This window comes from Halichoerus grypus, chromosome 13 (assembly GCF_964656455.1).
Source record: "Halichoerus grypus chromosome 13, mHalGry1.hap1.1, whole genome shotgun sequence".
Taxonomy (NCBI): domain Eukaryota; kingdom Metazoa; phylum Chordata; class Mammalia; order Carnivora; family Phocidae; genus Halichoerus; species Halichoerus grypus.
In genome coordinates, this window is record NC_135724.1 from 2468622 (window position 1) to 2756979 (window position 288358).

The following is a 288358-nucleotide window of genomic DNA, read 5'->3' on the forward strand; positions in this document are numbered from 1 at the left end:
ATCTTCTGCCCATTTTCTAATTAGAGTATTTGTTTTGTTTTGTTTTTATGTTAAGTTGTATCAGTTCTTTATATATTTTGGATACTGACCCTTTATTGGGTATGTCATTTGCAAATATCTCCACCCATTCCATAGATTGCCTTTTAGTTTTTTTGATTGTTTCCTTTGCTGTGCAGAAGCTTTTTATTTTGATGTAGTTCTAATAGTTTATTTTTGCTTTTATTTCCCTTCCCTCAGGAGACATATCTAGAAAAATGTTGCTGCACCTGCATCCTAGTCAATGATCGTACGTCACTCTTCACCTTGTATTTCTTGTCTTTCTGTGCTCTCTTGCCTGTGCTCTCTTCCAGGATTTTTATGGTTCTGCCTGTGCTCTCTTCCAGGATTTTTATGGTTCGGGTCTCAGATTTAGGTCTTTAATCCATTTCATTTTTGTATATGGTGTAAGAAAGTTCATTCTTTTGCCTGGAGCTGTCCAGTGTTCCCAAAGCCATTTATTGAAGAGACTGTCTTTTTCCCATTACATATTCTTGCTTCCATTGTCAAAATTAATTGATCATATAATCATGGTTTTATTTCTGGGTTTTCTGTTCCATTCCATTGATCTATGTGTCTGTTTTTGTGCCAGTAACATACTGTTTTGATTACTGCAGATACTACTCTACTCTACAGTGGTGTATCTCAAAATCTGGGACTCTGATGCCTCCAGTTTTGTTTTTCTAAGATGGCTTTGGCTATTCAGAGTCTTTCGTGGTTCCACACAAATTTTCAGATTGTTTGTTCTAGTTCTGTGAAAAAGGTTGTTGATATTTTGATAAGGATTGCATTAAATCTGTAGATTGCTCTGGGTAGTATAGATATTTAACAATACTTGTTATTGCATGCATTTAGTTTTGTATAACCAATGCTTATTTCTAAGATGGGGGGGGAGATCCACAGATGTTTAGTGCATTGTTATTCTGTGTATTCTATACATCTTGCAAGTTCCCAATATTTAGTTAAAACCCTACAAGGAATCAAAGAGAGGCCAGACTTGAGCAGAACAGCTGCTACCTGCATTCAGACCCATGTCTCCTGGGGAGAACACCCACTCACATCCTGTGACTACTGTGTAGACCCCAAGAGGACAAAAACAAGTTCTCTCTTTCCCTTTTTGTGCCCATCAAGTAAAGTACCATGTGTGTCCAAACCTCCCATTTTTCCTTTGAGGGTTTTTGTGATGGTCCAATTTAAATAATTTCATAGATAGATGATAGAATCACACTGGAGGCTGAAATTATCTGCAAAGGTAGATTTGCATCTTTAAAAGCATACATTTTTAAACACTGGGTTTTTTTTCACTCTCGTGCATGAAACATGCGGAATTCACCTGATTGTTCTAAGTTAGTGATGTTATATTGCTGCTAGAGCTATGTCTTTGATTTACTGGAACTCATTATTGCCACTTCACTAAATCTTTCTCTTCCCAGGCTCTCACTGGACATACGATCGCCCGGCCCAATTTCCATTTACAACGTACGAGGTGGGAAGGGTGTTCTCTCCACAGGTGGTTGGCTGTTGGTGGTGTCCACCCAATAACTGCTCACGTGCTCACACACAGCCTGGGAGCGACACTCAAAAACGTCATCGCTCCCTTTCTCGCCCATCCCGCCGACGGCCGGGGTCCTCATGGAGAGGGGCAAAGGCACCCGTCATGGTCACTCAGAGGCACCCAGGACTAGGAGAGACTTTGGAAAAATTCAGATCTTAAGCAGTTTCCCTTTCCCCTCTTGGGGAGCCAGACTTGACTTTTATGCAGGCATATGTAATGTTTTAGAAATTCTTCCCTTTTTTACCCTTCAAGAAAAACTGTTTCACGTTTAGCAGGGAGTTGGTTTTCACGTGTTCTTTAAAAAGAATTCCGCGTGGACAATGACACTTTACAACCGTCCCTAAAGACCAGCACGTGCGCCAGGCACAGGTGACCGAGCGAATGGTCCCGGTGGTCAGCACAGGTCCAAGGATGAGGGTGGATAAGCGAATGGTATAGAATGAGTTTGGCTAAACTCTCCAGTTTTGTGCCTTTTGAGAAGACACAAAACTGCTAAAGTTTGTTAGAAAAACCAGATGAGGAACAGATGCTTTTTGAATCCAACTTTATCTTCCTTGCAAATTCTGCAGATTCTTGGGATACTTACTGTCTGATAAGCAGACCTCAGTCTGACCTTGCAGTTTCTGTTGCCCCGTGATTCCCTAAACAGGGAGCCTGAACGGTCGTTCGTTTTCAGGAGTGTCGCCCTGTCTGCCTCTCAGCGCGGCTCACCACACCTGGGGAGGAGGTGGGACCCCCCGTGTGTGTATGCCGCGGAGTGGACACCGTGCACGAGAGGTCTGGACTGGGGTTCCTTGTCTAGGATGAGGAAACACGCTGAGGGGTCTTTGTTACTGAACAGAGCGTGGGGATCAGCAGGGGTCCCGCGTGCAAACGTTCTGATTCTGATCAGAAACCAACAAAGGCACGTGCTAGTAAGGCTTCTGGTGTGTCTCAAGTCTGGGGGTTTTAGTTTTCTCGTCTCAGAAACAGGCAAGGGGTGCCTCAGGGGACTGTTGCTCTGACTGAAAACAAGGGAGAACACTCTGAGAGGACCAGCTTTAAGGCCAATGCCTTCTGTTTGTCTTGTAGCTTCTGACGAGCTCATCGGTTCAGGATGGGAAACCACGCGGGAAAGCGGGAGTCAAGCGCGGAGAAGGGCAACAAGGTAAGAAGTGAGCCGGTTTTGTCATTGAAATAATCCTCCCGATACGGACTGTGGCTGCAGGGTTTCCCGCTAAAACTGTTGGGGTGTTATCCCCCTGCCTTAGAAACGTCTGTGTGGTCCTTAGCACACAGACCAAGACCCGCACGCCTCAGCCTAGACCCCAGCCCACGACAGTCTTACTGGGCTGGTCTTTCGGGTGGCACCTGCCCCCCATCCCTGTCCACTCCGTCACTGTACCGCACTTGGAAGGTACACATAAGCAAAAGGGGAAAATGCACGTAAAAATGGTCCGAATCCTTCCAGGTCATCAGAAGTAATCTTCTTTGTGTTTCCCGCACGGTGTCCACCTCATTTTACAGGCATCGAGTGTCATTTCAGAGGATGAGAAAACATGGCTGACCTTGTGTTCGGGACATTGAATCCGCCCTGATTGTGGGGACAGGGGAGGGAAATTGCGCCGTGTCTTTGGTACTTCATGTCGACGTAACCTTATGCGTGTTACAGTCAAGACACATGGCGGCTCATGGACCGTCCTGGCGCCACTTGCCAAGGGACGGGATTGGGCGGCAGCCCCAACACCCTCTCAAGAGTTCTGTAGTGGGGTTTGTGATGAATAACAGTGACCTGAGCAGCAGGGGGTCCTTCTCTGCTCTTGCCTGGACTCCTTTCCTCTATCAGCCAGGGGGGGTCATTGTCCATAATTTGCTTTGAGTCCTCCCTGTAAAGTAAAGGAGTGAGTACACTCTGTTCTCGCTCCTGTGTTACCTTCATTAGTTAAGAGCAGTGTTATCTAGCATCTTGACTAATCATTTCAGGCCCAAGATGAACCGGAAGGGACTTACCTGTGTATAATGTCATTATTGGTTTGGAATCCTCCGTTTGCTGCTGAAAGGGGGACTGATTTTATAAATACATACATGATTCTAGTCAATATTGAATGGGGGTTGACTTGTTCATTTCTAAACCCCAAACCGTGCGACTGATCACCTCGCCGTTCTAACGGGCAGCAGTGTTGATCTGTGTGTCCAGTCGGGCGGGGTCTGCACCTGGAGCAGAGTCTCCGGAGGTGAGAGTGGAGAGCAGCTGCCGCGGGACCGGCCACCTCTTAGCCCCGAGGGAGCACAGTCTCGTGGTGACGGATTTGGGGCCCCAGTTCTAAAATCCGCTTTGTGGCTCGAGGTTCTTTCCTGTCGTTTGACGTTGTGAGTCACTGAAACATCCTCTTAATTTGTTTAATTCTACCAAAATAAGATTGTTGAGCAGAAGGAAGGCCTGTCCTTGCACTCTTGTTTTCTGAAAGCTAATGTTTAACATTTGGATGATTTAAAAAATTGGGAATTTAAGAACACTGGTTCCTGTGGGTGATTGTGACATGTTAAAGCTCTTTAAAAAAAAAATTTGTAAGTGGAGAGCAAGCCTTTGACAGCTTTCAGAGTGAGCGTCTGAGATGCTACACGGCGTTCAGATTTGCACCAGAATAGAGTAAGATGACGTGAGCCCCCGCCCTACCGTGGACCATTCTGTATGCTTCTGCAGGTGATTCCGTGAGGCCTGTTTGACCTGGGGGAGAGTCGGAGCTGTGTCTGTGTCGGGGGCCGATTGACCTGTTAATCGGAGGGTCTGTGCAGGGCAGCGTCACCTCCATCCCTCGCCACCCGGCCTCTTGCGGGAGCTGCTCTCCCCGCCCACCCTCACTCCCGCATCCTGCCGAGGACCTGCTGCGCGATGGGCTTAGGGCGACTTCCTGCTCCGGCCCAGCCCTCTGTCCAGTGCCGGGGAAGGAGACCCTTCCCAGCAGGACCCTACAGCGTCAGGTGTCTCCCCGTGACTCAGCACCTCACAGTCTCCTGTTTCTCCCTCCCCATGAAGAAGACACGTCAGGTGCAGGAGAAGTGGTGTTCGAGAAGGGGTAGAGAGAAGGCGCCCATGCCAGCCTTGCATGTTAGTAACAGGTGGATCCGGACGCAGGGCCAGGTGGCAAGGCGGCTGAGAGCCCTGTTCCTGTGGCCCCAGCACAGAGCAGAATATCCGGTGGTGAGCATTAGGGAGAAAGACCCCAGCCACGGGAGGAGCCACGGGGACGTTTCCGTGGATCATTCCCAGTCTTCAGAAATGAAGAAAGCCCTATGTTGCCTTTGGTTCCCTGTGTTTTTAAGAGTCCAGATAGTGCTGGCTCACTCGTTTATCAGCTCGTTATCACTCGGTCCGTGTTTACGATGGTGATTTGGCAGAACCAGGAAGGATGCGCCCCCCTGCCCTGGCGGCTCCAGAGGACACCCACGCTTGCTGCCTGAGCCCCTGGGTCTGGGCCGAGACTCACAGCCTTCTCAGCAGACTCCACCCACAGAGGCTCCAGGAAGAAAACTGGTTCCACAGGCTAAAAATAGACTCCCTGCCTTTGGGGAGGCTGTGTGGCGGATGGCCCTTGGGAGCCAGGTAAGGCAATGGGAGAGAAGACATTTGGCTCACCTGGCTACTGCGGAGACTCATTACCTTTTGTCAGCTTGAATAAAAGGAGTTCGACCAACTGTCCCTTTGGAGAAACTGTCCATTTGCAACAGGCCCTCAGTGTATGGTCCACCCGTGATGGGCCCTCAGCATAGGGTCCCTAAGCAACAGGTACTCAGGACAGAGACCATATGTGTTACTTAGGCTGCCCTGGGTTCTGATTTTATTCAGTGTGGGACTCTGCATTTCCCTGCCCCCCAGTTTCCTACCTCACTGAAGGAAGTAGGATTTCCAGTGCCCTGAACTATCTCTTAACATCTGAATTCTCAGCTTTGTTTGTTTTTTTTGTTTAAACACTGACATCAGTTCACTTTGGATGAACTTAAAATCTCATGATTTTTTTTTCTCCTCTGAAAGTAGAGGGTGTCTCTGGTTAGAATCATTCCTGCCAGAAAGGGGAAAATAAAGACCACCAGTGGTTTGTCTCGACATACTTGCACATTTTCCAAAATGAGTGATGTCAAGCGATGATGCCCTTAAAATGTTTAAAACCTAGCAAACTGCAATAATCTTGAAAACCTGCTTTTCATCTGTAGGTGGCCTGGGAAAAGCTCCTCTCTGGACTTCTCCTGGTACTCGTATCTGGCTCATAAAGTCCCCACAGGTGCCAGCCATGGTTCTGGATGTTGCTATTTAATCAGCTTAAGGAAAAATATACCACAGTGAAAAACAAAATCTGAGAGCTTGCAAAATGTAGGTTCACGTCTAAATTTTACAGTGGGGAGTAACTTACTAGTCTGGTATTTCAGATTACACTGGTAAGTTATTTAGGCTGTTTTTCGGAGCCAGACGTGAACAATACCCACCAGCACGTTGCCTCTCCAGGGGTGACCACATCCCCGAAAAAGTCATCCGCGTCTTTAGTCGTTATTAAAACCCACTTGCTTGATGAGACCCTCCAGACAATATCCGAAAGACATTCTGAGAAACGAGACGAACAGACACAAAGGCCCTGACTCGGCTCTTCTCGTCACCATGTAGACCGTCTTTCACTTTGATGGGAGCATCGTTTCCTTTGAAAGTCCTGACACCCCAGCTGTGACGGGGGCTGCCCTTGTCCACCCACGGGGTAATTCCTCAAGGCCAGTCCTCTACGGAGTGCTTCGTCCTACAACTTCTCATCCCAGCCATGGGATGCTGCCGGGTCCTCTTGCCCATTTAGAAAGCTCTGTTCTGGACGTAGCAGCCTCAAGAACGGGAACTAATCCTGTTTGAAACCATCAGCTGACACGGCTCCTTACAGTCATCTCTCCTCCCCACACGGAAATTAGGTCCACTGAGGGCCCGACCTGTGCGAGTTCTCCTTGGGGACGTGTCCTCAGTGTCCCCTCCCCACGTATCTGTGGGGGAGTGTGCCCAGGGCACCCCTCCCACCACCAGCCCCAGGCCGGGTGACGGCTGGTGAGCTCTCCAGGGAACTCCAGCACATGAGCCCGGGGCAGGGGGCTGTCCGTGCGTCGAGCCCGGGGCAGGGGGCTGACCGTGCGTCGAGCCTGGGGTGGGGGGCTGTCCATGCCTCTGGGAGAAGGGCACGGTGGGACTGAGACCGGGCCCTTCAGATCTCCAGACCCAGAGGCGCCGTTTCCTCCCGAAGCCACACGTCCTCCCACACTTCCTTGTGCAAAGTGACGCTGTCACCGTGGCTGTTTCACAGAATGCGAAGTGAACTTACTCAGAAAGCCACTTCGTGCAGTCACCCCGACCCCAGCCTGCATGCGATGGCAACGGGGCTGTGGGGTCGCTGGGCGCTGAAGAGTCACCCAGAAGTAGTTACCTTCCTGATGGGCTGGTGGCGCCTCGGCAGTTGTCAGACCCAATGGGTGTAAGATCTGTTTTCTTGGGCAAGTCGCATAAGAAGCCTTATTGAGAACTCCAGTCATTCTTAAGTGAATCATACACGTTTAAAAGCTCAGGGATCTGAAGAGTGGAAGGTGCTTCCTCGCAGGCGTGCACCAAGTCGCCTGGTAGCTGGAAACCCCTCGACAGTGTGTAGTAAATCCTTAGACGGCGAGAAACAGGCCGACGCCCGTCGTAGCTTGTCTCCTGCCGTGTTGCAGAGCTCGTTCTTCTCTGTACGTCTAGCTCACACACACCGCCGTGTGGAAGTCCCACCGACCTCGACTGGGGAGCGCGGAACTACTTCCAGACACACACGGCTGGGAAGCACGCGATACGTGGCTAGCGCCACTGCAGAACCAAGTTTTAAATGTTATTTAATTTTAAATACTTTAGACGCCAACGGCCACGTGTGTGGGGGGGCAGCGTGGCCTCCTGGGTCCTCCGTCCATGTCACCTTGGTTCTCAGAGCACCTAAAACCCTGCCGAGCAAGTGTCAGCACGGTTTTGTCAGTGAAAAGAATTCTGGTCTCTCTCAGAGTCATGGAGTTTCGTGCAAAAGCTAATACTGGACGTGGAAGGTAAGATCCTCTGAGAAGCACAAACACATGTACGAATACCAGAAACTGCAAAGGGGGGCGCGGCCGTGCTGTGGGCCCCCTCCGCTCAGCACGCGGCTCCGTGTCCACCGCGCCCCGCCCGGGACGACATCAGACAGCTGCACTTACGCCAGCGTGCATTCACACGGATGCTTCGGGCTCTGATGCACACGGGAGTCCACCGTCCTGACTTGCTTCCGAAAGAACTTCAGCGAGCTCCTAAAAAAGAGAAATAAAATAATGTGGAAGACATGCCTTCCAAAATCTGTGAATAGTCAATCACCTTCTTATTACACTTCTGGAAAACTCTGAGCGGGTCTGTATCTGACTTGAGAACGAGCCACAGAAGGTACTTGAAGTGTCTTCTTGCAGTTGGGCTGTCGAGTCGTGTTTGCCTTGAGACCCAGAGCCGCCCCTGAAGGGGGAGCAGGCTTCCAACCCGCCGGGCGGGCTCGTGCCCCTCGTGGGAAGGTGCCGCTGCAGGTGCTGCTGACCATTGGGCTCGAGGTGCAGAATTTTTTTTTGAAGATTTTATTTATTTATTTTTCAGAGAGAGAGCGCTTAAGCAGGGGAGAGGCAGAGGGAGAGGGAGAAGCAGGCTTCCCGCCGAGCAGGGAGCCCGATGCGGGGCTGGATCCCAGGACCCCGGGATCATGACCTGAGCCGAAGGCAGACGCTCAGTGACTGAGCCCCCCAGGCGCCCCGAGATGCAGAGTGTTTTACTGAGGTCAGAGAGCAGTCTTACTACCTTATAGCCGACTCTAGAACGTGCTGAGTCAGCAGCACTGCTGCTCTCTGGACCCAGAGGAAGTCCCTCATTGCGACCCTAAGGTGGGCTCTGATGCTTAAGGAATAGAAGTGGGTATTTTGTTTCATCTGATACACAGAGAACGCGCACACCTTTGTCAGTCGGGGCGGCAGCAAGTCTACAAACACACATGTAATTATTAAATACATAAGTGTAATTAGTAACAAAGCCACCCCTCAACAACCCTTAATAAAAATAACGTCAGGCTGATTATGAAGCGGTGCCCCAGGCCCCATAAACCTGTGTGCAGTCAGCCGGCCGGGCTGGGGCTTGTGCCCTCGGCCTGGCGGCCCCCACCCTGCCCCGCCCGGCTCCCCCCTCGGCCCCCACCCTGCCCCCACCCGGCTTCCCCCTCAGCCACCACCCTGCCCCCGCCCGGCTCCCCCCTCGGCCCCCACCCTGCCCCCACCCGGCTTCCCCCTCGGCCACTACCCTGCCCCCGCCCGGCTCCCCCCTCGGCCCCCACCCTGCCCCCGCTCGGCTCCCCCCTCGGCCCCCACCCTGCCCCCTGCCCAGCTCCCCCTTAGCTGGAACATGGCCACGCACCACGCTGTGGGGGACCCCTTCCCTTGGCCAAGTTGGGGCCTCGGGATCCGGCCTCAGGACCCCGAGGGCTCCAACTTCTGGTTCTGGGCTTGAACGCCCAGCAGCTCTGACTCCCGCGAGATGCTCATGTTCTGTGTTCTTTCAGGCTACCATAGGCTTGTTTGCAAAGTTCGTTTTTATCAGAAACTGTGACCCAGTTTGCAAGCCGCTAACTTTGGATCATAGCAGTTGTTAGATATGTGATAGACTAACACAGGTTATTAAATAGAAATGATGTGACAATAAAATGATTCTTTGTGTAAAACTATGGGAAGAGCAGAACATGCACCAGATGCCACCCGGCCCACCCACCTGCCTTCTCTCTGTCGTCACGGGTCACGTTCTTGGGCCTCGAGGCGGCTGATGGCAGGAGCCCGGTGCTCCCGTGAGACAGGCCTGTGGATCAGCTTGTTGTTAGCTGGACGCACAGAGCTTTCTCTGCCCGTTTCTTACTTCAGTGTGTGATGTTCCCTAATTACTCCGTCCCTGTGTGTGTGATGCTCAGTTCTTGTGAGAGAGCCGAGGGGCCGGCAGGGGAGTCCGAGATCTTGCCCTCGTATCCAAATGCAGCACCGAGGGCGCAGAAGAGGGGGCTCGTTTCATTCAGTGGGTTTTTAAGTTGAGAAGGCATCTGAGCTTGTGACGGTTGTGCTTTATGTGAAATGGTTTTCAAGTTCAATTTTGGATTTACGTCTGGCTGAGAACGTGATCTCGGGTATGGCCGAGCAGAGGGTCGTTCACGCACCGTCAGCGACGTCGGTGGGTGTTAGACGGGGCGGCCCCTCTGGGAGGGGCGCTGGGCCCAGTCTGCGGGAGTGGAGGCTGGAGAGGCCCTCCCGTAGCCAGCCCCCATCGCCGGCACCGACCCAGCTGCTTGCTGATGTGGTGGCTTGCGCCAGGCTGGTTGAACTCCGTTTGTCAGCCCACGCCGGGGCTCCAAAACACCACCGCGCCACGTCATCCTTCGGAGACAGGTTCGTTTCAGATGCTGTCAGCCAAGAGCATGTCCTTTCATAGGAAAACTCTGCACCTGCTTATTAATAAGGAAGAACTTCTTGATATTTAATACAATCCTCTTACAGTATTTTTAATGACATGAGACCTAAAACTCCGATTTTCAAAATGTTATTTCCTGTCTTTTGTCACTTGTTACTTGGGCAGTGTGGTTTTCAAAGTTTAAATTTGGAAGCAAGAGATTCTATACGCTGGAATATGTTTGTGCAAAATTACCTTTCCGAGTGCGCGTGTGTGCTGTTTCGAGCCCGCCAGCCCGAAGCACCGTAGGATGCGGATCGGCAGCTGCCGCACAGCTTCTCCCGCTCTGCCGCGGGTGACTGTAACGTGTCGTTCTCCTAGTGGGCAGCTTGCTGCCTGCATTAACTTAATTATCATATCTTTAAACAAAAGCCTAGATAAGATTCATTTTCATGTTTCTGCGGCTTTTGGTGCTTGCAAAACAGACTCTTAGTTAATGCATCCTTAATTACACTTTAGCACAAGGTCTGTGTAACCAAACTCAAGTTGTAAGTAGATCAGTAGGGCGAGCTGGTAATGGCATTAATTGCACGAGGCCCTGTAGGATTACGGCGACGCAGACTGTTCATAGAGGTGTGTGCTCTCTCGTTACTGCATGAAGACACTTCAGAAAGTGCCAGCGTCTACAAGTTTAGAAGCAAAGCTACCTCCGGTGTTGTTTTCGGGTGTGTTCGAGCGAAGGTCCTGCTAGCACGGCGCGCACGCTCTCTCCCTGCAGCCAGGCTGTCCTCTCCTGCCCCCTGGCCCGGCGGGGCCACCTTGCACCTGCTGCCCTTGCCCGGCAGGCAGCTCCCGCTCCCCTCTGCCCTCGCTGGCCCCGGCCTTCTCCCAGACGCCCTCTTGCAGCTACTGTGTCTCAATGCCCTTGTGCAGCTCCCCACCCCCAAGGCGGGTTCCTTTTGTTTCTCTCTGGGGTTTTGCCTGAGCCCCCAGCGTCCGCTCTGAGCCGGTTTCCTCGCCCATGAGGGGTGCTGTGGGCGAACAGTTGGCCCTGAGCACTGAGCGACCGTGCGAATCTGGGCTTCTTCGTCTGCTCTCTGTGTGCTTGTTGGGCCCTGCTGTCCCCCAGTCTCTGGGCTAGGATTTAGGGAAGCCATTTTGTACTCAGAACATGCAATTTAAAGAGGGCACTCTGAATCCCTGAACCCTGCATGCGCGTGGCCCCAGGGGAGGGCTCGGAGCCCCTGCTGGCGTGTGGGTGGCTCGGCTGGGCCTTATTCCACAGCAGCCCCTCTGGGGAGCCCAGTGCTGCCGGCCGGAGGGACCGCAGGCAGAGGTTGGCGGGTCCCCTCCTCTGCCTCCGCACCCCTGCTCCCTTTCTTGTGCGGGGGCCCCAGCTGGCTCTGCAGCCTCACCCAGACCTCCCCCTCCGGGTGCTTGAGGAGCATGGAAAGAGGCTAGACTGGAGGCGGACACGGTGAGGGAGGGGTGCAGCTGGCCGCCCTGCTCAGGGCCTTCCCAAAGAGAGCGGTGGAACCCCCAACCAGGGGCGCCCTCGAATGCCGCCAGCTCTTGGGAGCCCTTGGCCTGAGGGGGTGCAGTGGCCCAGCCCAGGCTCATCTCAGCGAAGAAGCAGTGGAAGGAAATGGCAGGAGCAAATACACATGTCCTTGTCTTTGCAAAGCAAGGCCGCCATGAACGCGCATCTAAGGCACGCCCCGTGAATGCTGGGGTCCCCGAGTGTGTTGTCCTGGCTCACTGTTCCCAGGACTCGGAGAGTGCTGGGGTTTGTGTAGCTGTTTTAGTCTGGTTTTCATGGGCAACAGCTGTGGTTCTGGGTGCGCTTTGCCTCCAGAATCATGGGTCTTAGGGGGTTGTTTTTGTATTGAATTAATAAAAGGGCTACAGTGACAGCCACTCACCCACCAAATAAAATAAATTGAACGCAAAATCTTTTTCCGCCCTTCTATTCTACTTTGTGACCATTTTAGTTTTTTTAAAAAGTAGTTTATTGCAACACATTTCAAAGTGGAATGTGGCAAGAGATTTGTACAATATTCCAAGAGCATGTAATACTTCCTTCTGATGAGTCATTTTTAATACACAGACTCTTCTCATTTCATTGTTGGAATACAGAATATTTAGTTACTCTGTTTAGGAACATTATATTTCATGCCTTTCTTGTCAACTCTTCAGTGTTTAAAAGAAAACCAATCTTTGATTTTATGTTTTTGTTCCTGAGCATATAACCGTGCTCTAAACACAGGGAGACAGAGTATGATTTTTTAAGGCACAATTCCTGCAGTGCTCAGAACCAAAGTATTGCTTCATGCACAACACGGAGAAACCCATCTGATCTGCGTCTGTCCTGGGCCACTCGGCCACCACGTGACCTGTTAGGATGAGTTGCACGCTCCATGAAGAGGTTTTTCAGAATATTTTTGTAACTCATATCTTCATCTAACTACACTCTGACTTAATTTTATCTTCAATTATGAAAAAAGAGAAGGTCTGTGGCCTGAAAAACAAAATTTCTCCTGAATGTGTCTTTGCCGAGGACTCTTGATGAAATGAAGAAACAGTCCTTTTGCTCCTGGTGACTGAACCTATCTCCACTTGTATGTATGAAATTTTCGAAATGTGTTTAATCGCATGATGGAGTCCAGGTGACTCATTTTGGTGCTGGATGGGGAGAAACAGGAGGTAGCCTGCTTTGTTTCTCCAGCTCTGAGAGCACGTTGGGGCAGGTTTGCGGCTCTGATCCCAGGGGCAGCAGAATCCGGCTTTGAAGAAGAGCGTCTGCAGAGACAAGTGATAATTCCATTTGCAGTACCAGTTGGTTCCCTTAGAGCAAGGGCGCCAAAATGCGGGGTACAGATCCAGTTCTGGGGAAAATGCCTCTCCTTTTTTCCCGCATTAACGTGCTCATTCAAACCTGCTTTTTACTTAGAATAATTTTATTCCACCTTTTCTAAAGTATGGAAAACAGGAAATAAAGATTTGTAAAATAAATAATGATGGACTCTGCCAGCCGAGGGCCAGACCCGGGGGCAGGCTTCGCAGGCGGGGCTGTGGATGCCCACGGCAGCCCTGTGAGGTGGACAGTACCTCACTGCCCTTCTGCCCTATCTGCATTATAGCAAGCACTTACAGAAACACGTGCAGGCTATATAGGGTCCTACGTTTAGGGGAATTCTAGAGGACCCTTAGGTTTTTATGACATAACACTAAAGGAAATGTATTCGGCTTCAAATTAAGAAGACCTGAGTTTTCCATCACCTTATTCTCTTTTCAGGAATGTAGATTATCCTTTTGAACTGAATGAATGTCCTTACCTGACCTCTAAGTGCATTTTAATTGAACTTGCAATTCACTACCAAACTCTAAGAGCTACAGTGAACAGCCAGTCTCTCTCCCTGTCCCCGTCTGTCCCTCCCCCTCACACCCTTCCTTCTGTGACCATCCTTCCTATTTAAGACTGGACCAGCTGATAGAGCAGTAGCTTCCAGAAATAAATGGCAAGATATTTGTGTTCCTAAAATAGAAGTTAGTATGTCCGGTTACGCAACGGGCCTCGATAAACACTTTTACCGTGACGCGAGTTAATACTTGTTTTGCTGTGACTTCTAAAAGTCAACGCTTAAATAAAACTCTGAGCTCATTTCTTTGCCTTCATTATTTGAAGAACACCAATTCTAATTACACTACAGAATGGTCTTGGCAGAGACGGTGGTGTTAACACGGAGTCGTTAACAGAGCCACTTCCGAAGCTAACAGCTCCATAATCTACCTCAAATTCGGAGTCCAGACTCCCTTGCCGTGATGCTGGGACCTTTCACTGGGAACCACCTGCACGCTGAGCTCTGGGCACTTCTCAAACACACCTTTCTGGAGATGTAACTCACATGCCATACAATTCACCCATTTAAAGGTTCGGGTCAGTGGTTTTTAGTAGATTCGCAGACCCGCAGGACAATCAGAACAATTTTAGAATGTTGACCTCACCCCAGAAGGAGCGTGTGCGTTTCCACGCCTCAGCCTCCATGCCCCGGCCCTCGGCCACCACGAATCTCTTCCTGTCCCTGGGTTTCCCTGTTTTGGACCTTTCACGTGAATGGAATCATATGATGTGTGGTCTTTCTATCTGGCTGCCTCCGTGGAGCTGATGGTGTCCTGTGTCCATCCGTGTCCTTCCGTCTTATGGCTGAATGATAGTCCCTCCGTGCATGGACCGCATTCATCCACTGAGGGGGGCGGGGTTGCTGCCACATTTTGGCGCTTAGAAATACCCCTGCTGTGAGCAAGTTTTTGTGTGGACATAGGTTTTCATGTCTCTTTACATAGATTCTCGATTTAAAAACAAAACCTGGATTTTCATATACTCTTGTCATCAGAAAGGCTTGCTGTGTTTCCTTGGATGCCATTCCAGCAGACAGGTCTAGGAGAGGGGCCCTGGCTTTGACATCTCACCTCATGGAGGTCTGTGACATCATTGTTCTGTTCTTCCGGGGTCCGCAGGATTGAACCGGAAGGCTTTTCTGTTTCTTTATTCATAAATTCATCCAAGTTAGTCACCGTCACCAGATGGAGAATTAACCAGCCTAGGAATTAGAGAGAAAAAAGTCTTCTAAAATTTTAATTCCCTGCATTTCAAAAAACCAGTCTGGGATCTTGGTGCTGAATCCCATGCGGTCCCCACAGAGGATGAGCCAGCTACTGTGAGGAAGGGTTCCTCACCCTTAATGTCACAGCCCGGCTACACAGGGTCTTGGCTATTGAGGGCGTGGTGTTCTCCTTTTAATAAATAGCTTTATTGAGATAAATTCACATACCATAAAATTCATTCATCTAAAATGCACAATTCAGTACTTTCTAGTTTATTCACGGGACTGTGTAGCCTGCACCGCAGTCTGCTTTTATAACCTATCTGTCGCCTCCAAAAGGGATCTGGCCCCACTAGCAGTCCCTGCCCGTCCCCTCCACCCTACCCCCCAGCCCCCGGCGCCCACTAGCGTCCTTCCAGTCCCTCTAGAGTTGGCTGCTCTGAACATTTCATGTATGTGTGTGTGTCATCATGCAGTGTGGTGTTTGGCCACCAGCTTCTTTCATAAGACAGTGTTCCAAGGTTCATCCCTGTGGCAGGTGTCCATTATTAACAAATACTATTCCACTGCAGGAAGATGCTGCATTCTCTTTACCCGTTCATTTGCTGGGGGACATTTGGGTTGTTTCCACCGTGTGGTGTTACGGACATGCTGCTGTGAACACTCTTAGGCAAGTTTCGTGTGGACGTACGTTTTCATTTGTCGTGGGCATATACCCAGGAGTGGATTTGACAAATCGTACGGTAACTCTATGGTTAACTGTTTGGGGACCCATCAAACTGTCTTGCACAGCGACTGCACCATTTTACGAGCCATGTCTGGGGGTTTCAACTTCTGCATACCCTGATCAGCAATGACTGTTGTCCATCTTTTTGGTTGTATCCATCCTAGTGGATAATGTGTTGTGTCTTTTTATGTGTTTTTGGCCGTTTGTTGTCTTTGGAGAAGTTACTCAAATTCTTTGCCCATTTTTTTTTAAATTTGGGTGTTTTGTCTTTTTGTTGTTGAATTGTAGGAGCTCTTTACATATTCTGGACACTAGTTCCTTATCAGATAGATGATTTGAAAGTATTTTGTCTCCTCTAGGTTGTTGTTTTACTTTCTTGATGGCATCAGTTGCAGCACAGTTTTAAATTTTGATGAAGTCTACTTTGTTACGTCTTTTGGGGCTGTGCTCTGGTCTCCTGTCTAAGAGCCGTTGACAGTGGGGCACTTGTTCTAAATTAAATCTGATTCTCACCTTCTATCTCTAATCTGGTCATGTTGTCCCAAAAAAGAGTTTTGATGACTTAAAATGTATTTTTATGAAGAACTGACTGCCAGCAAACACACTAGTGAATGGATTTATAGTTATTTCTCCCTCTCAAATACTTTTCTTTGTCTAGACCAGTATCTCTCAACTAGCAGTGACTTCCCTCTCCCACCCTCAGGGGCATTTGCCAATGTCTGGGGACATTCCTTATTGTCACAGCAGCAGGGTACCATGAGCATCTCGTGGGTAGAGACCAGAGATGTTGCGAAGCGTCCCACGGTGCCCAGGAAAGCCTACACCCCACAACACTTACCCAGCCCATAGCGTCAGGAATGCCACATCGAGGAACCCTTGTTAGACTGTCGCAGGCCTGCCCTTTTGCATTAATATCCCCATTCTCTTCTGCTTCTGCATAAGAAGGGACATGCCTTTGAGATGAACCGTGATTCTGGTTTTCATTTTTCTTCATGTTCTTTACTTGGATCCTAAAAGCTTGCAATGGTTTGCTAGTGTCTTTTGTTACTTATCCAAACCCAGCCTAGAGCAGGAGTGAGGACGATCCTTTTATTTTTAAGAAACAACCCAAAAATGCTAAGTAATTACTGCAAGGTTTATAAGAACTATTTATATCCCCCCATACACACACAGGCATGCATACACACACATACACACACGCTCACACTCAGGAATTTTTTCCTGTGCTGATACTTTAGTACTTTGGTGCTTTCAAACACAGTTTATGACCACCTCTGAATAACAAGAACCAGGGGGATTTCTGCACCCACATCAGACAGCAGTGATCTGGTCCTCACGCCGTGCGCACCGGTCCTGACGAGCTGCTCACCCCCGGACTGCGTGGCCGGGCAGGACCTCTTCAGTTGCTTCTCGTGCCCTATGTTGTGGCGGTTGCATCTTTGAGATGTACTTGAAGGGCTGGAACCGAACGTGTACGCCGCCGGCCACACAGGGCTTGGGTTGGTACTGAGCACCGGAACAACGTTTTGCCTCTTAAAGAAAATGAAGGAGAGCGAGGGAGCGAGTTCCCCTGAGAGGGAGCCCACCCTTCTCCCTGCAGACACGCTGTGTCGCCCACAGCCTGGAGCTGGCCTGCTCGCCGCCTGGTCTCCGCATCCAGGGCTCGCGCGCTAAGCCACGGACCAGGAATTGTCACGCTCCCCGCACCCGCCCAGGCCCTGTGCGCGGCGGCCCTCCCTTCCTGGAGGCTCGGTCACCCGCCCAGCAGCAGCACGAGTCCCGTGGGGCAGGGGCAGGGGTGGCTACTGTCCCCGGTTGCTCCTCTCACCTGCTTGTCCTACACCCTGGGACCTTCGTCCATGGATCCTTTTCACCGACTCTGAGCGCGTGGGAACTGTGTGACATCTTTCTGCCGACTCGGAAGCCCGGAGCGGGCAAGCACGGGGGTCCTACGCTGAGGCTCACCCAGGCAGAGACGCCGGCCACCGCTCTGCGACACTCCGCTCCTCGCATCTCTAGCTCTGGCAGGCTTGGTCCACGGGGCCGACTCCTCTCCCAGCTCACAGAGCCGCCTTCCCGGCAAGGTGCTGAGCCAGGCGGGTCCTGGGCAGGACCCAGGAAGCCCCAGGCGGGGCCGGGAGCAGAGGGGCTACTGCCTTCCCCACATCGGGGTGCACAGGGTCTGGGCATTCTGGGTGGCAGAGCCATCCCCACCCCAGGTGTGGTCCCCGGCCCTGGGAGGCTCTCTGGGCCGATGGAGGGGAACCGCATCGGCCGAAGGGGCTGCGTTCCAGCTCCGTGAACTCGAGCTGTAACCCACGCATCGGGAATGCTCTGCCGCCCCCGATGCCTTCCCTGCGCCCTGTCCAGACCAGAACCCCTTTTCTGCACATCCGCCTCGAGGCTTCCGTCTGGGCTCTAAGGAGCGTGGTTAGTGGGCACAGGACCCACACTGGCCCCCAAAGAACACTTTGCCGCTTAAAGTTTAGAAGTCAAGGCCAGGTGAAGTCATTTCCTTTTTTTTTTTTTTTTTTTTTTCATGTTTTATCCACAGAATAAATGAGAGTGTTCACTGGTTTGTTGTAGGTTAGGGGACTAGAAATTCCTTAATACCAAAAAATGCATTTTTTCCCTCCTCTCTCTTTCACTGTTCAAGTTAACATCCAGAGCTATTTGTGCTACATCTGGGGGGACATGTGTTCGTTTCCTGTGGCTTCTGCAGTAAAGTTCCACAAACTGGTGCTAAAAACATCAAGAATTTGTTCTCTCTCACTCCTGCCATGAAACCAGAAGGTTTCATTTTGCTCAATTAAAAGAACATTGCAGAGCAAAGTATTTGTCACGTATTTTAAGAATGGATGGTGCCCAATGACGGTCAAAAACCACCCCCGACACACTCATGCGTCAGTTTGAAGGTCAGCATTGCTTTTCCTCAACTTGTCAATGCAAGATAGTCAGGGAACCTCAAATCCACAACAGCGAGAATTTCAAGTGATACACAGGAATTTACAGCAATTTTGCTTTGTTTTTATTGATGCTTTCCAACTACTGCAGTTTTCGGAGTATTTATAATAAGCCAAACTCTCCCCACTGTGGCAAGAAGATGACCAAGATCCTCCGACCCCACCCCACCACTTGTTTGGGGCAGACTTTTCATGTCTTTCGGTCATGAACTACCTCGTGCATCAGCAGTGGGAGAACCACAGGGCTGGCCTCTCAGCCACCTGCTGCGCCTTTGACCCCTCTCTGGCCTTGCTGCCTTTTGGCCAGTTGCTTCTGGAATGCTAAGGGAAAAGGGAGTGAACAAAATGTGCCAAGGGCCTGGTGTGGACCAGGCGCGGTGCTCAGCCCCGATGATCAAAGACCAGCTAGCTGCAGGGAAGGGCTCAGAGTGGACACGGGCACGCGGACCCTATGACAGGCCACGCCAAAGGAGGTGACCTGACCTTCTGTCTCCCGGGTGGGGGGCCCTGGACTCCCCGGACCTTCTTAGTGACACCTCGTGGCCCACAGACAGTGGGAAACAGTTGAACTCCACTCTCTCTGAGGCTGGTTCAGGTCCAGTTTGGGAGTCTTTGGTTTGACCTAATTAGATTTCTCTTGAGTCTTGTGAAGCCAGCTCCTCGTGGAGAGCAGATGCGTCGCCTGACTTGGATGGGCTTCCCCCTCAGCAGTGACTGGACACGCTGCGCCCTGTTCGAGGGGCTCCGGGAACCTCTTTGCCCTGCAGGGAACATATGTGACACCTGATCTCCCTCATTTGAAAGTCAGTGTTTCTTTAGGAAATGCAGTATCCATACTTATAGTTATTTATTTTTGAAGATTTAATTATTTGAGAGAGAGAGGGAGAGAAAGAGGGAACACACATGCACAAGCAGGGGGTGAAGGCAGAGGGAGAAGGAGAGAGGATCCCAAGCAGACTCCCCGCTGAGCACAGAGAACGATGCGGGGCTTGATCTTATGACCCTGAGCTCATGACCTGAGCCAAAATTAAGAGTTGGACAGCTAACCGACTGAGCCACCCAGGTGCCCCCACACTTATATTTAAAGAGAAATTAAAAACACTTCCAACACTAAAGTCCGTTCCATCCCAGGGTTTCCTGTTCAGGACGGCAGCCCAGAACCTGAAAAGACAAGCAAATGCTGTCTGCTCAGCTTGCCCCTGAGAGCAGTACGGACGAGAGACCAAGGCCCCCGAGGAGAAGGGTGGATCGAGCGGAACAGGGCCCTCTTCATTCTGCAGGAGGACAGGAGGGACCAGACGCTTGGGGGGCATCCCCCAGGGAGCAGAGGACCTGTTGGCTAAAAGGAAGGTTTTAATCACACAGGAATGAAGCCTGTTGAGTGACAAGATTAAGCACTTAATCTAAGGATGCAGCAAATTGCTTTATTTATAATGAGTATTGTATTGATGTTGTTGAATAATAAATCTCACCTGTATTTAGAAGTATTTTTAAATCGACATTTTTAAGAGTTTTGTTGTGTTTTCCCTGAAATTAATAGGGAAAAGTAAGTGGATTCTTACATAGGCCGGCTCTCGCATATTTAGGCTGATGGAAATGAACATTGGCACAAATATTATGAAGAAAACAAAATTGCTTGAAACACGTTTAGACACCGGGAGTCACAGACATGATTTCAGAATCAGGACACATTGGGGCAATGACACTCTGGGTCCCAGGTCACGGGGACGGACCCTCTTTGCATATCTGAGTGTTCTGTGTTTTGTCATTTACAGGAAGCTCTTATTTCTTTACCATGCAAATTCCATTACGTTTGACACACATCATCTTGATTGTGTTTGTTTTGCTTGTGGACATTTTGCTCATTGAAAATGTGTTATTCATAAGGATATATTTTATATTCGTGGAAGAGCAACTGCATCGGGTCTTAGAAAAATCTTTTTATTTGGACAGAAATTAGTGGATTTCCCAGGGCGACGTGTACTTTCTGCACGCTCGTGGGCTCGTTACTCAGGAGAGGGGAGCAGGTGGGGTGAGGCTGGAGGTCCTGTCTTCATGCCTCCCCCCGGCCCCCGGGGCCCCTTCAAGGAGTAGACAGTGGACGCACCGGGCGCGGGCCGAGGGTGCCGACCGTCGCGTCGCCACGATGCGTCGCCAACCCGTCATCGACCTCCAGTCACTGAGGACAGAGGGATTCGCTTTAAATATCAAGCTTTCGCTCTCATCTCTGAGCCTCGGCGGGATTTTACACCAGGAAGGATTTACACTGGCGGGAAGGTGTCGCCAGTTCTTCCTGGAAGACACGGGAGCCGTACGGGGCATCCTGATTTTAAATGTTGACGCATGAAAAAACGCACCCGCGATGAATAAAAATGGCAGCTAAATTGTATTAATTCCTTCTCCAGTAATCCTTATTTTGTACTAAGTGAAGGATACGACATTGAGGTCAGGCTCAAAACGAGGTGTGAAACCGGGACACGTGACACGAATCTCCAGCTGACGGAACAATCTATCCAGAAGTGTTCTCTGTCCCAGGTTTTACTCTCCTCCAGAATTAAATAAGGAGATACAGAAAAACGCATTGTAAGCCAACTTTGGCTTCCTCCGTTGAAACAGAAGTTACCCATTTTAAACATAACAATGGAACGGTTTTCTCTCCAGCACCTGCTGGGCGCCAGGCCCTGGGAGGCCTGGGGACAGAAAGGGTTATAAGGCAAGGTCCCTGTCCTCAGGCACTTTGCAGTGCGGTGGGGAGAGAGGAGTGAGTCCGTGGGGAGTCTGCACTGGGGAGGAGCTCAGGCCCGCCCTGGGGAGGAGGAGGACCAGGGCCGGGAAGCCTCTCTGCCGTGGGGAGGAGCTCAGACCCTCCTGGACCGCGAGGGCAGGAGGCTGGAAGGGGTGTTCCAGGCACAGGGAGAGCTTGGTTTCGGTTGTCGTCTGTCCCACAGAGGAAGCTGTGAATGTTTACTCCAGTTCCTGGAGACTTCCTGTTTTGCTGACTCCCCAACAACCCCGGAGATTGTTTTATCCTCCATGTTGTCAACATGCTAGAAAACAGCATCTTTGCCCTGTTTTGCTGTGTAGCTCTTCGATCACTGGTGACTGGAGCGAACACACTCTTCACTGTCGACAGGTACTTGATGAGCCTGTCGGATCTCAGTGCGGAAACACCAGGTCAGTTCATTGACCCGCTGGTGACAGTAGCTTCCACTGGCAAAGGTGGAGACAAACCTCTCCCCTCCTCCATGTTACGGGTGTTAATTTTATCAACGCCTCTTATATGTATAACGTTGGCTCTCAGGTACTTGAGGAACAAGACTACAAGTGTTGCTTAGGGGGATCGCACCCATTCCCCTGCTCCTGCCTGCCCAGTGGTGGACTGGAGACCCACACTTGTTTGGGGTAGAGGCTTCCGGAGGGGCCTGGGGGATGGGGATGGGGAGCAGGGCACCTGCTGCTGTGGGTCTGGAGGGCCGGCCTCTGCCTCCCCAAGGCCACCGAGGGCCCCGCCGCCTGGGCCTCGCCTTCTCTCCCACCTGCAGGCTGCCTGCACGTGCTTGTCCCTACCTGGGAACCCGTCTCGGTCTGAGTCAGACCTTCCATTGATGGGATAATACTTTATGGCTTCCTCGCGAGAAGACTCCTATTAGTCAAGATGGTTTTTGTTGCAAGTGGCAAACCCCACCCAAAGCCCCAAGACCTGGCAGGAAGGGGGCGAGTACAGAGACCGGACGTCCTGGCTCAGGGGGATGCCCACTGGTTTCACAAAGGGCCTCTCTCTCCCTGCACCCCCGCCCTGCAGGCGTGCTGGCCCCCCTGGCCCAGGGGGAGCATAGTGCTGGTCCCCAAGAGCTTCTGCACAGATGGTACTGGACCTTGGGGCCATGTGCCCACTCTCGAGCCTCCCAGAGACCTCCCAGAGCAAGGGAGGGGAGTCCCTCGAGGAGGGGAGCAGGGAAGCGGGGCAGGTCGAACACGCCCGCTGTAAGACAAGGCTCAGGGACAAAGCCGGGGGAGAATCTCGGCAGCTGGGTGCCAACGCCAAGGCAGCAGAAGGGAGGATGGTCACCTTTGTTCCCAGAGTTTCCATTTTCATTTAACAGACACTCCTAGAACAGTTCCTATGTGCCAAGTATGTTCAGAGCACTTATAGATACTAACTTTCTTAACCCTTGTTACAACCACAACATGCAACCATGCGGTATCAGTATTTCCTCTCTTTTATAGAAAAAGAAACTGAAGCACAGCGAGGTTAAGTGACTTGACCTTAACCAAGGTCACACAGCTAATAAATAAGAGCCAAGCCAGAGCATACTCCCAACCGGTCTGCCCCAGAACGCACAGCTTTAGCAACGGCCTGCCCTGCTCTTCAGAAGAAGAGTGCGCGGCGGGAAGAATACCTACCGCTTGGTCCTAGCTGGAGACTCAGGGGACGAGGGAGGCCTGGAAGAAGTGCTGCAGAGAAGGATGCAGGCCAGAGAGAGGCTGCGGGGAGCGGCAGGCCTCCCGGGGCAGCGTCTGGGAATGTCCCCTTGTGCGTGTGGCCCGGGAGCTCTCACGGTGCTGGTCATAATGGAGGAAAACACAAACCAGGTCGATGGTCAGGGACAGGAGCCTGGTGGCGCTCGTGGGAGTAACTGAGGTGCGGGGCGCGCGCTCTGGCCGTGACGGCACGTCGGATGGCGCTGTGTGGGCCGCGTGAAGCCACCGCCAGGGCTCCTGGTTACCAGACCAAAGCAAGACGCAGCGCAGTGTGCGGAGCGAGGCCTCACGGGGGTGCTGGGCCGGTGCGGACACGCTGAGGGGCGCGGGGATGCCGAGGGAGGGCTGCAGGCAGGCCTTTACGCTTTCGGGTGGGCCTTTTGCAGTTGCATTCCCCGTCACGCTAATGAGATAAAATTGATTAAACAAATAGGAAGAAACTAAACCATATCTACTCTATGCCCTTAAAATTTAAACTTAAAAGGAATGTGCACCCTGGTGCCGCTGGTAGGGCTCCATCAGAGAGCAGGGGGAGGCCAGGGGGCAGCCCAGCCCAGCACATGGCACCCAACCCCTCCTCTGTGGAGTTGGGGCACCGCGTGGACATCGGCATCGATTTCTGCCCCCGAAAGGGCCCGTTCTCGTACCAGGGCTGCCCTGCCTGGCTTCCAGGCGGCCAAGGTTGGAATTCAAGGAGGGCAGGTTCGGTGTCAGCTCCTTCCCGTGCATCCATCCACCTGCAGCCCAAACAGGGACAGGGCGGGCGGGCATGCTCCCGGAACACATGCATGATGATTAGCTGACGTGTTTTATCCCAGGTGCTACTCAGTTTCTTTTGAATGAAAATATATCCACTGGCACAAGAGAATGCTTTCGAGCCCAGGCAGAAAAAAGAGGCGGGAATTCAAAATCCTCTGCAGAAAACCCACCCTGAACCCAGAGACTCTCACAGCTGGACGATGAGCAGGGGAATGTGATTATTTGCTGCAAAATTTATAAGAAGAAAAACGTATTACAACCATCTCGTTGATAAAGCAAGCACTGCATGTTAAGAGGGGGTCTTGTTCTGTTTTGTTTCCAGGACGGAGAAGCCAGCGCGGGAGAGCCTGACAAGAAGAGGGACGTCCGCCGGCTCTCCCGGGAGGCCTCGGAGGACAGCGAGGTGTTCGGTATGTGACCGGGAAACTAGAGGACGGGGCCCCACGTGCGCAGATACACGCATTTGGGGAAGGTTTTAAGTTTTTAATCACATGAGTAATCTATGAATCTGTTCTCAGTACTGAAAATGCAGAGGCGGTAGGAATGTGGGCTGAGTCCCCTTGGTCAGCCTCCCGCCGTCCGTCCTCCCCGACATGACCACACAGGTGGCCGGCGGCAGCTGCCCCGTCTCGTTCTTGTTCTTGTGCTCTGTGCCGTCCTGCGTGCGGGCTCCAGAGACTTGCCAGGCGCAGCCCTGCCGTGCGACAGTTCTCTGCTTACGTATTTGACCATTGTGGGGGGAAAACCTAATGACGCCTCTGAAACAGAACTAACAGGGAAGTGGGACTGTCCCAAAGCCCAGATATTTCAACCACAAAGAATGACTCAGGAGGTGTTCAAAAATAACCGTTTTCTATAAAAGTTTACTTTTTTGTGGAGCCCGCTGACATACACGACTTCCCTGCGTTTCTGCGCCCCCCCCAAGAGAATGAATGAACGAGTTCTCATTTGATTTTAACATTAAAAAGATCACCTTTCCCATGTGACCCGATGCTCTGTGACTTGCCCACGATGACTTGCCATCACGATGTGATGTGACTTGCCCACGATGACTTGCCATCACGCGGCTGAGCAAGACGCGACGAAGATCTGTCCGCGTGCCCTGCTCTGTTCTCTCCTCCAAGAATTCCCAGAGACGCGGGAACGATGGGGTAGCATGAAGCGTGCCCAGACCCTGAGGGCTCACTGGCATGTCAGAGGGAAAGGGAGCAGTTTTCTGGCTACTGAAGTGACTGTCCCTTGGACGGTGTCGTGTGCCTGCAGGTTATGATGCTCACGGCAGACAGGCCTCCTCACCGCGCTCCCGGGCCCGGCCGCGGCTTACTTACAGAACGGGTTTCTTAGTACTTTCGCTTCTCCGGCAGGAAAAGCCACCCCAATGTCTTGTTCCTGATTTGCTTGCTCTTTTTCAAAACTCCCTTCTGTTTCTGTGATTCCGTCCTGAGTAAACACCCGTAATGACAGAAGTACTGCTGCCCACTGTCTCAGTATCTTAAACTGTCATGAAAATCAGCATAACCCAGAGGTGCAGAGACTGAAAACAATGCAGATCAGTTTAATGGAAACCAGTGGGGTCAGTGCGAGTAGGAATCGGCACTCGCCGGGTTACACCTGCTGCAGGCTGATTTTCCTGGGAACTGGGTGGGGAGGGGTTTGCCGGAGCATCGTCTGCTGCCTCCCCGTAGCGGGGCCCCCATTCCTCAGGGGCAGAGGTACCAGAGGGGAGAAGAGACCAGCACCGAGGGTAGGCGCTGCCGCAGGCGTTCTGAATGCAGAGGGAAGGCACTCTGCAGATTTGAATTGAGCGACGCATCTGAGCGTCGATGATTTCGAGAATAAATCCGTCTGCGAACCTCTAAAATAAAGGTTTCTCTGGACTACCTCTCTGCTCCCATATTCCAACTCCATATGTATATTAAACACATAAAAGAAAACGACAGAATAAAAATGTCCGATTTTCGGTTTCCTATATGACAAGAGTACCTTTTAGAAGGATTTTGGCTAAGCTTACTTATTTTTTAAAGCAAATATCATCTTTCTCATTATTCCCCTGGTTACGTGCTTTCAGGATAGTTCACAACAGTATCCGTCATCCTGTTCCTTTTGGACGCGCACACATCACACGTGTGCATACGCACTTGTGACGTAGATACGTGTAACTCGGGAGAAGTCTACGACCCGTGTTTCCTTCAGTCGGCAGAAGCGTGGTGTGGCTTCTGAAGCTCTTTCGAAGGCAGCCTCGCCAGCTCTCGCTCGTAGATGCTCAGCCTGGATGGAGACTGAGCTTGTACAGTTGGCATGCACCAAATCCATCCTGGCACAAACTTAGATTTGTCTTCTGGTGGGAAGAATAGTGGCGCAGCAGGTGCTGCCTGGGTAGTTTACCGCGACTTCCCCGGGCTGGAGCACTGGGCACGCTCACACGGTGCTGGGGCGCACAGCCCTCACGTGGTCGGGAAACAAGCCCTAATCATCGCCTTCACGACACGGGCAGCTGGCCCCGGGTCCAGGCTGAGTCACAGCAGAGGGGAGGTGTGAGGAGCATGCCATCTGACGGCATCTGACCTTGAGTGAGGGCGGCCCGGGGGGCCTCACAGCTCCCGTGGTTCTGGCCTCAGCAGGCCTGACTAATACAGACCGGGAGTTCCTGCAGAGCTGCCGCGCATCTGCTTTTGAATTTACGATAATCTCCCACCCCTGATGCTTTCCTGGAATCCAGAGAAACCCCGGTCTAAAGGGGCAGAGTGACGAGGGAAAAAGAAGCTAAGCAGATCTTGGCTGTCAATCTTGACTGCATAATCTTGGAAAGTATATCTGAGCATTCTTTTTAAATTATGGAATGTTGTACAAATGTCACTCCAAATGAAATCAGCAGCTGCCTCCCACTTTTCCTGACTAGACAGAAGTTCCCTGAGTACCATAAAAAAACCCCATGCTTTCTTGATGTTCTATGAACCCTGAGTCATCGGCACCCATGTAGCGATAATCTTCAAGCTCCTGGTAATCATGTTGTCCGCGTGTCAGACGAATGGCCCTTGTCCTCTACCTGACACATTTCTGCAGGATCTAGTCCTCAAGGTCTCTGTGAATGTCAGGAAAGACCGTTGTCCTTCAGCTGGTTGGAGTCCTGGCTTAGGGACAGAATTAGAGGGGCTCAGAGAGGTCACAGCCAGGGGCAGACTATGGCAGGTGCCCCGAGCTGCTGGCTCACACGCTTCTTGCTCAGAATCACAGAGCGCACAGCTACCACCAACCAGGGTCCCCCATACCTCCGTGAAGGCTGGAACCGATCATGTACTTAGCAGCGCACTGAGGACTTGTATTTACTTTTTCATTTCATGGGAAAATCCCAGTGAAGGATTGTTCTTGATCTAAGCGAATCACTCATTAGAAATGCACAGTTCTAAATCTCTTCCTGTCATGCTTTTTCTGACAGTGTGTGGTTGTACTTAGGACTGTTTGCCTGGTTACCCAAAGAGGAAGAAAACACGGTAGCCTAGAGAACCACATGTTGTCTGAGCTTTGGGGAACCAGGTTATTTTGTGGTCGGCTAGTTATTGAGCTTTTTTTTTTTTTTTTTGCACCGTGCATCCACACATATGTTGTACACGATCTTCGTCATTTGAAAAGCAGTCAGCAAGGAATGCAGAACAGTCATCCCCACCCCTCCCTCCAGAGTCCACTAGCCATAAAACCAGGGCAGGTGAGGCAGCCGAGGTGAGCAGAAGCCTGGGGTCTGCCTAAATTATAGTGACAAAGCAGTGAAATCCCCCAAAAGAGGGCACCCCTGCTCTTTCCAGACAAGTGTGGCTCCTTCCAGACCAGACCCACATCTCCAAAGTCAGAGCAAAAGGGATGAGTACCCAGCACATCAGGTGAGCTCGAGCACAGCTTTGCAGGATCCCAGGGTCGTGAGAACATTGTCTCCCTGCCTCGGTGCGTAACGGCGCCCATGGCTAAGCGAGGGACGCACTGCACGTAGGGACAGACTCCTATGGAGCATCACGGGGAAAACCTTCACCAGCTCAGTGCTCAAATAATGGAGATAGAATTATCTATGTTTAGTGTTCAGCAAGAAAATACTCATATTGGAAACACTGAAGTTTATACAAGGATGATCTATTAAGTATAAATACGTGTGTATATGTGTGTCTTTATTTCACAAAGTTTGAGTTAGCTCACAGTAAGAAAACACACAAACAATAAAATATAGAAAACATAAAGTCAAGGTCGAGTCAAGTAAGAGCACGCATGTGAACCATATGGCACCTGCTAGTAGTTGAACACCGCATTGAACCTGCCGCAGGAAGACGAGACCCAGTCCATTTATTTCTCATTTTACGTGGGAGGTAATGCAGCCGCACCACGTTAGCTGTCATTTCTGCCCGTGCACGCATCTTCTTGTGTCTTGGTTCCCTCCCAGGTAAGCAGGGGAGATAAGAGAACCCCCAGAGTGAACGAGCAAGCTCACAAACGTGCACCTGTAGGGCGCCCCTGTCCCCCACGGGGACCGACAGAAGGGGGCCTGCGTGCGTTCCTCAAAGGAAGCCCAGCTGTGTTTAGCCAGTTGTGAGAACTTTTCTCCTGTTTCAGTTTGTATCACAGATGATCGCGTGGTAGTCAACAACTACAGGGTACTTTCGTGGTAGCTGTGCTGATGAGTTTCATAGGCGAAGTGTAATAACTGGATAATGAGTTTCCTCACACCTCGGCGCTCTGTTTGAGGCACGTGTCCCGCTTTTGGCCTCGCCTTGGCGGTGTCCTGCGTGGCTCGTGCACTCCCCTCCTCCAGGGACTATGGGGGACGCCCCTCTGGATGGGGAGGACCTATCAGAACGTGTGCAGCTGGGGGTCATGCTCTACCACATCTGGAAAATACTCTCTCCCACAGACAGATATATCCCCTGAGAAGTTTCACACAGCATTGAAAAAAAATCATTCCTTTTTTTGTTTCCAAGACCCTTCCATGAGAAGATCTTTTTAGTAATATTTGTATTTGATCAACCCTGATTACTGGACTAAGCTACAAAACTAGTAAGAAACCGTCATGATGATACAAAATTCTATCTCAACTCAGTAATAACTGAAGGCCAGGAATCCACCCTGTGCTTTCCTGTGGACCCCTCGTTAACTGTCCCTCCAAGCGCCCTCCAAGAATGGTTATCGGCAGCCTGTGTTGAGAATCGTGGAGGCTGGCTTTAATTTATTGCTAATGATGGTTGATTGCTGCCTGAGCCTGTTACCCGTATCTAGGCGAGCGACAGAACCAATCTTGAGCGTGTCTTTGGGGCAGATACAAATCATAGAGTCACAGCCACCCGCTGAGAACTTGAAGGAACGCTCGACGTCATCTGGTCTGACTCCCATCGTAGAGATGAGCGTCTGCAGGCCAGGAGAGGCCCACAGGCCACAGGGACAAGCTCCTGCTCTTGGCCCTGCCCTGAGCGCCCCAGGACACATCCGCTTATCCCCGGGGGCCCTTGGAGAACAGAAGCAGCTTTCGTTTCTGTGGTTGACAGATGTTAAAACAGCGACACAACAGGAGACATGTTATTCCGTGCATTTGCCGGACTATGAATGGTACTTTGTATCTTTCAAACCCACACACACCTGCGAGGGTTTGCGTGGCCTCGTTGTAGTTCCCAGGCAGCCCCTGGGGGGCGCCCCTCTCCGCATTCTGGGAGCTTGCTTATGTCTAGCCGACAGCTGCTCCCGGTGGGTGGGGGCCCGTGCCTGAGGGCCCCTGCGGTGAGCGTGGCTGCCCGGGGCCGTGGGACGTCTGGTTCTGTGTGACTGTGTGGCAGCCTCCGCTACGAGCTGCTGGACGAACGTCCCGGCCTCTAGTTACAGCGAGTAACTCGGCGTATGGACTCCAGACCTCTGGCAAGACATGCAGCCTCCGGTGTCCCGTGCCCGTGGGGTCCTAACAGCTGACCTCGGCCGTTGTGAGGAATGCACGGCTTCAGGAGAAGTTGCCCCGGGCGGAGCTTATCAGGGAGGCGGCAGGGGCCGCGTGCACGGCCACCCACGGTCTGCACCGGGGGGCGCCTGTCCCCGAATGTCTGGCCTCCCCAGCGACACCCATCCCGCCTCGAATAGTCTGCACACGTACATGATATTTAATTGTATGTGTAGTATTTGAATGTTAGACGTGCGGATGTCACGTGCTGTTTTCCCCGAATCTTCGGCTCTGAGGCCCGTTTTGCAGACACACCATCTGAGGAGGGTAATGGGAGAGACGATAATGGCTGGTGCCCAGGGACAACTGACACGTTCGGCAGGACCCGGAGCCTCTGTCCTCTGCCGCGTGGGCAGCAGGGAGGGGTGTTGGTGCTCCTCTGCGAGCAGCGCTGGTCTCTAACGTCGCGGGACCCTCGCAAGCTTGTCTAGCTCCTGGAATAGGCACTCACCCACCGACCTACGGCCACCGTGGTCCACCATCGGCACTCACCTGGATGATTCCAGGAGCCCCACCTGGCCCCTGCTTCCGTCCGGACCCCCGCCCTCACGCCTGCCTCCTCGAAGAGCACGCACCCCTCCCTGCCCAGAGCCCCGCCGCCCTTGCCACAGTCTGTGGGCCCCTGGGGGCTCCGGGGGCCTCCGACTGCACCTCCTACACTCCCCTTCCTCCCTCACCCACCCCTGGACCACGGGGCCTTTGCACGGGCTGTGCCCTCCCTCTGGAACACTCTTCCCCAGACATCTGGGCGGCAAGCCCCCACCCCTTCCCATCTGGGCCCAAATGTCTCCTTCTCAGGGATGTCTCCTCTGACCGGCTACTTAGCAGAGAGCTGCATTAGGACGGGTGGGCTTGCCAGCCTACCAAACAAACACCAGAATCTCAGAGCTCGATGTGGGGCTCTACCCATGTCAGAGCCCAGCAGGGTCGGGCAGCTGAGCCCCAGCAGTGACCCGGAGACCCAGGCCGCTGCCGCTGGGGTGGCAGGGGGCAGCCAGAGGGGGCATATCTTGCAGGGAGACAGCGTCCATCACTAACACTTAGGCTCCCTAGGCCAGAAGTGGTCCCGCGACCCCAGCACACAGGCCTATCTCACGGCCCTGTCTGGCCAAGAGGAGGGGAGCCAGGATGGGGAGACGCTGCCTCCCGCGGCCAGGGGTTTGGCTCACCGCACACTGCGTGTTGTCTGTCTCCCTGGCGCCCGTGGAAGGGGAGCTCCACGTGGCCGACTGTCTCCTTGTGGAGCATTTGGTGACAATGCAGTGATCCGAGGGACCCACTCACCCTGCTGCCCTGCCCGCTCCTCTCTCTAAGGCAGACTTGCAAACCGCTGTATTCTGAGAACAGTGCCACCCAGACTACTCGTCCTAAACCTGAGCTGTTTACTGCTGAGGAGCTCAGCCTCGGGGCCGCTGCCGAGCGAGGGATGTGCATGAGCATCGTGCATCAGAACCTGTGTGTGCGTGTGCTCACGCGTGCCCATGGGTGCGTGTGCATGTGTGTACACAGGCCCGTGTGGGTAAGTGTTCTTCCCACCGGCAAAATATCTCTGAAACTGCAGGTTGCTTTTGTTCTTTGAAATTAGGAATTGCTAAGACTACCTTCATTCCAGCGTTTTCATAAAAACGGTCTGTCCGTAGATAGGGTTTGTAGTTTTTCCATATAAATTCCCCATAACGGGGAAACCCTGGGCCACGCAACCCCGGTGGGGAGTGGCGGCTCCGGGAGAAGGAGCTCGGTCCCCCCTCTGGTGCGTCGTGCGGAGACGGGCGCCCCCACTGACTGCGAGGAGGGCGGGGCCGCAGCGACAGGGGTGCGGGGCGCCGCGCTGGGCACGTCCTTGCCCTCACGGCAGGCCCTGCCGGCCTCTCCGCTCCCCGAGGCCTCGCCGGCCCGTCACCGCAGGGCCAGTTGGCGGCTTCTTAACAGCCTTCTACCTTCAGGAGCGGAGGGTGCCGTCGTGCACATCCTAGAGCTGAGGGAGGCGCACACCGTTCCCAGCACCTCCCCGCGCGGTCTGCAGGGGAGGTCAGGTGGGGGCACGTGCTGCGCCGGGAGGGGGGCCGGGGGCCGGGGGGCGCAGGCACGTGCGGTGGCTGAGCGTGTGCCGGAAGGCGGCTCCGGGTCCGGCGGAGGCTCGCCCCCCGAGGGAACTCGCTGGGCGTCCGGAGGCTCAGAGGCCAGACGGTGGGCCCCCGGCGCTCTTAGCCCACTGGGCCTGGCCTGCACCATAAAATGGGCGGCTAGGAGTCACTTGAGGCCATCCAGGCCACAATAGGACAACTGATGGACTTCCAGAACAAAGGGGGAACACAGACCTTACAAATAGCAGCTGTGATGGGTTTCGGCCAGTGGCCGGCAATGGGCCCCAGCTTGAGGCCCGGGGACGCATGACCCTCCCGGCCCCTCTCCGCGGACCGCTTCCTCTGACCTGCGGCTGTGCGCCTGATGAACGAGCATGCTTGGCTCCCGTCAGTAAAAGTTACCGTTTCCCACTAGGCCTCACCCGCAGCCTGAACTTGCAGAGTGAACCCCGGAGCTGCAGGGCGGCGGTGGACCGTCCCCTCCCGAAGCCTCCACCCCTGCAAACACGTCCAGGGGCCTGGGGCCCGAGGACGGGACCCGCCGGCGGGCAGAGCGGCGCGCATGCACACCTCTCCATCACCCTCTCGTCCGCCTCTCCCGCTGAGGGAAGGGCTGCGTGTCTCTGCCATGAGTCCGTATGGGGTGAGCCTCCCCACTTCCTCACCTCCACCAAGGGCGTTACTGTCCATATTTTTTAAACTGAAGAAATGACGTGTTTAGAAAGGAAAATAAAACAGCACACTATGCTCTGGGTTTAGCAGCGCTGCCGGCCAAATCCTGCCAGACCCACAGCTGTCCCTACCCGTCACGCCGACCGACCCTGCTCCTGTCCACACCACGGCCGTGACTGAGTCCCACTTTGCAGTTGCGTTCTGCCCGGTTTTCTCCTTGGAGCTGCGATGTGTGATGTGCCAGGAGGGCTGTTAGTGGTCCTCAGTCCTCGCTGCCCGTCCCGCAGCTCCCTGGCTCGCAGCCACTAAAGGGTCACGTGAAAGGAGGTCCTTGTTCAGCCCAGGCTTCCTGCTCCGAGTGGAGTGTCACTGCTGGGCCCCCCAAGCCTCCTGGACACTCCCAGATCCAGAGAAGCCGTCCTCCGTCTGTCTGGCAGGTGACCTCCTGTACCAGTGATGCTGGTGGCAGGCGGGCCGCTCCTCGAGGTGATGAACGCGGCGGGGTGCCGGGAGGTCGGAGGCCGTTAGAGTGGGCGTGTTCTTCGCCAGCAAGTGAAGTCCAGGTAATTTAGGCACATCCTGACTGGAAGGTATTGTTAGACGGACCTGGTGCATTCAGACCATCTCATTTCAGGACTTTCCGAAGTATATAAAGTGTACATAGGAAGACGCTCCGCCTTTCTCCCTGTCTCTCCAACACCAAGGGGTCTTACCCATGCCTCTAGCTGAAAGTTTTTTTAACTTAAATTACTTCAAAAAATCACATCTTAATGTTCAATTTCTTTTTCCCGGGAGCTGTGAGAGCCGAAGACGTGAGCAGGTGTTACACCGCTGTGTCAGAGCACGGCCGCCGCAGGTGGAGAGGCGGCTACGGGACGCCGGCGTGAGCTGAACGCAGCAGGGATCCCCGAATGCTGTGTGACCTCGGGGGGATCTCAGGACAAGCTTTGTCCTTCTTTCTGGAAGCGGATGCAGCCCCAACCACAGTGGCGTGGAATTTGATGCGCACCCTCCTTCCCACGTGCACGACACACTCACACGTGCCCACACTCACGCACGGAGGGAGGGGGGCAGGGCTGCCCCGAGCCACCCCCAGCTGGTTCAGAGGCCGTGGGCGGAGGTCGGTCGGTCTGTGTGCGGGCACGGCGGGCAGGCCGGGGGACCTGGCGGCTCCGTACGCGAAGAGCGAGCCCCGCTCGGCCGCGTGCTGGAGCGTGTGGGTGGAGGTCTTCTGAGCTTTGCTGCCGGCCCCCGTGGGCCCGGACGGAAGACTGAAGCGCTTCCGTATTTCAGTGCGATCCGGATGCCGGGGCCCTGAGGGCCTGCGGAGCGGAGCGCGGTATTATTGTCCTGGCACCGCGGGCTGGGAAAGGAGAGCAGGACGTTCACCCCGCAGGACGTGGGCGCCCCCGCCCCCCCGCCCCGCGTTTCTCTCCTGCACGGCAGGTTCTGGTCTCAGCTTCTCCCCTACGTAGGAATGTGCTTCATTGTGCAGGGGTGCTGCTCGGTCCCCCAAGTCATTCTTCCTCATTTTCATCAAAATTGAACGAAAGAAATGAATATCTGTGATCATGTGGGGGTGAGGAGCCGGCCGGGGTGATGGGGGGAAGCGTGAGAACAAAGAGAAAATCGGGGAACCATAGACTGCCCTGTAGGTCGGGGGGCAGATGCCAAGGGCTCAGACGTTAGGAACACAGTCATGTCTTATGCACACGCTCCTTGGCTTCCAGTAAATGGTCCTTAAAGTTTAGATGCCTGGGACGATCAGCGGCACTTCGACTCACTCAAGGAGCTATCTCTCTGAAATACTGTACAAACGCGGCATAAGTTCTTCAAAGGTGGGAATTTCTAAGCCACCCACACAGACCCTTCACTGAGCAGTGGGTTCAGCTGGGGTCCAGTCATGGAGTGTGCGGGGAAGGGCCCAGTAGCTGGCTGTCGGCTCCGGCAAAGCTTATAAAGGGGAAAGTACGTACGTTGACATTCAAAATATAAGTAGAATGCTATTTTTGTGCTTCAGAACCCTAGTTTATTTTCAAAAATGTGAGTTTTCGAGTCTTTATTTTTGCCACTGCTTCTCTCTTCAGCAAGGTTCTCGAGCCAGGAGAGAAGTGTTCTTTGCCAGCTGTCCCCCGATGAAGCAGCCGTTCACAAGCCTGGAAACGCTGCTTCCGTGGGGCAGTAGGGCTCTGGGAGATGTAGCTTCTCCAAGGCAAGAGAGGACAAGAATGTGGGTAGAATTGCTCAATGAGAACACGTGGGTTTTGTCGTTGCTGCAGTTACCCTGTTTAGGACATCAGCAGTGACAACATCCACACTCAGCAAAACCCAAAACAGTACTTGTTTCTGTGGCTACGGGAGTGGGCATCCCCCGGGGAGGCGAAGGTGGTCGGGCATTCCGCAGTGACATCTGCATGGGACCAGAAGTAACGGGGTGCAGAGGCGGGACTGGACAACAGCAGTGATCGTTTCCTGAAGGCGAACAAATCTGAGCTCCGACATCCTCAAACGGGCAAAATACTCCTTCCAAACCATCTGGCATAATTTCCAGGCCCCACTGGAGCTACCTCCCATACTCGGAGCCTGCACTTGCAGGAACTTCAAAGACAGAAAATAGACCAGTGTTTTCTTCCTTCGGGTTTGAACGGGGACCAGACTAGGACGCTCTCCATTCTGCATCTTGTGTGAGTGCAGGGGGACAGCCGTGGACCAAACAGTGGACACTCCTGGACATTGCTTTTCAACCAGCTTCAAATCCTTAATAAGGATAACACCCGCTTAATAAGTGGGTGTTTTCCGCCTTGACCTCCTTGGGCCTCACTACGGGCACCTGTAAGATGCAGACTGTCATACCTGCGGGGCAGCGATTTGGGGGGAAGGAAGTCAGTAACACGGTGGTCTCGGCATGAGGACACTGGCTTGTCCTGCCTCCCCGCCTCCTCCGGTCATCGGGCCCCTTTTTGTTCCACTGCAGCCCCCTCAGCTGGAGGTCATAAACACGTTCGCTGCAACATGCTGCTGCCTTTTCCCCACCAGCAGGTCATCCCCGGAATGCTCCGGAGGCAGGAGCACACAGCACTCTAACAGCTGGAAGACCAACCCCACCTAACGGGGGAGCCTAGAGGGCCACTTCTCACCCGCTGCTTGTTGAGTGCGCCAGTCCCTGCAAAGGGGATTTTCAGTGGAAGGAGCGTGTTTCCAAGTGGAGACAGAGGAGTTCAAAGCAGAGAAGCCAGAAGAGACGCCTGCTACACTTAGATCTTTAATTCTCAAACCGACAGCATCCTTCTTGCCGGCACTGTTTGGTGGTCGCATTTTAGAAAATTAATTATTAGAGTTCTAGCTTTTTAGTTGTTTTCAGTAGTCCTGTGATTATAATTTTTGCACAGAATCTTCTGACAAATAATAGATCTAATTATTTCATTGCATGACACCCGAGATGTTCTGGTAGATACGTAATCACCAGCTAATTTGCTGGCATTCGGAATTAAATACTCAACATGTTTTAACTTCTTTCAATTGCCTCGAAAATCTGAGCATATGCCCTTTTGTCTTCTGATTTCTTTGCTGTTTGTTGAAAAGTTATATTGAAGCGATACCACCGTAAAATGGAGACCTCCTTAATTGCTTTCATTTTCAGCAGATTTATGGAGATATAATTTATATACCGTAAAGTTCACCGGCTTTAATCGGGCAAATTAATGCTTTTAGTATATTCATGGAGTTGTGCCAGGTCCACTCTAATCTAATTTAGAACCTTGTTGTCACCCCAGGGAAAGCAACTGCCGCGGGCAGCTCCCCGTCCTCCCTGCCGCGTCCAGCCCCCGAAACCACAAATCCTCTGTCTGTGGCTTTGCTGACGTGATACTTGTGGCCTTTGTCACCGGTTCCTCTCACTTAGCACGGTGCCTTTAAGGTCTGTCCAAGTGGGGGCGAGGGGCCGCGCTCCGCGCCTTCTTGTGGACGGCCCCTGGTGTGTTGGTCCGCTCCCGGCTGGTGCGGGTGTGGGCCGCCCGCTCGCCCAGCTGCCGTGAACCCTGCTGAGGCGGCTCCACTCTGCACGGTCTCCGCGGGTGCAGGTGCCCTGCTCTTCGGGCGGACGCCCACCGGCCGCGGCTTTATTTTGTTCGTATGTTGAGCTCCAGGGGGCAGGGCTGTCTGTGTACACAATCATTTTTATTCTACCATTTGCGTGTGGGTGTTTATCAAACCCCATTCCACCACCCAGGGGAAAAGTGCATTTAGTGTCTGATTCCCTTAATCGCTGGAGATGTCAGGCTCACAGGCAGCTGAGGAATGGAGGGACCTCCGATATTTTGTGGCATCAGAGATTTCTTCTCCCACCTCCAGGAATTGTGGTCATCATTGGATGATTACCTTCAAGTTCAGCTTCTCTAAGCCGATGCTTACCGACGCTGAAAACCTCTCCCCACATCCTCCAGAGCCGCCCCTCTCTGCACCCAAGGAACAAGACGGTCATTCAAAATCTCTGGGGACCGTGATCTGTCGCATGCCCCCGGGCACCCCCCCCGGCACGTCGAGAGGGGCTGCCCACCCCAGACTCTCGGTTCAGCGGGGACGGCTGGTGTTGGGAGAGCTCAGAGGCAGTGGATTGCCACGGGATCCTCACAGGCTCTGAACTCTGCGCCTCTGGGCCCGTTCTGAGTCTTGCCCTCACCTCGAGTAAACTGTCCTGCTCTGTTTCGTGGGGGAGAGTGGGCCAGGGGTCTGAGGCACTCCGGCGAAATTGGGTATTTTGCTCCTACAGCAGTAAGTTCCCATGTCTGTGAATGTCCCAAAATAGGATGACAGCCTTGGCAGGAAACACCTCCGACGCTCCTGGGATGGAAGTGGCTACAGGTCTTCACGTCGCCACTAGGAACGTGGTGAAATATTTAACAGATCAACACAGACAAAAATGAGTATCCATAGCTAACTTGCAGTTTGGCCCAGCCATTTGAATGTGTGGATTATTTAGTATTTTGTACTGTAGCTAATAGTTTGCATTAACGAAATGCTCCCCTCCGGGTGTTTTCACAACACACACGTCCAGTCCGCTCACAGGCTTGCCCCCGAGCTGTGCTTCCGCTGTCGGCTGAATTTTCAAGCAGCACTTTAACCCTGGCGTGCTGTTAGCACCCGTCCTGAGACACGGGCCTGCTTCTGGCCTGTTAGAGCCCGGCGACGGCTTCCTTCTCCTTCGTCCTGTGTGTGGCCGTCTCGCTGACCAGTTAAGCAATTTCACTATCAATTGGTGCTTTTTCTAATAGAAAAAAAAAGAGATGAAATGAATTCATGATAGTAATTTCAACTCTGAAAATGCCTTGGCTACAGAAGGTAGAAATACTGAGCACTGCAGGACTCTGTCATTGTCCACGTACGTTGGTGACCCCAGCCCTCCTGACTCCCACGAGAACTCAGGTGCTTTTCAGAACGTACGTCCCAGGCCAGTGGAGCTGCAGGTGTTTCTGTGAGGTCATTGGCCACACACACGTCTCTGCTGGGGGCTGCCTCACGCATCGATGACACGCTCAGTCCAGCACTGACCAGGTCAGCAATCGGTTGTCTCATCGGTAGGCTGTCACGTTTTCACGGAGGCTGGGCCGTGGCCTGTCCGTTTGCTGTGCTCAGGCCGCTTTGGGTCCCCTTGTCATCAGTGTTCCCCAGGATGTAATGTTCCTTTTCCAATGGGAAAGAAGAAGCGGATTGACTCTGGGCATGTGAGCTGATTACTTAGAAGAGAAAGCCTCAATCACGATACGTATGAAGATCAGAGACACCCATTTATCAATGTGTCTGGATGTATCTCGTATGAAGGGCAGTCTTCCATCACACACACACCGTACACACTCGTGTGCACACAATACAACAACACAGAAATCTACCACCATCCTAAGAACTGTCGTTAGGGAGACAGACATGTCCATTTCCTAGAAGTAAATTTATTTGAACAGAAAAAACATATAGCTGTTGTTTAACAAATGCCTTTTTCCCGTTATGAGTTGAATTTAATTTGATTTCCAACCTGTCAGATGTGATTTTGTCTGTTCCCAGAGCAGATAATTTCTAGGTGCCTTAGAGGTAATGTGGAGCTCCTCCACTGGGAGGCGAGTGCAGGGGGCGGGCACCAGTGTGGCGAGGCGCTCTCCGGGACGGTTCGAGCCCCAGGGCCAGCCTCCGAGAGAAGGATCCGTAAGGCCGGGGGCAGGGGTGGCTTCTGAACTGAGCTTGCGGGCCTCAGCAGGGAGCGGGGAGACGAGGGCAGAGTTGGGCAAGACAGGGTCGCTCTGCCCCTTGCAGAACCATCGCAAGAGGATTTTGCAGGCCGAGCTAGGAGTGCGGTCTTGGCATGTTGGTGGGTGAGCGCCGAGGGTCCCGAGCACGGCGGGGACTGAGAGATCATGCCATGGGGGAATGGGTATGGTGGTGGCACATCCGGGCTGAGGCTGCAGGGGTGCTGCTGAAGTGGGGGCTGCAGGCCTGCAGAGGGGAGGCGGGAGGGCTGTGACGGCAGGATCGGTTCTCAGCTCTGCAGATTTGCCTTTCCAAACATCTCCCTGCGTTGTCCTCAGGCCACACGTTGTCAGCCTGGCGGCCTTCCCTGTCCTCTGTGCTGCATTCACCAGGCGCCCCGGTCAGTCTGCGTGGCCCTGGGTCCTGCGGCAGAACAGGCTTCCTGCCCTGAGCATCGAGAGCAGGTAATCAGGGTAGCACACTGAACCCTCTGTCGCTTGGACATGACCCCAGTGGCATACCAAGCCCAGCCGCCGCGGGCAGATCAGCCCAGGCCACCAGCATCCAGAGCGGGGATGCACGTCCTGGTGAGGGTGGTTTGCACAGCCAAGAGGGAGAGCGGAGGGGACCAGAGACAGAGGCTGAGGCCAGGGCCGCACGTGACGCAGCTGGGGCAGAGCCTGTGGTGGGAGTCCGGGTCAGCAAAGGTCAAGCGGAGTGGCTGAGGCGACAGGGAGGCCTTGAGAGCTGAGCAGGGCGCTGTGGTGTGAACGCCTGGGGGTATGAGTGGCATCCGCTAAGACGGCGCTTGAGGCAGGTGTGAAGAGAGCGGCTTCGATGCGTTTCACATCCATCCTCCCTCGGCGCTGGGCCCACGTGGCACGCAGAGGGGAAGGTAACATGCTCCCATCACGACACTGTGAAATCGTCGGTCCATGACAAGGCACCGAGTATTCGGGGAGATTAAAAGCTTTGTCTCCGATAAACCACTTTCTAAGGACGACGCCGAATGTGCCATGTTTGGGCTTGCGGGGACGTAGAGACAGAGGGGACTTCACAGCCCACCCCCGACCTCCTGTGAGTGACGCCGGCCTTGGGTGGTCAGCACCTGGCGGTGACAGCGCCTGGCAGATTGCATCTCACAACCGGGGACCAGTTAGATGCTCTTAGATGCTCAGGGACCAGTAACCGGGACCCCTGAGATTACCCAGGACTGGTGGGAAATGTCACCACGTTGGCTCTGTGATGAAGATTTAAAACGTTATGTTAGATTCAAAGGGACTGATTTCCCTTGGAGAACTTTGTAAAACACATCCACATATGAATATAGACGTGAGCTTATTTCCTTGATGTGGAAATGCTGACTTCCTACTTACGATAATTTCCTTATGAAATTATCAATTTGTTCAAGGTTCATGTAACAAAACAGAAAAATAGATGATCACAAGTACCCATTGTGGTTGATTTAAAATTTTCATAAATCAATCTTTAAAAGTATCTACTTCCACTGGATGAGTAGACAGGATATTTTCGGTTTCTTCGGTTGGATACCCTATGAAATTAAATGGTTATCTGACTATAGGATCGTGATAAATGGTCTTGAAATGATTTTCAAAAAAGAAAATAACCCCCCCAAAACTATATTAGTATGCACTTTACTCAAATAGCACGTATCTAAGAACAGTTAAAGCAGCAGGTGAGTTGACGAGAGTTCACCTGAGGCTGTTTTTATAAATCTCTTAGAATGTCTTTTTTCTCCCTATTTATCTAGTGTCACATCACCTTTTCTTGCTCTGAATAATCATGTTTTATTGCCTGAGTTTTTTAGAGCATTTCACTGCATATTTCTTAACCTGGAGAGTTTTCAAGTTCTTTTTATCCCGAAAGCCGAGCAGCAGGTGGCACGCGCTGGTACGAGGTCGGCACGGTGTAAGCACTCTGTGGCCGCCGGGGGCCGGCGGTGAAAAGCACACATTGTGCGCAGAGCCCCCATCTCTGCCGCGCCAGACATTTGACACCATTGTTCCTTGGCTTCCAGGGACAGAAAGTGCTGCAGAACAGATCTGCAACTGTCCCCAAGAAAAGACCTAAAAATAACTCTCTCATTCACCAAACTATAAATGTATCGATTATTCGTTACACCGTAAACCAGGGATTATGCCTGTCCTGCAAAACAGAGTAAATATTAAAAGGTAAGGAATGATACAAGTATTCTCTGAATACTTACAAAATAGCATTACTGTTTCTGGGGGGGGGGGAGTTAAACTGGAAATAATGTTTCAGCTAAGAGAAGGGATGCCAATCGAAGCAGTTAAATCCTGGACTCTTGCTTCCTCTTCATCTGATCACAGCAAACCCCACAACAAGGCGGTCTGATGCCAAGTGTCTGATCTTTTCAGAAGACCAAGGACATGCGTTCTGGAACGTGTCTTTGGCTGAAAGGACGAGAAAGCAGGCCACATTCTGTGCATCTACTCCCTCCTTCCTTTAATTTGGAATAGCCGCGGGTAAAATGTTAGATATTTATGCATTCAACAAGCAAAGTTTCCAATAAGATCACGGAAACTGATAGTTATTTCCATTTTATTGCAAATGGGTGTTTCTTCATCTACACATCAGATGACTCCAGTTTTGACCTTTTTTTAAATAGTGCTGTGATTAGTAGAAACTTCACATCTTTATACTGGTTTCACATAGAGAATGTAAGTTCTGCTGTTTACTCTCTGGCTTTCTGCAGGCCTTTTGTCGGTAATGCTTCCAAAACAAGCAATCTCGTATCAGCTGACAGTTAACAAACAACTTTCAGAATTGAAAGGGAAGAAAAAAAGGAGGATAAGAAAATTATAACATTAAGTTCTTTAAAAAAAAAAGATTTTATTTATTTATTTAGAGAGTGCATGAGCCCAAGGGGGGTCAAAGGGAGAGAGAAGTCAAAGCAGACTCCGTACTGAGCACAGAGCCCAATGTGGGGCTCGATCTCATGACCCTGAGATCAGGACCTGAGCCGAAAGCACGAGTGGGACGCTCCACCACTGCACCACCCAGGCGCCCCTGACATTCGGTTCTTAAAGATGAACAGCACGCACGTGAACGGCGTGCTAGATGCACACTCACACGTCGCTAGAATTTTATCATTTATATGTGATTTTGTACAGAAAGCTCCTCAGTGACCAGAGAAGATTCGCGGTGCTGAGAACGGGGCAGGGATGTGCAGGCGCAGATAACGTGAGGCGCAGATGCCACGAGCGTCCCCCTAACTCCGAAGTTCTGCTTGGGAACGTGTCACACGCGAGACTTTGATTCCTCGGCAGAAGTGCTGAGACTCAGCCGCGTGTCCCCTTCCCCTCCTCTGCTCCTTTGCCCTCAGGTGATACGCCATCACCACCCTTTTCCTCTCGCCCACTGTTGGCCCACAGCTCCTACCTGATGGGCCGTTTCTTGGTCTAAGAATCAGCTTTTGTCTGACACCCAGGCCAGTCAGGTCAGGTCTTGCTTTCTTTACCTTCCGCTTCTGAGTTTGGGTTACTGGTCTCTGTCCCTGGGGTCCCTGCGGACGTTCCCGAGTGGCCCTGGGGTACGAATTAAAAACAGATGATTCCAGAGAGCTGACGTCCTTTTGGCAAGCATACCCATTCATCTTCTTGTTTGAAGATAACTGTCATTAATTTCATTCATTAAAACCAACTACATTTTTAAAACTGCCTTATATGTCAAAAGCCACAAAAGCTTCAAGCTCAAAGCAAACGATACCTTGCCGTACCTTCTTACCTCTGGGGGCACAGGAAGAGTTAAGTAAACTCTTACGCTCTGGGCTCACAGCACACTGACCTCTCCTAAAGTTATGTGATGTTCAGCCATCAGTTTTGTATCCTCTGAAGGCCCCACAACTCATTGTGCCTGTTTTTAGAGCTGAAAATTAGATGAGAGCTCACAGAGGTCAACAGACCCTCTGCAAAGGGGGCCGGTAGTAAATATTTCAGGCTCTGAGGGCCGTATGGTCTCTTTGGTGCTTACTCAACTCTATCTTTGGAGCCTGGAAGCAGCCACAGATGATTTTGTGAGTAAATGAGCATGGCTGTGTTCCGTTAAAGCTTTATTTATGGACACCGAAATTTGAATTTTGTATCCTTTCCATGTGTCATGAAATGCTATTTTTTTCTTTTCAAACTATTTAAGAACATCACAAACATTCTTAGCTTGCAGGCTGTACAAAAACAGGCGATGGGCGAGCTTGGGTCGTGGGCAAAGTTTGCCAACACCTTTTGCATCACTGATGATGTGAATGCTTTGCTAACTCAGTGAAGCCATGTTGATTTCTGCTCGGTACAGAATAGAAGCGAAAAATTCTGCCTATGAGCCAGTCATAAGATTTCTTGTACCTTAAAAATATTACGTGAAAAGCTAGCAGCAGCACCCATGCCGTGAATTAACTGGTGAATAATTCCTCCATGAAGCGAGTAGCATACATACACGTGCTTGTGTGCCCGCGTGTCCGTGCCTTCATTAGCGTGGATGCCCGCCTGCACGCGTGCGTCCTTACCTAGCAGCTGCCCCCTTCCACGCCCTGGGGAAGCGAGACGATAAGGCAGAGTGGAACCGACACAGTCACAGATCTGGGACCTTGCGTTTGCCTAATTCCCAGGCCTAGTTATGAAGTGGTAGGAAAAAAATACACATATGGTATCAGGCCCCTGGTGTTGGCGTTTCTACTCGCCGCGTGCTGTGGCGTAAGCCTGTCCGGGCCTGACTGCCTCACCTGTCCGATTGGGGTAGAGATGCGCGCTCCTTTGATCCCGGCACCTCAGCGTGGCATTAACTTTCCAACCGGGCAGAAGTCCTTTAGTACTAAGCGTGGAAGCATAAACAGGACGTGGAACATCCACTCTTCCCTCCTGCCCTGTCGCCCAGCACCCACGTGCCTGCAAACGCACACATGGACACACTTACACGTGCACACGTGTGCATGCACACACACACACACACACAGGAGGACCAGAGAGAGTCCAGGAGTCAGGAGCAGCAGAAAGGCGCCATCACCAAACTGCACCCAGTGCCCACATTGCCCCAGGAGTCCCTTGTCCCTCCGCACCCAGGTCTCCCGGCAGGTGACTGTCTTTCCCACAATCCCACAGCGAGGCAGTCGAGGTGGCGCGTGATGGTACCGTGCTCCGAAGGCTCCTCACGGTGGGACGCCACCTTCCCGCCCCCCTCCCGTGACGGCTGCCCGCAGCCCTGGGGGCCTCCACCAGCAGACGGCCACCTCGGCTGCAGGGCCCCCCGCTGCCCGTCCGCAGCCGTCCTGCGGCATCGCCTCCGAGGAAGGACATCTCCTTTGCTTCCGCCCTATATTCGTCCCTTCTTAACTTACGGTGGCTGGGGCCCCGCGCAGGCTCGGCCTTGCTCCCGGTGCTCGTTTGCGAACGGCTCAGCGAAGGCTGTGGCGGGGCTTTGCGGCTCCGGCCTGATGCGCGCCCACTCGCCCCTACCTCTGTCCCCGCAGGTGCCCCTCGGACACGTTTGCTCGAATGAGCGAGTGTGCATCCCGCGCGGGGTGAAGTTGTCGGGGGCGTGTGTTCGAGCTTTCCTCCGTGGCACTTCTTCTACCCACAGAGGAAGCCAGAGGCTGTGGGTTTCTCCTGGGTCCCCAGGGAGGACGGGGAGCAGGGTGCCCGGGGTGGGGTTCTGAGACCGCCCGGAGCCAGGGCAGGGGCTCCTCACCCCGGGAGACCCTGAGCGGCGCCTGGAACGCAGCCTGTGCCGGGCTGCCCGCTGCGAGCGCGTGCGGGGGGCTGGCGGGCAAGGGGGCAGCCTGAGCCCGCGGCCCCGGACCCTCCCCACACCGTCTGCAGCGCGGCCGTCTGTGAAGTCTCGGTGTGAAAACACACGTCGGATGAGCTTGTGATTTTCACACAAGTCAGAAATGAGGTCACAGCTGCTTCGTCTCATATAGTAAAAACTGCTGCAGGTCACAGCTCACGGCTGGAGGGTCTCAGACCGGGTCAGAGTCGCAGCAGGGACAAAGGGCTGAAATGAGTCAAAGCGAAGGGAGTGACCGGGACACGGGGTTGGCGCCAGTGGGTGGGCTCGGGAGGTGGGCTGCTTCTCTGTGGCTGCGGACACTCAGGATCCAGGAGCCAGACAGCGTCTCTCGGGAAAAGGTTATCATCCCTCCGACGGGGGCCGCACAGAGCTTGAAGCTCTGGAAAGCTGGTGTCCACGTTGTGGTTTGGGTTAAGATAAACCAAGACAGGCTTAAAGGGGACACTCAAGGTGCATTGCACTGCTTTTGTATTCTGAGGCACTTTCCACTTTTCTTTAATTTTTGCTAGAGTGATTGTAGCTCTCAATACCTTGCACCTTCTTACCTTCCTGTTTATTTTGGGTGTCAAACTCTGGGGGAGAAGGGGACCTACAGAAAGCTTGAAGGGATTGGCCCAGCACTTCCTCCCGCGGTTCCTGTTGATGTATTATAGACGTGACACATGAAAATCACTGCAGGAATCTGAGCGTGATGCCCGGGCCCCACTTCAGCGTCAGCCCGGCTGGAGTCTGGGCTTCAGCACAGGCTGGTTCTGATGTTCCCTGGGGTAGAGGACAGCCCAGGCGTTCCTTCAGTGAGACCCATCTCCTCCCTGAAGGCAGTGGATCAGGAATGACACAGAGATCCTGAGCCTGTCAGGGAAACCGTGGGGAACGTGACCCCTTGGTGGCCCTGGAGACCAGTGGGATACCTCTCAAGGCACCCTCACCCCGCCCTGAGATTTGTGTGGACTCGGTCTGCGGGGCAGGGCACCCAGAGGCTGGAAAGTGCCCTGATTATCATGGGGTACAGCTTGGACCGAGAGCCCCTGTTCCAGCCTCGGAAGGGCTTTTTTTATTTGGCAGACATTTGTCCGCATGCTAGAGCGGTGCTTCCCTGGGCTTGTTAACACAGAGGCGGCTGGGCCCACCCCAGTTTCTAGTCAGCAGGTCCATCACAGGGCCGGAGAATTTGCACTTCTGGCAAGTTCCCAGGTAATGCTGATGCTGTGGAAGCTGGTCATGACCCCTCTCTCCTCCTCCATCCCCAGAGCTTTGCCAAAACCAGTCCGGATTTGTATCCCCTAAACCTCCGGATCTGCACTTTGCTCCAGCTCCAAAACCCTGACCCCTGCCCGGGCCACCATCGTCCCTTGCTCGGTGGGCCCCCCACCTCTCTGTTGGTCCCTGGCCCTGGCTTCTTTCCTCAGTGGAACCAGGGAGACTTTCTGAGAACATACATTTGATTATGTTGCTTCCTGGTTTAAAAAGCCTTCCTGGGGCTTCTCATGCATTTAGAATAAAGAACAAAGCACAGATTGCATGATTTTCAACACCCAGCATGCTCACGTTCTGCCTGCTGGGACCACGTTCCCCTCCGTGTCCAGGCCCCCTCCCACCTCCAGCTTTGGTGGCTCCTGTCTTCTGTGCCCAGGACCCCAGCCCCCTGGCATCTGGCAAACCCTTGCTCACCCACAGCCACAGGGAAGCTTCTCTGACCCCGAGGCCCTCCCACTAACGAGATTCTTTCCTTCCTGTAAAGTGTGTAGTTATCTGTGAGACTGATTAATTCCTGTCTCCTAACTCGAAAGCCCAAGAGGGCAGGAACTCTGTTTTGTTCACCTCCAACTGCTTCCCTGGACCCACAGTAGCCATGTCTCCATTTTCTGTTGCTGCGTCCCCAGTTACCACACACTTAGCAGCTGAAAACCACCCCTTGGAGCTCCTGGCTCTGTGGCGAGAAGTCCAGGCTGGCTGTAGCGCGTCCTGTGCTCAGCGTCACACAAGGCTGACGTCAAGGTGACTGCCAGGTCGGGCGCTTCTCTGGAGGCTAAGGGGGCCATCTACTTCCTGGCTCATGCAGGTTGTTGGTGGAGTTCAATTCCGTGTAGTTGTTGGGATCAGGTCCCCATTTCTTTGCTGGCTGTCATCCAGGATCACCCTTAGCAACTAGAGCCCCATCTCTGGACTCTGCACATAGACCCTCCATCTCTGAAGCCTGCAGTGGGGCTTCCCATCTTTTAATGCTTGCATGAGTGTCTCTCTGACCTCTGCTTCTGGTACCCACTAGAGAAACTCTCTGCCTTCAAAAGGCTACTGTGGTTGGACTGAACAGTCCCAGATAATCTTCTGTTTTCTATGTGATATAACATAATCACAAGGGATACCTTATCACTTTTACAGTTTTTTTAGGATTATGCAAGGGTGAGAATTATTGGGGGCCATTCTTAAGATTCTGCCTAACATAAGAATGAAATGAGTATTGGGTGGGTAGGTGGATGCATGGGTGGATGGGTGGGTGGGTGGATGGGTGGATGGATGAGTGGATAGGTGAGTGGGTAGATAGATGGGTGGATGGGGGGATGCATGGGTGAGTGGGTAGGTGGATGGATGGATGGATGAATGGATGGGTAGGTGAATGGGTGGATGCATGGATGGGTAAATGGGTGGTTGGGTAGGTGGTTGGATGCATGGATGGGTGAGTGGATGGGTAGGTGGATGGGTGAATGGATGGGTGGATGAGTAGATAGATGGGTGGATGGATGGGTGGATGGACTGGGTAGATGGGTGAATGGGTGGATGGGTGAATGCGTGGGTGGGTGGATGCATGGGTGGGTGGATGTGTGAGTGGATGGGTAGATGGATGGGTGGGTGGGTGGAAACTGTATAGAATCTTACTCTGTGCACAAGGTATTCCCAGAGTCATTTTTTTAAAATACTATAACAGCTAGAGTAACAAAAGCCCTAACTGATGGCTGGTCACCATGCACCAGTGCTAAGATACTTTATTACGTGCACCTCAAGGACTTGTCAGAGCAATACTGTGAGTGAGCTCCAATAATTCACCCCATTCTGCAGCTGAGGCACTCAGGACTTGAAGAGATGAACTCACGTGCTCAAGGCCACAGAGTAGGTGGTAGGACCAAGAACCAAAGTCAGCTGGATTTGACTTCAGCCAACCTTTGGTCTCACAGTCCAAATTCAGTTTAATTCTACCAGCGTTTACTGAGCCCCACTGGATAAAATGGACATAGAGGCAGGAATACTTTTGTTTTAGCTTATTTACTCCCCACGGAAAAGCAACTCAGTGTCCCTGTGAGGTCACTTCCTTGGGGGAAATCTCGTAGCCTCTCTGGGCCTGTTCATGGCAGGTGCAGAGTTACGGTGAGAACTGACAGAGGCTGCTCATGGCACAGAACCTATGTGTATATTGGGCTTTTTTTCTTAATCTCACATCTTGACACCAGCTGTGTTTGGGAAGCTAGCACCCACATTGTCAGATGAAGAAACTCAGGCCCTACAAGGCACGGACTCAGAGTGGAGCCCGGCCCGGCCCTCATGGGCTGCCTCCCCCGTGACCCCATTCCTGCCGTGGGAGGGCTCGAGGGCTGAGCTATTTAGAGCAAATAAAAACTATATGTTCTGGGTACACAAAGGAGGCATTCGTGTTGAGATGGGTGGGTTGATAAGATTCATTTGTGGAAAAGTTTTAAAGAAATCTCTGCGGGTAGCCTGGAGGGCGGCTGCATGCCTCTCATAGATGCAGAATTTCTGCCATAGCAGATCCACGGGCCACAACCATGGGCCTTTTTGTTTCCTTCCCCCTCCCTGGTGACCCCAAGCACAGCGAGCCAGGGACAGAAGTATTCCACAAACAAGGAGGGTCCTCTTCAGCTCTGGCCTACACTCGAAAATGCCATGGCTCCGCCCGCCCCGGCCCCCCCTCCCCCCGGCTCCTCTGCAGAGAGGGGCCCGGCTGGCCAGGTCAGGGGCACACAGGTACTCCCAGTGCCCCTTCTCCTTAAACCGATGGTCCGCCAAAGCATGGTCATGCGCACTTAGCATGGGCTCCAGGCTTGCCCTTTACTCCACTGGACAGCATGCTTGTCTCTGTCTCTTTATTTTTTTTTAAGATTTTATGTATTTATTCTAGAATAAATGAGCATGAGCATGAGCAGGGGGGAGGGGCAGAGGGAGAAGCAGGCTCTCCACTGAGCAGGGAGCCCGACACGGGACTCGATCCCAGGACCCCGGGATCATGACCTGAGCCGAAGGCAGATGCTTCACCGACTGAGCCACCCAGGAGCCCCAAGTCACTGTCTTTTTAGAGTGAGGTTCGGTCCAAGCCTGGCGTGTGGCAGGTCGATAGAAGGCAGCCCCTCACAGGAAAGGGCCCCCCGCCGTCTCCATCTCCCGGACAGGAGCTGGGCCTTGGGCAGAGACGCTGGTTCCCAGGTGGCTTTCCCTACTACAGAGCCCACAGGCCGCTTCCTGCTGCTGGCCCCTGGCTTTTCCATGGGGGCGCTCGACTCGAGTTGAATCGGAGCCCGCGGAACCACACGTTTGGTGTCCAGCACGGCGCCTCCAGCCCCCTCCATGGTGGGCAGTGGCTGATGGTCCACACACAGACCTGGCAAGATGCTTCTTCTGGGGCTTATCATACCAGTGGGATATGTCAGAGAACCCGTCTGCATGGCCAGTGTTAAAAACCTCACTTAGAAAGAGGGGTACTTCTGCCCAGAGATGGAGGCCGGGTCTTTGCCTCCACCTCAGAGTCCCCCCCAACACCCACATCTCATGGTTTCAGGCCTTCGGTGAGGAAGCTGGGGCCCCCCAGTGGCAATGTTCCCAGGAAGGCCACGTGGTCCTGCTTGGAGGTGGTCAGGGCGAGGCGGGGTGGGCCAGGTCCGCAGCTGTTATTCCCAGTGTCGGCTGTGAAGCACACCCCACCATGAAGAATCGCACTCCCTTTGCACACTGGCTGGTTTTTATTTTTGCACTTGGTTATAGCAGGTTTGAGGAACTTTAATTATGCTTCTCCTCTGTCAGGATGCTTTTATCTTAATCAATCCTCATGAAGACTCCAAGGAGAGTCTGTAATCTAGACTCTGGTGGTGGGACCCTCTGGGGTCCCGGCCCCCACCGCGGAGATCCCGCACCTTCAGGCCCAGAGTGACAAGGCAAAAAAGTTAAAAACAAGCAACAACAGAAAACACCTCCTTTACGGAAAAGCAAGCTGGAAATTTTGTTCCGATAGTAGATGACTAATTTCATACTTTCAGTGAAAATGAGAATCTGGCCCAGCCTCAGGTCTAAACAAAGGTAACAATCTCTGCCTCCCGTTTCTTCAGCTCTCCTGGAATCTCTGCTTGGGGGGATTGGAGCATGTTTGTGCCGAAGGAGCTGGTGTTCTGAGCGGCGATTGATGGGCAGGCTCGGGGAGGACCGGCTCCCCAGGCTGGAGGTGCCGGAAGGCGGGCAGGCGTGCTCTGGGAGGGTTATGTGCTCACCTGCAAAGCTGCCTTCCATAAAAATCCTGAAACAGTAGATCCACACCATCTGCCCGCCGACAGAAATGAACAGAATTTAGAAAGACCTCTGGAGGAGAGTTAATGTTGTCTTATTTCAGTGTAGAATCCTGGGCTTCTAGGTGGTTCTCCCTGGGCTGCAAGAGGCAGTACCCCTTCTGTCGGTTATTTGGAAGTGGGAGCTCTTCTGCAAAGGTCTGAAGTATTAGGTAACTTTTCTTTAGCTCTGTGCAGCCATCTCTATCTCAAGATCTTCTTGACTATAAAGAATGGCATGTGACTTCAGCTCGCCCACTCTGAAGGACGTGAACTTGGGTGTGCACGCCCTTGCTTGGCCCTGTCAACTTGTCCCCGTAACAGAGACCTGAATTAAGGTCAGTTGTGGTATTCCAGATTATACAATGGCTTCAGTCGTCTCAGTAATCTTTAAGATACCACGAGATGAAAAAATATGGGGAAAAAAAGTAAAAGTTAAAGCGTGAGTTTAAAAACAACAAATCAAAGACCAGATAATTGAAGATTTCCACCATTTTGTGGATTCGTTCCATAATGATAGTCCCTTTACTCTATGCCATGGTGCTGCTTTGAGTTAGAAACTAAGGATTAATCTGAGCAGTTATGAAAAATAAGACATGCTGGTGCATTTGGATCTATGGACGTATTTTTGGATAATGCTTCCTGAAAGGACTGGCAGCTAGGAATACAGACTGCAGATCACTCAGGAGAAAACTGTTGAGTGTAGCAGGACAACAGCTCATGCAGTTCCTCTGAGTTCTGCCATTGTGTATTTAGATGAAAGTCACCGAGTGTCCCAGCACCAGCGTCCCCGTCACTGAGTGAATGCCCTCTCCAGCCCAGGAGGGGGCCTGGCAGCCCCATTTAGAACTTTCTCCATGCAGGCTCCCCGCGATCTCGGGGTCCCTTCTCCAGGGGTACCACAGGACATCGCGAGCAGGGCGAGGTGCACGATCCGGGGAGGAGACAAGAAGGTGCCACGAGCCGGTCATGAGCCTGGGCATCTAGGAACGCTTGTTTCTAGCTGCTCGTTTTAGCTTTAGGAGTCCTACCGTTTCCTTAGGCAGTCGTCTGTCCTGTGAGCCCTAGACGAGATCCAGAAGCAGTGATTCTGGGCAGGCTCCTGTGGGGCCTCGGAGGCCGTGGTCCACCATATCTGAGGCCCGCCACAGGGAGGTGGCTTGGACAGTAATAAGCTGGGGACCCGTGTTTTTGAACCAGGAAGAATCCTAGCTCCTTGGGTGAAAAATCTCCAGAGTGGTGATACCGGATTCCTGAACTCAGCTTGTTTGGGTGTTGAACACTCATGAACATATTCTGGCAATGAGAGCCCACGGCTGGTGCGGGTGAGCAGGGGCGTGTGCAGGGAGACAGCCCCTCCCGCGCCTGCAAAGCCCGCTGGGAGCATCTGGGCCTCCTGTTCGCAGGTGGGGGCCCTGGCTGAGCTCTGCGCTCAGGGCAGGTGGCTTTCCGCAAAGGCCCTCCGCCTCTCCTCGTCAGTCCCTCTCTGTGAAGCGGCTGTGACCCACACATGGCGTAGCCGCCAATTATCTGCAGTGACATTTTCCCGTTTGGGGCAAACACCTCGTTGCAGGTAAAGCCACTCAGGGCAGGAGAAGCGCGGGTGCGAGGCCCCCAGAGCTGCAGCGTGCCGATCGCAGACCTGGGTTAACATCACCTCCCCCATCGGTTCCTATTTTCACTTTCCTGTGTTCTCAGTTTCCTCATAGGAAGGAAACTACCTGCTTCTAGGGCTGTCGACAATGCATCTGGAACGCCGTGCACAGGTGGCCAAGGCCTCCTTTCCCGGGGCTCTCGGTGGCCAACTGCGTGTGTGGGAGCTGGGGCTCTGGGCGGAAGCTGGGCACGTGCTGCTGACACGGGCCTTCAGGTATTTAGGCAAGAACGGCGCTGGGTCTCCCCATTCCGTAAGCACACACTCTGTTCAGTGACCTGCCCGAGGCCGTCAGCTAGTTAGAGGGGCTGAAGCTAGTCTCCCGGGCCCTTCTCTGCTGCCCTGCAGACCTCTGCCCTCCTTGGCCCTGACTCTGGACACTGCTGTCCACGGCTTTGCAGTGTTGGGCGTTTCTCCACCCCCCACGCGGTCAGGTGCTGCCCGCGGTCGGGCGCCCCCCACGCGGTCAGGTGCTCTCCAGCGGACTGCAGAGCAAAGTGGACGAAATGGCTTGTCAGGTCAGTCCCCCTCAACGTGTCATGGTCATTACGGGCACCCAGGCCTAACTGCAGGAACTCGGATTTGGAGTTTATGAGAGAATAGAGCAGGGGGACTAAATTCTTTATTCTGCTACCTCAGAGCCAAGCCGACTGATTAAATTTAGAATATTACAAAACCTCTGCATGGCCAGAAAGAATTAGATTATACAACTGAAATTCATTTCTAAGCCAGAGCTCCTTAGACTGGTGTAGAACCCTTTCAGGACCGAAGGGAAATCTTCACTTAAAAATAAGAATACAGAAAGCAATTTAACAGCTGCAGGGGCAACAGCTAAGTCTTCTAGCAAAGAAGGGGGTGGTATTTGGCTTCTGTTCTGTCCTTTTGGAGGAATGGCCCCGCACACATCAGCGTGTCTGATCGGACAGTCTTGCTGGGCACCTGGTGCGAACGTAGCTCCCCGCGGGATGAGATGGAGGCCGAACTCGGCAGGGCCCCTGGGACACGCCGCCGGCTGGAGGGGAGCTGGCAAACCCACACGCTTCTCAGGATCGGGGGGCGGCCGCCCTCAGCTGCTGTGCGGCCCTGACCAGTGCAGCTGCTTTCCCGGCCAGGTGCCCAGCGCAGGCCTCCGGGCGCTCAGGACGTGGCGCAGGGAGGCAGGAGAGCAGAGGCCTGAGCGCATGAGTCGGGCACCCGTGCGGGGACATGTTGGGGCGCGAGCGGAAGAACAGGCGGGCGAGCCTGTCCTTGGTGCCGGTGGCGCTGGGGAGGCCCTGGGGGCTGCACGAGGACCGTGGCCTGTGAGGCCCTGGGCAGGTGCTTCCAGCCGCTGGGGGTGGATGGAATCCCAGGGGAGGCTGAAGCCTGCGGACCAGTGATGACGATGTAGCGAAACCCCTGCATAACGTGGCAGAAAAGAAAAGAAAAGAACAGAACAAGAAAGCAGGTGGTTGTAGTCAGTCAAGTAAGAAATAATCCGGGGGGGAAGCCGCAGGATTTGGGACAGCTGCCTGCCGGGGCTCCATGGGCAGAAGGAGCCAGACTCACAGGCAGCGGTAGGACCACGGTGACCTGCGGCGGGAGCCTCGCTCGGGTTCCGGCCTCTGCGAGTCTCTAGCCGTGCGCACGCTGCCCCAGTGTCAGCCGCCCGCGGGGTGGGTGTCCCTGCTGCAGAAGCCCCTCTCGAGTGAGTGACGGCTCTGTTCCTCAGGGGTGTTCTGGGAAGCCCTCCTGGGACTTTAACAGCATTACTTGCAGAAGTCCAGTGCATTTCCCACCAAAGTTCTGGAGGTCATTCTAGCGATTGGATTGAGGTGGGCTTTTTTTTTTTTTTTTAATTGCAAATTCCTGTAGAATTTGAACAACACTAGAGCATTCTAAGTGTGTCTTCTGGCAGAATCCGACCCATGCCTCACAAATCGTGCACTAAACGCTATGCTCCATAGTTACCGTCTAAATAAAAACTCTGCATCGGGCTTTAATTTGATGAAAGCTGATATTATTTGACAAATTAAAACTGCACTCGTCCCGACCAAAAATGCTGCCCATCCACAGATTTCGGCCGCTGCCCATGCCCTTGTGCTCAGAGAAGCTACATTCAGGACACGATGCCCTTCTCTGTGCCTCACAAACAGCCCTATTCAGGGACACAAAGCCTAACTGTTGTACAAATACTAGTATTCAGATGCGTTTGTGTTTTGTTAATGCGTTTAATCACGTACAATATAGCTTTTGTTTCTCTTCCACATTTGCATTAATTTATATCAGCCACAGAATATAAAGCACAGCTAGAAATTCAGACCCCATTTCTGTGGCAACCAATAAATTATCTGTGCGTCCCTGCAAAAACCTACAGCTTGATGCCAGCCGCGGTGTTTTCCTGTCACTACAGGGCAGGGAGGCCTTACGTGGATGCATCATAATAATTGTGTTCTTATGGATTTGAATTTCATCAGTGGTCGGAGAAGATGGGCCATGCTCTAAGTGACGTATCTCTAAGGCACCTCACAACTGCGTGCTGTCTCGTAGGGGCTGGAATGAGGTCACGGTGATCCCGGGTACCAGGTGTCCGCCTTGAACTTTGTCCCTGGCAAACACTGAGGACATATGTTGGGGGGACGTACTCTTCTTTGGAGATACAGGTGAAGACAGTGTCTGCCTGTCATAGTGTCATTCATGGGACCATCTGACCAATGTGATTTTGTTGAAAGGGCGTGGAATCATCTGCCTTTTCTGACTGATGTGTTAGTGAAAGTGTGTGTTGTAGATGCACACACTTCTGAGAAGACGTGTAACGGAAGGAAGAGGCGCTGCCTCCACTGGGTCCCTCCCGGTCCCCGCAGGGGCCCTCCGTGGCCTCCCCTTCGTCTCTCCCGTGGCCAGCAGTCCCACCCACTTGTGCCCACCTGCAGGCCCAGCCACCTTCTGCCTGGAAGTCTGGTCCCGTCCACATCCCACAGCGGTCTCTGGTCCCTCTTGGGAGCCTTTCCTGGCCCCTGAGGCCTGTGCAGTCTTGACCAGGCACCTGGGCCTCCCACCCAGCTGCTCCTCTCACCAGTCCCTCCGGCTCCAGGCCTTTCTGCTGGGCGTCCGGCCCCTGCAGAGGCACCCCCACTCCGCCCCAGTGCGCCCCTGGACCACTCCCTCCATCCCTCAAGGGGCCTCCCTGAAGCCCCGTACCCTGCCCTGCTCTGCTGTCTTAACTAGCATAGGCTGGTAGGAAACTACACATGGTGTTTGTGTCCTGTGGCTGCAGCAACAAATAACCACAAACCGGGTGATTTACGACGACCAGAAGTTCCTCTCTCACATTCTGGAGGCCGGGAAGCTGGAACCAGGGTGTCAGCCGGCTCTCAGGGACGATCCATGTCTCTTACCTTCTGGTGTCCCCGCATCTCTCCAGTCCCTGCTGCCATCACGCGGCCTCTGCCCTGTGTGTCTCTGTCTCTGTCCAAAGCCCCCTCTTTTTATAAGGACACCAGTCACTTGGTTAGGCCCACCCTCTTCCAGTACAACCTCATCTTACCTTGCTTATTTTTTTTTATTATTATGTTATGTTAATCACCATACATTACATCATTAGTTTTTGATGTAGTGTGCCATGATTCATTGTTTGCGTGTAACACCCAGTGCTCCATGCAGTATGTGCCCTCTCTAATACCCATCACCAGGCTAACCCATCCCCCCACCCCCCTCCCCTCTAGAACCCTCAGTTCATTTCTCAGAGTATCTACAAAACACCCTATTTCCAAATAAGTTCACATTCACAGGGACTGGGGTTTAGGATGGGGACCTGCCACTTTGGGGGACACTTCATTTCAGAACATTCATTTCAATCAATGTTCATGAGACAAGGACCACATCTTGTTCATTACTGCAGCACAAACATCTAGCTCAGTACATTACACTTATTAGGTGCTCAGTCAGTAATGGATGAGTGGCTGGGTGGGTGGATGGATGGTTGGGTGGGTGGATGTTTGGGTGGGTGGCTGGGTGGTTGGGTGGCTGGGTGGTTGGGTGGCTGGCTGGGTGGGTAGCTGGCTGGGTGGGTGGATGGATGGTTGGGTGGATGGAATTTTGGGGGTGTGGCTGGGTGGTTGGGTGGCTGAGTGGCTGGGTGTTTGGGTGGTTGGGTGGGTGGGTGGGTGGAGGAATGCATGGGTGACTGGGTGGAGGGATAGCTGGGTAGACAGATCTGTGGGTGGTTAGGTAGGTAGGTGGCTAAGCAGATTAATGGATAGGTGGGTGCTGCTGTTGGGTAAATGTCAGTGAACAGATTGTGGGTAGTTGGGTGGATAAATGGATGGATGGATGGTGTTACAGGTAAGTGTGAGTAAATCCACATTTTCTCTAAATAAGTAACTAAGGGTGAAGTGAGTGGACATGCACTTAAACCTAACTTGCAACTTGAGAGCAAAATGGGTGTATTGCCGTTCTGGAAGGAAATGCTTTATTTTTGTATGTATGTAAGAGGTATAGGATGGTGCTAGAGCACATAGAACATTCCCACTTCAAACTTTATCACTGTGGCTGCTTACAGAAGAAGAGCCACATGAAAATGTCCTGAATAAGCAGTTCTCTAGTGCAAGAGCCTCTTGTGGATTCTGGAAACTAAAGAATTCTAAATGTCCTGTTTCTTTAGGGCATATATTACAAAAAGACGTGGGAAGTTCCACTTTCATCAAGAACACTAAAAATACCTTTGGTCAAATCAGTGCTCCCAGCACGTTTAGCTTATGCACCAGTGAAGTTTTAGAGATTGAATGTCCCGCAGTCCTGGCCTGTCCACGCACAACCATGGCAGCACCCAGGGGTGACTGCCGCGTCCGTGCCGGCCGCTTCAGCGGGAAGCCGGGGTGCGCTTGGCCTAGGGGGCCAGACCTCGAGTAGGGGCCCTGAGACAAGACCTGCAAGTAGGACACTCAGGGCAGATCGGGTCCTGCCAGAAGCCGTCTGGGGCTGCCACGTAGCTTGCCGGCCCCGCGCACATTCTGTGGCTTTGGTAGGAGACAAGCAGGTCCCTCGCCCTGGAAGAAAGCGGCATTGTCCCTCGCTCTGCTTTGCACGGCCCGTGTTCATGTCTCACTGTTGTTTGCAGGGGAGGCAGATGTGGAGCAGAACAATGGGACCCCCTCTCAGGACACAGCGGTGACAGACTCCAAGCGCACAGCGGACCCAAAGAATGCCTGGCAGGACGCCAACCCAGCTGACCCCGGGGGCCGCCCCCACTTGATCCGCCTCTTTTCCCGAGATGCCCCGGGGAGAGAGGACAACACCTTCAAAGACAGGCCCTCGGAGTCAGACGAGCTCCAGACCATCCAAGAGGACAGTGCAGTCAGTCCTGAGGGCCTGGATGTGATGGCGTCACAGAAAAGACCCTCCCAGAGGCACGGATCCAAGTACCTGGCCTCAGCAAGCGCCATGGATCACGCCAGGCATGGCTTCCTCCCGAGGCACAGAGACACGGGCATCCTTGACTCCCTCGGGCGCTTCTTTGGCGGTGACAGGGGTGTGCCCAAGCGGGGCTCAGGCAAGGTGAGCTCTGAGGAGTAACTAGGGGCACACGGAACGTGTGTCCACTTTAGTTGACAAGGAAAAGGAAGGAAAGTCAGCAGGTGAGCTAAGCCCTGGCAGAGATCCTGGCGCAGCCCCTCCGCCGTCTAGCTGCTGTCCTTGCTGGCCATGCTCGCGGCCGCGGGCAGGGGGCGGCAGGGGGGCTGGGTTGCTGCTTTTGCTGCATTTCCACACAACTCAGCCTCCTTCCCCTCCTCGCAGGGGATGCAGTGGGGATGTGGCTCAGGAATGCAAGAACATTCTGAATTCTGCATCCCTGGGGGGCATGGCGTGGGCGTCGTGGGCACTGTCCGGGGTCTCACGCTCGGGGTTTTGTGGCTGATTCCGCTTCTGTGCCCACGCTTTTGGGGTCGACACTGGGTTGTGCTCATTTTCCTTGGCATCCGTGCTGCTAGCTTCGCGTGGTCTTGCAACAATCGTGCGATTGAGGACTTTTGAACAAACTCGAAATTTAAATTCGCCTTGAGCAAATTGTGTCTTTTATCTGAGTTATTTAGGGGAAAGGGGTGGAGGGATCCTTGCGTGTGCCTATGAATCAGAACTGTATTATTTTGTTATTCCATTAATTCGAATAGAGAATCTGTGAGGTTTCACTATGTAAGTGTTCTGTAGATACAAATTGTACCAGGAGGGAAAAAGCTCCCATCGTGTCCGTTCCCAGCCTCGGCTCCTGGAGTGGATGGTGGCTGGGTCATCTATGGTGGTGGTCCATCAGAGAGCTGAGTCCCAAGTGGCTTTGCTATAGCAAACACATAGCATGTCCTGTGCCTCTTTCGGGTGCTGTCTTAGCTGGGTCCTTTGGGAAGGAGAGGGTCTTCTCAAGAAAGCCCGGGTTTATTGCTGTGCTCACAAAACACACACGATGTAGCTTTTCCCCTGGCCGTGCGTCCTGCTGATCCTGAAAGTCCTGGGAATGTAAAGATTCTTTTGAGTGAAGTGTGGAGCAGGGGCCCTGACTTGCAATTTTAAAGGAGTTTCTAAAATTTACTTTAGTGTCTGGCTACAATTTTTTAAATTCCTGAGGATTGTGAAATCGTTGAACGGTGAACGGGAAGGCAGTTTGGCCGCGCGGGAATTAGGGCGCCGGCAGGCTCAGTGCGGCTAATGTGTCTCTCGCATCTGCCCCCGGGTGCCGACATCTCCCACGTGACACTTGTCGTGACTTGTGGTGACTAACACTTGCCATGTCTTCAGTGCTAACAGGGTCCACCTTCTGCTTGCTTCTTTTAGTGTCCGTCTTTGCAGACGGTTGCTTTAACTTTGGGGCAGTCTTGCGTCACCCTAAAACGGTGGTCGTCTGACTTATTTCCAATGCTGATTTCAGTCTGAGGTGCTTTTGGAGCACAGCTATGAAACCACGCCAGACTGGCTGCCGAGTTGAGTCTTGCGGTTATTCTCAGCCCCCAGTAGGCATGCAGCATCGCCAGTTTGAAAGCTTAAGCTATTCTGCTTCACTCAAGGTACAGGAAAAAATATATTTACACTGTGCAGAAAAGATTAAATCGCTGTATAGCATATATTATAAAACAAGCTTCATTTCAGTGGTAATGGTCTAAATTAAAATTGTGAATGCATTGATATCAATCATTGTGACTTTATTTCAGAATGGATATATACATATGTGTGTACGTGCATCCGTGTTTGTTCTCCTCTATGTAGAAGTACAACCGTTGTTGCTTTAATACTTTCAAAGAAAAGATTCATCTCAGAAGTAGGCATCAACTTTGCAAAATAGTGTTGCCCGATTATCAAGGATCCAGAGAAATCAGAATATTTTCACAGGATTTTTAAAAATGAAAATCATGTTTAAACAATTGTTTCAGAATTTTTGAAGTATCAATTCTGTTCACTACTGAATGTTGAATAAAGAGGATTTAAAAATGAACAGCCTTGCCTTTTGCTGCCAGAGAAGTCCGTTAGAGTTTGCACGCGTCGTCGCATAGCGGCTTCCCACGGACGCAGGCCCGGGATGCCTTCCCGTGTAGCGTCTGCTGAAACCAGTATCTGTTCGGCACCCCTGTTTTACTGTGGACTCTTTGTTTGCTCTTAAACACTGGAGATGTGAGCTTAAGACCTCTCCGCCCAGGCACACGCCCACGAGGGCCTTAGGATTCTGGGGCATTTACCGGTGCGGACCGCGAGGGGTGATTCTGTGGCTTTGTTTCTGTTCTTGCTTTGCTCTGTGCGTTGTAAATCAGCAGAGCCCTCATCTTATAGAAAGGTCTTTGGATTGAGGCTTGAGAGAAGAGAAGCAAAAGGCCTGATTATTGTCCCTAAAAGCCCATTTCATGTTTCCACCATTTGTCATTCCCGAGACAGTTGTCTCAGGTACATGGGATCCTAAAGAGCACCCCCAGGCCTGAGAGTCGGCTTCCCCACCTGGGGTGTAAAGTTGGGGGGAAGCAATTATTCTGCTTGTCTGTCTGCAGTGGTTTTTCCTGGTAGAATCGTGCAAGGCTGAAGGCAAGGCCCCTGGGAAGGAGGGTGTTGGTCCGGGGACCCCTCCGCGGCCCCCCACTCCCCCGAGGCCACGTGGCGCTTCCAGCCCTGGGTTGGTGCTGCCCCCCCATCCTCAGAATGCATTGACAACACCCACCCTTGTGTGGCCTGGCCTTGACATTCAAGGAAAGTGCATTATAAATTCCTGGAGGAGGCATATTCTTTTGCGAGCCCTAAAGGAAGAGCATATTTATGGAGAACGTGCTCTTTTGTTGCAGGAGGAAAGAAGGGTTGTGTTGTTGCCACCCAAAGAACAGCTCTCCCAGCTCCCTGGAGTGTGGGGCCTCAGGCAATGGGCAGGCCTTTAGGAAAACAAAGGAGAAAATGCATGGGGTCTTTGTGGAAGGTGCCCTCCAGAGCGGCCACCCCCCACTTGCTGCTCCCCTTGTCAGACCTCACCCCCTCCACGGGGTACAGTGGCCAAAGCCTTGAGCCAAGGAATCGCTTTGGAAACTGCCTTTGTTCCTTTTTATCTGCAAGGGGGGAGGTTTTAGGAAGTAACTAAGCTGGACACAGTGATATGCCCCCTGGGCCTTCCCCAAGTAAGAACATGCCCCTCTCAGATTTCTCCAGACCAGGGTATTTTAAAGAGTTTTTTAAAGTTAGTCCCACACTGATGATTGTACCTTTCTGTCCTGAGTAACCTGCTCTGCTCAGCATCCTGTCATTCAGCACTGTTATTTCCGTGCCTCTAATTTTGATTGTATGGGATGAAAATCATTTGTCGTTTACCGCTATGGGGTATGATCAATCTTGTAAATCAATCACCATGTTCTGTTTCCCGTTTTTTTTCCCCACTTCAACTTCGTTTAACATTTAGTTCTACCATCACTTAATGCTTCATCGTTAACATAATATCCCAATTTTGTAGCTATATTCTGTAATCCTGTGGGGAGTGTAGTGTGCAGAGGCTGAGGAGGGACATGGTAGGAAGCGTGTGGAGGGCCCCCCCTGCCATGTGGCACCTGACCCCCGAGTCCAGGGCCTGGGGACCTGCATGCTCCCTCTCAGCAGAGAGTTTCTGCTCCCAGGAGTGCAGCCCCGCACACGAAACCAAGTTGAATGTCTGTGCGAGGCTGTGTGTCCGTGATCTGGCCGTCAGTCCGGTGCTTCAGTTTGCCCGGAGATTTGGCCACAGCTCTTCCTAGAGAACAGACAATGTGGCAGGTGTATTTCAAACAAAGACTTTCTGAGATGTCCCCCAGGAATATCTTTATGAAGTGTTACTACTCTGATCAATTCTGGATCAGCGGCTTCCCCAGCTCGGCTGCGGGCAGTTTACTGTGGACCCCGTTGTCCATGGACCCTCAGTGTCCAGTGTCCCGTGGCTTCAGTGGGCGAGATCTGCATTCGGGCGGGTGGCCCCACTCCGGGGGGGTCCTGCCACGTCTTCCGTGTGAGCCACGCGTCTGCGTGTCATGTTGATGTGTCTAATGGTGATCGCCTTCTGGTGAGTGTTATGTATGCCTGTTTGATTTTGTGATGAACTTTTGCTTCATATATATTTCTTCTTTTTTATGCACTCATTAAACTTTGTAACAGACCAAGGGTGTTGTGCTAACTGCACGTGAATTTTTCACGTTGTCTTCTTTGGGGTCCCCCCCACGAAGTGCATTTAACACAGGTATTCTCGCGGGCTCCTGACAGGACAGCCAGCAGGTGAGGGTGAGGGCCCAGCGCCCGCCCCCTCGGCACGCGGAGGTCGGTTTCTCACTCTGTGCTTTTGCACAAAGACTTTATTCTCTTCTCTCCGTGGACGGCTCCGTGTCCTGGTCTGTCATGGCTGTTCTCGTTCCCCTGGATGTGTCCATGTCTGTGTGCGAGCGCCGTCCCTGCTGAGGGGAAAGTGTGGGCACGGGGTAGACTCTGCCCTCCCTCTGTGTGTGTGGGGGGGACACAGCCCACTCAGCGGCGTTTCCCGAGCCACTGGGCACATGGGAGACCCATCCCGCCTGTGCGTCCAAGATGTCCCGGAAACCCCGGGGAGTCTGGACGTGGCAGTGCGCCGGCTCCTCCCAAGGATGCCAGTGAGCCTGGAGGTCATGGATAAGGTTGGGTCTTGGATGAACTAGAAATAAAAGCAACACACGATTCATTTGGATGCGTTCACCTGCGCAGCTTGCCCTCACTCCCCTCCCGCTACGTGCATTCACAGCAAGTACAGGGACAAATGTCACTGGTTTTCCTTTTGGTTGAAGGGTTAGATGTTTGGTGACAGGCTTGGCTGACTGGCTGATGGAGAGCTGGGCCTGACCTCGGAGGGAACGTATCCCAAGAGGGAAGAGCCCCTCCCCAGAGCTCCCGTAGCTGTAGGAAATGCAGAACCCGTAGAAATGGTAAGAGTCTCTCTGCAGGTCTCTCCCACCCCACTCTTAACTGCCCCGAAGCTGTCCTGCTTCAGAGGAAATAGTATAAAGTGGGGAGAGTTCCAGAAACAGGAATTGTTCCGAGGAAGCCCCTCGAACGAGGGCTCCTCTGAGGGGCACTTCCCGCCAGCCCCGTGGGGCGCACCCAGTGATGCACCAGCCCCTCCCGCACCTGTATGGGAGGTCAGGTGAGCTCGGCCACTGGGGTACCTCGTCCCCCTGCCGTCGCCCGTGAAGAGGATGCCCGTCTTCCCCCTCCTGCCCGTGCTGGGGGGGCTGCGTTCTCAGCCGCCCAGCCGCCTCGCCCCGAGCTGCGTGGCCAGCAGCCCACGGAGCCCTGCGTGCCTGGGGGGGGGGGGGTAGCTTGACACGGGTCCCCGGCGCGACCTGGAAACAGCTCAAGGAGCTGGTCTCCCTCGTTAACAAGGGGCATTGCTCTCAACGGGGAAACAAACTAGAAAATTCTTCTTTGCCTTTTGGCCAAGGGTGTCCGTGCCCGTCTGCCACCTGTCTGCCACCCTGGGGGGGGGCCTCACATCTTGTGGGGACGACCAGGCCCGATCGAGGCAGAAGCCGCGGCAGGCTCATCCACCGAGGCATTAACATAAACAATTGCCTCACTCTGGTAGGACTCCGTGCCTGGATTAAGGTCACCAGGGCTTCTCGCTCGAGTAGAAATCACCGCTCTCGCGTGGGGAGAATCAAGGGTGGGATGTACAGCTAAGCAGACTCACCCTAGATCTGCCTCGGGAAGCCCTGTGTGTTCACTTTGCAATAATATTTCTAGAACACACTAACATTCTCCTGTGTCATAACCACAGCTCATTCCTCACGTAACCCACCAGTGACCTGTTATTTTAAAAATCCATGTAATCTACAGCCAACTTGAGACATCTCTTAAAATCATTTACATCGATTTTATCTTTTGACCAATGTAAGGTACCTTCTCTCCCCGCCCATGAGCCCACCATTCTGCCGCATACAGTCAAACAAGGGGAACTCTCTGCAGGCCATTTACCTGGGCCCCACAGTCATGCTCTCTCAGCCACACCACTCAAAACTGGGTGATAATGCAGGTGCTCTCCTACAGCGAATAGAATCGGGGAGACACACAGGAGGAACAGACACTACTTAGGAAGATTTATCGCAACCGAGCTTAGAGTTAGGGTTAATGCACAGCTCACGTCCAGGCATGCTAAGTTAATATTACGGCTTCTAAATCTCACCAAGAGCAAGGAAGAATGTGAGACCGTGTAACCCCGAGTGGCCGCCTGGCATGACTTTGGCCACTCTGTTGCTCATAGAACTAATTCGTGGCGCTCTGTAGGAAGCGGGGAGGGCCGGCAGAGAGGGCACAGTGACCCCCGCAGAACGGATGTGGTTTCTCCTGTGAATCCCATGCCGAAGCTGTCACTCCTGTTGCAAAAGAAACAAACCTGTACAGTAAAGCTGCGAACCTTCTCTATCCCAGTGTAGACTTGAAAAGCCCTCTAGACGTCGCATCGGGCTGGAAGGCGCTTCCTCCCCTTCCTCGGTCCAAAATCTTACGGGCTGGTGCCCGCTACAATGTTAAGAAAATGTGGTCACATAATTGGGCTCAGGGCTCCAGAACTTTCCCCTAAATCTTTCTTCTTGTTCCTTTTTCTGACATCCTTCCCCCGGAGTGCTGGGGGCTCCCACTGCCGTCTCTGCCTTCCTCTGTCCCCTCGGTGGTCGCCATCCATCCTCCGCACGCCCTCACCCTCGGACCTCCGTCCCCCACTTACCCTCCTCCAAGCCCAGTCAGGAGGGGACGCTTGCTGGAGGACTTGGGGGCTCCGCCGGTGGTACCACATGGACTCAACCGCCACTCTGTGTCCCCTGGCAGGTGCCCTGGCTCAAGCAGAGACGGAGCCCTGTGCCCTCTCATGCCCACAGCCAGCCCGGGCTGTGCACCATGTACCAGGTAAGACGTGTGCTGACCCCCCAGGCCCCTCCTGTCCTCCTCGGTCAGCGGGGGCCGCATCCGGGCACGCTCCAGCCCGTGGGCTGCAGCAGGTGCAGCAGGTCTGGAGTGCCTGGGGGAGTCACGTTTGCAAAGCGAGGGGGCCAGGTCCTCAGGGGAAGCAAGCAAGGGTCAAGGTGAGAAGACCAAAAACTCTTGTTCAAGAGGCCTTTGAATTCCCAGGCGGGATCCTGCACAGATGACCCGCAAAGGGCCAGCTGTGGGGTCAGGGCAGTGGACGGGCCCCTGGGACCAGCGGGGCCTCAGCGGTTCCGCGGGCACCAGGGCACGGGGAGTCGGCTGCCACCGTGACATTGACCTGCCCTTGAAAACCAGGGCCTGATGTACACTGAGCGATTGCTAGTTGAATTGTCACATGACGTGTGTCCTTGGGAAGGTCGAAGGCGGGTGCTGTCCCCACATGGGCTCGGCGGGGCCTGCGCTGGGATGGAGGACGAGCCGTCACCTGTCCTCATCTGCTGCTCAGAGCACGGAGGGCCCACAGGTGAGTCCGGACGGCAGGGGGCATCAGGGAAGGCAGCATCACCCCAGAGGAGGTCCTGAGTCCACCAGGAGTCACCCTCCTACTTACGCACGGTGGCGGCCACCACACGGGTTTGCAGCCACGGGCCTACGCTTTCAGGTGACAGTGGGCGCCCGAGCCAGACACCTGAGTGTGTCACCTGGGGAGATGCAGAAGGTTGGGATCCCGTGCCTGAAGAGGATGGACGGCGTGGTGAGCGTACTGTCCCGACACGCTTGTGGACCATCCCCTCCCAGGAGCATCAGCGGGACAGCCTGTTGTCCAGCCCCTGTGGCCACTCGCTCCGTAAACGCCTCTCTCCGCAGCTCGTCGGTCAAAGCAACGCCCTCCCCGGGAGGCCAGTGCCCCCGGATGCTCCCTGAAGCCACCAGAGCGCGAAAGCCCCTGCCACAGCGGCCCCTGGTGCGCGTGACTGGGTAACAGTGGGCCCCACACCTGGGTGTGAAGCCCCCACATAGGGCCAGCTTGCCCCTTTCCCCCAAAACCGCTCCACGCCTCCCTGCCCCAGGCTCTCCTCCGCCGACCGAGACCGCTTCTGTCAGAAGCCGAGCTCTCCACGGACGGAGACGGGCTGTGCTCTTCGGGTGACACCAAGAATGTTGATTGTTCTCTTTTAAAAAACTACTTGGCAGAGAAAAAGCAACACCCCTCTCCTCCGCCTCTTCACCCCAGACCAGCTTCTGTGCGTGCATTAAAACAACCAGGCCTGAAAGAAAGAGTCTGCGCGACCCCATCTCTGGCCACCAGTGGGCACACTAAGGTTCAGAGGACACACTGCGGGGTTCCGGTCCTGGGTTCTTTGTATTTATTATTTGTTCATTTATGGATTCCCCCTAAATACTGGGCACCCCAAATGCGATTTGGATTGGCTTGCAAGAACACACGCGAGAATACTGAAACACGCACAGCACTGGCTAGCGGCGTGTATGTGTGCATGGTGCTCGCCTGTCTGCTGAGTGACCCGAAGTCGAAGACGGACCCCGAGTGGAAACCAAGGGCGAAGCTGCCACACGGACCAAGCCAGTGGGCTCCCCAAAGTCGTTACTGACAGTGCAGACCCTCCGAGGGCCTCGTCCACCCCCAGGGCCTCAGTGATCCCCGTGGCAGGTCCCCACCATGCGAAATGCTTTCCAGGAGGCGCCCGTGTGTCGGGTACACAGAGGACAGGCGGGCCGGGTCTGGGAGCCCCGGAACCTCCCTTCCGCAGGGAGAGACACTGCCATGCTGTTCTCACACTGAGGAGAGCAGTGCACCCGGGTCTTCTCTCCTCTCTGAGCAAGAGCTTCTGATGATTGGAAATGTCTCCCTCCAGCAATTTGGGATCCATTATTGTTTCAAGAAGATGGTCGTGTGTACCAGAGGGTAGATCTAATGGCACCTGACACAGGCCGGCTGCGGTAAATGGCTTCAGAATGCACCTGTCTGAGATTCTGTGGCAGAGGGCACTAGACACAGGCTTGCAGAGGGAATAAAGGCCGCTGGATAGAGCCGGGAGCTGAAGCTCGGACTCTCAGCACTTAGCCGAAACCGTCTTCCCTCCCCTGTGGCTCGGAAACTCCAAAGCTACCAATAAGCAATGCCCAGCAGACATTCTGTACCCTGACCTTCCAGAACACTCCTCCTTCTCCCTGTGTCCTCGTGAGTCTCTCTGCAAATCCACCAGGAAGGCTAGGAAAGAGCCAGCCACCATGACATCAGGGTGACCAGCAAAGGACACATGGGTTCCACGAGCCAACCCCCACCAGGAATTCTTTGATTCCAGGGGATCCAACACATGTCCTAGAACTACCGGAGCTCAACCTGCAGGGATGGAACGTGACCACCGCATGTGGGGAGAGAGTAGCCCACGCAGACGGGTGGCATCCTATTCGGGAACCCAGACGCAAGTTGGAGAGGCCGGAATTGCAAGGGAGAGACGGGGAGCAGCTTGGTGGAGGGCAGTCCCCTAGGGAAATATCAAACCCTTTTTCCTTGTATGTCCTGCTCTGCCCAGCCGGCCACCTCTCCCTGCATGGGGCCCCCATCTCGGGGGGATGCGTGAAGCACGGGCACTGTGGGTGTGCCAAGCCTCATGCAGGACCCCTGGTGCCACAGCCACCCCCCCTGGGGGCGAGCGAGGACCAGCAACGGGACGGCGTCCACCCTTGATTCCCCCCAGCTCCGAGTCCCTTGGAGGCCGCAGGCCACTTCACGGGCCTCCCTGGCTGGAGAAGGCCCAGGCAGCTACCACGCACCCCAGAGTTCAAGGAGCCAGTGACACTCGTGCTGCAGACAAGTGCCGAGTAAGACTCAGAAACGCGGGCTGTGGCCCTCTCTTCGCCTGAAAAGCACCAACAGCAGCGGAAGTAGCCATCAGTGCTGCCCACTCCGTGGGGGTCCCGTGCCACTGGAGAGAAATACGAGAGGCGCACGTGCTGCCCCAGCCCTGGGCACCCCTAGGTCTGTCACGCCTGCCTCTCGGCCACGCGACGCCTGAGCCACGCTGGAAGGACACCCAGGGGCCCCGGGAGCCACGGGCTCCCCTCCGCCTCTCACCGGCTCTGGCCTTGGGGCCCCTGCGTTTCTGCTCAGACCTCAGCTTCTCGACCATAAAGTAAGTGTCAGATGAAGGACTGGGAGTATTTCTCTGAAGACTGGGGTGCAGCGTGTCCCCAGGACATCCCCGCAAGTGCTCGCGGTGACCCAGGTCTCGCCAGCCCCGCAGCAATCGGGATGCCGTCCTGTGCACTCGGCCTGTGAGGGCTCAGTCTGCGCAGGAGACAGGAATCCCCGTCTCCCGGCCTCCGACACTCCCCGCACGCTCCCAGGGCCCAGCTTTTCCCCGGGGGGGCGGGGGTCTGCTTCCCACCACAGCTGAACTGGGGGCCCACGACCCTCACTTGCTGGAAAACCTGCTGCAACTTGTCTTTTCCTTCCAAAGAGAATGTTCCAGACCCCACGCCCCTGAACCTGCTTGCTCATGGTCTGCGCAGAGACCATTGGATCCCAAGAAGGGACAGCGGGGCTCATCGTTTGGGTTTATAGCTCGGTTGTGACGTCCGCTTGACGTTTATGCTAAAAGAGCTTCTGTGCACGTCGGACTCATCGAGGTCTTTGTACACTGAGCGCCTGGAAGTAGGGAGACAGACCGGAGCGGGGCGCGCCGACATCCCGTCCTGCTTCTCGCCGTTCTGGGGACAGCGGGGAAGCCACAGGAAGGCCGCACTCCAGAACAGCCGGCGCCAGACGCCCTGACTCCGGGGAGCAGACCTGCCCTGCGGGGCAGACCTTGCCTCTGCCGGGAGCTCTGCGGCATCCCCGGGGCGAGGGGCCGAGACACTGCCGTTTCTGCCGAGCACGGGGCACGCTGGTGGCCCTCCCGTCACCACGGGGACGCCTCGGGCGCGCTGGTGGCCCTCCCATCACCGGGGGGATGCCTCGGCAGAAGGGCCCCTTAGAGCTGGTGCGCACCAGGTGGCCAGTGCAAGACCGAGAGAGGGGGGGCCCGGCGCCGGAAACCCACCACCATCTTACGGCTTGCGCAGCATCTGAGAGCTGCTTCCAGCCCGACAGGTGCCCCCGACCCCTCCGGCCCCCTCCGTTGTCCTCCCCTCCACGCGCCCACCTCCCGGGATGACAGAGCCTGACCGCGGGCATCAGGCGGGGACACGGGGCTTGCTGTGTCTTTCTGTGCCCAGGGGCACAGCCTCTTGTCATTCCGACCCCTGCACGCCCACCGAGGTCCAGCCGTCCCTGCAGGGAGGGGGTGGTTCGTCTCCCGATTTCCCAGGAGAAGTCAGAGCCGCACTTCCCCCACCCCGCCTGCCGCCCCCCGACAGCAGCCTGCAGCCCCGCCCTCACCGTCCGCTAACCGCAAAGCCCTGCACCCTGGTCACGGGGCAAAGCGCCGGTCCCTCCCGAGCCGACCGCCGGGAACAACAGCAGGCCCACGAGGCCGAGCCCGCGGACCGCACAGCCCACCCACGGGCTCCCTTCCCGGGGTCTGAGAAGCAATCTACGTCAGGACAGGCGCCACGCAACCTAAAACCGCCCTCTAAATCAAAGGTGTGCCTGAAAACTGCGCCAGAAATAAAGACCACTGTTGACCCCGCACAGCTTTCCCTGAAGAAAGAAGCTCGGCTTTAATTAAACTCGCTCGAGTCAACAATTCAGGAACAAACATATTCTTAAGCTTGCAAAGGACAAAAGCACAGGGCACACTGCACGTATCGTTCAGACTGAGAAGAATTCTCCCTGTATACGAAATCTAGGATGTCTTGACTTTACTCCAAAACGACACTAACGCTGTCCCCTGAGGCACATTAGAAGTCTGAACAAAACCGGCGTCACGGCTTCCCCTGAGGAACAGGCATGAACGAAAGGAGGAGCGGGGCCCAAGGCCACGGGAGAGCCTCGTCTGGCCCACCTGTGGTTTCTGGGGACGTGGGAGTCACAGGGTCTGGGGCTGCGGATGGGAGCACCCCCCCCCCCGGGCTCTCTCCCCGACACACCTGGACCTACTCCGAAAGGGACTAAGGTCACAGGTCAAACACCTCACAGTCAGACCCGTCCTTTTATCCCCAAACTTGGGACCCTTGGTGCACTTGCTGGATTTGGTAATACTTACTCGGGGGGCCCCTCGTTCAGCACCTGGAGCAGACGGGGCGGTTCTATGGTGGAAACCAGGTATGGCCGGCAAGGGGTAAGGAGGAGTCTTGGATGGAGAGAAGGAAGCTGTTCCTGCCACGGACTCTTCAGGAAGTCCTCAAGGAGGATAAGCCACTGAAACAAGATTGCTCGCGGCCGTGAAGGGTCCTTACCAGCCGTGGAAGGAGCGTGAAGCCGGAGAGAGGGGGCAGGAAAGGTATCTGGGTTTCATAGTGAACTGTGTTCGTGGTTTGTAAACATAGAGAACATCACATCACACACATGAGCATATTGGGGCTTGTTACCACTTTCAGGACAAAAACATTTTAGGGATCCCAAGTCTTGCTCAGGCGCTCTGCCTTGTGGTCCATGGCTCCAAACAGGTTACGTAGATTAACTGTGTGGCTCCCTGGATCGGAGTCTCTCCAGAATGCCCCCAAATCAAAGATTTCTCTGGGACAAAAAAGCAAAATGCAAATTCCCTTACTCAGTCGTTCTCAAGACCCCTGGTGAAACCCTCTGCGTGAACGGCGAGGGTCCCGATTGTAATGTGCAGTCTTCTGGGGCGTCAGCCTGTCCCTTACAGGAGTGAGCACCCAGCATGTGTCTGTGCGGTGCGTGGCTGGGGGGTAGGCCGGTTTCAGGCCCCTGGACAGAACGGGTGGTGCAGCCCTTACGGTGGTCTGCTTGTGTGGGGCTGGGGCTTCTCTGCGCAGCGGGGGCTGGCTGGCCCCCAGCTTTAGTTACACAGAACTGAGTCCTTCAAAATGATAACCAAACCGGAAAATCTCTCCTCACTAACTGCTCTTGCATTCGCTGCACCTAATTATCAGTGTTTACCAACGTGAGTAGGAACTAATTTTCTAGGGAAGAGCGGCACCCACAAGTCCCCAGCCCTCCGGACATTAACAGACACCTCTAACTGACTCCATCAACAGACGCTGATTTTTCCTTATATGCAGGAACATTTTTATTTCTAGCTCATCATGCCTTCACAAGGTAACGTAAGGTAAGTCGACAAATTTTTTAAAAATAAAATAAACCTACACTGTTTAAAAAATCCATTCTTCCTTCTTACCTTTTCCTTCTGTCGTATGGCTAGCCCGTGATTTATCCATTTGGCACCAAGTGTTAGGTTTGGAACACCAGCCTGTGTCCCACGTGGAACCCACAAGAATCTGGCTTGGGGTGGTGGCCCTCAGCACCGGGTCCTGGACAGGAAGTCAGGAGACCGGCGAGCACACCCCCATCCCCCTCGAGTACCGGTTGTTGCACCTGTTAAATGAAGCCGTTGATTCCGAGCGTGCTGAGCAACATTTCTTGCTCTACAAACGGTGAGGGTGAGCATGAGAATCATACACCCCGTATTTTAAAAGCGAGTAGAATCACTTTATTCCCTTTTTAGATGGAATCCTTTGGGGACACAGGGAGGAATTCCTAGAACTCGGGTGGCTTAGCCACGTAGGACAGGGTCAGTAGGAAAACCGTCAGTGTGCCCAGCACTGGACGCGCGTGTGCGGACCCACCTGACTCAGGGCGACAGGCGAGCCCTGGGCGTGTTGGGGCCGCGGCACGGACTGGGTCCGAAAGGTGCCCGCGTGTGGCCGCCAGCGGGCTCAGAGTTCTCTCACGGGATCGGATGCTTGCTGAGAACCAGTGCCCGGGCTGAGGGTCGGCGGGAGCGCAGCCTGGCGTGAGGAGCACCTGCCTTGGTGAGCCTCGATTTCGAGCATAAGAAAGGGCGGGGCTTCTCACACAGCAGCTGCACCCCGAGCTCCCTTCTTTCTCCATCACGTAGAAAAGATGGGGCAGGCATCAACACACACATTGGATTGGGAGGACCAATGTCCCCCGAACTAGCGCCCCGTACAGGAAAGGTGGAGGGACAGACGTACTTGTGGTTCCTACGTGTGATCTGAAGGAAGCCGGGGCGTACTTCATGATATTTAAAGGACGTTCTAATATTGTAACATACCCCAAGTCATCACACCATTGTGAGGACTCTTAGCCATTAGGGACAGGGGTCTGGATGCACACGATTTTGAAGTTTGGGTTGGTCCTAACACAGCCTCTAGTCTATTATGTCACCTCTCTCAGCTCTTGGTCTGCGCTTGGCCACTCTTCTAGCTGCCTTCCTTTGAGCTGTGTGTGTAGTGATCTCTTACTACTCTCTCCACTCCTCGTCTGCACTCATGCCACACCATCCATCCAGAAGAGAAAAGCAAGCAAACTGGGGCCTGGGCCGGGGGAGGGGAGGGACCCCGAGTCTCGCTGGGTTGTGCCTCGTGCAACGGGGAGCACACAGGTGCATCTCGGGGCTCAGCCCCTGGAGTGGGAGCACACAGAGGCAGGGGGACACATCCAAGAGCCAGGGATTCACTAAGATTTCATCCACTGACATTGTGGTGGTTGATTCTGGAAAGATAAGAAATAAAGTAGGCGCTCGAACTTTTTTTTCCCGTAACCACAAAACCCCAGGCACAGTGAATATTAATTTTTTCAAGATACAGCATTTTTTTCTGAGAGGGAATGAGTCCATCAATTTGTCTCTAATCAAATCCAGATGCAAATGTGTTGCAGAGTTCTCCCTATTTTCATAAAACAGCCACTGTATTCAAGGGAGCGAATCTTTACCCGATCTGATGACCATTGATCTTCACATGTGTCAGGTGAAAACTAACCTCCTGTTATTACTTGCAAGTTTAAGAACTCCCAGCTCTCTGGCAAATTGGAAAAGTGTTAAAACCCCTTCCTGAGGTCTGGATGGGGAGCGCGGCCCTGGCCTGGAAGCCGGTGCACGGGCGCCCCCTGATGGTGGCGGGCATTATCGCAAGAGGAGGGAAAAGAACCAGCATTTTTCAAAAGTATTACAATGACACAGGTTAATGGAAAAAGCAATTTCCCCTAAAAACTAATGGAAAGGTTGCCCTTTGTGCTATGGTTTCTCTCCCATGGTGGTTAGGACTTCTCAGCATAATGTTATTTGCCATCAGGAGTTGTTGTCTGATTCATCATGATGCCAAAGAGGACCAGGTGGTGCCGCACGAGGTCGTGCAAACTGAGGTCACGTTTCAAGGCGCCGGCCCACTTCTCCGTTTGTGCAAGCACAGAGCCAGGTCTGAACAGCGTCTCACCAAACTGAGACGCGAGAGCCATCCTTCAGTGGTAGAACTTCTTCGGCAACCTTTCAAATTTTGACTTCTTTATATAATGAGTTTGTGTTGTTTTTCTCATCAGTCCGAAATAAGTATTCATTAAGAAATAAGTATTTTTTTCAAATCTCACTTGTGCAAGATGTTCAGCTGCACGTATTTTGGAGACGCTGTGTTGAGACGGCCTAGCCTCGGGTGTAGACCGGGGGTCATGGGCGGGGGCGGGGAGTCCAGCATCCCCGCCTCCCCAGCTCTGAGTGCTCTCGGCCCCACGGGAAGCTGCTGCCCTGCCCCCTTGTCCCAGTTCATCCCAGATGACCTGACAACTCCCCCTTACCTCTTAACCTCCTGCGGAAGAAATGAGCTGCCAGGAATGGGGCAGGACTCACCAATTTGACAAATAATGGTAAAATGTTAACCATTTTGCCTCTTTTTCAACCTTAATGAACACAAAAGTGCTTCATCAGAGAATTACTAACTGTGTGTCTTAAAAACTAACTAAGCCTTGGGGTGCCTGGGTGGCTCAGGCAGGTAAGCATCTGACTCTCGACCTCAGCTCAGGCCTTGATCTCAGGGTCATGGGATCGAGCCCTGTGTTGGGCTCTGCGCTGGGTGTGGAGCCTAAAAATACAAAAACAAAAAACTAACGAAGTGAGAAAAATCCTTCCTCTGTTGGGGAGCCCCAGCTCAGTGGGCTCCATAGCAGGGGACTCCATCCATCACAAGTACTTGCGGGGCAGAGGCTGAGGACCAAGTAGGGACTGACAGAGGAAACCCCACAAGTGACTGGCCTGTGCCCCTCGCACCCCTGCGCCTGGCCTGGCCCCAGCTGGTCTGCAGAGCGGACAGGTCCCCCTCGTGCCCCGCGATCTGCCCCTCGTTCCTCCTGCCAACGCTTCCTCCAGACGCAGCGTTCTCCCCGTCTCTCCTATGCTAAGTACCCACATCCCATAAACTGTAAAATATAACGAATAACCAAAACCCCAGTATTTTTAAAGAGCCTCCCCAGGCCTGCCAGGGGCTCCCCAGCCCTGCTCTGACCTGACCCAGCTGTCAGCCCCCAAGACTTCCCTAGAGGAGGGCCCAGCTGCCCCTCCAGCCCCCCTTCCAGTGGCCGCCCCTTCCAGCAGAGCAGACTGGCCTTCATGGGGCGCCAGCATCGTGTTGTGCACCGTATTCGTTCTCACTGCCCTACAACTTCCCTTCGAGCTGCTGAGGGAGGGCAAGTGGGGGTCCGGGCATCCCTTCTGCCAGTTTAACAGATCGGGGCAGACCAGGGGCTCAGCACAGAAGCCAAAAGGTGGGAGCACCCAGGTGTCCCTCGACAGTGAACAGATAAACAGAAGGGGTGTGTCCATGCAACAGAATGTTTCCAGCCTGAAAAATTTAGGAAGGAAATTCTGGCATCTGCTACCACATGGATGACCCTCGAGGGCCTGATGCTGGTTGCAAGGGGCCAGACATAGCAGGACCAATCCTGTATCACTCCGCTCCTGCCAGGTGCCCAGAGCAGTCACATCCGTGGAGACAGAAAGTCGATGGTGGGCGCCGAGGGGCTGGGGAGAGGGAACGAGGGCTTGGGGTTTAGCGAGTGCAGATCTCAGTTTGGGCAGTCCGATGCCACATGAGGTGTTACAGCCTAAAGGGGCCACATTGTTCAGAAAGCGGACACATTAGGAAGGTGAAGACGTTCCAAGCAAGGGTGCCCACGCGAGCAAGAGCTCAGACGGAGACGAGATGCTGCATCTGGAGGGACGGCCGGACTCATGGACACAGGTGTCCCACTAGACAGCGTCCTCATCAACAGTCGGCTTCGTAAAGACAGACCCTGCTAACGGCCGTGCTCTAGTTTAGATATTAACCTACAGAGACACGGACTCAGTTTCCGTGCATGGTTCTGTGAAGCCTAAGGCATGTGGCCTTCTGCGTAGCCACCCCCACAGTGAGGACCCTTCACCCCAGAGCCGTCCCCCTGCTTTCCCATCGTGCCCACACCACAGCCTCCCCTCGCCCATCCCTGTGCCCTGGCGACTGATGCCCTGCTCGCCCTCACTGCAGTTTAATCATTAGAAGAACATCACATAAATGAGTCCACACGGCAGGAACTCTCCTGGGAGTGGTTGCTTCTGCTCAGCCTGACACCTTGGAGAGGCCTTGAGTTCCCGGGGGTATCAAACGTCCGTCCGGTCTTGCTGCTGCGTGGTCCTCCCCTGTGCGGACATGCCACTTCGTCTACCTTTCCTCTCACTGATGAGCATTTGGGTTGTTTGCCGATTTCGTGATCAGGAATTGAGCTGCTAATAAACATTCATGGACAGGTTTTTTTAATGAACATAAGTTTTCATTTAAGATTGAAATTACTTTTTCCCTCAAAAAATTGGTGACCAATATATTCATTACAAACAAAAAAAATCACTTCCAGAAATATTTTTTTCCTTTTACCATTCAAAGCAGGAAGCAGGATTGCTGGGTCCTACGGGAAGTAGATGGTTAACTTTATAAGAAGCTGCCAAATTGTTTGACAGAGGGACTGTGCCATTTTGCATTCTTACCAGCAATGCAAGAGAGCTCCCGGTGCCCCACATCCTCGCCAACACTTAGTATTGTCGGTACTTTTAATTTTGTCCACCGTGATGCATGTGTCTCCCCGGGGCTTTGAGGTTCATTTTCCTAGTGGCTGGGACAATGTCGAGCAGCTTTTCACATGCCCGTCCTGTCTCGTGCCGCATTGATTCCGTGTTTGGTCCATCATTTTAAACTGGGTTGTTTTTTTAACCATTGAGTTTTGAGAGCTCTTTACAATTCTGGTTTCAAGTGTTTTGTCAGTTGTGTGTTTTGCACATATTTTCTCTAGTCTGTAGTTTGACTTTTCATTCTTTTAACAGTGTCTTTTGCAAAACCAAAGTTTTAAATTTTATGGGCCATTCCTTGGGTGTCATGTCTCAGGAATATGCTTTCTTCTAAAATCGTATAGTTTTACGTTGTACATAAAGATCTATAGTCCATTTTGAGTTCATTTTTGGATAAAGTGCGACACTGGGTTGAGGCCCATTTTTTTGGATATTCAGACGCAGTTGTTCCAATACCATTTGTTGAAAATATTATTGAATGGTCTTCGCACCTTTCTCAAGAATCAGCAGGTCACATTTGGGTGGGCCTATTTCTGGACATGATGGTGTCTGCCCATCTATGTGTCTGTCTCCCCTCCAACACCACACTCCCTTGGTTACTTTCACTCTATAGAAATCTGAAATTCAAAGATATGCTACCTCGAGCTTTATTCTTCTTTTCCACCATTGCTGGGCTATTTCAGTCCCTTTGCATTTCCGGATAGTCTTAGAAACAGCTTGTCTGCATCTGAACAAAACCCTGTTGGGACTTTGATAGGATGTGCATTAAATCTGTAGAGCTATTTGGGGAGAGTCGACACCTTTACCACGCTGAGCCATCCCATCCATGAACACAGAACGCCTCTCCGCTCGCTCTTTGCTTTCTTCCCTCAGCATTTCCTGGGGTTTAGCATAGAAATCCTATACATATTTTCCTAGATTTATGCCTGGTGCTCTTATACATGGTAGTGTTTTCAAATTTTGCTTTTTCTAACTGTTCATTGCTTAGTGTATAGAAATGTGATTGGCTACATGTCATTTTACTACCAGGCCATTCCCAATATAACAATACAGTTGTAACCAGGTGACTACCTCAGATCACCTGTGCAGTGGACAATTTACAACCAAGAGTCCAGGTCAAGTCCATACTCAGCGGGCTTCGCTGCACATGTAACAAAGGAAGTGTGTGGCTCCACCAAGGGCCTTCTGTCTACTTAAGGTCAACGCTGCGTGTGAGGCTCTCTATTCAAAATGATCCGCACAGTCTGCATGTTAACCCAACACACAGTGAATGCATATTGTTTGCTAAGTTCTGTGCTGAGGGCTATAAATACACCAACCACCTTCTCCATGAATGGCTCTGACCCCTGATGTTGTAGCTCCCAGAGCCAAAATGCAATTTACCAACTTCATGTGCTCCTTTAAATCACTTTTCCCTCAAAAGATTGGTGACCGATATATTTATTATAAAAATCACAAAATACATAATTTGTCTTATAGCATTCAAAGCAGGTGTGCATAATTCACATGAGAAACATTACTACCTATGTAAACCTCATTATCTATCTCACAACATAAATAAGTTTTAATAATGTGAGATCTGCATAATATTACCTAACACTCACTTCTGTAAAAACCTCTTGTGTAGTTTAAGATATTTTTCTAGTTTAATCACAGGCTGTATGAGTTACAGGTGCCCGATGCCTCTATGACTCAATATCCAATACAGAGCATGCAGAAAAACGGTGTATGAACACCAAGAGGAGAGCAAGGTGGACTGGATTTCGAGCTGATTTCATTATTTCAGACCATTTGGATGGTGTCTCATAAATAACCACCTGCAGGACATATCAGACACTTAAAAGATACTTGTCTTAAAGTAAGTAATTTAAATCATTTCCTGGCTCATCCGTTTTGCTTTTTAATTCTTAATTTTGCGCTCACTCTTTCATTGGAGAAGAATATGCAGCGTCAGCGTGCTGATGGAGTGTGATCGGCCAGGGAAGTGAGGCAGCTGGAAATCAGGTGGAAGACAAGGATGCGGGGAGGGGAAGTAGATCATTCGGGTCCCAGCAGCATCAGCAGAGCGTGAGTTAGAATAAGCAGGCTCAGGGGTTTTGGCGGGAACAGAACCCCTCTGGCTCTGTCCCTGCTATGCCCACATCTCCAGGCTCAGTGCCCATGGCCACCCGGCTCCCTGTGCCCTCCTGCAGGCGTGTGCGGGGAGTCCTGAGCGGCGGGGCTCCCAGCCGGCCGCTGGGGCCGCACACTCGGGGTGCTCATGGATGAGCAGCGCGGGAGGCCGATGACCCACCGGGTCTGTGGGGTGAGCTGGAGCCGGCTCCCCGCAGGAGACCCCTGCAGAGCGGCCAGGGCGCGGGCGGAGGAAGGGCATTGCGGGGAGCTAGGAGCCTCTCCGGAGGCAGGGCCTGGGCGCAGGGAGGGTGCCTGCTGGACCCAGGTGAGGGAGGGCAGAGGCCCGGCCAACAGGCCGGCGGGTGCTGGGGTCTAAAGGACCGGGGCCTGCCGGGGCTGGGGCGGCACGGGGGGCAGAGAAGTCCGTCAGGGGCGCCTGAGCTTAGCACCGGGAGTGGGCAGGTCGTGGCGCTTGAAGGGTGAGCCGGGCACGGAACGTCCCAGGGAACTGGCGGCGCACGGGTGACTTGTCCACAGCCCAGTGAGGTGGTGGGCCATCAGAGCAAAGAGCAGCGCTCAGGAGGTAGCCCACACCCGCACGCCGAGGGGAGTGGGTTCGCAGCGGCCCTCCAGCCAGAGAGAAGGTGCTCTGTTTGGTGGAGCCGAAGCGGGGGGTGGTCGGGAGGGAAGGGGGGAGAGGACCGGCGGGTTTGCCGATGTGTCTGGGCTGGCAAGGGAAGGATCAGAGGAGCTCCGCCAGCTTTTGTTTTATCGTCCGTCAGTAGTGGGGAGGGGAACGGATGCCAGGATGCGTTCGAGAAAGACCAGATGCGCTCCTGGAGGCCAGGGTGACCGCTGGGTTTCAGACCCCGGGGTTCTGAGGCAGGAACGCGGGCATCTGGGACAGCCCGACATGTCCCCAGCCGGTGGGTGCCGGACGCAGTGCACCTGTCACTGCAACCAAGCCCCGTCGGGGTACTGCGGCCACCGGTTAGATGAGGCCCACCAAAGGCCTTAAATTCTGGAGACGCACGCTTTGGACTCCGTGGAGGCCAAGTGTCTCCTGAAGAAGGGCTTCATCTCACACAGCAAGCACAAAGCTGATGAGGGAAGGGAGCGCCTCCAGGGACCTCAGCGCGTGTAACGGAAATGCCCCTGGGAACGCCCCCCTCATGTTCTTCCCCGTGCATGTCACTGGGTGAGCAGGAGAGCCCCGGGGTCAGCTCTGCAGGCTCGCCTCCCCGAGCGCTGTGCGCAGGCAGCACTCAGCCCATGGTGGAGGGGTGCGTGGGGGCTGCTGAGCTGTGGACGTCGCTCCCCCCGCACTTTCCCTGTCCTCTCTGAAGCACTTCCTGAGCTGGGAAGAGCTGGCCACTGTTCCCCACAGCCTTCCCGCTGCTCAAGATCTGGAAGAGGTCTTCCCAAACTGGGCCCGTGCCTGTGCTGTGACCTGGGATGCTGATTTTAAGAAATGGAGCTTCGTTCACGTGATGCAACCCCTTCAAAGCTCATGGTGGGGTTTTTTTGCCGTTAATTCCCGAGTATTCTCCTTTATCCACAGCAGAAGCTCAGGGAAGTGGTAGCTTTCTCGTACAGCTTACTTACCCTGCGCCCGTCTCCGGCAGACTCCCCCTTACATTCCCCTCCCTTGCCCTGTGCTGTGACTTTGGGGGCCCCAACGTTGGGTCCATGGTGGAGATGCTTCGGGCACATCCAGACATGCTGCCTGAGGTCCCCTGCCAGCCCCAGGAGTGTCCTGGGTCATGGCAGCTGCGCCGCAGTATAAGGTCCTGATCCCAGAGATGCATCCCCAGGAGAGAAGAGAGGCAGCTCTTCCAGGGGGGCAGAGCAGAGGGTGGGACCCAACCTGAGCTCAGCGCGCCCTCTCTTTCAGGATGGACATCACGCAGCGAGAACTACCCACTACGGCTCCCTGCCCCAGAAGTCGCAGCACGGCCGGACCCAAGATGAAAACCCTGTAGTGCACTTCTTCAAGAACATTGTAAGTGTTCCCATCCCACTGTGAGCGGCAGGCTGCCGGGAGAATCGAGATTGCAGGGGGCAGCAGGTGCCTGGCCATGGCCTCATCCACAGGGGACCTGAGTCTGCCCCAGATGACCCTGAGCTCTAATCATGAGGGGTTTGAGTATATTCCCAGATGACACTGATTCTAATCATGAGGGGACCTGGGTCTATCCCCAGATGACCCTGACTCTAATCCACAGAGGACCTGAGTCTATCCCCAGATGATCCTGAGCTCTAATCATGAGAGGTTTGAGTATATCCCCAGATGACCCTGAACTCTAATCCATGGGGCGCCTAAGTATATCCCCAGATGATCCTGAGCTCTAATCATGAGGGGTTTGTGTATATCCCCAAATGATCCTGAGCTCTAATCGTGAGAGGTTGAGATATCCCCAGATGACCCTGAGCTCTAATCCATGGGGCACCTAAGTATATCCCCAGATAATCCTGAGCTCTAATCATGAGGGGTTTGTGTATATCTCCAGATGACCCTGAGCTCTAATCCACAGGGGACCTGAGTCTATCCCCAGATGACCCTGAGCTCTAATCCATGGGGATCTCAGTACATCCCTAGATGACCCTGAACTTTAATCCATGGGGGGCTTGAGTCTATCTCTAGATGACCCTGAACTCTAATCCATGGGGGGCCTGAGTATACGCCCAGATGACCCTGAGCTCTAATCCAAAGCATCCTGAGTCTATCCCTAGATGACCCTGAGCTCTAATCCATGAGGGGCCTGACTCTATCCCCAGGTGACCCTGAGCTCTAATCCATGGGGGGCCTGAGTCTATCCCCAGATGACCCTGAGCTCTAATCCGTGGGGTGCCTGAGTCTATCCCCAGATGACCCTGAACTCTAATCCATGGGGGGTCTGAGTCTATCCCTAGATGACCCTGAGCTCTAATCCATGGGGGGTCTGAGTCTATCCCTAGATGATCCTGAGCTCTAATCCATGAGGGGCCTGAGTCTATCCCCACGTGACCCTGAGCTCTAATCCATGGGGGATCTGAGTCTATCCCTAGATGACCCTGAGCTCTAATCCATGAGGGGCCTGACTCTATCCCCAGGTGACCCTGAGCTCTAATCCATGGGGGGCCTGAGTCTATCCCTAGATGATCCTGAGCTCTAATCCATGAGGGGCCTGACTCTATCCCCAGGTGACCCTGAGCTCTAATCCATGAGGGGCCTGAGTCTATCCCCAGGCGACCCTGAGCTCTAATCCATGAGGGGCCTGAGTCTATCCCCAGGCGACCCTGAGCTCTAATCCATGAGGGGCCTGACTCTATCCCCAGGCGACCCTGAGCTCTAATCCATGGGGGGGTCTGAGTCTATCCCCAGATGACCCTGAGCTCTAATCCATGGGGGGCCTGAGTCTATCCCCACGTGACCCTGAGCTCTAATCCATGGGGGGCCTGAGTCTATCTCCAGGTGACCCTGAGCTCTAATCCATGAGGGGTCTGAGTCTATCCCCAGGTGACCCTGAGCTCTAATCCATGAGGGGCCTGACTCTATCCCCAGGTGACCCTGAGCTCTAATCCATGGGGGGGGTCTGAGTCTATCCCCAGGTGACCCTGAGCTCTAATCCATGGGGTGCCTGAGTCTATCCCCAGGTGACCCTGAGCTCTAATCCATGAGGGGTCTGAGTCTATCCCCAGGTGACCCTGAGCTCTAATCCATGAGGGGCCTGACTCTATCCCCAGGTGACCCTGAGCTCTAATCCATGGGGGGGCCTGAGTCTATCCCCAGGTGACCCTGAGCTCTAATCCATGGGGGGGTCTGAGTCTATCCCCAGATGACCCTGAGCTCTAATCCATGGGGGGCCTGAGTCTATCCCCAGATGACCCTGAGCTCTAATCCATGGGGGGCCTGAGTCTATCCCCAGGTGACCCTGAGCTCTAATCCATGAGGGGTCTGAGTCTATCCCCAGATGACCCTGAGCTCTAATCCATGAGGGGCCTGACTCTATCCCCAGGTGACCCTGAGCTCTAATCCATGAGGGGCCTGACTCTATCCCCAGGTGACCCTGAGCTCTAATCCATGAGGGGCCTGACTCTATCCCCAGGTGACCCTGAGCTCTAATCCACAAGGGACGTGAGTCTATCCCCGATGATGCCTCCCTCCTCCTCAGGGTGAGTTTGGCCATGGGAGCTCAGCCCTAGAACCTGGTCACAAGGTCCAAACTGCATCTGCCACTTACTGAATCTTACGTTCTAACAAAGAACTCACTCCTTTTGAGACTAAAGGACTATGAGACTCTTAGTTTAAAAACACAGGCTTTGCAAAACTATGGAGACAAAAAGATTAAAGAGATGCCAAGAGGAGTGGTTATCAGAGTTTGTGGGCAGGGAGGGGAACGGGGGAGCACAGAGGGCTTGGGGGCCGTGGGCCTACTGTGTGATACGGAGCTGGTGGACGCCTGACATCGCACATTTGTGCAAACCCACAGAACGTACACCATGAGCGTGACCTTACCATGTGCTACGATTCCCTGAAGAGAAGTGCGTCGGCCTTGGTTCCCGGCTCATAACACACGAGCCACGTGCATGCGAGGCCGTAATAAATGGGGAAACAGTGAGCAGGACAAGAGGGCGGACGTGGCAACTCTCTAATTTCTATGCATTCTTTCTAGAAACTTAAGACTGCTCTCAAAAATAAAGATTGAAAAACAAAAGCAAAGCCACAAGCTTCTAATCCTAAACTTTCTGTGTAGCGGGCGTTTTAAGAGGGTCTTCTGCATGTTGACAAGTGAGTGTTGGGAGCCCCAGGCCCAAGAACACTCCTCTCGAAGCTCTGAGTACAGGGGACGCTTCACCTCCACCCCGAGAAGCAAGGCCCTTAGCAAAGCGAGCTTCGCCCTCACAGCCCGTGCACCCAGGAACCACAGCGGGACGAATCGTTCTGCTTGTGGGGCCTGCGGGTGCCCCCCTTCCCTGAGGGCTCTCTGAGTGTTCTGGAAACTCTGCCTGGCCTTGGCGTCTCAGGCCCCGTAGTCTCTGAGAACCAGGACAGGAACCGGGAGGCAGAGAGGGGTGACTTCGGAGGCGCCGGGCTGCCCGCCCAACGGAGGCTGGTCAGGAGCAGGAAGGTGAGGGCAGGAGGCTCCCCGGGGAGAGAGGCGCCCGCCCCCGCTCACAGGCCTCTGCGTGTCTTTGCAGGTGACACCACGCACACCTCCTCCGTCGCAAGGAAAGGTAAGACCTCTGAACGTTGTCCTTAGTTCTCACGCCGTCTGTAGACCTTCCCTGAAATCCCCAAATGGACCAAAGAGAGGGCGGGCCTCACAGCTACCTGACGTCACCCCAAATGTGTGCCCCGTGGCTCCCAAGCAGCACAGGCTGAGGAAGGAACACGCCCAGCAGAGACTGCTGCCGGCTCCCAGCTCGCTCCCCCCAACCCTGTCCCAAATCCTTCCCAAATCCACCCTGAGCCGCCCCTGGGATCCCGCAGGGGTCAACACCACTCACCAGCTCAGCACGGCCCTGATTTGTGTTTCTTGTTTATTAAAAGACTTTTCATTCCTGCCTGGATCACAATGTCATTGTTTCTCTCTCTCCCACACAGGGGCGAGGACTGTCCCTCAGCAGATTTAGCTGGGTAGGTGACACCCGCGTGTCCCCGCACCTCCCTCTCCCTTCTGCTCCTCACAGCTGCCCACGCCTGCACTCTGCTCCGCGAAGCTGCCTCACGGGCCCCCTTCTTCCCTGGCAGGCCCGTTGCCCACGCCGTCGGGGGGCCGCCTTCTCCCCTGGGGGGAACCCAGGGCCCCCACCGCCGACCCCGGGGGGCCCTGCTTCCTCGCCCGACCGGGCGCCTCCCGGGAAGGAGCAGCTCCGCGCCTGAGAAAGTTCCTGACTTCCTTCCAGCCCGAGGGGTGGGACACCAGTCCCCTCGGGGCAGGCCCAGGGAGGCCGGGGCCGGCGGGCCATCCAGATAGCCAGCCCTGCCGCCCGACTGACAGGAGGCTGAGGAAACGCGATGCCGCCTCCGGCCACGCGGTCCAATGAAGCCACCAGACCTGGGGTCTGATCGCAGCGTAGCTTAGCCGTCAGCCATCCAGGGACGTCCTCTGAGGAAGGCCGAGAACAAGGTGCCCATCCCGATTGTAAATGGCCAACTTGCTCACTTTCTAGACACTGGTGAAATGTGGTGTCTGAGCCAGCCTAAAATGCCTATCAGTGTTTTCTAACCAAACCTATAGACTTCGGTTAGTAGTAAAGGCCAGAGTTCTTACTTTACCAAAGCTGCCATCTGCAGAATAAACGGAAGAGTAACCACTCACCTATAGGCCAGGGATCCCGTCTGGCCTGGAAACACGGCCCGAGGCCCTAGTGCAGAGCGTGCATATATTTGGTGCTCAGTTAATAAGCATCACACACGTGGACGACTAGAGTTTACAAAAAAGACAGAGAAGGAAGGAGGGAAGCGAGAACAGTGAGGGGGAGAGGCGCGAGGAGGGGAGGCCCATGGAGAAGCTAGAGGGTTCCATAAGGTTCCTGGATTGCCCCAGCACGTTCTTACATGGAATTTGCTGGAACACTTTATACAAATATATCTGAGCCTTTTCCAAAGCTGATGACTTTGCATAAAGGGGCCAAGAGGGTAGGAAACACGGGGGCTGGGCCTCGCAGCCAGTTAATTTCTGACTTTCTGTGCCAGCAGGAGACCCAGATGACACTGCAGAAGGAACTCTTGTTTTGGTAACCCCTTGGTCTGCCTCCTGACTTTCTAGGCATGGACTCTCGGGCACGATGCGGAGTCACCGGGGGACGTGCGGGGCGGGGGAGGAGGCCCTTCCTCCCTCCGGGCATTTAGAGCCCGCTTCACCCAGCAGCTAACCAGAAAGACCTTGCCTTCCCTCCGCGCCTCCATTTTGGGGCTACTAATCTTTACTCAGTTTCTCTTTCTTTTCCAAAGCAAAATCCCCCTCCGTATTTCATTTGCTTGTGTGTCCATTTCCTCGAGCTACAGGACTGCCTTCCTGCTTGGAGTTTATGAAAGTCGCCCATTCTTCTTCTAAACTCTGTTGAACACTTCTTGGTAAATTCCAGGTTGTCCAAAGATAGAAGTGACCAAGGAAAAGTCAAGCAGATTATTTAATCTGAAAACCTACCCTTGAGTTTTGTTCTCAGAAGCTCCTAGTTCTGGAGAAAAGCAAGAGACAGGAGGGTTTAGCACTGGTCTGTGAGGCTCCGTGGGGCACCTGCGCGCTGAGCCGTGACCTGTCCCTCCGTGGGATGTCCCGGAGCGAGCGCAGCCATGGAGACCTCTGGACCCCAGGGCTGCCCACCCTCTACCTGCTGCACCTGCCCCCCAGCCCCTCCCTGACACCGCTAGGATGGGGGATTCCCTGCATGGGTTCCGCGCCCTCCAGCCCATGCGTGTGCACACTGCGAGGCCTGTGGGCGGAGGCAGAGGGACCTGGGGCTCCACCAGAGGGCAGGTCATTTCCTTGACTAGATTGTTAGGAGCAGACCATAGAGAGTCTCCCCGTCCTGCTGGCAGAATCTGAAAGCTCAGACCCTGTCCGCTGAAGACAGACCCGCAGGCCAGACAGCGACCTTACCTGAGTCCCCCCGGCCTGCTTGGCGCCCGCGTGACGTGGTGCCCGAGGCTGGAGGGCCCCGTACCGCAAACGCTAACCTCCCTGTGTCTGCCCGAGCCCCCCGACTCCTTCCTCGTGTCCATGGGGGATGTTGCCATTTGAAAGTAAAGCATCTTCAAAAACAGACTAGTCCTAGGACGCGGATGTCCTCACCCGTCAGCAGTCAGCCGCCATTGCTCTGTGCCTCGCAGGGAAGGTCCTCCCTCCAGCGCGAGGGGGGCCCTGGCGCCGGGAGCCGGGCTTGGCCTCTCCTGGGACGACCGCGAGCACGTGCCAGGAGCCCACAGGCTCTGTTCACAGAGCAGCGCATCCGTGAACTCCCAGAAGGAGGGGCCGCTTTATCTGCGTTTTATAGAAGAGGAAACTGAGGGTCCAAGTGGCCCTGACGCTTGCCCGAGGTCACACAGCTAGGGAGTGGAGAGCTAGGGCTCCGTGCAGGCCGCTGGGTGCCCGGGGCTGTGCCCTGGTGCGCGGCGGCAGGGACACGGCTTGCTGGCCGGACCTGCCCCCTCCCTCCTTCATGACCAGCCGAGATCCCGGGACCCCCAGCAGGGGCCACACACCCGTTGTCAGGGCACCCAAGCCGTGGCCAGGGGAGCTGGTTTCTGGTCATCCTGGCGAGAGCCTCATCCAGGCCAGAGAATTTGAAGCTTGTCTTTCTGCTTTAGAAAAGTATGGGCCTCAAAATTTTGCTAAGTGCCAAGCTCCATATCCTCCAGACATCCAGCAGAAGGGGGCAGATGTGAGGAGTCTGCACAGAGAAGCAGACAGGGACCCCCCAGCCCAGGAGGGGAGTGCCTCCTGGGGCTAAGAGCGGCCCCTGTGCTCCCTTCCTGCACACAGGTGGGCAAAGGCGGGTCACCTGGTTTTGCTGGACCTTGCCACTCTTGTCTTGAAAGCCACACGGTGGAGTGGGTCAGGAGTCTGATCTTTCCGTGAGAGCATTTGGGTGCACGTCTGCCCACGCATGGCAGCCTGGGCTGGGCCCCCACTGCGGCGTGGAGCACGGCCCTGGCTCCGCTGGCGGCCCCCCCCCCAGGGCCCCTCCCTGCCCCGCGGGCCCCCTGAGAGCTGTCTGGTCTCTTGCAGGGAGCCGAGGGGCAGAAGCCGGGACTTGGCTACGGAGGCAGAGCTCCAGCTCACAAGGGACTCAAGGGGGCCCATGACGCCCAGGGCACGCTTTCCAAAATCTTCAAACTGGTAAGGTGACCCTTCTCAATGCCAGGGATGCGCTGGGGGGTGTGGCAGGGGTGTTCCAGGCTTTCCACACTGTCCCTCTGGGGTTCACCTGCCAGGCTGGCTGGCTCAGGGGCCAGGACGTATCTGCAGGGGCCAGTCCAGGCTCCCTCGGGGACCTCGAGGACATGTGAGGGGTCCCACACGAGGCTCCCCCATGCTCTGGGGAGGCTGGGGTGGCGTGGGCGCCGACCTCATCTGGAAGCTCCCAGTGCCGAGGCCGCAGACTCCTGAGAAAAGGAACAGGAGCTGAGTGACCAAAAGGGGGAGATCGCTGGTCAGGCAGGCAGAGATCCCAGGGACCACACGGGGGTTGCCTGATACGCACACTGGAGTCACTGGTCCTGGGGCCTCTGTTAGGGCAGCTGGAAGGGGCGTGAGAAGATGCCGAGGGGCCTGGATGCTGCCCAGTCTCAGAGAGCCCCACCGCGGCCCATTCTTGGCTCTGATCAATCCCAAGCTCAGTTTCCCAGCATGGGGAGGGGCCTGTTTGGCCTCCGTTCATTCCCGGACCCTCTCGTGGGCCCCGGAGCTCACAGTAATTCCAGGGCTCACCCACAGCTCGGGGTAGGTGCCGTCCGCAGCCTGTAACTGCCTGGACGCAGGACGCCCGAGAGCCTCGGGCACAGGGCCGACCCATAAGCAGCTGCTGTCCCCGTGGGCAGAGGTCTCCAAAGAACACAGTGACAGGTCCGCTCCCCCGCGGCTGTGAGCCAGGCTGGCCGTGCCCACGGCCAGGGGCCAGAGGCTTCCCAGGAGCCCTGTCCATCTGCCATCATACTCGTTACCCTGGCAGGTGCTTGCTGAGCATCAGTGCATGCTCTTCGGGGAGGGGAGCGTGTCAAGAGCATGTTCTCGCGGTGGGGGACAGACATGGTTGAAATGAGTGCCACCAGCAAGAGAGGCTCCCCACACAGAGGGCCCCTGTGACCCTCCTGAGGGCTTTGTCACCCAGGTCCCATGACACCCAACAACTTAGGTGTTCACGCTGAAAGGCCAGCCGTGCGTCAAAATGGGGCTGGGCTTTCTCAGCCCCCCATCCAGGGCTTGGCGGCAGAGCCGAGGTCCCAGCAACAGCCCGCACTTGAGGGCTCACGGCCGGAAGGGGATCAGGGACAGGGATGCGCCCACCCCAGCGGGGCACGTGGCACCTCTGCGCAGCCCAGGACAGTCCCCAGGCTGACTTACAGCTCGAGGGATCACAGTTCATCGCTGCACAGGTGCTCGCACAGGCACACGGCCAGGGAGCACCATTGTCTGGGTCCACGTTCCCATGGACTTTCTCGTTAGAGTAACAGCCGAGCGAGCAGCTGTTCTTGTGACTCTGAATCCGCCCGAGGCCATCCGCTTCTTGGCTTCTTGGTGTGAGAGCCGATTCTAAGCCAGAGCCACGATGATTTGCAAGGTGCGCCAGTCAGCTCCCGTTCCAACCTAACGAACCATAATCGGGAAGACGGATGCCAGCCTGTAAAAGGCAGGGTTTGTGGGTTACGGCAGGAAAGGCATCAGAAAAGGCAAAAAGCCCCAGGATGCTCGCAGCACCCTGTCGAGAGAAAAATAACTCCTGAAGGATTTCATGTTTATCCTTCTTGGGTGAGGGATTGGCATCGCCATAGACAAAGGAAGATGAGGTGCCCAAGTAAGAGGGGACGTTAGTCTGGGCTTAGTTCCCAGATGGCACGCCGTGCACCCTGCCCCGCCGTGTCCATCGGCAGGTGTCCGGGCGCCACAGACAAACACATCGTGGATTCTTACTCCACGCGAAAGCTTCGTCATCTTGTGTCTTCAGGCCGGCGGGCACATTTTGGGGGAGGCATGCATTTCCATGGAAACTGAATGTTCTAGGGGTTTCTGGTCATGGATGAGAACAGGAGTGTCCGCTTCGCTCCACCTGCCCTCAGACCACCGGTTGGGGTCACAGTAGGCAACTTGATTTAACACTAAAAGGCTCTGCTGTGCGTGGCTTGGTGGTATCGCCCCAGAGATCGGGCAGCTGAAAGGCAGGACCCGGGCCTCCGGCGGGCTCCAGGTCACCCGGGCTCGGGCTCAGCCTTGGCCAGCCCTGCACGAGGCTCCACCCCAATCACCTTGATAGGAGGTCTTTAACCTGGGTGAGTGTGCTTTCTAACTGGCTTACTAACACATCAAGGTTTCACAGTTTATGGTGGAATAATTTGGTCTGTAACCCAAATAGTCATCATGGGGTCGTGTGTGTGGTGTGTCCCATGGTCGGGTTACTGGCAGGGTCGGCTCAGTGAGCACATGTGTGTGGAGGCCCCTGCCACGAGCCCAGATTCAGTGGTTGCTGGGCCCACATAGAGGTGAGGGGAGGCAGGACTGTGCTTTTGAGGAAGGTCAGTCCTATCCAGGAAAGGGCTTAAATCTGTGAAGTGAATGGTAATCAACAGGCGTGCTGACTCGTTTCATGTCTGGTCAAAAGCAGGCGTGATCCTCTCCTCAGTGGAAATTCTAAAGCAAATCTGAGTAAGGGGTATCAAATTCTACCCGCACATTCAAGTAACCGAGGTCATCATGATGTGTCTGCCCGATTCTGCACCGTGGCAATGAGACGGTGAGGATGAGGAACCTGTAGGAGCTCTGGGTCCAAACCCAGCAGTGCATTCAGAATAGTGATGTTTCCACGAGTGGCCCAGAACCTGGCCAGGCGGGCACCCGCATCTGACCCACCTGCGATGTCCCAGACCGTTTCTGGGCTCCCCCCGAGTCTTCATGCCCCCGAGCGTCCCAGGTGGGAACCCAGAGGTGTGCGGTGGTAAGGATTTCCTGCTGACGGGGTGACTCTGGGGACCGTGTCTCTGTGCCTGGGTCGCACATGCAAGCCTGGCCCCAGCCAGGGTGAGATGCTTGCAGGTCGGGCTGGCCAGCCCCGTCCCTGTGCAGCACGTTCATCGTGTGGGACGAACACAAGTGTGTGAGCACCATTTGTTTGTAATGGGTTCAATGTTTTCCTGCATTTCTGTTTGTACAAAGTGGTTTAGAAATTTTAAAGCTTCTATAGAGTTCAAGGGAAGCTCCGATTTATCAAATTTCAATTAATATGGCTTTCATTAGATTTTACTACATGAAATGTTCACGAACTGGCCGACCACGGGCATAGGGCTGAATGAGTCCGCAGGTGTGGTTACCATCATTGGAGAACAATCCCTGCAGAGGCGAGAAGGGTTCCAAGGAGGTGGGTGGGGACGGTGGGTCTCCCGGGATTTAAGGGGGCGCCATTACCCCGGACTGTCCGTCCCTGTGGGCTGGAAACTGGGTGAAGAGCCCTGCATTTCTCCCAGTCATTAGGGAACTGCATCGAGCTATTATCAGAGTTTCTCATTTCCAGATGCACAGCTGAGACAGTTTCCCAGCCGGGTGCGGAACTGGGGACGGAATGCAGGACTTCCCCGCAGGTCCCATTCCTCCCCTCCCCCAGACACGGCTTCAGGCCGACCTACTCCTAGTGAGGCCAGCTCGTCCGCGCGGCCAGAGAGGACTGTCCCCAGGGACAGCGTTGTGCAGCTCGGCTCTTGCCCGGGGGACATGGCGGCGGCCGTGCTCCCCCGCACCACCATCTCCCCAAAGATGAAGCTGTCCCTGTCGTCGTGTGTAGACGGTTTCCCTCTGTGACCCTGGAATCTCTAGAAACAAAGTACCCATTCACAGCAGCTGGGCGTTCCGCCCCCAGAAGGGCAGCGCGAGACGTGGGTCCTGGGAATGAGGGTCCGCGAGCCTCCCCGAGGGTCCCTGAAAACTGGATCAGCACTTGCTCGTGTTGTGAGAAATGGAATCAGAGCCTCAGCAGACCCAGATGAGGGGGTTCGCACCAGCAGCCCCACAGGCGGGACCCTGGCGCGAGGTCGGATGCCGCGGATGCCAAGGCTGCCCGTGCACGTCGCCTAACTCTGTGTTTCCTTTCCTCAGGGAGGAAGAGATAGTCGTTCTGGATCACCCATGGCGAGACGCTGAAGCCCTACCTTGTGGTCCCAGAAACCTGTCCTCAGCTTCTTAATATAACTGCCTTAAGATTTTAATACCGTCCACATCCACTCCCTACTTGTAGCAAACACCCTCCCGCCTAATGCCCATTGAGTTGTGCACATGGTGGGGTCAGGCCCACCGCACCTGCTGCAGCTTCTGGCCATCAGCTAAATGGAGGGAACACAGACAAAATATTAAGCAGTTACTTGGTGTCTGAAGCGAGTGCGTCCTCGGAGCTCCCTCCACCGCGGCGCGGCCCCAGGCTCGGGGCGCCGGTGCGCGGACACACCTCCGAGTTCACCCTCCTCCCTCCTTGGACTTGCTTTGCTGACCCGGCATCCCTCGGCTTCGTGGCGCTGCCGTGGACGCTGCCGTGGACACAGGGACATGTGCAGGGCGGTGAGGACTGTTGATCCGAGCTTCCTTTGGTTGCTTTCCCCGCCCCTTGCTCACCTCCTAACACACACTTACTCTCCCTCCAGGATGAGGCAGTCGGGAGCGGCGCGGGGGGCTTTCGGTACGTGAAGTGCGGGCGGGCAGCGGTGAAGAGTCCCGTGGGGTGGGCGCGGAGGGGGCGCCTGCCCTCTGCAGGCGGCGGCCCACCCCACGCGGTTAGCGGAATTCGGGCGCGGCAGAGAGGGGACCGGGAGGCAAGGCTGGGCTGGGCCACGGCCCCAACAGGAAACAGGATCTTCTTGGAAATGAGGTGAGGTACGCGGGAGCCAGAGCGGCTTCTGCCAACAGCCTGTTCCCCCAGAGCCCAGCAGAGGTCCGGGGAGACGCTCGTCTCAGAGCGGGACTGGAGGAGTGTTCTGGGTGGCCTCACGGCGTCACCCTGGTCGCTGCGGGAGGTGACCAGCGGTGCGCTTCCCACGGCAGTGCACACTGCAATACTAACCCTCGGTGGACAGATAACCTTCCGTCCGCTTGCATCCTAGACGCGGACGCGCATAGCGAATAGGCTTCGGAGGGCCCGCTTCCCGAATCACTGAGCTGGACGTCGTGGGGGCCGGGCCTGGCCGGCCCTGGGAGCAGAGACGGGCTCCTCTGAATCATGTCTTTTCTAATGAGCTGACCTTTCCTGTGCCCCCCTTGTAACATACTGATCCTGCCTTTTGGTTTTAGCGTATGTCTTAGAGGCCCTCCAAGGAGCCCCCACCAGCATCGTCCTCCCTTAGAAGGCACACAGGAATAGTCAACGTGTCAACATAATCCCGTCCTAATTCCGATGTCCGGTGGGGGTTTAATATAATGTCTATTAATCTATAGCCTCAAGGATGAGAGGGTTACAGGGGAACAAGGAACAAAATTTCAGAAACAAAACCTCCAAACTGCGTGACACACACACACACTCTACATCTCTGAGCCGACCGCTGGCCGAGTGATCTCCACGCGGGGCTACGCCCAGACAGCATGCGCTGAGATGGGCGCTCGTGGGAAGTACACACTGTCCTTGAATATTGAAATAAAATAATAAACTTTTAATGATACTTGCATGGTGTCTTCTTTTATCTTTGCTCTGGGCTGCAGAATGTGAGCCCCAGCAGAGCGAAGGTGAAAGGCCATGTCTTGGGGGTGACGCGGTGTGGGCTGTGCTGCGCGGCCTGGGCCGCCAGCACGTGCCGGCTGAGCAGGTGCATTACCCCCGGGGGCCTCCGCATTAGTAAGAGAGGATGGAACACAGGTCACGGCTAGGGCACGGATTCGCTAACTCACAGGAGAATTTTCAACTTATCTTTCAACAATCTATTACCTTAACCAAACACCTGTTAACGTGAGCTGAAGAAACTCTGGGAAACTACCTTTTGCCACACTAAGGCATCGACAATAATGGGGGATTTGGGAAATTCTGTGTGTGTCGTTGTTCGCGGTTACAAGAATTCTGTTTCAAAAAGATAAGCCGAAATCTTTGTTTTGTCTTGCTTTTAACTAAAGTCCTGGTTCCCTTCCGTCTCGGCAGCAGCCGTGAGAGACTGTCTGCCCTTGTGAGCGTAAGGAGGGCAGCCCCCGTGCTGGGACGGTCCTGGGATGACACGAGCCTATTGTCTGGGGCCCCCAGACCTGTGTTGTGTGCATCCACCCCAATGCCAACGCCAGGGGAGCCTGCCCTGCTCGCCGGGCACCAGCCCCTCCCCTGCTCTTTGCCCCCCAAACCCTTCAACCAATGAATCTGGAAAATCATGCACAGAGAGTCACATTTTTTTTTAAAGATTTTCTTTCTTCTTTTTCTTTTCTTTTCTTCCTTTCTTTCTTTCTTTCTTTCTTTCTTTTTCTTTCTTTCTTCCTTCCTTCCTTTCCTTTCTTTTTCTCTTTCTTTCTTCCTTCCTTCCTTTCCTTTCTTTCTTTCTTTTTCTCTTTCTTTCTTTCTGTCCTTTCTTCTTGTCAGAGGGAGAGCGAGCACAAGCAGGGGGAGAGGCAGAGGGAGAAGCAGGCTCCCCGCTGAGCAGAGAGCCCAATGTGGGGCTCGATCCCGGGACCCTGAGATCACCACCTGAGCCGAAGGCAGACACTTCACTGACTGAGCCACCCAGGGGCCCCGAGAGTCACATTTTTAAAATAGTCTTTTAGTTGGCAGGTCTCTTTTAATGTTACGTGTACAGGACGCACATGAAACGGTAAACCAAGGGTAAACCTAGAGTAACACAGCAACTCTCATGGTAACTCAACACTCGGATACATATTTCAAAGTAAAACAAGACAGAACAGGAGCTGAACCTCGGAACGCGCGTTCTCGCCGAACACACACCTAGGAGGTCGGGCACCACGCTCGAGAAGGGGCTTCGGGAACCCCAGCCCCAAGCAGAGCCGAGATGTCACGAGGGGCAAGGGAGGCACAGCAGGGACTCCCCATCACAGCAGAGAGCCACGCGGCCACAGTCTCCGGCCCCCACGCCATTCAGTGTAGACGGGGACCCGGGGATCGTGGGTCACCGCCGTCGGGGCTCTAGGCCCATGTGGCTGGTGGCGGAGCGTGAGCCCCCAGATGGGTGGACGCCGCGGGCAGAGCAGACAGGTTGGAGGACAGAGGCTCTATTGGAGGGCGCAGACCCGGGGCCGGGTTAGCGGGGCGTGGAGAGGACACGGCGTCGGGAGACGAGGTGCCACAGGGCACGCCAGCTCTGTAAGTTGGGGTGGGGCTCCCCCTGGACTGGGTTTGTGGAAAGAGAGCACGGGGACCATGGGGACAGTTCTCGGGTGGAATGAAGGACAGGAGCTCAGCTGCCGACTCATGGTGAGGTGGTGCTGTTGGGGGGCCCGGAAGGCCGTGCCGGGGGCGAGGAGCTCCGATTCCGGGCACGCAGCCCCCTGCCGGGCCGCCAGGTCCGAGGCCGGGGCGCAGCTCCTCGGCTCGTCGCGTGCCCTCATGCACCCTTCCCTCCGTGTGCCACATGCCTGTCACCTCCTCTCCTGAGGACCTCACCCCGCAGCCTCGTGTGCGGCGGGATTGCTCCCCAGTGTCCTGCCTCCAGATACAGCCCGGTGGGGAGTGAGGGCCTGGGCGCGGGGCCATGCAGGGCGGGCGCGCCTCCCAGGACAGAGCTGTGTATCCTTCTCACGCGGGAACGCTACGTCCTGCGCCCCCGTCTGGCCCGATGCTGGACCTAAGCCCAGGCCTGCGCAGGAAGCCACTCTTCTCCCCTTTCCCAGAGCGCTGATAGCCCATTTCCTCTCGTCATTTCTCTGCTGTAAGTAGTCACCGCGGTCCGCAGCAAGGGGACACGGAGGCAGTTGGCCACGCGCAGTCCGTGAAGTCCGTGTCGCAGGTGAGCCATCGGGCGCCAGCGTAAGCCACGGAACAGCCATCCTTGAAGTGGGAGTGGAACCACGGGAGGTCGTCCATGGCCTACTCTCCGAGAAACATGTGGGTTCCATGAGCAGGCTCTGAGGCCACTCGTATGTTGGTGGCAGAGTGAGGGCTTCTCACCTCCGCTTCCCACCCTGTGGGACGACGTGAGGTTAGCACCCGATTCCCATGGCACCTGGAATGCATTAATGGGCAAGACCCAAGCGTGCCAGTAAGATGGCGGACCACGTCCAGTGCTGGCCAGGGGGCTCCCAGCCCAGTCCAGTGCCAGCCTCTGACTTAAGTCAATGAGGGCAGATCCAGACCCAAGTGTAGACACAGGGACAGGCCACGGGCTCCCGTGGCTGCCGAGGGCAGACAGACACCAGGGGTCTGGTGGGACAGGGATGCCTCTTCCCACGCCAGCCGGGCCTGGGTCTGTGCACCCCTGGGAATGGTTAGCCAGCCGTCCTGGGCCCCCGCCCACACCTCCTGGATCAGAATCTGCTTTCTGAAAAGGCACCCGGGGGTGTTTGCCCCTTGAGGACGCGCCCCAGCCTCCAGCGGCGAGCCACCTGCCTGCCTGCCTGACCACGAACGCGGCAGAAGCAACTCAGATAATGAAAGCCACGGCCACAGAGTTGGGCCCGGAGCATCCTCATCTCCTCGGGGACATAACTTGGCAAGCAGACGGCAGAGAGAGGAGCAAGTCCAGGCTATGGCGAGGGCAGCGGACGAAGCAGGGGCCCCGCGATGCTCCGTGGTGACCGTGGCTATTCTAACAGGCAGCTCTGTCCTTTCCTGCGCCGGGAGGGCAGGTGCGGCCGGGGCCGGTCTTCGACGAGGGCAGACCCCGGCTGGGGCCGGAGCAGCGGGGACGCGGGAGGGCCGGAGCGTGGGTGAGGGGCCCCGGCCAGCAGGCGTGAGCGCGCCCTCCCCCCGCACGTCCCCGCTCTGACTCCCGCGTGGGTCTTGGCTTCTGGGCGCTGCTCTCCACGAAGGGGAACCAGGTCCTTGGGAAAACGGCTGGCTCCGGGGCGGAGACACAGAAAGAGCGCGATCTGCCGCACCAGCAGCGAGAACGGGCTCCAAGAACAACGTGGCCGCACCACAAGGGCTCGCAGCTGCCTCAAGGGGCCTGTACTGGTCAGATCTGGGGGTATCTGGGCATCAGGGTGGAGCCCAACAGACTGCAGCCCGTGCAACAGGACAGGAACCCACAAGTCCGCACCAACACGAACACAGGGATGAGCCAAGGAGGGAGTTCCTCACAGAGGAAGGCCGGCAGTAAATGTGGAAGAAACAGCGACCAGAAACCCGGGGCCAGGCCGGGGCTGCACGTGGCCGGACCCCATGGCCGCACGCTTCCTGGTCCCGCACAAACGCCCACTGCCTCGAGGAGAAGTGACTACACTGAGGAAAGCCCGCATCGGCGCCGCCGACAACGGGACAATCGCACACGACGCGTCCCCTTGCTTGAGACGCACCCGGAACATAGCGTCACGTCTGCGAGATGCTGACCGAAGACGCATCACGAAGAAACCCTGGAGGAAAAACTGCGGGACTTTCTGCTGCACGACTGGCCCGTGGTTTTCCGGAACGTCCCAGGAACGGGGCCACGGGCCACGAGGGCGTCCGTTAGAGCGGAGCGGGGACTGTGCCCGCCCCGGGCAGTGCCTGAACGGGGTCCGGTGGAGCGTACACAAAGCCTTCTGCGCCCTCTGCCTGCACTTGATGTGAACCTGAAGCTGCCTCAGAAACACAGGGTTACACGGAAAGGAGAAGGACGCTGGGTTGTTGAACTCGAGGAGGACAATTCAGAGAGCATCAGGAATGTTCCGAGCAGAGGGTCTTGGTGCAGACGGCCAGCTGCCGTCCCTCTTCATCCGCAACGATGACGAAGTTGGCTGACGTCAATCAAGATGAGCTGCGTCGCGCTAATTGTCGGCATCCCTTCCCACACAGCTTGGTTCCCAGGGTAACCGAGGATCACTTTGCTCTGATAGCGAAGGGCTGTGGGACCACCTCCCCCGACTGATCCAGAATCGTGGGATCGGGGAGACACATTTTTCATTTTTCACTGTTTCCTTAGGGACTGGAAAGCTTTGAGGCTTTATAACAAGAGCTCCCCTGCGATGGGAACAGCAGTGCGGAGGGTGTGGAGGAAATCAGCCCCTGACATCCGTGACCAAGTTCCCACCCGCAGAGTAAGCTGAGCCGGGGCATTTCGAGGCCTCAAAGGGAACTGACCGCGGATTGCCGGCAGCCCGAGGCCGCTGAGCTTCTCGCCGACCCGCCGGCTCCCAAGAAGCCCGTTTCCTGGGCCCTGGCAGAGGGTCCTGACAAAGGGGATTATTAGTCACCGCACTGGGATATTCCCAATCCTGAGTCCCACAGGGCGAGCCAGAGCGGGCCAGGCGATGCCCACGGCACAGGGTCGGGTTGCAGGAGACGAACCAGAGCTTAGGGACGCCTGCGGCTTTTATAAAAGGCAGCAAGCTGAGCTGGCCTCAGAGGGAGACGCACTGTGATTATGCTGGTCAGTGAACAAGCCTCGCTTTGCTCTGGAGGAAGATGCTGTCTCCCGAGGCCGGGTCCTGTACACACAGCCTTGAAGAGACCCCGGATCAAAGGCAGACAGCGCTCTGCTCGCAAGCCATGCAGACGCGAGACACGGATGGAGGGCCGCGTCCCAGCATCCCAGCTCAGTGGCTGAGAATACGAGCGGAAGGGAGGGATTTAATCGACTCATTTCATAGACAAGGGGACAGGCCCAGAGAAGTTAACTGAGTGGCCCACCGACAGCCAGCCCGCGGCGCCAGGGCTGGCCTGTCCTGAGGTCCCAAGTCACCCCACCCCTCGGCTTTGCTGGTGCACAGGATGCTTTGCAAACTCATGCCTTTGCGTTTATATATGAATACTCTTCCATCATCAGAGAGCCAAGCAGGCCAGAAAAGCCCATCTGGAGAAGCACTGTAAATAGTTGAGGCAATCCTCTGTAAAGAAAGTGTTTCCATAATCTGATCATTGTGTTTGAAAACCCACCCACCATATTTTAAAAGTTATTAGAGCAATGTTCCTCCTACAAACAAGCAACAGACATAGTGAAACAATTTCTTACCATTCCCTCCGAGCAAAGTGCAGGAAAAAAAAAAAAAAAAAATCATTTGAACTAGTTCAGTCCAAAATTGTATGGCGTCCCTTCTTCTGTGCTAGGAATAAGGTGGACAAAGGACAAAAGATACCCTTCACTTGTTATTTCAACAGGATAACATTCCATATATTTTGAACTTCTGAAAGTTTGGAAATATGTCTCTAAAGAGGATTAGATGCTATAATATAAACGAACTCCAATGGTATTTCTGGGGAAGTCCAATGTCCCACATGTCTCATGAACAGACACACTGATACTGGGATCGATTTTCATTTCATTGCAAGTCATTCTCAAATAACTTATAAGTAAGAGGAAATGGACAATTATCCCCAAGAATAGAAAATAAGACATTCTCACACTCTTCAAACCCAACGGATCTCAATTTATTGCAAATTCAGCATCGTTGCTTTGGGTTAAGCTTTGCTGAAAATATTACCTACAGAAAACATCCATCTTTAAACAGTTATAACTCACCCCAAGCCCAAATAAGTAAATATACAGGACTTTTAAAATAATACAAGAACTATTTTTATTATTCTTAAAGCCAGCTCGGTGGCTTTTGGCATAACTATCCATTTCTAATACAAAATTGGATTAAAGAAATATCATCCAATGTATAAATAGACCATGAAACGATTTTGAAGATAAAAAAAGAATTCTTTTGTAAATTAAAAAAAATGATTTTAAAAGTTCTCTTTAGTGGTGAATCGAGAATGAATCACTATGTCACTGTAGAATCTGTCAAATAGATTAGAAATCTTGATTTAATGCAAAAGTCTTCATGCCGTAAAGCATTACGCATAAAAAAGATTAAATAGCAAAATCATTTATGATTATTGCCTATTGCTCCTGCCACTTAATCTTTATTTTCAGTACTTTAAATACTTTACTCACCATCTGTATGAGAAACTACCATGGCGCAGGTCTGTGAAGGGCGGGCGCCTGAGACCGCGAGCCCGCGCTCATCTGTGGGTGTGCGTGCCCGAGGGAGGAGGCCGGTTCACCCCGGGTCAACGCTGACAAGGAGGACAGTTGGCTTACAAACCTTATCCAGGCAAAGAGAACATCTTAACTGGAGATACGCAGGGCTTCTAACCTTACAAAAGTGCTGCCTGCCCCCACTTTTTAATCAGTAAAGATGCAACTAGGTTTTAAAAATGCTAATTTTGGAGGCACCTGGGTGGCTCAGTCGTTAGGCGTCTGCCTTCGGCTCAGGTCATGGTCCCAGGGTCCTGGGATAGAGCCCCGCATCGGGCTCCCTGCTCCGCGGGAAGCCTGCTTCTCCCTCTCCCACTCCCCCTGCTTGTGTTCCCTCTCTCGCTGTGTCTCTGTCAAATAAATAAATAGAATCTTTTTTAAAAAATGCTAATTTTTATCAGAATAAGGTAAAGATACAGAGGCCCCAAATGTGAATGTAAGCACTTTTGAAATTCTATTCTAAAAAACCAAAACACCGATGTTGCGTGAATAGAGATTAAGTGGCAAAAAGAGAAGAAATCTAGACGACTACAAAGTGCCAATTATATACTTTCATCTCTGCCTCACTTTATATGATAGATTTGAGAAAAAGAATAGATTAGCAATGATCGACCCTTAGATTAATTTTGTTGGTGGGGAGGGCACAATATTGACTTTGAAATAAACTTCTGGGAAAAAAAAACAGGCAAAAAGCAGGCAGCAGAGGTCTCTAAAAATAATATCCAGAAAGTAGTCCTATATACCTTACATATTGTCCTAAAAAGATGTTACTTACATAGATCTGAGTGATCACTTAATGTTAAAAATGTGTATCTTCACGAGTTACACATATTTCTCGGCAGAGAGGAAGCTCCGTGGGAAGAGCAGAGATCTACTTACACTTAGAAAAAATCCGGTACCTGTACTGACGAACGCATTTCTCGCACGTAAATGTGACCGGAGCGTTCAGAAGAGACCAGAGAAGCCCGGGTGTGCTCGTGAGGCTCGGACTCACACTCCCTCCCGAGCAGCAGCGCGCAGCGGAGCGCGGCACACGGAGCTACGGACACGCCGCCGCGCTGCACTTGGACGAAGGAGACAGCCGACAGAACAGCAGGACTCACTCACGGGGACTGAGCCTCCCGGCCGCCGGCACCACCTCGTCAGAGGCTAACGAGCAGCCCGACGGGCCTCGCGCCTCTGCTCCTCGAGGGGTCTCCCGCGTCCACCCCTGTCCATGCGCCAAAGGATCAGTGGGGGCACCGGGGAGCTCAGGGTGGGGGCGTCTGCCGTTACATCTCTGAAGAACGTTTTTATGGTCATCGATCGCCGTTCTGGGGAAACAGGACGGCTCGTGCGTTCTCCAGTGGCCCAGACCCCCGCTACCTCAGCATCACGAGAACTCTACCCGGGTTTTAGGTTGGGTGTGTGTGCAAAGGCAGCTCATCCCCTCAGCTCCCGGGAATGCTTCCCGGGCAGCTCACCACCAAAGTGGGTTAAAGACAGTCGGGAACGTTCGAGGGGCATCGCTCACGAGGGCCAATCACGCAGGCGACTGAGAACAGGAATGAGGCTTGTAGCTCATAGGGACGGCGTGCCTGTCGGTGACCCGTATCCTGACTTTTTAAGTTCGAAGCTCTTCAGATAGACCTTGCAAGGGCTAGTTTTCATTGTCTGGACTTCACGGAGGCAAAGGAAAATACCATTAAAGTTCTGCTCTGTTAAAAAATTCTATGAACTTGAAATTAATTCATATGCCAAACTATTATAAATATTTTAAAAGAAAAAATTAATCACACTTCCTAACTTCATTTTTTATTTATTGTTATTCCAAAGCAGATATGCTAAGATGAGATATTTCTAAAAATACAGTTATCTGTTCTCAAAACCCTGGTTATGCAGGAGGCTCGAAATCCCGTCAGAAGACATTTATCACCAGTAAAATATAAAGATCAACCTGTACTCCACCAAAGGTTCAAGTGAAATTATGTCTTTACAAAACCTTGTATCTTCAAGGAATGTTTTGCAAAGAAGCAGCTCTTATAATTAGGAAGTAAATAAAAATAATATATTAATGTCTTGTGTTTGCCTGCTAATAGTTAATAAATTGAGAAAACTCAAAAAATGAATCACTGATAGATCTTTTTTTCTTTTTCTTTGACGAAAATAAAAGTAGGCTTTAGAGTCACCTGGTAAACCCTTACATAAACAGGCGGTTCACCAACAGTTCGCTGAACTATGCTTTCTGTACAATTAGGAATTAAATAAACCCCTTTTAGAGACTTGTCCTGAGAGATGACATTTAATGCTACAACCAAAATAAATAACCTAGCAAGAACAAATTTTTTTAAATTCCAATAATTTCAACTTTGGAGATATCTGTTCACCAAAATTAATCAACATTTCTAAAATATTTTAATACAAAATTATAAAAGAAAAGTGCATTAAAAGCAGAATCTTTAAAACTCTGGCACAATTACAATTATTCGGAATATATGGACTACAGCCACACACTGACATTCAGGGAAAACCTCAGAATATGTAATAGGTCCAGTATCACAAGAGTAAGTCAAATAAGGCTTTTTTTTTTCCTTAAAAAAATATACAATACACAAAGCAGTTTGAAAAAAAAAGTAATATTATTTAACAGTTTTCTGACTTAAATATTTTCACATAACAAAAGTTTTTATATCATCAATATTACTTATGTACATATGCCAAAGAGTGAACAACAACAAAAATCAAAAGATGCCCTTTGAAAAAATAACAGTGAAAATGTCTCTTTCTTCACGAATCTGAAATGAGCTCCTCTCTTAATATACAAAGTCCATACAATATTTATAATAAAGCTGCTCTCTTCTGAAACCAGGGAGGCCATGAGACAAAATAAAGGCAATTATTTTTCAGGAAAAAAACAAAAGCAAAACAACCCCACCTTTATGTTACAATGAAAAAGATACCCATTTATTCCTATAATGAATACAATACTGATCTGAAGTGCTCGTGGGGAGGTCAGAACTCTGATGCGCTCTCTCTGTAATCGGGACGAGTGCTTCTATTTACAAAATATACTGTTCAGCCACACAGAGGCCCATATATCTGTCTATGTACATACGTATTTATATATAGAACATATAAATAATTCTGAAGGAGAAACTCACATGAAGTAAAGAACTTTCCGTCTTTGGAATGCTGTAGGAGCAACGCACACTCTGCCCCGGCTCGGGGTGGGATTTGGTTTGGGACGTGTTCAATGTGGCACCATTGATGATAGTAAAGAGTTCCCTGAAATAAACAACACACCTGCCTATGCATGAAGAGAGGAACACGGGGCTTGTTCGGGGTGTTACCTCTAACCTACGAACACGCCGCTTCGTGGCTGGGGTGGGACGGGGCCACGGTTCCTTTACTCCGAGGACACAGTTCTGCTCTCACCTGCTTGCGACGTATGGCTTGTGCTTTCTGCAATCATCTAACCCACGGACCTGAAGGTGGACTTAGGAAGCAAGTGCGGCCCCGCGCCCCATCCTGTGAGGACGCCTTCATCCTCATTTGTGCCCCCCTCCCCCATTTATGCCCCGACGCTGCAGTCTTGTAGCTAATGGTTCGAGAATCGTAATGCAGAGAGAATGGTCCAGCCACCTCTCCAGGTATTCTAGTAACTTATGGTAGACTAAAAAGAGTCAATTTCTAATTTTAAAATGCACAGAGAAAGAAAATGGAAAACACTTCCCTGTGTGTTCTAACATTTTTCTGAACTTCATGCACCGATTTTATGTTTGTTTTATGAGCTATGCTTCTTACAACAGAAAGCATGAAGGAAAATCTTACTTTCTCCACGTTACCTTCTGTCTTTGCTAATACAAAGAGGTCACACTACAATGACAGTAAGATCCAGTTAACGTCTTTGTAACTAGATGCACTGGCCGCCGAGGGGAAGGTAGAACTGCCCTAGTGTAGTACCTGAGTTCAGTGATTTGTAGACAAATGACAACGACGCGTTCACACTGCTCCTGGTTGTTTCCTATCAGTCTCTGAAGACAATGATTCTTGAGATAATTTTATAGCTAAAAAACTAGCGTGGTAACATTTTTAACACCTGAAGCCTCAAAACAGAAATTCCAAGTGCTCCGTTCTTCGCAACATTTAACTTCGGAAACGGCCTCCGAGGAGGGGACAGGCCGCGTCAGAACACATTGGCCAAGGCCTGCCACTCGCTCGCGGACTCCTGCACCACCTCCTCCAGGTGGAGGGTCCGGCTCAGCTCCTCGGCGCCGTGCTCCTGCTGGACCACGGGCTCCGGCAGACTTCCTGCGGACGGACGGACAAAGAGCAGGCAGAGTCTCAGACACTCAGCGGCACACAGGGATTCACGGGGAGATAAAGACAATTTACATCGAGACAAGAAACTGCTAAATTGATTTGCTTTCCACCCCAAAGGAAAAAGACTAACTTGAGGGACAGGTTAACTACGTCGTGGCAATTGCTGTTTTTGAACGTGAATAAACACAGCCCTTGTTTCGGATGCTCACGGCCTAACGGTTATGTCAACAAGAGGTCAGCGATAAGCGATCAATCATGAACAAGAGCAACACGACACGCATGAATTCCTAACAGAAAGAAAAGCAAGAAGCACTAGAAGGGAGATGTGAGGGCCAAGGGCCGCGGGGTACGCAGCGCCCCGGTCCGTCCCCAGCCGCTCGGCCGCGGCCTGTGAAGGCCCGTCTCCCTCGCACACCACACTGCCCCGAACAACTCACGGCTCCAGACCCCGGCACCGCACGGGCCCCGCGCACCACAGGGCCGGCGCCCCCCGCGCCCCCACCAGCCCTTCCTCGTGAAGACCGCGCGGCCCCAGGGGACGGAAGGGAGACGCGCCATGGCCAGCCGCCTGCTCGCCCCTCGGCCGGCAGCCGCGTTAGAGTCCGCACGGAGCGGACACGCTCGCCCCGCACCCGCCCGCGCCGGGGGGTCCGGGTGCACCGGGATCCGGCTGGGACCCCGGCGAGGGGCCGCCGTCTTACCCGTGTAGCTGTGCGCCCGCTTCATGTGGAGCTTCATGTTGCTCTTCTGGGTGAAGCCCATGATGCAGTAGTCACACTTGTAGGGCCTCTCGCCCGTGTGCTTCTTCATGTGCACCTGCAGGGCGCTCTTCTGGTTGAAGGCTTTCTCACACAGAGTGCAGCGGAACGGCCGCTCTCCTGAGGGGAGACAGCGTCGTGTCAGCGTCCCATCAGCGTCTCTCGCGGGCCCGCACTTGACCAAGCGCTCGGAAGAACGTACCCGAGTTTCCCGGCCCTCCCACCCCTCAGACTGCTAACTCACAGCTGTCTAGCAACTCTGCCCCATGGTGAGGCACGGAACAAAACTTTAATCAAAAGCTACTCAAACTCCTAGAAGCATCCAGAAATAGAAGCAGAGCACATATGGTTTAAACAAAGTGTTCCGAATACATTTGGGGCAGTAAAGCAAAATGACACTAAGTACATGAGAATGTCAAATCCACTTAATTAAAAGTATAATTTACCCAATATTTTTTTAAATGTCATTTTAATTGCTTTGACGTTAATACAGAAACTGCAAGATGGGAGGGAAGTTGGCACGTTGACTCCTGCTGGAAGCCTGGCTCGGCCTGAGCCCACAGTCCTGCCTCCTCACTGTCCCTGACTCTGCCCCACACACTCGTCCGCTGCCAGGCCCCCAGGGGCACAAGCCCTTCCCCTGGGCCTAGAAGGTTCTTTCCCATCGGCACGGCTGCCTCGTCAGGCGTCCGCCCCCTTTCCCTGCGTGGCCTCCCTAGACCACGTGTCGGCATGAAGCCCCACGTGCTTCCCCCAGTAGCACCTGCTCGGCATCCTCCCCAGGTGTCACCCTCCATCACTCCAAGTCTGTCCCTCCCACCCAGTGGCCAAGACACAGGAGGGCTTACCACCGCTCCCCATGCCGGCCCGAAGCTTTCCGGCTCTAATCCCCGGGACTGGCAATGGGAGGACGTCACACACCCGAAGGACAAGGATGTCGCAGAGGTGGTTCCGACGCGAGTCAGGCGACTCGGGCTGAGTCACAAGGATATTACCCTGGCGGGCCACACACACCCTTCAAAGCAGAGGCAGAAGGGGCGCTGCAGGGACCAGAGGCTGCACAGGGGCCGCGGCTGGTCTGAAGGCGCCGTGCACACTGCGGGGGGAGCACCCAGCCAGCAGAAGCAGGGCCCACAGCAATATGCCCTCAGCGGGTTTCTCCAAACCTTCGGAAGCACCTAGCTCGTGCTAACAGGCAAACGGTAGTCTCTATCCCTTAAAACCATGGTTTTGAGTAAATATGTTATAAGTACAGCATCGTCGTCTGTCTTTCCCTCAAAAGCTGTTTGCTGAACACCTGCTCGGAGCCAGGTCTGTGTCGACAAGCAGGGATGTCACTGAGAACACCGAGCCCGAGGGCCAGGATGGACGCTGATGGGGAGCACCTGCTGATAATACAAGGAGGTCCGCGGGCCAGCCAGGGGCACTGGGGGGCATAGAGGCCTCCTGGGGAGGGGTGTCCAAGCTGACACCTGCAGGCAAATCAGAGACGGCCAGGCAAAGGATGACGGGCTGGGCAGAGGGGACCAGCAGAGAGGACGCTCAGGGAGCAGAGTCGGGACTCCAGGTGGCGAGGTGTGTGGGTCCCCGAGGCCTCCCACGGCCGGGTGCCGCAGGACGAGGCTGTGCAGCAGCGGGTGAGATGGCTTACAGGACACCAGGGTCCCACCTGCAGCTGCTCAGAGGGGAACGAGAGGGTCCCGTCTGCCACACTCCCAGGGCTTCCGTCAGGCTCTGTGCGAACACGGGGCTGCCCGCCAGAGCGGGAGGCAGGTCCCGCAGTCGGTCCTGAAAGGACAGGCCTCAGCAGACAGGGCCCTGGGGCGGTGGTGTTTCCGCGTGAGCCACAGCGGGGTGGCAGGGGCGGAGGGTGCAAGTGAGTTGTCAGGGAGATGGGCCAAGAGGCAGGGAGATGGGGGTTTGTCTCGGTGTTGTTGGTTTTTCCTGAGACATCAGGCCTGAGCAGGTTTAGGAGGTGACAGGAAGTCAGCAAAGAGCAGTCTGAAGACATAAGAGGAGGAGAGAGAATGGCATCCCCCGCAGTAGGAGCAGAGGGAGCCCGGAGGTGGGGGCGGGGCGACCCCGATGCAGGCAAGGTCCCCGGAGGCCACGGCAGCCCTTAACAGTTCTACATCCCACGGTCGCCAAGGAAACCGCAAAATCTCTTACTTGAAAAGTTAGCATGATAAACTGATGAAAAATGAAGGAAAGAACAGAATATGCGGCCCTGGCTTTATAAATAACGGCTTACGTTGTAAATGAGTATTTACACGTTGAGTCTCACTTTCTCGCTGGCCTCCAGAACCCGCCCTGGAAGCGCGCGGCTCGCGGTTACCTGTGTGGATGCGGCTGTGCCGCTCCAGCTGGCTGGGCTTGGCGAACGCCTTCTCACAGGTGTCACATTTAAACACTCTGGGCTTCTGGGAGCTTAGCGAAGGGCCAGCCTGGTGAGTCTGCATGTGCTCCTGTTACAGACCACACACAGAGAGGAAGACACACTTAAGATCGCGGGGGGGCTCTCCAGACCTGCAACACGACCGCGGGGGCCCATGTGAGCAGCAAGGACAAGCGGAGGCCAATCTGGGACGAGCGCCCCCGGGGACTCAGTGGGGGTGGGGGGTGGCCCCCCGGACACCCGCAGGTACCAGCTGTGTGGCCTCTGCCCTCCCTCTGCCGATGACCTGGACGGTTTTTAGGAACCCTGGTCACTATTTGGTAGGCTGTTCCTCGACTGAGAACTGTCTGAAGCGTTTCTCATGACAGACTGGGGCTGCGGGATGGGCGAAGGAGGTCACGTGCAGCTGCCAGAGAACACGGCAGAGGAAGAGCCGAGGCACACAAACGAGCTGTGGGTCTGAAGGGCAGACATCCGGGCTCCCCGTGCGGCAGAAGGCTGGATCCACGGCGGGCTAACTAGTGGTCAGATGAGGCTGCGTCTGCTAACGAGGAGCGCTGGCCGGCAGTCGCGGGGCCAGGCCCATGCTCCCCACTGTGGCATGTCACCTGACCGCGGCCCTGGAAATCACTTCCCAGAGCCCTTCCTCCTCCTATCCCCTACTGTGTGCATGTCCCAGCGTTTACCCAGCCCCTCTCCCGGCATGCGAACCCCATTCTCAAAGTGGGTGCAGAGCCGGGTGCCGAGGAGCCCCTGTTCCCCTGCAGAAAGCCGTGCCAAGTGCGGGCCCCCAGGCAGAGGGGCGCCCCTGCTTCCCCACGGCCCGGCCACTAGGTGCTGGCACATTTTTTACTATTTGCTGCCCTGCTCGGTGGGAAATGGTATCTCATTGTCATTTGAAGTCCCACTAGACATGGATTCGGAACTGCACTCGGACATATAACCCAGCGAATCTGATAAAACTAAAATCCCACTGACCTTCACTCCAGAAAATGAGAAAATTTGTTACTCTTTCTGTGAGCGAGATTCATGGCTGCTACTGAATCACAGACTCCACCGAGCGTCTCTCACCCCCGGGCACTGGCGGCCAGAGCACGACGGAGCGTACCTTAAGGTGCGTGGCGCGCTTGAAGGCCTTCCTGCACACGGGACACACGTGGATGCGCTCCCGGCCGTGCACCTCCTTGCTGTGGTGAAGCAGCATGGCGGCCGACGCGAAGGTGCGGCCACACTCCGAGCACTGGTGCACCCGGCCCTCCTTCTCGGGCGGCCCGCCCTGGGACAGGCTGGCCGACACGTCAGCTACCTGCAGTGGGTCGCAAATCCCGGACTTTACTCAGTGGCTGCAGTTTGTAAACGGACAGACAGACAAGATGACAGACACACACTGACGCAGGTAAGGCGGCCCCCAGCGCGGCGCCTGTCGTCCCAGGAACGGCCTCGGATCAGACCAGCCCGCGCTTGCACTCCGAGCAGAGCTCAGCGAACAGAACGCTGTTCCGTGCACGCAACCGTCCCGGGGCAAACTGTCCTGGCCGCTCCCTCCCTGTGACTCATCTGGTGACATCGGGGTCCGGTACCCAGGGTGCTGAACGAAGCCCAGCACACAGCACGCACTCGGTATGTGCTGTTGGTGGTAGTTTTAGCGCAGACGAGTGTAAAGGATACTGCACCCAAAATGCTACTGCTGTGGCTGAAGAGCTCCCTCAGCAAACTGCAGGACAAATAACACTTCGCAGAAGGTGTGTTAGCTCTTGAGCGGATTAAAGCATTTCCCGAAACTCTGAATCACAACCAATGAGGTTTTCAAATCATTTTAATGGGATGCCATTAACACCCCGAAAACAAATAAAGCAGGAGTTTATTACTCAGCTTTTATAAATAAGAGTTTAGTTTTACAGATAAAAACTTGTATATGACAACTTAGTGAAAGAAAATTTTAAGTAATTATAATGAAAATTGATGGGATTTGTCAACATTTTTATTCTAGTTTATCAAGTACTTTTTCATAATTTTCTAATATATAGAAATGGATAAAATTTAAAGAAAAAGACTTGACAACAAAAGGTTTCTATAAGGTGCTCTCAGATCACTCATCTGTGCTGTAATAAAAAAAGAGCGGAATGGAAAAAGGATAAAACAAGCGATCAGAAGCGCCCAGAGGGTGCAGTCCTGTCTCCCTGTGACACTTCTGTGAGGGGTCTGTGCGTGTGAAGCAAAGAAACAATGGAAAGACCCTACGTGCTCGGGTCAGTGCATAAACCTGTTTCCTGGGAGTCAAAGGAAGCCTGGAAGCCCCTGGAATCGGGGAGACCCGGGCCGCACTGCACCTGCAGCCACGTTTTGAGGAAGCACAGGATGAGAGCCGGCCACGCACAGCCGCGCGCACTGACTCGAGAGGAGCCGCAGGTTTTCCGTGGGCGCACGTGGGCCTCCCCGGCAGCCACGCTATCGCGGGCCGTGAGTGCTGCGCCCACGCGTCCGCCGCGCTCCGAGTCCTGCGGGCCCTCCCAGTGCGTCACTGAGCTGCCGCGGGCCGCGGCCCCGAGACACAAACTCACCTCCAGCTGGATGAGCTCCGGCTGGGAAACTCCCCGTGCTGACCATGTCTAATTTCTTTATAAAAAAGGAGTCTTGTCCCACTGAAAGACCAGTAAGTAATTGTCCTGAAACTCATTTGCTCAAACTGCTTAAAATGTAATGCTGCTCAGAGCCAGTGGTTATTTATTGTCTGTACTTTACCTCTAACTCTGAAAAGTTTTAAGGAAAGAGATTTTATTAGAGTCTTCTATATTTAGAACTATCACTTACTAAATGTCTTAGACCCTCAAAACATACGTTTTAAGGAAAAAACTACCAAATGACAAATAGTCCACGCGCACACACATATGTGTGTATACGAAAAAAGTACAACCAGACCTAAAAGAATCGGCAAAGGTATTACAAGAAAACCCTTGAAAAGAACTAAGTGTCCATGTGAAATCTGATCAGTAGGCAAACAGGAGATTCAATAAATTTAAAACTAGCCTCACACGTGACTAGTTTCTACATCTTATTTTGTGGCACAAAAACCTGGCCCCAGCAAACCACAAATCACGCAGTGAGGGAGTCCGTACCCACTGCTCAACCCAGGCTGCCCCCCAGGCCCTGCACAGCTCAGCCCAGGCTCTTCACTCCCATTCGGCTAGAGACGGCCCCCAGGAGCGGCCCCCCAGCCCCCCCCAAGCCCTCTGGGACCAGCCCCTCTCAATCCACATTCCTTACAACCCGCGACCGAGCGTGAAGGCAGGCGCGCGGCGTACCTGGTAGGCGATTTCCTCACACGCAGCGGCGGAGGGCTGTGGGGTGTGGCTCACTAGGATGACCTGCGGCGAACCTGCTCCCCCTTGGCCCGACAGCGAGGGGTCCGTGAGTAAGGCTGGGAACTGCTGACCCTAGTAAGGACGGACTAGTTTAGAAGCTGTGACGATATCAAATCCAGCAGTAACGTACAAGGTCTCCTACGGTGCAGCTCCTGGGGACCACACGTGGGCAGGTCCTCAGAAAAGTCCACCACAGAAGCAGCACGTGACCCAGAGCTCCACTCCCACACGTGTGCTCGAGAGAAATGAAACCCTCACCCCCTCGAGCGCTCACGCACAAATGTTCACAGCAGCCAAAAAGGCAGAAAACAACCCCAATATCAGGTAGCCGGTGAGTGGATGCGCAAAATGAGGTGTATCTGAGGAGCGGAATATGATTCAGCCAAAAGAAGGACTGGAGTGCGTGGCACGGGCCAGGCCACGGATGAGCCTCGAACGCAGGATGCTGGGTGAGGGAGGCCAGCCACACAGGACCACGTGTTGTGGGATTCCACTGATGTGAAATGCTCAGAACAGGTGCGTCTACAGAGACAGACAGTAGACTGGTGGTTGTCGGGGGCCTGGGGCTCGGAGGGGGCACGGGGAGTGACTGCTGACCGCTAATGGTGCCACATTTCTTTCTGGGGTGAGGACACGTTCCCAAAGTACATGTGGTCACGGGTGCTCAACTCTGTAGATACACTAAAGACCATTAAATTCTACTTCAAATAAATGGGCGAGCACTACAGTCTCTATGGTGTATCTCAACAACGCTCTAAGTATAAAGAATGCTTGTGTGTTTACAAACGCACACAAACCGCTCTGAGTCCCACCACCACTCCAGCACCGCTCATACGACCGTGGATCTGGGACGGGCGCGCAGCGGGGCGTCTGGCTGGGCTGGCCCGACCACAGGCTCCAAATGGGAAGCCACACAAACTTGCACACCTGCCAAATCAACGCTGATTCTCACACACGTTATGTGTGATCAGAACACACAAGGATTTGAAGAGCCGCTATCAACGGAGGGGCACGGAGTCACAGGGCACTTTGGTCACGGCGCCCCCGGCCGAAGATGAGGGGTGATCTCTGGGGCAAGCCCAGCTCCCACGGGGCAGATAAAGACTGCAGCAGGCACAGGACGGTAAGAAATGGACTGAGAAGGCACTGAAAGAATTTCAGGTCCACTTCTCCTGGGAAAGACACTTCCTCAGGCAGACAGGGACACAGAGAAAATGGGGTAGAACATGGGGCAGAATGTAAATTTACAGGGAGAGCATCATGGATTCTAGAGAAAAGGAGCTTCTTAAATTGATTTGGATTCTCTGCTTTTCATACGCACCTTTAAGAAAAGTGAAATGATATTTTAGGTGTCTCCATTTATCAAAGTGTTTTACACGAATGTGGCATATTTTGGCAAGGTCCTATGCGTACCAATAAAGCTTCATGTTTGCTACCCCACTTACGCCAGAACTTAGTTGAGTATCGCTGCTTTCAAGTACCAGTCACTTCTGACTCCTGTCACTCGTCCACCGCCGGCTCTGCCACCCCTCTTACCCGACCACCCAATTTGGGAAAATGGTGTCAGTCAAAATTAATAAATTCACATTTCCTAATTTTACGAATCAAAGACAAATACCACTGCTAGTCAGAAATTCCAATATATGTAAGAACCAGTGTTGGCTCAATAAACTCATATATTCTCAAAGGAAAGCTAAGGCCTTTGAGATTCTGCACTGATGCAGGTTTATCAAGGGGAAATAACAAAATTATAGACCTGAGGACTAGATTAGCAACCGCCAGGGGGAAGGGGGCAGTGGGTGGCAACATGAGGGACACTTGTGGGATGGAAGGTTCTGGGTCTTGACTATGACAACCACCATACCTGGCCGTGATAGCGTACCTAGAGTTTTGCATGACGCTACCACGTGCGGAAGCTGGCGAAACAGTACATGAGGTCTGTCTGTATCATTTCTTAAAATGGACTATGAATCAACAATTAACTCAAAATAAAAAGTTTTAATTTTAAAAAACTCCCAATACAATGTAATTTAGTAGCTTATTAGTGTTTCAGTTGCTAATATTAAGTATTCTTAATGCATACACCTGTTTTAAAAATCAAGTGTCTAGTAAAATAAATGCTCAGCAATGAGCCACACCCAAGGAAGTGGTGACCTGAATCTGCTAAGATGGTACCATCTGAAAGTCCTTTATCTTCGGTTCGATGATTACTTGCAGTGTATTTATTTCTTGGCTATGTCTCGGTTTACACCAAGGTGGAAGTTATAGGAATTCTCACTCCCAAGTGCACATGGGGGGGGAGCCGGGCCCCGGGCGCTCACTAGCAGAGTCCAGCCCCACCCACACCTGCTGACTCAACCTTGCAAGGAGCCTGGAGATTCTGATGTGCAGCCAAGTTTGGGAAATGCTGCTCAATCACCACTAAGGCTTGCCACCCTGACGGACGAGACTCGGTGTGACAGCCGACCTAACTCCCTACCACGCCCCTGAAAGTCAGCCTCATCCAGTGTTTCCCTGTTCAGTCATCTCGCCAGGGATCTGCTCTCAGCAGTCATCATTGCCATGCCCTACACAGCTCAACATGCCCGCCTGAACATCATACACACCGTGCCACAGCGAGAACATCCAGGCACACCCACGGCACCCCCAGGGAGGAAGCAGGGAGGCTTGGGCAGCCCGGGCCCAGGCTAGGACACATCCAGGCACTACAGCGCACGGCTGTTAGAGCAGAACCCGGCTCCATCGCACCCGCCACTTCCAGTGAAGCCCCCAGTCACACTCTGACTTCTCATCAAGACCCAAAACCACACTTCCACATCTAACGACCGAGGTTTGAGTGTTTTGTACCGGGTCAATTATCTGTATTCTCATAAAGTAAAAAACAAACAAAAAACCCACCAAACCGGGAATGCAAGCTGGTGCTACCACTCTGGAAAACAGTATGGAGATTCCTCAAAAAGTTGAAAATAGACTAGCTACCATACGATTCAGCAATTGCACTACTGGGTATTTACCCCAAAGATACAAATATAGGGATCCGAAGGGGTACGTGCACCCCAATGTTTATAGCAGCAATGTCCACAATAGCCAAACTGTGGAAAGAGCCAAGATGTCCATCGACAGATGAATGGATAAAGAAGATGTGGTATATATATAGAATGGAATATTATGCAGCCATCAAAAGGAATGAGATCTTGCCATTTGCAACGACATGGATGGAACTGGAGGGTGTTATGCTGAGCGAAATAAGTCAATCAGGGAAAGACATGTATCATATGACCTCACTGATATGAGGAATTCTTAATCTCAGGAAACAAACTGAGGGTTGCTGGAGTGGGGGGTGGGGGGGGAGGGATGGGGTGGCTGGGTGATAAACATTGCGGAGGGTATGTGCTATGGTGAGCACTGTGAATTGTGCAAGACTGTTGAATCACAGATCTGTACCTCTGAAACAAATAATACATTATATGTTAAAAAAAAAAGAAGAAGAAGATAGCAGGAGGGGAAGAATGAAGGGGGGGAAATCGGAGGGGAAGACGAACCATGAGAGACAATGGACTCTGAGAAACAAACTGAGGGTTCTAGAGGGGAGGAGGGTGGGAGGATGGGTTAGCCTGGTGATGGGTATTAAAGAGGGCACATACTGCATGGAGCACTGGGTGTTATACGCAAACAATGAATCATGGAACACTACACCAAAAACTAATGATGTAATGTATGGTGATTAACATAACAATAAAAATTAAAAAATAAAAAACCACCAAACCTACAAGAATTCATATAAAATAGAATTCATTTCAGGAACGAATCAGTTACTTATTTGTGTTTTCAGAACAAGAACTGAAAAATCACTTTGCTTTCTTGAATATCTTTTTTCAGATTTTATTTATTTGACAGAGAGAGCACACACACACATACAAGCAGAGGGAGCGGCAGAAGGAGGGGGAGAAGCAGACTCCTCACTAAGCTGGGGGAGCCTGATGCGGGACTCGATCCCAGGACCCCGAGATCATGACCTGAGCCGAAGGCAGACGCTTAACTGACTGAGCCTCCAGGTGCCCCCTTGAATAGATTTTTAAGTGAATGCTTGCATTTCCTTACAAAATTGTCAGATTTAGTGGCCTGATCCCCACCTCTGCCACCAATAGTCCAAAATTTGGAAAGAAAAACTCATCTCAAGTTTGTAGTTGAAGAAGAAATCTTTATGACCCGCCAATTTTTCTTTCAATAATTTCCCTAGTAAAGAAACTACAGGGCGCCTGGGTGGCTCAGTTGGTTAAGCGACTGCCTTCGGCTCAGGTCATGATCCTGGAGTCCCTGGATCGAGTCCCGCATCGGGCTCCCTGTTCGGCAGGGAGTCTGCTTCTCCCTCTGACCCTCCCCTCTCATGTGCTTTCTCTCTCTCATTCTCTCTCTCTCAAATAAATAAATAAAATCTTTAAAAAAAAAAAAAAAAGAAACTATAAAGTTACTTTTTAATGCAGGTACATCACTGTAATTTAACTTTTACTTCAACAGGTTGTAATTTTAAATAAACGAATTTTTCTGTGGTGCATCAAAATGATCATTTACCCCACATAATATTCTTCTCTAGTTGGGCTATTTGCAAGTTTAAAGTTACGATGACTTGTGGACATACATAAATGTCTTCTTTCCAAACATTCTGCTGTTACAGACTCAATTGTGACCCTTGGGTTCAAGCCACCTAACACCACTATGGGAGTAAACTACCGAAGACCACACCCCTTTGTGCTTTTACCACCATTTTCTCTTGTGGAATTTATAAAGAAAGAAAAACACAGAAAAATGGTACACAATGTATACTATTTTCATGTCTTTTTAACACTTAAAATTCATGGGTTCGCACTCTTGGGCTCCTTCAGTGACTCTCGGGAGGTCCCGGTTTTCCACGTGCGGAGTGAGTTTCAGAGCAGACACGTGGGATCAGCTGCCGCCTTTGCCCGTGGCCCCCTCTCATTGCTCTCACTTCACTTCCTCACTGAATTCAAGGAGCACAGGTTGTGAACTGTGTTAAGGGATTAATTATTAAACCCTTCGGTATTTGTGCCTCTTAGTGATTAACTCTCATCTGTATTGAACAATTATTTCTAGAATGTTTAATTTCTCACAAGCATCTTTGATTTCTAGCTCAAATTTTTATGGTCATAAACAATCCTAATAATTTACATATTTATAAGCATTCCCACATATGTTCATTAACCTTTTGACAATAGAATGAGGGTTTTATTTTTGCAATAATTCATTATATTTAGAAAAATATCACTCATAAAGCTAAGACAGGTTTGATCTGGTTTTTTCAAATTTTCAGAGTATTAGATCATTGTGAGCCTAATTAAAGTCTGGCAGCTAACAGAAAAGATTCCAATAAAACTACAGAATTTCTAATGGAGATTTTTAATACCACTGTTTTATACAATGTATGCTAATTAATCAATTTGGCATTAAATTTTTGATTGGGTAATTTTGGGAAAGTAAGCCAGAGAGTATAGATAAGCAAGGTAACCCACAGACATGCAAGAGGGAGCTGCCATCTATCCGGACCAACTTTAGTGCCACCCCCCCCGGGGCCCCCCCGCTGCTCTCAAACCCGGCCAGCCTGGACATCAGCGCTGGGGCAGGAGAGAGAGAGGGCGGCTGATGAGAACTCCCTGCTGTGGCCTGCCGTGGACTGCCGTGGCCCTGGGACACAGAGCCAGGGCGGGGGGGCAGAGGGATCGGCAATCTGTGCTGGGTGTGACCCAGGAGGAAGGGACGGGGGCCAGTGAGCAGACAGCAGAGACTCCTCCAGGCCCCGTCTGTAAAGAAACGTGGCCTTGGTGCTGCAAGCACAGGGACCACGAAAGGGTTTTAGCCACAGGAGCAGCGCATACGTGTGCATACGTGTGCCAAGCAGTATCACCGGGGGGGGGGGCCTGCTGATGGAGCCACGGTGGGGCCAGAGCCCATGCCCGCCACTGCACTCACCCTGCACGTGGACCTTACGTCATCACGGCGCTGCCACCGTCACGATCAACCCTTCACTCCCACGCCCTCTGAGATCCTTCTCGGGCAGAACGCCCTCCTCGGCCCCGACCCCCGCGCCCTGCCCAGGGGCACGTCGGGGGCCCAGCAACCACCCGGTGCACCGAGGAAACACATCCCCAGCAAATATTTACAGACTTTAAAAATGAGAACTCTTCGTTGAACTTTCATTGCAATTATAATGATCATTAATTCTCAAAGTGACAGAATTTAACAAACAGAAAACAAACCCATAATCATAGAAATAAATGCCTTTGGCTCTTTCTGATCAAACCTCACCCCACCCTGCAAGGCATTAAATTTCATTAAAATTTGTATCTTAAAGAATTCTTACGTCATGACTACTTCTTTACTAGAGTTACAAGTCCACAGGGAGGAGCCACCCCCGACCCTGAGTGTGGACGATCTATGCCACGCGACAGGGGCCACGTCCCGCACGCGACCGCACCCCGCCAGCGCCCGTCAGCGGCGAGCTCGCGCCAGGGCCGCAGCACAAGGCTTACGGTCGTCACCACCAGGTCCCGGCTGGGAAATAAGGACACAACAACCCACCAAACACCAACCAGCTCCGTGCATCCTGCGTCTAGAAAGAAAACACACCGCTGACCTCTTGGATGGCCCCTCCTGCTCCAACTATAATTTTAAAATGTAATACTAATTTTCAATATCTAGAAGGTGATAATGTCCTGACAAACAGGTGATGAGTAACACAGGAGAAGTAAACGTGACAGTGTGTGAAGAACTCAGTAAGATACTTCTTCCTTCGTGGCGGGAGGACGCAGGGGAGGACGGCACAGCGGGCCCTGGCCTCCGGCACCGACGCAGCCCCCACGGGCTGTTCGGCAGAGCGCTACTTGGCGCAGACACTGGTCGGCCTACCAGAAGCCAGCCCTCGCCCCCGCTCCCCTGCAGCGGGCCGTGTGTTCCCGTGGGAGCCGACTCCTGCCAGGGGCCCTGGGAGGGCTTCTGCCAACAGCGCGGGAGCGGTTCAGAAGCACAACGACCTGCAGGTACAAACGGCCCGAGACTGGCTCCGCACTGGCCAGGCTGGGCGGACAAATGTCCCTCTCTTACAAACGGCAAGGACTAGAATCCAGGGTCCAAACAGCCGCCCTGTGGCTGGCTGTGATGGGGCCAGACCACTCCTGCCCTGGAGGCCACAATCTTAACTCCTCGTCCTGTGCGGCGAGCCTGAGTGCAGACGAACGAGCCTCAAGAACGTATCCTGCTTCTGATCCCTCGGCACATCCTACCGTGCTTACGGCAGGGACAGGGATATAGAAAGGGGAACAACCAGATAGGGTTAGTACAGTAACTCTCCATTATAATTTATCATGGTTTTTCTAATTAAACTCTGAAAGGTGTTCCGGTGTCTCAGCTCAATGCATTATTCAAAATGCACACCCTTCAATCCGGCGCACTGCAGCCATTCACCTAAGACCGTAAGTCACTGAGAGCGTGAGAATTCCTACACTACTTACTGAAACCCTGAATGCTCATGATGCCCCTCAACAGACTCATAAAACTGAATGCTGCATAGCCATTAAAAAACCTTTGCATTCCTAAAATCACTGATGGGGGAGCACCTGGGTGGCTCAGTTAGCGAAGCATCCAGCTCCTGATTTCGGCTCAGGTCATGATCTCGGGGTCATGGGGTCAGGCCCCACGTGTCCCTCTCCCTCTGCTCCTCCCCCCACCCCATTCATGTGTTTGCTCTCTCTCTAAAAAAATTAATAAATACAAATCTTAAAAAATAAAAAAAATTAAAATCACTGATGGGGAAGGTATTCATGGTGTAGTAAGAGGGAAGTTCACACTACATGACGTATATACGAGCTCACTTCTGTGGGAATGTTAACACATGTGTCTATACATCTGCATATAAAGCTTTGGAAGGATCGATACACTACAAGGTCAATCACAGTTTCGTCTGGCCAGTGGATTTTTAAAAACAGTCTTCTGTTTTATCTGAATTTCCCTGTCTCCTTATTGCATCTAACACATTACTTGTATTTTAATCAGAAAAAAACCACTTCAGTTTTGAAAACGATGCCCAGCATATGCGCTTAGGAAAAAAGAAACTGAAGGGTGCCACGACCCCCTCCGAAGGGCGGGCGGCGCCCTACCTGAGAAGCAATGTTGAGCGTGACCGTGTCCAGTCCTCCGGAGAGCAGGCCCTGAGTATCGGCCAGAGTGAGCGTGACGCTGGCATCTCCTCCCACTGCTGATGACGACATGACCAGGTTCTGAGCAGACATGGCCGATGGAGACATGGGTGTCGTCGAAGGGAGGCTTCCAGGGGTAGCATTCAGCTCTACGAAAAAGGAAGACGCACTTCAGCGGCAAAGCTGGGCAAGTCCAGTCATAACGGGACGGGAGGGTGGTTTTAGGAAGGAACTAATCTGTCAGAATCGGCGTTTACATTACCTAAGCTTCTGAAATTACACCGAGATAATCATAGAATCTCTCATTCCAATTTTAAGGCCAGGCTTCTACAGTTTCTGAATCTCTTTATGCATAAATACACTTTGCTTAAGTATAATATCAAGAAAAACACAGTAAAAGAGTAAAAATGTGACGCTACAGTCCTAGTCACTACTGCTAAGGCAGAAGGGACTGCCAAGAACCTCCAGGACGCTGTCCCCGTCCAGGACCAGAAAGGAGCCTGCAGAGAGGAACCAAACGGGACCCGCCGGGCATCGATCGGCAACACGGCTTACAGTGTGACCACACCTGCTTAGCCCCCCCACCCTCCTCTATGTCTGCTAAGGCGGAAATAAACCTCATGCAACCCTTTAAACATTAATTTATCCTGCATGGCATCTTACTTTTCTTTGGAAAAGACAACAAGACTTTTTAATATTTTCCCTTTGTAGCCAATGATAAGAGAAAGGAAGATATCTGGGACAGAATCAGGCAAAGAAAGGCCTTTTCTTTTACAAAACAGAAACTCGGCTGGCAAATGAGATGGGCTGAGCACGGGATTATCAAAGTCCTGTGGTGGACACCAACAGAAAACAATTTTTTGAGTTTTACTTGTAAGCATAACACACACGCACATGCGTGCACGCGCACACACACACACACACACACAATGCTCACCATCTATCCTTCCATTCACCTGACGAACGTGACTTATCATCCCCTGTCTCAGCCACTGGGCTAGGTGCTACAGATACCAAGATGGTAACTAAAGCAAAAGGTGAAATGCTATTTCCTAATTAGGTTTAAAAACAAAAAGAGACTCCTGTGGATACTTTGCTGTGACTGGGGTCCCATTAGTCCAGAGCCTCTGCTCTGCGTCAGGGGCCAACAGGGAAACTAGGTTACTTACTTGTAACTGGAGTCCTCCAAATACAATGCCTCCATAGATCCACACTCTTGGAGTCCCACACTGTGTTGCACAGACCTGGAACCTTCAAAAGCAGTATAACCATTAGGAGGCTAGGAGTCTCTGCTCTGCAGCAGCCCCCGGGGCTCCAAAGACAACCTCGTCCGACCCCTCCCACCTTGCTGAGCATCTGCGCAGAGTGGACTGCTAGGACACGCTGGGACCGGAGGAGTGTGGATTTGTGGAGGGTGTATGTTCTAAGCACTCCAGTTACCAGTACCTGGGTCAGCCTCGTGTTCTCACGTCACCTCCACGCACCCTTCCTCTTGCAGACTAGCATGCACGTATGATTTTAACATGAGTAGACGAAGACTAAAAAGAAGAATCCTGAGAACATGGCAACGACCAGCTACGTGCACTGATGTTCAATCAAAATCACTAGGGTGAAGACTGGGGTTGGGCCGTCAAAGCGCCCGGTCAAGAGAAGCACGTGGTGAAAGGCTCACCGGAATTATATCTACAAAGAGCGAAACCAGATGCTAACGGGGTTCACTGCGACTCACAAGGCCAAGACATCAAGCCTCACCCGAACTCCTGAAACAAAGGAATGTCTCTTCTCTGCTCCCCACCAGCAGAATCGGACTCCCTGATGATCATTAATGCAGTGAGGGGGTCCAGGACTGTCAGGCACAGGAAATCCAAAGAGAAAACAGAAGCCTGTCACTGAGCTGAAGTGAATCCCGACACAGAGGTCAGTGGGGACACTAACCTCAGCCAGTGCTAGGGTTCACATCTCTACGCCAACAGTGTGTGAATGGATGTTCAGCTATGTTCCACATTCAAGACATTTTCCACCAAGAGGATGGTATCAGTTCAAGTAGAACTTCTATCCTCAAAATGGTCCAAAAACAGGTAATGTGAGTAGGAAAAAATGAAGTTTTCTTAAACACGCAATAGCATAACTAATTAAATGCTATAATTACATTTGTTCAATATATAGTTCTTAATGATATAGAAAAAGTTTTATTTAAAGCTCTAGAAACCACAGTTTCATTCAAGCTAAATACTCTCAACCTGGAAATTCAGGTTGAATACCTGAGCACAGACTGCAGACTCTCACCTCCAGTCCTCACTTACCGGCTCTGAAGCCACAAGTCCTCCAGGCCACATCACAGAAATCTAAGTCTTCCTGTTTACAGTTCTAACTCAAAAAAAGTCATCTCTAAAGGATGAGTAAATCCCTTATGGTCATCAAACCCATCACTGTCTTAAATCCTTGCTGGGATAATTTTTATAGCTTCTGAGAAAACTTAATGATAATTTTGGAAAGTTTCATAAGCAGTTTAAAGGATGTGAGATAAAAACGTGGCAAGAAAGGTGTGTGTGTGCTGGGGGGGACTGCGGGAACAGGGAGACACATCGTCTGGCCATTCATCCCCAAGGAGAAAGTGGGGAGAACGTCCTCCGTAATTATAAAATGTACCCACAAATGGGAAATGTTAAGACTTCTGAGCTGCTGGGAAGGAAGTAATTGATCATACTTAAATCTAGAAGAAACAAAATAACCTTACAAAGGAAGGAAAAACAGAATTGTGGCTTTTTTTTCCCACTGAAAACATGACTCAATTTATTAATCAAAATTATGTTAATAGTGGACAAAGGTAAGAACCAAAAGATGACAGCCATTTGAGATAAATTCCTTAAAAAGCTGTGCTAAACTTCCAGCCCATTAGTAACACCTTCTGCCTCTGCGAGGGCGCTCACAACACGTGTGACCACGTCCTGAGAAAACCACGTGTGTCCGATGTCGTGGATGCGTCAGGGTCAGACCGTGAAGCGGCCTCCGACCCCACGTCAGGTATCTGAACAGAAGCTCGTGCTGTTGTCTTGCACATGGAACTCTGCGGTACTTGTTTATTTGCACGCCCCTAAAAGGGAACGCCCTTGTTCTTTTCAGTGCTGCAGTTAAGAGCAAAGGGCCAGATGTGTCCCAGAGGCTGAAAGCCTCAAGGGCATCTCGTGCCCAGCGGGAACTCCAGAGGACGACAGCCACGGGCAGCTGCGCTGTGCTCTGATCTAAAGGGCCACATAAAGTGGCACTTCCAGACACTGAGAGTTTTCGTTTTACTGTTTTTCTTAGAAGAGGCATGTCTAATCACAAAGTCATTTTAGTTTCAATTCCTGGTGTGGCTTGAAGCTGGGCCTGGGAGTGACTCTGACCCTCAGGAAAATGTTGCCCTTTCAAGACGCAATCTCTTAACCAATGTTATACCCACGGGGTCAGTTCCACTATTATAACTCGTACCAGTGGAACATGCAAACCTCCAAAAATACCTGCCTACCATCAAGGATTGAGTAGTTCAACGCAGGAAGAATCTCTTCCCATATCCAGGTTTATTCAAAGATGCCAAAGGTACCTGAGGACATAATACAAGTGCTCATATAAAACTAACCCTCTATGTATAATAGCTGATATTACATCATTAAACATTCTAAATTAGGAGCTCAACTTTTATTTCACTAAATTCCTTGGAAAAAAATTTTAAATAAGGCACCAAATTACGCTAAAGGAAAGAAATGTTCTCAGCTGGCTCTAAGACAGTAAAGTGTAAAGAAGAGACAAAGATTAAGTCAGGAAAAGGGGAATGTTTGTGGTTTTTAAAGGACCACGAGTGCATGATTCACAGTGGCCTTATGCACAACAGCTGTTCCAAACACCCCCCACGCCCCCGCTGCACGGAGAGACCGCTCCCCGGCAACATGACATCTGTCACTAAGTGCGCAGGCGACGCAGGAGGTAAGAGACCCCACGTCTAACCAACCAGGCGCCGGCAGAGCCCCCGCAGCGCATGTGTTCTCCACCCTGAGCAGAACACGTCCCACTTTCAACGAGGTCGTCCGCTGTACCAGCAAACATCCAGGATCACCAAAGTAGCATAAAAAACCACTCCATTTAAATTAAAACACCGAGAACTCTCCTGGTCTTTCCATCCACTTGCCAAGGGCTCATTAAAGAGGTCAAGCAGAGCTTCCAGAGAGACGCACGATCCCACCCGTGCCAGCCAGTATGCGCCCCAGGGAAGCGGGCCGGGGAGAGCTGGGACTGCTAACATTCCAGAACGGAGCCCACGAAACACAGAGAGCACAGATGCAATGGAAACATCACGGGCCAGAAATGCAGCTGGGATTCTGACAAAGTCCTTAACCACGCAGGTGCCCGCGCACACGTTAGCAGACGAGAGGGGTGGACAGAAAGTTCCTCCACTGTGCCGAGTGGCCCATGCCCCGCTTGGACGTGCCAGCCCGCCTCAGCTCACGGGCCTCCGTTCAGCACCGCGCCGCCACTCAGGATAGACGCCCCGCTCTCACAGAAGCCGACCCCACCAGGTCAATGCCCTGTGACCTCGGACCTGCTCTCCTCTATCTGTCGTTACCGCCACAATTTTACAATGCTTTACAGATTCTTCAATGAAGTCTGTGCTCCGTCAGTTTCTAGGGTCCAAAATGCAAAGGGGCTACGTCTGTCCTGCTCAGTGTCACGTTCCCAGATTCACTACAATTCTTACCACACGATACACTTACAGTCTTTTGTTGAAGAAATGAATTACTGCGTAAGAAAGCATTTCAAATAAGCATGAAAAAAAAAGCCTTCCTGTAGCTACTAATATATCTAAAAATTAAATTTTTTCTCAAAAAATGATAAAGTTGGAAAATTAGAAGGCTAAGAAATGAAATAAAATCTCTACAAGATAAAAAAAAGGAGACAGGCATGTCATCGTAATGTGATGACGAGTCCTTGTGAATCTGAAACTTATTTTACTGGAGCTCATTTGCTTTTATTTGTCAAAGTCCACACTTCAAAACCTTAGAAAGATGCCTTTTTAAAACCGTGTTCTTGTTGTGTGGGCTGGCGCCGGGAGAGTCTGGCTGCGGGGCACAAGGCCATGAGCTAGGCAGGTCCCCGCACAAGTGGCGGGGGGCAGCTTCGGGACGGAGTCCTGAAAATGCCCACGCGCATCAACACACGGCACCCTATCTGAATGAGACGATTCACGTTTACTCCTCAGTCAGCAGAACGACTAACTGGTGGGTAACTCTAGAGCGGATCTGTATCCTGGACGGAGAGACGAGCACGCATCCCGGGTGGCAGAACACGCCGCTGACACACCAGTCAGGAAAGAAGACGGGCGCCTTCTCTCCTGCGACCGGGACACAGCCCTGCGACTGGCTCCCGGATCACGTCCCCGGTGCTGACGCGTGGGCTGCGTACCTGAGGAGTTCAGGGTCGCGCTCTGGGCGAGCAGCTGGTCACTGCTTATGGTTAGGGTGGCGCCGGCGGACTGACCACTGGCAGCAGGAGCTGATAGCCTTATGCTTCCGTTCACTTCACTACTTCCGTTAGCATTGTGCTGAATAAGATCTTGACCTAAATGGAAATTAATATTGTGATATCTGAAAGTAACACGTTAAGTCACATCCTGGCAAGCGGGTTAAACATAAAATAACATGCTATTAAAATGAAAGCTGTTTCATTTATAATAATATTTACAGAAAAGAATGAAAAGACCATGAAATACACTTCCCCTAAATGCCACTATTTGTTCACACTCTCCAAGCTGTAAAGCATTTTGAAGTACTTCTCAAGAGTTCTACTTTGACTCAGTATTTAGGCACTTAAAATTACAAACTTTGTTGAATAGAACTTACGGCAAACGTGTGTTTAAGTGGATCGCAGGGACACGATAAAATGACGCTTGACCCTCCCCTGACCTCCCACCGCCGGCGCAAGAGGAAGCAGCGACGCTGCGGCTCCTGGCTGAGGCTCCCCGCACCACGGCACTCGGGGCTCACACGTGCTTGGGGTGCACGCCCACTGGGGGGCACTGGCCTTCGGTTCTAAACCTGCACACGCCAGCTTCGGTAGCTACGGCGATCACATGCTGTGACCACACTGTAGGGAAACACGCACGGGAGAACTGGACAGTCTGCGACATGTCCACGAAACCCACACTGAATGCTTCAGGAAGACTGGACACAAACAAGTTACCTTAAAAAAAACATCTACTGTCAAGTTAGGCTTAAGCAAGACAACTCTGCAAACTGGAGGGAAAAGCATCAAAAGACAGAAGGACGCTGCCCTCGGCTATTTCATCAGCGGCATCCTCACACCGCTCTACAGAAACAGAAAGGGGAAAGCAGCTGTGCGTGCCGGGCACGGGCAAAATGGAAAAGGCAGAACTCTGATCAGCACAGCAGACCCGTCTTCAAAAGGCCTGTGGATGAAGGGTCAGAGTACGTGGGGGACCACTTTTTTGATTCTCTGCTGAAAACTGCCTGAGACATCAGATTAAGAGGGCTTTGGTAGAGAGGAACTAGATCATTTGGGAGCCTGAGCACTATTTTTGCCTTTTACCCAATGTTCAGTTTCTTTCTCAAATGACCTCTGAACTGCTAAAAGTCCACAAAACTTCACTGACGTAGTAATTGCTTCCTAACATGGACAAGCGTGTATAATTATACACACTAATGGAAAAAAGAACTTCCTACAAAATAACTGAAAATCCTACCTAGACGCTTTCAACAAGTGACCATAAATAGGAAGTTTTCCTACAGCCTTTTCAGCACAGAGTAAGGAAACGCTGCCGTGTGAGTTGCCAATTCCCATGAGCACAATAATGACGACTGAGAACAAGAAGTCTCAAGCCCAAGGTTTGGACAAACCCCGTGTCATCAACTGGTTTAAAGATTTCTCCCCGGATAAACCTTTATAGCTAATTTTTTTTAAAAAATTGGTTAAATTCGTCTCCTTACTGTTTTGAAAATACTGATAAGTAATAAAATAACTTCATGATCAAGAACAGGGAAACACGGAAGAAAGAGTAGCACGATCCACACGCTAAGTAACACACGGCCTGAGCCGTCCGCAGGGCCCCTGCAGGCCGGGCCTGTTGTGCAGGACCAGCTCAGCGCCTCACATACCGAGGGCACGCGGGAGAAGTGAACTCGCTCAACAAGCAACTTCCTTAAAGTAAAAAAAGTATTAAAATTCAGATATATACAAAGAAACCAGGAAGGTAATTGGATTATGTAAAATTGAAAGTTAATGTTTGCTGCCTAATAGCATCTAAAATCACTCCATGTCACTCAAAACCAAAACTCCATCCAAGAACAGGTTCAAGTTTGTCACATACAGTAAAAGAAATAAAGACACTCCCTAAAAGAGAAAGCTTTTCGTTTCCTTCTGAATAACTTTTCTACTGCACTCACATATTTTGCAGAAATCTCCTGGAAACGCAAGTCTATTCGCCTGGCCTGCTCCCCTGGCCAGGTCGGTCCAGGAGTCTGCCCACCACTACTCCCTGTGTTTTAAGGGAAAATGCTCCCACGTCCACCATGAAGCTCCCTCTTCCCCAGCGACAGTGTCCTGCCTCCTAGCAAAATATTTTGCCTGTCTTTAACAACCACCTCATAAGGTTGCTGTGAGGCCTAAATAAATTAGTATTAAATGCGTTAATATTTGTAAAAATACTAGAATAGTGCCTGGCACATAAGGGCCACAAAAATTATTGCTACATTTACCGAACAGCTAGGAGTCACGTGGGCAAAGCACACCGATAAAATATGCTGCAGGCTGAGGTAGAGGAGAACGTGCTGGGAGCATTAATGACACCGGAGGACAATCTGACCGCGAGCGCAGCCGTCCCGACACGTAGGACTGGTTTGCCGAGTTCCAGGCACCTGCACACCCAGAGGGTACTTTCTACCTGTTCACAGACTGCCCGGTGCCTTAGAGCACAGCTTGTGCAGGACCCCGGGGAGGAGCGGAGGCATCTAGAATGTGCCCGCGCACACGCCATCCCAGCCACACGCCTCCAGTTTAGCGGAGCAGGAACACAGACGAAGAAGCTCTGTAGCCCGCTGTCCGTGGACCAGATCAGTGTGTCAGGACAGCAGACTCAAGCCGGAGGACAGGAGTAACTCTCCCTGTTAATTTCTGGTATTTGAACTGTGACACTCTCTCACTAAACCTGAATTTCCCACATTTATTACAAATGCATATTGAGCACTGGGTGTATGCAAAACTCTGTTTTGCAAAAAAAAACCCAAACAAACATACATACACATACGAATAAGATACACTCAAATCGCAGGGAAAAGCAGGTTTAAAATGTGAAGTGACTAACCAGAGATGGTCAGGGTGATTTCCTGGGGAGACCCTGAGGACGACGCAGCGGTGGGCCCGGCAGCCTGCGCCAGGACCTGGCTCAGACTCGAGTTGTTGATGGTCAGGGTGATCTCGTGGGGGCCACTGGAGGTGGACACCAGGCCTTGTGATGTCATCACCTGAGAGAGGTCTTGAGTCCCTGGTCATCATTACAAAACAAAATAAAGATGGGCTTAAAAAAATAGTAATTTTCTCCTTTTTTATATTAAAAATGTTTAGTGAGACAGTTATTTCAAAAGAAGATTCAAAAGGGCGCCTGGGTGGCTCAGTTGGTTAAGCGACTGCCTTCGGCTCAGGTCATGATCCTGGAGTCCCGGGATCGAGTCCCGCATCGGGCTCCCTGCTCTGCGGGGAGTCTGCTCCTCCCTCTGACCCTCCCCCCTCTCATGTGCTCTCTCTCTCATTCGCTCTCTCTCAAATAAATAAATAAAATCTTTAAAAAAAAAAAAAAGAAGATTCAAAAGAAGACATCAGTCATCTCTGATTCCCTCCTGCAGAGATAAGAGAGGCTTACGCTGAAACCGGAAGCCAACGGGACCACGGGAGCAGGTGCGGGTAGCGATCTATGAGCGTACGGTGACTACACATCACTTGTCGCCGGGGAAGCTTGGGTACGCTTGGGACATTTGATGTGTTTGCTGAGCTTCCCAAAGACAGAAGGGGCCGCCCAGTGTCCTCAGTGCACATGGCGCCCACTTACCACTGCTGCTGGTGGTCATCACAGGGTCCTGCTCAGACAGCGGGCCGATGGTCAGGCTGGCGGACGTCACGGTGGGCTGCAGGGACAGGCCAGGGATGGGCTGGATGACGACACTGGCTGGGCCCGTGCTGTCCTGGGTCTGAAGAGAGCTGCTCTGCGAGGCCAGGCCGGGCTCCCCCGGCAGCTGCTGAGTAAGCAAGTTGCCCTGCTGCAGCGTTTGCTGCAGAATACTCGGGTCGATCTGCAAAGCAACAGAGATACTCGTCGTGGGACGTCCGTGCTTACGTGCGGTTCTGACCACACCGAAGCCCAGGATGCCACGGCCCGCGTCGTACCTGCAGCGTGATGTTATTAATGCTGGAGGCATCGATTCCAGAGATCTGAACGTTGGGGCCGACCAGGTTGGCGGCCAACTGTAATTGTATGCCCTCCAGGGTGGTCAGGCTCCCGTCCGTCAGGGACACTGTCCAGTCGCCGCCGGCTGCAGGCAGAGACAATGCAGATGCTGCCTTCGGAAAAGCTCCTTCGACAGGAAAGAAGCTCCTTCTCACGTAGGGCTTTTTATATACCCCAGTCCTACACCTCGCCAACATGACCTAGTCACCGGTACTAATAATTACTCCACGCCATACACGCACCTTAGCTGATGCAATGCAAAACAAATCCTCTGAAATAGATATTATCCATCTTAAACACACCCGGAAACTGGGCTCAAAGAGATTACATTGATTAGCCCAAGATTTAAAACAGCAATGAATAATCGTGTTTTTTCAGGCTTTAATCACTCCACGGGTCACATACACAGAAAGAAAGCCACAGGACATGTCTGATAGCTAGAATGAGTCACTCTGTCAATCCACGAAACACATAAATGGGCAAAATGTATACTTTTCAAGTACTAGGTGACCCAAGAGCAGTTAGCGAACTCTCCCATGTTATCCACACTGTTCATGAGGAGTCATCAAACACATCTCACTGTGAAGTCCGTGAGGATGCTGAGAAAAACACACATTTAAACTCAGTAAGAAAAAGCAGATGTCGTGAAAGGAGAAGGGATGAAGGGGAACTCATGTGCACAGGGAGATCTTAGTCTTCCCAGCTGCCCTCCATGGGGAGCTTCCAAGGAAGACACAAGTCGCCCAGCTCCCAGCAGCGCCCCCAGCACACAGGCAGGCAGTGTCCGCGCCCTCAGGGACCCTCCCCAGTGCCCCGGGCTCACCGGACACGGAGGCAGGAAGAATAGCCTGGCCCACCAGGCCTTGCTGAAGCACGTTTTGATCGAACTGTCCCGTGAGAACAGAGTTGTTCATGATGAACACGTTGGGGTCGGTGGACGTCGGACTGAGCAGGTTCATGGGCTGCAGTCCCTCCGAGGCGCTTCGAGTCACTGGCTTCCGCGCCTTCTTCGGGTCGGGCTTATAGTGGAACTGCATGTGAGTCTTCCTCCGGCCCGACGTGCGGAAGCGCAGCTCGCAGTGGGGACACTTGAAAGGCTTCGCTCCCGTGTGCAGACGCATGTGCACCTTCAGGCTGCCCTTCGTCGAGAAGGCATTGCTGCACACGTGACAGCTGAAGAGCTTCTGGCCTGTGGGGAGTCCAGCCACGGGTCAGCGGGGGCCGGCGGGGTGCTGACCCCGGGGCCCGAGTGCTTACGGGAGCCCCGGTCTCCCACAGGACGCCCCGCCAGGGACAGAGTGCTGCTTCACAGACTCGAAGTGAGCAGGCGGTTACAGTGAGCCCGGCGCTGTCCCCGTGCTCAGATTCTGCAGCGCGTGCGCACTGCTGCCCACCCTGAACCTCGGCGGGAGCGGAGGCCAGCGTCCCCGTGCCTCGGTGCACAAAGGGCACGTGCCTGTCTCGGCAGCTGTCTCTCACACCCGCACAGGGGACAGCGCCCTGGGGCCACAGGCGTGCATCACACGTTCAGCCCCTGGGACTCTGTGCTTTTCCTGTGTCCAGGGCATGATGAGGGCCGTGCAGCTGGACCTGAGTGCCCTGTCACCCACCTACTCTGCCCCGGAGAGGCTCTGGGAGGACAAAAGCATCCTGGTTTTCTGTTTCCCTCTACTGCTCCCAGAAAGCAATACTGACTCTTATTTACCAGGGTGGGCACACGGGGACTCACCCCAGGCGAGGGAGGCCTGCTGTCCCAACCCTGCTCGGGGGCCTCAAAGGTCACCCGAGGAGCCCAGCATGGAGGAGGAGGCCTGAAAGGTATTCCTCACAGAGACTCTTCCTTCTGTTCCTTATGCGTGGGAGCCAGCCCTGAATCCCGCGTGTGCGAGCCGTCCTGAACACCACCAGCACCGGCCGTGCGAGCGACCACCCCCCACCGGACCTGGGATGCCGAGCGGACCCCTCCTGGTCCTCGGCAGCTCACAACGTCACACAAGAGAGACAGACACGTGGCACCTAACAAAGTGACAGAAACACTTCCCACAGAAGAGACACACTACATTTACGTATCTGTTTAATTCCAAATACTGACCTATCAGAAAAGAATCATACGGCTTTACATAAATGTGTAAAATTTCTTTTGTATATTTTTGGTCAATTCTGCCGGTAACCAAAAATTAAGAATAGAAATTAGTTTGATAACCATAATCCTCTACCATTTCCTAAGAGTTCACCACGTGCCGCTTTCTAAGCAGTAACTGGAGGCTCAGAGAAGTGGCTCGGAAGTGGACGCAGACCTCCAACCTGGCAGAGGTGTGAAGCCTGCCCCCTAACCACTGGGATGCCCTGTGCACATCAAGGAGCAAAGCCTCAATATATTTTCCTTAGGACAGCTCACCTTCAGTTCCCTCAAATGAGATGAAAGGGAAAAAATGGCCATTGAAAACTGGACATTAATATTTTTCCTTTATAACATTTCCCCCCCACATAAAAAGAATTATTACCTGTGAACTGTAATAAGATTTGCTAAATCCCCAGATCTTGTAAAATCTCAACAAGCCAAATCTCTTTGGCCTAAATGAGACTAAGGAGTAATTTTCTTAACAAAGGTGTTCAAATCTGAATAAAAATACAAGACAACCTACAGCCTGGCATTTGAGATCAAGCTCATTCTCCTCAGTGTTATCTGGGTCATATTCCCCAAGTCAGGAATCAAAAATCCTTATATACCCATTTCTCCATGGCTCAGGATTTTTAAGCTTTCTATGATTTTGAAAGTATTTCTGTGGGCAAGATACACAGGAACAAATCTCAAACGCCATTGTAAGGCCCCTACGTATGACACAGGCACTGTCCTTACCTGTGTGGGTCTTCACGTGGCAGTCCAGAGTCGACTTAACGGTAAAGCTCTTCCCGCATTCGTCACATTTGTATGGCTTTTCTCCAGTGTGGATCCGAACATGCCTAGCCAGAAAGCATTTGCAATTAGAAAGCATTTGCAATGAAGTGATTTTCAGTTTAATTTTACATACATTTACAAACAACCTCATATCCATATAAATGAAAATTATGTGTTAGTACAGGCTGAATACATTTGGCCAAATAAAACCTTTAATCTTCGCTCTACACAAAACACCACAAACAAATCCAGAAGAAAACAAACAAACAAAAAAGTCTGCAAGACCAGTGAAAACGGGGGCTTTCTTTAAAACCAAAGAGTGCTGGGGCGCCTGGGTGGCTCAGTTGGTTAAGCGACTGCCTTCGGCTCAGGTCATGATCCTGGAGTCCCTGGATCGAGTCCCACATCGGGCTCCCTGCTCGGCGGGGAGTCTGCTTCTCCCTCTGACCCTCCCCTCTCTCATGTGCTCTCTCTCATTCTCTCTCTCTCAAATAAATAAATAAAATCTTTAAAAAAAAAAAAAAAAAACAAAGAGTGCTTATGAATTGGTAAGAAGATGAGAAATATCACAGTGGAAGAACGGGCAATGCACAGCTTAGAGAAGAAACACACACGGCCAAAGCCCTGTGAAAGGGTCCAGCCCATATTCAGCACTTAAAAGAGCAAATTAAAAGGATAAGATAGCATTTCCCTCATCCGTGTGCTGAGGGCACGGTCGGGGTGGTTGGGGAACATTCAGAGACCAGCGGGCATAAGTGGTACAGCCCGTCGGGAGGCCAGCAAGCGGCATCTGCCAACACTGGCCCCACACTCCCACGGGTGCACGCAGAAGCACACAGCGCGGTGCCCACGCGGTGCTCATGCGGGACTTGTGCAGGACTCGTGTAGTACTCTGCGGCAGTCGGGCGGTGCTCGTATAGTACCCTGCAGCGCTCATGCGGTGCTCATGCAGTACTCCTATAGTACACTGCAGTACCCGTGTGGTGCTCGTAAGTACTCTGCAGTGCTCATGCAGTACTCGTATGATACTCTGCAGTGCTCATGCAGTGTTCATGCAGTGCTCGTATAGTACACTGCAGTACTTGTGCGGTGCTCGTATAGTACTCTGCAGTGCTCATGCAGTACTCGTATAATACTCTGCAGTGCTCATGCAGTGCTCATGCAGTACTCATATAGTACGCTGCAGTACTCGTGCGGTGCTCGTATAGTACTCTGTGGTGCTCATGCAGTACTCGTATAATACTCTGCAGTGCTCATGCAGTACTCATATAGTACACTGCAGTACTCGTGCGGTGCTCGTACAGTACTCTGCAGTGCTCATGCAGTGTTCATGCAGTACTCGTATAATACTCTGCAGTGCTCATGCAGTACTCATGTAATACACTGCAGTACTCGCGTGGTACTCGTATAGGACCCTGCAGTGCTCATGCAGTACTTGTATAGTATGCAGCAACGCTCATGTGGTGCTCATGCAGTATTCATATAGTATGCTGCAGTACTTGTGAGGTGCTTGTATAGTACTCTGTGGCGTTCATGCAGTACTGGCATTACTCGTATAGTATGCTGCAGTACTCGTGCGGTGCTCATATAGTACTCTGCGGTGCTCAGGCGGTATTCATATAGCACCCTGCAGCACTCATGGGGTGCTCATGTAGTACTCGTATAGTACACTGCAGTACTCATGCAGTGCTTGTATAGTACCCTGCAGCGCTCATGGGGTGCTCATGTAGTACTCGTATAGTACACTGCAGTACTCATGCAGTGCTCGTATAGTACCCTGCAGCACTCATGGGGTGCTCATGTAGTACTCGTATAGTACACTGCAGTACTCATGCAGTGCTCGTATAGTACCCTGCAGCGCTCATGGGGTGCTCATGCAGTGCTCGTGTGGTGCTCGTATAGTCCTCTGAAGTGCTCATGTGGTGCTCATGCAGTACTCATATAGTATGCTGCAGTACTCGTGCGGTGCTCATATAGTACTCTGCGGCGCTCAGGCGGTGCTCGTATAGTACCCTGAAGTGCTCATGCGGTGCTCATGCAGTACTTGTATAGTACTCTGCAGTACTCGTGTGATGCTTGTATAGTACTCTGTAGTGCTCGTGCAGTGCTCATGCAGTACTCGTACAGTATGCTGCAGTACTCGTCGGTGCTCATATAGTACTCTGCGGTGCTCGCATAGTACCCTGCAGCACTCATGCGGTGCTCATGCAGTGCTCGTATAGTACTCTTTAGTCCCCGTGTGGTGCTCGTATAGTACTCTGCTGTGCTCACGTGCTGCTCATATAATACTCTGCAGTACTCATGCGGTACTTGTAGAGTGCTCGTGCAGTGCTCATGCGTTGCTCATGCAGTACTCATACAGTACTCATGTGGTGCTCATGTAGTACTTGTGTTGTGTTCATGTGTTACTTGTCCGGTGCTCTTGTAGTACTTGTGCAGTACTCGTGCATTACTTGTATAGTGATCGTGCAGTGCTCGCACAGTACTCGCATGGTACTTGTATTGTGCTTGCACAGCGCTTGTGCAGTACTCACGCGTTGCTCATGTAGTACTTGTGTAGTGCTCATGTGGTACTCATCCGGTGCAAGTGCAGTGCTCGTGCAGTACTCATGTAACGCTCATGCAGTACTCGTGCAGTACTCACGCGCTGCTCGTGTAGTACTTGTGTAGTGCTCATGCGGTACTCATCCGGTGCAAGTGCAGTGCTCACACAGTACTCATGCAGAGCTCACGCATTACTAGTGCAGTGCTTACACAGTACTCGTGCAGTACTCGCGAATACTCGTGTAGTGATTGAACACAGAAAGCTAAGTGCTCATACCGGGGTGTTATGGGATAAATTTTAGTACCCCGACAACAGAACACTCTGTCACCATTAACAGGAAAGTCATGGGTGTGTGGGTACCGACAAAGATGTCTAAGACCCAATGATGTGTAAAAATTATGCAACACATAAAATTACAGAACTTAACGTGGACATGTGTGTGGACATTTCTCGAAACCGTACCTAAGACACTGCTGACTGGCTGTCTGTGGGGAGCAGGAAGGACTATTTTTCACCTGACGGCCTCCCGTGCTATGCTTCTGTTTTGTTTGGCTTCCCTATGATCTCTGCCCAGTATCAGCAGGACAGGATGAGCTGCCCACGACTTTTCAATGCAGGACGAACAAGAGGATCGATCAGCTGTGAGGCCGCCCAGCGCTCCTTGCCGTTAGGCATCACTCTCCGTGTCGTGATGCAGAGGCGTTCATACGTGCCGACGACCAAGCGGCTTCTCGCCTCTGCCCTGTGTCCTGGCGGGCTACCCCTCGGCACTGTCCATAGGCCCAGAGCCTCGCCGGGGTCCGACGTGGTGTGTGGATCCCCGCAGCGCTGCCTCCATCGCCTCCAACTGGCAGCCCTGGCCCTCAGGGCATTCTCGTCGGGGATTCCCACCAGCCCCTCACGCTGACCTGGCTCTCCCCACCAGCTGCCCTGCGCGCTCCCCTCCTGGCGCCCCTCCTGCCAGGTTGCACTCCTACCTACAAAGCTCCCCAATTCCTTCATCAAAGCGCCTAGCGCTCTCCTTGCCATATGCTTTGCTGTCTTACTCCCCGGCCTCGACTGCACCCCTCACCTCAGGGGGTGCCCGGGAGGGACACTGCCGGCTCCCTGTGGACTCTAATCCCCGCTCACCCACTTCAGCATCACCCTCATACTTCCCTTCCCATGTGGGAAGAAGAGTACAGGCTGGCTGTCACCTACAGACTCGCTGGACACACACTTCCAACCCGGGAGCCACTCTGCCACCAGCCTCAGTCCCACCCACGTGGAGGGTCCTGAGAGCAGCCTGCTCCATCACCCACCACGAAATCCCAACTGCTCTCCCCTGCGCTACGCTGCCCTACACCTTCACCCATCAGCTCCCTCCTGGAGCAAACCCTAAGTACCCTGTTTTGTACCACAGGACAACGCTTCACCTCCCACTTCTTTCTCCCAGGCTCAGCCTCAGGGTCCGGGGTTCTAGTTCTTCACCATCCTGCTGGGACTTGACCTCACGCCAGTCACTGCTGTCAGGCGGACTGGCCTTAATCACAGGCTGCCTCATGACACCGTCACCATCCACCCTGGCGTGTGCTTGTGCCCTCGCTCCCTACACAGACCAGCCCCCCTGGGGGTAGCAGGACCCTGATGCGGTCCGCAAACCTACACAGCTTAGCACCATGTCGTCCTCAATAAATAATTCATTTTCTTTCTTTTTTCTTTTTTAACCTGCAGTAGTCCCCCTTATCCACAGGAGTATGTTCCGAGACCCCCAGGGGGTGCCTGGAAGCGTGGATGTACCCAACCCCACGTACACTGTTTCTCCTGTACACACACGATAGTTCTCATGAGGCTGAATGTCTAAGTTAGGCCCAGGTAAGAGACTAACTACAATGACTGATGATTAGGTAGAACGACCATACACCACACTGTGACACACGTCAGGTGAATGCGCTCTCTCCGTCACAGCACCGCACCGGACTCCCCCCCGCCGTCTTCCGGGGGGAAGCGATGACGAAACACCCGCGTGAGGCAGAGGTAGGCCACCACGACCTTGTCACAAAGGTCAGGAGGAGGACAGCCCACTCAGGGGACGGACAGACACCGCGGATAAAGGGGCCTGTTCCCAGCACAGCCGTTCAGACTTGCGCACAACCCATCTACGGAGCGCACTGCTTTCTCATCAACATTCCGGATGAGCCTGAATGGAAGCCCCAGAATCTACACCGGCTTAAAACTGCTACTGCAGAAACTGGCCAGCCTCTCGGGAGGCACCCTCCAACGCGGGCCTCCCTAGCCACGGCAAAATGGTCGAGGTGCACACAGACCTCCCGCAAACGCCGAGAAAGGCGCCGGCGGCCTCACCTCACCAGGTCGCTGGGCTTCTTGAAGCTCTTGGGGCAGTACGAGCAGCAGTTGGCGTACTTGGGCTCGGCCTCGAGCTCCGCCTGCCTGTCCTTCATCTCGCTGATGCGGTCCTTCTCGGCCGCCGACTGCACCAGCACCTGCTCGGAGATGGTCGCACTCTCCTGCGGCCGAATCTTCGCTAACTGCGCCGTCTCCTCCTCCGTGAAAGTGATGACCTCGGGACGAGCCTTTCGAGACGCACTTCTTTCAGAATTCTCTTCCTCTTCCTCCATACACACATCTAAATAAAATACAAGAAATGGATCCAATCCTCATAAAAAATTAAGTTTTCACGAAACAAGTAAAATGAATCCAAACAAGTCTGTAGGGTTTGAAGTGAGTTACTCGGTGAAGCTCTCTTTGGGACAAAGGAGTTTCCTTTGCACTGCTAGTCCATGGGGAAACCGAGATGGGTCCCCAGCAGGGAGAGGCACCGTGGTCACCTCATCTCAACAGCGCCTCCCTGAGGCTCCCTGACCAGCCTGGCAGAGAGCTCCGAAATCACCAGCATCCACACACGACACCAGCATTCATAAACACAGACACTCGCTGACTAATACGGGCAAAAATGGAATTATCATCACATAAAGAAAATCAACAGCCCAAGACAGAAGACCAAGGTGATAAATTTGCAAAAAGGCCCTAATTAGTTACCAAAAAAACCCTTAAAATATATACATTTAAGTGTTCTCTCAGACGTAAGAATATATTTACACTGATTGAAAACAAGAATAAGGTGCGATTAAAATCTAACAGAAGGAAAAAAAGTTGGCTGGGAGTGGGAGGTCAGAATGGCATAGATGAGTAAAAACTGAAAGAATAAAACCTCGACAGAAACACCACCCAGCCACATGGACAGGGGCTAGCACCACTTTAGTGACAAGAGCTACGGGGTGTTCCTGTTAGGATAAAGGGAGGACGATGGGAGAGAGGGAAAGAAGGAGAGAAGAAAAGAGAGGGGCCGAGGAGGGGAGAGGGCAGGTGGGCTGTGGAGGAGAGAATAACACCTGAGAAGATGTGGGGCCGTGGGGTACAGAGAGTGGCCCCAGCAGCACGGACAGTGAAGGTGGAGAGAAAGTTCCAAGAACCCCATCGATACGGCGAAGCCCCGGGAGGGCAAAGGGCAGTGAAACGGAGCACAACAGACAGAAGACACAGAACCGGACGGGGTCGGGCCAGACGCACTGTCCCAACACACGTGACTGAGGCAAACCCTAGGATGGGAAGCCAGCGCAGCAGCTGCTCTTCCTCAGGGACCCCAGAGAGGAAAACCTCACGACAGACTGCGGGGAGCTAACACACAGGTAGCAGAGGGGCCAGGCCGCCACAGGAGCCCCCCGGCCGACGGGAAGGAACAGGGGCTCAGGCCCGGAGGCCGCTGCATCAGCTCCACACCACGGGTTCCAGAAACAGTACGTGGTGCCTTACATTCTGTAACTCACTGCAAGGAGAAGAGTTCTTATTCTCTCCTGTCCTTCACTCGTCACATGACTGAAGTGGAACGATGAGACTGAAAAGCTGGCACCACGTCATGACAGAGTCCGAGAGGTCGGAAACATCGACGTTCAGAATGACCCACTGAGCAGCCCAGAGCAGCATCTGCTCTGCTGTGGAGACGTCAGTTCTTACATCTGAGGTTAGGCACATTTTAAAGACGTTTTCCCCAAATACAAGAACAAGCTACAGGGCCGTCCCGTCAGCCGAGCGCAGCGGAGACAGCCGTGACCTTGAGGCCAGGTGAGCACAGAGCACACAGGGGTGAGCAACCGGGGACAGAAGCCAACGAGCCACCAGCCTTCCGATGGCTGCGAGCACGCCAACCGACACTCACACCCCAGCTGCGTCACACTCACTCCACGAACGTCCCGCACCCACCGCGTGCACACGGGCCTCACACTGTGGATGGACCACCTTCGGGCGACGGGGCTCAAATGCTGTGTGGTCCAAACAGACAGCAGCACCTTCCTACTCCCGGCATTGCACCCGTGGGATGTGCTGAAGAGAGGTCCCCTCCGACACACACAGTGCTCTCCCAGGAGGACGGCCCCAACTGGGAGCAAGGGGCGCTCATCGGCGCATCTGACCCCGAGCTAGCCACACGGTGCTTCGTGTCGACGAGCTGAGGTACCGCCGTGCACCCACGGGCCAGTGGAGGGGTGCAGCCCTCCCTAACTGCTGGCTCCTGCTGGCTCAGGGAGAGACCCGGGCGGGAGGCACACGTCCATCCAGAGGGAATTATGGAACAGAATACGACGGGCTTCCACGGAGCCCCTGGAGCTGACGTCCGCGACAGACCCCAGCAGAGGGAAAACTGAGGGGATCGCAGCCACCACGTACAGCCCGAATCCCTGCTTGTCAAGAAATTAATGTCTCGACCACCACACGCATGTGCACGGCTACGGCGCACGTTCTGGGGTGCGGTGACTGGTGAGATGGTTTCCTTCTCTGCCCTCTCTGAATCCTTTCCCAGAGAGCACACACTGCTGTCATAATCAGAAAATAAGCTAGTTTTAATGATGACGTGTGCACTAATCCATCCCTACACGAGCACCTGGTTACTGAGCCTCGAATCAACACGGGGCAGTACCTCCTCCTTCCGCGTCCCCCGCGGCGGACACAGCAGAGGGGACGGCCTGGTGCCTCTTCATGTGCTTCTTACAGTGCACTGTGGTCCGGAAGCCCTGCTCACAGAACGGGCACTTGTAGGGCTTCATGCTCATGTGCGTGGCCATGTGCCGCGTGAGGCTGCCGTTGGTCGTGAACGAGGCGTTGCAGACACTGCAGCTGAACGCCTTGACCCCTGTGGCAACGGAAACAAGAGCAAAAGCCGCATTTCATCACCTTAAAGTCATCGGCAGTCGAAAGCAAACAAAGATTTGTTCGAGAAGCCACAAAACTGAAGACCGTTTATTTGCCCTGGTCTTATTTTAGGAAATGGACGCAGCGTGTCTTACGACTAATTCCCTACTGGAATTAAAGGCACAAGAACATTGCTCTAAACAAATGCCAAGCTCTCTCTCTGAGAGCTCCCTCCTCCGTCTTTGACATTCCAGCTGGCAACATGCGGTGGATTCTGCCCTAGAAAGGTTTTCTCAGATCCATCTTCTTTCACCATTCCACAGCCAGTGATGCGGGAACTGCCCACAACACCTGAGGACAGCTTCACTTCCAAATCAGGCCCGCCAGGAAGGCCCTGTCCGCTCTGGACTGAAGACACAGAGGCACCTGACTGTCTAAGCACCTCGCTGACCAGCCACGGCTCCTTGTCCAAGTCGCACGGGCTCCTCTCTGCTACGGGGAGTGCTGACTCCTTAGCAGGGCCTTCCAACCAGCCTTCGCGGGACCTGCCCTCCACCTGTCTTCCCAGGGCCTGTGACCACCAACTGTGACTAATCCTACAAAGCCTATCCTTGTTCTGTCAGTATGTTTTTATGTTCAAATAAAGCCTTATACAGAAAACACTGATATTATGGGGCGCCTTGGTGGCTCATTCGTTAAGTGTCTGCCTTTAGCTCAGGTCATGGTCCCAGGGTCCTGGGATTGAGCCCCACATCAGGCTCCCTGCTCCGCGGGAAGCCTGCTTCTCCCTCTCCCACTCCCCCTGCTTGTGTTCCTGCTCTCGCTATCTCTCTCTCTGTCAAATAAATAAATAAAATCTTTAAAAAAAAAAGAAAACACTGATATTAAACAGATACATTAATATATGAAATAAACATACTGAATTTATTAAACAGACAAAAGTAACATATGTAAAATATATTTAACTGCAAATCATATATCTGATAAAGAATATATTAAAAACTCTTTAAAAAACTCAACAATAAGATTGCAAATAATCTAATTCAAAAATGACATAGGATTAGAAGAGCTGCTTCTCAACACGCACATGAAAAGGAGCTCCGCATCCTTAGCCACTAGAGAAACGCAAATGAAGCCCAGGAATGGATACCATGGCACACTCCTAGGGATGGTCATGGTACAAGGGACAAACAACACCAAGTGCTGACCAGAGTGTGAAAGGGGCACCCTAGCTCATCGCTGGTGGACAAGTGAAACAGTGCAGCCACTTGGGAAAACAGTCTGATCAACTCAAAGGCTTAAACAGAGTTACCCCATGACCAAGTCATTCCAGTCTTAAATGGAGAAATGGAAACACGTCCATGTAAGCTGCACATACATGTTCATAGCAGGATGATTCCCATGAGCCTAAAGATGGGAATTACTCCCACGTCCAACAGCAGATGATGGAGGAAGGAAAGGGGGTCCACCTCTACCGTGGAATACTATTCCGCTCCACAAGGGAGTGACGTGCTGCCTACATCTGGAAGAACCCCGGACACATGCCCAGTAAAGGAAGCTGGAGCTGCGTGTTTGCATGTAGATGGAATGTACGGAACGGGCCGATCCAGAGATGGCAGCAGACCCCTGGCTGCCTAGGGCGGGGGCCAGGAGCGAAAACGGGGAGTGAGCACTCACAGATACAGAGCTGCTTCTGGCTATGATGAAAATGGTCTAGAAGGGGGTGGTGCTGATGGCCGCAGCCCGTCATCAACACCCTGGGTCCCACAAACTCCCCAGAGCGAGGCAGACAGTGACCTGTGTGTGTCTTCTCGTGCGACTTGAGGACCCCGGAAGAGACAAAGCCGCGTCCACAGAGCTTGCACTTGTAGGGCTTCTCCCCGGTGTGGGACCTCACGTGCTGCTTCAGGTGGCTGGACTTCTTAAAGCCTTTGTTGCAGTACTCACACCTACAAACACAGCGCGGAGAGCAAACGCCCCGTCAGTTCACAGCACGAGCACGAGCGTGACCTCTGAGGCCGGAGGAGGAACAGTCTCCCCCATGATCACTGAACAATCAGGCATGACTGTTACACACACAGGCGTGTGCTCCAACGTTGAAGAGATGACGAAATAGCAGCAATAATAATTTGTCAGATCAAATTCTGCTCAGAGTGTCTGTAGGCTCAAACATATTTTATTATTTCATTATCAGTAAATCCTACAGCAATCCCCCAGGAGGCATACTGCCTGATTAATCAGAAACTTTACTACAGACTGTTTTCTTTACCAAGTCGTACAAGACACTGTGAAACCGTCCACTGCCTCAGGGTCAGAATCGCTCCTGAGTCCAGACACTTGGCAATGCCAATTCATATACTCTTGAGGTTTATAAAATACGTGACAAAGCAGATTTTCCTAGAGCTTTTTTGAATAATGTGTAAATGTACAGTATCATTTTCCCCTAAGTTATAGAATATATTAAAATCACTTCAAGGATGAAATAATTATGAAATATTTCAAAATTCTTATTCACATATTATTAAAAACTAAAAAAAGGATTTGGAACCCTTTTCCATGTCCCTGTCTGAAGCTGCAGCAGGACGTTAGTCACATCCCAAACCACCGTCTCTGGGACCAGTATCCGCACAGAGCAGCCAACAGTCCGCTAACGGCCATGCCGAACTGAAGACCGACAAACTGGAAACACATTTCGAAATCTCACTCCACGATACAAGCTGGGTTCGGTGAGGGTACCCATTAAAAAGAGAAAAGCAAGCCGACGGCACTCATCGACTGATCTGAGAAAGATAATGCTGCAAACGAAGCTGGGATTGGTTCTGGTCTACACAGCAGCAGGAGAAAATCATCTATTTGCAGAACGGAGTGCATCAAACTGAACCGTTTGAGGTTTGCTGGGAAAGGTCCTCTCGGGTCACATCTATGAACTGAAAGCAACCAGCACGGCCAGGACGACACCACCAGTGCTGTGGAGAGACAGGCACCCTCGGAGGACAGTCTGAAGCAAGACTGTCCCCACCTGGCCCCGGCCGGGCTCCCACCCAGGACCAGCGTCCACGGAGACGGGGCCCTTCTCTGCCTCCAAAACGCTGCTTCCTTTCTCTCATGGGTGACCCCTGCCCGCTCTGCCGACCACGCAGCTGTTCTCCCAAAGTGTCCAAGGACAACCTGGATGGCAGAAGCCAACCGTGAGGACGCGCTCGCCCTGGGAGAGCCGCCTCGCCGGGAGTGCGCACGGCCTGCGGGTGCCCCGTCGCAGTGCAGGGGCCACGCAAGGCGGCGAGGGGACAGCCCAGCTGCCAGGGGCAGGGTCCACAGAAAGAGCTCCTCTGGAGCCGTGTGCCCAGGAAGCACATCTCAGGGAGCTTTGCTATTCTCTGCTTTTGTCATAATAATGAGGCAAAGGTAAAAAATATAATGAAATTATAGGCTGCTGGCTCCATGTTTCTTAATGTCTTGGGGGAGGATCCCTGACCTCCTTGCGAGTCCTATGAAAGTGACACACCACCTCCAATAATAAAACTATTAAAATATTATGAAGCCAAGACTATCTCAATAAAGACTACGCATCTTGCTTCTTATATGACGCACAGAGTCGTATCCAGTTTTGTAAAACTACATGCATCTTATTCGCTGTGAACGTGCACGCCCTAGCGCGAGCGGGGGCAAGTCTATCCTCGTCCGCGCGTCCAGAGCACTGCAGGCACGCTGAGGGCGCGCAGTAGTGCCGCTGAACGGACAGGTGCACGAGGATGAACAGGTGGACTGAAAAGCTGTCTCTGCAATCATGGTGCACCTTGGTTGTTACGCACCAAGCCCACAAAGAACTTGAACAACAGGCACACAGTAAATTTCAGTTATTTCTGAAAACATGGTAACAGGAAGCCACAACAGAGCAGGTTAAACCTGTAGGCTGCGGCCTCCCACTTGGTCCTGTCACTAAGTAGCTGCAGAAATCTCAGCAGGTGAACCTCTTTTATCTCAGATCCTTTAATCATAACAAAATGCGGCTAAGAGCGGGCCCGTTCACAGCGTTTCTGAGAGAGGCAGATCGCGCAGGCCCGGCGGGGAAGCACACACTGGGCACGGGGGTGCGGCCAGCAGCGCCGCGGCGCCGAGCTGTGCAGACGGCTACCTGTAGGAGCGCCGGCTCTGGTCCTCCCTGTCCTCCAGGAACTGGGGACGCTGAGTCTGCAGGTCCAGGTCCTCTCGGGACGACTCCTGGATCAAACGCGCTGTCTGAAATTTAGCAGAAGTACAAAGCAGACTACCTGAATATCTATAAATAAATGCAAAACAACGAACAACTAAGGATAAGAAATTTATAAATGCAGATTCAAAGGAGAAACTCCACATAGCTCATTGTAAGCATTTGGCTAGATTAATAATAAAAATCATTCATACCAATTTTATTAAATACTTATTTACTTTCTATTAATTTGCTTTAATACAAAATTTAGCCAACCATGAAACCGATCTGTCCGTATTATTATGGATCTTAGTGAGAGATCACTCATCCGCTCTCGTCTTACTGAGAACGAACATAGTCCTACGACCTCGCTTGCCACAGAACCACAGGGAGAGGAAGCATGTCCCCCGCCGGGAACAACAGCATGCCCACGGGGAGCAGCCCGTCAGCACCATCCCTTCCTGACACAGGAGTAGCAAGCCCGCGACCCCAGCAGGAACCGAGCACACCTGCTCGGGGATTTCCGACTCCTGCAGAAAACCATGACGCTCACTGGACAGAGGTAAGCTGACCTCCAGGACATGCAGAACAGGCATAGGACTGAGCCGTGGACAGCCCACCCGTGCGCAGCAACTTGCTCACCTGACTTCCCTGAGCAAAGCAGAGGGCCCCCCGTCCTGTCCAAGTGTGTCGGGCGTGCGGCTGTACTCAGAGGGCTCTGGAGTAAGGGGCAAGCCACCACGGAATGGAGTGCTCCCCACTGCCCAGACTCTACCCAGACTCAGCATCAGAATTACATGGTTTCTACACTGTGAAAAAGTGCTCTGAAATTTCCACTGGAGGGCCCAGGCCTACCACCTGGAGAAGCTACCGAGAATGGCCCTGTTCCTTCTCAACAGTGGCTTGTAAAGAAAGAAAACAACTGATGGGCCAATCACTTCCATCACTAGTGAAAACTCTCCCAAAATGGGAAAATCAAAACCAAAACCAAAACTTAAATGTCTCCAACTAGACTGAGTAGAAATTTTAAATGATGTGTTTAAATATTTATTTTTAGTATGTCAGCATTCCTTCTATTTTCCTTCTAAGGTGCAAGATTCCACCAATAAAAACAGTTAGGTCACTAAAGCCACATAATACCCTTCACATGTGATTACACAGCACTTTACTGACTTTTAACCCAAAGGTAAAATCCCCATCACGAGATTGACGTCTCTAAGTAAAATATAAATGTTTGATGGGAAAAGCCGTGTACGTGGGCATTTCAGCCTCACAGGTGATGTAGTCATGTGGCCACAAGAAGCGAGCACGCCCTCCTAGGTAAGCTGAACGTGCATAAGTACAGCACAGAGGAAAACAGAATGTGCCCACCACCGACACGCGCCCCTTCCGTGGACACTCACGACGTTCATCGCGTCAGAGCTGGGGACCTGCAGCAGGTTCTGCTGGTGGAAGCTGGTGGAGAGGGCCTGAGACTCCAGCGTGCTGGAGTCTTGTAGCTGCTGGACGGGGGCAAACGTGGGCTGTTGGCTGTACGTATCCGTCACGGTAAAGCCTAAAACAAATCAGAAAATACGAGCTCGACAAAAAATACTACAGTCACACCAAAAAAAGGCCAAAAAAGTTGGCTTCACAAATAAAGATTTCTACCTTCTGAATTAGACTCAGGGTTAGCTTTTGCCAGCAGGCTCTGAGAACGCCCGCGCACGGGCAGGAGGCTGCACCCAGCACCGCCCCTGCCAGGCAGGCTCACAGACAAGCCACCAACGCACGGCTGCCCCACCGTCCGACTTCGACTCAGTCACCGTTTCTGGGCACAAACTACGTGCAGAATGGTCATCAAAGGTGCGTTCCAGACAACCCGAGCAGACCACCCGCATGCACGCACGTGCGCACAAACACGCAATCCATGCGGAACATTACTGGGTTGGAAATCATAAATTTCAGAAGGGCCTTAAAACAAACACCTCAGGCCGCTGTAGAATCCTCCTGACCCGGGTAGAGCCCCTGAAACGCGCGCGCAGGACCCACCACTGACCCTGTGACAAGCCAGCCGGTTCGAAGGACGGCTGCGGAGGCGCCTGCTCTTCAAACTGGTCCATGTGCCCCTGGAGAGCGGCTGGCGGAGCCACGAACCTGTCTGAGATAAAAACACAGACGGGCGGGGAAGTCACACATTTCGAAGATGTGCACATCTACCGATCTGTCCAAAAGGATACTCACGTGAGGTTTCAAAAATTAGCCTCCTTACTTTGAAAAGACAGTAGGACGGCAAATTTTATATATATATATAATTATATTTACATATTAACTTATTTACTAAATATTATATATAAATTATATATTCATAAATATATAACCACTTATATGTTTGTATGTGTGATATATATTTGTATATATTTATATAAATATATAGTTTTATATGTATATTATATATATATTTCACATATGGGGTATAGTTGGTGCATTATCTTTGAACTTCCAGAAAATCACTTCACAGTTTACCCTAAAACTCAGCCAGTCTTCTAATAGGGAAGTACCCGGAGGACAATGACACTCAAGGACTATTTAACACCTTTTTGGATGTGCATTGTTCCAGGCAACACAGAGGATAAAAAGCACAAAATCCTGCTCATCGACTAAATACACTGGGGCTTCCGTACTACCACACGGTAAGCTGGCCGGCAAACAGTCTGTTAGCAGGCCTGCCCGGGACAAGCAGCCCGTGCAGACGCATCAACCACGTCCCCAGGCTCACTGTCTACAGCTGAGCTGACACCTTGTAGCAAGACTCCATCGATGAGGACAGCGATGGCTGGATCGCTGCAGAGGCCAAGGACAACGGCTCGCAGACTCGCGCTGGTGTGTGCGTCAGACTCTCGCTGCGCAGTAACAGGATACTAGTGATCAGACAGATGGAGTCTTACTGAAAACGAAAGCTACTCTCAACTCAGGGTGTGCTGAAGGTCCTATGTCTGTAATTCTCTATCACAGCAAACTCTCTCTCAGGTGTACACACACAGCACAAATTGGGACTGAAAAAGTCAGAGATGAGAGACACCCATACAGACCGGACGGAGCATACACGGCTGCAAAAGTATGCGGATTGTTCTAAGAGTGAGAACTTGTGAAATATTTGCCTTCATCTGCTTCCAGAGGCTGATGCGCCAACTGCTGCCCCAGCCCCGCGTCCTCCGTGCGCACGACCTGCTGAGGCTCCAGGTCCAGCATGGCCTCGGGGTTCGCAGGGCCCGCCGCGGCCGCCTGCAGCTGCTCGCTCTCGATCTCCACCTGCATGTGCGTCGAGACGTGCATGCTCTGCTGGTCCACGGCGCTGTCGTCCAGCGAGGCCGCTTGCTGATGCTGCTGCAGCTGCTGGGCAAGCTCGTATCTTCAAAACATCAACGACAATCCGCACAGTTAGGTGCTATCAAAACCTACTCCCATGAAGAACTGCTGTGCGAGCCGCCAGTCATCAGATAACATTTAAGAAAATTATTTCATTTTGAAGCTGTGGTGGCAATCCAGTTGAAATGAAATGCTATTAATAATTCTAAAGGAAAATCATGTTCCCTTGACTTTAAGTGATTTCACAGATGATAGGGACATGAAGGCAGCAAAGAGAGGATGAAGGACAACACACGCCAGAATACTTAAAATGTAAAAAGAAAATTAAAAAGATAACATATGTTCCAAAGTAAAACTGTCCCAGTTCAAAATTAAAATTAAAACTCATTCTGCAATAAGTAAAAAAGAAGTGAACAAAATAAGATAGGGCCTTTACGGACCGATCTCCGTACTATAAACAAATGTGGTGCAGAGCCCGGGGGCAGAGTCCCATGACCTGCTGTCCCTCGCAGTCCGGGGCACAGACACCTTATTTGATCAACGATCTATTGTGTGACAGAACACAGACTAGGAGGCATACACGTGGCTGCTCCTATTTTCTGCAAAACCATGCTCATGTTAATATTGCTGTTGCATATAGTAAATACATGAAGTACATTTCCATCCAGGTCAACAATTTATCTTTCAAAGAGAAAACTGAACAGTGAATTCAGTGAATGAATCACAGAACTTAAAAAAAGCAGCTCAAACCCGATGAATAGGCTGCACCGGACTGGACACATGGCCGGTCTGTCCCCCTCTCCAAGACACCAGGGTCAAACACAAACACACTCCACCATTTGCCTGATTCCAGAATCTTACGAATCTGCCTACCTAGAACTCCATTCTAGTTCCAAACAAAATCTTTCTTCATTTTCTAATATCAAAAATAGTCACCTCTCAACGACTTTCACTGAGGAAGGGGGAAGATGTCATAGAAATAGGCAAGTATGAAAACATACACGGTGACACCTTCACTCTGATGACAACTCAGCAGTGCCAGGACGTTCACCCCGGGCCCCTCCACGACCCCCGACAGGGGAGCAAGTGTGCCTTGCGTGGTAACTTTTTTTCTGTACTTTTACTACTTTCTATACTATTCTATACTTTTACCTTTTATACTTATTTTTAATATAAGTGTATATGGTATTTTAGGAATTCCCAGCACTTCAAACGAAGGGATGAAACACGGGAGCTCCTCGCTGCCTGCAGGTGGGATCAAGAGTCCATACAATCCGTGGAAGGAGATCATCAGCTCTGCAGCATGACAGACCCACCAGTTTACACTGTCACCTCAAGCCACACATCTCCTACAGTAACCGTGCCAGGTGTCCCCCAGCAAAAGCTGTGACAATCAGCAGCCAGGCAACACTCTGCCTAATAGAGGAGACCCAGCCAAAACCAGCTGACCCACTTCCCAGAAACTCTACCCCTGGCTGTCACATCCACCGACGAGGCCCGCAGCGTGGACTCCCACACCACCACAGCGAGTGCATGGACTTAAAAAGGCCTGAATTCCTGACAGAAAAAGTCTTCTTCGCGTGCCACCGGGCCAGGTCCTGTCCAAGCTCTACCCTCCTAGCACGTACTCTCTCAGGCACGTGGGATAGTGACCAGGGGGCACAGGACCCTGAACATCTAGGCACCATGAATTCCCCAGTTGAAATGCATGTGAAGCCCATCATTTCCTCCATAAAATGCAGGAAAGTATAAACTGGATATAAAATTGGCAAGAGTCCCCCACACTGATACCACCAACATCATATTCCAGCAGTTAAACTTCTCAGCTAAGTAATCAACTGTGCCAAAATCAAAGAAGACAATGCTTCTTTGCCCTAAGTGCTTAGGCATCCGTGTGCTTGGGCATCAGAGGGATAAGACCAAACACCTATTCCTCACAGGTAGCTTATTCTACCATGTGGGGTTTGGTTTTGTTGGTAGCATCAGGCAGAGATATCTGGGTTAAAGTATTGCCTGAAAATAAATGTTCCGGGGCAGAAGGTTTAATATTCTTTGGTGGTGGACCTAGTGACGCTTACTTTCAAAGTCTCCCGGGACGTGGTCGCCTGATCCAGGCTTTTCATTACAACAGACCACTGTGGCTTCCCAGAAACACATGAATGAGCTCCAGATACAGCCAGAAATGCACTCCTGCAAGGGCTTCCTGGCTCACCTCCATTTAGAGATGAGACAGCCCTCTAATCAAATAAAAATGTAAGTCAGTTTTAATGATGGATTTATGTGATAACTAAAACATACATTCTGTTTAAGCCAACAACACAGAATCATGACTGTTCAGATACACCGATGATATGCCTGGACATCACAGGGTTGGCTGACTAAGATTTTCCTTTCTGCAGTCTTCACGACCTAATTACACCATCAGCCATAGTTTAGTTAGCATTTCAGCTACCACCGCCTGTTTTAAGAGAGCTTACAAAGCATTCAGCCCCATGTAGACTACTTCAATATGATATTAAAAATAAAAGCATTAACATTTTAGTCTGTGGCTCTTAACAACGACATAAAAGTTTCTTCAGCCCATACACCTCAAGCTAGACATAATACTATAGGAATCAGACAATAATTTCTTAAAAACACTCTCCACCACTATCTGGGAATTACAGATTACTAAAAAGTGACCATCAGAATTGTACCTACCTATGGGTTTTCATGTGCTTTTTGCAATTTAGTGAGGTCTTAAATGTTTTCTGGCAATAGGGACACATATAGGGACGAAGGTCATTATGGATACCCATATGTCGCCGTAAGCTCCCACCAGTAGTGAAAGCTCCGTTACATATCAGACACTTGAAAGATTTTAGTCCAGTGTGCGTTCGGACGTGTGCTTTGAGCACTCCTGCAGAAACAAAGCCTCTTCCACACTGAGAACATTTAAAAGGCTTTTCACCTGTATGTGATCTAAAAAGAATAAAAATTTTCATGAATAAGCTTCTTACAACTTTATAATGCTTTATCTCTAGAGTGCACTCGTACATTCTTTCACTTGAGCACCACTTTTTAAAGCTAAGCAGTGAGAAGCCCGAGATGCAGAGAGCTCGAGTGACTTGCCTGAAGCCACACAGCTGGTGCCCCGCGGACACAACGCCGCGTCAGCAGGCTGCCCTACGCTCTAAGTGCTTTCATGACATGTCACCGTCTCTTGGGACCGAGTTTCTGCTTTCTTTTCACTGCTGCTAGCAGAAGCATTAATCTAAACGCTGATGAACACACCTGAAAAACTGCTCAAGTACGTAACTGTAATGCGACAGACAAGTACTTGTTTGACACGTCCTAGAAATTGCAAATGCTGAAATGTAAGAGGAATGCAAATAAAGCTCAGTGACAATTTCTGGGCAAAATATTTTAGTCGAGACACTAAAGAATGAAGATATCAGTCACCAATAAATATTTTGGGGTCAAGTGCGACATTTTAAATACCCAAAGCTAACACTACCCTCCTCACTACTCCTCCACGTCACCAGCTCACTACACCACTGCATTTCCTCTACGTTTTCCATTTCCGAATCTGTTACCTTACCTGATGTGTTGTTTAAGGTGGCAAGATTTTTTATACGCACGATGACAGTAAAAACACTTGTACGGTCTATCTGCTTCGTTTACAAAATTATTATTAAAGTAACTTTGAAAAAACTGGTTTCTTGGAATGGGCTGGATAAGACCTACAAACCAAAAGAAAATCAGGAATAATTCACTGTTAATGCTACTAAAAAAGTTAAATGTTAAAAAGCAACTGCTTTTCCCAGAAGATGAAAATTTCGAGGAGTTAAAGTATAGATTCCAGTGTTGCCGCTAAATGCTATCTTAATCGTGTTAGAAAAAGGCCCATTGGGGACACTTACAAAGTTCCTCTAAGACAGATACTTTCCAACACAGGGACTATCTGTACATCGCAGCTACTTCCTTTGGGTCTAGAGCCAATTTTTAATGGATTCCTACATTTGTTGGCATGGAATCTAAATAAACTATATCCAAAATGTAGGTTAATCAGGACACTAAATCCCTTATTTATTCAGTATAAAGACTGCACCCTAAGTACTTTAATAAACTCAAAACACAAATGATTCTAACATGATCTTCCGTTCTAAAAACAAGTCAGCATTTTCATAGAAATTTTACTGAAGGGTTATCTGTCAATAGCAAAACTGCTAACTTAAGTATTTCAGGTTTGACATACTTTCAATAAAGGAGGAATCCCCTTAGGTTGACTATGTAATAATATGTCTTGATCAAGCTCCTGAGTTAAATATGCAGTTCAGGACAAACATACACCTGAGCCTTGTGAATCACTTCGCATTACCTGGAACCTGAAGAGAAAGACCCCCACTGTCCAGGCCCCTGGCTACTCCTCCTTCTCCCAGGACAGCACAGCTGTCCGCCAGGATCCGGGCCCGGCCCCCAACCTCCCTGCTCACTTGACTGCGCCAGGATTCTCGGCAGGCCCCTCTCAGGACGCTGCAGTCCCAGCTTCCCCTGACATCCAGACTCCAGCTCGATTCTCTGCCCCAAGGCCTACCTCCCTCTCCCACCTCTCCTTGTATATGACAAACACCCCTCTTCCCGGTCAGACAGGGCCAGGTATTTCAGGATTTCTGACAAGTCCCTTCCCTGTCTCATTGAGTCATTGGCCAGTCCTGGGGATCCGACTTCTCCAATGCCTCGTAAACTGTTTCCCCATTTCTATTCCGCTGCCACGGATCTCAAATAATGGAGAAAGAATAACAAAGCCGGAGAGAACTCAGTAGCTCAGCTAAGCCACGTCACTCCTACATCAGACTGAAGTCCTGACGCTTGCATCAGACCATTTAGTTTTCAAAGAGAACTCAGAACCCTCCCTTGTGATCTGTGTTCAATCCACCCAGCACAAACCCTAAAGCTGCCAAGACTTTTCCCATTTCACAAGTGTTTTGGACCAGTGAGCCGAATCAGGGCCATGCAGAGACATTCTCTCTCCAGCAGCTCCAACGCTGTTCTGTGCTCCCCGGCTTTTTCCTAGCGACTCTGCTCCCGCTCAAAACAAACAGCTTGAGTCGCCTTTCCCAGGACCCACATACTGAATCTGATGGAGACACCACGACGATGCGAGCCTCCAAATCACTGTTCTGCTCAACCTTCTCCCATCTCGACAGAGCGAACACATGCCTCAATGGCTTCCTATCAAGTACTCAATTACCACGACTGCTCAGCATGGCATTCCAACACCGGCTCGCTCACCATCTCCACCCACCCGCCCACCCTTCATCCTGCCCCTCTAGATCTCTATGCTCTCGCTCATTTCTGAGCAAACCCAGCACTTGTCACTGTTCCTTCTCCCAACTCTTTTCCACACTCCACCGGCTGTAGCTTGAGCAGGGGACCTGTCCCAGGGACACAGCTTTGGGCCCATGACACCTGCCAAGGAGGACAGAATACGACCCAATAAATTAGGTGAAGAGAACAGAAAGCTCATGTGAATATTCTCCAAAAGGGCAACCGAGAAGAGGGACGTTGCAGGTCATGACTCAGCTTAGGAAGCTGTGACGTTCAAATGCTCACACGGAAGTCTCTGGGGGAAAACGCAACAGCAACTCTCAGGCAAAATTATTTGGGATTTTATGCAAATAGGCTCAATAACTATTAGCATAAAAGTACCACTTAATTCAAATTATAAACTCCAAATAAATAGTATCTAATAATCCATTTTCTTGTTCCTTGTTGAACTTAATAGAATGGTTTCTTTTTCTTTTTTAAAGATGTATTTATTTATTTTAGAGAGAGAGAATGCTAGAGAGCGGGAGGGGCAGAGGGAGAGAGAGAATTTCAAGCAGACTCCACAGAGCATGGAGCCTGACTCGGGGCTCGATCCCAGGACCCTGACATCATGACCTGAGCTGAATCCAAGGGTCGGATGCTCAACCGAGTCACCCAGGTGCCCCTGGAATGAATGATTTCTAAGAAAAACATCAATAAAAAAATTTTAAAGTTCACCCCACTAAAATGAACTGTACAAATATACAAATTTGATAAATTAATTTTATGTACTTTATTAGATAATATATACATTAAGAAGCAATGAGAAAGAAAAATATAGAAAGTGAAATAATTTTAAGCAACTAGTTATACAAATTACATAAATTTCTGGAGGTAAGTAAAATAAACGGAATTCACAGTCATTTTGAAAAAGTAAAAGTCCTCCAGTGGTTGTCTTCTCTCTCTTTTACTGGGGGAGGAAGTAAGACACTTCACAAATAAGAAAACAAACGATTGCTTTTGCTGTTTTATCTACCAAAAAAGAATAAGCCTCACAAGGAGGGGTGCGGAGAAGCTGTCCGAAGCTCAGCACCGAGTCAGACCTGAAATCAGTTACGAAGGCAGAACCGTAGGCGAGCGCCCCCCTAGAACCCTGCACTGCGGACACAAGGCTCAGGAGCCGGCAGGCCTGCGCGGTTTCAGCACCAGCAGTCGCCTGCGCCCCACCTCACGCCGTTAGACGACCCCGCGCTGCCGGCCCACGACACCTGCCCGGCCTTCGCTGAGCGGCCGGTCGCCAGAATCTGGCCAATGGCCTTCACATGGGCCGTCTGCAGCGGGCCTCCCAGCCCCCAGCCCTCCGGAGGCCCACGCTGTGACACGCCGACTCCACACAGGGCCCCCCTCCAGCCACCTACCCAAGCACCCAACTCTTCCTCCTGTGGCTTCTGGAACCTACGTTCTCCATCACAAACCACTTCACAGAATGTCTAGTTCCTCCCTTCTTTTCCGTAACCGTGAGTCTACGGTCAACAGTGAGTCCCTTGAAGCTGGTACTCTCACTTCTAGTGACAGCTTCTGCTCTGAGTTGAGGAGCCCTCTGGCCTTGCGCCCGGCCTGGCTCGGGCCTCCCAATCTGCCATCACTTCCTTCCCAGTCCTGCCTGTAGCTCCAAGAGCCAGGCCCCCGTTTCCAACTCTCGGGCAGCCTCCAAGTGCTCTGGCCCCTTCTCAAATAATTAGGAAGCTCATAAACAGAAAAACAAAAGAACCTGCACTCAGAGATAATCATAACTACCAGTTGTGTGTATTCTAACAAAAGAGTTTGTTATTATACAAACACAAGTGGGATCAAGCATACACACTGTTCTGGTTATACTTCATAAATATATATTGACTGCCTTTCCAAGTCAGTACACGGGACACATCATCCTCATCACCCTTCTGATATCTGCAAGGAATTCCACTGGACCAATGTATCCAGTTCACGTCATAGAGTTTTGATGAATATTTCTAGTGCTTCTAACTGTACAGTGACACAATGTTGCAATTGTAAACAATCTAGTCTACACAACTGTTTACCTTAGTGATTTCCCCCTAGCCAAGGAATTACAAGTTCTAGGATGGTGTCCACGCATATGTATTTAGAAACAGATCCCTAAATGATTCAGAGCCCTTTACAAGTGGGGGGAGGGGGGGGCAGGGGTCCCCTAGTTTGAGCTATTAAGGCAGTAAAATAACAGACCTCATTTTTCAGATGCTTTTTCACTTCTAGTAATTTAACAAAGTTCTGTTACACAGTTAGGCTAATTACAAGGTCTCAATCTTTGAAGAAAAAAAATGAAGGGTGAACTAAACATACATAAATGTCCTAAGGTCTTAGTGATAATGTGTCATTTCTACTAGATCATCAGTCCATATATGTATACATATATTATTTTAAGGAAACTACTAATCTCAAAGAAAGGCATGAATAAATTCTACTTGATGAATTTTGTGTCTCAAAAACAAACTGGAAATGTCCTTAAAACTTCCTAAAATTCCAGGGCACCTGGGAGGCTCAGTAGGTTAATTCTAACTCCTGGTTTTGGCTCAGGTCAATGATTCCAGGGTCCTAAGATCAAGCCCCACATCAGGCTCTGCACTCAGCATGGAATCTGCTTGAGATTCTCTCTCTCTCCCACTCTGCCCGTCCCCTCTCGCTCTCTAAATAAATAAATACATACATACATAAAATATTTTTTAAAAAACTTTCTAAATTCCTTCCGTGATAACAGAGGAGAAAGCTTTATCTTGTTAGTGTTTGGGGAAAATATATTTAAGTCTTAGAAGAGCTTTCTCATATTGTAAATAGTAAGAAAATGCAAATACAACAAAAAAACAAAATGATGACAAACATAACACACATTATGTATCAAACATAACATATAAAATAAATTTAATATATAAGATTAGACAAATGTGTTAAAAAAAAAAAAAAAAAAGCAAGATGGGGCGCCTGAGTGGCTCAGTCATTAAGTGTCTGCCTTTGGCTCAGGTCATGATCCCGGGGTCCTGGGATCGAGCCCCGCATCAGGCTCCCTGCTGGGCGGGAAGCTTTCTCCCTCTCCCACTCCCCCTGCTTGTGTTCCTTCACTTGCTGTGTCTCTCTCTCATCAAATAAATAAAAAATAAATAAATAAAATCTTTAAAAAAAAAAGCAAGATAAATGCTCTAATATCAATATAATTAAAACATGAATATAAACTTGGAAGATCAATCGTTACAGCCCTGAGGTTTAAAATAATAGATAACCAAAGCCTGGCTCACTTTCAGATTAAAGTATTTCAAATATGTATGCTACACAAAAGGAAAAAACAGTGATACACACACACACACACACACACACACAGATAGTGATATATAGGGAAAAACAGTAATTTCTAAAGATATATATATATTTCTAATGATATATATATATCAATCTGTGATTTGAAAATCGAGAAGCAACTACAGATCTGAATCTCTTCCTTGTGTCTTGTTCCCCCAGTTTTACTGAGAAATAATTGGCGCACATCACTGTGGAAGTTTAAGGCGTGCAGCAGGATGGTCTGATTTATGTCTACAGACATGGTTGTCACAGTAGACTCAGCTAACACCCATCTTCTCGCAAAGATACAATTAAAGGAAAAGAAAGAAGAAAAATAGAAAACATTCTCCTTGTGATGGGAACGTCTCAGGATTTACTCTCTTCAGAACTTTTCCTGTGCATCCCACAGCTGAGTCACCGTGGCGCACATCCCACCCCTAGCGCTCATTTATCTTACAACTGGAAGTTTGTACCTCTTGACCCCCTCCCTCCAATTCCCCCTCCACCTCCCCTGTGGCAACCACAGATCTGACCTATTGTTCTATGAGTTTCTTTCTGTTTTTCTTCTTTCTAGATTGCACATAGAAGTGAGATCATACAGTATTCGTCTTCCTGCCTGACTTGTTGCACTTAGCAAAATGCCTTCCAGGTCTATCCATATTGCTGCAAATTGTAGGACTGCCTCATTTTTTACAGATGAATAATATTCCAAAATTTCTTTACCCGTTCATTCACCGACAGACAGGTTGTTTTCATCTCTTGGCTACTGTAAATAATTCTGCTGTGAACACAGGGGTGTGGTTATCTTTCTGAGTTAGCTTTTTCATTTCCTTTGGATATATTCCCACAAGTGGAATTGCTGGATCACATGGTAGTTCTATTTTTAATTTTTTGAGGATCCTCTATACTGTTTTCCATTGCAGTTATGCCTATTAACAACCCCACCAACAGTGCACGTCAACATCCATCATCTCTTGTCTTTTTGATAATGGCCATTCCAATGGCTAGGAGATGACATCTCACTCTGGTTCTAATTTGCATTCCCTACTGACCAGAGATGTTGAGCATCTTCTCATGTACCTGTCGGCCTACTGACAGTCTTCTTTGGAGAAAAGTCTATTCAGGTAGTTTACCCACTTTTTAATTTTTTTTAAATTTATTTATTGGTTTGGGTTTTTTTTTCTTTTTTGCCATTGAGTTGTATGAGTTCTTTATATATTTTGGATATTAACACTTTATCAGATACATTGACTGCAAATTTTTTTCCATTCCATAGGCTGTCTTTCCACATTGTTGATGGTTTCTGTTGCTGTGCGCAAACTTTTTAGTTTTAGTCCCACTTATTTTTTTATTTTGTTGCCTGTGCTTTAGATGTCATATCCAAAACATCATTAACAAGACCCATGTCAAGGAGCTTTGTTCCTATGTTTTCTTCTAGAACTTTTATGGTTTTAAGTCTTACATTTAAGTCTTTAATCCATTTTGAGTTAATTTTTGTAAGTGGTATAAGATAAGGGTCTAGTTTCATTCTTCTACGTGTGAATAATCAGTACCATTTGCTGAAGAGACTGTCTTTTCTCCATTGAGTGTTCCTGGCTCCCTTGTCAAATACTAGTTAACCATATATGCTTGGGTTTATGTCCGGGCTCTCAATTTTATTCCATTGTTCTCTTTGATGCCAGTAATACACTGTATCTGTGATGACAGCTTTACAGTACAGCTCGAACTCAGGAAGCATGGTGTCTCCTGCTTTGTTCTTTCTCATGATTTCCATGGCTATTCAGGTTCTTTATGGTTCCATAACAATTTTAGGAGTGCTTTTTCTACTTCTGTAAAAAATACCATTGGAATCTTGATAGGTTTGCACTGAATCCATACGTGGCTTTGACAGTATTGACATTTTAACATTGTTAATTCTTCCAGTCCATGAACTGGGATACTTCCAGTCCATGAATGGGATACTTTTCCATTGATTTGTGTCTTCTTCAACTTCTTTCATCAGTGTCTTTTAGTTTTCAGGTACAGATTTTTTACCTCCTTGGTTAAATTTATTCCTAAGTATTTTACTGTTTTTGATGCTAATGCTCTAGTTAGGACTTCCAGCACTATGTTGAACAGGAGTGGTGAGAATGGGTACCCTTGTCTTGTTTTGATCTTAGAGGAAAAGCCTTTACCCTTTCACCATCGAGTATATTGTTAGCGGTAGTCTTATCATATACGGCATTTATTATGTTGAGATATGTTTCTTCTTTGCCTAATTTGTTCACATTTTTTTATCATGAATGCATGTCGAATTTTGTCAGATGCTTTCTCTGCATCTATTAGGATCACATGAATTTTTTCTTTCATTCTGTTAATGTAACATACCACATTAATTGATTTGCACATGTTGAACCATCCTTACATCCCTGTGATAAATCCCACCTAATCATGGTGAATGATTCTTTTAATGTACTGCTGAATTTGGTTTAGCAGTATTTTATAAAGAATTTCTGCATTTATGTTCATCAGGGATATTGGCCTGTAGTTTTCTTTTCTAGTAGTGTCCTTTTCTGGTTTTGGTATGATGATAATGCTGGTCTTGTAAAATGAGTTTGGGAATGTTCCTTCCTCCTTGAATTTTTTGGAAGAGTTTGAGAAAGGTTGATGTTAATTCTTCTTTAATGTTTGGTAAAATTCACTAGTGAATGCTTCTGGTCCTGGGCTTTTCTATGTTGGGAGATTTTTGACTATTAGGAATTTGCTAAAACTTTTTTTGTGGCCTAACATATGATCTAATCTAGAAAATGTCTAATGTGTGCTTGAGAATAATATGTATTCTGCTGCTGTTAGTTAGAATGTTCTGTATATGGCTGCTAGGTCCATTTGGTTTATAAGTGTTGTTCAAATCTGCTGTTTCCTTATTGATTCTCCATCTGAATGATCTGTTCATTGTTGAGAGTGGAGTATTAGAGTCCTCAATGATTACTGTTTTACTGTTTATTTCTCCTTTTAGCTGTTAGTTTCTGCTTTATATATTTAGGTACTCCCATGTTGGGTGCACAAATATTTACAATTGTTATATCTTCTTGATGTATTGACCCCTTTATCATTATATAACAACCTCCTTTGTCTTTTTTTTCATCATTTCTACTTTAAAGTCTATTTTGTCTAAAAAAATTAAAAATAGAAAGGAAGGGAGGGAGGGAGGGAGGGAGGGAGGGAGGGAGGACGGAAGGAAGGAAGGAAGGAAGGAAGGAAGGAAGGAAGGAAGGAAGGAAGTCTATTTTATCTGATGCAAGTATAACTACCCCTGCCTTTTTTGGTTACTATCTGCTTGAAATGTCTTTTTCTATCCCTTCACTCTCAGACTATGTGTATCTTTTCAAAGCTAACATGAGCCTCTTGTAGGCAGCATATCACTGGGTCTTGTTTTGCTATCTACTCAGAAATTCTATGTCCTTTAATTTGAGGATTTAATCCATTTACATTTAAAGTAATTATTGATAAGTAAGAACTTCCTAATGCCATTTTGTTAATTGTTTTCTGGATCCAATGTTCCTTGTTTCTTATTCTGCTGTCTTTTTTGCGCTTTGATGCCTTTTGGTATCAGTATGTTTTAATTTCTTTATCATGCTCTTTTGTGCAATTACTATAGGATTTTCCCTTATGGTCACCATGAGGCTTACATAGACTACCTTAAACTTGTAACACCCTATTGTAAACAGATAATAACTTCAATAGAATTCATAAATTTTACACTTTTACTTCTCCTCCCTCTCACATTTTAGGTTATTGCTGTTACAATTTATATGTTTTTTTATACTATGTAACAACAGATTATTGTAGTTATGGTTATTTTTCCTAACTTCTCTTTTTTTAAACTTTTAAACAAAAGTTGTAAGTAAAGTGCACCACTATTACCATATTGCAGAATCTAACTATGATTGCATATTTACCATTACCAATGAGATTTATGCTACTTTTTAATGTTTTATGATGTTAATTATTGTTCTTTTACTTCCACTCAAAGAAATCCCTTTAGCATTTCTTGTAAGAAGATCTGGTGGTAATGAACTCTCTCAGCTTTTTATGACGGGAATAATGAACTCCCTCTGAATATTATGATCACTTTGACTCCAATACCTCCCCAGTCTGCACATAACTGTATTTAAAATTTAGCTCTTGAATTAGAAGAAAAAACATTTAGAGTATAAGACAGCATGTCTAGTGAAATACAGTCCCTAACATGCAATAAATTTCACAATATTCAAGTTCAGTAAAAATTACTGGTGCTTGGGAAAAAAAATTACTGGTGCTTGATACCAAGATACAATGACTACTTGAAATTCATATTGTGCTCTTCCACACTTCTGAGCCTGGGCATGCAGTGGTAATGGGTATGCAGAGGAAGTGAATTTTACTGACCACAACTCTGGTCTAGAAGTCAGAAGATCCAGATTCTAGTTCTACCATGAGTACAAACTAGTTGTATAACCTAAAAGCAACACTGTAACTCTTTCTAGAGCCTAGTTTTTACATCTGTACAAATGAGGAATACAGAGAGGTTTTGGAATGACTTTTTTTAGCTCCTATACAGCTCTAAAAGTTTTTATGACCATATGGTACCATACCACCAACAGTGCTTCCTTAATATGCAGACTAAATGACTTGGTACAGTCGTTTTAATGCATTCTAATACTTTCCTAAGTGACAGTCTTAGTCTAAATGACATATTGTGTTTTAAGTAACTAGGCTGAACTAGAACAGCTGATCTCCCAATGAAGTCAAATATTTTTAACTAATCTATGCTAAAAACCCTGCCATGTTTTTATCAAAATCTGTCCCCCAAAGGTTATTAAAGTCACGCTTTTCTACAGAACCCCAAGGAGCTCAGAGTCTGAAAGAGACAGACACAAATATAAATAATAATGAAGTTAAGCATGAAAATATTTACAATATTTTACATTTTACAATTTGAAGCCACCCTATGAATCATTTCCCTCATGTATCTCATTCAGCCTAGACCAAAGAAGAGTTCTGCCTCCACTAATTCGGTCCAAGTTTTGATTCACAGGCATCTGTGAAATCAACAAGTAAAATGTACCCCATTTTAACCTTGGAAAATGTCTGTGGAGTATTAGGACTGTAGTTGAACTCAACTAAGGGCTTACAAACTTCAAGTCAAGAAACCCACAGATGTTTAATTTGATTAATGGCAAACTGAAAAAAACTGGTAATTTGAAGGTAACTCTCAAGCATGAAGGATAATTCTAGGGCCACTAAATAAATGTTGAATTTGTCCTGACTTTCAGAGATTTTTCTGCATTTCAGGTATAGCACAAACCATTGAGAACCTACAGATTATAGTAAATATTAAATACACATTAAGTAAAACTGTCTGTTGCTTTGCTTTATGAGCTACCAAAAAGTGGACAAGTACATCAAAGTATTCTAACCTCCCATGGGAGCGTTGATCAGTTTCTTGGCTTTGAACAACTAATACCGCTAAGAATCATAGTTCCTTGGAAGCCTAGTAGATCTTAGACATAAAATCATCAGAGAAATGATACTTTGGGGAGGATGACCTTTTACTTGCTGTCTGTTTTGGAATTTTCCACTTCTTCTATAGTCAATTATGATAAGTACATTATTCTAGAAAAGGTCCATTTCATCTAAATTTTCAAATGTGTTAGCTATTTGAACTATAGCTAGCACATTTAGCTATATTCTATTATGCTTTTACTGAACTATAATCAAAGATTGTGTCCTGCACAATGTCTACTTTGGAAAATTTAAAGTTCTTCTATATCCTAGGATTTGATCAACTTTCTGTCTCATGTATATTTAAAAGAGTATGTACTATAGAGTAAAAGATTCTATAAAGCTATAAAATAACCCTTTTTATATGTGTACTTCAAATTCTCTTTTAGTTTCACTGTTTAGTTAAATTGATTGAATTGAGGATCTTTCACTATATTTTACAATTTGAATATTTCTCTTTTCTTCTAATTGTTCTTGGTTTATATATTTTATGCGATGCTCCTAAATAAAGATTCATGATTGTTGATCATCTTATTAGCAGATTATAATTTATATTAATCTAAAATATCTCCCTTTATACCATTTAACCTTAACTTATTCAGTTATACTTTAATGTTAATTTTGTTCATAGACTGGATTATCTTGCCTAAGACATAATGAAATACAGGAACTGCACAAAAATAAAAGTTTTAGCACAGAATTTAATGAAGTTTCTTTAATTTTGTTTGGCACTTACAAAAACATTTTTCTGAAGATCCTCATAAGCAGTATTTTCTTTTAACAAAATCGTACTTTACCTTGATTATAACACTGAGCCTAAAAAAAAACCTTAAAAGCTGGCAATTTTTCTTTTCAGTCCAAAGATTAAAGCAGCCATACAATAATCTGTTACATACTACATAGAGATCTTAATATAAAAATAACAAAAGGCACTGCGTATTTCACATAAAGAACACTTTGATAGTTCTATTGAGGCAGAAATTTTTCTTCAATGAGAACTTACATACTAATACCTTCACTTGTATACATCATTTTTTCCTTAACCAAGAACACAATTTGAGCAGTAGTTTAGACAGAACTAGGATTTTCATTTTGATTGTGGAACATTCTAGGCCATAAAGCAAAAATGCCAAACAAAAACTTCATTAACACCATGCTTAAAACTATGTAGACCATAATATTTATATAATCCTTGTACGGTACAAAGGGGAAAAGAATCTTACCTACGTCAGTTATGAGAATCGGCTCTTGCAAAGGAATATCGGGGACTGGAACGTTGGCCTTGCCGACTCGAACCTTTGCAGGTTTACGCTGGTGCCTCATCTTTCTTAACTCCGTGTGTTTAAAGTGAGAAGCAATGTGAGTCTTCCTATGGCCTGAGGTTCGAAACTTTTTGTCACAGTGAGGACAAGCAAAAGGTCTGACCCCTAATAAAAATAAAAAGACACTGTAGAATTATTTCAAGAAAATACATCTCAACAACTAATGCCAACATAAAATTCCAGTACTTTAATACTGATTTGAATATTTATCATTTCATGCTTATAATTTCAGGGATATTATAAATTCGACTTCTTTTCCCTTGTTGGCATACAGTGCATATTTAGATGCAATAAGAGCATTTTAAGTAAAAAAGAACATTTGTTAACTTTGCATTGTAAAATATTTAAACCTTAAAATATTTAAACATTCAGTCCTTAAGAATACTAGAGTGTGTGAGACTGCTCTCTCTCTCAAACCATCGTCTGCAAACTGGAATAACAGCGCCTGCCTCCAGGCTGGTTGCCGGGAGCGAACGCACTCAGGTCAAAATAGCACTTAGCACCTCTGAGCATTTAGCAAACAAGCAGTGAACAGTAGTTGTTATTAGTTGTAAGTAATGCTGCTGCTGCTGATGACAACGACAGTAATAATTTCCTCTTAACAATTCTCCACTATCAATTCGCTTTCCTGAAGGAAATTTCCTTCACTTACAGTTTCATTGGTAAATGAAACTGGAGAGTCCTAAGAAGGGCATATAACAAATCTGACTCATTTTAGTGTTTTCAAACCCTCATCCACATGGTCAGCTCGGCCCAGGAACCCCAGGTTCGTAGGGGAAGTTACTGCTAAATGGGTATGGGGTTTCTTCCAGGAGGGAGGGGCGATAAAAATGTTGAAAACAGATAGTTGGATGGGTTGCACAATTTCTGAATAAAGCGAATTCTGAATTCACTTGAAGAGTAAATTTTATGATCTGTGAATTATATCTCAATAAAACTATTATAAAATTACTGCCTAAATATGAACATTTTCATGCCTTGATGCTGATTACAAAATATCCGAAAGGTAGAGTAGGTGTTAGGTTTTCCCTCGCTGCCCAAGCCTCGGCACAAATGCCCCACCTGAGGCGTCTCTTCCATAGGAAGGCCTGCCTCCTCTACCTCCAAGCGTGGCTGCCCATGAGCACCGTCTCTTGGCTCTTCCCTAAGGGGGACTGCTTACTGCCTCCCTCATTAAGCCATCAGCTCCCTGAGAATCAAAGTCCCATTGGCTCTCTCTTTACCAGCATACACACACCCAGAGCCTCGCCTCTAGAAGGTAATCACAAATACTTATGAAAAGAAGGAAACATGAGCCCTCAAAGTGTTCCGCTACTGTCCGCAGACCACGTGAGCCCGTGTCCCCAGAGGACCCCCGTGGCACCTGTGTGCAAGCGGATGTGCACTTTGAGGCTCCCCGAGGTGGAAAAGCTCTTCATGCAGTACTGGCACTTGAAGGCCTTAATGCCCGAGTGTGTTTTGATGTGAGCGGTCAGGGTGCTCTTCACAGCGAAGGCCCGGAAACACTGCGGACACTTGAAGGGCTTCTCGTGGGTGTGAATGCGGATGTGGCGCACCAGGTCGCTAGGCTTCCGGAACTCCTTCGTGCAGTAGGGACACACATGCCACCGGACGCCATTCTCCTCACGGATTGAACCTGCAGCCCAATGAAAAACACCAACAGCCCCGCTATGACACCAAATATGAAGGCACCTGAATGTCCTTCTAGGGCTAGATTAAAACTATATATCATACCTATGAAAAGCTATATACGTTTTGCCACAGCAGAAGATAGATGATCAATTATGAAAAAAGTTGACATTTCCATGATCACTGAAATTATTGAAGACTATGATTTAATCTTGCAGAAAATCTGGACAGTCCCATGAGAACACAGATCAGAGTCTGTGAGAGGTAAGAGCGCTAAGTGGACAGGCAATATCAAGCAACAGTTGGAGGCGCAAACTCAGTCTACTGTAAATGTGAATAAAAGCAATGTGAGCAAATGACTCCAAAATTAACTCAAAGAATACTAAGAGAAGGAAAGAAGTTGGAATAAGCATTGTTTGAATCTATCTGATGTCATGAATAAAATGTAATACACGTGTAAATAATTAGATGGTGAATTTTCATGCTGTAAAAAGGCACTCAAATAGTTACGACAAAGAAATAGTACATATGACATATACTAGTTCATGATCAAATATAAAAGACTCTTTTGTAACTTCAAATATTATTATTCAACTTTCAATCAGGCTTAAAACTATTCCTATCAGAAGAAAAATCACAAGCCGAATTTATGGAAATATAATAAATGATTTCTAAATTACAAAAATTTTAAAAACAAAATTCAGCAGGATCACTTTTTATCTTTCATAATTTTTTATTAGATTTACTCATCTGTAGTTAAACAGACATCTACAATGAGGTAAAGAATCCAGTTGAAATTACACAGATTTTGGCCAAGTTAATGAAATTCATCAGAAAATATTAGCTGTTTATTTAACTGTGTCTGTACGGACATAGCTTTATTGGGGGGAAATCTTTTATTTGCTTCTCTATTATTAGTAAATGCAAGGAATTTTCCTTATGTTAAGTGAATCTATAAGGAAAGAAAATATTTTCCCGAATATAATGCTCTTTTCAAGACTAATTAACATAGGAAACGAGGTTCGGTAAAGGAATAAAAAAGAGCATTTTTTGAAAGCAGTCACACAATGGAAACCAGGACAAACCACAGGGAAAAAAGCAGGAAATAGGGGAAGTGGCTTTAAAAAGGAGAGAGAGACATTTATTTTATGGTGATATTGTTCATATTACAGAAGTCTGAAATTTAAGACCGTTTAATACCAACAGATAAAAATTAAGTCATAAAAGTGTAGTAATTATCTAATGGTCTTATAACAAATCAGAAAAGCAAGGTATAAAAAGGTGGGAAATCCCCTTGGGAAACCCCCACCCCATCAGGTTTTTTCCGGGCAAAAATGAAAATTTTATCTTTAATTACCCACGATGACATAACATAAAACTGTCACCAGGCTCTAATTATTTTTGGGAATGGACTGGAACAGAAATTAGACTAGCAGCCCTGCAGATGTCTCCAAATGTGGCCCCCATATGTTTTGTTTGGCCCACGCACTATTAGAAAAAAAATTAAATCCAGATATTCGACCCTTTGACAAATTGAAAGATCTGGAAAACCACATCTGCATTCCTACACGGCAAATTTCCCTGGTGCTGGGCAACTGCCTTCTTCTTCCAACATATTAATATATTTAAAAGGAAAAACATATATGAGAATCATCTTCAAGATGAAAAGGCAATTACTAAAATTTAACATCTAGTCTTAACTTTTAAAAAACTGTCTAAAAACAGGAGGAGCTGAATAAACATATCTCATACAACATCTGACTTAATAGGAAAGTAATAAAATCAGTCCTATTACAATCAGGAAAAAATCCACTATCACTGCATTGAATTTATCGTATTCTAATGATACAAGCCAATGAAATTGGATAAGATACAGAAATATACAGTATAAACTATAAGGAAAAGGTAAAATCATTATTTACAAATGATATGATTATATGCCTTTAAAAACCTAAAACTAAGAAATAGGCCCACATTTTAATACCCGGAAATCAACATCATTCATATCTAACAAAATCCAGAAGAAAGTTTTAAACTACTATTAAAATATGAAAAAAATATAGAAAAGATCTGAATAAATGGAAATACACACCCTATTCTTTGTACAAAGACATCAATTCTCACTGGTTAACTCACTTATTTACAAATACCAATAGGATTTTTTTAAAAACTAGGGCTCTGGAACTTTAGGAGACAATTCTAAAGTACACATGAAAAAGTAAGTATGTGACAATCATCAAAAACACCCTTTGAAAACAGTGTAACTGGGAGGACTAGGCCTGCTAGCTACGAAGGCACACCACAGGGCCACCAGCACACAGGAATAAGAAGATTCATGCCCAGAACACAGTCCAGACACGACCCACACAGAGCTGCGGGTATAAAGAATGGTGTGGTGGCATGGTGCTTAGACAGAGGGGTGTCTGTCTGCAAACAAAAAATAAAACTGAGTCAAAGATTTAGCTTAAAATATGAAAGTAGGAAAGTGCTAGATAAAAGAGGTTACTTTCCATAACGTCAGTATCAGAGTCTAAGTATTATACAAGTCCAAAATCGTGGCACATTGACAAATTTGGCTATGGAAATACAAAACATTTCTCCCTTTTAACTCAAAAAGACAAATTAGAAGAGAATATATGCTCTCAAAATACTGTCATCCTTAATATATTACAGCAAATAAAAGTCAACAGTCAGCCAAAAAGAATAATGCAGGTGGCTCTTTAACATGAAAAGCTGCTCAACCTTTGACTTCTTTTAAGAGAAATGAAATTAAAACTACAATAAGAAACCATTTTTAACCTATCAATGAGTAAAAGGGATCCCTAGATTTGGATAACAACCTGTTCAAAAGGCTATGAGCAAACAGGCACTCCACACAGTGTTGTCGGGAACATAAATGGACACAACTGCACGGGAGGAAAATCAGCAATATTTACCACAATTTTTTAAGTATGCATGATTTTTTTTTCCTTTTTATCAAGCACATTAGTGATACAAATAATGGAATCTGAATAAGATCTGTGGACTGGATCAATTTTAACACCCTGATGTTGATAACTGTCCTATGATTATCTAAGATGGTATATCTTGGCCTTAGGAAATACACACTAAAGTATTTAGAGTCAAAGGGATTTTATATAAATTTATTATTGTTTGTATTAGCAAAGACTGCAAATAACCTAAATAATTATTTATCCATATAAGGGAACAATCCCTAGACATTTCATAAAAGATACCAGGTAGCAAAAAAGTAAACTGCAAAAAATACATACATATACAGTATGCCCCCATCCTGCTAAAAACCAATAGATACATAATATATAATAACATGCCCTTGCTCACTTAAAAAACAGAGACAGCCCAGTAGCTGCCCAGGCCCTGGGGAGGGGTACGTGGAGGACAAGGATGAACAGGGGACTGTTCACCATACACTGTTTTAGATCTTTTGAATTATGTGACATGAGCCAGTTTCACCTATTTAAAAAAATAATTTTAAAATATATGTATTCCTTCAAGCAGTCAGTTACCATGTATCAGGCACTATTCTACACGGCTTGCATGGATTTTCTCATTCAAGTCTCTCCCATTTATTCTGTCACTGCCCCACTTCAAAGATGACAAAGCTGACATTTTATTTTGTTAAAAGATTTTATTTTTAAGTCATCTCTACACCCAACATGGGTCTCGAGCTCACAGTCCCAAGATCAAGAGTCGCAGGTTCCACTGTCTGAGCCAGCCAGGCGCCCCTAAAGCTGACATTTTAAAGGTTAGCTAACTTGCCCAAGGTCAGGTGCCAGTTAATGGAAAAGTCAAGGCACATACTGAAGTCTGTAATTCTAGAGTCTGAGTATAATTTTCTCAGAAACGTCTGTCCTCCGGCTCTACTTGAAGGAGAGCGTTTGCGGTGCCCCAGGTGCCAATACAGGCAGACTCCTGCCTTGAAGGGGCTCAGGTGTGCGGACGGCGCCACACACGTGCTGAGACAGGGACCTGCACTCGTGTACGTGGGCCGACACCGTGTGGATTCATCCCATAGGGTAAGAACACTCAAAAACGCCTGCATTCGAGGGGCGCCTGGATGGCTCAGCTGGAAGAGCATGCGACTCTTGATCTCAGGGTTGTGAGTTTGAGCCCCACATTAGGTGAAGAAATTACTAAATAAATAAATAAATAAATAAAATCTTAACCAAAAAACAAAAGTCTGCATTGGAAAGACAGCAGGGCCTGGACTGAGGTACTTTTACCAGGCAAAGAAGAAGCAAAAGCCAGGTATGAAGTTCCGGAAACGTAAAGTTCACAGTGGCCAGAGTGTGAGATGTCAGGTGGGGACGAGCAAGAGTTAGAGCTTGAGGCGGACAGGGTACGATGCTGGAAAACCTTCGTGCCGTGAGAGGTTTGCAGCAGGAGGAAAACAAATGTATCCGAGACATGTCCTCCTCGTTCTTCAGTCAGGCTCCACGCAAGAGCAGCTACTGGGGACCAGCCAGCTCCGTCTTCAGCGTCAGCTGTGGCCGTGGTGGAGAATGAGGGTGACAAAAGGACAGGGACCCAGCCCTGCAGGCGGGAGGCAGGACTGAGTGACAGGAAGACACCTGTGGACTGTTCGGTGGGACCAGAGGGCACCCACTGTGCTCAGAGAACTCTAAGTTCAGCAGTAGGGACGGAGAGAAAGGCTCTTCTGGGGCCACATCCAAGTGCTGGCTCAGACACCAAACACAGCGTCCTGGCTGATTCCCAGCAACTAAAGATTTCCCCAGACGCCACAGGTGCGTGCAGAAGCTCCAGCCCAGGGGACAGACAACGGCAGTCATAGAAAGTTGTCCTGCTTTCAAGCAGCAAAACATCAAGTTAAATATAAATACTCAGACCTAACTCCTGTTCAACAGCAACTAATGAGGGAGACGCTCCTATCCTGGGATTCAGGTTCAGACGCTGGATCTCCAAAGAGAGAGACCTTCGAATGAAGTAAAGCAGCCAAGTCTTCCCTTACTCCTTGTCACAGAATTTCACTACATGGCCCAAGTCCGGTTGTGGTGGCTGTTGTTGGCATTCTGTCAGCAGTGGACAGAAACCCTGAGGAGGAGGTCTGCACCTCTGGATCCTCAAGGCCGCGGACTCAGCTGGTGGGTCACGGTGTGATGCCCAGAGCAGAGGAGGCTGCAGGAATACTCGAACGAGAGCTCGCTGCGGGAACCGTGCCTTCCAAACTGGAGGAGTCGAGCTGCCGCATCTTACAAACCCATCAGTGTGCGCACTCGGCAGTCATGTGTCCGCGCCTTCAAGTGGGTGTCCCTTGCACGGCCAGTGATGGGGTTTACGGGCCACAGGCCACCAGATCCTGTACAGGAAGGAGCCGTGCGACCACTCACTTGAAATCATACACAAACCAAGACACTCTGTTGACAAATGAGCCCAGTAGAATTGTGGTGTCAAGTCCCACAGTCGCCTGTGCTTACCAGCACTGATCGGGAGCATGCTGTTGACTTCCTGGCCAGATTCTCTAAGCCGGAAATGGAGTGGGGCGGCACCGGTAGCTGGCGGGACGAAGTGAAGAATGGCAGGGACGCGCCGGTGGCAGGTCGAGGCTCCCGACTCAGGACGGTGAGGGCATCTCCCCAAACATCATGGGTTTGCAGGACCACTTCGCATTCTGAAACTGCCTACAGTGCTCTGGGAGCAGCAAAAGCCAACAGAGGCCATTGTGCCGGCTGTTACGAAAAACTGACTTCTGATGGACTGAGTTTGGAAACGAGGGTGAAGGTGAAGCCATATTTGTAGAGACTACAAACAGCTGCCGTCACCGCTGGGCACGCTCCAGTCTCCCCGGAGTTACGCTGGCTTCGCGGCTGAGCCTCAGTCGGACGCTGAGTGCAGGGGCGGGGGGGGGGGGGTACACGCTTTAGGCAAGTGCAGGTGGCAATACGGCTCTCTACAGGTTTCCAGAAGCTCTTCCAGCATCTCACGGCACTCCCTTCTCAGACGGCATTTCAAAAGCCACTGCTCTGAGATAGGACAGGAACTTGAGTAACGCCCGCGTTCGTTCTTCTCGGCGGAGATCCGAGTTCTCCGAAACTGTTGCTCGATAGGAGAAGTTCTCGCTGTTGAACCAACATGTCCTTCATGTCCCAATGGCTGCCCTGGGTCACGGGCATCTGGGGCCTTCTGGTGCAAAAGTAAGGAGCAGAACCGCTTCCCTGCTTTCTAGATTTGTCTAGGCGCCTTTTCACTGAGAATATTCTGAATAGAATATGAGATCCATCAGAGCTTTCACCACCTGAGAATGGTGACCAGTCCGCAGGAAGCAGCCATGATCAGTTACGTACTTAGGAGACAGCTGGAATGCTGGTTGTTAACAGTAAACACCCAGCAGAAAGAAAGCAAGCATTCAGTGAGGGATCCCCTAACTGCCGCTCGTGGAGAGGCTTAAAATCTTCTTAGAAAGCCTGAATTGGCACAAGATGAAGAAAGGCAAGCATGTCCAGCAGAAGGAAGGCGAGCTACTAGATGTGCCAATGGGACCCACAGAGCTTTTTGCAACAGAATGAGAAACAGTGTGTCGGCTCCAAAGTTTGTCTGGCCTGCTCGCAGACACTCTTACCAGCTCTCACTGTCCCTCACAAAGGGACACTCTCAGAAGGGGGCTCCCACTTTCCTCCATTCCATGATTCCTTGCCTGTTCATCCCAACCACCCCAGAGCACTCACTTCAAAACTGAAGCACAAGACTTCCAGCAGTTCACGCCCTTTATCAACCCGACTGCGGGCAAAGGTAAGGCACAGGACTCCTTGTTGACGCTACATATGGTCCGGCCCCCGATTCATGCAATTCTGGCGTGCTGCTCTGTGGACAAACAGCCAACCTGCTGCTTCAGAGAGGAGTTCCTTCGTCTTCCCGCAAATAGTTGGTGGAAAAAGCTGAAGTCAGAGCAAGCAAGGTGCAGAAGACGTTACCAAGGAACAGTCCAGTATCCAGACCTTACTGCACAGAGGATGCACTCTATCACCCGCTCAAAGCTGGTACAGCTCCAGGGAGGCAAGGACGGACCAGTGGGGTCCATTGATTTTGTTCCTACATACAGCACCCCTGCGTGCTTCCCACAACTTCAGAACGCGCCCGTGACCGGACAGACGCGTGCAGTGCAGGCTTCACCTACAGGTGCAGTGACCCTGGAAGGGAGCCCAAAGTGTTGGGTCTTCAGAAAGAACACCGACCCTCCCAGGTAGCTCCAGCAGTAAGTCAGAAGTTTTGGAAAGCGCTCCAGAAGCCTGACACTAAAGGTCTCTAAAATGACTCAAAGGTGGCCCTCTGTCACGGCTGTTCTCCCTATGCCTGCCAGGGAGCTCAGTTAATCATTTATAAAGAAGGAATTTTTCTGTGCCATTCACACAGATCTTTTTAACCCTGCTTTGAGCTTCCTGCAGGATATGCATGATGACTTTTTATAAAATGGGCTTGATTCTCCCCAAATACAGATAACTGACAAGAGAAGTTGCTTACATGTCAACTCAAATTGTTGCATATAAAAATGCTGTAGAAGTATGAGGGGAATACAATAACCAAAAGTAATGTTTTCTAGATAGCATTTCTTTAAATTGTTTTAACACCAGTATACATTCTATAAAACAGAATGGTTTTATAATTTAACTGATTCAAAAGTAAGTACTGGTGTTATCCATTTTTTAATAAAAAAGTGTATTTTATTAAGTGAAATTGAAAAAAAGAATATTGGCCAAGCAAATTCAAAAATGTGTCATAAAGAAAAAATACAGGAAAAGAAGAGGGAGAGGGAAGGGAAAGAGAGAGAAACTAGAGTAACATGGAGGCCCAGATGGAAGACATGGTTTGCTTCCAATCAATTACTGTGATTTACCACTTCAGAGATTAAAATAGAAAAACATATGATCATAACAAAAGAGAAAGGAAAGGCATTTGATAATATTCAACATAAGGAAGAAAACAAAAAACTTCCTTGGTAAACCAACAATGGAAGGCAGCCTCCCAAATCTGAGAGGTTCCATGAAAAGCCAAGAGTAAAAAGCCAAATTCAACTGTGAAACATTAAAACCATCCCCCGTTCAAAGTTAAGATGAAAGTGGACCACTCTCCATACCTCTACACAACACTGTGGCGTCAGTCCAAGCCAATGTACCAAGAAGAGGAAAACTGTCATTATTTATACACAATATACTATCTGCATGGAAAACCCAACATAATCTCCAGACAAAGTGCTACAATTAACAATAGAAGTTAATTGGTTGCTGGATTCATAATCAATATACAAAAGCCAATTATCTTTCTATATACCTATAACAAAAACTGCAACATAAAAATAGTTTACAATGACAAAAGGATAAGGTGAAAGAACAAATCTGAGAAGACTTGCAAGAGCTTTATGTAACAAAAGACACCAAGAGGAAGAGAAAGACGTTCAGGGACATAAAAAACACTGTATTTTAAAGATACCAGTTTTGTCAAACCAAAGACCAAGATAATACAAAAGAGAATGAAAAATAAAGACCCACCCTACAGATTTTAAGAGCTATATTAAATAATGGAGACAGCCTATCGATCTCCCCATAGACAAACAGAAGAGTGGGGCACAACTGAAAACCCAGAGCTTAGACACACACAGAGACAGAAACCACATCTCTAACAAACCTGGTATCACATATCAGAGAAGAGACAGATTTTCCAATACATGGTGCTAGACAACTAGTTACCACACAGGAATAAATAAGATTTCAATCCCACCTCTTAGATGTAAAAATAAAGTCCAAATAAATTAATGAATTAAATGTGAAAGGCAAAGTTCTAATACTTTTGTTAGAACACATGGGAGAATTCAGGGGCGCCTGGATGGCTCAGTCAGTTAAGCGTCCGACTCTTGATCTCAGCTCAGGTCTTGATCTCAGGGTCATGAGTTCAAGTCCTATCACTTAGTTAAAACAAAACAAATACAGGAGAATTCAATGTAGGTAAGGAGAAATTTCTTACATGAAACACAGAACACACAAACTATAAATAGAAAGACTGAAGAAATAGAATAGAAAGGCAACCATAGCACAGAACAATAATGAAATTCATAATGATGATTCTAAATCATCAAGAAAAGGCAAAGTTATGAAGATCACACTCTGGTCTAAGAAGATAAAATCCTTCTGACCTTTAGAAAGATTTTCATACAGAACAGTTATACCATCAAGACAACTGCATTAAAAGTAAAAATTTCTATTCATCTGTTCATCAAAAGACATCTTAACGAGAGTGAAAAGAGAAGCTATTTCTGGAAAAGGTATTTGAAACACATAAATGACAAAGAAATAAGATCTAGACTATATACAGAACTTCAACAAATCAGTAAGAAAAAGACAGGATCTGTGTGGAGACAGTAAATGAGCTTTCAGGCCCCTCCTGAAGTCTCAGAGGTGTTACAGGGGATCCTTCAGTTGTGCTCTTGTAACCAGTGGGTGGTGTTTTCTCTATGCGTGACTACAACCAAATATACCCTTATCTAAACTTCCGATTTGCATAAAATGTTAGTTATATATCAACAGAATTTAATGCTAGGAATTTCTTAAATAATTGTTAATATAGAAAAACACACAAAATGAAATTGTTACAATGATCCTTGGATCAGAATGCTCTCCTGCCTCATGGGACTCTCACTCAGCACTCATGTGCTTCCCTCCGTTCCCATGAGTACTTGGTTCTTGTCCCTCCAACTCAGTGAAGCTCTTACTTTCTCACTGTGGCCCACCGACTTCTCCTATCTCAAACTCAGGGCACATCTTTAACTAACAATCGCCTCTGTGGCCTCTCAGCCTTGTCTCTGCTGTGCGTTGCCCACGCACTGACCCTGTGCTGCACCATAAACACCTTGGAGCTAGCTGTCCTTCCTAATACTTCATACGCACTGTGTTATATTTACTACTAATGCATACTCAGCTCCAAACCAGACTACCACTAAAAAAAATTAAAGGCCTTAAGTAAAAACAATATTTATATTTAATTATTAATGACAATTCAAAACAAAACCTAAAGAAAACCTCATAAATTCTATCAAAGAATTGTACACAAATGAGATAAATTATGGAATTTTCAAACTTAATCCAACTATACCCAAATGAATATGAGTCTTTTTAAAGTTTTCTATACTGTATTATATAAAAGCATAAAATAATACAAAATAACAAGTAATTTATCTGAACTATGAATACAGAAACCTTTATTCACAATATAGACCCTCTAAAGAGAAAGAAAAACAAAAATGGAAAGAAAATATCAGTCTCTTAAATTATTCAAAGTAGGTATAAAAGTCCAAACCTGTTCATGCACTTTATTTTTAGAAAAAGTACAAGGGTTGCAAAGGTCCTTACCAAGAATGACTTAATACTTAATTCTTTTGCAGCGATGAAGGTCAGGATTTACCAGAGCCCCAGGCACTTTCAGGTCACCAGCAGCAGAGTAAGAAAGCAGGAGGAGAGCTGGTACACAGACCTAGAGCCGACACTCAAGGGTAATCAGCACCGCTTCCAAGGCCAGTGACCCAGAGCCCATGGACGGCACCCTGGAGCCCACGCACGGCAGCAGGCCATGAGGATGCCGGCCTATCGCTGCACAGAATAGGAGTCAAGTTCGGGCTACGTTTTCCCAGTCATACTCTGGCCTAAAAAGGTAAAATCTCTGTGGCCTTAAGAAAGAGTTCCACACAGAATAGGTATACCATTGTCATCCTTTAAGGAGTAAGTCACCAGCTTTCCAAAACACCTTTCCTTGTGATTTCTAGAGAGCCAATATTTTACCGCAATAAATTTCAAACTTCGTGAAGTTTTAATAATGATTTATATGTCACAAGCTATACGATAAATATAAAAGCATTTGTTAAATTTTGAATCAATATACAAAATATCTCTTAAAATAACAAAACAAATTCGACTAAAACCTTCTCACTAAACTAAGGAAGCCGAATAGTGACAGCTTAAATGGGAGAGTGTGTGCAACCTGGGACGTGAAATCAAGGTGAATTCAAAGCTGCTAAGGAGAGCTTATGTTCACAGTCTCCTCAGGGCGCCAAACGGCCCTCAACTCCCCTTGCACAGCTAGTTCCAGAAACAGTCACTACATTAAACGTGTCCTGCTCCCTGAAAAGCTTCAATCAGAAGAAGTATCTTACTACAGAAACGCATCCCCAGTTATTCTATCATGACAAGTGAGGGACGACTAAGGAAAAAAAAAATGCTGGCTCTCAACTTGTACTGAGGATCACATTTGATCTAAAATTCACTAGAATTGCATAAACTTGCTCAGTAGCCTGTGCAGGTATTTAATCTCTTCAGGCATTTCAAAAATAAACTGACATAACCTCTGCAAACTCTAAAATCAGAATATTCCATATTAAAATCATGGGTACGTTAATGGTAACCGCGTTTTGAAACCACCATCTATGCTCAGGGCACAAGACAAAGCGCAGCGGACCAGGATGGAGCGTGCCTGACCCTATCCCCTAATCCCTAGCCCCTAACCCTAACCCTAACCTAACCCTACCCTAACCTAACCCCTAACCCTAACCCTAACCCTAACCTAACCCCTAACCCTAACCCTAACCTAACCCCTAACCCTAACCCTAACCTAACCCTAACCTAACCCCTAACCCTAACCTAACCCTAACCTAACCCCTAACCCTAACCCTAACCTAACCCCTAACCTTAACCCTAACCCTAACCCTAGAAGGCTTCATATCGTGAATAAAAACATGTGGAAAGGATGCTTTTCCCCTTCTTTCCTCTCTGGACACCAGGAATCCCCAGATGATAAACCGCTTCGATTCCATCATCCCGTGTTTCACTTGGGGATGAGGGAGCAGATCAAGGGGAAAACGGGAGTAGAACTGCCATGTTCTGTGGGCAGAAACAAGCATCTCACAACCACATGTTGACACTGGGAAGAGACATGCTCAGAAGAAGTGTTCACAGAGATGAGAATGGTCATCATTCCATGCTTTGCAGCAAGAAAGCATTCGCTCCCCAGGACACCTGGGAGAAGCAGAATAGTCAGTCCCTAAGAAAACATTTCTAGAGAAACGCTCTTGCCCAAAACACAGAAACTGATTTCATTCGGGAAAGATGTAGTGATGCCTGGCCCCGTGCAAGAGGCCCATGGGGTATTCAGAGACGAAGAGAATGTACTGGGCCATACACAGTGCACACGAGGGACTGTAGGGTCAGAAACATTCCAAGTGCAGCGAGCACCGAGAAGAGGAAGGGCAGGGCCCAGAGTCTCCTCCAGGTGCTGCCCTTGTTCTATGACCACAGGAGCTCGCCGAGACAGGGGGAGACAAGGGGAGAAGGAAGATGCTCCGGCACAGAAAGCCTGTGGGAAGGATGGTCCTTGAGATGCGTGCCTGTTCGGACACCGTGGGAGCCCGGCCCCCTTACGTCAGGAGACGGCAGTGCGGTGGCGAAGGAAGGGACAAAAATGGCCAGAACGACCCAGGGATGAGCCCGGGGGACTGTCAGGAGGAGACACCGATCACAGGGAGAAAGGCAGCCCAAAGTTTACGATGGTCGAGGTTTTTAAATATCAAACAAATAGGTTGATACTATTAGAACATTCAACAAACATCTCGCCCTCAAAAGAAAAAATAAGCAATATGCCCTCCAAAACGTGTAAACCTTAAAGCATATTAAAATTACCAGGTAGAAATGGTGATTTCTTCTTTATAATTTTTTTTTCTTTTTTATCCAACTTCTCTGGGCTTTCTTGATCTTTTTCCTGCTCTGCCTCTGTGGAGTGGGTCTGCTCACTCGAAGCGTGAGGAGCATCTGGATTCTGAACCTGCGCCGAGGGCGTCCTGGCATGGCTGGTGTCGTGAGCGTGTGCTGCAGCTGGAATTGAAGACAGCCCACTGTTTTCTAAGGCTTGCTGAGACAGAACAGAACTAACAGGTTAGGAGGTGGGAGGCCCAAATCTGCCTGCCAAAATCAATTACAGAGATGCAATAAGGCTTTGCCCACAGAACCCTAATTCTGCCCTACTAGCTATAAAAGTCTGCACTGCCAACCATCATTTATAAGCTAGACTTCCAACTCTTTGAAGTTGAAATGTCCCTTCTGAAAACTGACAGCTCACCTCCACCCAAAATACGGTATGGTAAATTAAAAGGACTTGGAATTAATTAATTTGACGTTTAGAAATTTTACCTGAGACCTCTCTGGTTATCTCTAAACAATCTGGGAATCACTGTGTTAAGTTACAGTGGGTTCACCCTTAAGACCTCAGCTGTCATGCACCCCGAGATTCTTTACACCCACTGGTCACCCCAAAGGTACAGGTAGGTGACAGGTTAGTTTTTACAGCTGGTCACTAAATCGGGAGGAGAAGGCAGGCCAGATCTGTTTGTAAATGAAAGATGTGAGGCTAAAGCTGGACTGGCGTAGAAAAATCAGAAAAGCGTGCCCTGCCCCATTTCCTTCTCCTCCTCTCCCACAGGGGTGTGGCCCATTCAAACGCTGCTAAGAGAGGTGGCTTGACTTTCTCCAATAGTTACAGGAGATATAAGAAAGTTCTGAAAGGCCTATTCTTCTCAAGTAAATCACTTAGAGAGAAAATTAAGTTTTAAACCTTTTTTTAAATTTATAGATTAATCATTTAGAATTCTGCACTGCCCATAAGCATATTTTGTTCCAACAGAATGTTTTCAATTAGGACGAATATTTAATGATGATTCCTTTATTTGGACAAGCCCTGTCTATTTATTTTTCAGTCATGGTACCCGGTCTCGCACGAGCACAGACGAGAGCAAGAAGGTGCGCCTCACCTGCAAAATGTCCTGGTTGATGCCCACGGTGATGCTGAGCTGCTGGCCGGGCTGCGGGGGCTGGCTGGACTCCGCCGGCCCCGGCTCTGAGAGCTCCAGCAGCTGCTGGATGACGTCGGTCACGGCCTGGGAATTCTGCTGGCTCGACGCAGACGTGACATGGACTTCCGTCGGCTGGAGAGGTAACGTCTGAAACAGCGTGGCCTGAAACGCAGCAGCATTGCCATTGAAAATGTAAGAAGTACGTTAATTTGTACTTCAATTTAAAAGAAAAAAAAAGGAAAGGAACAGGCACATCTTCCTTAGGAGCATTAAAATCTAACAATATCCCAAACACAAATTTTAAATAAAACGCCTCACTGATTTTTACATTAGGCACAATATGGGCTCTTAAAGGAACATACTGAACGAACGGTCCCACTACACGTTCCAAAGATTTCCTGAGTGATCAGCTCAAGGTGGGGGTGTGGGCTCGCAGGCCTCACCTTCCCGCCTGTCCAGTAAAACACAGAAACAAAAGCGTTACAAAATAAAGAAAATAAGAGAGAAACCACTGTGGCCAAGATAATTCAGGAAATTTCTGGAAAAGAGGGGCACTGGAGCATAAATGCTCGGGAAAGCCAGAGCCAAGAACATCCAAGGAGAGAGCGCTCTGATTGCCCAGACACGCAGGAGCCTGAAACGCCACGCGGCAGACAGTGGAGGTGAGACGCAGGGCTCTGTGTGATGCGTGAAGGCGGACCCAGGACACACAACTCAGGGCCGACCTAACGCACGGGGATTCCTGATCAGGAGTTAGGTGAGGAACCATCCTGAGCTGCCAGTATTTTGAGAAAAGAGAACAAAACACAAGCCGTAAATGCGAACATAAAGCTCGGGAACCAAACCCTAACGAGTTTCCACGCCGGTGGAGGCAGATGCTGACAGCACAAACCACCACCCAGCCAGCTCACGAGTGCACGCTCACTCACGGTGCGCTGCCCCGCGCTCACGCTCGGCCACTCCCCACCAGCTGCGAGGGGGGAGAGGTAACAGACCTAGGCGGGGCTCAAGGCTCCCACCAGAACCCGAACACTAGTGTGGGAGTGAGCGTCGTCCAATTTTACACAATTTAGTTCCACAGAAGGCCACATCCTCAGGAAAAAATTACCACTGTCCCATCAGACGTGGAGAAATATTATTTTACGATGGTTAACTGATTCTTAAGTCATCACACAGGGATAAAGAATAGTCGATAGTAATCATCAATAGCACTGTAAGATTACCATTTCATAAATTAATGATTGCATTTTGCGTGCTTTTCATTGGTTCAGGTGACAGTTCTTAAATCAGGATCATCTGATACTATTCTGAAGTTTAAAAATATTGATTTTCTTTCACTAATTAAAAAAATAAGAAAGTACCCTTACCTCCTTATAGAAAACTTTCATAGCACCTTTGTGGTACTAAATAATATTCTAAATAATATTCCATTTTAAAGGTCACAATTAAGATGACCAATTTTGGTAAAAGGTTATCCCCCTATCAAGCAGCCTGCTAGACTCACCGTTAAAACGTGAGCGGTCTCTGTGGAGCTTGCTGGATTCTGTGGTCCGCCCATGTGCATCTTGCTGATATGAGTGTTCAAGCTACCTAGACTTTTAAATACACAACTACATTCTGTACAATTATAGGTAGGGCCATTCTTGACCTTAAAGAACAAAAGAGAAAAAACTATTTTTTACAATTAACTATTAGACAAAAATATTTAAATTATAGCAAATCATAATTTACCATTCCATTAAAAATGGCAGAAACAATCTAACCATTTAACATTACTTTTTCTTTCCAACTGGATAGTTCTAAAATCAATGACCCAACTCTTGCATCGACCTTGCCAGTGTGAAATTAATTGAAATTTCATAGTCTTTTCTATAAATTAGAACAGATTCAGAAGTAAGAAGACATAGTTCCAGTTATTGTAATTTGGTGAAAATAAGATACCTGACCTACACTCTCAGTGTCTTCAGTGGTTACGCACAGTGTAACACAGGTGTGAGCAACACTCTAACTAAGCCTTTGGTGCGTTACGATATACGTGCTGGGAAGGAGGGCTGCGCACCGCGTAAGCTTCCATCACCAATCCCAATACTCCCTTATCAGCAACTACTTTGGACAATTATGATAAAGCCAACAGGGGACCCTAGAGAGGAGGGAAATGAAGTAGAACCTCTGGGTACACAGAAAGCGTCTCAACTATTCCTTCGCCATTATTCAAGCCCAGCGGTAGTTATTCTTGTAATTACAAAGGCTGGCTTGAAAACGGACCGGCCTTCTCTACACATGGATATTCTGTTCCATTTCTAGCACCTTGTTAAGAACCAAATTTAAGGTTCATCACAGGACTGGATAATATTTACAAACCAACCCTTACAGGTCATTTCTGGAACACAGCCATCTGCCCCACCACAGGTCCCAGGGGCTCTCAGTCTGGGAGCCGGGCAAGCCCCCACCCTCCCAGAGGGGTTTCGTGACCTCAGGAGCACCGGCGGGCATCTCAGCAGGCTGCCGGGGGAGGGTGGGGGGGAATGAGGTCTCTCTGGGTGCCACGCGAGTAAGCGGCCATCCCGAAGCAATCGTCCGCACACAGGGGCAGCTCCCCCAGAATAACTGGAACAGGTCACTTCTACTCTTCTGAGACCTAAAGGAAACCTCACTCCACATCATCACCGCCTCACTAATATTTATGTGTTCCTCCTCAGGTGTCTGGGTCTTAGAATATAAAACTTAGTTTTAACAAGTAACTCACATACAGAAGGCTGAATATGTTTATAAACTATGTGAAGGGTGGTTTTTTATTTCAGTGATACTTAAGGCATCAAGGAAAAAATAAAAAGATACACATTTGCTTTTAAGAATATGAGTCTTCATTCTGCAAAACAGTTACATAAAATAAAACGATCTGTGATAAAAGTGTTTATGTCACTTAAACATTAATTTATATTCTACAATTAGACTATAAATGAAACACCAGATCAGGAAAGAGCAAAGGTTAACCTGCTTAAGAGAAGTACTTCCAAACGTTTTACAAATCAGAATGATCTGCAGACAACAAGAAATGGTGAACAACAGTCTCACTGAAATAGTTCACGTGGAGGGAAATACACAGACCAGGGCTCTGGCTGATAAAAAACGTGAATGAGGCCATGGGTGAGTTTAGCAATAATGATAGTAATAGGAAAAATACTTTTTTCCTCTCAATTTATTGGTCTTTCAATTTCTTAGACTTGATAGTGTCTGTGTTTCAAGTTTGCTAAAGGGATGAAATGTTAACAATCAGATCGATGGGTTGCAACTAAGAAAGGCATTATGATTATCTTCAAACATTTATTCATCAAAGCTATAACAGCGTCCATAAGACCACAAAAAGATAATATTTTATATTTCTCCCATATGTAAGTCAATAAGGTGTCCATATAGAGATACATATATTTGCTTGCTTGCTTGTTTAAAACAAGGTCTGCTCTGCACAAACTCTAAACCTGCATTTTAAAAGTAGAAAAGAATTTCTCAGGCTCACTCATTAACTCCAGAGCCATCTACCACACCCCCATGAGCACCACACAGACCCAAGTTCCATGTTTACCTCTGAGTGAACTCTCTGCACGTGGGACTGGAGATTCCCTTTTTGAGAAAAGGCAGCAGGACAAAAGGCACAGGCATGGGGTTTTTCACCTGTATGCTTAATCATGTGAGTTTGCAATGCCCCCTTCTGGTTAAAAGCTTTCCCACATTCACTACATTTAAATGGCCTTTCACCTAGAGAGGGAGAAAAATGATCAAAATATAATTCCACATGTGTAAGCATCTAATAAATTAAAAGAGAAATACATTGCCCCCAAACCCAAGACCCCAAACCTATCTGTCCAGACAGAATATCGCCCCGTACTGTAGACTCATGCATCCAACTGACTACTCAAAAATCTCAAAGTGAAGACCAAGGTCACAGAGCAAAGGACAGAAAAGCCAACATTACCATCCAGTTCTAGCTAGCTCTAACACACATGTTCTTTCCTCTAAGCCATATCATAAATCGCCCAAAAGTGAATGTATCTCATACCTGTGTGTATCCTAATATGCCGAGTTAACTGACTTGGCTTTTGAAATGTCTTTCCACAGTGCGGGCATGAATATGTGAATCCACTCCTGTCAATGTTCCGGTTATAAGACCTTGTACTTGATACCCTAGTATAACACGGGGGGAAAATATTCATGAAGTCGTCTCCTCTGTATTACAATTTCAAAATTAAAATGCTACCAGCAAGTGTGGATGAGTGGTGGTCAGAACACGCTTTAACGAGAAATCAATCACATGTAAGTGTGTGTCTCCACAAACACACAGGTACACACAGACACGCAGTTGTTTGGTAGTGTTCATTACCATAAAATTCATTTTTCCCTACCTAATGAAAAGATAAACTTTGCTTTCTTTTCTTGGAGGGGAGAGGTGGGAATGTCCCTTCTGGACACAGCTCTACCTGTGGTACTCGGACGTAAAGACGTGTGTGGGTACGATCCCTACACTGCCAAGTCCTGCTTCGTCCTCCAGTCTCCTTGCTCTCAACACCATCCACAGGCTGACGATCTCCAAGTTCTCCCTCCAGCACCCCTGACACCGATCCTAGACGTCTCCCTCTCCGCCTGACGTCTCTGCGCTCGGCTCCCTGGTGGCTGCGAGCTAGTGTGAACCAAACAGGACTCCGTCCATCCCCCTCCTGCTGCTACCCCACCCGGGAAACAGCAGCTCCCAGTTGGGCAAGGTTAAACCTTAGGAGTTGCTCCAGATTCTCCCTCTCGCCCCTGACTTCAAGTCCATCTTCAAAAGCTACTGGTTTCACTCAAAACGCCTCCAAAGACGCTCAGGCCTCCCCACTCTCCAGTCGTCAGACCACCATCCGCTGTGATGGTTCACCGGCCTCCCTTCCTCAACACCACCCCTCACAGCCACCCCACAGGGGAAGTTGGGGCAGACTTCCCACTACCCTTGGGATATAATCCTCATTCCCAGGATGGCCTCCTGAGGCCCTCAGCCCCGCGGCCCGCCTGCTTCATGCCCAGTGCCAGCAAGCTCCCCTCCACAGTGGGCTCCCAAGCACCAGCCTCCTTTCTGCTTTCCAGTGCAGAGAAAACTCACTGCAGCTGAGGTGTGGCAACTGCTCTCCCCTTCCCGGCCCGCATGGCCCTCCTCATTGCAGACACCCTCCTCAGCGTGGCCCGCCTCAACAGCCCGCTCACCGAGCTGCCCACCTTCCCGGCACTGCCCCAGCGCAATCCAGTTTTCTTCCCTTCTCCACACAAGCACTATCTGAGAGTGTCACACTGACTCATCTCCCTGATAAACGAGCATTCCACGAGGATGAGGCTGTCTGCCTGGCCCGTCCCTCCATCCCAGAAGGGCCAGAAGCCAGTGCGGCCGACTGCATGCTGACCGCCTGGACACCGTTCGTCATCTCCCCAAAACCCTCGGAGACACACCAAACCTGCCTGTGTTAAAACTTCATCCAAATAAAAACCTAGGGTGATGGGGCACTCGGGGCCCCCATTAGTGGACAACAGGCAAAGTGGAGGGCGTGGGAGGGGTAAGGCGGCGCTGGCCCCGTGGGGTGTCCACGCCACTAAAACACAGCACCTCAGAGGGCGACCAAATCCGACAAAGTCTTCACACACAGTTTACACACTTTATTAACTGGTGTGGACACTGCTGTAGTGGTTGTAGTTGTTACGAGGAAGTACACACATACACGTAACTCCTAAGCTCACTCCACGAGTGTGACAACTAAGCACGGCTGTCAGCCTACTAACTAAGCGAATAGTATGAGCTCGAAAACCAGGCAATTAGGGTTTAAATCCTTGACGCTTGAGGCCTCCGAGCTGTAAAACCGTGGGAAAGTAACTCGTCCTGTATCTAGAGCTCCTCATCCACAAAATGGGGAGGTAAGGTCTCCTGGTCTGATAGGGCCGCTTGCAATGATTAAGTTTTATTCACACACGTTTAAATGCACACTAAGTGCAAGCGTCAGGAACACAGAAGTTCTAAACAGGTAGCATAAATAAATCTGTTTGTTATAAAGGGTGCTGATCTGGCCCTTGTGGATCTACCACACACACCTCATTATTTACCTATGAGAACGTTCTGCCAGTACCCCGTCCCACAACTTTTAACACTATAATACTTGCTAAAAATTTCGACTCCTGCAGCCTGATGACTGCTTTAAATTTTTGAGCTTCTCTTTCTTACCGTACACAGGACTACACGTTTTAAAAGCTCTCCTGCCACCACTCCAGATTAGCTGCCGTGTTGCTGTTTCTGAAGTAGACAGTATTTTTAAGCAATCAGAGCAAAGTATACCCATTTTTAATACGTTGTACAGACGTCTTCTTTCGGCAAGCCCAAGGCAAGGCTCCTACCTGACTTTATAGTGAGTCTTCATGTGCTCCCTCAGCTGGGAGGGCGTCTCGCACTCCCGCCCACAGGCCTCGCAGGCGTGCAGCCGGCCCCCAGCCAGCTCCTGGCGGTGCTCCTGCATGTGCGTGGCCAGCTGGCTCTGCAGTGTGAACTCATCCCCACACTCAGAGCAGATGAGGTTCTGCAGAAGCAAAGACCAGCCATGAGCACAGCAAACATTTCAAAACCATGACGTCTTAAAAGAACTGGTATTGCAAATGGTCGATACACAGATTACACTTTCCTCTGGAATAGACACTATTTCCACCATCAAAAACTGTGCCGTTATGTCCAAATATGCATATATAAAAATCATCGTGGCTGGAAGCAAAGGAAACCCAGAGAGCGGAGGAGAGAACCATGCCACTTCTGAGCACAGACTGGCTGTTGGGCACCTGGCATTTCGAACACCTGTGCTGAGGACACGTCAGAGAAGCAGAAGGACTTCACCGCCACAGAAGGGTCAGGACAGAACTCAGATTAAGATTAGAGTTTAATAGACTACCTTAAAACAAAGTGACGGCTGATAAATTTTTGAATGGACACACTTATCATTGTTTCACAGGCAGGCTCTCACAGAAAGAAGTCCGGGACTCCGTCCAGACACGGCTTGCCCAGCACCTAAACAGGTGTGGTCTGAATAGCGCGGTGGGAAAAGCATGAAACACACACAGGATTTCAAAGACTGACTGCGAAAAGCAAAGAACATAAAACAGCTCAATTTTAATATGTGAATAATATTTTAGATATATTTTCAAAATAAACTATATTAAAATAAAATTTATTTCATCTGGTTTTTTCCCTTTTTTTTTTCCTTTTTTAATATGGCTACTATAAATTTTAAATGACTCCTCTGTCCTTTAGGGAACAGCGGCACATGTGTCCTGGAGGTGGGTTGTTCACCCCCGGCTAGGGCATCTGGGTGTTAACCCCAGGGATGTCACAGCGCCTGCCCCCCAGGTGTAGGATGCTCAACAGAGAGCAGGGCACAGAGGGAGAACTCAGCCCGGCTCTCAGCAGGAGGAATCGCTGGCTGAGGACAAAATTGGATGGGCAGACTCAAGAGTTCCGTCATATAGGTTTTTAAACCATCCTCAACACAGACTGTCCAAACACGGGGAAAAATGAGTATAACCTGTCAATGAGCAGACACTGTTATTTCCAAATAAGAACAGCAACAACAACAACAAACAGATAAAATAAATTTTATTTTGATATATTTTAGTTTGAAAATATATATGAAATATTATTCACATATTAAAAGTTCTTGAGCTAGTTCTCCCATCAGACTTTCTTCTAATTTCTATACATACCAGCCCTGTAAATGTGAGTAAACCCCATTAAAATGAGTAGTTCATTGATACTGAGAGCATCCTTGGCAAAAAAAGATGAGCTGAAGGGAATATTGTGAGCAATCCAATAATGATTTCAACTTAAATAACGTTAAGTTAGTATTATTACATAATAATTTAAGGAAATAATGAACTACAAGATGTCAGCATCTTGTTGATAATAAAGAAAATTCTTTTCAGGAAACTCAAAAAGAAAAAAAAAAAAATACCTAACAAAATTTGCTGCATCTCTTTAAAAAAAAAAATTCCTAAATTTATATGGCAAAATACTCATTTTTGCTCAGGGCTGCCCCAGGTGTCCCTTCTTGTAATTGTGAAATAAAACTTGGCTCTCCCAACCTGTCCCATCCTCACCTTACTCTTTTAATGATCAGATTAGTATATTTCAGGGGCTATGTACACTTGTCGGTTCTCGGAGCACAGCTCCCGCATTTGGCAAAAGCAAGGGCAAGTACCCCGGGGCCACGAGCAAAACCCAGCACGTGGTGGAGAGCGTCATCGTGCCTCTGCTTCACACCCAGAAAGCCCCAGGAGCCAGGGCGCACCTCCCACCCGCTCCCATCAGCTGGCCACACTTGACGAAGCCCTAGCCAGGAGCCCCATACCTCGCTTCCTCGCCGACCGCTATGGGACATTCCCCTATCCTGCATTCTCCATATTCAGAGCTGCCATCAATCCTCCAGGCTAGAAGTAGTGACTGCTTTGTCCCCTAGAAACAGACCCTTCTGGGTAATTTCCATCCTGGACGAGTGACAAGCAGAACTCATCAAGGGAAATGCATGGCATTCTGATCAGCCCCCTTCTTCCTTAAGGTCAATTCTTACAGGTCAGAGTATAAAATATGATAAATACTAACCGCCTTGCAGCTGCTCTCCCTGTAACAGTTGCCCTTCTAGGTCCCCGCCAGGGGCCACCGCATGACCCTTCCCTGTGGCCCCATGTCTCAGACCCTCACTCACACCCTCCACACTCCAGTATGGAATGTCCTCTCCCTGGCCCGGGCTTCATCGGGAGACTCCGGGTTCCCCATTCCACCGCCAAGCCCTTCAGCTGAGTTCTTTATGTTCACTGCATTTTTCACTGTAATTTCCCTTTGGTTCTTCTCTCTTCTATTCCACTTTTTCATTTGTTTCAAAACAATTCTTAAAGCAATTTTATGATGACTGCTTTAAAATCCTTGCCAAATAATTCCATTGGGGTCCCTTCAGTGTTGGAATATGCCATCTTTTCTCATTACATCAGAGCTGGAGCTATCATGGTTCTTGGTCTGTCGAGTGATTTTCAACCGTATCCTGGACACTCTGGGTGTCGTGCTGTGAGACTCTAGATCTCTGCTTATCTTTTATCAGGCAGTCACTCCGCCTAGATGCAGCAGAGGACCACGTCAGGGGTGGCGGCTCACTACAGGGTCCCGCCAACCCCAGGGGTGGAAAGCTCAGTGCAGACTGGTCCGTCCTGCATCATCTGGTTGGAGGCTCACTGTGGACTGTCCGTCCTGCATCCTCCGGTTAAATCTCACTGCTGTCAGGTGCGGTGAGGCTCAGCTCCCCACTGGCCCACTGGCACTACTCTGGCAGAGAATCACAACACTGCCTGCTTCTGCAGAGTACGAGAGGTCAGCTGCCAGCCTGGCTCTGCTAACACCGTCGGGTGAGGGAGCCTGGGTACCACCTCCTTCTGCCAGAGAGAGATGCAAGATTAGCTCTGTACTTAATCCTAGGCGGTCACGGGATCAGAGGGCCATCTGTTTAGGAACAGGGGACAGGATGGGTTGGAAGATCACTCACAGCCTTGCTGAGCAGTTTCTCAGTTGGTATTTGGCTGGAGTAGGGTGGGCATCATCAAAAAGATTTTCTATTGGTAAACCAGTCTTTTGCCAGTTTTAACTTAGGGGAACCAGCTTTTCTTGAAGCATATTTTCATCTGTGCCTGTTGGCAGAAGGCTACACTTCTCCAGCAACCTGTCCAGGTGTACGGGAGTAAAAGAAGAAGCCAGGGGAGCTCACTGTCGTACTGCTCCTCAGGCCCCGAAGGCCCTCAGCTGCCAGCCTTCTTCCCGCCTCCCACAGCCCTCTATCAGCGGGTTATGTTCTCACTGGGAGGTGTCAGTTGTAGGGGCAGGGAGGCGGCTGGCATAGAAAGGCTTCTCCATGGGGCGCCCGGGTGGCTCAGTCGGTTCAGCGACTGCCTTCGGCTCAGGTCATGATCCTGGAGTCCCGGGATCGAGTCCCGCATCGGGCTCCCTGCTCGGCAGGGAGTCTGCTTCTCCCTCTGACCCTCCCCTCTCTCGTGCTCTCTCTCTCATTCTCTCTCTCAAATAAATAAAAAATCTTTAAAAAAAAAAAAAAAGGAAGGCTTCTCCATGTTGGCTGGATCCTTACAGGTTATTTTTGCATGTGACTGAAGGTCAGGACTTCTTCCTGTATTACTCATACCATATTCATACCAAGTCACTAAGAAATAAAAACATGCCAAACAGAAAAAGGTAGCCAGAAATGTATTGTTTTAACATATGTGGGAAAGACTGATAATTGTGTTCCAATATCTATTCTTCTTTTCTTACACAGTAATCGATTTCCTCACTGAGCATACGGCTCTGACTAGAAACTCTACTTGCCACCACCGTGCGTGGGGACTGTGTTCTCTTGCTCGCAGACCAGGTCTCTCCCTGCTCCTCGTCCTTGAGCCACGTGACAGAGGTAGGATTGGGGGGGGACCTGGACAGCCTCGGAGGGCACAGCGGCCCTATCAGCTCCGAACCGCACAAGGCCACACGGGGGACAGAGGAAAACTCCGAAACTAACACCGCCCTTTAAGAAAAGGGCGCCCATTTTTCACGCAAGGCCAACGCATTTTCCCACCTGAAACAAGCACAACCAAGCCTTTTTGCTTCTGCCCCTGGAGAACCCCGCCAGGAGCTCCTGCCCGGCGTGGGGTGACCAGGCCAGGTGACTGAGTCTCTCTCCGCTGCAGACACAGTGGCTCTGGGCCACGACGGGCAGCCACACTCACGCCGCCGCCTGCCACGGGCCCCGGCACCACCACAGCCTCTCCCTCCCCCGGGACCATGGGTGGACAGAGAGACTCAGGAGAAGAGACACAAGACAGGACAGCAAGGGGAACAGAAATGCAGAGTCTACTCATCTCAGGAAATACACGTTCCTCCAAGGCCTTTTTAGGAAAAAAAGGAGTCCGAAACGAGGGCACGTTGACGTTCTCACAACCATGAGAGCAAAAGGCAAAGACAGCTGGGATGTCACCGGCACTGAGGGTCGGGCGCCCTTTGGGGACCTGACGTCCTAGCACAGCTACAAACCACAGGGCCGCCACCAGCAACGGAAGGGAGACGGGAGACCGCCCTCAGAGCGAGGCCGGTGAGCTCCATCTGGGGAACAACGTGGGAAAGAACACGGAAAAGTGTGTGGAAGAGAAGATACGACGAAGGCAAGATTTTGAAACGAATGTCCAAGAAACTAAGACTTTCTGGAAACGATCAATTACTGTTATTGCCCTTTCCCGCCAGGGAGAAAGTCAAAGTCGATTTCAGACGGCAGCTCTGCAGAAGCGGTGCAGTGGGGACGCGGGCAGGGCCCCGCGAGGGGACAGCCCTGGGTGCCACCGCCGCCCTCGGCGGGCGCCCCGACCCACACGCGGCCACAACGCCCCCGGGGGGCCCCACACAGACAGCAGCCGCACAGCCGCAGCCCCGGCTCACCGCGTCGCCTTCGCAGCCCGGACCCGGGCCCCACTGTCCTGACGCCTTCCTCAGGCCATCCCGCGGGCTTCCCACACGCCGAGCGGGCTGCGGGCGCCCGGGCTCCTTCTCGGCAGCGACCACGCGTCCCGCGTATGCAGCCGTGTGCCCGGCCCTGATCAGCCTCTGCTCCCCTGTCCCCAGGCAGCCCTCCCGCGCCCACGTGCAGCCGCCTGCCGCCTCGTCTCAGGAAGACGGAGCAGCGTCTCCACCTCACAGAGACAAACGGGGCTCTGGGGCCGCCCCAGGCCCCGGGCCCGGCTGCACCGGGACCGGCTCAGGGGCCCTCTCCAGGGCGACGCAGCCCAGGCGGACGACGAGCTCCACGCGGCCTTTGTGAAGGTGGGTTTCGGGGGCTGCGGCGGGTGAAGGCAGGCACCGAGCCGGAATCGGTGTGGAACAGGAAATCCCGGGTGTGAAAAGCTGTGCGGGGCCCAGTTCACCAACGGGAGCTTTTCACGGGCCTGCTGAGCTAATAAGACAAATCCTGGGCCGCGGGGAGCGGAACACTCCATAAAAACAGAAAGCCACCCCTGGGTTTGGGCCCGAGCAGAAAAGCTTACCGATGGGGCGCAGGAACTCCGCTGCGGCCCAGCAGGAGCGGCCTCGCTGGTCCACGCCTGCACCCACCTCCCCCTGCCTCTGCTCCCGGCCTCGCCTGCAGGCCTAAGGGAGAGCTGTCCTCCCTTCACACTCACCTCTGGCAGGACGCCATCCCTTGCCACCCAAGTGAGGGCCTCTGAGGACGAACAACTGCAGCAATGGTAACTCGTGGCTCTGAGATGGGTTTTGTGAGCAGGAGGAAAAACACGTACTGAAGTGTTTAGAGGTGAAGCAGTAACAGGACGATGGGGTGAAGTGGCAGGGGTGGGGTCTGGCAAATTTTAATAACTGGTCAATCCAGGTAAAGGATTCACTGTTCTTAAGTATTCATTGTACCCATCTTTCAAGGGTGAAATTTCTCAAAATAAAAAGTTAGGGAAAATGCGACCACTACATATTATGATGACTTATACTGATCAACAGCTGGTTTTATTTTAGACACCCCCAACATGCTAGTGACAACAAAACACCTTATTACCCAATTATTATTTGCAGATGAGCCTGTAGAGATGAAAACCCAAAGAGAACCTGGGAGGACGGCAGGCTACAAAACTAACAGACAACAACACACTCCTTTCCTAAGGACAAATGACAAACACGTAACAGAAAGACCCCCAAATGATATTAATAAAAATCCCAGAACACTTTAGAATTTAAACATACTGAATCCATATGAACAAAACAATACTGAGATGTTTTTTGTTTTTTGGTTATTTTTTGGTGGCAGCAAAGGAAGGTTTATCGAGCGATAGCAAAGTGATAATACAGAGCTCCCAAGGAGGGAGGGGACCTGAGAGGATTGCCACTGGAGTTCCTAAGTCTAGGGGGTTTTATGGGCTGTTTTAATCTGATTAACCCCTCCTGTGCTGGTCATCCAATCAGGTTTTTGTCACCTATCTATCACGTGGGAAAGGGCTACTGAGATGTTTTGACAATAAAGATTCAATACTGTAAACATGTTCAATTTTGCCCTGTAACAATCTAAAAATTTAAGTCAATCTAAGTAAAAGTACCAACTGATTTTTAACGAGGCAAAATTCTAACGTTCACATTAATAATAAACCAGAAAAGGAAAACAGGAAGCATATGAACATTTGCTTATCAAGACAGAGAAACACAGCAAAGACAAAGATGAAACTCGAGAAGGTGGGAGTGCCCCAGGGACCCTGGGAGGACCAGGCAGAGGGCACAGGAGGTGGCGGCTCTTCTGATGCTCCTTGTTCGTATCACTGTGACTTGTAACAGTAAGTTACTCTCCAGATACTGAAACTGACCCCCCACCCCACCCTCAACCCCTACTCTGCTTTGGACTGTCTTTGTGGTCACACCAACTGGACCCACGTCAAGGGCAGTTAGTGCGCATGGGAAAGGGGTGGGCCTACAATAGGACGTGGACTGAACCCAAGAGCCCTGGACGTCCTTCAGATCCTAGACCATGTTCAGTAGGCTGACTTACAGTGGGCCGAGCCAACTGCGAAACTATTTCAGAGGCAATGACAGGACAGAGCAAAGGAGTGGGCGAGTACGCCCCCGCTGGAGCCTGGGTCCCCACGGTGGAGGACGGGAGGGGGGGCACGCGGGAGTCCTGGAAGGAGAGACCGGAGGTGGAGGGATCGCTGTGACCTCCCGGGTTGTGCAATGCACGTGGGTGCTGCACGATGTGGTGGGACTTTAAGAAATAATCATTTCAGATTCGGGAAGTATTTCTAAGCAAGTCACAAGAACCAGAATCTGTAAATGAACAGATTGCTCACTGTAGCTTTGTCTGTTTATATAGACACAAGGCTGAAAACCACCTACATTGTCTGCCGGGGCAACCTGCTGATTGATACGCGCGTATGCAACGTAAGGCCATGTGCTGTGGAAAAGAACGAGACCGCTCCACGATGCACGGACACGCCACAAGAGCTAAGGTGCCGTCCACTGAAGACAAAAGCACAGAATGGATGGCCTGGATTAAAGGGGCTGCAGAAGAGATCTGTATGTGCCCAGAATGCCCAGGGAAGGACACAGAAGCTGCTTCCAGCAAAATAGGAAATCATGCTCTACGTCGTCCTCTACTCTGATCTCTTACTGTGCGCATGTAGAACTCAGCCCAGGACACTATATCATTTAACACAGGCACTTTCTGCTTTTCAAAAAAAAACAAAAGCAAAAACAAAAAAGCAATGAGTGAGACAAGGAATACCTACACTCTGCAGGAGAAGGGACGAGGCTGCACGGGCTTTCTAGAACATAATGTGGCATTCTATAAAGAACCTGAAAAAGTAGCATTAATTCAGTAAACCCAACTGCAGGAATCTATCCTAATGAAATAATTAAAGATACATATAATGATACATTAGGTGTAATATTTAAAAAGTATAAATAAATGTTAAATAACCAAAGAAATGATTACATATCATCATGCTATGTCCCGATGCAGAAGACTAATAAAGTAATTTAAAATACTGACATGGGGAAACATTCATAATATAGTAAGTGAAAATGGAGAAAGATATATTTACAATATATTAAGGAAAAAGGGCAGGTTAAAAAAACAGTAGCATAAATATTTTTGAATTAAAAAACTATTCTTAAATAAATAAACTATTATGGAAAGCATGTATAGCAAAAAAAAAAAAGAAAGTCTGAAGGACTATGCATGCATTCTCTCCAAATGTCGTGATTCTTGGTTCTTCTAATAATGTTACTCTTGTTAATCTTTAGTTTCTAATATTTTTCCAAAATAAACACATTATTTATATAATAACTTTTAAAAAGATAAAAATAAATTAGTTTATATTAAAAAGTAAAGACATATATAAAAAGAAGAGACAAACGTATATAGAAGGTATGAACTCAATTTTTATATATGCAATTTAAATACTGTTATTTGTTTTTCTGTCTCAGGAAGAAAATATATCCAACAGTTTTTTATAACCCATCCCTGGACAGTAGAATTAAAGTTGACTTTTATTTTCTCCTTTACTGTTTGCATTTTCCTAATTTTACACAATAATAATCAGGGACATGGGGGTTTAATTTTTTAAAGCAATAGCCATTTGTACTTTAAATTAGGCCCACCCACCCCAGCAATAGGAAGCCCCCGTCCACACATCAGCAATGTGGCCCTGTCATCCTCAATGCAGTCCCAAGACGACAGCTGTGGGCCTTTCAGAATTGCTCACTTGCTGTATAAACTGCTTTGGGGCATCAAGAATTTCTTCTCCTCTCCCAAATTCCCACACGTCAGGGGATCCAGAGGCCAAGCGAGGAGATACTACCGTCTTTAGAGACCGAACATTTGCTTTTGACCACTGCAGAATCCTATGTGGGCACAAGTGGATCCTCCAAAGATACGACACATTGAAGTGTCTACCCTAAGATACTGACGGGCCAGAAAATAAAACGTTTTGTCAGTGAAGTAGAGAATTAGGCAAGGCACACTGAATGATAATTAACTCCTAGAAATCTATACGAAAGGCTTGTTAAACTAGTTGATACTTAAAATCCCCCTAAGGATTAGATGCATTTTAAAAATCCATGAACAAAGTATAGGCCAAAATAATTACCTCTTCCTTTTCATGTAGCATAATATGCGCTTTGAGACTAGCCACTCTGGAGAATTTCTTGTTACACACAGGACAGGTAGGATCTTCCCCATTGTGGGTGCATTTATGAAGTGTCAGGTTGAATTCAACATTAAATGTTTGGGGGCACTGGTCACATCGATGTGGCTATTTGGAGAGAAAAGTCAAGAAGCCACTGAAATACAATCTTTCCACAATAAATGCCATTCAAATATTAACACGTACCATAACCTACAGACAATCTAAGGAACTTCTGAAGTCTCTTCTGGACCTGAAGTCAATAAACCCAAAATGGACACAGCAAAGCTCCTTACAGAATTTCTCAAAGGATTCTAAGGACGACAACACATCAATGCAGAAAATACCCTGAATAAAAAATGCTGCATATAAATGTATCAGGATATAGTCACTATGAAAATAAATGTGAGAAACTTCAACTCCCTGGGATGGATTTTTCCCTTCTTTTCTGACCAACTCCACTGCTCTAAACAGAATCACTTCAAGTAAAATCAGTAATCATAAAAAACTTTTACTACATTTTAAGAGAGTTGCTTATCACAGTCTAAAATTTTCCCCGAATGAAAGGTATTCTGCCATTTACTTATAGAAAGATAAAGTAATCACTGGTATTTCTCTCTGAATATCAAGACACTAGAGTCAGTACTTTCAGATTTTCAACTTAGGAGGGTAATACCAGTTGATATCAGTACTAGTGATATTATGTATGATCATATATTATATATCAGATTCACGCTGAAAACAAAGCCAGAGTTAGTCATGTCCTGTTCCCTAGGGAAGAGATCCCTGGCATTCTCCTGACCTCAAATGGCTCACTGGCGTATGTTCTCCCAAACTAGGAAAAGTCAACGATCATTTTTTAAAGGTAGTTTTAACTGCCACTTTCTATCAGGCAGCTCATTCCATTAAGACACTAATACTCTTAACCTAGCCCACAGGGGCCCTGCAAAAAAGGATTCCAATCTCTAAGATAGTGTTACTTCCTGCGGAAATGCAATCTAAAATCTCTGGAATACCATTTTAAAACGCAAGACCACCTCGGATAACACTCCCTGCTGGAGAAAAACACATCAAGATATACCAAATCTGCGTTCAGTCACAAAGAAACCGAACCACAGAAAGTCCTGTTTTGAGATGATTTTTTTGTCCACAGATAAAGAACTTCAACACAGAGATTCACTAGACCGGCTCTCACTTGATCTCATTAACCCATATAAGGGTTAGGAATACACTACAGCTAAGCACAAAACATCAAGGCATATATTCATGTAAGATAAAATGCCCCACAATTTAGGAATCTAAAGTATAAGAAAAATTTGTATTTGACATGCTGATTTTTACAATACCTCCAGTTTCAACGCTCACATTTCTGACATCCCTCTTGAGAATACATACCTTGTCATTTCGCTCGTGATCCCTCATGTGGCGTTGAAACTGGGACTCTTTTGGAAAAGATAGCAGACAGATTTCACACTTATGGAAGTTTGGAACTTGATAGGCATAATTAGTGTTCTCCGCATTCAATGTTAAAACTCCATCTATAAAATTGCATAAGTATAGACAATAAATACCAGTTGTTATTCTCATCACATAAATAAAACTAAATTATTTGGTTATTGTTTAGAAAGCAAATTATGGCAGAGATTTACGAGATAATTTAGAAGAAATTAATATATCTTAAATTTTTCGAAAGGACATGATTTTAAGTCAGAAACGAGAAATGCTGGGAAGCCTGAGGCACAGGACAAGGGGATTATAAGCACCTGCTGGTGGGATTTTTAGAATCCTGAAACTAAACTCCTGAGTTGACATCCACCCAAAGACACATAAAAGCCATGATGTCTCTTAGCCTTGCCTTCATGCTTAATATGGCTTCAAAGTCACTAGAAATCACAGAGGCATTTCATCTCTAAGTCGCTTTGAGAATCCATCAGTAACCCACATTGTTCATCTTAAGTCGCTCAGCAAACAAAACTCAAGTAGAAGCATAAAAGCTAATTCACTAATTCAATCTACCTCTGAAAACTGCTGCAGAGCGAGATTAAGTCAGAGAGGAAAAACTTCTGTTCTCCCATATGGTTAGGGTTTAGGAAGACCTTTGTCCGCAGTGCTTTGGACAATCCTTAGGCTTCATGATGCGCTTCTATAGACCCACGTAGGTCAACGGCTATAAACATAAAAGTATTTTCAAATAAAAATATGTAATAATCACAAAAATTTGTCAAGAATCTCAGAAAATAAAGATGTCTAAACCTCTACAATTCTTTAAAATAATAAATTCCAAGTCTTATAATTTAGGCACAAATATACAACACGTATTAATGATACAAAGACTAGAAATACATCACATATAATTCTTTGTATCAAATTTGACTCAAAAATATTGAAATTTAGAAATCTAGAAGTAAAGTAGGGTTGATTTTAAGACTCAAGTAAGCTCCGGAGAGTCTTCTATTTCTCAAACATCCATGTGGTAAACAAGGGCATTCCAAATTTTCAATAGACCTTTAAATCCCTCCTTTGAGAAAACAGCCTGCAGTCCAGCTTCGGCCAGAAGTCCCCCTCCCCTACATTGGCATCTGTGGTAAGCAAGAAATGAGAAATTCTCCAGATGGGAGGTGGAGGAGGCCACGGAGGAGGTGGGAGTAGAGAGGCATGGAGAAGGCTGGTAACAACTTCAGGAATTCTTCCAGCAGATCCTTGAGTAAAGCAGATTCCAGTTTCAAGAAACACTAATATAATTCAATAGAAAAACTTCATCCAGAAACAGAATGGGCCTACCACAGGAAAGATACACGTAACTTCTATTTATTCTTCACTATATCCACATTCTACTCAAAGACCATGTATTCAAAATTTCTACTTTAATTAAATTAGTAACAAAATGTTTTATGCTCTCCAGGCCCAAATAAAATGATTGTTGGGACCATATCAATTGATATATTATTCCTTTTGGGAAAGTTTATAGTATGGAAAGAAACAGAGGTTGGGAATGTTCAAGTAAAGTTTCTTTTGAAAATTGTGTTTTAAAAACTCAGCAGCGAGTGTTTCCACCTAATGGCTGAATGAGGTCATGAGGGAGCTCCTCCCCTCCTGAGAAAGCAAAATTAAAAGGCTATTTCAGGATGTAGAATGAAACAATGTTCACAGCCTCTAAGCTGAAACTGCTTAATGTTACCCCAAAATGAGAAAGGATGTAATTAACTGCAACTGATAGATAAAACCCTAAGAGATAAGAAACTATACATTTAAAACCAAAAATGACATTGTTTTGCTTATGAATTAAGACTTTTCCAGAAAAGATTTTTATCTTAAGAAGCAAGATTTCCCTCTTTAACAAAGCTCAAAACATAATAAAATCACATTTTCACTAAGTCCCTTCTCCCAGTGATAATACAATGTTAATTTGGTTCATAGACAAACTTAAAACAACGCTGATTCAAATTAAAGCATAACTGAAAAGGAAAAACATGCTTTAGTTTGCACATTGAGCATAATTTTAAAATCCACAGCATTGGGGCACCTGGGTGACTCAGTCGGTTAAGCGTCTGCCTTCAGCTCAGGTCATGCTCCCAGGGTCCTGGGATTGAGCCCCACATCGGGCTCCCTGCTCAGCGGGAAGCCTGCTCCTCCCTTTCCCACTCCCCCTGCTTGTTTCTGCTCTCACTAACTCTGTCAAATAAATAAATAAAATCTTTTAAAAAAATAAATAAATAATAAAAATGAAATAAAATAAAATCCACAGCATCTCCTGACCTTCACTTTGCTTTGGGGGAACACATTTTGTAACCGCGCCATTTCCGCACTGAGAAAAGTACAAGCCTTTCTCCCAGGGCGAGGTGGGCTCTCTCATCCACACTTTGCTTTCTGTCTGGGTAGCGTCCGAGGCCTTAAAATAACCCCTTCTGACTATCCCCTCTTCAAGCTCATTCAAATTTCTGGTCCCCAGAGTATGTGTTTTCCAGAAAGAAGTCCACAAAATTGATGTATCCTTAGGACACGCTTCGGGAGATCCACAAGCCCTGAGAAAACTTCATGCAGATACTCCATGTCCATGCCTTCGGCCATCGTTAGGGCGGGGTGACAACTCAGCAGCCACAGAGGCCACCAGACTTTCTGAGGGGCCAGGGACCTAAGTAAGGTACGGCCAAATGAATGGCAGCCTCTTAGTGGTCAGCCCTCCTGAGCACCAATGCATTTTTTAGAAGCAGCTGGAGGACCTTCCCATGAGATTTTGGCACCACACATTCCTCATGTCTCCCAAATCAGAACAGGTATTCTCTGTAAACCACCCCCCCACACACACACACACAACAGAAGCACGGATCTGCGTGTATTGAGCAGTGATCAGATCGATCTGTGTGCATTGAGCAGTGCTCAAATCTACGAGTTCATCCAGTACAGGCTTCTGCCCGTCCCCCACCCCCAGAGGCAGGGGATGGATCACTGTGAGGTTCCAGGAAGGCAGGGACACTCAGTAGGCTGATTCCAGCCGGTTTAGGTCACCTTACACACACGCATGTGCACGACCACATTCTCTTCAACTGCTCACCCTTCCTGATACCAAGAACTCAAATTCACTATCAGATGTAAACACAAACTGATGGCAAAGATCAGAAACTGTTTGAGCAGCTTTGTTTTCCTTGGAAAAATGTGAAGACTAGTTTCAAAATCAATTTAACTCTTTACATAGAGATTCTCAATAGTATATAATAACTATTTATCAACCAGCCACCCAAATAATAAAGCCTATCTCAGTGTTGTACAGATTAAATAAAATAATGCTTCCTGACGCTACTGAGACAGAGCCTACCAATGATTTAGGAACACGGCCACCTCCTTAATGCTCATCCTTGCCACCTGATGCCCTAGCCGGCCCTCCATAACCATACTCTGCCACAGCTATATTCAGGCCTGGTCCATAATGGGGACTGGACAAGCCCACAAACTGCTCTTCTCCCAAGACCAGGCACAGCAAATCAGCCCAGCCAGCTAAATCTTAATGGCAAAGGTCTGTCCTTACCTCTCATCTAAAGAGCTAAGTTGATCTTTTTTTTTTTTTTAATTTTAAGTGATCTCTACACCCAATGTGGGGCTCGAACTCACAACCCCAAGATTAAGAGTCGCCTGCTCCACTGACTGAACCAGTCAGATGCCCTGCTAAGTTGATCTCTTATACAAATTGCCTATGATATGATGGTTCAACAAAACCTATTGCATTTATAGCATTCCACTGATTTAACTCCAGTTTGCATCTGACTTAAATCCTTAAGCACTATGCATTGAAGACTTCAGCTATCCATAAATCCTGCTGAGGGATTTTTAATATTAAAATGAGATACACCAGATTCATTTTCTAAACTAACTGAGCTAACCCCCAAACTTTGTATCTGTTTTTATTTTTGTTTTGAATAAAAACTTTCCAAAAAGTAGTTGACATCTTTACTGCTCTCAACAGGCCCGTCTTCCAACATTTTTTTAAAATATTTTTTGAAGATTTTATTTATTTATTTATTTATTTATTTATTTATTTATTTATTTGAGAGAGAGGAGAGCAAGCACACAAGCACAAGAAGGGCGAGCGGAGGCAGAGGGAAAAGCAGGCTTCCCGCTGAGCAGGAAGCCCCACGTGGGGCTGGATCCCAGGACCCTGGAATCATGACCTGAGCTGAAGGCAGACACTTAACCGGCTGAGCCCCCCAGGCGTCCCCTCTTCCAACATCTTGTCCCCGAGAGCTCTCTAACCATGGAGGCATCTTCTCTGCTCTTCATTCTGACATTAGGATGCTTTCCGAGGTCGCCAAACAGGCCTTGGAGAAGTCTGACAGCTGTCACCCCTACTTCAGGTAGGGTCCCACTTCAGCTACCATGCTTTCTCCTCTTTACTTTCATGTGTGTATGTGTGTGTGTTATTTTTACTGTTTTCTAGTTTCTTCTTTTCTCCTTTCTCCTGTTTTCTCCTGTTCCTCTCACACTGGTCAGCATTCAGGTCTGAGCATGGCTGGACTTTTTCAGATAAAACTCTGCAGTGCTTGGGCCCGTGAGCCCTTTCTACTTGGTCACTGTACCTCCAAAGGCTTGCACAAGCCTGGCACATCCTGAGTGCCTAGCAAATATTTGCTAAATAGTGAGAGATAAGATGAAAGCTAATGACTCTTTTGGTCTCTACCCAGTTGTCCGAAGTGCCTAAGACCAGCATATCTAATCTCCACTTGTAGCCTGACTCATACCCTTCACCTCAAAATTACTTAAGTTAGTATTCTTCCCACTTGTTATGTATCCACTGACTATTCTTATTTTGTACATTTCCTTAGCCATTTGGTTGTTCCTAGGAGCCAGCTGAAATGCATCTACATTATTTTCTCCATAGAATCTGTCAGAAAAGAAAGTGCTTGAGTTCACAGCACCAGCCATAAGCACCTGCTTCCTTCTAAGAAGGAACAGGGGCGCCTGGGTGGCTCAGTCGGTTAAGCATCTGCCTGCGGCTCAGGTCATGATCCCGGGGTCCTGAGATCAAGCCCCGCGTCGGGCTCCCTGCTCAGCGGGGAGTCTACTTCTCTCTCTCCCTCTACCTGCCTCTCTGCCTACTTGTGCTTGCATGCTCTCTGTCAAATAAATAAATAAAATCTTAAAAAAAAAAGGAACAAGCCATCTGTCAACTCAAAAGTGCCCGCACCAAGAGAGGTAGGTCTTACCAGGGAAGACTCTGGCACTTTTTGAATTGCACCCATTATTTATTCAATGTATTTGCTATTAGGTAAATATTCATTTGGAAATGAAATGTACTCATATAAAAAAATAATCCTCAAAATGTAGTCAAGGAAAAAAAGCCGTATGTTCTAGGTGCTATCACTCCTTTAAAAAAGGGAGGGTGGGGCAGATATACCACATATTTGCTTGTATGTGCATAAAATATCCCTGTGAAACTACAGAAAAAATAACAGCATTGGTTACCTGTAAAAAGGTAACTATCTGACTGGGAAATAGGGCTGGGAAAGGGACTTTATTTTTTTTAAATTCTGAAGCATTATAATGTATTACCTGTTCAAAAGGGGTTACATTAAAAAGTAAGAAATAAAATTTACTTGGGGGGAATAGGTGAGTTACACACTCCATCTCCTTGATGTATAGCTAAGGAAACTAAGACCCCAGAAAAACTTAGCCACTTGGTCAAAATCACACAGTCAGCCAGGGCAGAACTGGAAGTAATTTTCAACTCATAGTTCAAGGCTCTCTCCTAATTATTCAGGCTTCCATGCCTCTCAAGGTCATGATTTCTGAGATGAAACCCCAATTTCTTTTTTTTTTTTTGAAACCCCAATTTCAATCTTGTGCCTACTATAAAAACAGAAGGTGAACCTGGATTTTATCAACAGTATTTTATGTCAATTGTAAGCTTAACTCTGTTTATGTTCTTTCAGTATAAAATATATTCAACTGAGAGTCAAGCCAAAGTACCCTGCTTGTCAAAACCACGAGTAGTTTCAATGAGACAATTAAGAGTCTGCAACATTGATACTGGTTTCATGATAAACGATATGAAATATTATCTGTGACACAGAGTTAAAGATAAATACCTGGTCAAAGACTCACTAAAGGGTCTCTAACAGGGTCAGGTCGCTCATGTTCCCACAGTAAAGTTCACCTTTACCCAGGTGTGCTTTCAATATGCCCACTTTGTCAGTATTTGTATCTGTGTGGAGTTTCCCTTTCAAGCCTCATATTACTACACTGTCTCTATTTTTCTTTTAAAGATTTTATTTATTTATTCGGCAGAGAGAGAGAGCACAAGCAGGGGAATGGCAGGCAGAGGGAGAGGGAGAAGCAGACTCCCCGCTGAGCAGGGGCAGGGAGCCTGACACAGCCCTATCCCAGGACTCCGGGATCAGGACCGGAGTCGAAGGCAGACACTTCACCTACTAAGCCACCCAGGCGCCCCGACTGTCTCTATCTTTAAAAGGAATGTCAATCCTCTTTCAAATATTTGCTTTTATTACCTGTACATTTTATTTCTAAAGAAGACTTTAAACTCAGACGGATGTATATTTAGACACCACACACATTATTCCAATTTAACAAAACCATGGTGTGTTAAAATTATAACAAAATAATTATCTTCAGTATCTACAGCCTCCCCATCTAGCTAAAACAACCCAAGGCCCAAGGTCTAAAAGTAACAATGCCTTTTTGAGAATGATCCGGGAATGTATTGCTGAGAATAATGTGTCCTTAGACAATGCAAAAAACTAATTTTCTATATGTAATAGAATAATTTTTTGTTGATCTATTTGCTGCCATTATTCTGTTTCTCATCTCCACAAATGTACAATTTATGTTAGCACTGCAACAACAATCAAGTACAGCTAAAGGGTGCCACAGAAAATTATAGGTAGCCCAGTCCAAGATTCTGTCCCAATTTCCAATGAAGTGTGTATGCACAGTACATACTATTTTTAATGTACATATCTTAAAAAATGGGTATCTATAGATTAAAACATGGGTTATTGGTCACAGATTAGGGAGATGGTGATGAAAGCAGGACTGGGAATCATGAGCTTTATGAATGTCAGTCCTGCCAAGTGGTTAGTAAGATCTCTGCAAAGCAGATAATCTGTTGCTCAGCTCAATTCTTCATCCAAAGATGCGGTTGATTTCCATCCTGCGTACTTATGGGTTGTTGTGAAAATCCAAGGAATGATAAATATGAAACAAAAAATATTGTTTTAGAAAAGTAAATTACACATCTATTAGGAGGGCCAAAATTAAAAAGAAAGAAAAAAACAAGGATTGATGAGGATGTGGAACAACTGGAAATCTCATATTCCACTAGAAAGTGAAAATCACTACAGTCACTCAAAAACCATTTAGCAGCAGTGACCAAAGCTGAACACACACAAACCCTGTAACCCAGCAATTCCGCTCCTAGGTATATCCCCACAGAAATGTGTACACAGGTGTACCAAAAACACGTGTTTAAAAATGCTCATTATTTACAACAGCCAGCAAATTAAAACAATGCAAATGCCCTTCCACAGTAGATGATGAATCTAAAGGTGAGAAGTAGAACAATAAAGATGAAAATATAGGAAAAGGCCTTCATGATCTTACAACTGTCAAAGATTCCTTACACAGGTCCCAAAAATACCAAACGTGAAAGAACTGATACATTAGACAATATTAAGATTAGGAACTTCTGGGGCACCTGGGTGGCTCAGTCATTAAGCGTCTGCCTTCGGCTCAGGTCATGATCCCGGGATCCTGGGATCGAGCCCCGCATCGGGCTCCCTGCTCCGCGGGAAGCCTGCTTCTCCCTCTCCCACTCCCCCTGCTTGTGTTCCCTCTCTCACTGTGTCTCTCTCTGTCAAATAAATAAATAAAATCTTAAAAAAAAAAAAAAAAAAAAAAGATTAGGAACTTCTTTCATGAACAGATATCCTAAAAAGAGTGAACAGAAAAATACAAAGAACTCATATACAGCATATATAAAGAACTCCTATACATCAGTAATGAAAAGACAGAACTCTTCACCAAAGATGGCAAGGAAGCATACAAATAGATGCTTTACATTATGTCTCATAAGCGAACTGCAATTCAAACAATGAGATACCACTACACACCTATTGGAAAGACTAGAATTAAAAAATAATATTAATAACACCAAATGCAGACACGGATGTGGAGCAACAGGAACTCTCATTCATTGCTGGTGAGAATGCAAAATCACCCAGCCACTTTGGAGGAGTTTGGCAATTTCCTGCAAAGCTAAACACAGTCTCACCGTATAATCCAGCACAGTGGTCGTCAACATTTACCCAAATGAGCTGAAAACCTGCACACAAATGTTTACAGCAAGTTATAATTGCCAAAAACTGGAAGCAACCAAGATATCCTTCAAAATATAAATAAACAAACTGGTGCATCCAGACAATGGATTATTATTCAGCAATAAAAAGAAACGAGCTATCAAGCCATGAAGAGACATGAAGGAATCTTAAATGCACATTGCCTAGTAAGGAGGCAGTCTGCAAAGGCTACATATTGTATGATTCCAGCTATGCGGTATTTGAGAGCAAGCAGAACTATGGAGACAGTGAACCCTAATGTAAACTATGGACTTTATTAAATAATAATGTATCAAAATTGGTTCATTAATTGTTACACATGTACCAGACTAACACAAGGTGTTAATAACAGGGGACAGCCTGAGGGGGAGAATTAGGAGCATGTAGGAATAGGTACTATCTGCTCAATTTAATGTAAGCCTAAAACTGCTATAAAAAATAAAGTCTATTAACTAAAAAAATAAATAAATAAATATTCAACCCAGTAGGAAAATCGGAAAAGACTTAAATGACAGCCTCACGAAAGAGAACAAATGGCTAATAAATATAAGGTCTTTATTAGCACAGAACTGCAAGTTTAAAATCAAATTAACACTCCGCATACCAGAATGGCTAAAATGCTAAAGGACAGAGCGAATGCAACTCTCTGACACCGCTGGTAGGAGAAGGTAGTACATTCACTGGAAAACTGTTTGACGTGTCTGCTACGACCCAGAAATGCAGAAGTTCATAGCAGCACATACATGTAATAGTCCCCAGCTGGAAACAACCCAAGTACCTACAGTAGAAAGGACAAACTGACAGTACATTATAGAATGGAACAATACACAACCATGTAACTGAACCTGTTTCTGCCGAATGGTAACAGGGATAATCTCATAAAAACACTGAATGAAGGAAGCCAGAAACAAAAGGGCCCATGCTATGAATTCCATTTAGTTTGAAAACAGGTCAAACTACCCTGTGGTACCAGAAGAGGAGAGTGGAGCAGGGAGAGGGAAGGCAGTGCTAACTGGGAAGGAACAAGGGAACTCTGGAGATCCTGCCGATGTCCTAGGTGCTGGTTACGTATGGAAGTTCATGAAGCCTGTGCACTTCCTCTGGAGATGTTTTGTTCAATTAACATAATTGCTAAAATACAACATTAAGGGTTTCAAAGAAATACACACGTCTGGCTTCTCTTGAAAACTCGAAAGCCGCGGCAATAATTAAATGCAGCAGAGCAGGACCAGGGCCCAGACCGGCTATTACCTGCCACGACTACCTTTACCTGACGCACTAGACTGCGTTAGCTGCCTGACCCGGACACAACTGAGGGTTTAACTCCTGTAGTAAGAGCACACTGTCCGCTCACGCGGCTGATTACATCAAGTATTCATCTTAATCCACTAAACCAATAGTTTTCAACTCTGCTGAGATTTGGGGGGAAGGCACCTCAGAGGGTATGAGCTGTCTGTCTCTGAATCCCGCAGTCTCCTGCCCTTCCACCAGAACCGCTTTGCCGTGGACCAGTGGTGTTCAGCCCTGACCACGCAGTGGCCCCACCAGGGACCCCTCAGTGCAGCAATGCCTCGGTCCCACCTCACAGGCTCAGACACAGCCTGCTCATCCGGATCCTTAAAAGCTCCCCCAGGTAATTCCATGGTGTTTTGCCAAGAGTGAAAACCACCACTTGAGACCTTGCCGTATTATTTCACGTCATTAGTTCTAAGACTAAAAAGTAGTTTGAAAAACACTAACTGCGTGAGCACAAAGACATGGCCTTTGTACAGAAAGAAAATATAAAGACCCTGATATAGGATAAGCATTATTCTAAAAACTGCTGAATTGACTTTATCTCACAAAGAATTATGGGTTTGTATGTTTTCCCAGGCTGTATTTGTGTCAAAGACCGAGATTTTTTTTTTTTTAATAAATCCTTATAATGAAATATTTTTCCTTTATTGTGGGAAAGACGAAGATTTTGAACTCCTGTTAACTCACTACTTGATTCCAGGATCATAAAATCTTTAAATTTGATGTGTTACCTAACACACTTTTCTCAAAATACTAAAAAGTCCAAGTCTCTGCCTACCTAAAAAGTTCAAGTATGGAGAATGAAGGGTGCTCCTTTATGAAGAAATCTTTTCATCCTTGGATACCCAATACTGTTAGAAAGTTATTATTTTAAGCAGAATCTGTCCTCTCCTCGTTCCTGCCAGTAGTTTTGTCTGCTGAAGTACATGAGTCACCTTTAAACCTGAGAGCATCTCCTGCCACCTAGTATGCTAAATTCCACGGCTCTTAGCTCATCCTAGTAGTCTAGTCCCCTTGGAGAATTCATCCTGAATTCATCCACAGCTAAAATGGCCCGAACTGATCATCTGAGCAAGAGAAGACTTGTTTATTCATCTGGCTCAAGGTCTGTTTGTCTCTGCTCTCTGGAAATGAAGTATTATAAATATTCCTCCAACAGAAAACAAAAACTTAGCAGGAGGCCAACTAAAGGTACAAGCTCAGGAGAAAAAATCTATACCACCACACTGGAAAAAACAAATGGAAGCCATATAAGACCATCAAGGTCACATTACTACTTAGTGAGAGTAAACTAAAATAAGTACGATAAAGAAAAAATGCGATTTCACTCATCTTTATATCCGACAGTGCCAGGCACCAAGCAAGTGCTCAATAAACACGGCCCCCACCAACCCCCACAGGAGGCTTCCTTCGCTCCAGAAGCCCCCCCCCCACAGGTGGTGTACTGCCAGGCCCCCAGTGGGTGCCTGAAACCACGGCGTGCTGAACCCTAGCTGTACCGTTTTCTCCTACACATACGTACCTCTCACTGAGCTTAACTCAGAAATCGGGCACAGTAAAAGATTAACAATAATAATAGAATAGGAACTCTAACAATACACTGTAGAAGTTGGGTGAATGTGGTCTCTCTCCCTCTAAGTCTCTTACTGTGCTGCACTCACCCTTCTTCTTGTGATGCCATCAAGTAAGGCACCATGACACAGCGTTAGGCTACCACGACCTTCTGAAAATATGTCAGAAAGAGGACCACCTGCTTCCAACCGCAGGGGACTGAAACCGGGGGGGGGGGGGGGGGGGGGGGACTACTGTACTTATGTCCTAAGCTAATTATTATTCCAAGAAATGTTTTTCAGTGCCTACTCCTCATGTTTTCTTGAGGTTTCCATTCTGACATCCTTTCCTCTGGGAACCCTGGACTTCAAGTGTCTGCTCTCTGCTGCCACGGTGTTCCCACCATCACAGGACATGCATGGTCCTCAAGGGCCACAGCAGAGATCCTGTTCTCTGTTGCTGAGCTCTGTGATCCAGCCTCTAGCAGTACCCGCCCACCACAGGAAGTGCTTCAACATATTTGTTCAAGAGATTCATTAACCCATATTTGGGCTTTATATTCATCAAGACAAAATAATAAAATGCACACTTTGGACTCAAATATAAATTCAAATCCCAACTCTGACACTAGCTGGCTGGACCTTCCAAATCACTGAACCTCTCTGAGCTTTATTCCCCCTATCTGTAAAAAGCCCCACCGACCTTCCCGGTTTTTCTTAGGCATAAAATTCCTAACGGTAACAGAGAAAACAAAATCATTTCAGATAATGAGAAACATTATTAAGACAGTGAACTGAGAGAGCAACGGTCCTCAAACATTTTGATCTCAGGATCTTTTTACATTTTTAAATATTACTGAGGACCCCAAACACCTTAAGTTTATACGGATTATATCGCCACTTGCCCTATTAGAAATTAAAACTGAGCACTTTTTAAAATATTTATTCATTTAAAAACAAACCTATTATATGTTAACGCAAATACCGTTTGAAAAATATATTCTCCGAAAAAGCAGTAAGAAGAGTTTTCACTTTTACAAATCTTTTTAATGTCTGGCTTTAATGTAGAAGACAAGCGGATCCTCATGTCTGCCTCTGCATTCTCTCCAAGTATTCATCTTAATCCACTAAAGCAATAGTTTTCAACTCTGTTGCAATATGTTATGTTTTATTTTCCTGCAAATTATTTTACTTGGAATATATTCAGTATGTTGTTTTTGAGTGAAATGCATGAAGACAGCCCAGCTACCCACAGTCCAGTGCCGCGGCCGCCTGCATCCCTGCAAAGGCGTCAGCAATTTTACCCCTAATGGTTTTCGTACCATTGGTGCAAATGTTAACAGTATCGCTATGAAAATATTTACCCGGCAGACCCCTCCAAGTGTCTCCGGGAACCTCACTGTGAGGAAAGGCTCCTTTGTAAAGTTATTTTCAGACAGGTTTGAGGAAGGCCTCTGTTAGGAAGCTGAAGCACTGAGACCTAAGGAATGAGCAAGAGCAGGTGGATTCTCAGAAAAGGAAGAGCAAAAGCCTCAATTCACCACAAACGTGGCCTCAACCAGGAACCCAAAGAACCGAATGCTAGAGCAAGGCAAGAGAGAAATGAGCCCTACCCAAGGCCCGATCAATTAGGATCCTGCAGGAATGTGGATTTTACCTTAAGGAATGAGAAATCCTTTGAAGAGTTTTAATCAGGGTGTGGCCATTTCATCTACATTTTAAAGAGCTCCTCCAGGCTGATGGTGATGGACTTTTGGTAGGGCGAGGCTACCTGGGAGCAGTGAGAGGCTCCCACGGAAGTCCACCTGGAGACAGACCCTCTGGGCCAGCCAGGGGCACCAGACGTGGAAAGCGTAGGGCTGGTTGGAAATACATTTTTGAGGCAGAAGCTGCAAGACTAGTTATGAATTGTCTTGAGGAGTAAGAGAAAGAGAATTATTCTTACACTTAGGGCTTGAAAACCCAGGTGAATAGTGATGCCATTTGGGAAGATGGGAAAGATTGGGGGGATTACGTTCCCAGCCTTAAGTTGATGCACATTTTCCATGGTCTAGCCTACACCTTCTTCCAAGTAACTGAGAGGCACTGCACTTACATTATTTTTGGCAGAAAGCACCTTAAAATACAAACACTGAACAAAATAAGGCCAAAGCGGGAGCAGTGAACGGCCTTAGGACCTCCTTGCAGACACCAGCAGCCACTAATCCGGACTCCGAGCAGCTCCTGCCCAACTAGGAACCTGCAGACCTGCATTATTCCCCAGCCGACATCTCAGCTCCCGAAAAGCTAGGTGAGGGGTGCCGAGTCTCGCTGAATTCACAGGCTCTGCGTTCTAACATTTCCTTAATTACGTGTCTGCTCACCGGATGGGCTGGAGAGCTGCAGGAACGATGCCCAGCCGGTCCGTCCCATCAGTAAGTTCGCACCACTTCCTAGCCTGCTCCTCTCTTCCCAAATGCGGGCAAGGGCAAAATAAACACTCTGCTCCGCAGCTCCCACAAGTAACCTTTCTCCGTTTTGAAAAGCAGGGCAGGTGCCCGCCGCCAGGCCCCAGCCCCCCAGTGAGTCCCGCTTACTCCTCCCCAGGGCAAGGGAACCCGGGGGTCCCCGAGCTCCGTCACCAGCCAGCGAGGGGCCAAGTACCAGGAGTCCATCGCCTACATCCCCACCCCGGCCCCAGCTCACACGCAGCCGCCTCTGCGACCGCCCCGGCCCCGGCCCCCCGATCTCGGCCCCCGGCCCCTCTGGCCTCCCCGGCCCCCGGCCCTCGGTCCCCCGCACCCCCCAGGCTCCCGGCCCCTGCAGGAGCCCGCCAGGCCCGCCCCCGCTAGCCCGCGCGCCCGAGGGCCTCCCCGGGCCGCCCCGCCGGGGCCGCGCAGCGAGCGCGCACTCGGCAGTCCGGGGCGACCAGGCCGAGCCGGGGCGCCTCTCCCTCCGGCCCCCCTGTGGGGAGGGCCCCGCCGTCCGCCGCCCGTCAGCCCGGCTGCGGCCCCGAGACCCGCCCCGGGGAGGGCGCCTCCCTCAGGAGGGCCTCCCGCCGCCCGGGAACGCCGGGCTGGGCGGGCCGGGGAGGCCGGATCCCCGCGGGCGGGCGGGCGGGCGGGGGACGGCGAGGGGGCCGGCGAGGGAGGAGGGCGGCCGGGGGAGGAGGAGGGAGGAGGGCGGCGGCGGCGGCGCGCACCTCGCCCCCGGCCCCGCCGCCGCCGCCCGCCCGGCCCAGGAAAGTAGGCCCAGCCCGGCGGAGGGGCCTGCCGCGCCGCGCCGGTATCATTCCGCCCGCGCCCTGCGGTCGCCAGTTGGGCGGCGGCGGCGGCTGTGGCGGCGGCGGGCGCGGCGGCGGCGGCGGCGGCCCCCGCCCCGACCCCGGCCCCGGCCCCGCTGGCCGCCCCCGGCCCGGCCCGCTCCCGGCGCCCTCCGCGCCGCATCCGGGGACTATATTCGCGCGGAGCGGCACAGCGCGGCCGGCCGGGCCGGAGCCGCTTACCGGTGTCGCCGCGCGCCTTGCTCTCCTTGGGCTTCGGGGGGCGGCCCCGCGGCATCGTCGGCGGCGGCGGCGGCGACGGACCACCCCTCGGCCGCACACACACTCACACACATACACTTGGCGGAGCGCGCACGCGCGGGGACCGGCCGCGGGAGCGCGGCGCGCGCCCGGCCGAGCGGCGGAGGCGGGCGGAGCGGCCCGGGCGGGCGGGTGGCCGCTGAGCCCCGTCTGAGCGCCCGCGGGCCTCACGGGGGCGAGGCGTCCGACTGAGCGAACGGGAGAGCTAGAACCGCGCCAACTTCGGCGGGTTCCATGGCCCGGCGGGCCGCGTTAGGGGCGTTGGGTGCGGGCGCGAGGTGGGGGCGGGGAGCGGCGCCGTGCGCATGCGCGTTCCGCCGTTCGGGCCTGGTGTGGACGGAGGGCGAGGGGGCCTCGGTCAGCTGGCGGCCGCTGCCCCGACGCCGGCCTGCGGGAGCGGCGGACCGTGGTCACCCTGGGTCCCCCCTCGGCCCTGGCCTGAGCGGGGCAGCCCTTCCAGTGTGTGTGCGGTCGAAGTCACCAGTGGGACAGCCGTCAGGAAAACAAGAAAGGTGCCCTTGGAACTGGCACAGGTGGTGAGAAAGCCTGGCTGGTGGAAGAGGAGGGTCAAAGCAAGGGCCCTTGACGTGCCAGGGGCTTCGATGTGCCCACTGTGTTTATGGTGTTCCTGTAACCGCAGGAGACCCCCGGTCCCTCGGAGCGCACCCCCGCCGCACACTGCTGGGGCCGGGTCCCGGGAGCCCGCACTGACCGGTCAGGATCTCGGGCGGAGGAGGACCGGCCGTCTGATGGAACACATTAAAGTGTACGGTTTCTAGTGTGTGCGTCGTTTATTTTGTTGTCGTTTGCTCATTCTGGCTTCCACAAACTGTGACACGGTAGCAAGACGACAGAGTTCCGGGAGGCGGGGAGAGGCTGCACTGTCTCGCAGGGAGGGGTCATCGGCTCAAGCCAAAGAAAGCGGTCTAACAGCCTTAGTAGCCTCAGGAAAATTAGTTCAAAGCAGTAAATAGTGACCAACTGCATGCGAGGTGTTAGGAGGGAATGCAAAGGGAAAGCAATGTCTTCCCCCAAAAATCTTAGAGCCGTGGGACAAGAAAGACAAAACTAGTCAATATATTATAGAGATTTAAAAAGTCGATGGAGAAATATGAGGACAACATAAATTATGGTTGGAAAAATAAATAGGAAAGACTCTCTTTTAAATGAAACTTAGTAAATGCTTGCATTCTAACAGAGATGGTAAGAAAGGGCTTACCAGATAGAGGCAACAGGGGAAAAAGAGGGGAAAAAATAGAGTATTTTGTCAGGTGCTTTATGTTCACTTTTGTTTACATATATTCATTCAAATCCTGAAAAAACTAGGCAGATAATCCTATTTGAAAAGAAACAAGCTCAGGTTATTTAACCTCTAACATCAGGAGCCAACGAAAGGCAAATGTTAATTATTAACATCTTTTTAACTACTCACATTTTAGTGTTCTACATAATCCTGCAAGGTGCCATTTTACAGATGATGGTACTGAGGTTCAGAGGGGCCAAGTAATTTGATTAAGGGTACACAGCCTGTAAGCTAAGTCCAAGGTGCAAACCAAATCTGATTACCTGTTCATCCCATGTACACAGTTGCATCAAAACAGAAATACACATAAGTTTAGACAAAATATGACAGTATTAACATATGTATATCAGGGCTAGCATAGGTATAAGGCTGAGACAAAAGACTGGAGGCAGATCATAAGAATCTTGGGCCATTTGTACGTCAATTTGGATGATAATATGTATGAATGTACCCTATTCTGAAAATGATTTGAAGCAATTCATATCAGTAAAACATAGATGAGGAAATCAGGATAAAGGAAGAAAGTAGAAATCAAAAGGAATAAGTACTTAAACTAGTAAAGTCCTATGTAGTTAAAAAAGGTGAATAGGAAATTCAACTCCAGGTTTTTTATCCCAAGAAGTAGACGTGATTAGTTACAAGATTCTCACTTACCCATAGAAAACAGCTGTATCCCTATGTAGTTTCATAGGATTGTTTCTTTTTTTACCATCCATACGCACACATATCATCTGTAAACAGAGACGGTTTTACTTCTTCCCTTATGATTTGGATGGCTTTTATTTATTTTTCTTGCCTAATTGCTCTGGCTAGGACTTCCACTGCAATGTTGAATAGGAGTGGTCAGAGTGGACACCCTTGTCTTATTCCTGATCTTGGAAAGCTTTGAACACCTCACCATTGAGTATGTTAGCTGTGGGTTGGTCATAGATGGCCTTTACTATGTTAAGATACATTCTTTATATACCCAATTTGTTGAGAGCTTTTATCATGAAAGGATGTTGAATTTTATCAAATACTTTTTCTACATCTATTGAGATGAACATGTATCTTTTATTCTATTAATGTGGTGTGTCACATTAATTTGCATTGCTTTCCAAGGATAAATTATACTTGATCATGGTGTACAATTCTTTTAATGTGCTGTTGCCTTCAGTTTGCTAGTATTTTACTGGAAATTTTTGCATATATTCATCAGGGATATTGGCCTATAGTTTTGGTTTGTTTTTTGTTTCTTTTCCTATCCTTACCTTGCTTTGGTATCAGGGTACTCCTGGCCTCATAAAATGAGTTTGAGAGTATTCCCACTCCTCAGTTTTTTGGAAGAGTTTGAGAAGGATTCGTGTTATTCTTTAATGTTTGGTAGAATTCACTGGTGAAACCATCTACTACTGGGCTTTTCTTTGGTTGGAGATGTTTTTATTACGGTTTTAATCTCCTTACTCATTGGTCTGTTCAAATTTTCTGTCTTCATGATTCAGTCCTGGTAGGTTGTATGTAGATTCATTTCTAGACTCATCCTCCTGGATGTCTCAGAGGGTTCCATGGAGGGCTGCTCTTTTCTTGCATCTTATTTTTAAATTGATTACTAAAACAGACATAAAAAGGGGACATAAAACATAGGCTCCCCAGAACCACCACACAAGGCACAGCTAGAGAACAGGGCCAACACCCTGGAAGACCCCATATGTGCTTCTCCCTTAAGGCATCCTCTTCCTAGAGGTATCTGGTCTCCTGACACTAAGACAATCATCCCCTTGCCTTTATGGTTGTATAGTCTTTTTAGATGTCTTTAGTAAATGAAGTTGGTCACTTAGTCCAGCTTTTCAAATTTCTCAAAGTTTTTCCGAATTCTTCTGTGGCTTGCATCTTTGTTTCATATTGTGTTTGTGAGATTCATTGATGTTGATGCATATTGCTGTAGTTCGTTTATTTTTACTGTTGTATAGCATTTCATTGTAAGACTATGCCACAGTTTATTCATTCAATCCATTGTTGACAGACTTCCAGGTTATGTGGAGTTGTTTTTTTTGTTTGTTTTTTTACGAACATGCTGCTATGATTATTCCTGCACTTGCCTTCTGGTGTTGATTTTTTTTTAATACAGGATGAAAAATATTTATTATTTTTTGCTTTCAATTTGTCCCATGTCAGCTAAGTTTACTTTTCTCCACTTTCTTTCCTTTTTTTGGACTGACTTTTTTTCCCCCCTCATTCTCCTTTTTCCCTTTTGCTAGTTTGAAAGTTATATACGCATTCCATTAAGGGTAACCTAGAAACTTCAAGATGATACTTATGAAAGTGGAAGGTTAACATCTTTACCCTTCTCCTAATTTATAAGCTATTGTTTGGTGTTTCAATTCTACTTTAAACTGCAGAAGATATTATTGTTTTATTTAGTCTAATTTGTGTAGATATACTCACATATTCCAATATACTTATATTCCGATTTTGTTTGTGCTCTATACTCCTTCTTATGTCTCCAAACTTCACCTCCTATCTCTTTGTCTCATATACACACTTTACAATTTCACTGAGTGAACATGACTAGCAGCAAGCATTCTATTACTTTTTGTTTACCTGAAAATGCCTTTATTTTGCCCTCATTCTTAAAGATACTAGTTAAATAATTCTAGGTTAACACTTATTTTCTTTCAATCCACTGAAAATATTCCACTTTTAGCTTAGCTTCTGTTGTAAGTGATGACAAGTAGGTTCTCGGTCTTCTTTCTTTTGCAGGTCACTTTTCCTCACTGTAAGCTTCTATGACCTTCTCTCAGCCATTGGTGCCTTGCAGATTCATCACGGAGTGCCTAGGTGTGGATTCTTTTCATTTATATGCTCAGGGATGCAGTAGAATTCTCAGGGATTATATCTACAAAGGTGGCCTTAGCCCCATTCTTTCTCTCTCTTGGAATTCCAGCCAGATTTATGATAGGCCTGCTCATTTTATTCTCTATTTTTCTTAACTTTTCTTTCATATTTTCTCTTTTTCTCTGTACTGCATCTTGGATAATTTTTTAAAGATTTATTTTGCAATTCACCAATTTTATCTTCTGCCGTGACTTCAGTTAAACCTATCCATTGAGTTTCATAATTCAATTATGATTTATTTATCTTTTATAATTTGGTTCTTTTTCAAATCTACTTGGTAAACTTTTCCAGCTTTTTATTTATTTTATTTATTTATTTTTTAAGTTTTATTTGAGAGAAGAGAGAGAGCACAAGCAGGGGGGAGTGGCAGAGCAGAGGGAGAAGCAGGCTCCCCACTGAGCAGGGAGCCCAACACGGGGCTCGACCCCAGGACCCCGAGATCATGACCAGAGCCAAAGGCAGATGCCCAACCAACTGAGCCACCCAGGTGCCCCCTTTTCCAGTTTTTTTAATGAAAAAATTATGAAACATAAAAATAGTTGAAAAAATAGTTTAATGAACTCCTGTATACTGAACACTTAGATTCTACAGTCTTAATATTTTTGCCGTATTTGCTTTATCTGTTTATTTTTCTATTGTCTTTGGTTTTTCTGTGTGTGCAGTTTTTGTTTCTTGTTACTTTGTTTTTGCCAAGCTATTTGAAATAAGCTGCAGACATCACAACATTGTACCCCCTAACTATCTCAGCATAGATTTCTTAAGAATACATGCTTTTCCTTACATATCCATGATATCATTATTGTATCTAAGAAAAATATCAATAATCTAATATATTTAATATCTAGTCTATATTAAAATATTCCCAATTGTCTCTAAAGTTTCTTGTTTCCCCAATCAGGATCCAATAAGGACTCATGTTTTGTTTTGTTTTATTTTCCAAGATTTTATTTATTTATTTGACAGAGAGAGAGTGAGAGAGCACAAGCAGGTGGAGCAGTGGGAGAGGGAGAAGCAGACTCCCTGCTCAGCAGGGAGCCCGATGCGGGGCTCGATCCCAGGACTCTGAGATCATGACCTGAGCTGAAGGCAGACGCTTCACTGACTGAGCCACCCAGGCGCCCCAGGACTCATGTCTTAATTCTTATTGTGCTTCATTTTATTTTTAACAGCTTTGTTGAAATATAATTGATGTACAACAAACTGCACATATTAAAGGGTCAAGTGTGATAAATTTTGACACATGTATAAAATGTGAAGCCATCAATACAATCAAGGTGTGAACATATCCTATCACCCAAACACTCCCTTGTTTCCCTGTGCACTCACTCCCTCTCCCTGATCCCCAATTCCCAGGTAACTGCTGGTCTTTTTGTCACTGTAGATTAGACTGCATTTTCCAGAACTTTATATAAATGGAGCCATATGATATGTATTCTTTTTGCCTAACTTCTTTCACTCTGAATAATTATTTTGAGACTTACCCATGTTGCTGTAGTAATCAATAGTTCATTCCTATTTATTGCTAAGTAGTTATTTTCTTTTTTTTACTGAGATACAATTTACATATAACATTCTTTTCAGGTGTGTAGCACAATTATATATAATTGTATATATTGCAAGATGATACTGATCAGTCTAGTTAACATCAATCACCACACAGAGTTACAAGTTTTTTTCCTTGTAGTGAGAACTTTTAAGATCTACTCTCTTAGCAACTTTCAAATATACAATACAGTGTTGTTAACTATGGTCACATTACCTTTTCAGGACTTACGTATTTTATAAAAATACGGAATGCTTCACCACTTTGAGTGTCATGCTTGCACAGAGCCCATGCTAATTTTCTCTATATCATTCCGATTTTATCATACGTGCTGCCGAAGAGAGCACTGAATAGTATTTCATTTTATGGGTATACCACCGTTTCTCTATCCATCCACCTGTTGATGGACATTTGGGTTGTTTTCAGTTTTTGACTCCTATAAACAGGACCCAGACTAGGTGATAGAACAAGGCAGCTTGTGCTCATCCCCAGGTTTGTACGTATATTCCACGTGCCTCACCTTGCACGGGCCCTGATCATAGACGAAACAGCATGAACATTTGCCTCAAGTCTTGGCATGGACACAACACATGCTTCCGTTTTTCCTGGGTAAGTACCTAGGAGTGGAGTGGCAGGGTCAAATGGCAGCTGTTCCTTTCACTTTTTTAGAAGCTGCTAAACCACTTTCCAAAGTAGATGTGCCGTCTTACATTTCTACCAGCAATGTAGGACATTTCAGTTGCTTCACTTACCAGCACTTGGTATAGTTAGCCTTTTGAATTTTAGTCCTTCTAGTAGATGTGTAATGATAGCTCACTGTGGTTTTTATTTGCCCTTCTCTAATAACTAATGAAATGGAGCATCTTTTCACCTGCTTATTTGCTGTCCATGGATCGTCCTTGATGTAGTGTCTGTTCAGATCTTTTGCCCATTTTTAATTGGATTGTTTGTCATCTCATTGAGTTGTAGAGTTATTTGTGTACCCCAAATACAATTGCTTTTGTCAGGTATATGTTTTGTAATATTTCCTCCTAGTAGGTGGCTTGCCTTTTCATTTCCATAATATTGTCTTTCGAATGGCATGAGTTTTGGGGTTTTTCGAAGTTCACATTATCAATTGTTCCATGCTTTTTGTGTCATTTCAAGGAAACTTTGCCAAACCCAAAGTCATTAAAATTTTCTGTGTTTTCCTTTGGAAGTTTTACCTCTAACATTTTGGTCTTTCTCCATTATGGTTAATTCTAAATATGGTATGATGTAAGGGTTGAGTTTCATTTTCTCAACATGATATCCAATTGCTCCAGCACGATTTGATAAAAAGATGATTATTTCTCCATTAAAATGCCTTGTTGGGCGCCTGGGTGGCTTAGATGGTTAAGCGTCTGCCTTCGGCTCAGGTCATGATCCCGGGGTCCTGGGATCGTGTCCCGCATCGGGCTCTCTGCTCCTTGGGAGCCTGCTTCTCCCTCTGCATCTCTCTCTCTCTGTCTCTCATGAATAAATAAATAAAATCTTAAAAAAAAAAAATGCCTTGTCAACATTGTTTAAACTTAATTGCTCATATATGTACAGGCCTATCTTGGGCTCTATTCTGTTCTATTACTTTTCTGAGTTTCTCTTACCTCCAATGCCACACACATTTCCTAAATTTTAAAATCAGCTTGTCAATTTCAAAAAAAAAAAAAAAAATTAAAAAGCCAGCTGAGATTTTTTAATAGAATTGCTTCAAATCCATAAATTGATTTGGAAGAAATTCACACCTTAACCATATGGAGTTACCCAGTCTATGACCACAGTATCTTTTCCAGTTTACTCAAGTCTCTTCTCATTCCTCTCAGCTGCGTTTTGTAGTTTCCAGTGCTCAGGTCTTGTCCATCTTTTGTCAAATATATCCTTCCTACATAGTTTGTATTTTTGTGTCATGTTAAACATATTGCTTATCTACTGTCAAATTGATAGCTCTATTTTTTTTATATTGGTTGTTTATCCTTTTTTTTTTTAACCTGAAACCTTGCTAAACTTAAAAGTTACAGGTTTTTTTTGTAGACTCCAAAAGAGTTTTTTAAATAAGTGATTATGATTTCTAAGAATAAACTGTTTTACTTCCCTTCCAATATAGAGCTGGGTTTTTTTCCCCCTTTTTCTGGCTTTACTGTGCTGGCCTGAACCTCGAATACTAGTTCTAGTACTAATGGGTAGACAAAGTAACAGCAACTATTCAGTCTGTCACTATTAATTAGGATATTAGCTACAGGTTTTCTCGAGTTGCCCTTTATCATATTGAGGACATTCCCTTCCTTTTGTAGACTGAGAGTTTCTGTCATGAATGAATATTGCACTTGCTAACATTTTCTTATGAATTTTTGTATCTGTGTTCATGAGAGATATCAGTCCGTGGTTCTTTTTCTTTTTTTTTTTAATTCCTGTAATGTGTTTTTCTGGTCTCTGTATTGGGTTAATACTAGTCTCCTAGATTGAACTGTGAAATATTCCTTTCTCTTGAATTGGATGGAAGAGCTTAGCATTAGCACACTTGCCAAGTCTTAGAATGTTTGGGCTTTTCAATTTGTTGTTGTTGTTGTTGTTTTTTTAAGATTTTTTCATTTATTTATTTGTTTGTATGTGAGAGAGAGAGAGAGAGAGCACAAGCAGGGGAAGCAGAGGCAGAGGGAGAAGCTGATTCCCCGTGGAGCAGGGAGTCCAATGCAGGACTCGATCTCAGGACCCTGGGATCATGACCTGAGCCTGAGGTGAACGCTTAACTGACTGAGCCACCCAGGCACCCCAATTTGTTGTTGTTCTTTGTTTCTCAGGTTCCAAGATAGATTCAAGCTAAGGGTAATGAAGAAGAAAACAAAAACACTGGGCATCAATCATTTGCCGCCAGGCACATTTACATGTTTAATCTCTATTACTTACCCCAGGACTAGAAGTGTGCATTATACTCCCATTTTACAAGTTTAGTGAAAGAGGTTAAATAACTTGCCTAAGAGGACATGGTAAGTCTTGGAGTTCTGATTGGAAAGCAGGTCTCTAAGTCTCCAGAAGCTGTATCCTCTTTCCTACACAAGATGAGCAAATTAAAGTATATACCTCGTAGTTTGAGAAACTAAGATCTGGGAGCACGAATTTAACTTCACTCCAGAGTCCCTTAAATGCACAGGTTGCATGTTGAACTAGACTCTGAAATCCACCTGACGCTGAAATTGCCTGGAGTAGTTTCAGAAATAAATTGACTTGGTTTGACACCAAAGAAAATGGAAACAACATGATAATTGAAACAACAGCACTATAATGATAAGATACAATAAATAGATGAATTTAATGATTGCTGAGTCCAAGCTGGAATTCATAGTGATACCAATGGGTCCCGACACGTGACTTTCTCAGAAGCACACAGGAGCCCAAGAAAATGGGCACAGTCCACATGGAAGGGCGGGTGTAAGGACTGGCAGAGCTGACTGGTGGGGGGGGCCTCGATCTCCCACCTAACAGCGTGATTTCAGAAAGCACAATCAGCTGATAGGAAATAAGGAATGATGTTCAAACATTCAAATAAGAAAGCAAATGATGTGTGAATGTCTTGAATAATAAGGAAGAATGAGGACACAGGACATGATCAGTGGCCATGATGGAGTGGGAAAAGGAAGTTTGCCATCAGGGATGGGGCTCTAAAAAACACCGGAGGGCTGAACAACTGTGAATGATGACAAGTTCCGCCGTGGGATCATGGAAGAGATTGCTTTATCTGTCTGCCTTGCGCCTGTCGTCTACCTTCTTAACTGTCCGCTGGGTGCTTACTACGCGCCAGGCATCACGTCACCCTCTTCAAGGACACATGAAAGACAAGCTCTTTCACTCCTGTGTCTGCCAAAGTAATGAGCAGAGAAATGGGGGGGGGCCGAGGGGTTCATCTACCAGAAAGTTAAAATGCTGTTGAAGAGACAATGCAGATTTTAGGTTCTTTATGCCAAAGACTACTTATTACAGAGATACAGTGTCCACTCTCCAAAACTGTATGAATAGATTCAGTCCTGAAATGCTAAAAAAAGAATAGGCAAAACATCAAAATTTCGGGTAAAATTTTCATATAATCCTAATAGGGACAATACTCATTTAAATTCAATTTTGGGGCATTCTGAAATTTTGAAGTTTTCCCGAGTGATACTTATTAATCCCCTTTCTATAAAATGCTTGTCTGTGTTATCACTTGATCCTTAGAATCCAATTTGAGGTAGATAAGGAGTGTTATTCCTTTCTATACATGAGGAAGCTGAGGCCCGAAGGGGGTGAAGTAACTCTCTTGCTCAAGGTTCATGGAAAGAAATAGCAGAGCTGTTCTCCAGACACCTCCGATCTGCAGAGCGAGCTCGGTCCACGCGATCTGCACCCACACCAGTTCCATCTCTGTGCCCCTGGGCATCTTAGATCATATTTTGTCCTTGACTCACCTGCACCAAGGGTTGAGGCAGAAATACCTATTCCGACTTCGACTCCCATTTCCTACACTAGGAGGCTCACTCCTCTCACAGGGCACATTGATCATGGACCCACAACTATGCAACGTTCTTCTTCCTTTATTGCTCAGTGCCTCCTGGTGCTGGGGAGCTGTGTCAGGTCATGGACGGAAGCGCTGTGTGTGCATCCTCACCAGCGGCCACTTCCTGGGAAAAGGTGACAGGCCTCCCAGGATGGGGCAACTGCATCTATCCCTCGGACCCAGCCGCATAGACTCTTTCCAAAATCGGCAGCCATCCTTCCCAGTTAGCGAAACCAAATGGAGATTAGGTTGTTCAACGGCACTCAACAAATCTCCTGAATTTCTGTTTCCAGAAAACGTCCCTGAGCGGTGCGCAGTAGGTACGCGACATGAACGATCATTCCCGAAGTACAATCGGTGTGCGTACGTCCCCTGACACAGAGGACCGCCACTCTGTGGAACTCCATAGGAATGTTGCCCCGTGGCAGGCTCACCAGCCTTCAGCCTTGGCTGCCGCCTTCGAATCGCTCTTCGGGGAAACGAGAGGCTGTTTTCGTTCTGTGCTAGAGCAGGGCTGATCATTTTCTCTCCTGAGTCGCTAAAACACAGATAAGTGTTCTTAATTCTGTCTCATATTGGGGGGCATCTGTTCACTTCTTCCCTAAAAATGAGAGGCTTTATGTCAACTGAACCTTTCTGCCAGTGAATTAACCTCACACAACCCCAGCTCACCTGCCCAGGGGGACAGGGCAGAGGCACCGCGAGCTCCATCTTTTTACACACTCAGCTCACAACAACGTTCTACGGTCCACGGTGTGTGACAGGGGCTCTGTGAAGCTTGCACACTTCTAGCACATTCTCTCCCATAGAATCCTCACAGCTGCTGACAGTCACTTTTACCTTTCTAGGTCTCAAATGGTAAAATTAGAAAGTTGAACTAATGGCTCTCTGAGGTCCCCACGCAGCTCTTTTTTTTTTTAAAGATTTTATTTGTTTATTTATTTGACACAGAGAGAGAGACAGCGAGAGAGGGAACACAAGCAGGGGAAGTGGGAGAGGGAGAAGCAGGCTCCCCGCTGAGCAGGGAGCCCGATGCGGGGCTCGATCCCAGGACCCTGGGATCATGACCTGAGCCGAAGGCAGACGCTCAACGACTGAGCCACCCAGGTGCCCCCCCACCCAGCTTTAATATCCTATCACTGCTCTATGCTTCAACCATAAAACGTCAAACAGTATTTTTTTTAAAGAAGAGCCTGCTGGGATAAAGGGTAAAGGTCCTTGAACATGCACATTCCCAGGGCTCCCTGCTTGCCTGTGGATCACAGGTGTGAGAGTCACACTTGGCTATAATAAAAACAAAAATGTGCCAACAATTCACTAGCAGACCCCAGCTTCCTTTCTGCAGCTCAGTGCTGCCTGCACCCTCTCTGGGGAGGTCAAGTGCCCAGGGGCAGCCACATTGAAAGAGGGGACAACACCCTACCCCATTTCTCTAGAATCCTAAACACAGCCAGCCCATTGCCTGGGGAGGTTACCCTGGGGCCAAGTGATAGAGGAAAGGGCAGGTTCCAAAGCCCCGCCACCACTGGCCCTTCCTGTCCCTCTCCTGGTCCCCGTCGGGCCTCAGGGCCCACCCACCGCTCACGTGGAGTGCATCTCCCAGGGTTACTTCTCACCTCTACTGCAGAACTTAATGGGATCTTCTGAAACCACTCTCAGCTGGTCTTCACTTCTCTGGTCCTCCAGAACTCCTTAGAACACCCAGGCCGGGCCCCCACAGCTCCGCTCTCTCCATCCGCTGCCCTGCCCTCCCCGACTCCTGCTCGCTGTGAGCCCAGTCACCTGCTCAGCTTACCCAGTTTATGGCCGCCTCCCACAGCTGCACCGGGCCCTGGGTTGCTCCCCCCACAGTCCGTCCCGTCTTAGCCAGCAACCCTCTGTGACGCACCCTCCACTTCTCAAGCTGCTCGGGCTGTGCCCCGTCCCCTTCCCGGTGAGTGGGGCCCCTCCAGCACCTGCCTGGTCTTCCGACAGCCACGTGCCAGCATCACTTCGAAGCCATTTACCCAACCTGGAGCGGCCTTCCTCCCCACAAGCTCGCGTCTCGGTTAAGGATCTTGGCTCCTAGGACAGGGCTTGCTGGCTTTCCTGCGCTCGTCCCTGCCGTCTCGACAGTGATGTCTGGGACATTCCTTGCAGCTCGTCATCATTTTCTGCTAACCTCAACTCCATCTCTTCTTCCCCAGCCCGGCTGCCAGGGCCTCGTCTTCCCCTGCATCCTCCCAACTCGAAGCTAGGCCCATTAGCCCTGGCTTCAAACACACCTCTCAGTTTCATCCCCCATCCTGCCTGGAGAGTGAGCTTTCCAAAATTCAAACCTGACCTTTTCACTCCTAAGCTAAACTGTTCCGAGGAGCTGCCAGTTCCTGCATTCTGGGTTTTAAAATCTGTTTTAAGATACATTATGTAATGCTAAACGCACAGAAGTGTATAAATACTGTTACTAACACCTGCACACTCATCACCGATTCTGCCTCGACGTCACAGTTGGAGGCCTGTGTCCTCATGGCCACTGTTTTGCACAACTTCAGGGGACACGCCCAGGGGTCAAGCCATGCACCCTCAGCCTCGGGGCTGTGAGAGCAGCCCTGCATGTGCTCCCCCCTCCCGGCAGTCACCCCAGACACGGAGCTAATCTTCATGTGCTCACTCCCTCTGCATCTCGAAGCTGTATGTGGTACTGTTCTGCCCACCTTCTGTAAGTGGTGGCAAGCTCTGTATACTTAGGCATCTGTTTTCTCGTTCCATATTGTGATGATATGCATATTGTCTTCATTTTCGCGGCTGCAAACAGTTCCATTGTATGACTATAGTGCAATTTTCTTAATCTCTTCTGTTGATGAAATTTAGGATATTTTCGATTTTTTTCTTTGCTACTACAAATATTATTGCTCTGAACATCCTTATACATGTCTCCCTGTGGATATAAATATTCTGGGCTGTAGGAGTGGAGTTGCTGGGGTTTAACATGATTTTCCAACGTGATTGCAAGAATTTACATTCTCACCAGCAGTGTCTGAAAATTCCTGGTGCTCTCTGTCCTCGTCCCCACTGAGTACTACCAGGCTTCTCCATTTTTGCTAACCTGTGAGGTTTTGAGTTTTCTTAATTTCTAGTGAGGGTGAACCTCCCATTTGCTTTTCCTCTTCCATGATTTGCCTGTTGTTTTGTTTTGTTTTTTGCCTATTTTAAAAATTTGGTTTTGTGTGTTTTCATTGATCTATTATAATTCTTTGTATATTCTGAATACTAATATTTTATTGATAAATACAGGTATTTTATGAGATAGATACTAGTATTTTATCAAGAAATCCAAGTTTTAATTTGATTGTAATTTCATGTACCAGTCTTTTCCCCAACCCAAGATTTCAGGTTTTTCCATCATGACATTCATGATCCTTTCTCATTCATCTCAAGAGCCCTTCCCGGCTTCCCAAGCCTGAGTGTCCCCCTGCCCCGTGTCCCCCATAGTAATGACGCTCACGGCCTCCCACGCACGGTCAGATCCAGCTTCTCCCTGACCCCGTCTGGATGAGGCGTCCTCCATCATGCAGCCAAATTCCTCCTGGCCATGGTTTTGGTAATAGCTCGAGTTGGTTATCTGAGCATCTGTTTTCCCCCTTAGATTTTGGGATTTCAATCCCTTTGTTCAGACATAGGGATTTGTAGGAGGCAGCAAGGCCCTTCAGACTCAGGATCTGCATGGGGAATGGGGAGGTGGTCTGGGTGTGAAGGCACCCCAGGCCGGGCTGGGAAGCCAAGAGCAAAACCAGGTCTCAGGAGGAGCATGCTGGAAAGTCTGGACACACTCGGTTCATCCCACAGCCAGGGGCCAGGATGTGGATGGGAATCCATCCCGGGAGTGACAGGGAAAACCACCTGGACAGTGGGGTGAGGCTCAGGGGCTGCAGGTGGGGAAGGGGGCCCAGGGGCATTTAAGAGCTCAGGTGGGACTGCGGTCCCTTCCCTTTGTGTGTGGGTGGGTGCTCCAGCCAGAGCGGCCTCACAGGGTCACCCGGCACGCCGTGCAGTCACCAGGGCTCTCCCCAGTGCCAGGACCCCACAAGGGGCAGAAGGGCTGCTTTGGGCTAATGTCAGTCGGCGCCCCCTCCTACATGCCCTGCTCCCCCCCACCCCCCACGGGCAATGCTCATCCAAAAGAACAGAACTGGGCTCCACCTTCATGTTATTAGATCCAGGGATGACAGTTCACACACAGAAATGGGAAAAGGGAAAGACAGGAACAGAATTGAGAAAATGAAGAAGAAATGGGGGAGAGGGAGGAAGAGAGAGAGGGAGGGAAGGAGGAAGGCAGGGTGGGGGAGGGAGGAAGGGAGAGAGGAAGGGAGGAAGGCAGGGTGGGGGAGGGAGGAAGGGAGAGAGGAAGGAGGAAGGCAGGGTGGGGGAGGGAGGAAGGGAGAGAGGAAGGAGGAAGGCAGGGTGGGGGAGGGAGGAAGGGAGAGAGGAAGTGAAGAAGGCAGGGTGGGGGAGGGAGGAAGGGAGAGAGGAAGGAGGAAGGCAGGGTGGGGGAGGGAGGAAGGGAGAGAGGAAGTGAAGAAGGCAGGGTGGGGGAGGGAGGAAGGGAGAGAGGAAGTGAAGAAGGCAGGGTGGGGAGGGAGGAAGGGAGAGAGGAAGGAGGAAGGCAGGGTGGGGGAGGGAGGAAGGGAGACGGAGGGAGGAGGAGGGAAGGAGGAGAGGGGCGGGCGCGCCACCTGGTGGCAGCCCGCCGCCAGCACGTCCTCAGCCGCAGGGCGGACAGGAGCCCGTTATTAGGCCGACCTCCAGCGCAGCAACCGTGCGGGGCACACACTGGCTGCTTATAATGACAGCAGGTAACCTCTACTTACGGAGCAACAACTCGGAGGGGGTTTTCAAGGAATAGATTCTTTTCACAGCGTTGGCTTTCCAGGAGTATTGAGCATCTGGTACAAGCCCTCCCGTCAGTACAGTCTCTCCCGTTCATGGAATGGCATCTTGCACTGGCTGGTACATCTGTTACAAAGACTGAACCCATATCGGTACATTCGTATTAACTAATACGACTTCCATGCCTTGCATTGAGGCTGACTCCATGGGTTTTGACAAGTGCATGTCACGTATCCACCGTTACAGCACAGAGAATAGTTTCATCGCCCCCGAATTTCTCTGGGCGCCACCCATTCACCCCCTCCTTCCCCCATGCCTGAGCCGGGGCAGGGACTGACCCTCACCGTCTCCATAGCCCTGCCTCTCCCAGGACGTCCCAGCGCTGGGATCACACGGTTCGTGGCCCTCTCAGGCTGGCTTCTTTCACTGAGGGACTCGCTCTTCACGTTCTTCCGTGAATTCTCCCGGTTTGATGGCTCGTTTCTTTTTAGGACTGAGTAATATCCCACGGTCTGCAAGGACCCCGGTCTATTTATCCATCACCTGTGAAGGACATCTTGGGCACTTCCAGGTTTGAGCAATAATGAACAAACCTGCTGTGAACATCTGTATGCCGGCGCTTCCGTGGACATCATCTTCAAACCCTGCGGGTAAATACCAAGGAGCAGGGCTGCTGGATCGTAAGGTGAATGGGTTTATCTTTTGTAAAAACCCCCAGCAAGCTGTCTTGGGCAGCGAGTGCGCGTTCCCGTGCCCCCCCGTCCCCCGGCCAGTGCCCGGTGTCCTCAGTGTGCGAACGACCGGACAACCCCATGGGCCTGGCCTTTCTGATGGAGCGCAGTGGTGTCTGAGCATTGTTTCTACTTTGCGTCTCCCCCCGACAGATGATATAGAGCATCTTCTCATCAGCTTGTTTCCCATCTGTGTGTCTTCTTTGGTGACATATTTGTTCCAGTCTTTGACCGTTTTTGTAATTGGGCTGTTTGCTTGTTGTTGAGTTTTAACTTTGTATATTTTGGGTACCGGTGCTTTATCAAATATGTGCTTTGCAACATATTTTAATACAAATGAAATCAATGCACAGATGTTTAAATGAAACATATTTGTTGGGCTGCCACTTAAAATAATCTCCTACACCGTCTGGGGTATGTGTACAACATTTTGGGAAATATTACTTAAATCTTCTGATTAAGGTGAAAGAGCAGTAACAGCCAGATGCATTTCCGTGTTCATCTAATTAAAGCAAATAACTGTAAGAGCATCAGGGAAACTCACTTCTCACAGGCTGCAGCCTTGCTTAGACATCGCTATTTTAAAACTGGTGGACTATTAGGACCCACGGTGCTGGAGGCTTCCACACACACCAACATGTGTCCAACACTATATGCCTTGGAAACTCACTTACATGCAGATTTAAATTATATTTATTTCAAAATTTTCTGGATAGCTGTTTTAGTCTATTCACGCTGCTGTACAAAGTACCACGTCTGGGTGGCTTATACACAACAGAAACTGATTTCTCTCCATCTGGAGGCTGCAGGTCCGAGATCAGGGTGCCCGCATGGTCAGGTTCCGGGTTGCGGCTCCTCTGAGTTGCGGACGGCCGTCTCTCACCGTGTGTCCTCACCTGGAGAAAGGGGCCTCTTTTTGAAGGCGCTGATCTCATTCTTGAGGGCTCCACCTTCACGACCTAATCACCCCCAAAGGCCCCAGCTCCTAATACCATCACCCTGGGGGAGGCCGGACACCACAAACATCACTCCATGACAATACCTTACTGTAATTACTGCTCTCAGAGGTAGGTCTCGTCATTTTAGACACGCTGCCTATACCAAAGCTGAGTTATAATTTGTGGAGCGAACACCGTGTAACTTCTTGCGGCATACCAGACCTCTCCGGGAGATACTCTGAACGGGGACGGCGCAGAGAGAACCGTCCCGACAGGAGGCCAGAACTCTTGTGGAGAGCCATCATTCACTTGTTGTGTGTTAGGTTTCTTAACTTCTCTGAGGCTCAGTTTATTAATCTGAAGTAAGTGACGGCTCATGTTCTGTCTAGCTCTGACACTTTTATGATTTGATGATTTGGGACGCTTACCTTGAAGACACAGGAAGCTGCTACGTAAGGGAGGGTGTGGAAGCAGCAGGACGGGTCTGACGTACAGCCACAAGAGCGAGGAAGCCGAAGCCTTCACTTTGCCCTCAGCTGAGATCTGAAACAAACCGCACAGCTGAGGGAGGAGCTCTCGGGCCCGTCTGAGACTACTGTGACAACTGCTGAGGAACACCAGGTTGTGCTGAGCCCATTTAGCAACAGAAGCGAACACACATAAAACCCAGTGGAAAACCTCCCATGGAAATTTCAGTCTAAAACGAGACAGTTGCCATCATTCTGGGACAGTTGCCATCATTCTGGGACAGTTACCATCGAAAGTCCAAGCTTCATCCGAAAGCCCAGCCTCAGCCGGACCCACCAGCTCTGGGCACCGGGAAGGCCAACGGGCTGAAGACTCGCCCTTGCCTTGTCTCTTGTGTGGGGAACAGGGAGGGTCTTCATCCCTCCCTCAGAGGTTGTTAGGAATTGTCCATGGCCTACATGGAGTATTTACGGCAGCGTGGCGGCCTCCAGGAGAGGCCAGCCATTGTTACGCCCGCCAGGCCCACTTTAGAAAGAACTGAGTTCCGCGCGGCCACACGGCGGGGCCATCCTGGCTGCCGTGCTGAGTCCCGGAGCCCTGTCCTCGCCCGCGGCCTCCCTTCTCCAGGGCCTTACGCTCTTCAGCTCTCCCAGTGACCTCACCCAGTCAGCCGCTGACCATGTCTCTAGAAGCAAAAGGAGGAAGTCAAAAAGCTAGGTGAGACACGGGGTATCTCACGGTTGTTGAAATTTCAAATAAGACCCCGAAAGGATAATGACAGAATTTGTTTTCTTGTGCCAATGAAGCACAGAATTCCTTCTCTCACTGCCTCATTCTCTATATAATGAGCGCGTTCGGAGCAGAGGTGTCTTAGCTGGTCCAAGCCAAAGGCAGAGCCTGCCACAGGGGCTTCTGTGAGGGTGCTGTATCTGGGGGTGTGACTCTGGGGAAGCCAGCCCAGTGCAATATACCCCCCCGTTGGGGCCACCATGCCCCCGATGGGGCACCGCCTGAGGAGCATTATGAAATGCATCCCAGAGCCATCTGCCTGGCTGATGGAAAGAAAGTCCAAGGGGCCATTTCTACCCTTATGTTTCAGGCTGGATTTTAGCCAAGTAAAGCTTGGCATGAACTGCGCATTGACATAGATCCAGCATGGTTCTCCCTCTGTTGACCGTGGTCATCTGAAATGGGACGTCAAACCCAGAAATAAAAATAAAGTCCCCCAATAACAAGAAAACGGGGCCCCGGGCATCCAGCAGCCATTGGCCTGGCGTCCAGGCTTCTCGCTCTTCGAGGGCAACGTTACTTCCCTGTAGCCAGCAATCTCACCAAAGAGGAGAAGGCGCAGGATAAGCCGCCCAACAGTACTGACTGTGGAGGGGGGAGACAAGCCCGCCAGGGACGCTGCCGGGGTGGAGGGGCACGATGATTCAGGGGCTGCTGGGCTGCTCCATGTTCAGAAAGCAGGAGGAGGCTGCCAACACCGGCCCAGCGTTCCGGACACCTAGTTTATACGTGCATGCAGGCTCAGCCGCTTACCAGCTCCGTGCGATTGTGGGCAAGTGGCATGGCCACTCTAAGACTTTATTTCTTCAGCTGGAAATGCAAGGCTAATAGCTGGGCTCATGCAATCGAGAGAACGCATTTGATCATCCGTGGGAAACCCTCACGCTGCCTGCAACATAGGAGGCCGACGGTGAGCGTGTTCCTGCTCCGTCTCAGCAAGCTGCGTCCTCCAGGCACACATCCTGGTTCTAGGCCATCCTAGAAGCCCGCGTATGCCTGAGTCACCAGTGGCCGGGGACCAGGAACCCCTGAAGACCCCTGCACTTCCACCTGGCACTTTGCTGACGTCATGTGGAGGCACATCAGAAATAACTATTTGTGTGAATAAGGTGAAGTTTAGGTCTGTTTACTGCTGCTTTGGAAAACAGTGGTTAGACGGATTGTCGCCAAGTCTGGTGGGCGTATTTGGCTCGATGGCATCTTACTGAACTTGGGGGTCCCTGGAGGGGTCCTCATCTCCACGGGCAGTTGTCCTGGGCAGTTAAATGTGACAGACACGTCACTGGTAATCTAGGGAGAAATGCCACACATACTAAAGAGCTGTGGGCAGAGAAGCACAAGCAAGTGGTCGAGAATAAGAGACCTAATTAAGAGTCACAAGAGCAGGCGCTCCACATGCTGAGTACCGAGTATTTGTTCTGGCTGCTGGTTACTGAGCAAGTCTGTGCAGCACTCCCCTGCTGGAGGGGCAAACAGTTCTTCCAAAAAGATACTAACAAACATCGGGGTAAATAAATTCACTTTTTAATCCTAGGCGCTAACACTTTGCAAAATGATAAGACTATCACAGCCAGAATAAGCACGGTGCCGTGTTACTTACATTCGGGCGGGGGGGGGGGGGTGTTAAGTTCTATGCAGTTTTGTCACCTTGCGGCTTGTGTCCACCAACCACAGTCAGGACACGCAAGAGTTCCATTACACCCTTTTTTTAATTTCTATTTTTTATTTAAGTTCTAGTTAGTTAACATATATGGTAAATTTGGTTTCAGGTGTAGATTTTAGTGATTCATCACTTACATACAACACCCAGCGCTCATCACAAGTGCCCTCCTTAATGCCCATCCCCCACCCACCTCCCTCCAGCAACCCTCCCTTTGTTCTCCATAGTTAAGAGTCTCTTATGGTTTGTCTCTGTCTCTCTGTTTTTTCCCTTCCCCTATGTTCATCTGTTTTGTTTCTTAAATTCCGCATATCAGTGAGATCATATGATAATTGTCTTTCTCTAATTGACTTGTTTCACTTAGCGTAATACCCTCTAGTTCCATCCATGTCGTTGCAAATGGCAAGATTTCATCCTTTCTGGTGGCTGCATAATATTCCATTGTATATATGAACCACATCTTCTTTATCCATTCGTCTGTCGATGGACATCTGGGCTCTTTCCACGGTTTGGCTATTGTGGACATTGCTGCTGTGAACATTGACAATCCCTCCTATAACCCACCTACCTTCCCTACCTCCATCTCTAACCCCTGACAACCACTAATCTGTTTTCCATTTCTAAAATATTGTCATCTCAAACATGTAATATACCTGGGATCATCGAGGACCAGGAACCACCAGAAGCTGAGAGAGGCAAGGGAGGATCCCTCCCCCAGAGCGCAGCCCTGCCTTGACCTCAGGCTCCTGCCCTCCGGACGCTGAGAGAATGGGTCCTGCTGTTTGACACCACCCCATTACGACAGCCCCAGAAGACCACCACAGAGAAAGCCGGCAAACGAGCACCAGCGGACGTATTCGGGACTGTCGCACGCGTTCTTGAACAGCAACTCTGTTCTCAGGAGAGAAAACCTGGAAACTGCACACACTCATCCACAGGAACGTGAATTAACATATTATGATATAATCACAAAGCAGAAGTGGTCAAATGGAGCAATTACAGCGGAATGTAGAATAGGTTTCAGAGGTGACATATAGCATGCTACTGTGCTTGCAAAGTAAAAATTAGGACACTACTTCCTGGAATACACACACGTATATAATCTGAGACGATGTAAAGAGGAACACCAGGGAGAGAATAAGCCGGAGTCCCCTCAGCCAGGAGGACTTATCGACAAGCTTCTAGCTTTCATGCTGACTGGGAGGCTCACGGGCACTGATCCTGTGGTTACAGAGACACAAAATCACCAAAATGCCCATGCATGGGCTGACCTCGACAATTTTTCATGAACCCAGGGTTCCAATGATTTCAACTTGGTGCACACGAATCCAATAAGAAAACATAAATTTAAACATGACCAAGTCCTATCACCGTGGGAGGAAGGGGGAAGCGAGAACAGCCAGCCATCTTAGCGGCCTGCCTGTCATCTAATACTTGGCTTCTACTTTTTTTTTTTTAAGATTTTATTTATTTTTGAGAGAGCGAGCAAGCACAAGCAGGGGGAGGGGTAGAGGAGAAACAGACCCCTCACTGAGCAGGGAGCCCGATGCGGGACTCGATCCCAGGACCCCGGGATCATGACCCAAGCCGAAGGCAGACGCTTCACCGACTGAGCCTCCCAGACGCCGCTAATACTTGGGTTCTTTCTAGGTCTTCATCTTGTGGGAAGTTGGTGACGGGGCTGCAGCCCTGTGCTCACCCGGCTCCTCCTGGGGGTAAACCGGGCGAGCATGGATGCGATGCGGCTCGAGCCGAGTGCGTCTGGGCCCGGAGCACAAACCCACTTGAGACAGCGGTGTCCGCGCCTGTCCCGCCACCCGGACCTTCCTGTCACAAGGCATTATCACTCAGGGGAAAGCCTACTGTCTCCGGAGCCCACAAAGGCACGTATTACCGTATTTTTGTCTTACGTTTCTTTAGCAGCTTGTGAATCTAGGCATTTTCCATTTGTTCGCAAGCCTTGTCAGCTCTTTCTTTTGTGAAGAATTGTTCAGATCTTTGACCATTTTTCTTTTGGAGTGGAGTCATTGAGTTGCCTTTTTCTTATTGGTCTGTAAGAGTGTTTTATATATTAATCACTAGGAACATGGCTAAGTGATTAATTAGCAATTCATTCGAACTTCCTTGTCTCCGAAGGTTAACTTAGTAGAACATTTCTAACCTGGGAGGATGCTGGGCCCCCTTCCCTTATTCACCACGGCTCCAGAAATGCGCTCGCGAGTGCTCGCTCTGGGTGCCGCAGGGCACGCGCCGGAGGCAGGGCCTCTGGACGAGTGTCCCCTTCTCACTCCACCCTGCTCCAAGTCTGTCTTCTCCACCAAAGAGCATGAAGACTTCTGCAGGGATTAACAAGCCACACATTATGCTTTAAGAATTATTTGACATTTCAATTGCCCTGAAGTGTGAATGAGCTCTATTGTGTAGAAATTCAAATTCGTCATGAGCTCTCATGATGTCCTGTAGAAGCCTGTTCTCCATTTTCATCTACATATCACAAGCAATTTCCTCTTGGAGTTTGAAGACAATGTGCCAGTGTTACATCCAGAAAAAAACAATTTGTGCGCAGTGACCACATCAGTGAGTCTCTTACCTTCCTGAAGTCAGACTTTGTCCAGATATAAAGATGCCTCAAAGGTGTCTTTTCCCACTCTATTAACCTGCAGTCTCTGTTAATAATCAGCGGGAGGCCCAGGCCACCGAGGGAAGGGGTGGGCAGATTCGGCACAACAGAACACGAGAGAAAGGGAAGTTTAGAAGTGCAGGTGGAAATATCTTGCCCTCCTTGGAGGCCAGCATATGACCCTTTTTAAAAGAGAAAGCCAGAAATTTTCATTTCTTCCTAAATCACTTTATAACGTCCTACCAAAGAGATATTTGGTTAAATCATGTGTTATTTTTCAGGGGAAAACGAAGTGTGTTTATAACTAGGGGAGAGATTCCAAACTGATGCAATAAATACACGAAGCTCCCCTCTAACTGTCCTCTGGGTGGAAGCCCGTGGGCAGGGCTGCACGCCACACCACGGTCCTCCGTGGGCCGTTGTGTCAAATACACTCTCCAGTTTGCTCTTTCCTCTTATTTCTCCCAAGTCACTGAGCAAAAGAGGAAAGAAAATGGTTTTCTGCAGTTATGCTGATCCAGCCCTGAATGGGAGGATCTCTGTGGCAGACACCCCGGTGCTGGAGCGCTGGGAGGGGCTCTGCAGTGCGGGGTGCAGGACAAGGGCAGGGGTGTACATGGGAGACAGCGAGGGGCAGCACTTGTCCAGAACCATCCAAATCCAGCCCACCAAAGGTAAGACAAATGCAGAACAGTCAGGCCAGGACACACTGACCGTGTGCTCTCCCCAGAACACAGTGAAAGACTGAGGCTCTGAACGTGACCCAAGGTTCATCGCATCAGTCCCTCCCCTGGAACACATTTATTAGGACTCACGCTGACCTTTCCGACTTACTGCAGGCACTTCAGGAGGGTCTGGCGGTCTGCTGCCCCTACAAAACTTGGATGTGGCTGACACCATGTGCTTCAGCATCTGTCCAGTTCCAGATGTATTTACACATTCCATCTTCTCTCCCAAGCAAGGTTAAACAGAGCTGAGAGGACCAGAGCTGCTTGGGCCATGGTCGTGGGGCGCACAGAGGCAGGCATCTTCCGGATATTTAGGGCTGACGGCCGGAGGGTTTACGGGACCCGCTGATGGACTCAGTGCAGGGCTGAAGGAAGGAGACCAACAGCTTGGTGAGCTGCTGAAATCAGACACAATACTAAGTATATTCCTGAAAGCCGAGTGGAAACGTCCCTGGAACTTACATAGCTCGGCCTCTGACAGGGTTTTCTTTCTTACAACAGAAGCTTGTTCTTTTTTATAGAAATTAATTTCAATGAACAACAGATCACAACCAAGTCTGTAGACAACGAGCGTCTGAATCGCAGAATTTGAGAGACAGAAGGAGCCTGAGAGATTACGGGGCGCACCCTCCTCACCTTGCAGACGAGGCGCAGACCCGGGGGTCAGGTGGCTTTCCAAGAACATGCAGCTGCTCAGGGGCTCAGACGAAGAGCCTGAGGCCAGGCCCCGTGACTTAGGTCTTCGGGTCCTAGGAGGTGTCAGCTCAGCACCACTGGATGCTCTCCCTCCCCCTGCCGCCTTCACTCTCAGCTCTGGGGGGAGGCGGACACTTCTCAGTCCCCGGCCTCTGACCCATGACACCTGCACCCACAGCCCCATCGGAGATGACCGGATTCCCAACCCACTGCGCCTGGGCTCGGGGGCTGGCTCCATCATTTTCTGGGGTGACCTTGAGCAAGTCGCTAACCTTCCATTTGCAATGAGCTCATCTAATAAACAGGGAGTGGGTTAGGATCTGGATTTGGGATTAAATAAGCTTATCCCCGCCTTAAAAACCTCGAGGTCAAGAGGAACTTCCTAGCTCACGCCCAAGGAATGGAGATAGCATGCTACCGCAGGAGGGACCACGCAGTGGCGGGCCTTCCCACTCAGCTCCCCTTGCTCACCCTCAGTCACCTCACATTGTCAAGTTCACTGGGTCCAGGGAACCTGCCCCCGACACTCCTCCATAGTCGACATTCAGATGCATTAAATTCTAAGTTAGTTGAGGGACGCCTGGGTGGCTCAGTCGGTTAAGCGTCTGCCTTCAGCTCAGGTCATGATCCCAGGGTCCTGGGATCGAGTCCCGCATCGGGCTCCCTGCTCCGCGGGGAGCCTGCTTCTCCCTCTGCCTTCGCCTCTCTCTCTCTCATGAATAAATAAATAAAATCTTTAAAAAATAAATAAATAAATAAATAAATAAATAAATTCTAAGTTAGTTGAACTATAAATCAGGTAAAAGAACTCTGTACGAGGGAAAAACAGCAAGTTTGGGGGTATGCATGCATGCATGCCTGTGTGCATGTGTATGCATGTGCGCGTGCATGTGTGCGTACATGTATGTGTATGTATGCACATGTGTGCGTGTGTGTGCATGCATGCCTGTGTGCATGTGTATGCGTGCATGTGTGCATAAATATGTATGTATGCACATGCGTGCGTGTGTGCATGCGTATGTGTGTGCACATGTATGTGTATGTATGCACATGCGTGCATGTGTGTGCGTGCATGTGTATGTGTGTGCATGTGTGCGTACATGTGTGCATGCATGTGTGTGTGCATGTACGTGCATGTGTGTATGCGTGCACCTGCGTGTACGTGATGTGTGCAAGTGTATGCATGTGTGCACCTGCATGTGTGTGCGTGTGCATGTGTGCGCACCTGCGTGTGGGTGCTTGTATGTGTGTGCACGCCTGCGTGTACATGTGATGGGTGAAAGACAGCAGGCGGAGGTGGTGTGATGCGATGCTTTTGTTTTGGGAACATTACTATTTTCTCTCCTTTCCCTAAAGAACAGCACTTCAAGACTCAATTATTTAATTCTGAAAGAGCCCCATGACATTTTATCTGCATAAAATTAGCCACAATGACATTACATCCCAATGCGGGAGCCTCTCAGATAGCAGCACTACGCCCCCCCCGCACGGCTGCACTAACAGTAAACCTTGGCCGGTGACCGCGGTGATTAACACCTATGTCATCCTGAAGCAATGATCACTTTACATCTGATCTCAGTGTGACTCCTGCCTTAAAATTTCCTGGGGAAGGAAAAAAAGGCTGCAATATTGTCAGAAAGAATACTATTGTCAGAAGTAATGGTCTGTGAAAGTCATATTTCATGTTTAGTACGTTTTTTTGGCTTCCTCTGCATGCAAACATGGAGAAGGGGGCTTGGAGAAACCTCTCTGTGTTTCAGCTCCAGTCTCTAAGGCAAAATGTACCTCTTGGTGCTATTTATTATTTTATTTCTTCCTGGTTATTTTTTTTTTTTAACATTGAGAGAAGGAAGACTCAAGTAAAAGAGGCTTTCACATTTCACTGCTCTGTGTTTAGTGGAAAAAAAAACCCAAACTCAAATGTTTGACTTCCCTCCATCCTCTCTTCTTTCCCATTTTGTTTTCTTTTCAGATGTTTCTTCCCCTGACCTCATTCTCCCCATGACCTTTGTCAACATGTCAAGACTTCCCGGAGGATGTTCTTGAAACATGGCAGACTGGAAGTACATGACATTTTGGCATCCTCCTGAAGTCGTACCAAAATGACCATAAGGGGGAGAACAGTTATAAACTCATAAGAAAGAAGAAAACAGATGTGATAAATTGTTAATACAATTTGGGGAGATGGAAAGTAGATGGATGAGTGGCACATAACTCAGTGACTGGAGGAAGCTTTCGCTACCTTAGCTTCCCGGGAGTTGCCCAGAAGTGGGCGGATGGATCTGGAGGCACCGTCTACCTCTGGACGCAGGGTTGAAGGGGAGACCTGCAAACAGGTGTGGTGTTTACAGGAACTCCCAGTTCTGCTCCCTCAGCTTGTGTGTACTGGCAATTACTCAACCGAACACACCCACACCCACACAGAAGACTGGACAAACCGGGTCAGGGAGGCTCTGGTCTCAAGGACTCTAGGGACAGCTGAGGGCAAGGGCAGGTACCACGCCGGGAGCTGGCAAACCTGCCCACTGCTCACTTTTGTAAATAAAGTTTTATTGGAACACAGCCATACACATTCATTTTCCTGTTGTCTGAGGCTTCTCTTGCATTACAACACACAACAACAGAGTGAGGGTGGAGTGGTTGCAACAGAGACTCTATGGCCCCAAAGCCTAAAATAGGTGCTGTCTTCTCCTTTACAGAAAAGGCTTGCTGATTGCTGCTCTGGACTGAGAACCGCCAATCAACCACGGAACTCCCAACCAGCTTTAACTCACTCCCCCTCGGGACATACGCATGTTAACAAGGGCGACTAAACAACTAAACACTGCCACACATTTGGGGAAATACTCCAGCATGGAAGACAGAGACAAAACAGACAGAGCAAAACCACTCAGAGAAAAGACAGTACAGTTCAGGGAGCAAAAGAAAACTTCAAAAAATATTTCTATCTTTAATGTCCTTGCAAAGGTAGGAGAATATATTTTATCCACGCACATGAGCGAGATGCTATATAAAAGGACATGGAAGAATAAAAAAGAGTTCTTTGAAATTAAAATATGAAAACAGAAACAAAGTAACTCAATAGACATACTAAAGATGTAACTGAAGAAATCTCCCAGAAAGTAGAATAAGAAAACAGACATAAAAAAAATAGAAGATAAAATTAGAAGATAAATTCAAGGTGTCCAACTGCTGATAAAGAGAAGTTCAAAAAAAAAAAAAAAAAAACACCAAAACACCACGGAGGAGGAAATAACAAAAAACCACAGGAGAGACGCCTGGGTGGCTCAGTTGGTTAAGTGTCTGCCTTCGGCTCAGGTCATGATCTCGGGGTCCTGGGATCGAGCCCCACGTGGGGCTCCCTGCTCAGTGGGGAGTCTGCTTCTCCCTCTGCCTCTGCCCCCACTCGTGCTCTCTTACTACTTCTATTTCTCAAATAAAGACAATCTTTAAAAAAGATAACCCCAGGAAATTGCCCCAAATTGAAGGACATGAAGTTCCACAATCGAAAGCACCCACCAAGTATCTACCTGACGAACAGACTTCCATCAAGTCCTGACCATGCAATTTAAGAACACTGCTGACAGAGGCAGGATCCCAGGATTCCCCCAGAGGAAAGAGAAAGGAAAAAACACACGCCACTTTTAAAATTTCAGAAATCAAAATGGCATTGGACTTCTCAAAGCCAAAAATGGACCGATGTCCAGATTCTAAGGGGAAACAATCACATCCAGTACTGGATTTCTAAATGAACTGTTGCTGGGCATGACAGAGCAAAGACGTTTGAACACACCAGTCTCCTGGTGTCTGCAAGTCTCCCAGGGATGTGCTCTGGCAAAATGGAAGAACAAAGAGTCAAAATCATGGGAAAAACAAAAAATAATTGTGAAAAGGGATGATATTAAGAAATAGTGGGATAAATATCAGAAGAAATGGTTAATTGCCACACTTTGCTGACATACAAACTCACTCTCATATACATACTCACACATTCTCACACTCACATTCTTACACACATTCACTCACGTTTCTCCCTCACATTCTCACAAACACAAACTCACAACCACTCACTCACACACTCATAGCCTGCTCTCCTACATACACTCACAATCTCAACACTCTCACACTGACATTCTCACACACAACTTTCACATGCATGCTCTTACCCACTCACATATTTTCCCACACACAAATATGTTCTCTCACACAACTCTCACACACATTTGCTCCCACACATTACAACCACGCCCTCACACACTCTCTCATGATCGTACACGCATTCTTGCACTTTCACATGCACTCTAACAAACGCATTCTTTCAAATACACACTCTCACAGATTTTCACTTTCACATTGTCTTCCATAATCACACACACTCTCACACAGTATTCTCACACATCCTCACACTTATACTCACATACTCTTTCACACACATTCTCTCACATAGTTCAATACATACTCACAATTCACACTCTTATAACCACTTTCACACATACCCTCACACAAACCCTCACACATATATCCTCTCACAATGATCTCCTACATTCTCATGCACATTCTTGCACACACGCTCATATTTACACGTTACCACATACACTCATACTCTCACACACACACAGATAGTATCTCACATCTCACACCCATATTTTCACACATTCTCTCACATTCAACACATGATTCTGTTTCAGATATTCTCTCACATGCTCTCACAGCCACCGTCACATGCAGTCCACATTATCTCACACACACACCCTTTCATTCATGCATTCTCTAATATTTTCATACTTCCACTCACACATACTCCCAGATACACACTATCTCACACATACATTCTCTTATACACTCTCACTCACACTCACAATTCCGTTTTACACAGTTCTCACACACATTCTCACACCCTCACATGCATGCATTCTTTTACACACACTCACACATTTCATACATGTTTGCTAACAGACTCTCAAACACATTCTCACACACACACTCTCACACGTACAGTCTTTCTTTCTCTTTCATCCCATCTCAGAGTCCCATCTATCTGCAAGTTTAGGGACTCCACATCTTTTCAGTTCACTGTTACATTTCCCATCACATTCTGAAATAAGTTAGACTGTCCCAAGTGGAGGCCTTAAAGAGTGACCGTGACCGGTCCTTGTTGGTCAGGGGCCCAGTGCTGACCCAGTCAGCTACAGCCTGGGAGTTGTGGTCAAGTTTAACACACAGGGACTCTGTGGCTGAGGAGGTTGAAAAGCTGAGAGCTAAGCAGACTTCTACAAAGACACATACTACAGTCATCAAATATTCACTGGAGCTCCCATTGCAAATGGTCTGATTCTTTTTTTTTTTTTTTAAAGATTTTATTTATTTATTTGAGAGAGAGAATGAGAGAGAGAGAGCATGAGAGGGGGAGGGCCAGAGGGAGAAGTAGACTCCCCGCTGAGCAGGGAACCCGATGTGGGACTCGATCCCGGGACTCCAGGATCATGACCTGAGCCGAAGGCAGTCGCTTAACCAACTGAGCCACCCAGGCACCCCCATCCCATTGCAAATGGGACACGTGCTGGGACCTGTGAGCACTCCCTCCTGTTCTCAAGAGATTTACCGTCTATTTGGCAATACGCAGTAGAACAGAAGAAATCATTCATAAAACAGGACAGCAAGAATTTCAGTTTGGGGTAATGAGAAAGTTCTGGAGATGGATGCTGGTGATGGATGCAAATTCACGTGAACGTAATGCCCCTGAACTGTGTACTTAACAGCGGTTGCCATAGTAATTTCTATGTGTATTTTATCATCGTCATCATCATCAACAAGACTGCTCATGAGAATGTGAGTGGATTCTGCAGCCCCCAGTGCTACTGGCGTTTAGAGGCCCCAGGAACCACCTAGGGTTAGATGGGGTGGGCGTCTTGCTCCATTGCCAGTATGAGAGTTAAGACCTCGCTTGATTTCTGAGACGCTGGGAGTCACATTCCAGAAAAGGGACCATGTGAAGATACCGCTTACAGCAAAAGCCCCATGGCTCACACTGTGAAGCTTCTAGAACTGGATGCAGCTGCCACCAGTGTGGTCCTTCAAGGCGTCAGCAGATGGGCCAGCTTCTGCTATGCCCAGCCCCACTCACCTCACTAGGCCAGGTCATGATCAGGCGGCCTTGACCAAGGCAGAGCGACTGGAGCGCCTTCCCTTATGGGGGTGGTTTCTAGAGCAGTTTCTAGAAGGTGTCTTGTTGCTGTCAGCCAGCCTGGAGCTCCTCCCAGGGCCTGCCTGCACCAGCTGCAGGCCCCCAGAGCCCTCCTAGGTTGTCCAGACAGTGGACGCCGAGGCTGCCCAGGGCGTCCGGCCAGTACTCCTGGTCCCTTACACACTGGGAGCCCACACTGACCCTCACCCCTCTGGGTGGGTGCAGACAGCTCCTTGCAGTCTCCTCCTCCATGGGAAGACTTCCAGCAGTGAGGAGAAGAGGGACCCTACATAGGAGCACCCCCACCCCTGCCGCCCCAGAGGGGGCAAAGGGCAAATATAAAGGAATAGCTGGGGACATTAGTAAAAGTCTTGTCAAGTCCACACCTTTGACCCTCATTCCCTAAGCTCATCTGATGGACAGATATGATTCAGTTTCTCTGATAATGAAACTAAAGGTATTTGCTGTCCTTCTCCCACCGCAGAATCGAGTGCACCCCAAGAGGATTTCGCTTGGTATGTTTTACATACTGCGTAGCGAAGCAGATCGCTCCCTCTCACAGCGAGGTACTCTCTGGAGCAGCACTCGAGGACTATCGCTACATGCGATGCTTGAAGATTAAAAACATTTCTTTTCATAGGAAGGCATAACATCTATTTCAAGTGCAAAAAGAAAGAAATGAAAGAGAAGATCCTACTAGAACTTCAGAAGTATTTATAGCGGAGCTTTTTTGGAGTCAAGGTAGGACTGGCATTACACTGAGACTAATAGCTTCATTCTGAGGAATCGGCAGCAAGAAACCAGGCAGGACAATAAAGCAAGAGACCTACTTCACACTCCTTCACCACGCGAGGGTCTTAATCCACGACGCACAACACTTTCAGTAAATAAACAACTCTTTTGGCAGGAGTGCTGCTGGGATATATATATAAGCTGCCCTGGCATTTCCCAGATAAACTCTTTTTAAAAATCTCCATCAGTCCACGATTAAAATGGGATGCTCACGAAAATGTGGCATTGGGTATTCCACAGGATCTAAAGGACCATCTAGAAGATGAAGTTATTTTGATTAAATACCTTTAAAAAGTAGAATTAGAACATTTTTTGTCATTTCTGTTGTGCCTTACTCTTATAAAACTATCTTAAAACTAAGAATTTACGGGGCGTTTTTTGAAAGCAAGGTAGCTTTTGGGATTTTAAAATGGCCATCGTGGGGCGCCTGGGTGGCTCAGTCGTTAAGCGTCTGCCTTTGGCTCAGGTCATGGTCCCAGGGTCCTGGGATTGAGCCCCGCGTCGGGCTCCCTGCTCAGCGGGAAGCCTGCTTCTCCCTCTCCCACTCCCCCTGCTTGTGTTCCCTCTCTCGCTGTGTCTCTCTCTGTCAAATAAATAAATAAAATCTTTTTTAAAAATTAAAAAAAAAATAAAATGGCCACTGTAACAATTACACTGAGTGGTGCATCAGGGCTCCCCTAAGCGGGTGGGCTGGATGACACTGCCCGGGGACAGAAGTGAGCAGCACTCGCGGGATAGAGCCCAGGACAGCCGCTTTCTTTCTGTCCTTGAATGTGGAGAAGCAGCAGAGGCGACGCCTTGGACACCCAGCCACGAAGTGGAGAGAAAGAGGTCAGGAAGCAAGGCTGGCGGAGGGTATCAGAGGACAGAAGGGCCACCTGGACCCTCCAGCTGCCCAGCCTGCTGTTCTGAAAGGTCATTTCCATGCTGCTGGTCTCCACTGGGTAACCATCTTTCATGGGGTTTTGATTTATTTATTTTTAGAGGGCATGGAAGGGCAGAGGGAGAGAGAAAATCTTAAGCAAGCGCCATGCCCAGCGCAGAGCCCGACGTGGAGCTCGAGCTCAAGGACCCTGAGATCATGACCTGAGCTCAAATCAAGAGTCAGACGCTGAACCGACTAAGCCACCCAGGTGCCCTGAGTTTATTCTTGATGCTTCTCTGTATTCTGTCAATGTTCTCTAATGAGAGCTGTCTAATTTTTAATCAGAAAAAAAAATTAATGAGACATGCACGTGAACCAGACTTTTAGACGTGGTCGAGGGACTGTGTTGTCACTCTCCTTTCCCACACGTCCCCTTGTCCTGCGCATAAAGCCACAGGGGGTTGGGATGATGGCTGGTCCCTTCATCCCACCCCCTGTGATCCTGAACAGCCTTCTTCGCAGCATGGGGCAGTGGTGCCCTCACCCACGTCCCTAAGTTCCCCCACGGCTTCCGGCTCTGCTCCATCTCCCCTTCCCGCAGACCAGGATTCCTCGGTGTGTCACACCCCACAGAACGTACACGTCTGCGTCCCGCACGTTCCCAGAGAACCCTGAAAAGCAATCTGCCAAGTCATGCCATGGTAGCAACCATGTTAATGACAGGATGGCAGTCAGCCCTTTACAGACACTTGCATTTCGAGCAGGAGGCCGGGCATTCCCCAGAGGAAGGACCAGTGGCAGGACGCATGCCTCACGGCAGGTGCGCTCTCTCCGTTGGGCGCAGACCGGCTGTGCCGAGCTGCTTGGGTATCACCACGCGGGCAGCCCCTCGGAGGTAGACCAGCTGCATACAGAGCTCTTGCTACACACGTCTTATGTTCTAAAAACATTTTCAACCCTGATTTCAAATTAGAAAAGGGAAATGAAATTATGTTATTATTTCTGAAGTTGCCACTTAATGTTCATACCAACCTAGAGAAAAACACCTAATTTATTCAAAAGTTAGAATCTCTTAGGATTCTGTCGGAACCTTCTCCCCTCTCTAATGACTTCTGCCCAAACCTCCCACCTACTAGCATCCCAGGCTCATCATGAGACGGCTGTACGTTCAGTTAAGCTCTCTGAGCTACCACAGCCCTTGGGGAGCGTCACGTTAGTGACATCATTAGTCACCGTCGGCGCACGGGATGGGAGCGCTGCGATCAGTGGAACGGGAGGTGACCCACGGCTGAGCGCTGCTTCGTTTAAACATTCAGAGGAAAGCGGACCTGATTTCTGAAGGCTGCTGGGTGAGCCATAGAGAAGCCACCGGGCAGGCGGCCCGATGACATGGCGGACCACCTGCTCGGCAGGCGTCTCCTAGGAGGCCACCGGTGGCCTGGAGAGGGCGGTCCTGGAAGAAAGGCACCGTCTGCTGGCGTAGGTCTCCCCTGTAGGTTGAACTAATGCAGCTGCGTGCTTCGGTACCTGGTCTTTTCCATTTCTTTAGGGATTAGTCTTCATAGGAAGTTCAACCTTTTTCCAAATACAGAAGATGAATGCCTATTTAAATAACCTGAAAATTTTACAACAAAATGATATCTTAAAGAAAACTAGGTTAACAAACATTTCTAGTGTTTGTGTTGTCCATAAGATTTTCAAGTGGAGAAGAAATAATATCTATGAAACCCTAAATTCATCATGTAGCATGAGTAAACTCATCATGGAGCATGATCCCATGTGTGGTCCTGGGACAAAGTGACACAGATGTCTCCCTGTGTCTGAAGCCCCAGCCATAGCTCCCAATAGAGTTTTGCCCACAGGTGCCCGTGATGGAGAGATGTGCCCTCAAGTGTCCCCAATGGAGAGATGTGCCCCCAAGTGTCCTCGATAGAGAGATGTGCCCCCAAGTGTCCCCAGTGGAGAGATGTGCCCCCAAGTGTCCTCGATAGAGAGATGTGCCCCCAAGTGTCCCCCGATGGAGAGATGTGCCCCCAAGTGTCCCCCTGATGGAGAGATGTGCCCCCAAGAGGAGCACTGTGTGCAGGTGAGCCCGATGGAGAACTTGCCTGCAGATGCCCCCAGGCCATCGGTGCCCTCAGCCCATGTTGCCACCATGTCACCTCCACCCACACCGGCACCAGGACCTCAGTGCAGAAAGCTCGGTAGGAGGACTCCTGTTCACATGACCCCTCCCAGAACTACTTATACCTCTTAGGAGTTAACAGTCCCTCATGAGGTTTCAGATCTGACAAGCTGTCTGAGTCCAGTAAACCCCAAGAGTGCACTGTGCATGGCTTGACTTTGCTTGCGTTCTCCGCACCCCTGCCCCGCAGGGTGAGGGGGACTTTGTTGACTGATGACCCACAGACTGATGGCTGGGGCAGGACAGAGGGCATCTAAGGGGAGGGGCGGGGCAGGCCCCCAGGACTCCGTTTACTACCAATCAGAGCAACATTCTTGGAGAACCTGCTAGGTGCTGGCCACACCCCCCCCCCCATGTGCAAATGCGTTTAATGAAGAGGCAGGAGTGCTGCGTGCCCAGGCTCAATGACGGGAACATCAGGGGCGACGCCTCTTGGTCCAGATGCCTTGGCTGTGAGCCAGGGCATAAGCACCACGCAGAAAGCCTGGAGGTATGGGCGAGACTTCCTCGAGGCCAGGGATCTGCATTTCTAATCCTGCTCTCAGATCTGAAACACTCCCTCACATATTCATGGTGACAAAATCAAACTGGTTGTAGTGATACGAGAAACCTTACCTCCAACCGTAAACATCGTGCATTCCCACTAGGTATCTCTGACCCAACGCTGGGCTGCCGAGACACGGCACACCGACACGCTGATACGGACCGATCCACGGCAGGGCAATTTCCAGAATCAGGATCTCAGATGATGCAAGTCATGATGGGCCTCCTTCTGGGATTCAGAAGTGGTTGTTTACATGCTTATGCATAATATATTCCATTTTAGGTGAAGTCCTTTCTAACACTGAGCATGTTGAAACATAAATGCTTCAAGTTTCTGTAAATTACTTTAGCTTTTACCTTTTAGAAAGTTGTAAATTTTTCCTTATTACAAATTAATACATTTCACTGAAGAAATTTCACATGAGCAGAAAAGAAGAAACAAACAATCTCTGGGATCTCGCCACTCGTAAAGGGATGTCTATGACTATATGTGCACAGCTGAGCATGAGACGATGCTTTAAAATTCAGGTCTTACTCCATCCACTGTCACCACATGCTTTTCCACTCACAACTTCATTGTGAATATTTTGCCAGATTTTCCCGACCTTTTCTAAACTATCAGTAATTTAAAAACAAAATAAAGTAAATGAATTATCATTCCCCTTAGCTACTTGAAAAATGCTCCAAATGGAAGTGCTAAGAGTTCTAATCTTTCTAGTAGCTTCCTTGGGTATTAAAGTTGGTGCCAGGCAAAAAGGGGAGAGTCAGCTATTGAAGGTCACCTCTGGTCCTCAGACTTCCCTGGGCTGAAGGGAGCATGTTTTAAAACCTCAGAAGATGGCATACACGCTGTCCACAACTCCAGCATCTTCTCGATGGCCCGGTCCAGGAGGTATTTTTATGGCACTGTGCATGCACTTTGTCATCCTGTTGATGTGTCTTATTAGGGAGGCCCTCTGCATCCCAGGAATAACCGTGTCCTTCTTCCAACTGACGTACCTGCTGTCCCTCCTCATTCAGAGGTCCTCTCCTTAGACACTCAGTGAGATGAGTTGAACACTGTGCCCACCTGCTGCCTTCTGCCTACTTCTCAGGACAAGCACAGGCCAAAGGTAGAAGCTGGACATGCAGACGCTCAGCCAACTCTGCCCTCCGTGAGTGAGCACCTCGGGTGCTGGGAAAACACGGATCCTTCAGCTCAACACGAGGATGTCATCGGCAGCTCCTGGGTCTTGCCCTCTCCCCAGGGTCCTGGGCCTCTGCTTAGGGAACATCTGTGAGCTGCAGGAAGGCAAAGGAGACATGGTGAGTGTGACTGCTTGCTGCTACAGAGTCCTAACACCCAAAACATATTTTTAATGTATTGTTTTTTAAAAAACATGTTGCTTTTTAATGACTTTTAATCCATGTTCTCATTTTGGGCTGAGGAAACAGAACTACATTTAAGACCAACAAGGCAATGCATGTGTTAGGGCTGTCCAGGGAAACAGAACCATCAGCATGTGTGTGCTACAGCTAGTGATCTCAAGGATACGACTCCCCTGATTGTGAGGCTTGGTAACTACAGAATCTGAAGCCGGATGGTAGGCTGGAGACCCAGCAAGAGCTGACATTGCAGGTTGAGTCTAACAGCGGGCAGAGTTTCTTCTTTTCATACAGTCAGTCTTTTTCCATTAAGGCCTTTAACTGATTAGGTAAGGCCCACCACAAAACTCAGGGAAATCTGCTTTACTCGAAGTCTGCTAAATGTTCAATGATTTAAATGTTAATCTTATCCAAAAAAACACCTTCACAGAACATTCAAAAAAATATTTGACCAGGTACTTGGGCACCACGGCCCAGCCAGGTTGACATAGAAAATTAACCCTCACAATGTGCTTCAGATTATCTTGGGCCATACCTTGTGTGACTTTCAAAAAAGTGGCCTCAAAACACAGCACTTCCCGGGACATTAAACGAAGTACAAAAAGCTGCTGGGTGCACTCCTGCCTGGATGTGCACACCTCACACGGCCGCTCCTCTAGCAGGACCCCGGAGCACATGAGACAGGGATCCACTAGGACCCCCTGGTTTGTACCTCACCTCCTGCTGCAGCCCTTCCAGGCAGACACAGTGAGCGATCCCTCCGTCTCCCACCCCTCGGCCCTTCTGTCTCCCCCTCCATCTACAGCTTGCACTCACTCATGTGCCCCGGCTGTCTTCTCTGCCAGTCTCCCCCATGCCCCATGGTGTGTATTTGAGATCATACTTCACGGCCACCCACCCCTCCCTGGGAACCCCTGGAAGCCTCAACTCTGGACAAGCTGCATCCCCATCCTTGTTTCTGGCCTCCGAGAGACCAAGACATGCACTTTAATACCTCTATGAACTCATCTGATGTGTTACCACGCTTTTAAAATCTTTCTGGAAATAGGTGCCCTGCTGTCTATTCTACGGCTACTGCCCATGTCTGGGCCCTGAGCACTGAGGTCTACACGGTGAAGTAGCTTCTGATCGGCCGTCCCTGCTTGAGCTCCGTCTGCTCAGGACAGGGCTGTGCTCGAACACATAGACGCAATTTTGTTATTCTTCTGCTTGAAGGCTCCCAGGGATTTCTGGAGCCTTCACCACAAGCCCTAAGTTTCTCAGCCTTGTATCTGAAGCCACAACACCAGCATCTTCTTTTACTTCCCAAACATTTCTTATATTCCCATTATGGGTTGAACTGTGTCTCCCCAGCACCACAAAAAAGACATGTAGATGGCCTAAGTCCCAGGACCTCATAATGTAACCTTATTTGGACCCAGGGTCTTCACAGAGGTGACCAGGTTTAACTGAGACCACTAGGGTGGGCCCCGATCCACCGTAACTGGTATCTCCACCAAAAGGGGACATGTGGACCCAGAGACAGACGTGCACTCAGCGAAGAAGCTGTGAAGATGGCAGAGGGCAGGGAGAAACGTCTACAGGCCAAGGACCGCCGGGGACCGTCAGAAGCTAGGAGAGAGGCATGAAACGGACCGCTTTCACACGTCCCCGTAAGAGCCAAGCCCGCCGGCACCCTGACCTCGACTTCTAGCCTGCGGAGGCCGAGAGGATGTGGAAGCCGGCCAGTCCGAGGTCGTCACGGCAGCGTTAGCACCATGCAGTGGCTCCCCGTGTGGCGGCCACCATTCCGTTTCTCCCGTGCCCACACGAGGTCAGGGCACCACGCTGGTACTCTGCCGCCTCCTGCGCTGGATGGCCTTTCCTCCCGCAGCCCCCTAGCGACCTTCTGCTCTTTCAGTCTCAACTCCCTACGCCGCCCCTTGCAGCCGGGAGCACTTGAGCTCCTTCTCCAACCACCAATTTCGAGCCAGCCTCTGTCAGTCCACAGAGGAGGACGGCTGCACGTCTGGTGGGTCAGAACTCCAAGCTGCCCTGACGAGAAGGCCGGGTCTGGGATGCGAAGGGGCACCGTGATACTCTGCCACCCCGCCCTTTCCCCAGGCGGAGGAGTACGTGGACGGGGAGCCCCTGTCAGCTTCCTCTCTCCATGTGTGCCCAAACTGCTGGCCAAGGCCTGTGGCTCCCTGCGGCTAACCGGGCCCTGGCCTGATGTCAAGATTTGGAAATGGATGCCTGGGGAAGGCTGACTCCTCGGCTGGGTCAGAGAGCCGCATGGTGCTATCGCGTGCAGCCAGGACCACAGGTCATTCTGTAACTCTCCCAGAAGACCACGGGTGATGGGTATGGCCAGATTCAAGCACTCCTAGGTTTTTGTCTGGACTGTTGCTAAACCTGCAGGTCCGTCTATAATCCCTGGCATGCCCGTCCCACCAGAACTTCTCACTCCTTTTTGTTCGTGTGCTCTATCACTTTGCACATGTACCTTCTATAAGACAGATCCTATTAGTTTGGCTAGTTATTTACTTGAATCCTTACTTTTGTTTCTTTGGCCCACCCCCCAAAATTCACTCCCCAAGGCTAGACTCTGAGCCCTTCAAAGACGCAGCCATTCCATGCTCATCCTGCTCTATCTGAAGCCAAGCTGCAGACCTGGGTGTCCTCGCTGTGGGACTAGGAGCAGTTTGTGCAAAGCAGAATTGAGCAGAACCACATCAAGGTAGCCAGAGGGAGTGAAAAAGAACCACTGTGACATGGATGATCCCAAGTGGACTGAGGATGGAAACTAGTGAGGCAGCTTCTCCCGAAACAGAGCAACGGTCACCAGATAGACCATCCCGTTCAACCTGGACAAGACACATGAAACAAGGGTTTTCAGACACTGGATGATAAGCATCACAGGGCAGTGATCCCTGCAGAGGGAAACAAGCAGGTGGGCCCACGACTGCCCTCAGCTCACTGCCCAGAGAGACTGGGCAGCCTGCAGTGCCCAGAGGGAGAGCCGGAGCAGTGCCCGATGGTCTCCCTGATGGCCACACAGCGTTGAGAAGTCGGGGAGGCTGAGGCACAGATCTCCCAGGGCAAAGCACCAGAGAGGAGAGACACACACAGCGGTCTCCAGAGGCTCTATCTCACGGTCTCAGCTACGTGCTGATCAGTACCTACGTGTGAGGCCAGGGAAGAACCACCAGAAAGGATCAGATGGAAAAATTCTCAGTGCTCACCGACAGTATGGAATCGCTCAAGTTCACGACGCATGGAGCATTGAGTGGACTCAGAGGCTACTCTCTCAGAAGTGAGGCCACACTGGCCCTGAACCAGGCACCGTGTGGGTCCTGCCTAACACAGCTTCAAATCAAGACCCAAAAAGATCAAATGTTTCCAAGTAATTTGTGTCCCAGAATAAAGTTCAAAAATATTTAAAGAAACACAAAAAAATCCAGTACCCAGACTTCGTAAGTTTTTTACTTCACTTTTTACCATTTAAATATCCCATTCACCCAATTGTTACTGCAAACTTCTCTTACACAAGCAGAGGGCACCATGGGCGTACCATCCGGATGTCCCTGAAGTTGTAAGGACAGACTTGCTTTGATTTGTCTACACTCTCTCACCAGGCTTCTTGACTAAAGGCCTGATGTCTCTTTTGCCAGGGGCACACACCCTTAGAGAAGATGTCCTATAACAAAGGGAGCTCACGACCTGGCAAACTTGAATGGATGAAAATAACAGCGTATCTGAAATTATAACTGTCCCAGAAAATACAGGACATGTAGCCACAGCACCCATTAAGAAATTTCAGCCTGGGATCTCGGCCTCATGAGCACCCAATCCTAAGCTGCCAAAAGGGGCAAATTTTGACGACTTCCTCTTCATCTTGTCTTGTTCCTACTGCAGCAAAAACGGCCCAGACTTACTATCGGAACAGTACGAGGAGGAGCAAAGTAATAATTACTGTGTGCATTTATTTTACAGCCATTTGCAAACTGCATCAACCACAACATGGTACTCGCTTGATTGTTAATACAAAGAAAAAATCCTAAAGAAATATAAAAGACACTATCACTGTACTGAAAGGAAAGGGATCTATCGGGGCGCCTGGGTGGCTCAGTCGGTTAAGCACCTGCCTTCAGCTCAGGTCATGATCTCAGTCCTGGGATCGAGCCCCACATCAGGCTCCCTGCTCAGCGGGGAGTCTCCTTCTCCCTCTCCCTCTGCGATCTCTCTCAAATAAATAAATATCTTCATACAAATTTAAAAAAAGGAAAGGGATCTGTCATCCAAAGGGATTATTTTAAATTTCCAATGGTTACCTATTGCTGTCACTTGGACTTGAAATATCACAGGCTGTGAAGGCTGCCATCAGCTTGAATGCACCGCTGCAGAGGGGCTGGCCTTTGAGAGCACAATCTAAGTAGCCCAAAGCCAACCACGTGGTGAGTCAGTGGAGACCCACGCTGAGGTGGTGGTGGTCACACTGTGCAGTTCGCATATACACACCCTCATCGGCAACAGTCAACTGGGTTTTTCAGTCCTTCTTCTCTTTCCCTACATGACCCTAGCGTGAATCATGGTAGGTGGTCTGCACTCAAACAGAAAAACTCTTGAACCCAACGAACGAGATGTCTCGTTAACGTCTCAAAGATCCTTTATATACGTTGGCAGGCAATTCAGTTGGATGTTTGCTGGTCCCAGGAAGGGGTCTGGGAGTGGTTATAGTAACAACGGTGGGAAGTACACCGATGGAGCCCACCAATCCGCTGGTAGTGCATGAGTTCAGAGAATACCCTGGGGTCCCCATCCAGAGCTCTGTGAAGGCCTGATCTCGTAGCTGTTCATTTCATCCCCTCAGCCAGTCGCCTGTTGGATTCCTAACATAGAAGCAAACCCAGCCAGATGCTCCCTCCTCCACTTCATTGAGGATTACACTGTTGCACCCTCCAGAGGCTACCTCTTCCCAGCCCTCAATCCCACCAATTCTGGAGCTTCCACCTTCCCCCATGCCAGCCACCTCCTTGCTGCCTTCTCCTTGTCAAAGGGAAAGGAACAGCATTTGAACATCACAAGAGTGCTGGGGGCGGGGGAGAGTCTGGAATCTCTGTCTTTGCTCTCTGTGTGGTCCACACACCAGGAGCTTTTCAAGGATGCAGATTCCCAGGCTTGCCCCAGAGCTACTGAGACAAGATCTGCATTTCCACAAGACACATAGGTCATTTGTGGGCATGCTAATGTTTCGGAAGCACTGGGCTAGGTGACTCCCCCCAACCTCCCCCACACCCCCTGAGTTATCTGTGGAACTAAGAAATGTTAATGACTGCAAAAGACTGGCTTGGTCCAAGGGCAATTCTGGGGAAAAAAGGCAAAGTAAACAAAAATACAATTGAGAGAAAAGGAGGAAGGAAAGAAGGAAGGAAGGAAGGAAGGAAGATGGAAAGGAGGAAGGGAGAAAGAAAAGAGGAATGGACAGAGAGAATGTACATAAATAGGATTTGTATTAATTTATTGATATATGACTCTGACTGATCAAGGGCTGTGAACAATGGCCAAGACTTCAGGTCTAATCAAAAGATGCAATTAGCATTAACTTGTTTTCTGGTTATTCAATTTAATAAGGAGCTTAATAATTGAAAGAGTTTCTATTGATACGTATTTCCTTGCTGCCCCTTTGCAAGAATTCAGCAACAATGGGCCATTACCCTGTGATTCTTCTTGCTATTTTCAGAGGCTTGTTTTCGCCTTACATAACTTCAGGTTTGTAACCTTTCCTTTCCTTTGTATTTGAACAGAATGGAGGGGTGGGATTTCTCAAAATATTGCATTGTGTTTAGAAATACTGCCTCCCCATCATCTCCCTCCAAGTATTTTGGGACAAAGGGACCAATCAGAAATTCATGGTGCCTCAGCCTTTCATGCTCAGAGCTGCTATTTCCAGGGGCCCAGTATCTCCCGAGAAACCTTTTGTATTTACGATGACGTGAATGGACACTTTAAAAAAATCATTAATTTAGAGCATTTTTTTGTGGCTACAGGGAACCAAATCACAAATGTTAGTAATTGGAAGAACTGTCAAAGAATGCTTCTCCTCACCGCTGGTTTTACTATTAACAGTCAAACGAAGCTCATTAAGGAAAATATTGAAAGCCCACTGAGGCCAAGGGCTGTGTTTCACGCACTGCCGTACCCTCCACATTGCCTAGCAAAGTGACAGGCACGTAGCAAACACTTAATAAATGTTTACATGGTCCGTCTGTACAATACTCAGTACCAAAAATTATTTTGTGCCTCAGCCAAGGGCAAGAAGGCAAAGTCCGAGACCACTGCACTTGCTGCATCATGAGCGACGTAGGGCAGGAGGGGCTGTGACTGCTGGCCCCTCGCTGTGCTTGAGAGAGCATGTGCTGGGTTGAATGGTGTCCCCCCAAATTGATGCCACCCAGAACCTCAGAATGGGGCCTTATTTGGAAACAGGGTCTCTGTAGATATAATCAAGTTAAGCTGAAGTCTCAGTGGAGTAGGGTGGGCTCTAAATCCCAAGACTGGTGAACTAAGAGGGGAATGTGGACACGGACACAGGGAGAATGCTGAGTAAAGGCATGACAACACACGCAGTCCATGTAGAGAGGAGGCAGAGATTGTATTGCTTCACTGGCCACTGGCCAAGGGGTGCCAAGGATTGCCAGCACCCCCAGAAGCCGGTGGAGGCCAGGAACCGTCCCCCCAGAGCCTTTGTGGAGAGCACGGCCCTGCTGACACCTTGTTTTTGGGCTTCAGGCCTCCAGAGCGGTCTTACACCACCCAGTGTGTGTAATTTGTTCCAACAGCCGTGAGGAATGTGTGCCCTTGCGACCTCTGTTCTGGAAGACTCGGCGCCACTAGGTTTTCGTATCAAAGGCCTACAGCTCATGCACTTCGCTGTGGGGCTGCCCACCTTGCACACTTGCAGCCGTTGCTGGTCCGGCCGCGGTGGGGGGCACATCAGCACGCTGTGGTCACACAGCCCCTCGGAGAATGGTTAATAAAACAGGCCAGCGGGGCGTTGACTCAGCAAGGGTTCAGAGGACTTCAGGAAAGGTTGTTTGCTTCCTTTTTGAAGATGGGTGTGATTTCTGGATTGTTCCCCGAGGGTTTGTAGGGGAAGGAAGGAAATAAACTGTCAGATCTTCTCAACTGTGCAGGGCAACTGGACTCAGTAAGTTAAAAATATTAAGGTGCCATCATCCATCACGAGTGATGCCAGGTACCCAGGCTACAAACATGTCATTTAAGGAAACCTGCGGCAGACACGTGACTCAACATGACGGTTGGCCGCCAGGCCCGGGTGCCCTGGGGAGGAGGGCATCTCGTTCCTAGTGGAAATGGAATGATTTATTCTTAAACAAATGGAATGCATCCTCCGGCCTGGGGGAGATGATCAGCATATCCTGGTCGGTATTTTAACACTTCAGAAGTACTTACTTTTCACTTCAGTGCGGCAGGACTCGCAAATTCACCACGGAAAGAGAAACCTGAAAGGCTGACTACGGTCTCGAGGCCTCAGTGAAAAGTCAGCTCTGGGCTGAGAGCGGACGGCAGTGGCACAAAGATGATTCTCAAATCCAGGTGTAATAAAATGTAATATTTTAGAGCAAACCCTCCGAACTGACCTCATACCTGCATTTGCCTCCTGGAAGTTTTAAACAAGGTCTGCCTTGAACAGGGCTGGATGCCCTGGGATTAGTGCAGATTTCAACCCAACTCTGATCTCGAACACACAGATTTATGTACACAAATTACTGTTAGAGGCAGTTTCAGCCGGACAACTCCCCAAAGCACACCAACAGCACTGTGGCGTGTTTGTTCAGTTCACGATCACCCCCACATCCCCGCTGGATGCTCCGATGCCTGGCAGAGGTCACGGTGCTCCCAAGTTGCAGTGAGAAAACGGAGACTCGAGAGGATCAGGTGGTACCACAGGCATGGAGTCAGTTTTCCTTCTCTGTCCTCTCTACCGACCCACCATCCTCTTCCTCGCAAAGGTGGTGCCCCACCGGGTGCTGAGGACGACGCTGTCCGTCCTGAAAGACATCCTCGTCCCCCTCTCCCTGCCCGAGAGAAATGGAAGAGCTTGGTGTTAATTGCTTTCTTTCAGTGGTGCTACCATGGTGCAGTTCCCACAAGCCGCACTTGATTTCTATCTCCAGACAGAAGGGGAATAAAAGACTTTTTGTTCTATGCTGTTGTTTGCTGTTGCCTCGAGACAATTTTGCAGAACTGACTGATAAGGATGGAACCTTCTGTTGCGCCAATCCAAACGTAAGCATCACTTGTCAGGTGTGGCACATCAGGGTGAACAAGCTGTGAGTAAGACACTCCATCCCTTCACAATGTTCTTAACTCCTCTCAAGACAGAATTACTTTAAAGCTGTCATTCTGGAGTCACTCCTCGTAATTTCTGGTATCTGCTTCTTTCATGTGTGCCTTTGACTTGCTTTTTCAAATACCACCACCATTTTCCCTTCCTTTAAAAAAATTCCAGAGGTTCTTTCTCTTCCACCCTCACCATGAAATCTGTGGCTCACATTTTTAATATGCACCTTTTTTTTTTTTTTAATTGCTTGACCTCTCTTCTTGGAGGGCGTTTCTAATCATCTTCTCCCTAGACCTCCTGGAAAATAACAAGAGGGCTAGAGGCCTTCTGACACCTTTCCGTGAACTTCTACAAACAAGTCCTGTGCTTTAGCCTCAGCTTTGAATTTTAAGATAACGTACCTGAGAAAATGGGCAGCAAAACCTCAGTTTGGATACTCAGATTTCCTCTTTTCAATACTGAATGTTTTCATCTCTTTAGTGACCTTTTCTGTAAGTAGAGACAATTTAGTCATTTAGCTCTTGGGGCTTCTGTCCAGATTAATGGAAGATGTTTTGTTCACACAAATAATGCTCAGAGACTGAGATTATCTTTGCCAATAATTTATTTAACACAGGTTCACTGTGGGAACTATGATTTAAATAATATATCACAAGACAACAGCATACAGGATAAATGTCTCTTAATAAGCCAATAAAGAAGTAGCATTCTCCAAACCAATGACAGATTAATTACACTGTTGTTCCAGGCAAAGGAGAAATGGAAGATGTAAAGTCCACATTTAGTTAAGGTGTATCTTTCTACGAGCTGGATCTCCGAAGAGTCAGTGGTGCCAACTAAGAGCTGATGCTCAGCGGCCAGCGCAAAGCAGAAGCCCCCTGCTGCTGGAGCATGATGCTGGGGGAGAAAGGTGCTGCCATCGGTGGGCCCCTGCAAAGGGCGGCCACAGCAGGGGCTAATGCCCAAGGTCTTCGGAGAGCTATTTAGATCAGCAGAGGGTAGCCCTGCCCAGACCAAACACACGAAGGCCTCACAAATTCTCAGTAAAGTGGTAACATCCACTGTGTTACAGCTGTTCTTATCAGTAAGCCCCTAGCAGCACCCATCAACAGTTGAGTTACTAAGCGCTTACCAACAACAGATGTCGATGACAACATCCTGACACAGCGTCCTCACTGTCAACAAATCCCCCCTTAGATCAAAACAACTTCACTTAAGTCATGAACAATCAGGTTTAAGATCATAGCAATCCAATAGACAACAGATTACCCACAAACCTGAGAATAGCGGTGCGCATGCACAGGCTCATCCACCCTTCTGGGAAATGGGCCATGACCTGCCATGCTGCATGGCTCCTTCCCCGGGCTGCAGTTCAATCAAAGCAAGCACCTCTGGCCACCTCCTCACCTTCCGTCCTCTCTTCCCTCTCAACCCACCTCACCTTTGCCCTCTCAACCGTCTACCCTATCCTCTATGGACCTTCTCCCAAGGTAAGCCACATTCACTTACATTTCCCTTACAGCATCCTTCTCTTAACTAAACCTGTTTCTACTTTATAACTTAAGTCCCGGGTGATCCTTGGAAACTGTTTCTCCCTCAGCACCTTCAAGGGACTTTTGGTAACAATTTTGGTAATACAACCCACAGCCTAATTGCTGAGCTGTATCATTTGAGCTTCCATTAAACATAAGTGGTCTGAATATACTAGTTAAAAGACAGAGATCCAGAGAGTGGATTAAATAAACATGACCCAACTATCTACAAGAGCATTATACTGATATAAAAAACAATGTCAAAAATTCACATACGATTCCATTTACTCTTGAAATGATGAACGTACAGTGACAGAGAACAAATCACTGGTTGCCAGGGGTAAGGAACGGTGGGGAGTGGGGACACAAGTGTGATGACTGTGAAGGAAGAGCAAGAGAGAGGCCTCTGTGTAATGGGACAGTTCTGCATCTTAATTGTGGTAGTGGTTACATGAACATACACATGGGATAAAATGGGTTAGAGCTCTATATTCACGTCTTACAGATACCAGTTCCCTGGTTTTGTTACTGTATCACAGTTACATATGTTGTAACTACTGGGGAACCTGGGAGAAGGTACACAGGTGCAACTTCCTGTTAACTGCAGATTATTTAAAAATAAAAATCTTAAAAACACTACAGAATTTTACACATGGCATGAGCTCAACCACACAAACAACTGCACTTGGACAGAACAAAACACAATAAATAAATGCATACTTAATTATTATTTTTTACCAAAAGAAGTTAATGATGTAGCCTTCCACTGAGGCATCAACATCACGGTATTACAACTTTCACGGCAATGTTATTCAGTATAATTGGAATCTGTCTCCTTCTCTGGTTTATACGATAATAACCTAGCAAGAAAACGTAAGTTATCGGTAAGTAGCAAAGCTACAGGAGATGTTTACACTCTAGTTTGTTGAACTATTTCTCTTTTTTGTAAACCAAACATTTACCCTTATTTTAAAGCATGTCTTGATGCACAGTTGGACTAACACGGAAATGCATTTCTTGTCTGGTACAGTTCATTTTCTATAAAAGTGGTAGTGTAGAATCAGATAAAAAGTAGGTCAGTTTTACCCAGAAGTTTATAATTCTGTAGGGCCAAGAAAGATTTCTATCAGGTTTGTTTCTTACAGGGGAAAGTATAACAAGTACATCTTGGGGGATATGAAATTTCAGATTTGCCAAAAGAAGTGATTTTTTTTCCTTGTGTCACAAGCAGTGTTTTTCTGGATCCCATGATTAACAACAATGTAATGTATTATAGCTGACAGCGTAGGTTCAGCCTAATTCTCTGGCCAGGATCCTAATGGCATTCACACTAAGTATTACTCTAATGCACTATTTGTTTTTCCATATTGTGGGTTTTTTTTCTTATTTGAAGCTCAGTGTACTTAAAATCATGACCCTGTATATCAAAGTCAGCTTTTCTGAAAATACTACCTTTAAGTTTAGCATTTTATTTTCTTTCTTTTTTAAAAGATTTTATTTATTTGAGAGAGAGAGAGAACACGTGTGAGCACACGAGCAGAGGGGGAGGGGTAGAGGGACAAGCAGATTCCCTGCTGAGCAGGGAGCCCAGTGTGGGACTAGATCTCAGGATCAGGACCTGAGCTGAAGGCAGATGCTTAATCAACTAACTGAGCCATCTAGGCGCCCAGCGCTTTATTTTCAAGTTGGTATTGGTAACGCACCATGAAGTCAGCCACCTTGAAGAGACCCAAGCAGCAACTTGGCCCCAGTTCATATTCTAAATAACTAAGTATTGACCAGTGTCAGAGTTCGGAGTTCCACCCGTCTGAATCCTATCTATTTTTTTCCATCCAAATTCTCATTTCTTTGATCAGTGACATCTTCCAAACACAGATATTTTAGTGAAAGGTTAAGCCATAAATTCAGTCAGTTCTGTTTCAGTTATCGATGCCTTCCAAATTTTCTTTGACACAAATTGCCAAAATTGCAGTGTTTAGAACATGCTGGGATCTTTTATTGCCTGGCTCTTATCACAAATGTCTGCCCCAAAACGTGCTTATGAAGGGCATTCCCAAGGAACAAATTAATGTTGCTCTAGTCCTCCCTAGATTTGGTACATCTGTTTTGCATTCCATTATAATTTAAAAATTTCAGGGTAGGCAATGTTCTGGTGCAGTAAAATTGCCAAGGGACTCCACAAAGCCCTGAATGCTGCCAGAGAATTTGAAATAATATGTCAGTGAGTTTGGAAAAACCTACTTCTAGAATACAAATGCGGTAAAGGGACTTCCATTTACTCCGAGTCAGGTCCAACAAATGAGGCAAAAGACGCCTATGAAGGCAACAGAGCATTAAGGCTCCTATACATCCAATCTACCCCAAAAACTATAGGTATTTCGATGGAAAGCCCGATGTTTACTGCGTGCCCACTCTCTGCCATGTGGTATGCTGAGAGCTCTGCATACATTACCAGAAGCCTAAAAGGTAGGTATTGTGGAATCCTTTTTCACTAATGAGGAAACAGGCTCAGAGATAAATAACTTATTTGAGGTCATAGATCTGGTGCATAGCAAAACAGGGATTAGGTTTTGGGTCTTTTTTTTTTTTAAGATTTTATTGATTCATTTGTCAGAGAGAGAGAAACTGAGCACAAGCAGGGTGAGCTACAGGCAGAGGGAGAAGCAGACTCCCCATCGAGCAGGGAGCCCGATGCTGGGAGGCTCGATCCCAGGGCCCTGGGATCATGACCTGAGCCGAAGGCAGATGCCTAACTGACTGAGCCACCCGGGAGCCCCTAGGTTTTGGGTCTTGTGGACATCTCTGCTCCTTCTATCCCAGGGGTCAGCAAAGTAGGTCTGAGGGCCAAATCCTGCCTACCATCTCTTTTTGTAAATAAAGTTTTACTGAAAGGCAGCGAGGCTCACTCATTCAGGCACAGTGTGTGGCAGCTTCTGTGCCATGGAGGAGCTAAGTAGTTGAAATACGCTGTAAGCAAATTAAAAATATTTATTACCCGGTCCTTTTCAGAAAAAAAATTTGCAGGCCCTGCCCTATAAAATAAGACCTTTTCTTTTGAGGTTCTCCTCCATATATCTTGTCCCCATCCAGTAGGAATCCTAGACAAGTCTGCAGTCTGTCCTAAGAGAGTGGATCTTGGGGCGCCTGGGTGGCTCAGCCGTTAAGCGTCTGCCTTTGACTCAGGTCATGGTCCCAGGGTCCTGGGATCGAGCCCCACATCGGGCTCCCTGCTCAGCAGGAAGCCTGCCTTTCCCACTCCCTTTGCTTGTGTTCCTTCTCTTGCTGTGTCTCTGTCAAGTAAATAAATAAAATCTAAAAAAAAAAAAAAAAACAGACAGTGGATCTTGCACATTCCCAGAGCCAACAGAGCCAGACTCAGAAAGGCCATTTCTTCACATTGTTAAATCACCATCAGTGAGCCAGGGCCCAGCACACAGCCAATCTTCACTTCCCCTCGAAGCTGCTGCCCAGAGACTCCAACCTCAGATAGCCACCCTCAGACGACCCTCTGTCAAGGCTCCCTGCACTGTGGAAGCATCCAGACAAGCGCAGGCCTGCAGCAGTACTGTCCCATTGGGCCTCCCTTTCTGCCAGTCTCCATTGCCAGCAAGCACGGCCATCTGCCTCGAGTGCCCAGGGCCCTTCCTGTGTCTGGATGGACAGTGGACCTGAACAGCTGAGGACCACACGTGAGCCTTATTCATGGGTCACTCATTCCCTGGCTTTGTTTTGGTGGCCAGTTGCTGATGGCATATAGGACCATTTACAAGTGAGTTTAGAGACCGGCAGTCTGGAGATTTATGGTGCTTAGTAGTTAGAAGAGGAAGCTGTAAAGTGCCTGACAGAGCAGCTCTAAAAATTAAGACTTTTGCTTCCTGAATCCACAGACTGAAAATCCTTAAATCCTGCTGCCTGCTTAGCATTCCTCCTTCTGCACTGAGCTTATTCATGCAGAATACGGGGGAGAAAAGGACAAGATGAATTTAATGCAATCCTGTCTGTAAACCTTCCTCACTGTTAGTTCCTGAGATGAAACAGAATATTCCAGTTTCATGAGAAGTTCATCATGAAGCTGTATAAGGAGGAGCAGGGTTGCAGGGAAGAAGCCAGGTGTCCTGAAAGCAGCCCCAAGTCTCAACCAGCCACGGATACTCTCGGTCAGACTCTGTTCTTTGCATTCAGGGAGATCCAGGGTCACAGTTTGTCCTTGCCAGGTACTTACTTTCTAACCTGGGCCACATATAAATTCTCTCCGTCTTGGTTTTTCACTCCACAGCATTTAACGAAGCAAATTTTGACGATTGTAGAGCGTTGAGCCAAACCTACAACAGTTCCCTGTGTTTCCCTTTGCTCTCTCTTCCTCTAAACTGGCTTAGCTGAGGTAAGACCAAAGGCCTCAAGACATCTGAAGTAACAGGGAGTGTAAGGCCCTAAAGAGCAAAAAGACCTTTGTTTAGGGATATCATTAGCTATTCAGTTTCATTAATCATTGTCTAACCTGATCTTTGGAAGCACAGAAGACACTGGCTTGGAGGACTGTTGCTTTCTGGGGTGGGAGGAAGTATTATATTCTTTGCTGGGTTCTTTTTGCTCAGAGTGAGGCTCCCTCCCTCCCTCTTGTCCAGGGGAAAGGCCAGAGTTCAGGGTGGAAGTGCAGAATCAGGTCAGGGTCATCTGCATTTCAGTTCAGACATAAGAAACCGGCTCAAAGAAAACAACTTGACATCCGAAAGAAGAGAAAAAGAGACAATCGCAAATGACAGATAAATCAAATAACTGGTATCTTGTCTTTGGCATATGTTGTTCTTTTCATTTTGGGTGCATTTGATATTGCGGGAACGCAAAACATTTTAAGTGGCTGCAGTCTTATTAGGCCCAGAATCAGGAAGCCCTAGAAATAATCCAACTTCCCCAACCTGACCTGACCCTCGCTATATCCTTTCCCCTGTCATGTGTGTGTTTTAATGCTTCATAACTGAAGCCTCACACCTTCAACTTTTAGAGATTTTTCCTTTGGAAAAATAGAACCATAAAAACAAACCCCCGAGTCCTGATCTGGGTGTGCGGCCACCAGGTGGCAGTGGTGTCTAAAGCACAGGCTCCGGGCCCCTTGGCCAGGTCCTACCGTGGGCCTGTGTGGGGCGCAGGGGCCGGGGTTCATCCTGTATGGACGCCCTTGCAACACACTGATGAGCAAGCTGGGACTCCAGGACTGCCAGCCGCTTCTTCGTCGTCAGGTGCCGGGGGGCAGGCAGCTCTGGTCCAGCCTGTGCCCTCCCCGCAGGACGCCTGCCCCACGGCGGGCCCTGCTTCAGCGTGCAGTCCATCCGCGAAGCTGCTGACGCGTCCCTGCCCCTGCTCGGAGGACCCGGCCTGATGCTGCCGGGACGCACTGCGACCCACCGCCTCGCTCCGCGCCGCCTCTGCTGGCGGCCGGGGCCCTCGGCCCAGTGAGCTCGGCCGCCTCCTCCTTCAGAGCTCCGCTTGACAGCGAAGGTGCGGCCGTGGCTCACCTGGACGAATGCGAGCCGCTCCGCGCTCTCCCCGAGCTCCTGCACACACATCCTCGCAGAGCCCCTGGGGCGCCCTCCGGTTCACTCGGCACCGGGGCACCTGTAGCGCGGCCGGCCACGCTGCGAGCCGAGGCAGATAAGTAACGGGCTGCCCGCGCCCCCAACCCGCTCCTACCTGTCAGGACGCGAGGCGCGGGCCTTCTCCGGCCCGGCTGCACAGCGGGGGACGCTGGGCCTGGGCGCGCAATCGTTCCCAACCACGCAGCCGCTGGGCCCCTTCCCGGCCTCGGCAGCAACATCCCAGCCACACGCGGCCAGGCCTTCCCGCCTCTGGGCCCTCCCTGCGCAGCTGCAGACGGGAGCGGGCGCGGTCACGTGACGCGGCCAGACCTTCCCGCCTCTGGGCCCTCCCTGCGCAGCTGCAGACGGGAGCGGGCGCGGTCACGTGACGCGGCCAGACCTTCCCGCCTCTGGGCCCTCCCTGCGCAGCTGCAGACGGGAGCGGGCGCGGTCACGTGACGCGGCCAGACCTTCCCGCCTCTGGGCCCTCCCTGCGCAGCCGCAGACGGGAGCGGGCGCGGTCACGTGACGCGGCCCGCCCAGTCACGTGGCCACAGCCCGCCAGTCCTGCGGCCGCCCGAGGATGACGGGTGAGTGTGGCGTCTGCGTCGCCCGCCTTCGGAAGCGCTGGGCGTGTGTTCGTCTTGGCTTCGAAGAGTTTTCCCGCTGTGTCTCCCGGGCAGCTCCGAGTGGGGTCCGCGCAGACCGGTTCCGGTGAGCCGAGGCGTGTATTAGTGCAGCAGAGAAGTGGGAGTAACGTCGGAGACGCTGTAAGGACAGCGATGCGCAGGTGGCACGGGGGCAGCGGCAGACACGTGCGCTTCCAGTTGCCACCGCGTTTCCGCACGCACGGTAACCCTTGGCGGCCGCTGCTTCCAGTACCGCCCCCTCCCGCCTCCGGCATGTCGGGGTTCCCGGGCCATAAATGTGTTAGCCGCGGCCTTCTCGGATCGTCCTGTGCCATCTCACATTGGAAACAATGCCTTAAAAGGGAGACTGGCTGAGGTTTCTGCAAGACCAGTTTCATCTCAAATTTCTTGCCCACGGGAACAGGGAAAGTGGGCCCCCTTGATGGGCCGGAGCTGACAGTGTGACTTACTTAGTAAGTCCGGGATGTACTTTACCAAAAAGCTACACATCCTCCTCCTCGAGCCACGAGCTCTGTTATTCTGAGACCACAGCTCGGAGTTCAGGGAGGGAGTGAAAGGAAGGCAGAGCGCGAAGGGCTGTGATGTGATCTCAACGCTGGAGCTCAGGTCCTTAGCCGCGCCAGACCTCCGAGTGTACAAGCTGCGGGGATTGTTCTTTAAACAGTTGAGCATAGAAGGCAGGATTTGCTGAGAGTGAAGCCCCATTAAGAGGACTCAAGCAGGGAAGGAAATTTAAATTCCAGTCCCCTAAGCAACCTTTTGCAAAGAAGCCCTCTTTCCCAAGCTTCCTCGTTTTCAGGAGCACGCTCCTCAAGTCGGCTGAAGGCCCACCTCCCGTCTTCTTGCTGGATGGAGGTGCTGGGTGCCCCCGAAGGTCCCCTTTCATTGCCCTGGGAAGGCCCAGTCATGTGTTCCTAGATTCACAGAGTTTGTAAAAGTTGCAAAAGTAAGATTTTTTGTGTGTGCTCTCTTTCGTCAAGAGTTTTCTCTTCCCAGAAGTTGTAACAGTCCCAAGTTCCACAAAACTCGGACCTGAGCCTGCTCTTGTTTTAAATGAGGCATACAGAGTAGTGAGCACACCCCCATGATAATTAACTGGGGTACAGGAAGAGACCATTACAACTCTTTTATTGCTCTTTTTTAATCAAAGAAGAAAATCAAACTTTATTAACACTGTACAGACCAGACTGTTCCCCCACCCATCTTCCCTCCCCTCCTTCCCTATGTGCATCTGACAGGCACAGAAAACCTGAAGAGTGACCTGAGTGCCCACAGTGAAGTGTGGTGGTAGGAGGTACTCACTGGCTGTCTTCTTTCAGCATTTGGTATATGTCTGTAATTTACATGTGAGAAGTATATTCATTCTTACTACTTGCACTCAAAACACAAGTTGGACTGAGGGCAAAAATATATATTTTTTAAGTTAAGATAAAATAGTGTATAAATATTATTTATTTTTATTGCACCCTTTAAAATGTGTACGTTTGTAGTAAACAAAGCATATCAGTGCAGTAATTGGACATATATGTGTGAATTCAATAAATTATTTGGATAGGTGCCCATTTTTTATCTGATAGAGGTGTACCATCAGAAATTTAGAAATCGTAACTTTAAAGTATCCTATTAACAATACCATCTCCATGCAGAAGAAAGGGGTAGAAAAATACGCTTTCTAACTTGTCCATAGACTTGCCTAAATAATATAATTCCTTAACTCTGAACTTTAGATTCTATTTGGATACACCAGCCACCCTTTTAGAATGCAAAGTTGCCTGGGAAAGGGATCACAAGCTGAGTCAGCAATGGACCATTCACACCTTCGTATGAATTATTCCAGTCACTTCCTTGTCTACCAGCAGTCAGGCCCCATTGGAAATGAAAGATGGGAAGAATGAAAGAAAAGGAAACAGAATCATTGATTTTGAATGATGGGGATTTGATCTGAAAGTGCAGGTTTCATAGGACATCATACTGAAGGAACTGGCTGGAAAGGAGGTGTGCGTGGCACCAAAGGAGGAGAGAATTGAAGAAAGAGAAAAGATGGGAGCAAGAACTCTAAAGACCAAGTCTCCTCTCAGCTTTCCTTATTGTCCACGCTGTACTCACCTGTCCACCCTGCACCTTAGAGCATCTGAGGCTTCCCGTTATGTAATATTCTATTTCAGCTATCTCCATAAACAAATTAAATACACTGGAAATGTTAATACTTGGGCTCCACCTTCTAGATGGATGTATGTTTCTGGAAGTAGCGCAGACGTCCTATAACAGACTGAACATCCTGACCCTTAAGTTTGGAAATATGACTGTCCCACTCATGGGAGTTTTGGAGCTTCTGATGAGTGCACATCTTGAATCAGAGAGCTCCAGAATATTAGAGCTGGAAAGACACTTAGAGAATGTGTAAAACTTTATTTCACGGACATGAAGAGTGGGTCAGAAAGACTACAGGGAGTGAGGATGGGCCTGGGGAGGGACTATAATTGGAATTAGCATGTCATCCTTTACTTTTAGCCAGGGTCTCGCCTGAGAGCCTTAGCTTCCCAAGTCTGTTTCCCCGCAGAATTCTGTTTTGGGATTGCATGTATTACTTGAGATAATCCATGTGTAAACACTTGCCCCGGTGTGCCACACATAATATTAGCACTGAATAAATGCTTCCTCTGCTACTCTTTGGCTCAAATCACAAGCTAATTGGGTATAGTCTTGACCTTAAAAAGAAGTTCAGGGTATATTGGCCTGTATTTGTTGACTGTAGAGTCTCATTCTAATAAAAGCAGACTTCACTCTTTTCCTTTGAAGCAGGGATGGATAACCTTTAGTTTCCCCTCTTTTAAAGTTGCAAATATTTAAAGACTTTGGAATAAGAGACAAATTTATCCAAAGTTGGCCCTTTAAGCCAGGCCTCTTTTATGAGTTCCACTTACAAGGAAATGGAACTTTTTACTTTGCTAGTCGAAAAATTCAGCTGTGCCAGGGATGTGGTGGGCACAGTGGCCCTTCCTGCAGGGGACTCTCACCCCTGCACCTAGCTGTTGCTCACAGGGCCCCCGTGTTCCAGGTGAGGCTGCTGGAGTTGGTCCTCCAGAGTAGAATAGACACTGACTGCTTTAAAATACGGGCCAAGTCTTAGTCTGTTGTTGCAACAGTGTTATATTATTTTGGTGTGATTTTTTTTGACCTGACTTTTAACTTCAGCAATACAGATAAACGTTCCACGTTACCTTTGGTTGTGGGTTCTGCTGGGTGTTATTTTTAAACATATGACACACCCTTTTTTTCTTCCTTCTTATGTGAGACCACCGAGATCTGTTTGGTTTGTTTTCACTAAAATGTGCTGTGTTGTCAGGGAGCCCTGGTTGCTCTCACTAGACACGCACTGGGGACCGAGCTCTGCCCTGTGCGCTCCTTCATGGCTACCGGAGTCTCATTGTTACCTTAATACGCACTTCCTTGGTCGGAGAATTCAAAATTGCTTAGATACATATTGACTTTTTTCCCCTTCTTCTATATGTTTGTTATGTTATTTGCCTGTTTTTTTTTTTTTTTTGATTGGGATGTTTATCATTCTTAATTTGTAAGGAATCCTTAAAATTTGATATTAACATTGATATAATTTTGGTACATAGTTATCCTATTTGACATTTACACTTATATGTATTTTTCTGGCATATTGAAGTTTAAAAATTTTAGGAGTCAAATATCTTTACTTTTTACACGTATATTTTAGTTTTACCGTTAACAGCAACCATAGATACTATTTATCTAAATACTTATTTCCTTGTCTTATGCATTGTCATTTGCTTTTCATTGCTTCTTTTCAAGTTTATCTCTGATTACTCTTAAATTTGTTTTGTGAAGTAGTACTGCAAATTTATTTTACTTTAATTGCACAGTATTTATTGTGCCACTGATTTAAAATGTTATTTTTATCTTTATTTCTTATAAAAACTCAAAGCTGTCTCTTCTGTCCCAGTAATAGGTCTACCTATTCCTGCGCAGTCCAGCCCACCACAGACTTCTTTTTAGATCTTAGTATATCTTTTTATATTTTTACTCACAGTAGTGCAGACATAGGTTAAATAAAGATTTGGGGTTTCTGTGAGAAACAGTAGCTTCTGTTTCTCCCCTCTCCCACCCTGTCCTTATCCATAAGAAGAAATATTTCTAATTATTTTAGTGGCTTTCTCTTCTTGCCAATTTTCTTGGGGTTATTGATCATTATTTCTTCAAATAAACTTTAGAATTATTTTAACCAAAAAAAATCGCTTAAAAATTTTTATTGAAATATGTTAAATTTAAAAAGTAGTTTTGAGATGATTAATTTTTTTTATAATACCCTTTCTTTCCTGAAGTGTTTTCCCATTTACTAAAATCTTTCTTGTTCAGTGAATTTGTGGAGTTCCCTGACCCCATCCAGGTCCCCTTTGATAATTCTTTAGTGTATCCCTGAGTTGTGTGTGTGTTATTCAGATTGCAAAGATACACACCCACCCACATATCTTTGCTATTTTAATAATATGTTTTTCTCCATGCATTTTAAATAATCATAAATGTTTCTTCTAATCAATTTTTTCATAGCCACTCACCTTACCTGATACAGAGTAAAAAGTAATAATAGCACAGCCCTGAGGTTGATGTTTTCAGGCCTACCACCTTCACAGCAGCATTACTCAGAGTCATTGGCACTAATTGCAATGAGATAACGCATTGGTGTTGGCATCCAAAATAGAGAGTGTTGAGTAATATTTTATTTTATTGTGTTTTAAAGATTTTCTTTATTTATTTGTCAGAGAGAAAGAGAGAGAGAGCATGTGGGCACAAGCAGGCAGAGGGAGAAGCAGGCTCCCTGTTGAGCAGGGAGCCCGACACATGGCTCGATCCCAGGACCCTGCATGACCTGAGCTGAAGGCAGATGCTTCATGACTGAACCACCCAGGCGCCCCAAGTAATATTTTATTTTTAATATATCAAAATCTTATAAACATGATTCCTTCAAATCATTGCGGTCCAGTAATTCAACATTAGGCTGCTCTTTACAACATAACCAGAAAAGTGGGAAAGATTTAGACATGTGGGTTTTAATGAAGGGATGATGATCTGTAATTGCTCCTGGCCTCCCATCTCGTGCTTCCTGTCAACACCAACACCGCAGATGTGTCCACCCATAGGTCAAACACACACACACACACACACACACACACACACACACACACTCTTCCTTTCAAATAGCCACCTTTGTTTCTCTTTGAACCCAGCCTGAGTACTTACCTCTCCTCCTGGTGGAGGTCTTCCCTACCCCACGTGACTGTTTCCTGCCTCCCTGGGATCTCAGCGTTTTATCCCCTGCTTATTCTCTCCAGTGCATGTCACAATGGCGATCAGATTATCTGTGGAGGTTGTGCTTTTTATTTAATATTCTGGGAAGAATACAGTCCTGTCTCTTTTACTGTTGCACTTCCTACACCTAATATGAGCACATAACATATAGCAGGTGCCCACTGAACATTGGTTGAATCAAAATAAAGTGAAATCTTAGAAACACCTAAATGCCCAACAATTGGAGCCCGGCAGGAAGTCTTTTCAGCCATTTACATTTTTGTTTTCATAGATTTTTAATGCCAAGGGAAATTGCCCCTTGTGATAGTATTAGGTTTGTGCAAACCAAAACCAAAACATGAAAATTGCTGGAAAGAAATACACCAAAATGTTCACAGTGGTTATTGTTAAAGGGGAGAACTATACTTTTGTGTGTTTTTATTTAAAATGGACACGTATTAGTTTTATAGTCACACAAAAATAGTTTTTGTTTTGTTTTTAAGTTGATTTAGAATATTTAAGCCTAAGTTACTGGAAAAAGTACCTCTGAGGAGTAGGGAAGTTGCCAGTAAAACCAGGACTAAAAACAGAGATTTCAATAAAATAATATTTAAAATGCTCTGTTTGGAGGGAAGCCTGGTCAGGAGAGTGGATAGTAAATAAGCTGTTGTGTCTGCCCAAAAGGAAATGAACGAAGAGCAGCAACACATTTACAACAGATGAAACCTGCAAGAAAATACATGATGCCGTGGATAAGATGAAATCAGGGTATACTATCAATCCTACAGATGTTTAACATACATAAAAATACGATTAGTTGCTTAGGATCCATGCGTACATTGTAAAGGTGTGAAGAAATATACAGAAGTAGTGACACTAAATTCACTAGAATGGTTACCTTTGTTGGGAGGGGGGTTGTGATTGAGGAGAGAGGGAAGGGGGTGATTTTTTTAACCAAGTCCTGGAATAGTGTTATTGCATAATTCTTTGTATCTTTGTGTGTGTCTGTAATATTTTATAATAAAATTCTGAAATTTCATAACAAATTTTGAAATGAAACAAAAGTAAAAATGAAAGGAATCTGCTGTTAATTCTTTCATGAACAAAGTGTCTTTCGTCAGTAGCAATAGTTCATTCTCACCAGTTTATAAATTCAGATTCTCAAAGAGAGCCTCCCTTTCACTCTCCCTCCTTCCTTTCCAGCCTCTCTCTTCTCTTTCTCTCTCTCTCTCTCTTTTTTCTTTTGGCTTTCTTTTAAAGTAGTTTACTGTTTTTAACAGAGATGTCTTTATTAAGAATCTTAGAAATAACACAAAAACCAACAGATAGCTATTATTCTGTCACTTGCATTGTAGTTCTGCGTTGTGTAATTATAAAAACTTATAGGATTTGTCTAGTGTTTTCAGTTACTAGTAATTTATATTTCATTTATGTAGATTTCTAACTTGGCAGGTACTCCCAGAAAGCAAACGAGAAAAGGAAACGTGCTTCTGTAGCTCTGTTGGGTTATGACTGATCTCATTCTTCAGGATCAGCGAGCTGTTTGAGGTAAGAGATGAACTGCGCTGGCTTTTACAACTTTCTAATACCTTGAACTGTGTCTACCAGATTCCTAACTGTATGGAAGGGGGAGGAGGCTGTGCTCAGAGCATGACCGTGCAGTTTGGAAGCACTTCAGAGAGAACGAGGTGCAATGCCTTCCCTCTGGTGCCATAACATAAAGAGGGCGGACGCAGAGCTACTCTGCCAGTGATCGAATGGTCTCCATTCTTGAAAATAGATGATTAGCTTTGCAGTGCAATAGGTCCGAGTTCTTATTTTGCAAAGTGCTATTCCATCACAGTCTTCTCATCTCCCACGAGCCCTGGGATTAATGTTCGTTATGCTATGAGAAAGTAATAATTGCTTAAATATAGAAAAAATACATTTGACAAACATTCATGGTAGAGAAACGGGAAAGATGGGATCCCTGAGCTGGGGCAGCACGGCCGCCAGTCACTTAAGCTCCTTACTTTCATGCTGATCCACGATTATCGTCTCACCTAATTTTAGCCCAAAGCTTCAGCTTCCACCCCCTCCCATCTTACTCAAGAAATCATTTCTTTCTTTTTCTCTACCACTGACCTACCTGTGAAGATATCAAATAGAAGCAAAATTGAGGAAAGGCGGAGCAGGAGAAGAATGGTCCTGGTTCGTCTTGCTACTGGGGAAGTCAAGACCCCGACAACTAAGGTTTAACTTCAGCTGAAGAAATCACCCTCACACCATAGACTCTGCCACAGGCCACGTTCCTCTCTCACTCACATTCCTTCACGCACGCACACATTCATGTACACACATGCACACACGGAAGCACACGCTCACACTTGCACACACAGCCCTGCCCTGCCCAGCGCGGCTCCTGCTGACCCCCCCACAGGAGCTGGAACACATGGTGAGACCCCATGTCCACATCCCTGGGCCGAGAACTGACCCACTTTCACTGTGTTGACAAAGGTGAAGAGACGAACCATGGAAGCAGTCCACACAGACCTGCAACCGCAACAAGATCCTCCTGACCCAGATTCCCGACAGCGTGCCTCTGTGGCCGGGATGGGCCGAGCACTTGTTCGTTCCATCACACCTTGACCAGGAACCTAGATCCACACATGCCCACTGAACTGGCGCCGTGTGGCTGATGGGGACATTTTAGCTGTCTGGAAAATTGGTATTGATCACTTCAGAAGACGTCCGCAGGCAACAATTGATTGTGATGGTTAACATGGCCAAAATGATTGGACTCCCCAGCACACAGCTGCATTCCACACTCCGTACCTGAGCTGGCTTTGGATTTAAAGGTCAAATTATAACCGGTCATCCAGGAGGGCAGCTTAAGTGCCCACGTTTATTACCTAAACTCTTGTCATACGGCTGCAGAGCTCACCAATAGCAAATAAATATCCTGTAGTTGGGGGTAAAGCAAGAATAGATAATTAAGAACTAGGGATAAATTGCAAATGCTCAGAACACAACTCCTATACTTAAAACACATTATATTTATACCCACAAACTGATATGGCACAAATTTAGGTTATTTTAATTTAATTTTTTTAAAGTCTCATTCACAAGTAGCAAAAGATCATTATTGTGAACGATAACTTGGGCTTCTTGTTTATATTCAAGAACCAACTCAGATTAAAGTAATCTTTGAAAAGGGCTTGAATAGGAGAATAAATCAGTATTGGTGTCAGTTTGTCTTATTTCAATAATAGTCACTATGGAAACGAATCACTGACCTATTTCTTTTCATACCTCCAAGTAAACAATAAAGTTTCCACTTCTCTGTGTATCCTGTTTCCCTTGGAATATTGATCTCTGGTATAGAACGTCTCCAAAGCACTTTTTATTGAAACCTACAGTGCTTCCCTACATGCGTATTTTAGCTGTTTTAAACACTCTCGGCCTCATTGTGGAATTCTACTGTGAAAGGCACACGGAGTGCTCAACTCCGTCCTTCAGAAAACTGGGCGCTTTTGGCAGCCGCTCACCCGCTTTTGCTTAGAACTGGAGAATCCAGTTGCTGCTGGACGCAGACAGAGGGCCAGCGGACCCTCAGACACATCACAAGTTGCCCAGTGTAGAAAGTCAGCAGAGTTCTGCTTTAGTTTCCTTCTGTTCCATGCCAATCTGTAATTACAGACAAACAGGAATGTCGCAGAAGAGAACTTTCCACGCTAAGCTGCTGATTCAAGAAAGAACAAACGAAATATTAGCATGCCTGTGCTCCCTTCCTGTCCTCAACCCACATCCTAAATCCATGTTATATCTGGCTGAAGCCAGAAGTTCTAAATATAGAGGTGGTTCCCTCCCCAGCGCTCACGAGTCACCCTGCAGGGCTCTCCGTGCATCCACCGGCTGTGTGCGCCGGAGCCCCGTTAAACCAGCAAGTGTGGCCCCTTGGCCTGATCCTCATCTCCACGGACACAGTCCTGTTGTAATATCAAAAGGAAGCATACCGTGTTTGACTTTATTTATTGCCTGTTTTTATGACCTGTAAAGTCCTCCTCTTCATTTGTTTACTGTGTGAGATGGAAAATTACAGAGATATTAAAGTCACACACACACACACACACAAAGACACAAAAGACACAAACCCCAAACAGCCTACACAGCTGCAGTGCCCTCCAATTGAGGATTAAAGAGAAGATACATCAGCAATGCTCTATATAACATGTTACAGAAACAGAGTAAAATGGCCAAAGTGCTTAATTTTTCTTATCTGGCAAACCCATTTTTAAAAATGGAAAGAGATCTGACCTAATACGGTAGTGCCCCAAATGGGCCGCAGGTATCTTGGGAGAACTGTGAGATTTCATTACAAGTATTACTACATTTCTGGTCTTAGAAAGCCATGATTTTCCAAACAGCCATGTCAAGATGATAACAAAGCAATTGTTTGGAGAGTGGGAAAAAATCAACCTGAGAACCTGGTGGATTGCTTGCAAGTGTGGCTCCCATTCTCCACATCTTCCTTCTTCCCATGCCCTTTGCAGTGTCCTCCCATCAGAGGCAGAGTCTGTCTCATCGCCCTTCAGGTCTGGGCTGGCCCTGTGGCTCTCTGACCACTGAATGTGGCAGAAGGGAGAACGTGCTCACTCTGAGCCTAAGCTTCAGGAGGTCTCACACACATACACTCTTTTTGGTCACGGCCCCAAGAACAAGCCTGGGAAGCATACTGCAGGATGAGGGAGCAGAGAAGACGAGGCATCCCAACTGACCCGCGGCTGACCACATAGACAGGAGGGGGCCAGCTCAGACAGAAGCCCCTCCAGCAAAGCCCAGCCCACACTGCTGACCCATAAAATCCTAACTAAATACATGGTTCTTGTTTTAAACTACTAGGTTTTGGGGAAGTTTGTTACACAACAATAGCTGACGGATACATCTTTTCTTTCTCCCTTTTACCACCCCCGACCCCTATAAGGGCTTATTGTTATGCAGAAAGTCATTGTCAGAGAATCAGGAAAAGTAGGTGCTAGTCCTGACTCTGAAATATTTAGCTGTATGACCTTGAACATGTCCTGTACCTTTCTGAGCATCAGCTTCCTGTCTGCATGTTTCCACCCAAGACATTTCTAGCTAGAGCATCTGTGTGAAGGAAACTGACAGAGCAGCTTGAATTTTTCTACACACCGGTATAAATACCTTTAAGAGGTGTGCATAACAAACCTAAATCACATTACAAATGTGTCATCTGACTCAGCAATCCCACTTCTTTGTCCTTGTGCTGTGGGAGAACACATTGAACGTACTAGCTGGTATGCTCAAGAACGTCTAGTGCAGGATTCTTTGTATGGCAAACATCCAGAAATAGCCTGAATAGCTATCAAGGAAAAGGGCTGAGCAAATAGTGGTATATTCACACTATAAATTATTATGCAACGATTTAAAGAGCTCTCTGGAAGAACTTTCATGATACAGGTTTTTTTTTTTTTTTAATGTGAAAGAGGTGAAGTGTGGGGTATATTTTCATTTCCGTAAACAAAGCCAAGCCCTTATATGTGGTTTCATATACTTATTTGGCCACTGAGACAGTTCAGAAGGATACAGAACACGCTGATTGCCTGGGCTGGAGGCAGAAGTTTATAACAGCAAAAATGTTGAAACAGCCTCAGTGTTTAGGTGGAAGGATTTAGTTAATTTAATTATAGCGCTTCCATATAGTGAAATAACATGCAGCTGTTAAAAATTATGATATATAATATACGAAAACAATTATATAGAATATATCTAAAATAATGGTATCAGTGAACATGAAACAGTATTAAAGGAAATAAAAACTCATGATCCCATGCATTTAGAAAATCTTCAGGATAAATATACACCAAATATCCGTGGTAATTTTTAATGATTATGAGCTTATGAGTGGCTTACCCTTACTTTCGTGTATTTGCGTTTTCTAATTTTGCTAAATTAACATGTATAAAAGGGGGAAGAGGTGGGGCACAGGCAGAAATATTTAGCAATTCAAAGTTATTGAGAAAGAACCAAAGGGGACTGGATCCTTCATAAGTGCAATCACATCTCCAAATAACAGGGAGGTGAGCATATTTTGAATTGAAAATCAGTCTGTGAAAGACAGCTTGAGATATTTAGCATATTGAGCTGGGCGACCGGCCATCTATAATGTCTTTGGTTCATACAATGTGATAAGAATGGATGAGATAATTAATATTTATAAAGTGCTTTAATATCCTGCAGAAAAAGCTGTTGTGTAAGATAATACTGTCTTTCTCAACTCAGTTCTTGTGTCTTTCTTCAGATGGGCCCCAAGCAACCAGCAATCTCTTTCTGATTCCCCCGTGAAAGATCACCTGCTTATCTCCTAGTCAGTGTGCTCTTAGGTTTTCTTAAACAAGTAAACCTTGATTGGAGAAAGATGTTATATTCCTTTTTACTGTAAATTATATAAATCCAAATAAGACACACTTTTTGCCTCCTGAGACTACGTTTGTACCTGGATAGATGCTGATCATCAAAGTATCCGCCTTGAATAAACTCTCTTCCCACCATGGTTTAGAGACCCCGGACACAGTAGGAACTTATAATGAAGATGAATGATTTAGAGTAGATTTAGATGGAAAGCAACTTAGAGCAGGTGTGCACTGTGCAGACTGGAAGGGGATGGGTTTTTTGGGTGGTGCAGCTTCTACTCTCCCACGGCTATGGCCAGCCACCAGGCAACTCTCCCCTGAGCCTGGAATTCACACAAAGAACCACTCTCAAGATGGGAAACTCACTGCTATTCTGCCTAAGTCAGTCGCTGGGCAAGTCGTGATGAAAAGGAGCATCCTGAGAAGGTCTGGCCCCTGGTGAACTTGCCACAGAATGTCACCTCAGGCCGTAAAGCCATGGGATCCGAAGCGTGGCACCTTGTTTCCCTCCTCACTGCCCTGATGATGGAATAGTAACAGGCTGTCTAGGTTTTTCCACGGGCCCCCTTGTCACACATGTCCCTTCCTCGAGGATCATCAGACAAAGCGGACACATAAAGTCGCTTCCTTTCTCCTCGTGCTAAAGCTTGCTTCGCAGTCACTCACTCTTGCTCATTTGGTCACTGGCCCTGGCTCTCTTGCTTGAATATTTTAAGCATCTATTTTGTCAGTGTGGACGGCAGGCAGAGCACCATGACTGTTGGCACTGCAGGAATGAATTCCTGTCACGGGAGCAATGCCTCAAGCTCCGCTCTTTAAAACTGCTCTTCGTAAAAGCATTCGTTGTTTGGGGGGTTAGTCTGTGGCCAGGATTAAAAAAGGTCCCCCCAGAAATTACATTCCAAAAACAATGGAAACCATCCCAAAGTTGGGGAGTGTTACCTCTATTTAACTGCAAGTACTCACAGTTCTGCAGCTGTGAATGTTCCCTTTTTCTGGGTGTAAAATATCTGGGTCAGTGGAAAAATTAGTCCTGGGCGTCCTCGGGAGAGGACATTCCTTACTGGAAGCAGCACCTTCTCTGCGAGGAGGCGAGTAGGAGAACCGGCGGGTCAGAAAGCCTGTGGTGTGATGTAGTCCGTATACAGCCGTGATCAGACCAGAGAAATAACCCGTCTGAAATACGCTGTGTGCCCTGTCACATCCTGACACTAGCAGAGTGAGCACAACTACACTTTCTACGAAGTCAAACTCTTCACACAAATGAGAAAATTACATCACCATCATTCCCTGAAAGCTGGGTGCCCGGCGTCTGTGTCAGCTGATTGGGGCCGGGGTGGACCGACCTATGAGTCAGATACTCTCCCCTTCAGCTTAGACGCAAACAGCACAACGTCTGTTCTGGGGGGACTGCTGAGAGGCACTTGCTGACCGACGTGGAAATCTGAAGAACAGAAACCCGTCGTTCAGGGCTCACGAGTTAGCCTGGCGAGACACCGTGTTTCTCGACTACGTGGTTTGCCCACGCGTGCCTGGGCCCTTCATCCAGGAGTCCTCTCCGGAGAATCTCCGCGGGCCTGTGTGCTGCGCACGTGGTAGTGAAGAGAGAGCAGAGAAATCCCCGGTTGTGGAGTTGGGCGGCTCGCGGGGGAGGCCGCTGTGTACCCGTGCGGACACCCTCACAGTCCCCACGCTGGGATGGGTACAGTGTGCTGTGAAGCAGGGTGACGAGTGGGCCTCAGGCCCACGGGGCAGGGGACCAAGAAGGCCCGGGTCAGAGAGTGGACATGCGAGCCAGGGACCCCTTTGCCCAGACCAATGCATGCTACCTGCCCATCCTTTCTTGTTGGAGGTCACATTGGCCCGTTGGACAGTTGTCAAATTACTAGAACTCATACAGCAATTCAGTAATGTGGCAGGATACAAAATCAATGCACAGAAATCAGTTGCTTTCTTATACACTAACAACGCAACTGTAGGAAAAGAAATTAGAGAAATGATTCCATTTACAATAGCACCAAAAACCATAAGATACCTCGGAATAAACCTAACCAAAGAGGTAAAGGATCTATACTCTAGGAACTACAGAACACTCTTGAAAGAAATTGAAGAAGACACAAAGATGGAAAAACATTCCATGCTCATGAATCAGAAGAATAAACGTTGTTAAAATGTCTATGTTGCCCAGTGCAATCTATACCTTCAACGCCATCCTGATCAAAATTCCAATGGCATTTTTCAAAGTGCTGGAACAAACAACCCTAAAATTTGTATGGAATCACAAAAGACCCCGAATTGCCAAGGAAATGTTGAAAAAGAAAAACAAAGCTCGGGGCATCACGTTGCCTGATTTCTAGCTATATTACAAAGCCATGATCACCAAGACAGCATGTACTGGCACAAAAACAGACATACAGACCAGTGGAACAGAATAGAGAGCCCAGAAATGGACTCTCAACTCTACGGTCAAATAATCTTCGACAAAGCAGGAAAAAATATGCAATGGAAAAGAGCTTATGCTGTCTTTTAAGGAAATGGCATTCAGGGCACACCAACTGATTTATTTATTTTTGCTCCAAACGATTTCCACCAAGCGTCTAAGTAACAGGTGTATTCCAGGGAGTGACAGCAGGTGGCGCTTCAGGTGAGCTGCGATTTACCCAGTGTTCCCGCCTGGGGCCTGGACTGGTGCTCCTGAGGCCGCAGTTGGCCCATTAGGGGCCGTGAGCTCACGTCAGCATGGGTCACTCCAGCGTCCACCATGAGAAATCTTGCTTGTCAGCCAGTGTTTGAGAAAGATTCAAGAGTAATGTTCACACACCCTTTCAAATATTCCACTTTAAAAGTGGATTTTTTGGGGGGGGGGCACTAAAAATGAACTGGCACTTTTAAGCATCATCCTAAGATGAATTCTGACCTATACGAGAAATACAAACATTTGATGTTTAAGTTTAGCTTTCTATAACTAAACCTGTTCTCCCTGCCCCATGTGTTGGCTCCGCTGTCTTCTGCCCCTTCTCCGTATGTGCCCGTGTTTAATCCAGATTTCTTTAAAGTAGGAATCAGTTCATTGCTAGAAGCCGTCCAGCACAACACCAATGCCAATAAAATTGTAATTCCCAGACTGGACACATTTCTTTTTTACATTTGCTACGGTGACGGTGACGTGTGTCCTTGGCCAGAGGTGTTTGGAATTCGATCCATCTCATTATATAAAACACAGAGCGCTCATTTCCTCCACCAGGTCTTTCCAAAGGTGTGAGCAAACATGCAGATGATGTGCACCTGAGTTTCTCCACGAAGTCGTTCCCGAGTAGGAGCAGGAGGCCTCCCTTCGGAGGGACGGCCTGGGGAACGGGCTTCCTGACGAGGGTGAGTGGGGAGGCCGTTTTCAGCCAGCCCCACAGCGAGGCTGAGCTCCACGCGGTGGGAGGTTGGGGGCCAAGGAGCTGGGGAATCATTGTTATGTGTGCGTGTGCAGACACACACGGACATGTGCACCCAGGGCAGGGAAAGCAAGGTACGGTTCCAGAGCGTCAGCACCAGGGTGGACTCCCCAGCCTCTGCCTACGCTGGCGGGGGGCTGGAGCAGGACGAGGGGGAGCCGACGGAGAGGGGAGCCTCAGAGTTAGACAGAGTCTCCTGGGCATTGCCTGATCTCTACAGATTTCTACCTCCCTCCTTCGCTATCCCACAGCCTGAAACCCTCCAGATTTCCCTGGCAATGTCACTCCTCCCAGACCCTGACGCCATCCCCCCACGCTCTCCCTGAAGATGCCCTTCCGCAGGTGTCAGCAGAAAATGCTGACTCCATGAGAATGAAGTTTTCCCGGCAATCTGGCCTGCTGGCCACACCCCCCCTTCCCCACCCAGCCCCGCACGCCCTAGTTGAGGGGGACCCAGGAGAGGACTTCATGGTCCTGCACAGCGTGGGTTGGGGAAGATGGGCCCGAGCACCAGGCCACTGGAAACACCATGGATCGAAGAGGACAGAGGGTGCGGGGAAGGGGGCGTGGCAGACAGACATTTTCCACGTTACATTGTCTGTGAAAACTGCGTACACTTCCATCAATACCAGAGCACTAGGAATGTAGGAACGTGAAATCGGCCTCCACAATGCCCGATGTCACAAGGACCTCACGAGGCTGCCCTTCTGGGCCCCACGATGCTCCTGCTTGTCTGATGACAAAACACCAGTGCTCTGTGTGTACCCAGCATCTTTTATCTTTGAAAGACATTGAAGAATCAGGGGCCAGAGGAGTCGTCCCTGGTTTCCCTAGCTCCTTCCTACTTCGTCCAGGCCTGCCAGCCCCACTTTGCAACAGTGGCCATTCAGAATTCTCTTCCCGGGTACTGGGTATTTCCCTCCCTTTTTAGGAAGTTCACTTCTGATATCCTCCTCACTCAGAAAGTCAGGAACTAAATCGTCCACGGACCTCAGTCCCTCAGAGGTGGGTACACCATGCCCTGGGAAATGCCAGGCCACTGCTCTGGTAGATTACAAAGGCTGTGATCGGACACGGCCACCCCCTTATCGCCCTGCTGAGCTCTGCTGCCAGGCCATCAAAGCCCCCCACCCTGTGTGCATGTGTGCCCGCACGCGTGTGCAAAACACCCATCATATTTCCTGATAGTATCTCCGCACAGACATGGTATCAGTGGCCAATAAAATAGGGCCTCTTGTGGAAAGCCCCAGAGAGCTGTACAAATAACAACCCGTGAGCACCATATTAGATGAAAGCTAATTAAAAATGACGTATTAAACATTGTGCTGCAGACCGGTGAGCACGGGAGTTTCATCTCAGCTCCCTCAGAGAGATGCTCCCGATGCTCGTGAGTCATCATTTACCTCCCCGGAAGACCAGCGGGAGCTCAGTGCCTTCCTGCCATGCGCCCGTCCCGCCCACCTGCTCCAAACCCTCATCCTGAAGTCCTCCTGCAGCCTTTAAGCGACAGGTGTTTAGAAAGGCAGTGGATTAGGCAATTTCATTTCAAGGGCTTATTCGCAGGAAAATGACCCAGATTATGTAAAGGGTCTGTGTATTCGAATGAGCAATGAGTCATTCCTACCTGTGTGCAATCCCTCCCCGGTTGGTATTTGGGGGAGGGAAGAGCTGCGCAGATAATAAGAGAGCCGAGTGTCTGGTGTCCTAGGAGCCCCCATGTGCACTGAGCCCGAACAGAAAGCTATGGTTTAATGGACTTGACCTAAATCAAGTTTTTAAAACGATCTTTTCCCAGGCTTCTCCATGTTTCCCCCGTCTTTTAGGACAAGGAAATCACAGTTAAAACCGCAGCGGGAGCTAGGGCTTGTGGGAAACTTTGACACAATTGGAGCCGGAAAATTTGCATCCCCGTAACACAATAACCTGTCCCGGCAAACATCTGCTGGTGTCCGTTCCTTTTATGACTTCTTCATTGGCAAAAGGAGGGGCGAACCTCTGTGCTAGCGTTCCGCGGGCCCGGGATCTGGGTCAGTCCGCCCTTCACACGGATAGGTGGCTCTGGAATGGCCGGCACACGCTGAGAAGGAGGAAGCAGAAGGAGCAACCCTGGAAGCTTTGCTGGACGCCTGCATCGTGCACTTTCACGGGCTCCCAGGAGATGGCACCCACTTGGTGGAAAAAGATCTGCTAGCTCCCCGTTTCCCTTTCCCAAGACACACAGCACCAGCAGCTCGCCACCCCGTGAGGCCACTTGTGCAGAAGAAGGAAGGAGGAAGTGCTCGCTTAAGCTTGGTCTTTTCTTGAAAGCAGAGTGTTGCTCAGTGACCCCCCTGAGGTGCAATGAGGACAGTCCTCGGCCAAGAGGAGACACGAGGCTCGGAGCCCAGCGCTGGACCAGGCCTCGGCGGGAACAGCAAGTGTGGCCTGAGAGCAATGCGAGATTAAAAAACATATATGTGGGGGGGGGGGGTCATCACAGTCTTTTTATTTTTATTTCATTTTATTTTGTTTAATTTAATTTAATTTATTTATTTATGGAGCAGGGGGGAGGGGCGAAGGGAGAGGGAGAAGCGGACTTTCTGCTAAGCGTGGAGCCAGACTTGGGGCTCTATCCCAGGACCCTGAGATCATGACCTGAGCTGAAACCAAGACTCAGACTCAACCAACTGAGTCACCCAGGTGCCGCAATTTATTTAATTTAATTTAATTTAATTTTAATTTTTTAGTGAAAGAGAAAGAGTGCATGCAGGGAAGGGGCAGAGGGAGAGGGAGAATCTCAAGCAGGCTCCCACTGTGGAGCCTGATGCAGGGCTTAATCTCGTGACCCTGAGATCATGACCTGAGCTGAAACCAAGAGCCAGATGCTCAGACTGACTGAGCCACCCAAGGGCTCCCACCACAGTATTTTTAGGGATGAAAACATATTGGGGGTCATATGAACTCTAAAAACAATATTTAACCCTCATTTGCCACCTTAAGAAAAAACAAAACAACCCAAAAGACCAAATTTCAAAAATAAAAGTGCAAAGCTCGGTTCACTGTGTTTGGGTGCCTGACGTGGTGGGGAAGCCACTGCACCTGACCCAGCAGCAAGGTCGTGGGGACGGCGAGCTTCCTGTTTCCTGAGGGCTCGCGAAGGCCACGCGCACTCTGCCCCCTCCAATCTGTGTGTCGGATGATGGGTCAGAAAGGACTGTGTGTGCAAGGCGTAGGCACGGAAGTTCACAGGTGAAATCACAAGATGGTGATGTGCCAGCGAGCATCCCAGAACCCGCAGGAGCTGGGCTTGGTCCAGCGCGGCACGAGCAGAGCCCGGCGCCTGCACAGGCTTTCCAGCGTCCAAGCAGCAGCCAGCTGCAGGTGGCCCCTGCCAGGATGCCCCAGAGCTGACCTGGAGCCCCGGTGGTGCCCTCGCCTAGGGCGGCCGGGGCTCTCCGTTCCGCCTCTGCTTTCTCAACACAAACCTTCTGGAAAATTAGCACAATGACATGGGGTTTGAAACCTTACTCTCCAAGTTTTACTTCCAATAGCGAAGACAGTCCGATGTTGAGCATCCATGTTTACAGTTGGGTGTGGGGTTCTAGAACCATAGCCTGGTCTGACCCTGAGAAACCAGAGACGGGCCTCTGCTCTCTAACAGAGGCTTGTGGTCACTGCGCTCCTGGGAGCATCACCACTGGTAAGGTCAAGAGTGGGACCAACAGCAAGATAAGGCGACCACGCCATCGGTCTGGTCATCACAGCAGGTGTTTGTGGGTACGGTACCTGGAAGAGCCGTAGGGGATCGAGGGTAGGAGCGTCCGTAACTGTGGGACCAGATGGGCGTGTAGCGGGCAACGTGGCTAATACTCACTTATTCAGAGCGTCTGAACAGTCCTGGCAAAACCCCACAGGCTCAATACAAAAAGAAAAGCCTGCCAATTCGGCACACTTTCTTTGTGTGCAGATTATTTTTAAAAGTCCAACATCAGAAGGAATTATACATCCTCTGCAAATCACTGTCAGGTTGACACAGAGCAAATGCTTTCTCTGGATATGAGTGATTCAGCAAAATGCTCAGCACTCATGGAATCAAGGGGTGATACGTGGTGGCTTCCTATCTGTCAGGATGCAGACGCCCGTTCTTGTCTTCCTCCTCGCCCTCTGTGAGAGGTGCTCGCAGACTGCGGGGGGACACGGCGGGCACGGAGAAGGAGAGCTGGGAGGACCTGCACCTTGGCACGTGTGAACACTCAGGAAGCGGCTTCTTGCTTATCTCATGAGTGCTGGGAAGGTGGCTGTTAGCTCTTGGGAAGCTCCTCTGTCGTAGGAGGGAAGCAGATTCAGGGCATCTCAGAGCTCAGAAGGAACAGCGGGGATCACTCTACTCAGTCAGTCAATCACTAAGTGTTTAGTAGGTACCAGCTGGATGGAGAAAAAACCACAGTTTCCGGGCAAGTCGGCCCTGTCCTAAGGTCTCCCGCCCTGGGCGTAGCAGGGATGGTCTGGGCCTGAGAGTCCCCATATCATGAGCCACCTGCTGGTCCTGCCCTGTAGCTGTGAGCGATGTGCCCAGGCCACCTGGACACCCCGACTGTCCGCCACCGGGAGGAGCACGGTGCCTGCTGGTGGGGTAGGAGGGTCGGGGCGCGAGAGAGAGAGGGAGAAGGTGAAAGATGCCAGGCGGCCTCGCTAGATAATACGGTGCTCAGTCCCAATGGTCTAGTGGGTTGTCCTTCCCGGCAGGCTGCTCGCGTCCCCCTACAAGGAGACCTCCGTCAGGCCCACCTCATCACTGTTCAGATGTGGCTGGACACGTCGGAGCCGCTGCGGGGGACAAAACCAAGAGTCGATGCTCAACCGACTAAGCCACCCGAGAACCCCCTTTATTACTATTTTTAAGCATAATTGAAATCATACAGTATATATAATTTTGGAGACTTCAAAAATTTAACATAGCATAAACATTTCCTCATGCAGTAAACAATTTTGTAAACACAAAATGTAAACACAATTTTTTAATGGTAGCCTAAAACAGAAATATATGGATGAACCACACTTTAAGTTTTTCCCTCTTACATTACGATTCCAATAATATTAATATTGGCTCATACTTATAGGTCCCTTACTATTTCTAGACATTGTATTTAGCACCATATATAGATTATCTGGTTTTAATTGTCAAATCAACCCCATGGAGTAAATACTATTGTTTTACCAATAGTAGAGATAAGGAAACCAGGACTCAGTAGGGCTAATTGTCCTGGGCAAGTGACCCAGCTGAGCAGGATTTGCACTTCCATCTGGGGTCCCCGTGCCCCATGCACAGCCGTCTCAAACCCCTCCCCTCGGGCTGGCTGTGTGCAGGCGCCTGGAACACAAAGTTGGGGGGATGACAAACGGGTGGGTCTGCTCACAGGGTCTCACTGTCTGGCAGGGCACTCAGACAGACACTGACCACCTGTTTCATTTGGGGGACATCCCTGGACATTTCCAGCGTGTCTCCTCTTTTGTCAAACAGTGACACTAAGACCTGTCATGACCATCACGAGGAATAGTGAGAAGTCCTTCTCCCCACACTGTGCCAGGAGCCTGGCGGCTCCATCCTGGGGGAGAGGGGGACGGACGAGGAGGGAGCGCACACGGCAGCTGAGGCCGTGCCCTGTTTCAGCGCTGGGCAGCAGCCTCCCTCGCCCCGGTGCTTTGCCAGCTTTCGTGTCTGAGGATCAACTGAACAATGGAGTATTACTCAGCCTTAAAAAGGAGGGAAATTCTGCCCCCTGCTATGGCGTGGAGGAACCTGGACGACGTTATGCTCGGTGAAATAAGCCAGACACAGATGGACAGATTTTGCATGATTCCACGCGCAGGAGATACCTAGAGTCGTAGGGCTGGGAGAGGGGGACAGAGAGTTAGTGCTAATGGGGACAGAGTTTCAGGTTTACAGGGCAAAACTTTCTGGAGACCGGTGGTGGGGAGGGCTGCACGACAACACAAATGTGCTAACTGTCCCTGAGCGAGACACTGAAAAATGGTTCAGCGGCAGCTTCTGTGTTACCTGTGTTTGATCATGATAAGAAAACAAGCACCAGCGTTACTCTCCACTGTCCCGGGCTGCGCACTGTCCCTTTAAGGGCTCGAAGGGTGGCCACCTCACTGATCTGTCACAGCAAGTGGCCTGTGGGACTGCCACCTGCTCCAGGGAGGACATGATGAGGGCTGAGAGCCAGGGTCAGAAAAGAGAGAGCTGACCGCGTCAGAGGCCACGCACTAAGACCATTTTGGATTTGGGAATTCAAATGGCTTCGCCACCTCACCTCTGCCGGGGGCGTTCTTGGGTGGCATCGGCGTGTCCCGGGCTATAGCCTCGGGACCCGCATCCCAGGAAAATCCGACACTGTACATGCAGGTTTCACTTCAGTCCTGGGTTCCAGAAATGTATGACCACTGGAAGCCCCCGACTCACAGGGAACAACGGAATTTCAGGCAAACGCAGTGAGATTTGGAGGTGGCATCCCCTGACTGCACAAAAGGACCGTCAGCTCCAAGGGGCGCTGAGTGGTGGCGGGTGCCCGGGGCGTCAGGAGCGAGGAAGGCGGGTCCTGGAGTTTCAAGCGCCACAGGCCACAGCAGTGGAGGCTGGAGTCGGCTGTCATATAGTCCAAAGCGGGGGCGGCTCTCTTAGCCCGGGGTAAGGCGCCGGGCACCCGCATCCAGCAGGGCCGCGATCCCGACTCAGGAAGCAGTGTTTTAGAGGTCTGTGAGCAGTCAGATTAAATATTACCAAGTTCATGCACTAAATCTGGTGCCTTTTGCTGATAATAGAGCCCTTGGGCCGTCACTTACAACCTACTCACTCTTACAGACAATTCATGCAAGCCTGGCTACACGATTTTGCAGCTCACCGTGTATCAGAAATGGAAAATTCAGAGGAGGAGTGCAGGGAGCTGCCCGAGGCAAGTGAGGACAACGCTGAGGCCCGGACCACAAAGGAGGGACATGAAGCCCCTCACAGGAATAAAATAATTCAACAGCTTTGCGACCCGAGCCCTTCACCGTGGGCAAACCGTATCATGTTCCTGTTAGGAGGGGAGCAAGAGAAAATCCAAAATGGTGCCTGCAATGTTTGGCCCCATAAAGGAGTGAGATTTTCTTCTCGTTGGAACTACTGTGACAAAGATTAAGGACATTTGCTCCTCTGGAAGGTTTTCCTACTTCTCTGTGCTCGTTCCTGGAAGACAGCCTGAGGGGCAGATGAGCACTGAGGTCAGTCCTGGTTCGGTCACCCACCCCCCCAGGTGTTGGGGACTGGAAATTGTTGTTTCCCCTTCACAGGAGTTTCCCAGGGGTCACTGTAATAAGTACCACCAACTGAGTGGCTGAAGACAAGGGGAATTTATTCTCCCACAGTTCTGGAGCTAGAAGGCCAAAATCAAGGTGTCTGCGGGGTCTCACTCCCTCTGAAGGCTCTGGGGGAGGACACTTCCCTGCTCTCAGCCCCTGGTGGCTCCTGGCTTTCCTTGGCTGGTAGATTCTTCACCCCAATATCTGCCTCACCCCTCACACAGCGTTCTCTTCTTGCCAGATTTCCCTGCTCTCAAGGACACCAGACATGGAGTAGGGCCCACCCTCCTCCAGTGTGACTTCATCGTAACTAATTACATCTGCAAAGATCCTATTTGCACAGGCTGAGGTTCTGGATGGAGGGGATTTGGGGCACACCGTGTGATCCAGTACACCCACCCTTTACCCATCCCCCTTTTCTTCCTTCCTGCCTGCTCCCAGCTCTTCCTCTGGAGACCCACCCGGCTTCACTGGTCTCCTGCTTCTGAGATGTGTTCGCTGACTAGAGCACAGCCAGTGTGGGAGGAAGCAGCCCTGTCATCCTCGGGTGAGGGCAAGGAAGCACCAGGTGGAAGTCAGCCTGCAGACCAATAGGTGTTGGTTGGGCTGGAGCCAACTGCTGGAGTCCCAGACACCCCATCAGAGTAGTCCTCAATGACCCGGGCCCCCTATAGCTGCACCAGCCGTGGCCAGTCGGCACCCTTTGCTGTTTTGCTGGCTCCGCTTGGGTTCCCTTTATGGCCCAAAGGGTCTCAGGGCATGTCTCTATAGGCCTGTGAGGATAAGTTGGCCCAATTCTCTTCCAAATCATGCAAACAGACAAACAAAACAAAATGTTCTCTGCTTTGGGAAGAAGTTAAAAAGGCACTTGGTTGCATGGCCAACCCATCTGTCATCTGTTCATCACCGGAGAGCGCGGGGCCAGTGTACTGTGGAGCCCAGGACCTTTGGGACAGTTGAGGATTCCCACCTCTGTGCAGAATTCTAGCAGCAGTTTCAGTAATGAAGGAGTTTGGCTGACAATACAGGACGCGTGAGACCCCTTGACAAGCCCCAGTCCCTGGAAGTCTTGAGAGAGTCAACAAAATGAATATAATCCAAATAAGGTCTGAGGTAGAGAGAGGAGGCATCCCTAAATTGGACTGATCCTAAAATAAGTCTACAGTCATTCTGGTGATATGAATGTGTGGATATAATGTGATAATAGGCATGGTGATCCTAACAATGAATCACTAGAAATCATTAGAGGCAATGTGCCTCTAGAATATAAGCATGTTTATTTTTATGAAAAAAATCTTAAAATTGTAAAAGGTGGAGACTTCAATTATCTGAAAAATGTATTCTTAGCAAATTTCTTGGCAATGTCAGATAAATTAAAAATCACTTAATAACACCTCTGTAAATGTATGCATTTGTTTGAAAGCAGAGAGGAATCCTTTTGTGCTTTTTCAAATAAAGGAGAACATACATTCCCTGAGATCTTTATTCACTGCTTAAATACCTATTTATTTTGTCCCACTTCTCCAATAAAGAAACAAGAATTATATGAAGAATGAAAGTTTGTTTATTGCTAACATACAAGTTTGCATGACTGTCTAGATGAAGTTTTTCTCACTAATTATGATTCTTTATTCCTAGGTATATATGCAAAAGAAATGAAAACATATGTCCCCACAAGGACTTGTACACAAATGCTCACAGTAGCATTAGTCATAATAGCCAAAGAGTGGAAACAACCCAAATGTCTGTCAGTGGATGCAAAGATAAACAAACGGTGTTGTATCTGCACAATGGACTACTATATGGCAATAAAAAGGAATGAAGTATGATGCGTGCAACGCCATGGATGAGCCTTGCAAACATTGTGCCCAGTGACCACATGTTGTAGGATTGCATTTACATGAAAGGTCCAGAATGGGCAAGTCCACAGAGAGAGAAAGTGGGTGAGTGGGGGCTGGGTTGACGTGAGGCAATGGAGCATGGTTGAATGGGAACACAGTTTCTTTTAGAAGGGACAAAATTGTCTTAAAGTTAGATAGTGGTGATGTTTGCCCAAACCTGTAAATATATTAAAAACCACTGAATTGTATACTTCCAATGGGAGAATTCAGTGGAATGTGAACTATATGTCAATGAAGCTGTTAAACTCACACAATTTCTACCCACAAAGAACTCAGAAACACCACATTCAAGATATTTCCATGTCATTTGTCTGATAATTAGCAAAATAATTGGGTCTGGGACTTTGGCAATTTAGGATTTTTTTTTTCCTTTTTTATAAGTTTAGACAGCAACTTCTATTGTTAGAATGAGAAAGTATTTCTAGTTTCCAAAACAGTCTTGCTTGAAGTCATCCTAAGGTATGAACAGTCATCCCAAGGTAGGAATAGTCTTCCTGAGATGTGAATAGTTTTCCTGAGGTGTGAACAGTCATCCTGAGGTATGAATAGTCTTCCTGAGTTGTGAACAGTCATCCTGAGGTATGAATAGTCTTCCTGAGGTGTGAACAGTCATCCTGAGGTATGAATAGTCTTCCTGAGGTGTGAACAGTCTTCCTTAGGTATGAACAGTCATCCTGAGGTATGGACAGTCATCCTGAGGTGTGAACAGTCATCCTGAGTTGTGAATAGTCTTCCTGAGGTGTGAACAGTCATCCTGAGTTGTGAATAGTCTTCCTGAGGTGTGAACAATCTTCCTTAGGTATGAACAGTCATACTGAGGTATGGACAGTCATCCTGAGGTTTGAACAGTCATCCTGAGGTGTGAACAGTCATCCTGAGTTGTGAATAGTCTTCCTGAGGTGTGAACTGTCATGCTGAGTTGTGAATAGTCTTCCTGAGGTGTGAACAATCTTCCTTAGGTATGAACAGTCATCCTGAGGTATGGACAGTCATCCTGAGGTTTGAACAGTCATCCTGAGTTGTGAATAGTCTTCCTGAGGTGTGAACAATCTTCCTTAGGTATGAACAGTCATCCTGAGGTATGGACAGTCATCCTGAGGTTTGAACAGTCATCCTGAGTTGTGAATAGTCTTCCTGAGGTGTGAACAGCCATCCTGAGGTATGAACAGTTGTCCTGGGATATGTACCTTAAATGACAGCTTCCTTTATTTCTTCCACTTTTCTCTGCTGACTTCTTATCCCCACCCACAGTTTTAAAAATTATGCTACTACACTGACAACCCTTTTTAAATTCTCCTAAATTAGGAAACATTATTTGTGGCACTGTGGGACCATGATATTGACATTATTGAATGGGTACAGATGGGTAGGTGGATACCGTAATTATGAACATTTCAGATGTCAGGTAGCAGAGGTCCCTTGCTTTTAAATTTCATGAATGTGAAATATGCTGTAACTTTTTAGCAATTTGGACACTAATTGTAAAAACTGAGGGACAAAAATATCCCTATTATGTGAAAGTCACATTACCACAAATTGGTTCTTTGAACTCTTTATGGTAAAAAGAACATTTTGTTGCATACAACTCAGAGATGAGCTGCCCGAGAAGACAAACTATAGGATCTCCAGTTCCAACCACAAAACTGCGGGGCATGGGATACAGAATGCTTGTTTCAGAGCAATGCTGTCCAGTCTGTCACTGTCCCCACCACTGTACCCAGAAGGCCATTCGCCTACATCATGGGGCTGGCTTCAGAATGATGAGTTAGGCTGCAGGGGTTGTTGGGGACAGTGTCTGGAAGACAAAAGCACTCAATACTTCAGCTGTCATTATTATCATCATCGTCAACGTCATTATTTATCTGCTCACTGAATAGCTCTTATGGGAGTCCTGGAACTGAGTCTCCTGACCATCACCGGCTTGTCTGAGTTTTGTGGGCCCATCGCCGTGGGCCCATCCCTGGTTGGGGAATGAATTGCCTGGGTGGCCAACTTGGGTCTTGGGTCCCCCTGGAGCTCGGGGAGCATCAGTTCTATCAGAACAGAGCTGGAAGGATGGATTCCCCAAATGGAATCAGGGGCCGTTGTCAGCAGCAGTATGGTGGGTATATTGTTGGGTGGCCCCAATCAACACATGTCCAGTGCACATTCCATTCGAAGAAATGCCTCCGGGGTGGGGGGGCCGGGAGCTGGTCCGGGGTGGGGTGGAGAGGCAGTGACCGTTACCCTGGGAGACCAGGCCTGAGGCTGTGTGCTGGCTGGCGGCTGTATTTTACGGAAGAATTACAAGAACCGAGCTGCTGGAGAGCTGATGTGGGTAAGACCCGCCTCGAGCTCTTCTCTGAGGTCATCTTTTTTGCACGCAGTGCTTGTATTTGGGCACCATTCTAGGCACTGGAGAGACTGATGTGGGTCTTCAGGCCAGAAGCTTCTTCCCCAGCTCAGCGCCCACAGCGGAGATGGGGTCTGGGTGGGCTCCCTCAGCCTTGCTCTCTCTCCGCTTCCTGAGGAAATGCTCTTCCTCCCCACCACGTTTGCACCCCTGCCAGTGGTCATTGTCTTACAAAGTCCTCGGCTGGCTGCCAGGTGGTGGATGGTGGGGCTCATCTCGAAGGGGGGAGCTTCGAGAGTGCTCCCGTGTTTCCCAGAAGACAGCCCTTAGCGGAAACACCGTTATAAGTCTGCCACCCAGTTATATTTCAATCGATTAAATTTTTTCTCTGCTGTTTTTAGGCTCTGACCGTGCCCTCAGATCCTTGGCAAATTCGCTTTGCCTCATCTGTCTTGTTTATATAATGAGCGAGGGAGGGCCCAGAGCTCTTTCTTTAGGAAGGTCAGGTGATCTTTTGGAGCTCTCCTACTGGCTGCTAACGAATGCCTCAAGCTCACCATCTTTATAGGTAAGGAGCTCTGTGGGGATTATTGTCAGGCCAGTTGAGCCCCCAACAAGCGACGTCCATGTCCTCCCCCCAGTGCCTGTGTGTGTGGCTGATTGGAGATAGGTCCCTTAGGATGTAATCAAGGTAGGATGAGGTCGTGCTGGAGCAGGTGGCCTATGAGAAGAGAGAAAATTGCACACACACATACACACATGCACACACACACACACACACACCTGCACGCACACATGCATGCACACGCATACACACACGCATACACATGCACATTCATGCATACACACACCTGTGCGCACTCATACACACATGCATGCACACACATGCACATATGCATACACACATGCACAATGCACATATGCATACACACATGCACAATGCACATGCATACACATACATACACACCTGCACACACTCATACACACATACATGCATACACACATGCACACACATGCACACGCATACATGCATACACACATGCGCACATGCATACACACAGGGAGACAGAGGCAGAGACTGGAGCGACGCATCTACAAGCAAGGGAGTACCGAAGGTTGCCAACCATTCCCAGAAGCTGGAAGAGGCCGGGTACAGATCCTCCCGCAGAGCCAACCCTGCTGACACCTTCCTCTCAGCCTCCTGTCTTCACGACTAGCAAGAGGCCAGATTTCTGTTGTGTAAGTCCCCGTTTCTGGCGCTTTATTGTGGCAGCCCTAGGAGATGGATGCAGATGGCTTTGACAGGTGTTTCTCCAACTTACCATGGTAAGAACATCACATAGGCATCTGCAAAAGGTTTGCAAGATAGAAGACAAAACAGCAAAAAATTCTCCTGTATTTGTAGGATTATGAATGTTTTTTAACTTTCTTTTAAAGAAAGTAAATGTTCCTATGTCACGATAAATAATATTTAAAAAGAGAAGCGGGTCCCGCTTAGAAAGCAGTCATGTCTGTGGGTAGACACCCACAGAGGGAACCCCAGTCATGCGGGCTGTGCTCCGGGTGAGGAGCGGGCTCGGCAGCCGGGTCCTAGTTCTGCGTGTGAGTATGCTGCGTGTCTCTAGATAAAAGGGGCAGCCCTGGATTTTGAGCTGGCAGAACCCGAGGTCATAAGCTGCTTCACAGCATGGAAATAAGCCAGCACATGAGGATGGCACAGAAAAAGACAGGACAGCCCAGAGAGCTGGGCCCCAGCAGGCCTGGGCTCTCATGCGTGGGGCCTCGGGCGAGACTGGTTGTCCGAGCTTCCGGTTCTTCATCGGTGTGACCCTTTCCAGCTGCTTTGCCCCCTCCCAGGCTTGCCACCACGAGGAAATGGTTTTTGTAGACTGGAAAGACAACCCAAAGATCACGCACGAGTCACTTACAGTGTTGACATGGAGGGGAGCCCCAGAGGACTGGGAATTATGTACCTTAAAATAGTAAAAACAAACAAAAGTGCTCTTTAGAATCCATCCCCCCACCCCCACCCCAAGCAAGCAAATAAAGTGTCTTCACCATTTCCATGGCTTCTCAAAGGGATCAGCTAAGTTTAAAACCTGCAGACTCTCCAAGCTGGGTCTATAATGGCATTCAATTGTAAATGTAAATAGAGGTGGAGACCCAGAGGGGGGGCTCGTTTCTGGACTGTCCTGCCTGGAGGAGACACAGGCTAATTTTAGCCATTGGCAGGATGATGGTTTTTCTTTCACCTTGGATTACTTGGCTATTTTTCAAAAATTTAAGTAGCGTATGTTTTCAAAGTTAATAAGAAGACTTTGCGTTTCAGCGGAGAGCTTAGCAATGCAAACAAGCAGTTCAGAGCTCCCTGGAAGCTCTTAGAGATGCCCCCGCCCCT

At 49.2% G+C, this 288358-nt stretch overlaps 2 protein-coding genes and 1 non-coding gene across 15 annotated transcripts; 1 reads left to right on the forward strand and 2 right to left on the reverse strand.

The window, feature by feature from the left end:
* The first annotated feature begins 2662 nt into the window (after nt 1-2662).
* Nucleotides 2663-91375, forward strand: MBP (myelin basic protein). Of its 4 annotated transcripts, XM_036093748.2 has the most exons (9): nt 2663-2738; nt 23907-23994; nt 56649-57085; nt 63857-63934; nt 78935-79042; nt 82222-82257; nt 82628-82660; nt 85758-85868; nt 89829-91375. In XM_036093748.2, the coding sequence occupies exons 1-9, from the start codon at nt 2688-2690 to the stop codon at nt 89871-89873; spliced, it is 987 nt and encodes a 328-aa protein (XP_035949641.1). In that variant the 5' UTR covers nt 2663-2687; the 3' UTR covers nt 89874-91375. The 4 variants fall into 4 exon arrangements, with proteins under 4 accessions (XP_035949641.1, XP_077916290.1, XP_035949639.1 ...); XM_078060164.1 differs by lacking the exons at nt 2663-2738; nt 23907-23994; nt 63857-63934 and adding an exon at nt 38369-38654; XM_036093746.2 differs by lacking the exons at nt 2663-2738; nt 23907-23994; nt 82628-82660 and having other exon boundaries at nt 56651-57085.
* Nucleotides 91376-99583: 8208 nt separating this feature from the next.
* ZNF236 (zinc finger protein 236) lies at nt 99584-207551 on the reverse strand. Of its 10 annotated transcripts, none has more exons than XM_036093755.2 (33): nt 207360-207485; nt 193204-193354; nt 192583-192725; nt 191152-191316; nt 181852-182030; nt 179504-179628; nt 179030-179202; nt 176951-177094; nt 175405-175608; nt 174281-174509; nt 161323-161595; nt 159861-160064; nt 148058-148199; nt 147178-147438; nt 144270-144520; nt 143168-143269; nt 142533-142684; nt 141076-141179; nt 138738-138889; nt 136729-136941; nt 134100-134382; nt 129173-129276; nt 127136-127501; nt 126252-126397; nt 125917-126157; nt 125176-125355; nt 122262-122417; nt 116787-116974; nt 108559-108690; nt 106365-106562; nt 105197-105326; nt 102805-102981; nt 99584-102091 (listed from the first exon to the last, which is right to left on the reverse strand). In XM_036093755.2, exons 3-33 carry the CDS (start codon nt 192607-192609, stop codon nt 101967-101969), a joined length of 5526 nt encoding a protein of 1841 aa, XP_035949648.1. In that variant the 5' UTR covers nt 192610-192725; nt 193204-193354; nt 207360-207485; the 3' UTR covers nt 99584-101966. The 10 variants fall into 10 exon arrangements, with proteins under 10 accessions (XP_035949648.1, XP_035949649.1, XP_035949644.2 ...); XM_036093756.2 differs by lacking the exon at nt 207360-207485 and adding an exon at nt 205533-206570; XM_036093751.2 differs by lacking the exon at nt 193204-193354 and having other exon boundaries at nt 207360-207551.
* A 5846-nt stretch (nt 207552-213397) lies between these two features.
* On the reverse strand, nt 213398-213504 carry LOC118536718 (U6 spliceosomal RNA). The gene has a single exon (XR_004917803.1). It is a non-coding gene; the product is annotated as a U6 spliceosomal RNA (small nuclear RNA).
* Nucleotides 213505-288358: the final 74854 nt, after the last annotated feature.

What these genes read in the sequence shown, in the direction of transcription:
- MBP (XM_078060164.1), top strand. Translation starts at nt 38,384, where the DNA reads ATGTGGAGCTCCTCCACTGGGAGGCGAGTGCAGGGGGCGGGCACCAGT. An exon ending in CCAAGCGGGGCTCAGGCAAG is followed by an intron (nt 57,086 to 78,934) that starts GTGAGCTCTGAG and finishes CCTCTCTTTCAG; the next exon opens with GATGGACATCACGCAGCGAG. An exon ending in CCCTCAGCAGATTTAGCTGG is followed by an intron (nt 82,661 to 85,757) that starts GTAGGTGACACC and finishes GGTCTCTTGCAG; the next exon opens with GGAGCCGAGGGGCAGAAGCC.
- ZNF236 (XM_036093751.2), bottom strand. Translation starts at nt 207,414, where the DNA reads ATGCCGCGGGGCCGCCCCCCGAAGCCCAAGGAGAGCAAGGCGCGCGGC. An exon ending in CACCTTAAACAACACATCAG is followed by an intron (nt 147,439 to 148,057) that starts GTAAGGTAACAG and finishes TATTCTTTTTAG; the next exon opens with ATCACATACAGGTGAAAAGC. An exon ending in CCACGTGAAGACCCACACAG is followed by an intron (nt 127,502 to 129,172) that starts GTAAGGACAGTG and finishes GACTCCCCACAG; the next exon opens with GCCAGAAGCTCTTCAGCTGT.